This window comes from Ictalurus furcatus, chromosome 14 (genome assembly GCF_023375685.1).
Source record: "Ictalurus furcatus strain D&B chromosome 14, Billie_1.0, whole genome shotgun sequence".
Taxonomy (NCBI): domain Eukaryota; kingdom Metazoa; phylum Chordata; class Actinopteri; order Siluriformes; family Ictaluridae; genus Ictalurus; species Ictalurus furcatus.
In genome coordinates this window covers 26,040,142-26,328,499 of record NC_071268.1, presented here as the reverse complement: position 1 = coordinate 26,328,499, position 288,358 = coordinate 26,040,142, and the positions used below count along the sequence as shown (strand labels likewise).

Below are 288,358 nucleotides of genomic sequence, written 5' to 3'. Positions count from 1 at the left end.
GATAGATAGAGAGAGAGAGAAAGAGATAGAGAGAGAGACAAAGAGAGAGAGAGAGAGAGAAAGAGATAGATAGAGAGAGAGAGACAGAGACAGAGAGAGAGAGACAGACAGAGACAGAGAGAGAGAGGGACAGAGAGAGAGTGAGAGAGAGATAGTGCTCAAAGCTATTACATCTGATCAGAGAGCGAGAGAAAGACATTACGTTGGAGATTAATATATACAAAATTCTCTTTACTATAGGAAAAAATACCGTAATGTACTGATTTTGTCTTCAATATTCTTCCCTGTTTCCACCATACCGTAAATACTCTGTGTGATGACGTCACGCTCGCGTTGTTCTCGCGGATCTTATACGGAGGTTTACTCCACAACGTTTGATCGGTCAGAGCATTTCCTCTCTCCGCTGTTACACATGTCTGATATCTCGCCGTTTCGAATCGCTAATCGCACTTTAGCAACTAAATGAAAACGTCAACGTGGACATAGAAAAGATACGTGTTAGAAAAGCCACAAAACATGATTGTGTTCATTCTGCATTACGCCACAGTGCTGCTGCATTCTCGATTCTGATTGGTCAGAAGATGTTGATTCATTTCCCGCAGTGCAGCTTCGCGTCACAGGCCCCACAGTACGTCAGTGCGACGGACGCGCCACATAGTATAATAAACTGACCGACAAAAAGTGACCCATTTCACAAAAAGTGACACACTTCGACTGATGTTTTTCTGGCAGGAGAGGATTGTTCGACATTTTTTTTTTTTTAGGAAGGAGTCTCCAGTGTCAGTGCTTTATAGAAGTCAGAGGTAAAGCTGTAACGTTCTCAGTCGGAACAACCGTATGTCTTTGTCTTTCTATTTAACAAGTAGAATGTTGTGATTGTTGACACCTTGCTACGGTGTACGATAAGATAATACTTTATTAATCCCCATATGGAGAAAGTAGGGAGTGAGATACGTGCTTTATACGTGGAACAGAGTACATTTTGATAGATTTCGCTTGTGTGAAAGTCTTTGAGGTTCGCCGGTTACCTTCATGGATTTGTAGAGGCGCTTGGCGAAGAACATGGGCCGACTGCGGACACACTGCACTGAGAGAGACAAGCCGAGACTCAGATCAGAACTGTTCAGACACCTTCAGCTTTAATGTGTGTGTGTGTGTGTGTGTGTGTGTGATAAACTTACCGACAGCCAGCATCAGCCTCTCAAAGTCTCCTGACAGCTCGCTCTTAATGCTGTCCTCGATGGACTTCTCGGTCATCTCCTGATACTTATCGAACACTGCGCAATACGACATGATGGCGTTAGACTTTCTTAACATTTCTGTGTGTTTAGTAGCGCAGTGTGAGCGTGTGACACTCACCCAGCTGCAGGTGAGTCGTACTCCGGTTGCCCAAGAGCATGATGAAGATGGCCTCGTCCGTCCCCCACTGCTCCTCTCCGGCCGCGTACAGGTGCTGTACACACACACACACACACACACACACACACATACTCACTAGCTGTGATCTAGGCAAGTTGGCATGACGACGACGATGATGATGATGAAGACTTCACTACTCCTCACCTGTGCATCCTCTTCCACCAGATCTTCATACACCACACCATCTTCATCTCTGGCACCCTGACGAACCAACACAAGATTGTTACACACACACACACACACACACTTTTGCAATGAATTCATCATAGAGCTAAACAGACTGCAACACGGCGGCACAACCGGAGTCCATAGGGGCATACTAGAGGGCACTTCATAATGAGTCTTTATTAATCACATATACATTACATAGAAATTCTTTTCTTCGCATACCCCAGCATGTCAGGAAGTTGGGGTCAGAGTGCAGGGTCAGCCATGATACAGCGCCCCCTGGAGCAGAGAGGGTTAAGGGCCTTGCTCAATGGCCCAACAGTGGCAGCTTGGCAGTGCTGGGGCTTGAACCCCCGACCTTCCGTTCAGTAACCCAGAGACTTAACCACCAAGCCACCACTGCTCCGCCCAGCCACCACTGCCCCACTGCCCTGCCCAGCCCAGCCACCACTGCCCCCACTGCCATTCATCTTAATAGTTCCTGGTGTTTTTGTTCCTTTTGGTCATGGTGGCTTCAACCTCATTAATTACATGAGGGAAACCATCGGAAAACTGGCGAATGGATTAGATTAGAACACATTTTCATTGATTTTTTACAGAAGCTCTGATACCTGGAGCAAAGCCACCAGCATCTTCTTAAAGTGTCCCGATGTGTCTCCTACAACAGCCTCCTCCAAGTCCCTGCCATACGCTGGAGACGACACGACACGACACAACACAACACAACAAACGTCATGCGGCATCATTTCGGAACGTATACGAGATATATAAACGGCCAAACACTCACCGTCTTTATAGGCCGCCACCATGCTGTGGATCTGTTCGTTCGTCCTTGAGGCGAGGATTTCGATCAGACATCTCTCATTAGTGCCGGCTCCCTGTAACCAGGATCATCAGTAACTCAAAGCACAGCACTTTAATGATGTAACAGTTCAAACAGTACACAGGAAGAGGAAGAGGATGGTGCAGAATCATCCTAACTGTCTCACAGCCCGGATCTGGCCATTTTCCATCACTGTGCAGCGCTTTATAAATGGAAAATGATCTGCACTTATATAGCGCTTTCATCCAAAGCGCTATACACTGGTTCTCATCACCCACTCACACACACACACACTCCAATGGTAGCAGAGCTGCCATGCAAGGCGCTAACTTGCCATCGGGAGCAACTCGGGGTTCAGTGTCTTGCCCAAGGACACTTCGGTATGTGGAGTCACGTGGGCGGGGAATCGAACAGCCAACCCTACGATTAGCGGACGACCCGCTCTACCACCTGATCCGCAACCGCCCCAGTATATGCTATTTATTATAAGTCCTAATGCCATTAATGCTGAGTGAGCAGCTTCACAAACCACACATGGTCGTACAGCACCATGAAAAAGTCCACAAGTCCACAAGTACACTCTGAAATGAGTCGAGAACCTTTAACCTATGAGATTAAATTAGCAAGGCATCAGCTTGTTTGCATATCGCATAAATTACACACAAATATATTTTGTCCACATTGGTAAAGATCCTTAAATTAAGGCAAGCTACATTCAAATATCACAATCACATATTTGCCAGTTTCATCTAATTAAATATGCACACATTTGCATAAACAAACGCGGAACTCGAGTCGTCGAATGAGTACATCGAAGTCAAATATTCATTTCGCTCGCAAGTGAAAGAGTGTTTTATTTCAAAATGAAACAATTTTAGCATCAAAACCTAACAATTATCGACAGTTTGGGAAATTTCTCCGTAATGTCCTTCTGAACACGTTGAAAATATAGAGATTTTGAGAAAAATAGTACGCGGTTTAACGTCTTCCCTCTCTAGTTAGTGTGTCTTGTAAGGTTTATGTATGATTGAGCGATATCACACGACAAGACTGCAGTTATACTGATTATATGCACGGCTGTAATTCGGCTTTGGGGCATCGCAGCCGTTCCTGATATTCGCTATAACCGCACGACTGCGAGTGCCATATTGCTTTTATACGACAGCTCTATAATCAAGAAATGAATATTCAGTAAGTGACAGCTCAGACACATTATATATATGGAAATAGGTCCCGAAGAAGCTACACTCCCTTTATAGCACGCTGGCACGCTGGATAGCTAGCTCACGCTGATTTAAACGTGCTTCCCGTGTAACTGGCTTCACCTGATACGCTTTCACTTTTTAATTCAGAAGTCAAGCTCCTGAAAAGTGTCGTGTGTCGGGTCCACTGACGATGTCGCGAACGCTACTGTAGTGACCGTTTCGTACTGGGAAGTGGACAGACGAGCGTAGTGATACACACAGCAGGACACCCCGGTGCCATTATGGGAAATATAAGCACTCTTGGAACACCGCTCGACCAATCAGATTAGTGGACCGGAACAAACTGTTGTGTAAAAAGAAATTGATCTATACATCATTCTGACACACATTAGGAGACGTATATTAAGAAACAAGCTTTCCAGGGAGTGGGCGGAGCTTAAAACTAAAGTTGCTATGTTACCGATGATCATGTAGCAGTCAGAAATAGATCAAAACAGTGTAAAAACATATTTCTGTTGGGTTCTGACATTTAGACATGCTGTTGTCTTGGTCCAACTGTGGCAGAGTGGCAGTGCTGGGGCTTGAACCCCCGACCTTCAGATCAGTAACCCAGAGCCTTAACCGCCCAGCCCCCACTGCCCTAACCGCCCAGCCCCCACTGCCCCAACCGCCCAGCCCCCACTGCCCCACTGCCCCGCCGACCCCACCCAGCCCCCACTGCCCCACTGCCCCGCCCAGCCCCCACTGCCCCGCCCAGCCCCCACTGCCCCACTGCCCCGCCCAGCCCCCACTGCCCCGCCCAGCCACCACTGCCCCACTGCCCCGCCCAGCCACCACTGCCCCGCCCAGGCATCACTGCCCCGCCCAGCCACCACTGCCCCGCCCAGGCACCACTGCCCCACTGAAACTTTAGACAGGTTTTTTTTTTTTTTCCACGTTAACCCAAATGTACTCAATCAGCCGAGTCATGTTCAGTGTCTGATGTTCGCTTGCTTAGTTTTTCACTAAGAATTTAACCGTGTAGCTGAATTTTATGGGACTTTTACGTCAGTAACGAGGCATTCGACTTACCTCTGTCACGGACGCGTAGCTTGCAGATTTTAATGAAACGTGAACAAAACGTAAACTTAGACACCAAAACACGAAGTAGGCTTTTCGAGGCAGGGAGACATGGACTAGAGGACATGACACGACAACTAATGACAACGAAAGACAAATACTGGACAATAATGAGGTGCGAGACGTGACTTAAATACTCGTGCTCATTCACCAAAAAAACGTGACACGGGTACAGTCATGTGACGTGATCCGGTGAGGTGCAGTGGCTGATGGGAAACGTAGTCATGCTGCTGATTTCAGCGTAACCATAACAACCTTGGCATTTGGAATGTTTTAGATCTCTATGTGTTTGAAGTACAACGTGGGGGAAAAAACCTGTTCTCGTCTTTTGCCAGCAATAATCTAGCCAGCGAAGTGTGCTGAATGATGTATACTTTCCTCCTATAGACTTAAAAAGCAAATATATATGTATGTTGATTGATCTATAGATCATACTTGTATACATCCCGTGTAGGCTCCGCCTCCCAACGTGGAACAACGGTGGAATTTTACCGAAAGAGCTAGAAGTGATGCAGATGATAATGTAAGCATGACTACGTTTGACATAAAGGCACACTGGCATGATTCATCTATAATAACTGAGTTATTATAAGTATTAGGAGTCTCCTTTTCTCTGTATAGTCACTTTCCTAAAAAATATTTGCTAAAAGATATTTACTAAATGGGAAAATATAGTTACACGTACAGCATAACGTCTTGTGTTTGTGCTGCAAGTGTTTCTGTCTATCTAAAAGAAAATGTTACTGTCTATACAAACACTTGGGATGCAACGTTAGAGAGGTTTATCGGGGGGGGGGGTAAAGAAACATATTATGGGATGTGAACGAGGGTGTGTTGAAAACAGTAATGAAACGAGCCATCAGAACTCATCTCATATCCTCGCTGCGTCGTTCACTTACCCCACCCTAAAGGCAGCATTAACGGAGCAGATACACAGAGAAAGCAGTCAGTGACACGCACACACACACTCCCACACACACACTAATGTAATGTCAGACTCTTACAGGAACATGTGGGAGAAAAAGAAAAACGGCAGGAAATGAACATTATGCTGAAGTGAGGCTTTCATTATGATCTGTTTACTATGATCTATTCCTGAGAAATAAGAAATGAAACTTAACGCTAAGACTTGAACGTAGGGGGCACTAGAGGGCACTTCATCACGTTTTATCTAGCATAGGGACACCCTAGACGGCACTTCAGCACGTTTCGTCTACTATAGGGGAACCCTAGAGGGCACTTTATCGTGTTTTATCTACCCTAGAGGGCACTTTTATCATGTTTTATTTGCCATAGGGGCAACATAGAGGGCACTTCATCATGTTTCATCTACTGTAGGGACACCCTACTGGGCACTTCATCACGTTTTATCTACCCTTGAGGGTACTTTATCGTGTTTTATTTACCCTAGGGGGCACCCTAGAGGGCAATTTATTGTGCTTTATCTACTGTAGGGGCACTTTCTCATGTTTTATCTACCCTAGAGGGCACTTTATTATGTTTTATCTACCCAAAACAGTACTTTTGTCCTGTTTTATCTATCCTAAACAGCATTTTATCCTGTTTTATCTACCCTAAACAGCACTTTATCCTGTTTTATCTACCCTAAACAGCACTTTATCCTGTTTTATCTACCCTAAACATCATTTTATCCTGTTTTATCTACCCTAAACAGCACTTTATCCTGTTTTATCTACCTTAAACGGCACTTTATCCTGTTTTATCTATCCTAAACGGCACTTTATCCTGTTTTATCTACCCTAAACGGCACTTTATCCTGTTTTATCTACCCTAAACAGCATTTTATCCTGTTTTATCTAATTTACACAGCACTTTATCCTGTTTTATCTACCCTAAACAGCATTTTATCCTGTTTTATCTACCCTAAACAGCATTTTATCCTGTTTTATCTAATTTACACAGCACTTTATCCTGTTTTATCTACCCTAAACAGCATTTTATCCTGTTTTATCTAATTTACACAGCACTTTATCCTGTTTTATCTACCCTAAACAGCATTTTATCCTGTTTTATCTACCCTAAACAGCATTTTATCCTGTTTTATCTAATTTACACAGCACTTTATCCTGTTTTATCTACCCTAAACAGCATTTTATCCTGTTTTATCTACCCTAAACAGCATTTTATCCTGTTTTATCTAATTTACACAGCACTTTATCCTGTTTTATCTACCCTAAACAGCATTTTATCCTGTTTTATCTAATTTACACAGCACTTTATCCTGTTTTATCTACCCTAAACAGCATTTTATCCTGTTTTATCTACCCTAAACAGCATTTTATCCTGTTTTATCTAATTTACACAGCACTTTATCCTGTTTTATCTACCCTAAACAGCATTTTATCCTGTTTTATCTAATTTACACAGCACTTTATCCTGTTTTATCTACCCTAAACAGCATTTTATCCTGTTTTATCTACCCTAAACAGCATTTTATCCTGTTTTATCTACCCTAAACAGCACTTTATCCTGTTTTATCTACCCTAAACAGCACTTTATCCTGTTTTATCTAATTTAAACAGCACTTTATCCTGTTTTATCTACCCTAAACAGCACTTTATCCTGTTTTATCTAATTTAAACAGCACTTTATCCTGTTTTATCTACCCTAAACAGCATTTTATCCTGTTTTATCTAATTTACACAGCACTTTATCCTGTTTTATCTACCCTAAACAGCATTTTATCCTGTTTTATCTACCCTAAAAATCATTTTATCCTGTTTTATCTAATTTACACAGCACTTTATCCTGTTTTATCTACCCTAAACAGCATTTTATCCTGTTTTATCTACCCTAAACAGCACTTTATCCTGTTTTATCTACCCTAAAAATCATTTTATCCTGTTTTATCTAATTTACACAGCACTTTATCCTGTTTTATCTACCCTAAACAGCATTTTATCCTGTTTTATCTAATTTACACAGCACTTTATCCTGTTTTATCTACCCTAAACAGCATTTTATCCTGTTTTATCTACCCTAAACAGCATTTTATCCTGTTTTATCTAATTTACACAGCACTTTATCCTGTTTTATCTACCCTAAACAGCATTTTATCCTGTTTTATCTACCCTAAACAGCATTTTATCCTGTTTTATCTAATTTACACAGCACTTTATCCTGTTTTATCTACCCTAAACAGCATTTTATCCTGTTTTATCTACCCTAAACAGCATTTTATCCTGTTTTATCTAATTTACACAGCACTTTATCCTGTTTTATCTACCCTAAACAGCATTTTATCCTGTTTTATCTACCCTAAACAGCATTTTATCCTGTTTTATCTAATTTACACAGCACTTTTTCCTGTTTTATCTACCCTAAACAGCATTTTATCCTGTTTTATCTAATTTACACAGCACTTTATCCTGTTTTATCTACCCTAAACAGCATTTTATCCTGTTTTATCTACCCTAAACAGCATTTTATCCTGTTTTATCTACCCTAAACAGCACTTTATCCTGTTTTATCTACCCTAAACAGCACTTTATCCTGTTTTATCTACCCTAAACAGCACTTTATCCTGTTTTATCTACCCTAAACAGCACTTTATCCTGTTTTATCTAATTTAAACAGCACTTTATCCTGTTTTATCTACCCTAAACAGCATTTTATCCTGTTTTATCTAATTTACACAGCACTTTATCCTGTTTTATCTACCCTAAACAGCATTTTATCCTGTTTTATCTAATTTACACAGCACTTTATCCTGTTTTATCTACCCTAAACAGCATTTTATCCTGTTTTATCTACCCTAAACAGCATTTTATCCTGTTTTATCTACCCTAAACAGCACTTTATCCTGTTTTATCTACCCTAAACAGCACTTTATCCTGTTTTATCTACCCTAAACAGCACTTTATCCTGTTTTATCTACCCTAAACAGCACTTTATCCTGTTTTATCTAATTTAAACAGCACTTTATCCTGTTTTATCTACCCTAAACAGCATTTTATCCTGTTTTATCTAATTTACACAGCACTTTATCCTGTTTTATCTACCCTAAACAGCATTTTATCCTGTTTTATCTACCCTAAAAATCATTTTATCCTGTTTTATCTAATTTACACAGCACTTTATCCTGTTTTATCTACCCTAAACAGCATTTTATCCTGTTTTATCTACCCTAAACAGCACTTTATCCTGTTTTATCTACCCTAAAAATCATTTTATCCTGTTTTATCTAATTTACACAGCACTTTATCCTGTTTTATCTACCCTAAACAGCACTTTATCCTGTTTTATCTACCCTAAACAGCATTTTATCCTGTTTTATCTAATTTACACAGCACTTTATCCTGTTTTATCTACCCTAAACAGCATTTTATCCTGTTTTATCTACCCTAAACAGCATTTTATCCTGTTTTATCTAATTTACACAGCACTTTATCCTGTTTTATCTACCCTAAACAGCATTTTATCCTGTTTTATCTAATTTACACAGCACTTTATCCTGTTTTATCTACCCTAAACAGCATTTTATCCTGTTTTATCTACCCTAAACAGCATTTTATCCTGTTTTATCTACCCTAAACAGCACTTTATCCTGTTTTATCTACCCTAAACAGCACTTTATCCTGTTTTATCTAATTTAAACAGCACTTTATCTTGTTTTATCTACCCTAAACAGCACTTTATCCTGTTTTATCTACCCTAAACAGCACTTTATCCTGTTTTATCTAATTTAAACAGCATTTTATCCTGTTTTATCTAATTTACACAGCACTTTATCCTGTTTTATCTACCCTAAACAGCATTTTATCCTGTTTTATCTACCCTAAAAATCATTTTATCCTGTTTTATCTAATTTACACAGCACTTTATCCTGTTTTATCTACCCTAAACAGCATTTTATCCTGTTTTATCTACCCTAAACGGCACTTTATTCTGTTTTATCTATCCTAAACGGCACTTTATCCTGTTTTATCTACCCTAAATGGCACTTTATCCTGTTTTATCTATCCTAAACGGCACTTTATCCTGTTTTATCTACCCTAAACGGCACTTTATCCTGTTTTATCTAATTTACACAGCACTTTATCCTGTTTTATCTACCCTAAACAGCACTTTATCCTGTTTTATCTATCCTAAACGGCACTTTATCCTGTTTTATCTACCCTAAATGGCATTTTATCCTGTTTTATCTACCCTAAACGGCACTTTATCCTGTTTTATCTACCCTAAACGGCATTTTATCCTGTTTTATCTACCCTAAACGGCACTTTATCCTGTTTTATCTATCCTAAACGGCACTTTATCCTGTTTTATCTACCCTAAACAGCACTTTATCCTGTTTTATCTACCCTAAACAGCATTTTATCCTGTTTTATCTACCCTAAACGGCACTTTATCCTGTTTTATCTATCCTAAACGGCACTTTATCCTGTTTTATCTACCCTAAACGGCACTTTATTCTGTTTTATCTATCCTAAACAGCACTTTATCCTGTTTTATCTACCCTAAATGGCACTTTATCCTGTTTTATCTATCCTAAACGGCACTTTATCTTGTTTTATCTACCCTAAACGGCACTTTATCCTGTTTTATCTATCCTAAACGGCACTTTATCCTGTTTTATCTACCCTAAACAGCACTTTATCCTGTTTTATCTATCCTAAACGGCACTTTATCCTGTTTTATCTACCCTAAACGGCATTTTATCCTGTTTTATCTACCCTAAACGGCACTTTATCCTGTTTTATCTACCCTAAACAGCACTTTATCCTGTTTTATCTACCCTAAACAGCACTTTATCCTGTTTTATCTATCCTAAAGTGCACTTTTGCTGAATTTTTTAAACCATGGCAAGACATTGCACACAGCGAACACCCCCCACCCCCCATCCCTACCCTGAGTGAGACAGTGCATTAAGGGGATAATAATGTAGTACACACTAAGTGGCCAGTTTGTTAAGTACTAGATAAGTTCGCCTAAAAAATGGCCACTAAACAAAAAAGAATAACAAAAAACACAATACACACTAAATGACAGAAATACACAGACTGTGTAATCTAACCAAAGTCTAAAACTACACGATAAAAGACAAATGTTTTTCAATCATTTCAATCATTTTTTCCATCAACACAAGCCAAACCCTGGCATGCACAGCATGCAGAAACTCTCAGCAGCTCCTAGAGTTCATGAAGCTGTCGATGGATTTCAGTCTCAGCTGTATTTAGATATTTTCCTACCTTGATTGCGTCCTTGATCTCTTTGGCATCGTGATACGCTGGGGTTCTCATTAAACTCACAATCAGACGCTCAAACTTGCCCGTCAGTTCATACTTCAGATCCGAGATCAAGTCCTTTATGAGCAACAATAAGTGGATGAAAACAGATTTTTGAGAACGTTTAAGTCAGCACCTTATTTATCCATTCATCATATAATTATTTTCACTGGGAAAAAAAAATTGATCACTTGCGTTTGTATACTATAATGCGTTTATCTGGCTAGCGAACAGAATTGTTTAATAGTGTTTGTTAAAAATGAAATAAATGCAGTCAAATAAGGAATCTTATAGAACTGCAGTGTCATATTTCTGTCCAAATGGTACAGATTTTATTTCTGAGCATAAAAACTTGCCTGTAATGGTGTGTATAAAGGAAGCCGACTTTATAAAGCAGTATACCATATTGTGAATGTAGCATGATGTTTGTAATTATCTGAGAAGCTTTTTTACTGCTGGAGATGATCCAGTACCTTTCCATAAAGTGACTTGTAGGCACTGCAAATTTCCTGTCTCTGAGCGTTGCTTCTGGAGGTGACCAGATCCAAAATGGCCTCCTTGTCACTTCCTGAAACAGCAAAAAATGTTTAGTTTATATGATATTCAATCTTATATTGTCTCCAGATATTTTGTCTGTTTTGTTATTTTTTACTCATCTGGCAGACGCTATAATCCTTTTATATATTACAGACGAATCCAACCGTATTATTATAAAACAAAACATTTTTCAAACTAATCTTCATCTACTGCATCTGTAGTGTCTGTTCAAATACCACAGACCTATTTTATCTTTCCAGTAATGAGAAAGAAAAAAAAAAGCCCGCTTACTCAAACTCACTTATAATAAAAAAAAGTCTAAGGGCAGCTGTTGCATTCATCAATAAAAAAATATTTTTAAAAAATGTTGTGAATTCTTCAAACATCCATGTCTGTACAATTCATTAGTTTAGAAATGAGAATACTTTTTCGAAGGATTATTCTGTAAAGTGTAAAGCAGTCAGAACTACATTTTACTGTATTGGTCCAGTGTTGACAAGTTGGATATAAATCCAGCTTTTCCACCAAATCCACCAAAAAAGTTGGATAAAAAAACACCTTTAATACGACTGTCTCTCCTTTAATACGACTGTCTCTCCTTTAATGCGACCGTCTCTCCTTTAATGCGACCGCCTCTCCTTTAATATGACCGTCTCTCCTTTAATGCGACCGTCTCTCCTTTAATACGACCGTCTCTCCTTTAATGCGACCGTCTCTCCTTTAATGCGACCGTCTCTCCTTTAATACGACCGTCTCTCCTTTAATGCGACTGTCTCTCCTTTAATATGACTGTCTCTCCTTTAATATGACTGTCTCTCCTTTAATGCGACTGCCTCTCCTTTAATATGACTGTCTCTCCTTTAATGCGACTGTCTCTCCTTTAATGCGACTGTCTCTCCTTTAATGCGACCGTCTCTCCTTTAATATGACTGTCTCTCCTTTAATACGACTGTCTCTCCTTTAATGCAACTGTCTCTCCTTTAATACGACTGTCTCTCCTTTTATGCGACTGTCTCTCCTTTAATATGACTGTCTCTCCTTTAATACGACTGTCTCTCCTTTAATGCGACTGTCTCTCCTTTAATACGACTGTCTCTCCTTTAATGCGACTGTCTCTCCTTTAATATGACTGTCTCTCCTTTAATATGACTGTCTTTCCTTTAATGCGACTCTCTCCTTTAATGTGAACCTTAACCAGAACAGACCCTCCAAAACACTAAAATGCGGATTAGAGTTAGGCCACGGCTCCTCACCAAAGCCTTTCATGGCATTGTAGAGCGCTTCAGCATCGCTGTTAGCATTGAATCCTGGGAAATCTTTCACTGTGCCTCGGAATCCCTGAAACAGAAAGAGTGACATTTAAATCTGGGTAAAGTTCTGTAGGTGATTATTGTTTCTCTCCTCTTGCATGATCTGAAAAGCATTCCCCCACAGGGACAACAGAAGAACCCTTAAGGGTGCTAGCTTCAGTGTCATGAATAGGGTGTGGTTTCTGCACAGAGACATTAAGATTAAGAGAGAGAGAGTTGCCACAAATAGCAATCCAGCTACATATATAACACTGATAATATAAACTAACCATCGTCGACTAGATCCGGACCTGTAAAGTACTTCAGCAGACATGAAAAAATTCCATAGCAGCTCCGCCAAATATTTTGGGGGGAAAAAACTGCCTGTAGTTCAACGACTCCATTATTATAAACATGAACCATCACGGTTTCCGTAGCAGCTCGTCTGCTGCTGTTCGTACAATCACTTTCATTTATGCAGATTATTTAGCTGAAGGCAGCTCATGACCCCACAGATTAGCTAAAAGGCTAAAGTCAGAAAAAGGAAAGTGTGTTCACAGATTTTTTACTTTATTTACCCTACCAAAGTGATTATATATATATATATATATATATATAAAGCTTGTCGAAATATCTAATGTTTAAACATGAATGAGCAGAAAGGTGTATGTTTATTCTCCTAGCATTAAAGTGAAAATACCTAGATGTGTCTCATCTGTTTAGAGCCTGAAGCGCTAGTCAAAAGCAGCACTACAAAAATATATACAAGCACTTCAAACTCTCTTATTTCTATCCAGAAACGAATCATTAATGGTTACGCATTAACAGGTAACTGTTGTCGCAATTCAGTCATGTAATTTTTTTTTCTATCCAAAGAAGGAATTTTATGGATCTTCACAATTTTTTAAAATGTCTCTGTTATAAATATTTCAGAAAAAAAAAGAAGAAAAAAAAAAGGAAAAAAAAAAAAATTAGATTATAAACCCGCACTAGAGAAATATTGATGATGGGCTTTGTTTAGCAAATGTGCTGCTGAAGCGCAGGATCGCTCAGCGTTTCCTCTCACACAGATCAATACTCAATAATGCAAAGGCAGCAACTTGAACACACACACACACACACACACACACACACACACTGTATCTCACACAGAAGTTATCAACAATGAGACAGTGTCATGTGACGCTATTTATCTTAACACAGAGCACTATTTTGATGACAGATGTGACTGGAGTCCAATCCGAGCTATAAGAGAGACCGGAGTAAGATGAGCTTCTGGGTAACACAAGCATTTAGGTGACTATACATAAAACACATAATCATCAAATTCCAAATTATCGAATGCTGTTGTTTTTATTTAAACTCAACGAACAGCTAAAAGGGCATCGTTTCACCCTGAACAGCTAACAAGCCTTTAACAAAATGTTAGCTGCTATGAGCTAAAGTAGCTAGCCTACTAGGCTAGTTCTTGATTTATGTCAGTCAGACATGTCAAAAAATATAATGTTACCATAGCAACCAAAACTATTTGATCACTAACATTAGCTAAATTAGCTAGACAGTGTTAGCTATGTGTTAGCTGCTGTGTTAGCTAGACAGTGTTAGCTATGTGTTAGCTGCTGTGTTAGCTAGACAGTGTTAGCTATGTGTTAGCTGCTGTGTTAGCTAGACAGTGTTAGCTACTGTGTTAGCTAGACAGTGTTAGCTATGTGTTAGCTGCTGTGTTAGCTAGACAGTGTTAGCTATGTGTTAGCTGCTGTGTTAGCTAGACAGTGTTAGCTATGTGTTAGCTGCTGTGTTAGCTAGACAGTGTTAGCTATGTGTTAGCTACTGTGTTAGCTAGACAGTGTTAGCTATGTGTTAGCTGCTGTGTTGGCTAGACAGTGTTAGCTATGTGTTAGCTGCTGTGTTAGCTAGACAGTGTTCGCTATGTGTTAGCTGCTGTGTTAGCTAGACAGTGTTAGCTCTGTGTTAGCTGCTGTGTTAGCTAGACAGTGTTAGCTATGTGTTAGCTGCTGTGTTAGCTATGTGTTAGCTGCTGTGTTAGCTAGGTGTTAGCTGCTGTGTTAGCTAGACAGTGTTAGCTATGTGTTAGCTAGACATGTGGGCTGTAATTTTTCTGGCAGCACAAAATCAACCTCTAATCTCTGAATTTTAGTGCTGTGTTAACAAATTCACACTTACATTTACATTTATTCATTTAGCAGACGCTTTTATCCAAAGCATTAGATGAAATGAATTCAAAAATTTTGACAAATTTGACCCTAGTGCATATTAATGTATTATTTAAATCATTTTTAAATTCAGGGGATTTTTAAGCATTACAAACAGACGAAATTGAAAAATAGCGCAGAGTTTAAAACGGTCATAGCGCCATTACTTTCCTCCTCAGCACATAGACTGGTGTCGGGTTCAGGTGGGGGCGTGGCCTAAACTATGAAGGTGGACATTGTACATTATTTTGCATAGAGATTTGACTCTAGGTCTTATGTATAGAAATATGTACAGGTGCTATTTCTGAGCCAAACAATGTCTTTAATAGTGTGTGCATGATGATTTGATTTGCAAGGGGGCTCAAATTGTGCCTTTTCTTTTGTATATAGATGCATGAGTGAACATTTGCCACAGCTTCCAGCAGAATAGTTAGGCTGTAGACCAGCAGACTCACGAAGAGGAGCCATGCGAGGCAAATCAAATGGTTCACAGCAGCCTAGTTAAACAGCAGTGTGGAGAAAGCATCTATCAGGTTTATGGGTCTTGGCCATTGGGACTGACAGAGCATGCTGGGGTGTCGAGGTACTCTCTCTAGTGGTCCAACACGAGGTATATCGTGGTGGAAGCAGAACCTTCAAGTCTAGGGGGCAGTGTTCTGCGTGTATCTTATAAAGTGCATACTTAACATAGTAAAAAAAAAAAATGGTTCAACCCTTATTTATAACTACAGTTGTTTTGTGACAAGCCATACAGTGCCTTGCATAAGTATTTATTCTCCCTTGAACTTTTCCACTACGAGTCAGTGACTGGCTAAAGAGAGGGATTAGTCATAGAAATAAACAAGAGACCATGAGTGACTCTGGTATCCACAGCTCAGATCTGAGGAGCTGTTCCCAGCCCAAACATTCCACAATGCTGGGGTTTATGGAAGAATTTGGGAAGAAAGCCGTTAATGGCGGAAAAAAAAAAAAAGCTATGAAATCCCATTTGGAGACTCAGCAAACATGGAGGAAAAGGTTCTCTAGTGTGATGAGACCACAGCTGAATTTCTTTTGCCGAAAACAGTGAGCCAAAATATCAGAATCCAGATATGCAAAGCCAATACAAAGAGACACATCCCAGAAGACTGTAAGTGCAGCCAGAGGTGATTCTGAGGGGGCAAATATTTATGCAAACAACAAACATCTGCTTTTATGGTTACTTACTTATACTTATGCATGGCACTGTAGGGCACTCCCATTTATTTTTTTTTAAAGCTCCTCCTTCTGAGAGTCTCCAGTATGACATACGGGAATAGAGAGCAAACAGCTGACACCTGTCCTAGTCTACAGCTGCCCCATGGCCTCATCATTTAGGCGCAGTGTGTGGGGTGTGTGTGTGTGTGTGTGTGTGTGTGTGTGTATGGGTTTCACCTTACTCATACAGCACCATTCACCCTGTAGCAGAATCCTGTTTCTGACTGAGTGAGCACAAACTCCATATGACTGTGCGTTTCTGCTTCTTCTTTCACTTCTCATGTAATTCTTGCTCAAGAGGCTTTTTCGCCTGGAAAACTGGCCGAGAGCCAGAAACCTCCACTTTACAGCCACAGAGTTTATCTGTCAAGGCCCATTTTCGATAGGACAGCTGTGAGGGGGGAACACTCGCCATAACAGAGCCCTTAGCAACGGTGACCTCAGTAAACAAACATCCCACCACTCACACGCTCGCTAACGGAGACGATAAAGCAGGAGGAAAGATGAACTCGGAAAAGACGAGTCCGTGATCAGAATGTACTGGGACAAATGTTGGATACGGATGATTCCACGACTGGGGTTCCATTTCTATGGCGCTATTAATTATGTCAAATAAATGTAAACGACATGTGAAACGTTTTCAGATAAGCAACTTAAAGTCCCCATGAAATCAAAAAGGAAAATTTGCGGCTTTTAGGTCATCTACAAGCTAGCGCGCTCGAAAACAATGACAACATTCGCATTCAGAAGATATACGCGTTCAAAATTTACCACCGGTACGGATCAACAATTTTGATGACATCATTCTGCACGTCAGAGTCTGTCATCAGATTTTCTGTCCAATCAAAATGCTCTGTAGAATCTGAAGCGTCCCGCTCGTAACGTTATTAAAAATCACCTCGCCGAAGTCGCCGTCGTTGAGCGACCGGTATTTAAAAAAGAGGACGAGCCACTCGATATGTCCCGCCCTGACTTCCTGTTTGTTGAAATTACGCATCAAATAGCGCTGGGCATTTCAATGCATTTCACTGGGAGTTTAAACCATTAAAATACTTTAAAATTGAGATCCCTTCCCTTTATATCTCGCTTATCCTCCGCCATTCCAAAGTCAGGGGTCGTATATACTGACCCGGGAGAATATCTCGAAAAACTAGAGCCAATCGACAACTTTAAGCATCATTTTCATTCTCAGTGACCCAGAATTAGTACAGTTTGACTACATTTATTTCAGAAGCATTTTGGCTGTGTGTGTGTGTGTTCCTGCTGTCCCACTGTCGCTGTCCCACTCGGTAAGAGACACACAGTCACCCGAGCCGAGCCTGCATGCAGTGCAGCAGAAACGCAGTGCAGTGACTCATCAGTAATCAGCCTCAGGATCTCAGCATCATCTAAACACTGTAAGTCTTATTCGTGTGAAACAGAAGCTTTGGTTCGTCGAGCTTTGGCTTACCTTGCCCATGATGTCTTTACTCGAAGGGTCTCAGTGGAATGATGGACTACAATTGAACCTGGAAAGAAATATATATATATTCTTATTTGTTTTGTAGAAGTGAGCTGGAGTGCAGAACAGGCATGTTGAGGTTCAGAGGATATTCTAGCAGAAGAAAAAAAGAAAAAAAAACCCCACATAAAGAAATAAAACAAATGTAATGTAGATCATTTTGCACAACTGAATGTAGTCTCTGTCTGGTTCTTTATTTATCTCAAAATCCTTTTCTTAAATACACGCGGTAAAATATACTCACTTCAAACATCACTCAGTTGCATGTGTACAGTATGTACGTATTGCATTTCGAACTGGAAACCGTTTCATCTCGATTAGATTTCTTCTACAGCTCCAGATTTATGCTGCAATCCATTGAAATCCGATCTAAACATGCTTCCACTCCAAACATAGATGTTTCCAGAGCATGTGCGTGTGATTATTTGTCCGACAATGGTCCAATCACGTTAGTAAAATCGGGCTGAAATCAACAGGACGACGAATTACGAATCTAGACGTACAAAGAGTCTTTAAAATAAATAAATATCTACAGTCATACGAAGTGGCATTTTCAGTTGAATTCGAGGAAACCAACTGACGCATTCGTCGTGCTGAACTATTTAACTTGCTTTTGTTTGATTTGTTCGTCGCAAACAGCTGAAAGTCTGCACGTTTTGATAATAAAGCTGATTTGCAATGGGGGTTGAATCATTTGGAATGCACCTGTAGTTTCGTCAAGTAGTAAACGATGCATATTGTCAGATTGATAGCCATATTGAACTGAAGAGTTCCCGACCGGGAATTCCCAGTTGAGTGAGCGTTCCGTTGCACTTTTCCCAGTCGGAGGCCGGGTTTTTCCGAGTTTTGAGTACAATGGATTGCCTTATTAAACCTTGAGAGGCGACGTGTACAATGGAAGGCAGAAAAATGCGAAGTCTTCTGTCCAAGATGGCCGCCTTCAAAACGGTAGCGCATTCAGCTAAGTTTTGTTCATGTTTATTCTCACAGTTGAATATCAAATCTACCACTCTCACCACTCCGGGGGCGAAACCCCAGCTGTTGAAAAGATGAAATGTTGCAGTGTTAGCATAGTGTGTGAATTCTACATCAGAGATTTATTTCAGTGTTAGACTGCTAGATTTCATATTTACTTTTTTTTTTTTTAAAACAAACAAACGGCCACGCCCATTTCAGGTTTAAATCCAAATACAGATACGAATATTTGCCACGTTAAATAGATACAGACACAGATGTTTATAGATTACAGAAAGTGTATCCTAAACCACATCACTGAAACAAGTGACCATAGACAAGTGAACGTAGATATTTACAAGTAGCTTGTGTGAGATAGACGTCCATTACTCGTTAGATTTCAGTACTCCGACACCAAAAATTTCTCTCCTGATTAACTACATTCTGCATAAAGGGTTAATTGTGTGCGTTTGATTTGAGCCTGGAATACCCCTTTAATGGCCGGGGTACCAGTGGAGTACATCTGGGTTTATTCATGACTCGGCTGTAAGGAATGTAAAACACAGAGTGAAATGAGAACCTACACGGTTTAATCAAAGCAGCGTGTTTAGCCGTGCTGTCCAGATTCTCAGCACTCTATATACAGGCGGTATACAATATATAGACGGAGCCGTCACCCCCAAAACTCCGCCGTTTGGCCTCGCCTCAGGCCGACACGTGTCTCTTGGAAGTGGTCCAAGCAATTTAAGGCAAGGCCACATTTTCCACAGGATACTCTCCCTAACGCCATTAAAGCTCGCACAATGTGCTTTTTCTCTCCCAAGCGTGGAAGCATGATACCTGTAGAAACGCCGAGTGCTGCAGACTTACACTACAAACTTAGAAACCTTCCTTAGGGGAGAAATACGCAAACAGGGAACAAGTAAGGAAAGCAGTGCAATTTACAGTTACGATCCGCCCCTGATCTCTATATATACTATTTATAGCTTCATTTAATATTGGACAAGTGTGCTGAGTAATAAAAAAAAAAATGTAAATGTAAACATATGCACTGTGTAGACGTTATAAAGTTATAAAGACGAGAGACGAGCTGTCACTGTGGTATATTACGACATTGTTTGAGTTTAAAGCAAAGTCCAAAAATAGACAGAGAGACAGAGAGACAGAGAGAGAGAGAGAGAGAAACAGAGACTTTTTTTTACTTTTATGACGCCTTTAATGCATCAGTTTTGGTATATTTACATATTTTAAAATGAAACCATTATACCCCCCACCCACACCCTCCACCCAGGAACCGAAACCCCTTCGAGAAAGAGAGGGAGAAACAGAGAGAGAGACAGAGAGAGACAAGTCCACTGCCACACCCAGAGGTCTCCAAGCCCCTTCCCTACAGATTAATATACAGTATACGTAATACAGTACGCCAAACACCTCATTCTGTATGATTATTAAATCTGCTTATACATTACACACACTATAAATACACTCTATTCAAGGTATACAGTATACAATATATATATATATATATATATATATATATATATATATATATATATATATATATATATGCATAAATCAAGTCATTTTAAGACACTATGAGCACTAAATAGTTATTACAGAAGTATTACAGGACCAGACATGGGTTCACAAAGTGTCTGAACTGTAGAGTAACTTTCTCTCTTGTTATTATTCGTTATCACTATCAGGATCCCGTTATACGGTTGCTTACGTCATGCATTAAATACATTAAAATACAACAGGCATGAATGTAACAGCATTGTGAACAGAAAAAAGTGTGTGTGTGTGTGTGTGTGTTTGCTCACCTCCTGTGTGCTTTTGCTCTCCCTGCAGAGATCACACACACCGTTCTCTCTCTCTCTCTCTCTCTCTCACACACACACACACACACACACTACACACTCCACCCCCGCAGTCCAGCCTCGAAAATGAGCGACAGCAAGGCAGCTGCCCTCTAGCGCTCTTCTTGCGCGGCTCTGACGTCATCACGGTGATGCGCACCCCCACCCACCCTTCATGTTTTTATTTATTTAATTAGATAGATAGAGAGATAGATATAAATATATGTAAATATATGTATATATGTATATAAGTATACAATAATAAAACACATTAAAGTTCACAGGAAACACTAGAAAACTAGCCTTATGAAAAAAGCACACACACGTTTCATATGTTATGTAAAAGATATGATATGGGACACGTAAAAAACCATGAACGTGCTATTTCCTTACACGTAAGCCCAGTAAAGACATGTGATTTCATGTGAATGATATCCGATAGATAAAAGCATATGTGGAAAAACCAACATACGGAGGAAAATGAATCATGTGTCATAAAACCCAAATGTTAAAACTGACTGCTGCGGTCTTTTAAGAAACACAGTAGCTGAAAAAAAAAGCACAAATCTGAGATCGTATTGATCACATGACTCACAAGAGTTATGCCATCATAAAATTTAAGAGCTAATCACATCCCGGTATGCAAATGAGGGGCATGAAGCAGCAGGTTACTGAGGGTTAGGGTGGGGCATTGTATTTTTATTAACATGGAATTGTTACTTAGGGTTAAACGTGGCTTTTATACAGGCACGAAATGCTTGATGTGTGTTTTTTCATGTATTTAGCACTATGGTGATGTTCCTGCATTCTTTCAGCCTATTAAAATCTTTCGATTTGGGATGATCTGCACTGACGTGTGTGTTTTGTTTTCTTTCTGTTTTTTTTTTTTTCAAATAAGTAACAAAGTGAATGAAATATTATTATACATAACTATAAATATATGCGTCTGTAGTTTACAAATACTGGACAGTTGAGGTAGGATGTGACTCGGGTGGTGTGTAGCGTGGTGTATGGGTGTATTCGCAGGTGAGTACATGGAAGTGTGTGGGATTTAGCTGAGAGTGAGGAACAGAGCAGTGCTGCATGTGTGTGACAGTTGAGCTCCTGACCGAGCTATTTCTGTAAGAGCACAGGGTCATTCCCGTAATACGGCGAGGAATTCAGAACAGCATAAACACACACACACACACACACACACACACAGAGCCAGGCCTGCATGCTCATAGTTTACACACCCACACTATCCTAATCTCAGTCTCCCCATATGGTGGTCTGATTTCTGTCAGTAACTGAAGACTCCAGGAAGTAACTCTTCCCAAAGTTTCGTGACACTACACTGAATTTCTTTTTAAACAAATGTGCTCTGTCTTCTCTTAAAATTACTATATTGTTTCATATTGTACCACAGCGCTGCTGAATTCTTGATTCTGATTGATCAGAAGATTCTTATATTCCTATAAATTCATATTCCTATATTCCTATATTCATATTCATTCATATTCCTATATTCCTATACATTCATATTCCTATATTCCTATACATTCATATTCATTCATATTCCTATATTCCTATACATTCATATTCCTATATTCCTATACATTCATATTCATTCATATTCCTATATTCCTATACATTCATATTCCTATATTCCTATACATTCATATATTCCTATTCATTCCTATATTTCAATACATTCCTATTCCTATATTCCTATACATTCATATTCCTATATTCCTATACATTCATATTCCTATATTCCTATACATTCATATATTCCTATTCATTCCTATATTCCTATTCATTCCTATATTTCAATACATTCCTATTCCTATATTCCTATACATTCATATTCCTATATTCCTATACATTCATATTCCTATATTCCTATACATTCATATATTCCTATTCATTCCTATATTCCTATTCATTCCTATATTTCAATACATTCCTATTCCTATATTCCTATACATTCATATTCCTATGTTCCTTTATATTCATATTCCTATATTCCTATACATTCATATTCCTATGTTCCTTTATATTCATATACCTATATTCCTATACATTCCTATATTCCATACATTCATATTCCTATATTCCTATACATTCATATTCCTATATTCCATACATTCATATACCTATATTCCTATACATTCCTATATTCCATACATTCATATTCCTATATTCCTATTCATTCCTATATTCCTATACATTCATATACCTATATTCCTATACATTCCTATATTCCAATACATTCATATTCCTATATTCCTATACATTCCTATATTCATATTCATTCCTATATTCCTATACATTCATTTTCCTATATTCCTATACATTCATATTCCTATATTCCTATACATTCATATATTCCTATTCATTCCTATATTCCTATTCATTCCTATATTTCAATACATTCCTATTCCTATATTCCTATACATTCATATTCCTATGTTCCTTTATATTCATATACCTATATTCCTATACATTCATATTCCTATGTTCCTTTATATTCATATACCTATATTCCTATACATTCCTATATTCCATACATTCATATTCCTATATTCCTATACATTCATATTCCTATATTCCATACATTCATATACCTATATTCCTATGCATTCCTATATTCCATACATTCATATTCCTATATTCCTATACATTCATATACCTATATTCCTATACATTCCTATATTCCAATACATTCATATTCCTATATTCCTATACATTCCTATATTCATATTCATTCCTATATTCCTATACATTCATATTCCTATATTCCTATACATTCCTATATTCCTATACATTCATATATTCCAATACATTCATATTCCTATATTCCTATACATTCCTATATTCCAATATATTCCTATTCCTATATTACTATATATTCCTATATTCCTCTATTCCTATATTCCAATACATTCCTATTTCTATATTCCTATACATTCATATATTCCTATACATTCCTATAATCCTATATTCATATTCATTCCTATGTTCCAATACATTCCTATTCCTACATTCCTCTATTCATATATTATTATACATTCCTATTCCTATATTCCTATACATTCCTATATTCCTGTACATTCCTATATTCCTATACATTCATATATTCCTGTACCACATATTAACAACTACACGGTCCTGTAGGTTCATTCTGTATAACATCCAGAAAATCAGACCCTACCTCACCGAACAATCTACACAACTACTAGTCCAAGCTCTTGTTATATCAAAACTGGACTACTGCGACGCACTACTCTCGGGCCTCCCAGCCAGCGCCATCAAACCCCTCCAGATGATTCAGAATGCAGCAGCACACCTTGTCTTCAACCAGCCCAAAAGGACCCATGTCACACCCTTCTTCATCGCCCTTCACTGGCTTCCTGTAGCCACCCGTATCAAATTCAAGACCTTGATGCTCACATACAAGGCCTTGTCTGGAACAGCCTCACCCCCCACCCCCCCCACCCCCTCCCCCCCACCTCAACACTCTCCTTGAGGTTTACGTTCCCTCACGCAATCTGCGATCAATTAATGACCAGCGCTTAGTAGTGTCTACTCAGCGTGGCTCAAGGTCCCTTTCCAGAACCTTCACACTATCTGTCCCTCAGTGGTGAATTGAACTTCCAACCTCAATCCGGACCGCAGAATCTCTCACCATCTTCAAAACACAGCTAAAGACCCACCTCTTCCGTGAACACCTAACTAACCCCTAAAATGCCAACCCCACACTATCCTTAAAAAAAAAAAAAAAAAAACCTTACTCTGGCTCTTACACCTCGACTCTGCGCACTTTGCTTTTCTAGAACTCAATTAAAGACCTTGTACTACTTGTATTGTTCTCCGCTTGATATATCACTTTGCTTGCATTTCCTCATTTGCAAGTCGCTCTGGATAAAAGCATCCGCTAAATGAATAAATGTAAATGTAAATGTAAGTACAAATGCTAATGAACATGAGACAAGTCAATCAGGAAAACGTCTCGAGATCAGACCCAAGTCCTACAGCCCCAAAGCTATAGTACACATTTATAGATGTGTTATATGGGGACTTGAGAATAAAAATATTCTGAAAGATCTAGATTGCTGGATAGACTTGAAATGTCTCTGCAGGGATAGTTGGGTCTAGAAGACGGTGCTGTTCACTGGCGCTCTCTGGTGCGCAGGAGCATCACTGCAACTGGACTAAACTTTTTTCATTTTTTTTAAAAAAAACAACTCAGTCAACATGAACCGTTTTGATCATGTATGACTTTTCATAATCCCATCATAAAGCCATGTCACATGACAAGGAGCGACACAAGTGCAGCTTTCATATCCGGTCTGATCTCACGGACCGCTCTGGAGCTAAGAATGGGTGCTTTATGAATAAAGCTGGAAAGTACAGAAAGAAAGACTTTTTTTTTCCTCCCTAATTGTGCAGAGTGGGAGGGACAAACAGACTGCACTTGTATATAATGTGCAAAAGAAGAAAAAAAAAATCATTTTGCTTGAGGAGAGTAAACAGAACTGATCCTCGGAGCATCAGACTTTCAACAAAGAAGGTAAAGAAACCTGTTTACTTCATATAACAGCTTTTTATAAACATTTACATGATAATAAAATCCACTTTCATGGCACAGTACATTATTTAATCATTATATCATCATTATTATAAATCAGAATAAATCATTAATCATGTGTGTCTGCATCATGATCATAATTCTTTACTAAACTGTAGGTGTAAGAATGCAAACCTGTAAAATGTTCACGTGGGTTTTACACACGTCGTATGTTCATTTGCACACATTTTCACGTGCGGTGCATAAAACTTTTTTTATTTGTCACGTGTGCTTTTGCTTTTGTTTTGTTTTTTTGTGCGTTTGTTTTCACCTGATCTTTTTTGAAAAGTAATTCGTTTATTCACAAATGTGATTTATTTTCACATGTAATTTTTTTTTTATTTTTTTGCAAATGACGTCTTTTTAAAAACAATTATTCGTTTTTTTACTTTTTTTTTTTTACAAATTTTTTTATTTTTTTGCATGCGATGTTTTTACAATCAATTTGTTTATTTTGATGTCATTTTTTAACTAAATGATTAGTTTATGCCCACGTGTGAAAAAGCAATTCATTTATTTCCGCATGCGATTTTCTTTCTTTCTTTCTTTCTTTTAAAAAAAATTAATTTATTTTTTACATAATGTTTAAATACATATAATTAATTCACCTTTTCACATTATATTAAATATATTCAACATTATATTATATTATAAAATCATTCAATTAAAAAAAAAATCACAAATGATTATTTTTTTTTCACATTTAATTTATCCATTTGATTTATATACATGATGCATTTATTTTCATGTGTTGCTTTTTTTTTTTTGCACATTTAAATTACTCATGTGCAATATCAGGGTATAACGTTCTGAAATGCACTTTCACTTGTTTTTCCACGTGTTCACGTATTATCACATAATCCCATGTTAAGGCCCGCTGTAGAAGAGCATGCAAAAAAAATAAAAAATAAAAAATACTCCATGTCTCATGTTTGTTAATTGTATAGACATGGTTTTGCATATCAGGACTGGATTGTAAAACATGTGTTCAGTGTTGTGGAGCCTTTGTGGGTCTCAAGACAAACTCTGGTGCGTGAGCATGCCGGAGCAGATTCCACATCAGATTAGGAGTGTCTTAATGGGACACTGGAGAAAGCTCCGTCCCAGCGAGCGAGTGCGCAGGGCTGCTGCTGACAAACTACTGAAAGCGGCTTTGTTTCGCTCACTACATTGTTCAAAGGACAGCAGCCAAGATATGGAGCTGTCCACTGTGTCCTATAGCAAGAGACTCGAGTCCTAGCTGCTCACAGACAATGTGCGCTATTGTTTACTATGAAGAGCTCTACAGTCCAAGCAGTCTATTAAAGAAACATTTAATCGGATTTCTTAAACAGACATCTACATAATATTATCAGTATTACCAATTAATACTAAACATATAACGCCCCCTATTGGAAAACTATTAGAACGGCGAGGCCAATTCATTTGTTTTTTTCTGTAGACTGAATACGTTTGGGTTCGAGATCAAAAGAGTTTTCATTGATATATAAAGGTGTGAAACAGCATTTTGTATCAGACCACCCAATCTGTAGGCGAGCAAAAACATTAGGACATGTGACCAACAGGTGTTTCTTGTTACCCAGGTGTGTCCTGTTCGATTGATTGTTTAAACTATAAATATCTTTGAACATCTACTCTTGGTTTTAGCCTCCAGTAAAGATGTGTGTTTGTTGTTAAAAAGGATAAGCCAACACGAAGATCAGAGAGCTGTGTATGGGAGAAAAGCAAGCCGTTTTGAAGCTGAGAAAAGAGGGAAAATCTATCTGAGGCACTGCACAAGCATTGGGCATGACGGTAGTAGCAGCAGAATGAATTGAGAAGTTTACAGGAACATTTTGCCTACCGATTTACAGAGAAATGCATCCAAATTAATCAGGAGGAACTTTATCATGCAGCAAGACAACGATCGAAAACCTACTGCCAACTCAACGACTTCATCAGGAAGAAAAAGTGGAAGGGTTTAGACTGGTTAAGTCAAATCACCAGATCTTAACTCAGTTGAGCAGCGTTTCACCTCCTGAAGAGGAGACTGAAGGGAAAGACCTCCGAAAACAAACAACATCTGGAAAAAGGCCGCGGTAAAAGCCTGGAAAAGCATCACAAAAGAAGAAACCAACAGTTTGGTGATGTCACTGAGTCATAGGCTTGATGCAGTTATTGCACCCCAAGAGATATGCAACCAAATATTAAGTGCTATTTACTCTCATGTACTTTAAGACTTTTCTGTTCCGATACTTTTGCTCGTCTAGTAATTGGGTGGTCTGATACAATAGGTTCTATGTTTTATGTTGTTTAACACATCTAGATGTAAACACCAAGAAACTCTTGTCTCATATCCATCTTTTGATCTCAAACCCAAAATGTCTTCCGTGTATAGCACAAAGAAGTGAATTGGCCTTGCCGTTCCAATAGTTTCGGAGGGGACTGTATATGTAGAGGGGTTATCCTTTCAATGAGGCCTCTCAGTGAATGTTTAAAACTGTTATTGTGTTTGATTAAAATAACAAGGAGAGAGAGAGAGAGAAGAGGCTAGCTAAAGGCTAACAAGGTTCAGGATTTAGCCACCACATTTTTACAGATCTAAGATACCCTTAGCATCAGCTGCTAACCGCACAGCGCCATATTGAGAAACGCTCTCATAGCGAAGAGCTGCGTGGACACTTCTGAAGCTCAGTGAACATCGCAGGAGTGTATCGCTCATGTTGAACCGAATCCCAGGATCAGGGCACGGCGCAGTTTAGTGATCTCCCCACTCCAACACACTCAGTTTCACTTGGAGTGTTTGTTTGGCTAATTAACCTAAATGTGAGCTTAAATGTGAAATCAATAAGAGAAAGATAGAAAGAAGCAAAGAAGGAAGGAAGGAAGGAAAATAAGAAAGAAAGAAAGAAAGAATCGAGCATACCAAAGAAGGGGTAAGCCTGTGTGTTTTTGCAACGAGTGCTAATTGGTGAAAACCAAAGACGTTAGTCACAGAGAGGTTAGACACTGAGACGTTAGACACAGAGAGGTTAGACACTGAGACGTTAGACATTGAGAGGTTCAACACTGAGACGTTAGACCCTGAGACGTTATACAGTGAGATATTAGACACTGAGACGTTAGACAGTGAGACGTTAGACACTGAGACGTTATACACTGAGACGTTAGACACTGAGACGTTATATAGTGAGATATTAGAAACTGAGACGTTAGACAGTGAGACGTTAGACACTGAGACGTTAGGCAGTGAGATATTAGACACTGAGAAGTTATACACTGAGACGTTAGACAGTGAGACGTTATACGCTGAAACGATAGACAGTGAGACGTTAGACACTGAAATATTAGACACTGAGACGTTAGGCAGTGAGACGGTCGACACTGAGACGTTAGACAGTGAGACGTTAGACAGTGAGATATTAGACACTGAGACATTAGGCAGTGAGATATTAGACACTGAGAAGTTATACACTGAGACGTTAGACATTGAGACGTTAGACAGTGAGACGTTAGACACTGAGACGTCATACACTGAGACGTTATACACTGAGACATTAGACAGTGAGACGTTAGACAGTGAGACGTTAGACACTGAGACATTAGACAGTGAGATATTAGACAGTGAGATATTAGTCACTGAGACGTTAGACACTGAGACATTAGGCAGTGAGATATTAGACACTGAGACGTTAGACACTGAGAGGTTAGGCAGTGAGGTGTTAGACACTGAGACGTCAGACAGTGAGATATTAGACACTGAGACGTTTTACACTGAGACATTAGACACTGAGACGTTTGAGACGTTATACATTGAGACGTTAGACACTGAGACGTTAGACAGTGGGATATTAGACACTGAGACGTTATACACTGAGACGTTAGACACTGAGACATTATACAATGAGACGTTATACATTGAGACGTTAGACACTGAGACGTTAGACAGTGGGATATTAGACACTGAGACGTTATACACTGAGACGTTAGACACTGAGACGTTATACAATGAGACGTTATACATTGAGACGTTAGACACTGAGACGTTAGGCAGTGAGATATTAGACACTGAGACGTTTTACACTGAGACGTCAGACACTGAGACGTTTTACACTGAGACGTTAGACACTGAGACGTTATACATTGAGACGTTATACATTGAGACGTTAGACACTGAGACATTATACACTGAGACGTTAGACACTGAGACGTTAGACACTGAGACGTTATACATTGAGACGTTAGACACTGAGACATTATACATTGAGACGTTATACATTGAGACGTTAGACACTGAGACGTTTTACACTGAGACGTTAGACACTGAGACGTTATACATTGAGACGTTATACACTGAGACGTTTTACACTGAGACGTTAGACACTGAGACGTTATACACTGAGACGTTTTACACTGAGACGTTATACATTGAGACGTTATACACTGAGACGTTAGACACTGAGACGTTAGACACTGAGACGTTATACATTGAGACGTTAGACACTGGGACATTATACATTGAGACGTTATACATTGAGACGTTAGACACTGAGACGTTTTACACTGAGACGTTAGACACTGAGACGTTATACATTGAGACGTTATACACTGAGACGTTTTACACTGAGACGTTAGACACTGAGACGTTATACACTGAGACGTTATACATTGAGACGTTATACACTGAGATGTTATACATTGAGACGTTATACATTGAGACGTTTTACACTGAGACGTTAGACACTGAGACGTTTTACACTGAGACGTTAGACACTGAGACGTTTTACACTGAGACGTTAGACACTGAGAAGTTAGACATTGAGACGTTAGACACTGAGACGTTTTACAGTTTAATGCTCACTCTCACATCCTGGTGGAAAAAGCAGCGTAATAATACATCCGCAGCACTAAGAGGACATTCCTGGAACAGTGTACATGGTGAACAAACACTTCGTATCAGTTAAGTGAGGAAACATATTTACTTTTTTAAACTTATCTGCGGGATTAGAAAATGCGCCCCTTCATATGGGACAGATATTCATATCAGTAATGTTGGTAGCAGTATTTAACAGCAGTTCCTTTCTTTAATCTCACTACAATAACACCATGTGAACTAATAACACACTCGTTTTACTCCCTATAAGGCATGACCCCGGCTTTCACTGAGACCATGAGCGCCGGGCCACAGCGTGAGTCTGATATTTCTTCAGTTCCCTGCTTAGATCACAATATGACATTGAGCACAATTTTTAATGCGACTTCCCAGACTAATTTTAGACTCCGTCCCCATGCGACTCCTGCCATCAGCAATCTCATATCACACAGCTGATAAAACGGTTTGCTGTATAGGCGGGATTTATACAATGACCCACGGTTTATAATGACACAACATATTTTTTTCTTTCTCTTAGTCACTCCAGCCTGAGAAGAGAATTATATACAGGTAAGCATCATTTTCGTCAAAGACCACGTCTTTCTTCCATTCTTTTTTTTTTTTTGATGCATAAATATGAATATGAAGGTGTTTAGAGGAAAAGATAATATAATAATCAGATAATATATATATATATATATATATATATATATATATATATATATATATATATATATATATATATAATGTGTGTGTGTATATATATATATATATATATATATATATATATATATATATATATATATATATATATATATTCATTTTTTAATACAAATCAAGTAACTTTAAAAAAGTAAATCTAAGTAAATTAGAAATGCACAGAATTTGAGCATTTCTAAATCTAACCTAAAAACTATTTTTTCAGGTTAGCTTTTTCTTAATGGTTTAAACCATTTTGTATTCACATCTGTTTTTTTTTTTGGGGGGGGGGGGGTTTGTAGGTTTTGTGTTTTTATCTGTGTTTTTTTTTTCTTTTCTTGATATTTTCTTATTGTGTAAAGTGCCTTGAGAAGCTGCTTTATAAAAATAGGGCTATATAAAAATAAAGTTTATTATTATTATTATTATTATTATTATTATTATTATTATTAACTTGCACTTGTTTGGACTGGAGGTTCAGCACTGCATATTTTTGTGGTGTTTACTGAAAGAGTGTGATTGTGTTGGGTTTTTGGACTGTTCTGCCCTCATTTTGGCATTTCGTAGTTTTACAACCTGGAATTGAAATGGACTCCAATCTGGAATTTTGCCATTTGAAGGTGCAAAATGTTTTAGTTTACATAAACAACATTAATTAGACGTTGGCTGGTTGCATCCTGTAATCATTTAACCCCTCTGGATTAATAAAATCTGTTCTTTTTTCTTTACTGCTTCGTTGCCCTATTATATAACTTGGTCTGGATCACACATCCCCAGTGGTGAATTGAATTAACACCTAGAGTGTTGAATTAACGGTGTCCAGTTGGACATGAATAGACACTGTATGTGTTAATTCAACAGATACAGGGCAATGCTACAAGTGTTCATGTGACAGTGCACGAGTTCACACACATCACTGACGTCCTCTGTAGACAAGGATCATGTCCTGGCACAAGGTCGGTTCGTTCCTGCGTGGCCTGTCCCGCAGGAAGCCTCTAGAACCCGAAGGCGAAGAGTCGACGTTCCGGCGGTGTCTCGGCACGGTAGACCTGGTGGCTCTCGGCGTGGGGAGCACGCTGGGCGCCGGCGTCTACGTGCTCTCTGGTGAGGTGGCCAGATCTCTGTCTGGCCCCAGCATCATCATCTCCTTCCTCATCGCCGCTCTGGCCTCCATCTTCGCCGGACTCTGCTACGCTGAATTCGGCTCCCGCGTACCCAAGACGGGATCGGCCTACCTCTACAGCTACGTGACTGTGGGCGAGGTGTGGGCTTTCATCACGGGGTGGAACCTGCTGCTCTCCTACATCATAGGTGGGAAATTTTTTAAATGTTTTAAATGGTTAAAGAAGACACAGTGTGGTAGTTCGACAGAAAAGAGCTGCATTATAATTAACATTAGACATAAAAGCACAAAACATAGAGAAATAAAGTTAAATAGGGGGGAAAAAACTTTATATTTTAAGTATGCTTTTTATATTTTTTACTTTTTTTTGCCATAATAAACAAAGAGGCAACCTGATTTTAAGTTCATCCTCAAGTTTTAATTTTTATTGTTACAATTTTAGTGTTGTGTTAAAATTTTCAACATATATATGTGCATATATATATATATATATATATATATATATATATATATATATATATATATTTGTTAAAACTTTTTTTATTTAAAAAAAAATCACAATTAAATACTCAACTTCTCAAAAAATTTCTTTTTGCAAATTCTTTGTTTTGTCTTTGTAAAATTCTGCTGCTGGATTTAACAAGGGTTTGTTTTTCTTTGTTTTTTTTTGTTTTTTTAATAAGGGTCATAAAAAAAGTAAAAAGCGTAAAAAAAACTTTTACTAATAATTTTTTCATTTTGTATTAATAAATAATAAATAATATTATACATTAATTTTTAAAACTATCATCCTGTGTGTTTTTTTTTTAAAGGTGGCTTTAGAATCTACAGTAAAGCTGCACTTGTGTATTCAGTATATTCAACTTTTCACTGTGCATCGGAACTCAGGTTTATATTTATTTAATATGATCTACTGAGAGTTAATTATTTACCTCAAAAGACCAACAGTTGGGTTTCTGGTTAAATGTACCTTCTGTATAACATGTGATGTCATTTCCTAGACTCAAGGAGGGAGAAACTTGGTAAAAGCAACAGGTTCCTCTGAGTAACTGGCCTCTTCTTCCTGACGTAGGTGCCTCCAGCGTGGCCCGAGCCTGGAGTGGTACTTTTGATGATATGATCGGAAACGTGATGTCGAATTACTTCAGCAAACACGCAGCCATGGGTCTTCCAGGCCTGGCTCCGTACCCAGACTTCTTTGCAGCTGGCCTTATTATGCTTCTGGCTGGTATTGAAAGCTCCTTCGCGTCATTCTTATTATCCTGCTACGCTGAGTCTCTAAACCCAGGCGCTGATACTGTATCTGTTCTTCTGGGTTGCAGGTCTTCTTGCGTTTGGTGTGAAAGAATCAACGACGGTCAACAAGGTCTTCACGAGCGTTAACATACTGGTGTTGGTGTTCATCATCATCACTGGCTTCATCAAGGGGAAACTGGAGAACTGGTACATCAGTGAGGAAACCTTACGGAACATCACAGCAGAACTTGAGTAAGCCTGAACTCCTGAACAGCTCTAAAGACAGATATACAGACATACAGAAATCACCATACACAACATCTGCAGTGCTGTATTTACAGAAACCTGACATCCACGCTGAACGTGACCTCCGAGTTCGGGCGCGGCGGCTTTTTCCCATACGGCTTTGAGGGCACGCTGGCCGGAGCTGCGACTTGTTTCTACGCGTTCGTAGGCTTTGACTGCATTGCGACTACGGGTAATTGAGATGTGTATGAGATATACGGTGTGTGATGTGCTCTGAGAAAACACTTTCTACATTTTCTACTAAATGAAGTTTAGACATGAGGTCGTTTGTGACATTTTAGACACGAGCCTCGTCGCCACTGTTTACTCAGCTGATCTCATGTGAAATATACTGGCTGATTAATTCAGTACTTATTCAGCATTTTCTTCGTTTGGCTGAATATCTTGTATTCTTACTTAGGATTCAACCAGTACAGCACTGTATTAATCATAATTAAAGTGGACATATAAGCACAAAGAAAGAAAGAAAGAAAGAAAGAAAGGAAGGAAGAAAGAAAGAAATGAGGAAGAAAAATGTTTTTAAACAAACAAACAAACAAACAAACACAAATAAATAAATAAATAAATAGAGCAAGTTAAACAAAAGCTTAACAGTTGAAAGAAAGAAAGAAAGAAAGAAAGAAAGAAAGAAAGAAAGAAAGCGAGGTTAACCTGTGTGTTGTTAATCAGTTCTCCCAAAACCCCAAAAAGGAAAGAAAGAAAGAAGAAAACAAGGAAGATAAATGTTTTTAAACAAAAAAGAAAGAAAGAAAGAAAGAAAGAAAGAAAGAAATGAGGAAGAAAAATGTTTTTAAACAAACAAACAAACAAACAAACAAACAAATAAATAAATAAAGCAAGTTAAACAAAAGCTTAACAGTTGAAAGAAAGAAAGAAAGAAAGAAAGAAATGAGGAAGAAAAATGTTTTTAAACAAACAAGCAAATAAATAAATAAATAAACAAAGCAAGTTAAACAAAAGCTTAACAGTTGAAAGAAAGAAAGAAAGAAAGAAAGAAAGAAAGAAAGAAAGCGAGGTTAACCTGTGTGTTGTTAATCAGTTCTCTCAAAACCCCAAAAAGGAAAGAAAGAAAGAAGAAAACAAGGAAGATAAATGTTTTTAAACAAAAAAAGAAAGAAAGAAAGAAAGAAAGAAAGCAAGTTTGCAAAAGCTTAACAGTTGAGAGAAAGAAAGAAAGAAAGAAAGACTATTTAAAGATTTGCTAAACGCACGTAAAGTGAGTGCATGAGAAATGGAGACGTTAGACATTTTAATGCTCCCACACCCACGTCCTGGTGAGTAGAGCAGCATGATGATTAGGGATGCACCGAAATGAAAATTCTTGGCCGAAGCCGAAACCGAATATAATGAAAAACTTGGCTGAAAGCCGAAGGCCAAATACCGAACACGTTTTTTCACGTTTTTCCCATTTTTTTCACCATTCCATAAATTAAATAGTCAAAATGTGCTTTTTACTATTTTGTCTTGCTTTTCAAAGAAAAAAAATCAATTACAAAATCTACAATTTCACAATATTTATTTAACACTGAACATTTTTTTTTCATTCCAGCAGGCATCGGCTACCAACAAGACACGATATAACTTTAAATAAATAAACGAGTAAAATAAAAATATTCTGATGTGGTCATCTTTGAGCCCCTTGAATAGCCGATGTTAGGCCTATAACTGACTGCTGAAAGAACGCAACACTCTGTAGCCTACAACAAAACCGTGCATTGACAAGAGTGCAGAAAATGGTTCTATCGGGTTCTATACGGCTGATTATATTGGGGATATACACCGCTGGCGTCCCTGTACACCTCGCCGAGTATTAGAGTAGATATAGGATTTGTCTGCCTGCCCTTAAATAAATACGTCTTTACCTGCTTCCGTACTCTACTCCCTTACGTCTCGCGACGTGACAGAAACAAAACAAACGCACGTGTCCACAGTAAACATCCGAAGAGCACGTAGCTCGTGCATGCGCGCGGCACCTCATCGAGGTCGTGACATTCGCGCGTCTCATTCTGGTTGCTAGGCTATTTGGGCACGTCATCAAACACGTCATTGTTCGGTCAAATTTATTCGGCCTTTTCACTTGTTAATTTTAATAATTTCGGTTGTGACAGACAATGTGTGTTCCCAGACCACCACATATATACGGGATGCACGAGAGTCATTAACTCCAGCAGTGGGTAATTAATTGTTTTACTGTATAAATACCACTGAACAATAAATAGACAAAAACTAAACTGTCACATAAAATCAACTTAAAGTATATTTGCTCAAGGATATAAGTAAGAACCAAAACCCTTTAGTGCATAAGGAAATAAACTCTGGCGTGTTATGACACCATTGCCACCTAGAAGAATGACAAATCGTAAACTTTTTATCCATTCATAGTTACAGTTTAATGCCGTGGAACGTCCATGGAGCAACTTATTTCCTGTTATCACTCACCAGCATGTCATTTTTTGTAATATTACTTTTTATAAATGATAAAGTCGTCTGTCCTGAAGGCTTTTCCGAGCCTATCCCAGGAATACTGGGAATGAAGTGGGAATACACCCTTGACTGGATGGCGATTGTCAGTGTTGTTTTCTAGGGTTGTTTCGGTTGGGGGAAATATTTTGAGCCTTGTGAACGTGTTATTGTAGGTGAGGAAGTGAAGAACCCTCAGAAGTCCATCCCGCTGGGGATCGTCTTTGCGCTGCTGATCTGTTTCCTGGCTTATTTCGGCGTTTCAGCCGCTCTCACGCTGATGATGCCGTACTACCTGCTGAACATCCACAGCCCTCTGCCAGTCGCCTTCACCTACGTGGGCTGGGCCACCGCCAAGTACGTCGTCGCTGTGGGATCCCTCTGTGCGCTCTCTACTAGGTAAACGGAATTATGGGAAATGGCTCCTGAATCAGACAGATTCGTGCTGTTTCATTGGATAGCAGTTTGAAGGTCTGGGAAACACTGATAAACAAGTGAAAGTGAATCGGGTCGATGTATTTATTGGAATTATAACACAGCCTGTGTGTGCACAGCCTGCTGGGGTCCATGTTCCCGATGCCTCGAGTGATCTTCGCCATGGCTAGAGACGGCCTCCTCTTTAAAGTGCTGCGTAAAGTCAGCTCGAGGCAAAGTCCCGCCATGGCCACCCTCACCTCCGGCTCTGTGGCAGGTGAGGAAAGAGACTCTGAAAAAGACATTTTTGGTGCCTTTCTTGAGCACGCAATGAGTGATATTTTGAGCTTAAACATATCGGAATGCAACATAGTTTGATTTAAACACATTTTTTCTGGTTTACAAAAATATTGGCACCCACACAAGTAATATTTGGGGACATCTCTTCCTGTTATGCATACAGTAGAGGGATCATGGGCCGCTCCACCATGTACGTGAACATAAAACATAGCCGCATCCGAGTATCCCTTCTACGCTACCACACAGTAGGCGAAAAGCTGTACGCCAAAGTAGTAGTACGTCCGAATTCTCAGTATTCATAAACTAGTAGGCGAGGAATACCCAGATGACCTCCTGCTTCCTCTGAGATTCTGCAGTATGGAACCTCTTGAGACACACCGCGCTATCCCATAATGCAGCTGGCGTGGAAGAACTATCAGAATCCAAAATGGCGGACGGCCGCATTATTGTTTAACAGCACCTGAGTAAATTGTTAACTTGTTGAAGGTTTTAAACAAGAAAAAAAACAGTTGCCACAGCGTTTAAAATCTGCCGGGCTCTTAAAGTTTCCGCAGTTATTATGACGTCGTAGGTCACATGACAATGCCAACATGGCGGATGTAGTAGGTCTGGATTGTATTCGTGCTACACACTTATACTGATCATTACGTACCGCATCGACAACCAGGTACCGTCACAGTCCGCGATTTCGGATGACGCTTTATGAATGTGCTTTATAGCTGGTGAACAGGAAGTGTGTGATAACCGGGGAAGAGTCTGTAGAATTGATCGTATTTACTGTATGAATTTTGAATTTACCGTATGTGTGTGTGTGTGTGTGTGTGACTTTTCCCACTCTGAAATGTGAAAAAAAAAACATGTGATTGTTGTGACCTTCTCACCAGCTAATGAATGAACAGCAATGGACACAAAAAGGCCTAAAAGTAGAGAAAAAAAAACCCGAACCGTGTGCTCTGCTTTATTCTCAGCTATAATGGCGCTGTTATTCGACCTGAAGGCGCTGGTTGATATGATGTCGATCGGGACGCTGTTCGCCTACACCCTCGTGGCCATTTGCATTCTCATACTGAGGTTAGTGTTCCAGCTCAATGACTGTGACTCAGCAGTGATTTTATTCAGGTCTTAATGTGTGTTTTGTCTTTTTACTCAGCCAGTTCCTTTCTCTTTAGGTACCGTGAGAGTCCATCTCTGGAGAATGAAATAAGCTTCACTCCACGGTCAAAGTTGGGGTTTTTAAATCCCCCGTCGTACCCAACCAAGGAAACGTCGAACACCGTCATCATCTGCACCGTGTTTATCAGTACGCACCACGAACCATTAAACACGCTCGCATTTCCACACGTAACAGTATTAGACACTTCAGCTGACCTCATCGGACTTTTCAAATCGATTACAATGTCCTTGGATTGGCATTTAAAGTCTCACGACTTACTGTTATTCATTCATTCATTCATTCATCCTAACCGTTTTATCCTGGTCAGGGTCACAGTGGATTTGGAGTCTATCCCGGGAACGCTGGGTGTGAGAGCAGGGAATACTGTTCAGGACATCATGGATGGGATGCCAGTCCTACATCTCAGGCCACTATGCACACACAAACACACATTTATATGCTCTAGGGCCAATTAAGAGTGCTGAATTCACATACGAGCATGCTTTTTGGAGGTGTGAGGAAACCGGAGAACGCAGAGGAAACCATTTCGGGCACAGAGAGAACATGTAATTGCCAGGACACGGATGCAGGTACAAGGTGAAACACATAGACAAAAAAAAAACTCTAGAACATGAACAAATATGTTCATAAACGTCCACGAAACACAAAGTGAAGGCGATAAAAGCTAGACAACGAGTGCTACCAAAGACAGAACTTAAATACTTCAGCGTTCATTAAATGACAACGTGACTCAGGTACGCGCGATTAACGTGTGGTGCCGGGTCTGATGGGACAGCATGTGGACTCTGGGGTGCTTACTGTAATTGTATAGCAAAATTTCTAACTTACACACAATTTACATGTTGACACGTTCGGTTACACGTCCGGTTCCTGAATTTTGCTTCCGAGGCTAGTTTTTGAGCTCTGAAGCTAATGTAATGTAGCTAGCAAGTAATGCAAGTCTGTATCATGCAACAATTTACATTCAGATTTCAACTTCATAGCTTTCAGATACAATTCCGCCTCTAAAATGTAGGCGGAGTCTACAAGGAGGCGGAGTCATAATTATAACGAGTCTTTATTTATCACATATGCACGGTGAAATTCTTTTCTTTTTAAAAAAATATATATATATTCTTTTGTTCAATGAATCTGGGCAATTAATTATCATACAGCTTTTACCCAACACAAATCACCCACATGTGATAATAATAATAATAATAATAATAATAATAATAAAAAGAAAAACACAGTAGAGTGTAATGTAAGAGTTGAGATGATGTGTTTAATTGTGTAGATTTGTTATGATGTTTGTCGTGTCACTCTCGGTCTGGTCCTCTGCAGTCGTCTTGGTGGTGGTCCTGACCGTCCTGCTGTCCAAAGCCATCACATCACTGCTGCTGCTGGAGGTCTGGAGTCTGGTGTGTGTGTCTGTGATCCTCTTCTTAATGCTGCTCTGCACGCTGCTGATCTGGAGGCAGCCTCAGAATCCCACTAAAGCAGCCTTCATGGTGAAAACACACACACACACACACACACACAATCCTTACAATTTAAACCTAATCCTAACCTTAACCTCATTAATATAACAAAGGGAGAATATAGTCTGATGTAACACTACTTAATAATTAGCAGCTCCTCCATTTTTTATTTATTTTTTTACCAACCTAGCTTCTTGCTTTCTATTGGCTCGTAAAACCAAGGCTCATGAATCATGAATTCAGAAGTCATCTAGGCAAGGTAGTAGACAGGAAGTCAAAATAACCGCTATTAGGAGCAAATTCACAGCCGGTGTCCTTTCCCCTTCGGTGAGTTGGATGTTCTGTCAGGTGATTTTATTTATTTTATTTGGTCTACACGCTGCTTTAGCTGAAAAAGCTGTGTCAAAAAGTCAAAAATCATAAATGTCACAGCCAAACCGTAGACGTTGCCAGCCTTGCTAACTGCACGAGCAATTCTTACCCTTATACACGACCAATGACTCATCACTATTTGGGCCTCAGTTTTAGAGCTTTACATACAGTAGATGCTTTAAGGGACAACCATAGTAGAAGATATAGGGTTATTTTGTTGTTGTTGTTTGAAGAGTATACTGTGAATTTTCTACACCGTTCTCTACAGGTGCCTTTTCTGCCTTTACTTCCTGTGGTGAGTTCATTCATCAACATTTACCTGATGATTCAGCTCGGAGGCGCCACCTGGATCCGCTACGCCGTCTGGATGGCTGTGGGTGAGTAAGTGCTGGAGTGAGTGACGTTAAGGGTTAGGGGTTAGGAAACACTACAGATCTTGAAGAGTGAGTGTGTGTGTGTGTGTGTGTGTGTGTGTGTGTGTGGTTTTAGGGGCATTCTAAAACGCTTAACGAGGCTTAATGTACTAAAACAACGACTAAGGAAGACCATTTTTCTCTCACATCTCTCTTGCCATAAACACTAGCTACTGCTAAGCCAACGGCACCGTAATCCAAGCCTAAAGTCAATATTTTTACGCCAAGCGTTCTCTCCCCCATAATTAACCGTTATAAAGAAAGCACTTAGCGCGGCTTAACGTATTGAGACAGTGATAATAAAAGACCAAATTCAGTGTACACCTTATTAACAAAGCCTACCATGTATCAATCAGGTGTGTAGTAAATCTGGGTTTCTACGGGAAAACGTAGAACTTTGCTGATATTCTGGGTTCATCTGCTTGCCTGTATATGGTATGCATCATCACTAAGGTGTACACTGAATTTGGTCTTTTAATATTGCTCTCTTAATACATTAAGCCATTAATTCCGTTAAAATGTCCCCCGGTTTTACCCTCTACAGGACTCCTGATCTACTTCGGGTACGGCGTGAGGAACAGCGTGCAGAAGCAGAGGCTGCTGGGAAACCTGAGCAACATGGAAACTACAGAGGAAATGCCAGAGAAAGACATGACCAAAGGATAACACTCATAAGACCGGCGGCTGATAGCCAAATAATACGTTTAACGATCATCTAATTATTGACATAATAATAATACGAGCAATAACAATTTTCTTTAACACGCGTGAATGTACGATATAATGGCGAGACAATTTGCCGATTGTGTGTATGTGCTTTAATAAAGAAAGGTTACATATTTTGAACAGAGCTGTCGACACACAGTGCTCTGATAACTGATGCTTTATGGGCTGATTTTTTACAAATATTCACCCCCACAAAAAATAAATAAATAAATAAATTACATAAAGCCCAAGCTTTACGTAAGAGCACTGTCGTAAAGCGGTTATGAATCCGTTCCTTTATCTTTATCCAAGTTCTTTAGGAATCCAAACCGAGTGGGTCCGTAAACGGTTGGAATTAAACTCGACTTCGGACGAGTTCGGATCGAAGCGAATAATCACTGACATGCTTTGGGAAAATAATGAAACAAAGCCCAACAGGGTTCTTACTAAATACCACTTTAATGCTTGAAACCTTCAAAAGAAGAACATTCGTAATAACGTAGAGATTAGCAGTGAGACCCCCGCTGAGAAGGTTAGCTCGTGCTGTAGCAGATCTATATCCCGCACATGTCATCAGCGCTACGAACTCATTCACCCTGTTCACCTTAAATAGGCTTTATTTTGTGGGGGGGATTTTCTGTGCCACGTGCAGACTAATCCCAATCCTACAGCCGAGGCAGAACCGATTTTTATCAACCACACAGTATAGTATGTAATAAATTAAACACTTTATAAACACTTAGAAACACTTGGATAAATTTGATCAAATATGACACACACACGTGACGGGGTGGTGTGATGGAGCGGAGTTACTGTTACGACCCTGAAGTTCATTATATTCCTGTAAGATCGGGTCCCAGATTGTGCATGGTATGTCAGTACTTATCAGTACTACCTAACCCTATCAGTACTACCTAACTCTATCAGTACTACCTAACCCTATCAGTACTACCTAACTCTATCAGTACTACCTAACCTTATCATTACTAGCCACACCGTTGCTGATTATTTTCCTACAACAGCACGCTCTGTCGTGTTGTATCCATTACATATTGTATAGATTGTCAATTTACACTTCAACATTTATTTTTTTTGTTTTTAAATGACTTTCTTGTCAGTAAAAAAACAGACACACACCCACTTTAACCAGACCAGTGTGTCAAGCAGAACAGATGAAAAGCACTAATCATGTCCCCTGAATAGACTGTTGAGCATTTTCACAGTGTGTTTCTGTCCAGCTGGATAAACACGAGTGCTTCCTCATGAGTGCAGGCCGAGAGCAGAAAGCGGCCGTTGAGTGAAGCGTGAGGAATTTGGAGTGTAAATGCTGTCTTTGAGAGCAGGAATGTGTGTAGAGCAGCTTCCCTTCTCGCTAATGTCTCGCATCACTCTCGGGCTGCCTCGCATGGAGAAACACTGACAGAAATTTTTTTTAAGTGCTTTTGGGTGTTATTTTCCTGGCCGTTTTGTGTACATTTTGTGAAAGCGGTGTATCATGAAGCTGGTCTTGGTGGTGTTTTGCTCCCTGTTGTTCTATACGCTGCTCTTTCAGCTTGGTGAGTGTCTCTGCAGGATCACTGCCAACATACTAATATCCAAATCTTACAGCTAAACCTGGAATTATTTGAAAGAAACGTTGTACTTTAATTAGCTAGATTATTCATGATGTTAACAAGACAAAGAGCAGCTTGTCGTGTTATTGTTAGAATATAAACTCCTCTGTACGGAAAACTTTCTGCTGTCAAAAAACTACAGGCGGTCTGAGCCTCTAATCACGTCCTCGGCTCCTGATATAAAACACAGACAGACAGATATAGATAGATAGACAGACAGACAGACAGACAGATAGATAGATAGATAGATAGACAGATAGATAGATAGATAGATAGACAGACAGATAGACAGACAGACAGATAGACAGACAGGCAGATAGATAGATAGATAGATAGACAAATAGACAGACAGATAGATAGATAGACAAATAGATAGAGAGATGGATAGATAGAGAGATAGACAAACAGATAGACAAATAGATAGATAGATAGATAGACAGACAGATAGACAGACAGACAGACAGACAGATAGATAGATAGATAGACAGACATACCAATAGACAGATAGATAGATAGACAAATAGACAGACAGATAGATAGATAGACAAATAGATAGATAGATAGATAGATAGACAGATAGATAGACAGATAGATAGACAGACAGATAGATAGATAGACAGACAGGTAGGTAGATAGATAGATAGATAGATAGACAGACAGGTAGGTAGATAGATAGATAGATAGATAGATAGATAGACAGACATACAGATAGACAGATAGATAGATAGACAAATAGACAGACAGACAGACAGATAGATAGATAGATAGATAGATAGATAGACAGACAGATAGACAGACAGACAGACAGATAGATAGACAAATAGATAGACAGATCGACAGATAGATAGACAGACATACAGATAGACAGACAGGTAGATAGATAGATAGATAGATCGACAGATAGATAGACAGACATACAGATAGACAGACAGGTAGATAGATAGATAGATAGATAGATAGACAGACAGACAGATAGATAGATAGACAGGTAGATAGATAGACAGATAGATAGACAGATATATAGATAGATAGATCGACAGACATACAGATAGACATACAGATAGACAGACAGGTAGATAGATAGATAGATAGATAGATAGACAGATATATAGATAGATAGATCGACAGACATACAGATAGACATACAGATAGACAGACAGGTAGATAGATAGATAGATAGACAGATAGACAGATATATAGATAGATCGACAGATAGACAGAAAGATAGACATCAGTTAGTTCCTGTTATTTCTTCAATCGTAGCAGCTGTAAACACTCGTTCCCTCACCAGCGTCTGTTCTTTCTCTCTTGAATTTATTAAGAAAAAGAAATCGCAGCTCGTCTTGTTACTGAGAACAGAAAGTGTAAACTCCTCTTAAAATCTTAACCTTACAGCTGACTGTTACACAGCACTGACACTGGAGACTCCTTCCATAAATATACACCAAAATAAACGTCGCCACATAAATCTTCACCATTATGATGATTTTGTTGTTTGTTTTTTTAAAACAAAATCTATTTAATTGGCGCGTCTGCTGTATAAAACCCCAAGAATGAGCTGTTAATGCTTTAAAACACTGACTTTATGAAACAATAACGATGTCCTATAAACACAGTAACGAGTCAAAAGGAGCCGAAGCCAGCCGGAGATAAGAAGCTAAAAGAGAAGGTGACGCTGAAGGTAAAGAAAGAGGCTGTGAAGAAGAACAAAAGCATGTCAGTCAAGATTAAAGCCACGCCCCCACCCAAGCCCCCGAGTTCCACAGCAGCTCCGCCGTACCTGAATCGAGTAGTGGGGAAGGGGAAGTTTGAGAAGGTGGGGAAAACGCTGTCGATCCCTGCAGGGGACACACTGGAGCTGAGGTGTAAAGGCAGTCGTGTGCAGTGGGACGTCCCGTCTTACCTGCAGGAGGACGATGAAGGACGACTCAGGTACGTGACTGATTATCAAGCTCTTTGGATACATTTGAAAACGTGTCTGATAACCCAATCTCCGGTTACTTTCTATACGATGACTTGATGACTCCCCCGTAACCGTAACCACACCCACTCTTCCCCTATACTATATATATATATAGTATATCACATTTTATTTACATGATTCACATGGTTACCTCACTTGAGCAATTGCAGGGCAGGTATTTGGGTATCTATAACATGTATATGATCACACACTGGGGGGCACGGTGGCTTAGTGGTTAGCATATTTGCCTCGCACTAGGGTTGGGGGTTTGATTCCCGCCTCCGCCCTGTGGGCATGGAGCTCTCCCTGTGCTTTGGGGGTTTCCTCAGGGTACTCCGGTTTCCTCCCACAGTCCGCTGACATGCTCTGTCGGCTGATTAGCATTTCCAAATTGTCCAGTGAGTGTGTGTGCAGTTGTGCCCTGCAATGGGTTGGCACCCCGTCCAGGGTGTCCCCTGCCTTGTGCCCCGAGACCCCTGGGATAGAGTGTACATATATATACTCCCATAATCATGTGGAAAAAACACGTGATCACGTGTGAAATGTATGTTATTTTTCCATAATTATTAACTTCTTGTCGATCAGGACGGTGCAGCACGAGCGATACGGCGCACTAATTTTAGCCAATTCGTCAGGAGCTGATACAGGAGTGTACACCTGCTACCCGCTGTACTGCGAGGACTCCGAATGCAGGAAAGAGTACGATAAAGCCCTCAAAGTCTTCATCTTCTTCACCGGTAATGTGAATATTACACTCTAAATGCATCTGGCTGTGTAAAATAGTGCAGTAAGGAATAACATCATGTCCTGTACAGCGGAGCTTTAAAAGGACGTTTTTTAAAAGGACGTTTTTCTTTTGAAAGGAAGCTGAAAGCACTCTGTCCTTCGCCCTAATTGAATTTGGAACATCGTTTTTTGGGGGTTTTTTATGAAGTGTCGTACATTTAGCTGTGAGCTCTTAGAGAAGTCTGGTGAAAGTGTTTTGTACGTGAATATAGATAATAAAAACGCCTCGTATCTCTTGTGTCAGACCCTCAGGAGCTCTTCGTGCCATCAGCGGATTATTATGAGGTCATCCATCTCAGAAGTAACTGGCCTACAGTGTTGCCGTGTCAGGTCACAAATCCGCAGGCCAAAGTCTCCCTGCACCGTGAGTTCCCACCCATGGAGGTGAAGGTGGACAGATCCGAGATCTCGTACGACGTGACGCGTGGTTTCACCATCCACAGGCCCAAAGCACATCACGCCGGCTCTCTGTACTGCGTGGCCAGCATGGGGAACCTGAGGCAGAGCTCCATCAAGTACATGCTCATCTACGTCCACTGTGAGTGCATGTCCATCACGTCCAACACGTCCAACACATAGAACACGTATAACACGTCCATCACGTCCAACACGTCCAACACCTATAACACGTCCAACACAGCCAACACATATAACACGTCCAACACAGCCAACACATATAACAAGTCCAACACGTACAACACGTCTTACACGTCCAAACACATATAACACGTCCAACACGTCCAACACATATAACACGTATAACACGTCCAACACATCCAACACCTATAACACAGCCAACACAGCCAACACATATAACAAGTCCAACATGTACAACACATCTAACACGTCCAAACACGTATAACGCGTCCAACACGTACAACACATCTAACACGTCCAAACACGTATAACACGTCCAACATGTATAACACGTCCAACACAGCCAACACGTATAACACATCCAACACAGCCAAAACGTATAACACGTCCAATACGTATAACACGTCTAACACGTACAACACGTATAACACATCCAATACGTATAACACGTCCAACACAGCCAATACGTATAACACATACAACACGTATAACACATATAACACGTATAACACGTCCAACACATATAACACGTCCAACACATACAACACGTATAACACGTCCAACACGTATAACACGTCCAACACAGCCAACACGTATAACACATATAACACGTCCAACACAGCCAACACGTATAACACGTCCAACACGTATAACACATCCAACACGTACAACACGTCCAACACTGCCAACACGTATAACACGTACAACACATATGACACATCCAACACTGCCAACACGTATAACACGTCCAACACGTATAACACGTCCAACACATATAACATGTCCAACATGTCCAACACGTATAACACGTACAACACATATAACACATCCAACACGTATAACACGTCCAACACTGCCAACAGATATAACACGTACAACACGTATAACACATCCAACACTGCCAACACGTATAACACGTCCAACACGTATAACACGTCCAACACATATAACATGTCCAACATGTCCAACACGTATAACACATACAACACGTACAACATGTATAATACATCCAACACGTATAACACGTCCAACAAATATAACACGTATAATACATCCAACACGTATAACACGTACAACACGTATAACACTTAAAACACGTACAACACGTATAACACGTAAAACACGTCCAACACAGCCAACACGTATAATACATCCAACACGCATAACACATCCAACACATATAACACGTCCAACACGTATAACACGTCCAACACGTCCTACACGTCCACATGCAATGGGTAATATTTACATTTTCAATATATATCTAAAATATTTATTTATTTAATTGTTTGTTTGTTTTATTTATTTACATTAACTTATGTATTCTGTTATTTCTGCTTTTGTTTCTTAATAAACATAAATGAAAAAAATACATTTGTTTGCATGTTTGTTTAGACATTTATAATTTTTTTTAACTTAACTGTTTGCCTTTATGGTTGTAGATGACGCTGTGTGACCTCTGTTTATTCCCCTGTCTGGTCCAGACCCGGCTGCTCCTCCTGTCCCCGTGATCCAGGCCTCGGCTTCCTCAGTGGCTGTGGGTGTGAACCTGCAGCTCTCGTGCACGGTGGTGGGAGAACAGGACGTGGCGGTGGACTTCATGTGGGAGTATCCTGGACAAAAAGTTAGTCCACAGAGCATTGAGTCACACAGAAAACGCGCTGCTAGTCATCAGCGGCAGTGTATGAGACGTGCGTTCGTGTTGGTGTGTGTGTGTGTGTGTTTTCAGATCGGCCGGCCGCTCTACACACAGGAGACCGCGCAGCCGGTGCAGGTGGACGGACGCAGCCGGCAGCGCTTGCAGTCAGTCCTGCAGGTAGATGAAGTGAGGGAGGTGGACGAGGGAACCTACACCTGCACTGCCCAGAACCTGCAGGGCTCACGCTCCGTCTCCACCAACGTCAACGTGCAGAAGAAACGCAACGCCACCAAACCACACACAACCTGAGTCACAACTCATCATTCATCATTCATAGGACAGAATCCAGAATCCATGCGAGTCTAATGACCACCAGTTCTGCAAAACGACATGCTCTGTATCTCAGACTGAATTTTTTTTAAAAGCAAAGCAAAAGGTACAATAAAACATGTTACATCACCAAGGGCTGATTTATTGATTTTGGGGGCCCTGGGCAAAATATAGAAATGGGGCCCTGGTTTCAGTGTTTTAACATCCATATTTAAATTTTCACCATACTTTATTTAGCATTAATAATTAAAAACATATGTAATTTGCATTTTTAGGGGGCCCTTGGCTTCTGGAGGCCAAGTCGGTTGCCTACCATTGCCTAGTGCTAGCTCCGCCCCTGTACATCACATAACTGAAACCTGCAACTCAACCCAAAATCAGCTTTTTTGATGAATATATTCGGTCACCCGCCATTTCTGACCCGCCCATTTGTCACAGGGTGTCGTGACACGCTCGGAGGAAAGCGTAATCCGCCCTCTCCTACGTACGTGAACTCACAGACACTCATGATTGGTTAGTATCACTTTGATTGACAGGGGAGAGAGAGCATGCCCCTCCCACCCTGACAGAACAGCCAGTTTTGCTCCTTTGGGATTCGAACTCATTATCTTCCGAACTTTTTTCCGTGTTCCTCCACTCGTGTTTGAACATTTTAAAAGCGTACAGAATTGTATATATTACAGAGTCATCGAAATGAACATTCTATTTAAAAAAGAAATCTGGACACACTGGGCCAAAATTAGTTTGATTCATTTTCTTTTTTTTTCAACCACAACTACATTGTACGTTTCCGGTAGACGTGTTTCTGCGCATTTAAGACAGAGAACGTTTAGTTATCCAAGGCAGCTGTCATGTGAAGGCAGGAATCGGCGTTCAACTACGATTCCCAGATGACAGTGGTTCACAACACAGCGTTACGACACCCATCCACCACAGACTCTCTCACGGTCACGTTCACCTGATTACTGATCACACACCTGGACTCAATCACACACTCACTGTATACAGGGATTCTCACTAAGATTAAGGCTCTGGGTGACTGATCGGAAGGTCGGGGGTTCAAGCCCCAGCATCACCAAACTCCCACTGTTGGGATCTTGAGCTGTATCATGGCTGACCCTGCGCTCTAACCCCAACTTCCTAACACGCTGGGGTATGCGAAGAAAAGAACTTCACTGAGTTCTTCTTCTTCTTCACTGTTACCTGGCCTAGTTCATGTTGTTTGCTCATCAATTCACTCTTACCTGAATCACGACATTGCCTTGGATTGAGTCTCTGTTTTGGCATTTGGCAGACACTCTTATCCAGAACGACTTACATTTTATCTTTGTAGCAGTTGAGGGTTAAGGGCCTTGCTCAAGGGCCCAGCAGTGGCAGGTTGGTAGTGCTGTGATTTGAACTCGTGACCTTCCAATCAGGAAGTTTTGTGTGCCACTCTTAATAAAACATTGTGTTCGTACTTGCATCCTGACAGCAATGAATTCCATACATTTTTTGTGCTTTGGCACTGATGATTTATTTTCTTTTTTCCTTTGTCTTTTTTTTTTTGCTTCTGTTGTTTTGTTATATTCTGGATATTAAGCTGGAGCTGTGTTTAAGTGGTGTATCAGACCTGTACTGATTCACGTTTCACTGATCCATGCGATTACCAGCTGCATTACTCGTGTTGAATGAATTTTATAGGAAAATGTAACATCCTCTCTTCCCAGATAGTTACATGATTTAAGGAAGCATTTTATAAATGAAAAGTTCACTTTTTGTCTGCTCTTTGCTACCATATTATAATATAAACCAGCAGTGCATGACTTTTATGTAATAAAGGATTCATGATAAGTATGAAGATCTGGTGTTGATGTCCAGATACTGGGCATGATAACTGTATAAAATCTGCACCACCAGCAGGGGGAGACACTGTACTGCTACCCTGAGCTCAGTTTCCATTTCTGCATCTAAAACTAAATTCAAACTAAGACTATTTATACGTTTTGTCCTCATTCTTTGATTTCAGCTTCATAAAGGGGTTCTAGCTGAATCTTTTTCTGAATAAGAAACCAAAGAAACCATTTTATGTAATTGTGTACATGTATTTTTGTCTAAATGTCTAAAGCAAACATATATTACAATTTTATAATCAAAATGGCTATTTTTTTTTTTTATGGAAAGCCATTCATTATTCTTTCTTTTTTTCCTCAGACATTTATGTGGCTCTTCTGTCCTATCACAAAAGTATGGCTGATCATCTTATACCACAGTGCTGTTGAGTTCTTGATTCTGATTGGTCAGAAGGTGTTGATTAGTTTTCTATAACAGCAGCTCTGAGAGTAGTGCAGCTGCACATCACAGATCTATCGTTTCTATAGAAACAACTCATATACCCAGTTGTTCACTTGTTTGTTTTTGTTGTCTAGTGTCTATAACGTTAGCGATAACAGGAATTAAGGTGTTTCACGGATGTTCCACAACACTAAATGTAATTAACTATAAATAGATTTTTTTTTAAAAAAAAGTATGATGTGTCATCCTTTAATAAATTTAAAATGTAAATCATTGCCATATTGCTGTGGTACAAGATGAAATAAAACATGTGATGATATTGGAAAATAATCAGGTTTGGGTTGGAAGGGATGACTCTGTTTAACACATCACCTCATCGTTGGAGTGGTTTATCTCTTTTAAGCACTCTGAGAATACTTTTTAAAAACTTTAGCTGCTATTTATTGTATAAAACGTTGTTTTATTGTAAATAAGGTTACAAAAAAATGAAAGAGACCCCAATAATGTTATTTTAATTAGTTTATGATTGTTTTACACTGAAGACTCTTAATGTAAAAATAATAATAATAATAATAATAATAATATTTTTTCCTGTTTTACACCTGGAAAGAGGAAACTTTCCACAGAGAAAATATTTCCTCTGCGTTCATATATTTACTTCAGGTAAATGTTTATATTTGTTTTCAGGAGACATTTTAAAACTTTTAATGTAATTGCTTCTTTTGACCGGGAGATGTCGCTGGTGACGCGCCAATTTCATCCAGAGTCCTGCTGCTGTGATTGGCTGCAACTCCGCCGTTCGACTGCGTTATACTCTTGCCATGGAAACCTGAACGACAGCTCAACTGTCCAGTCATCGCTGTGGTTGTGAGTCTTCTGGCCAATCAGAGATCAAGGGGCGGGGCTTCAGAGCTGGCTGGGTCCTGAGTTTAAATGTCGGAGAGGGAAAGAGAGCAGAGCGAGTTTTACACCGGAGTCGTTCGGATGTTTGTGCTGTTCTGAGTTTACAGACAAACTGGAGGGAATATTTCACTTTTCAGTTAAAAAATATAGCAATAAGGAGTTAAAATATCACGATTAAGATTATAATATTCATCACAATTGTTGGAATCGATCATGGTGAGTGATTTGGTTTTTAATTCACTTACTTCCGGTTTCGCATCTAGTCTAAAAGTCTGTCTATAATTATTATAATTTATTATTGAATTATTATTTTTTATAATATATGAAGTGAACTATTGTGGGTTTATTTAATTTCAGTTATGAATAATATATTTTTTAAACACTTAATGCAACACTAGAAATTACTGCAACATTTTGTACTGTTGAAAGTGTAATGAATTTGTAATCGAATCAATTAAGACAATTTCCTGTTAAAGAAAACAGATCATTCTATAACTTAATTTCAAATGCAAATATTTGGTCATTTTCACATTTTACAGATCATCAATTGACTAATCCTCTGTTCCGTCTTTCAAAGATTTAAAAAGAAAGAAAGAAAAAAAAAATCAGTGTGGATACTTTTTTATTTTTTTTTCTCGTCCACATCAGATTATTTTCTCTCAACACGTTTATTTGGGATTTTTGTGGAATCCGAGCAGGACAGCACCACCGATGTTCGTAAGATAAACACACAGAATGAAACGAAGCGGCGAGAAGTGAGTAGCGAGGCTGGGGCTGATTTCTTTCTAGCCCAGACTGTAGATTTACACAGCCTATCAGTGACGGTCCTCTCAGGTGATCGCACAGACCGAGCGAAACACCTCCTAGATTTGATGTCCGTTTAGGCTGATCTTTATCAGACACATCAGTAGCACATCATCTGCAGAAGGGGTGGATTTAGTGATTTGGTGGCCCTGGACAAAATATAGGAATGGTCTCCTCATTTCAGTGTTTTAGCATTAATTTGAAAAATATATAGATCATTTGCATTTTTAGGGGGCTCTCGGCTTCCGGAGGCCCAAGGCGGTTGCCTGCGTTTGCCTAGTGTTAACTCCGCCCCTGATCAGCATGTTGAGAAGGCGAACGAGGTGGATTATTTACAGAATCATTCTGTTTTCCCCTAAATGCCTTTGAAGGAGAAACTAGCAGCAGATAGACTAAGCACACATCATCTAATCAAAGTACAAATCACGCAAAATGACAGAAGCTCAGTGGGGTTACAGCTTTTCTGTTGATCACGTTTACTATTCGGAGGAAACATGGAATGAAACCTGTAGAGCATTACAGACTTACAGTAACACTTAAAGTTCAAAATCAATAATGTAGCTGTTTATCTGCTTTGAAGTGTGTGTGTGTGTGTGTGTGTGTGTCCCACGTCATTCTTATTATGTCATCGATGAAACCTCGTGCTATAATGCGCTACTCGAGCTATTGATGGATATTATTTTAGCCTCCCGTCTGTTATCACTGTTCTCGTATTTAATTTCTTAAAGCCCGTGTCAGGTACCTTTCTCTTATAGGAAGGTGTTTATTTCCTCATCTAAAACTCATTTATTAAAAGCAAGCTTAAATCATGTCAGTTAGGAATGGGCGATATGGACTTAAAATTATATCACGGTATTTTCTGGTATTGATCGCGATAACGATATCGGTGACGATATAGTACCATGCGCCGCTGTTTTTGGCTGCAAGTGCGCCATACTTGTTTTCTCTCTGCACGTGAGCTGCGAACGGGTCGCAGACCATCGCACACGAACACATCATCAACTAGTCTTTATCGTTATTATCGCGGCAAGACCGATTCTTATCGTGGGGAGAATTTCTAGCGGTATATCGCAAACGAGAAGATATCGCCCCGTCCCTAATGTCAGTGCAGTTCTATGATCAGGTGGAAAGTTCACGAATAAAAAGCTGACATGACTCCAATCATTAAAAAAAAAAGAATCCAATAAAATAATGGCGCATAATTGGACCGTTATTTTGTAATATAAATAATGGTGAATGATCGGATTTTACTTACAAGAATAGATGTGTGCTATGATCGTTAAGGTGGTTTTTAATACTAAAAGAGGTTCCTGGCTGCAAAAAGGGTTCAAGTCTCTCAGAAGTGGCGTAGCGATTTACTGATGTGACGCGTGAGAGCCTCACTCGGCCTCGTGTCAGGATTTTTACAGCCTCGGAGATTTCAGTGACGTCCACCTGATCTTTTTTTTTTTTTTCAGCAAATAGTCCTCCTCAACCGTCATAAACCTGATTAATAGTGATCAATTAAGACGGACTGTGATTTCTGCGTTAATGAAATATTTTGTCTAATAACGAGATCATATTTAGGAAATTACACGATCCTCATACGCCTTCAAATGTCACTTTAATAATATTATTGGGTTTTTTATATATATATATATATGTATATATATAAGACACTACTAAAATGGCCTAAGTACATCTGGACATCACTAACCTTATTAAAAATGGCAGAATCTTTGAATACAATTATTTTTAATGTGATTTTAAATATAATGATAAAACACAAGTTGTGTTCGTATCGTTAATATAAATAGATCTGTTTGAATCTGGTTTCTTTTCTCATTCTGTGTCATTATTATAATCTGTACAGCAAATAAGCCATTTATAAAAAAAAAATGACATTTTGACATTAGTTACCACTGAATGTTACTAAAAGACGTTTAATTTACTATTAGATGTTTTTAGACACTAAAGAGTTGTTTTTCTTTTTTTTTTTTATGCCAAGAGTCCGGAGTTTAAAATGTTTAACCTACTACACTCCGAGAAACCGCTTATTTCTGGTAACCCAAAATATCTCCATCTTCGCGTCATCATATTGCAGCGTGTTGTTTTCCGTTTCTTTTAAAGAAGCTGGAGGGGTTTTAACAGCTGGATGAGTATCAGTGAGAAAATCGCTTTACAAATCCCTTCATTTGCTGCTACACAGCTCAGTAAAAGGTGACGCTGGTTGTTCTTGTTATCCACGCTGGTGGTCGTGAAGTATTTACCCATAGACCCCCACCACACACACACACACACACACACACCCCCCAATCCTCACCCTAACACTTCACTAGTGTACTGGAGTTTATTTGCTTGTAGTTGTGTGCAGTTTGGCGGAGATCAGTGGTGTTTGTGTCGCTGTTTTCAATGCGCAGAATTGCAGGACAAAAGGGACTGCCGAAGTGTTGAAGTGTTTTCCTCCTACCGTGAAGTAACCATGGAGACCAGAGACCCCCTTCATGACCTTTTGACGTCTCCAGCCGTGGTGCGTTGTTGACAGCTAGGAGGAGCCACTTCAGACGTTCAGAGGTCTCGCTCTGTTTAAGGTCTAAGGAAAAATAAAGAAAGGAATGAAAGTGCTAAGAGCTTGTTAATGCGATCAGTCACATGATTACTATCCAATTCTGATTTAATGCCTTGACTTGCCCTTACTGCCTCCCCAAATTAACATTTGTTACGTTACATTTCTTTATACCCCACAGCTGGGCCGGTTTTGATTGGTCAGAAGGGGTTGATTAATTTTCTATAGACTTCAAACCACAGTTAAACCTTAATAAATACATTATTATGTAGTAATGATTCAGTCATAGAGACCTGAATGACAGGCAACCTTCATAATTTACACATGGCGTACTTATTGGGGGTTTGAATCCCGTCTCCGCCCCGTGTGCGTGGAGTTTGCGTGTTCTCCCCGTGCTTCGGGGGTTTCCTCTGTGTACGCTGGTTTCCTCCCTAGTCCAAATATATGCGTTTTAGGCTGATTGGCATGTCTAAATTGTCTGTAGTGTGTTTGAATGTGAGTGTGCCCTGTGATGTTTTGGCACCCCGTCCAAGGTGTCCCCAGCCTTGTGCCCAGAGTTCTCTGGGATAGGCTCCAGGCTTCCCGGCGACCCTGGATAGGATAAGCGGTATGGAAAGTGGATGGATGGATGGATGGATGGATGGACGAATGGATGGATGGATTAATTATTTTCCTATTATAGCACACCCTGGCGTGTTTGATTCATTAAATATGGGGTGTTAAGTGGGGGATTAAAGGAATGGTTGGTTTCAGTGTAGGCTTTTTTGTGATTTTGTGACCTCGTGGGCTATTACACGTCTTGCTCTTGGAGTGATCTTTGTTAGTCGACCACAATGGTAACAACGGTCTTAAATTTCCTCCATTTGTACACAATCTGTCTGACGGTGGATTGGTGACGTCCAAACTCTTTAGAGATGGTTTTATAACCTTTTCCAGCCTGATGAGCATCAACAACTCATTTTCGGAGGTCTGAGAGATTCACATACTTTTGTCACTCACAGATATGTAATATTGGATCATTTTGCTCAATAAATAAATGACCAAGTATAATATTTTTTGCCTCATTTGTTTAACTGGGTTCTCTTTATCTACTATTAGGAAAATCTGATGATGTTTTAGGTCATTTATGCAGATATATAGAAAATTCTAAAGGGTTCACAAACTTTCAAGCACCTCTGTATAGAAAGCAACACAAGCACATACCGATCTCGGATTTGGACAAAACGCTGCCTTTATCAATGATCAGTCAGTCTTTATCTCAGAGACTTGTGAAGTCATGCACAAACATGGACAGCTGCCTATATTCAGGAAAACACGGTAAACGTGACGCTAGCCAGACACTCAAGGAGGTCTTCTTTAGACCTTTTGGCGCTCCTTAACGCTTTAGCATCGTCACCTTGAGGTAAATTGGAGCTATAAACCAGGACAGTCAGACGTCATAAACGCCGGGATGGTTAGTTGCAGGGGCGGACCGGTCTTCGGGAAGTTCAGGAGATTTCCATGACACTACCACTCAGAGACTCTGACTTGTGACTTGTTTCATCATTCTGATGAACATTTTCCTGTGTTTTTGGACACACGTAGACCAGACAGTGGTGGAGGACAGAGCAGAAAGGCGGTGTGGAGAGAAAGCTTTACTGGCAAATACGGCAACGTTTTCAAAAATAACAGCGTTGAGAAAGAAGGTACTCCGTTGCATAGCTAATATATGATAATATATATACCTCTGTACATAATATATTAAGCCTAGCTCAGTATCTAAGTGCCTTGTTTACGAGCATACTCTTGTAGGCTTGTAAATGGTTTGCACTTATATAGCACTTTTTTAACCTTAGTGGTTAAAAAGTAACACCATAGGATGTGTTAATTAATGAAGCGGTATTAAAACCATGCGATTTCCTTAACGTTCCGTTCTGCCGGAATGGACACCGACTTTTCGGACATTTTGAATTAGTATAAACAACTGAATTATTTTTATCTTCGCGAGTCTGTTATAAGATTACTCAGGACACTGTTGGGTTTCTGTGTGTAGAGTATCGTGACTCTGTGTTTAGCTGCTGGCGAACAGAGCGATGGGAAATTACACTGGTGCAGAGATGAAACGAAGAGCACGACTAAAGCGTTTTTGATAGTAAACCACTGTATACAACTACCACAATAAAATTATAACAATTATGCTTAGTAGGTGCGCACCGTGACTTAGTGGTTAGCATGTTGAAGAGTTGGGGGTTCGATTCCCGCGTCTGCCCTGTGTGTGCGGAGTTTGCATGTTCTCCCCGTGCTGCGGGGGTTTCCTCCGGGTACTCCGGTTTCCTCCCCCAGTCCAAAGACATGCATGGTAGGCTGATTGGCATGTCCAAAGTGTCCGTAGTGTATGAATGGGTGTGTGAGTGTGTATGTGATTGTGCCCTGCGATGGATTGGCTCCCCATCCAGGGTGTACCCCGCCTTATGCCCCATGCTCCTTGGGATAGGTTCCAGGTTCCCCATGACCCAGAATTGTAAGCGGTATAGAAGATGGATGGATGGATTGAAGCCTAGTAGGCTAGGTAAAAAAAATAAGAAATAAAAACTGCAAATTCATAAAGCCCTGAATGTCTACATTCATATGGGCTATTAAACACTACACTGTTAAATTCAATGCTGAGCACAAACAATTTTTGGCCTCTGGTAAAAAAAAAAAAAAAAAAAGAGTTAAAGGTCCTGAAGTGGTCTTGTATAATTGCTGATAATGCTACAAATAAATCGAACAAGTAGATTTCATCGTAGGATTTCATCGTAGGATTAGGTTTGCTAATATTTTATTTACTCTTATCTAGTTAGCAAGATAGAGAATTAGCGCGCTAGCTAATCAAACTAGCAAACAGAGTTTGAAGGAAGAAATATCATCACACAAGTGTGAGGTAGTTGATACACACTTCTAAGATGGGAAGAAAGTCAACAAGGGTGTGTTTAAAAAGACGCTGTAGATTTAATAGATCTAATGTGTTTAATAGATGCTGTGTCTTTATATGTTTGTCCAGGGTGTGTGTGTGTGCGCGCGCAATAGTGATGTGTCGTTCATTTGGAACGAATCTTTAATATGAACAAGTTGTCTCAGAGAGTGATTCGTTCATTATTGACCACGCATGCGCTGTAACATCCCCATAGGTTCTGTACCCATAGGTTCTGACTCGAAACGTGAACGAATCATTTCTGTTTCCGGAGAACAGACGTGACAAACGTGACGTGACAAAAGAAAGAACGACTCGGATCGGGACGTGAGGCGAACTAACAGACCGCATCGCCTGAAGACGCAGCTAAACTATAAATGAATCATTTCTGTTTGTCATAATTCAGCCTTGGTTGCATTAACCTATAGTTTATTTTTTATTCCAAATGTGATCGTTTGCATAAGTAAGTGCTAGATGTGTTGGGGAGTTTAATTTAACATGTAACATTTTAATTATACTCTGCTGAAATGAACGAAATGCCTCGAAAAAAAGATTCGTTCACTTTGCTGAACCAGCTTCAAAGATCCGAGTCAGTAAGATGAGCCGAACTTCCCATCACTATTGTGTGTCACATGACCGACGTAGCCCTTCCATAATCTTGCATTACTTTTATCAGTTCATATGTTAAATTTAAGTGTACGTTTATTAGATGATTGCTCGATGATTCACTACGTAGATATCACTGTATGCCTTAATTTGCTAATGTTTTATTTAGTAAGATTGAGAGCTAGCATGCTAAACACCCGAACTAGCAACTCGGTCTGGCAAATCGATCTCTTTTTAAGTAAGAAGACCATACACATTTCAACTTCAGGTTTTTTTTCCCTCCCCACTGGGCTCTGGATACACACTTCTAGGATGTGAGTAAAGTCAATAAGGGTGTGTTAAGAACTAGCTAACATCCTTGGTGACTTGTCGCTTTCTCATTTGTACGACACCATCAGGGAGCGTACGCTTTTCTGACGAACGCACGCGATCCCGCGATGAGTAAACTCCTTGTGGGAATACTACGTGAGCAGGAGTGTCAGTATGAAGCAGTATCACCTGTGTAGTTCATGTCCTCGGGGCTTTAATACAGCACAAAACTAGACATTATCACATTCCTCCTCTAAACACAGGGTTCTGCTACATCACTCCGTGTCCTTAACCAGTGTGGTAATTACTTCTAGGTTAAAACCACTGCTAAGATATATTACCAGTGCCGCTTACCATGTTGTGTATTTACTAGATTTACTAACAAATAGTACCTCGGAGTATCGGCCGATACCGAACACTGATCCGATCCTGATCCTCTTAATCACAGAGTGACTGTCTGTAATCCTCTGTTGGCAAATTATACCATCGAACATCCGAGACGCGATTGGTGACAAGTTGTGTCCTGTGTTCACGTGCAAGCTCTTACATTCCCGTCACTGTGTCAGTCGACACAACATGCAGCTCTTGGCACGAAATCAGTGAATCGGAAGACGTGTCAAATCTGATTTAGGTGCTGCACCGCAAAAAAACAACACCTTAGCATGTGGAAATACCGTGAATATAGTCACAATTATCCTATTTTTCCTATTATAAGATTACAATAAACCAAACGTATATAAACTATTAAACCAAGCCATTCGTACTCATTTCAAGCTTGAAATAGTCTTGTTCTATTGGTGGATCATTTTTTTTTTTAAACTCATTTTAAGCTTTTATTTCTAGAAAGAAGCAAAGTGATCTACCAATAGAAAGAGAAGACTACAAGCTTGTTTGTCACGCAAAAGAAATGGAAGAAAACTTATGAACTTATAAAGTTAACCATGATTTTATCTTATCCTGTCATCTCCAACCTCTCAGTGAAAATGTATAGCGATCTATGAAGGAAAACGAATGCTTGGAAGGAGAAAACGGAGCGTGTTAATGTCTCTGTTGAGTGTACGTAGCTAGTACGGTTAGCTTGCTTTGCTAATCTGTCAACGAAGCACAGCATGTAAATCACGCGACCAGTTTTTACACCGATTAGGGCATTATTTAATTTGTGTTTAACCAGTTAGCTTTAAAACCTACGCGATTCGGCCAAAAGTATGTGGACACCTGAACGTCTCGCCCCTATGTGGTTCTTCCCCAAACTGTTACCACAAAGTCTGAAGCACACAGTTGTATAGAACGTCTCAGTGTGCTGTAGCGTTACAATTTCCCTTCATGGAACTCAAACCTGTTCCAGCATGACGATGCCCCTTTGTACAAAGCGAGCTCCATGACATTATAAGAGCAAATGAGGAATAAATCATAACATAAGGGTGTGCTGTGTCAGGGGTGCAGAAATGTTTAGCCATGTAGTGTGTATATGACTAAACTGTACAGGTCACCCAGAAGTGACAGCAGCAGGAGTTGCTAATTACTTGTTTCTTGCTAATATGAATGTACGGTAAGCGATCATCTGACTACACCGAACACATGTAGCTGTGAATGTTTCATCCCAGTATATCGTGTGTAAATATAATGAGTGAGGATTCAAATGGACACCGTATCTACAAAAGCAGAAGTTTCCCCATGGTCCAGCGAATGTTATCTGATTCGATAGCTAAAAATGGCCCGTCACTGTTCCACACGGACCGCCCCGGATTTTAGCCATCCCAGATTGCACAGAGCCTCGTTTCACAGCTGAGGTGAAGGTACCAGATTAGGATTAGACAGGTTTTTCTCTCAGGACGTCACAAATACACACAATGACACACTGCTGCTGCTTTTAGATAATCTTATCTGTTGAGAAAGGCATCTGACATTGGAATTAAAGACCTGGAGGATAAGCCTGGCGTCCTGATCGTGAACGTTTGATCATTCTACACTTACACCGAACATTCAGTTTCTAAAACAAACAAGATATTGAGTAAGATATTGTTCCATGTGTGGTCTAGCAGTAGTCAGGGGACTCGGGAGTGTATGGAAATCGAGCCACTCTTTGCTCCAATCTCAGTTAGCTAAAAACACACATGATCCTAAAATAGACTGACCGCCATTGTTTGGGGAGAGACTTGCCATTAAGGCTATTTGCTTCAGTGTCTATTGTTCATTGAAAAGGTAAAAACAAACCCCGCTGTATTTTAACCGTACACTATTCAAACGTGGAGTCCGATGACATTTAATCAACCTCGACTGCTGTTTTTCTTCTCAGACTGCAAGGCTTGGTTGCAAATACGTCTTTGATACCTTTCTCCGAGCTCGTTCCTGCATCGCATAATCTCCTTTGTGGTCAAACAGGCTGTAATTCTGCACCCGCTCGGCAATGAGACTGTTTACGGCTTCAGACAAAGCCCGTATTATAGCTCTGATGTCGCGAAGATTTCTCTCTCAGAGCAGATTTGTAGGGCACATCCTGAGGTTAAGAGCCAAACGTCAGCACTTAAGAGCTGTTTTTTTTTTTTTTTTTTATAGCCTGATAAATGGCTGCTTTTCAGTGGTCAACAACACAGCTGTATGAGTCACCATCTCTAATGTGCTGCTGACTAAGGGTCATCAAAGTCTCTGACTGACTGACCGTCTGACTGATTCTCCGTTGTTGAGATGTGAATGTACGAGAATTTCATAAAACTGACATTTTGGGAACAAAATGTTTTATTTATCATAAACACAGTAACTACAAATGAATGTTATTAATATTTCAACACTACATACACTAATTAGTTACTCATAGATATGTAGCTGTAAAGGCAGGCTAGCTAGGTTAAACATTTCAGTTATCTATAATTATACTTATATAATATAACAAATAGCATTTATAGCTCTGATGGTATTTTAGTTGTAATCATTAATTCTATATATACTATAATATGCGTTTGCCTAGCTAAAGTTAGACCGTTTACTAGAATGTTTAGGTACTTTTCGAGAAAAATATTCTACTGTTTGAATTGAAGTGGAGTTAGAAACTAGCTTATTTTATATACTCGCATTTCTAGGTATACTTGGAAAGAAATATACTAGGTTTTTAAAAATGTATATATACTAGTATTTCTAAGTATTTCTGGAGAGAAGTATGTTAAAAAACATATAAACTCTTTATAAGATTTATAAGTATTTTTGGACAGAAATATACTAGTTTACTTTTGATATACTAACATTTCTATGAATACGTGGACAGAAGTCCACTAGTTTATTTTAGAAATACAGTACTAGCATTTGTGATTTTTTTATTTTTTTAATACTATTATTTTAATTTTACAGAAACATATTAATTTATTTTATATACTAGCATTTATAATTATTTTGGACAAAACTGTGCTAGTTTACTTTTGATATACTAGTATTTATAAGTATACTTGGAGAGAAATATACTAGTTTAATTTTTATATACTAGTATTTATAAGTATACTTGGATGAAAGTACACTAGTTTAATTTTGATATACTAGTATAAGTATACTTGGATGAAAGTACACTAGTTTAATTTCATATACTAGTATTTATAAGTATACTTGGATAAAAGTACACTAGTTTAATTTTGATATACTAGTATTTATAAGTATACTTGGATAAAAGTACACTAGTTTAATTTTGATATACTAGTATTTATAAGTATACTTGGATGAAAGTACACTAGTTTAATTTTTATAAGTATACTTGGATGAAAGTACACTAGTTTAATTTTTATATACTAGTATAAGTATACTTGGATGAAAGTACACTAGTTTAATTTTGATATACTAGTATTTATAAGTATACTTGGATGAAAGTACACTAGTTTAATTTTATATACTAGTATTTATAAGTATACTTGGATGAAAGTACACTAGTTTAATTTTATATACTAGTATTTATAAGTATACTTGGATGAAAGTACACTAGTTTAATTTTTATATACTAGTATAAGTATACTTGGATGAAAGTACACTAGTTTAATTTTGATATACTAGTATTTATAAGTATACTTGGATGAAAGTACACTAGTTTAATTTTATATACTAGTATTTATAAGTATACTTGGATGAAAGTACACTAGTTTAATTTTTATAAGTATACTTGGATGAAAGTACACTAGTTTAATTTTTATAAGTATACTTGGATGAAAGTACACTAGTTTAATTTTGATATACTAGTATTTATAAGTATACTTGGATAAAAGTACACTAGTTTAATTTTGATATACTAGTATTTATAAGTATACTTGGATGAAAGTACACTAGTTTAATTTTTATAAGTATACTTGGATGAAAGTACACTAGTTTAATTTTTATATACTAGTATAAGTATACTTGGATGAAAGTACACTAGTTTAATTTTGATATACTAGTATTTATAAGTATACTTGGATGAAAGTACACTAGTTTAATTTTATATACTAGTATTTATAAGTATACTTGGATGAAAGTACACTAGTTTAATTTTATATACTAGTATTTATAAGTATACTTGGATGAAAGTACACTAGTTTAATTTTTATATACTAGTATAAGTATACTTGGATGAAAGTACACTAGTTTAATTTTGATATACTAGTATTTATAAGTATACTTGGATGAAAGTACACTAGTTTAATTTTATATACTAGTATTTATAAGTATACTTGGATGAAAGTACACTAGTTTAATTTTTATAAGTATACTTGGATGAAAGTACACTAGTTTAATTTTTATATACTAGTATAAGTATACTTGGATGAAAGTACACTAGTTTAATTTTGATATACTTGTATTTATAAGTATACTTGGATGAAAGTACACTAGTTTAATTTTTATAAGTATACTTGGATGAAAGTACACTAGTTTAATTTTTATATACTAGTATTTATAAGTATACTTGGATGAAAGTACACTAGTTTAATTTTTACAAGTATACTTAGATGAAAGTACACTAGTTTAATTTTTATATACTAGTATTTATAAGTATACTTGGATGAAAGTACACTAGTTTAATTTTTATAAGTATACTTGGATGAAAGTACACTAGTTTAATTTTTATATACTAGTATAAGTATACTTGGATGAAAGTACACTAGTTTAATTTTTATAAGTATACTTGGATGAAAGTACACTAGTTTAATTTTTATAAGTATACTTGGATGAAAGTACACTAGTTTAATTTTTATATACTAGTATAAGTATACTTGGATGAAAGTACACTAGTTTAATTTTTATAAGTATACTTGGATGAAAGTACACTAGTTTAATTTTTATAAGTATACTTGGATGAAAGTACACTAGTTTAATTTTTATATACTAGTATTTATAAGTATACTTGGATGAAAGTACACTAGTTTAATTTTTACAAGTATACTTGGATGAAAGTACACTAGTTTAATTTTTATATACTAGTATTTATAAGTATACTTGGATGAAAGTACACTAGTTTAATTTTGATATACTTGTATTTATAAGTATACTTAGATGAAAGTACACTAGTTTAATTTTTGTATACTAGTATTTATAAGATTTTTGACAAAACTGCTAGTTTACTTGTTATAGACTAGAATAAGTATACTTGGAGAGAAATATACTAGTTTACTTTTGATATACTAGTATTTATAAGTATCCTCGGAGAGAAATATACTGGTTTACTTTTAATGTACTAATATCTTTAAGTATACTTGGAGAGAAATATACTAGTTTGCTTTAGATACACTATCATTTTTAAGTATCCTTGGAGTGTAGTACAATATATGCCGATTAAACCTTTAGTTTACTTTTAGATGGGCTAGTGAGCATTCATTTATGAAACGGATTTCTGAGTATACTAAATACTCAGATCTACGTTTATTTCTTTGAGAGAAATTACCTAGGTTACCTAAGTTCTACGGATTATATAATGTGCTCAGGAAATATTTTTTTTATCATGAATTTTAGCTAGGGTTTATTTTGATTTTGACATAGACAAATTTGTAGAACTTCTTTTGTTCACAGCAGATGATTTGAACTTGAACTGAAGCCAATAATAAAATTAATTTCCCATTTCCTCATACTTGGCTTTACTTTGTATCACAAATCACTGTCACGACCGCAAGATTGGACTAGCCGCTTCTTATCGCCGAGTTCTTTTATTTCAGTGCTCCAGGTCTACGTTATTTCTGAGGAACTCTTGGTGTTTTTCCAGGAGTTTCCTCAAGAGTATTGCATTTCTAAGTGTCAGGACGTCTCTTACATTGAGGACACGAGTCTGGCTCGGGGTGTTACATCTTTTCTTTGGTCAGGAACGTAAGATGGGGCAGGTTCAGACTCATCTGGCCCACCACATACATGCAGTCTTTCTTTCTTTTTCCCCCTTTCGTTGTTCCTCTTCATCCACTCCCTTAGGTTTCTCCATATTCTGATTATTCAGCTGGTTGAAAACTTATGGTGCAATGGAGAAGAGTCATTAAAGGGATTGAATTGGTGTGAAATTGAGCTAACGTAAACAGTTTGTTGGCAACAGGTAGAAGAAATCGATTAGTTTTCACTGTGTGTAATATCTAAAGGAAATAAATATGAAACAAGTAGGAAAGTCGAAGGTCAGGTTTAACTGTATAATAAGTCCGCTTGTTTTAACATGAGGAAAATGAACAATAGTGGAGGAATGACGTATCGACACTTTGTTATATTTTCCTGTTTGAATCTTCGGACAGGGTTGTACTTGATGCGTGCAGATGCGGAAGCTAGTTAAGCGTCAGCGTTCACATACTCACCTGCGTACCTTTTTTACACCTGGAGAACTACTCGTGATGTCCACTGGGAGCAGACCAGAGCCAGAACATGCATACGTCACCAGTGCTGGAATATCATCTCTGAACACTTCCTGTTGTGATTTCGCACAACAGGATAAACAGTGAAGATGGCACCTGATCCATCTCCCCTTACCTGCTGGAGGTCCAGGTGGAATGTGTTTCAGGCTGGATAAGTGTGTTTCGTGTTGTACAACATCGTGTGTGGGGGGGGAAAGAATGGGAAAAAATGTCAAATTTGCAGAATTTAGTTGATTCTTGTGGTTGTCAAGTTGCAAAATCAACTTTTAAACAGCACTTTAATAACAACACTCTCACCAGTTTTACGCTGGTGTTGTGGTTATTTTTGGGGGGGCATGCATAATCAACACACTATACACATGGCAGTCACCTTGCGCGCTTACTTGCACGCCTGGTTGGATTAACAGGTCCCTTCTGAAAACGTTTGTCAGGACTTGGCCTTAGCCAGCGCTAATGCCCTCTGAGTATTCAGTCCAATCTGATAATGCCGGTGACTGAAGGTGTTCCAGGAGGTGTGAATGGCCTTCCTTGGCACGACGAGCCTCACTTTCGCAAAGAGACAGAAGGAGACGAAGAGCGTTTTTCCCACTCCATATTCATAATCATATCACTTTTTTTTTTTTTAAAGGTTTCTGGACTATGTTTTTAGCTAGGGCTGCACAATACAATATATCTTTTTAAATCAGTACCGCTATATTGCAATTCTGATACTGGAGCGGTTTACTGAACCGCTGATTCCACTGACGAGCGTTTATATCTGGAAGAATCGCAACACTTTTCCTGATTCAACACAAAGGTTTGATAGGACACGAAACCGTGTCCTATCAAGGGTTTCGTATCGTGTGTCTCAAGTCCCCAGAAAATTCAGTTTAAAATGATGTGTTAAAAATGGCATCGTAACTGTGTTGGAAATGTTATGTAGGCTTTACGTGGGGGGAAAAAAACAAAAAAAAAAAACATGGTGAAGAACTAACTAATTTCACAAAAGAGGCCGTTTGACTGACAGTGCAAATGACCAGCCATGTTTATCTGCCACTAACCAGTTTAAACGAAACTCTCAGAAGACGGGATGTCATGGACTCTTTACGCTTTTTATGATTTTGAATCGATCCAAACACGTATCAGGGTCACAGCAAGGTCAAATATCTGAAATAGTTTTTCTTCCATAGCTTTCTTCCTGCTGAGGCGTTCAAATTAGCAAGAAGAAGGACTAGACTTGTCGGCAAGCGGATGCATCTCCGTCAGCGCCGTTGGCATGGAGTTCTACTCGTTTCAATCCAGTGATGTGTATCTTGTTCTGAAAGAAGCTCATTGTGTTGCAGCATTTGTACCAGCGCACATAAGTATGTATCAACAGACATGTGGAGAGCCAATCAGATTCCAGCCTTGAAGATTCTGAAGCTTGTGGCCAGAAAAGTGTACACAAAACTACATATTGTGTGATGCTCTGTCCAGAAATCAGGAACAAGCTCTAGTTCTAGATCTTCTTCTAGGGTACTGTTAGATCCAGGTGGTACATCCTGTTCCGGCTTCCTGCCTTGTAGTACTTTGTGCAGTGGAAAAACTTCCCGAGAGAACAGGACTGCCTTTCTGTTTACACTGCTGTTTAGAATGAAGTGCTTTCCACCAGCATTGTGTCATTCGATCCTGTGGATGAACAAACACGACTGAGTGCGAGAGGATGAGATCACGGGCGTTGCAGAACGACATCTTCGCACGGAAGGTTTTACAGCGCTAACGATTATAGTACGTAATACGTTTACAAAGCCGTTTTCTCGAAATAGTGCTCACTTTAGGTGCAGAATTACAAAGCGCCGGAAAAAAACGCCTGAATACGCAAAACAAAAGCCATGTTTCACATATATAATGCATATAATCCCGCATCCACGAACAAGGGGAACAGGTCCTGCCACACCGGCGTATATAATGGCGTGCTTTCTAAACAAAGGGGCCGAGAAAGTTAGATAAGAGTAATCCGAGACACTTGTCGGCACAGGGAAGTTTCTCAGGGAATTTTTCCAAGCCGAGGGCGACGGTAGCTCTCTGAGATCAGTGCGAGAGCAGAACGTTTAGAGGCTGGTGTTCGGAAACAGTGCTGAAGCAGGAGAGGAGCAGGTGTAAGGAGACGAGAGAGAGAGAGAGAGAGAGAAGCAGGAGGTCGGAGTCAGACAGACGACACATCCGCTTCAGGTAAACACGCTGTCTCATATTCAGCTTTAAAATGAAAAAATTTTCAATCAACAAATATGAGCTAATGCTAATGGGAACTTAATGTATAAAGCTCTTTTTATACAACCTTTGTATCTAAAAAAAAAAATATTGTGCACGTAATGATCTGATTAAATAATCCAGGAGGAAAATATATATTATCACGATATAATTAATATTAATTGTGATGCCACGTTTTGTGTTAAAGCTGTTTCGCTCCTTTATTTAAGGATAAGTAGGAACGTGAATACTTTACACTTTAAGTAAGGAAATGTCTGCATATCTCTTAAGTCCTGTACAAGTCATGTGTTGGTTTGTTGGAGTGTACAGAGCTCCTGAAGTCTTATTTATTTACTCCCTTGAGGTTCACTTCCAAAGCAGAGAGAATGGACGTGAGGTTGTTTCGGGAAACTGATTTGCAATTGAAATGAGTTTGACGAACGCTGTGTCTCTGACACGGATGCCAGACCACAGCGTGAGGCTTGTTTACTTGTTCGCGTAAATGATCTGAACGCATGTGGCGTGTGAGTCAGGGGTCACGAGCACGAGTGTACAAACGTGTACTGTAAGGAATCCCCTGAAATTCAAGTGTTGTTAATGTGACAGTTAAACAAGCTTAACGTCACTGAGGCACAGTGTGTGTGTATCTGGCAACGTGACCTTTCTCAAAGTTTTTTTGTGAACTTTTGTGAAATTTGTGCCTTTTTTTGTGGAAAACTAGTTGAATTGGCGAAATCGCAATCGTACGGAATTGTCTTTCGCAGTGATGTTTGTTGGTAAATGAAACCTTTTAGCTGTACTCATGTTGGACGTACGTTTAGGGTTAAAAATGCCTTAACAGAAAATGATTAAAAATGTAAAAATTTGATTTGTTTAGTCATATTAATGATTAGCGTTAGCATTAGTATAACAGGTAGTTTATATGAGTGTAAGAGCCAATCTGGCTGCTTTAGTTCCTCTCTGCGGTGCTTATCTCAGCTGTACTGCTCGTATTAATGATTACCTCAGCTGTAATGTGAGGAATGCCATTTTTTTCCCCCTCACTTATCTCACTGTCTACCCATAAAGAATGCACCTCTCCACTCTGCTTTCCAGACCCAGTGGGAAAGAGAGACAGACATTTACTTATTTCTGTAAGACTTTGAGTTTCAGTTCTTACAAACATTAGCTAAGCTAGATAATCAGATGTTGTGAGATTTGTATGAAGGGTGATGTGGTTGGCTCTCGTTAGTAAACGTGAATTTACATCGGAAATGGCAACCCCTGACCTGAACTTTTAATACGTGTATCTTTTCATAGGACTTGAGTTGTGTGTATTTAGACGAGATTTCGAGAGACCACTCTGGGACTTTAGCCTGCAGGGAAGGTAAAGTGCCTTTCGGAAAAAGAGCTTAGACCAGCATTGGGAGTTTGCTTGACTGAAGATATTACGAGCTGAATGGTTGGGAGTTTGCTTGACTGAACATATCGAGACCTGATTGGTTGGGAGTTTGTTTAACTGAACATATTGAGACCTGATTGGTTGGGAGTTTGCTTGACTGAACATATTGAGACCTGATTGGTTGGGAGTTTGCTTGACTGAACATATCGAGACCTGATTGGTTGGGAGTTTGCTTGACTGAAGATATTACGAGCTGAATGGTTGGGAGTTTGCTTGACTGAACATATCAAGACCTGATTGGTTGGGAGTTTGACTGAACATATCGAGATCTGATTGGTTGGGAGTTTGCTTGACTGAACATATCGAGACCTGATTGGTTGGGAGTTTGTTTGACTGAACATAACGAGACCTGATTGGTTGGGAGTTTGCTTGACTGAAGATATTATGAGCTGATTGGTTGGGAGTTTGCTTGACTGAAGATATTACAAGCTGATTGGTTGGGAGTTTGCTTGACTGAACATATCGAGACCTGATTGGTTGGGAGTTTGCTTGACTGAACATATCGAGACCTGATTGGTTGGGAGTTTGCTCGTCTGAACATATCGAGACCTGATTGGTCGGGAGTTTGCTTGACTGAACATATCGAGACCCGAGTCTGCATCTAAATATACTGTCCATTCTATTTCCATTAATACTGCACAACATACATCTGTCTTATTATTATTTTTGGACGTGCATAATCAATGCGCTGAATAGATGCAGGATACAAGTACACCCCAGGCCTTACTGAGAAGCATGAACGCGTGGTTTGTAGGCTTTGTTCAGGACAAAGTCTGACCGGATGAAACCCAGAATGATTGATAGTGTGATGAAGTTTCAAAGCCTTATCCATTTAAACTTCCAAGAGCCGTCCACAGATCCAGACTCGCATTCTCTCTGTCGTACCTGCACACCGTCCCTTTTTCCTTTTAGATTTATGAGTTTAGAGTCCTGTGCCTGAGATCCGTGATCATTACTCCTGGCAGGTCAGTTATCAGTTATTCGCGCCTTCTCAGTTATCTTAATAGCAGAGATATTTGAAGAGCAATGATATAGTCATTAACAGACGCTGAGCGCGTGTGTGTGTGTGTGTGTGTGTGTGCTTTTCTCATATATGCCTTAAATCAGTTTTCTGTTTAAACACGATATACTAGGCATGCAGTGTGTAAACACGGGTGTCTGGAAAACTTACTCGAAAACACGGTCCATTTCATCAGACTCGATGTGCGCAGTGAGGGATGTGCCGTGTAGCTGCCAGAGCTTCACTTTGCTAAAGTGTGAGATGATGTAGAGGGATAAGAGCTCTCTGTGGTCTGCATTTGAGTAATGAAGCACTGCTCCTGTCCAGATTTCTCAGCAAGTTAATTAGAAAAGTGGCCGTGCATTTCATCATGGAACCTTTTAGACCACCGCTGGGGAAATTTAATAATGCCATTTGTACAGTGAAGTTTGAGACACCGGGCTGACCCCAGAGCCACGGTCGGTCACTACGGACCTTTTCATTTCATCACCAAAGTGTTATTTGTGTGTATTTGTAAAGGGGGGGGGGTTTGGACGAATATATTGTTTATTGAATGATATCTATCAATGTGCGGTTGTGATGAACGTGTGGATGTATAACATGTCATGATCACACGAAGCCTTAACATGCAGATCTGAAAGCCACTGGATAATACTGAAAGCTGCCAAAATTATAGCTGTGTGTGTGTGTGTGTGTGTGTGTGTGTGTGTGTGTGTGTGTGTGTGTCCTTGGTGGTGATTAGTGACATTTTCATGGATTTAATGTGTTGAAACAGCACCAGCGTTCCTCAGGGTCCTGGCAGGAGCATGTTCGCTGTTAAAAGGTTTAATGCTTTCAGGGTGGCCTTGTCATGCTTAAATCAACGTGTACACACACACACGCACACACACACACACACACACACACACACACTCCTATTAAAGCTGCTGTATTATAAGGAGATCTCAGACTTAGAGAGACCTAGAGATTTATATCGTAATATAGTATATTAATATCATATCATCGGATGTCAAATTAATTGGGTGTTACATTAGATTTAAAAAAAAATAGATCAGTTTGTTTCTATTTTTTTTTATATATATATATTCAGTTTTATTTTGTAAATGTTGAACAAATCCAAAATGTTGTTTTGCTATATCAGCGCAGATGTACGTGTATCCGATCGGAAATCTAATCACACAACTCAACACTCCTATAATACCACTACTAATCTGCGATGGAATGTAACCATGACAACAATCATTAAATAGCAGTTTTAACAACGATCCTATAACGCAAGCCTATTAGTATATGTAGGGATTTGACAAGTAAGGAATAAAACACCCGTGGGCACGCCGTTAGAGGAAAATGATCCACGACGCAGCGGTGTGACGTGGCCCGACGTGACCCGGCGTTGCCATCGTCACCCTGAGGTTGAATATTCTCCTGATTATTAACAGCACATCACAAAAGTGGTTTATTCTACTTATACCGTAGCCGTTTGTCATAGCGCTGGGATACTGATCAGAAGGTCGGGGGGTTCGAGCCCCAGCACTGCGACTGTAGAGCCCTTGAGCAAGGTCCTTAACCCTATCGTGGCTGACCCTGCGCTCTGACCCTAACAAGCTGGGACATGTGAAAACAAAGACTGTGCTGTACTGTAAAGTATGTGAGACCAAATAAAGGCTTTCTCCGGAGAAATGATTTATAATGGCGATATCTGGCGTCACGGTTTTGGGTCTGGTTCCTCCGAAGGTTTCTTCCTCATGTCATCTCAGGGAGTTTTTCCTTGCCACCATCGCCTCCGGCTTACGCGAGAAGTGACTTTGGCCGAAGTGTCCCGATAGCAGGAACTAACAGACTTTACGGCAGAGCGTGCTTTATAATAATCAGCACTCTTTCTTGGCAGTTATCCCTCATACGATCAGCAGGCATGTTGATGTTCTCTTGGCCACTTCAGAAATACCGTCTCAGTACCAGCATTCCGTTCAGAAGCAGGCTAGGTTTAGGAGGGGTTGTTGCTTTTTTTTTTTTCTTTTCTTTTCAGTATTGTATTGTGATTATATCAGCACATACCTAGTCAGTCCTGTGTGATTATCTGGAAAAATAAACCGGCCCACGTGTAGCGCGTGTGATTGTTCAGGTTCAGTGTAAAGACACTAACTCATACAGACAGTCTGTCATAACATCTTCGAGATCTACATCGATTAAAGCCTGACATCTGTCGTGTTCTTGAATAAGCAGCTCTCTGGTGAGAGGACGTTGTTGTCTGGTTGTTGTGGGGAGATGAATAGAGACGGAGGTGCAGCGAAACCACTCGTGCCGAGTATCGCCGTCATGACCTTGTTAATACTACATGGGGGATGACAGCAACACAATGAAACTCGACCAGACGTGTAAGCTGCGTTAAGCCCCAGAGTATGAGGATACAACACCGTGCCCAAGTTTAACCCTTTCAGGTACTGCATAGTGTTCACACTTTTGCACATTCAATCTAAGGCTGTTTTTAGGGAAATATAAGATGTACTTATCTGATCGCCTCCAAATCACCCGAGATCTTTACTCTAATTAACATAAATCATTTCGGTCACTCTCTGGAATACGTCTTCTCTCTTTATAAACTTCCTACACAAAATCCCTAAGTAAGTAAGTAAATAAATAAATAAATAAAAACCTTTGTGCCAGACTGCAATGAACACCTTAGCTTTTTTTTTTTTTTAATTAAAGTTTAAAAAAAAAAAATTTAAGATAGATTTTTATCTTCTGAATAACTTTTCTTGCTACATTTAATTAATAAATTATATTTTCTAGCATTTGAATATCTATTAAACCTTATTATTTACCTGAACGTTAACAGTTTTTGTTTTGATTCATTGTTTGGATGGACAATCCAGTCACTTTTATTTTATTTAAGGGATATTTCGAAAATTTTAACTAATAATAATTTTTTTTTTTTTTTTTTAAACCTGGAACAAAAACAAAAACTATTTGTTGTTGTTGTTGTTGTTGTTGTTTTTGTTTGTTCTGGAAGGGATACTGTTTCATTTTTACCCCAATTCGGTCGTGTGTCAGTTCCTAGACGGCTGCAGCGTCGTCGCGAATCACAGTCTCTCGAAGTTAGGGCAAAGGCTTTTCCGTTGCTCCACTTTTCTGAGCATTACACTAACTAAACACACCAGAAATTGTATCTGGAGATTATCCCAAATCTTCATCTGGACAGTGTAGCATTTCTCCATCGCTGACTGTTCGTGCCTGGACGAGGAAGCTTCGTTTCTGTCATTCTGACCACCATCGTATGAGTGAAGACTGAGGTTCCAGTAAATTTGTGTAAATATAAAACTTCATTATGTTAAAATATAAGTAAGGTTCTGTGTAGAATGTTAACGTTTCAGATAAAAAAAAAAAAAAAGTTCAAAGTAGCTAGAATTTTTATTTAATTTTTTTTTACTACAATTTGGAGTTTAGCATTTGTCCTGAAGCCACTGGATGGTGATCTAGACCTTTATAAACTGATTTATTTATTTATTTATTTATTTATTTTGAGGTACATATACATATCTGCGATCAGTAAACTGTTAACAGCCCAGAAGGGACGACCCACTGGCGCATGGCTCATGCGTTTGTTCTGTCCTGGAGAGTTGATCCATTCTAGGATCCATATCTTCAGCATGTTTTCAGTTTCCCCGTGACATCAATCAATCCTCTGATGTCTCACTGGCTCTGGAAAGCCTTTTCTTTGCAGCGTCGGCTCCCCACTCCACGTCGTTTGCCACGTCAAACGCACTACAGCCGATCAATCCCAGTGGCCTCGGGTCCAACAAATCGGCCTGGGCGGAGCTGTCGGCTGATTGACAAGCACCGTTTGCAACAATGAAGCAGTGACTTGAAGTGTTGTTTTCTTAGGGAACCGTGTAAAGACCTGCGAGCTCTATTGTCTAAGGGCGTGCATCATTTCTTCTGTGGCATTTTTTTTTTCAATAGACCTACCAGTCAGTGAAGGTTTCACTAAGCTTGAGGCTAGATTTCCAGGGAAGTCATTTATTTCAGAAAGGAAACATTATCATGTAAAACCACACCAGGAAGTGAACATGGTGATATTTTTAGAAGAACACGACACCAGTAGACTGTGAAGCAACTCCGGGCGGCAGGTTTTAACTCGTTCTTTGGAAGCAGGTATGGAATTTGACTGTCTTCATGCGCCACTAAACTTCAGACGCCTCTCATACATTCGGCCAGAGATGCCTGGATTCTTCTTTTCATGTTTGTTTTTTGTGTTGTTTTTTTAAATAAAGGCCGACTGAGCTGAAGAATTCGTTTCCCTAAAGTGACCTACAAGTGCAGCTCGGAGCTCTTAAAGGAGCTGGGTGCAAGACCGAGTTTGATCAGCTGATCAGAAAAAGTCCAGAAGTTGATCTTTAACTAACGAAAATTCGACACGAGTTAATCTGTACTCAGATTTCTTTCTAAGTACATAATGTGCACCTCCACAGTCACGATAACCCCATGAAGGGGGATGTTGTAAAATACTTAACGCTGATCTGTACAAAGCATCAACACTAGAGGCTCCTTATATATGACTCAAAATCCATCAAGACCTTCTGACCAATCAGATTCAAGAGTGTAAAACTGTATAATGGCAGCATATTTAGGCCTGGATGAATAAAAAAAACATCTTTGGTCAGACGTCATGACGCGTTTGTATCCAGTATGGCCACCGTCAGCTTGTTTAGTAGCCAAGTCTCTAATTAAAGCTATTCCTCAAAGCAGGTACATAATGGGTGATGGGGGGGGGGGATGGAGGCTGTCTGGGTTGTAAAATCAAACCGCAGCCGTTGTCGGCTCTTTAGACCGCACAGTATTTACAACTAGATGCAGCATTTCTGAAGTCATGAAAGATTTGTGGCCGCTCTTTAAAAGGCTTCTCTGTCCTCCTCCCTCAGATCTGTTAGCTCCAGGCTTTGCGCTGTCTCCGTCTCAGACATTCTTTACACTTTCCAGCCAGCCAGGAGTTTCAGTCCACGTGAATTTTAAACCGGCCTCGTCCCGATTCCTCCACCTGGAACGCGTTTTACATTTATCGCAGCCGAAATGTTTCAGCGCGCAGAATCGAGATGAAAGACGACATCGAACATCATTCATCTTCTTTGATTTGAACGTTCAAAAAATGCTCCTGACGTAATTTACTAAAGCTTTGTTAAAGCGCACCTATTATGGTTTTGAAACGTGCCTAATTTTGTTCTAAAGGTCTCATACGATAGATTTACGTGCATCCGAGATCAAAAAACACTTTAACGTGCTCGTAATTTAAACTGCAGCGTTACCTTTCCTCCCCAGTGTCACAAACGACTCGTTAAATGACCCGTTCTAAAGGAGTCGTTCTAAACCCCTCCTTTCAGAGAGCATACTCTGCTCTGATTGGTCCGACGTCCCAGTCTGTCGTGATTGGTCTACCGCTGTCAGCGAGCAGCCGATGAAGACCAGAGGCGGGGCTTTTTGTTACAAACCTACGTAGGTTAGTCCAGGAAGTAGAATCTGGAATCACTAACGACTCGATTCAGCTGTTCAGAATCGATTCCTTCTTTTGGGAGTCGATAACTCCGTTTGTCGTGCGCTTTGATTTTTGAAACTTTGCAGACGTTTTACATTCACAAACAGCTACGTATAGAACACACTACATGAAAGGAAATATCTGAAAAACCATAATAGGTGCTCTTTAAAGAATTGATCTCAATCAGAAGTCCTAGCACGAAAAAATAAGTGATACATTTTTCGAGAATTCATCCCCACTGGTTACGTTTGCACATTTGGAAAAAGATATAAACTGAATCATTTAATAACTGAATTAAACAGTTATTGTGTGGGAGCCCAGGAGACTAGTGTTTCTTTCAGCTTTAATCCCGTCCATCTTGGTGACGTCCATAAAGATTGTGTTATTAGTGTACGCGCGTGTCCTCACGTGCCAGTGCAGGAAGTATTAAGATGACAGTCTGCCCTGTAAAAGTGTACTATCACTCCATCACACACTGCTTACTCGCCATCGCTCTCACACGCCGCACATCGAGCCGAACCCGAGTCACTTCATATCAGTACTGACGCCGTCTCCTCACTGTATCTCTTCAACCGGACGTGCTCTACTTCTAACAGCGTCCCCGTGCAGCCGTTCCGCTCTACATGTCGACACTTCATGCACACTAGAGACAAGTACAGGCCTGACTCGCTATCCAGGCTCAATTCAGGACACGTCCATAACCACTGCATTGCACAAGTGCACAGTTTCACACACAGCGAGGGCTCGGAGTTCTCTCGTGAATAAAATCACGAGGCGTCTTTTTGATCTCTCCTCGCTAATGTACTTTCTCGTGAGCTGTTGGTTATGAGAGCTTCAGCTCTCATACAGCACACAGTCACTGCACTGGCCCAGGATATGAAAATTCAGAAGAATCGATATTTCCTTATCTGAATTGAAATGATGCCAGCACGGTTGCACAATGCACTGGTTCTCACTTGTTATTGTGATGATATTGGCTGTGGGACTCTGGTGTATTGCGCAAGGCTGCATTAAGCAAATGGTGGAGTTCAGTCTTCAGCTAAAGAACGGTACCTATCTGACATTAACTAAAGGGTGTTACCTACAGGCCCGCCTGAAAGTACTCGAACAGCAAGGCCAATTCAAAAAGACGTCTGGGTTTGAGATCTAAAGCTTTTATTTCCTGGTATTTACATCTAGGTGTGTTAAACAACATCCTTTTTGTATCAGACCACCCAATTTTAGGTGAGCAAAAGTATCGGAACAGAGAAGTCTTGACGTAAATGAAAGTAAATACTTAATATCTGGTGGCATATCTCTTTCTCGCATTTACTGCATCAAGTCTGCGACTCACCAAATTGTTGGTTTCTAATTCGGATGCGTTTCTCTAGACAACGTTTTCCTGTCAGCTTCTGAATTCATTCTGATGCTACCCTCATGAGTTATGTCATCGATATAGATTAGTGAGAATGTTCCAGAAGCAGCCATGACACTACCTCCACCATGTTTCACAGATAGTGAGCAGATCATTTCTTTCTCCACACTCTGGCCTTTCCGTCACTTCGGTAGATGTTAATCTTGGTTCCAGATGTTTTGTGACTCGTCTCTGTATTTCGTTGCAAATTCCAATCTAACTTTCTGATTCTTACTGCAGATGAGTGGTTTGCATCTTGTGGTACGGCCTCTATATTTCCGCGCTCAAAGTCTTGTGATACCTTCACCCTGCCCTGTGAAGCTTGTTGGTGATGTCACTGACTGTTGTTTTTGGGGGTTTCTTCACAGCTCTCACAATGTTTCCGTCATCAGCTGTTGTCGTTTTCCTTGACCGACCCGTTCCATGTCTGCTGCTCAGTACACCGGTGGATTCTTTCGTTTTCAGAACATTCCAAATTGTTGTATTGGTTATGCCCAACGCTCGTCCAATGACCTGGATAGATTTTCCCTCTTTTATCAGCTTGAAAACGTCTCGCTTTTCTCCAGAGACAGCTCTCCGGTCTTCATGTTGGTTTATCCTTTTTAACAACAAACGCAGTCTTCACAGGCGAAACCCAGGGCTCAACCCAAGAGAAGATGTTTGATTGTTTGTTCAAACAACGAACAGCACTGATCTAACAGTATACACCTGGGCAGCGAGAAACATCTTCCGGTATTTTGGTCACTTGATAAAATGGGTGGGTTCAAACAAAATGTGCCGTGTTGGAAGTTGTTTAACACATCTAGGTGTAAATATGAGGAAATGACAGATGAAATTCTGATCTGTCGTCTCATTCACCTTTACTGCCTTCCTCATGTACGGCACAGTGATGTCTGCTGTAAAAAAGTCTTTGTTGGATGCTAGACGTTAAATTAAATGCAAAGTGACCGTAAACCCATGAATTGGACTTGAGCCTACAACCCACCGGTCTGGATGTTCGCCGTGTCGACACAGTAACAGCTTAGATACCTTGGAAGTTCAACCTGTCTCTCCACCACCAATCTGTTCTGAAAATGACCCGTTTCACTGATGAATCATTTCATTTATTTATTTATTTAGTAAGATTACATATTATCAGTGGTGGATATCTGAATGGTCCAATTTCTTTGGATTTCCCAGCCCAAACCGCGTTTCAGACCATTTGAGCCAACATTAGTGCGGTCAGTGGACAAACAGAATGCTTTAGGATCATTATGTCAAGTTAAACAGGACGCTTTTCCTGAATGAAGTCATTCGGATTCAATCAGAGACTCGTTCATTCAGACCTGTGGCTGCTTTAACATCAACATGGATGGCCCAAACCCAGATGGAAAGCGTTCATTGCTTTTCTCTTACTAACTTACGTTGTTAGTAAAAGCTGCTCGGTTGATGAAGATGAAGCCTAATTGGCCGGCTCCGGCAGTAAGCACTTGTTTTAAATGGAGGAGATGCCACCCGGCTCTGTGAAATATTTTTTTAGGGCTGGAACAGATTCAAGTCATGTTCTGCAGAATCAGCTACTTAGACTCAAGAAATTGCTCAGACCGGGTCATTATATTATTTATGAACACATTTGCAGGGGTGGAACAAGGATTGAGAAATTATATTTAGAGGAAAGTATAGGAAATGGGTCAAAAACGTACTCGGGTGAAAGGTTTGGTTTTTTTTTTTTAAGTGTGTGTGTGTGTGTGTGTGTGTGTGTGTGTGTAACAACTACACTGTTTTCTCTTTCATTTTGCTGCTTATATACATGACTCACATTATGTAGTTTGATGATGCATTAATTAGACGTAAAAGATCTTGTAAATAACCAGTATGTACCATTTTTGACTTCCTGTCTCGCATGTTCATGTTAGCAACTGGAATCGATGCTAGCATTAGCAAAGAAAACAGCCTAAATGTGTTAGCAGATATCTCCTGTGGTGAAGATGGTCAGTGGCTGGGGGTTGGGCACGAGTGATGTGTTGGGTGGTTTCCAACACCCGTTGCAAGGCTTTTTTCTTCTGTTTTTTTCCTGGACTCCATGGAGCTGCCATACTGTACCACACTGTGACGCAGATGCTCAGGATGCTTTCAATGGTGCAGCGATAGCAGCTTGTTAAGATCTGCGGAGACAGATGAACTTCCTTCAGACTCTTCAGGAAGTAAAGACGCTGTTGCGCTTTCCTAACTCCGAGTTGAAGTATTACGGTGCTAGGAGATGTGAACACCCAGGAACGTGAAGCTGGAGATACGCTCTAATTCAGTCTCACTGATGTAGATGGGAGAGTGTCTGCTGCTTTTAGATTTCTGGAAGTCCACCATGTGCTCTGCGGTCGTCTCGTTGTTGAGGGCGAGGTCGGTGGTGGAACGGCATGTTAGAAAATGAGTGAATGTGCTTTTTATTTTAAATTTGACCTTTTATGAGTTCTTGTTCACTCATGGTGTACTGAAACATTTGACTGAAGTAGGGCCAGGGATGCTCATCCTCAACTTCAGCACTGCAGTCCGGTGGTTTATTTATCTTCAGATACACACAGGGCTAACTGCACTATGTATCATGAGAAGGTCAGAGAGCAAATGATGAATTGGCACGATTCTTGATCATTTGGGGGGTTTTTCAGATTGATGAACTTGATTGGATACGAAAGTGTAATGATTGGATGCTAAAAGTGAAATGCTTGGACGCTAAAAGTGAAATGATTGGACGCTCGGCTGAAATGATTGGACGCTAAAAGTGTAATGATTGGGCGCTAAAAGTGAAATGATTGGACGCTAAAAGTGTAATGATTGAATGCTAAAAGTGAAATGATTGGACGCTAAAAGTGTAATGATTGGACGCTAAAAGTGAAATGATTGGACGCTAAAAGTGTAATGATTGGACGCTAAAAGTGTAATGATTGGACGCTAAAAGTGTAATGATTGGACGCTAAAAGTGTAATGATTGGGCGCTTGGCTGAAATGATTGGACGCTAAAAGTGTAATGATTGGACGCTAAAAGTGTAATGATTGGGCGCTTGGCTGAAATGATTGGACGCTAAAAGTGAAATGATTGAATGCTAAAAGTGTAATGATTGGGCGCTTGGCTGAAATGATTGGACGCTAAAAGAGTAATGATTGGACGCTAAAAGTGAAATGATTGGATGCTAAAAGTGAAATGATTGGACGCTAAAAGTGTAATGATTGGACGCTAAAAGTGTAATGATTGGACGCTAAAAGTGAAATGATTGGATGCTAAAAGTGAAATGATTGAATGCTTGGCTGAAATGATTGGACGCTAAAAGTGTAACGATTGGATGCTTGGCTGAAATGATTGGACGCTAAAACTGAAATGATTGGATGTATTGGAGTCATTGGCTGGATGAGAGAAGAGAGATTTGAGATTTGTGATAAGTTCTTTGAGGGTAGAAATAAAAATGTCAGGAATAAAAAATGTTCAAGTGTGTGTGCATGTGTGCGCGCGCGTCTTTCTACTGAGAGAAACACTTGCGTGCATTGTGGGTATTTTTGCTTTTATAGCCTTGCAGAGGCAACAGACTATATTTATAGAGCAGAGGAGAAGCGCGGGATCAAAATGAAGTCAATACACAGCCTTAATGAGGATCTCAGGAACGATGAGGTGGTGTGGGAGAGACCGTGAGAGAGGGGTAGAAAGGGGGTGGAGGGATCTAACTCGGTGGTTAATACGGCTCTGTGGGGATACCTGGGACGTCCTCGTCAGAGGTTCTAGTTAGGTGTAGTTTCCCCACTGTGACTGAAAGAGAAACTCCGACTGCAGCCGAGCGTTAGCGAGCACCACTCGCGCACCATCACATACGGCTTGATACTCTGACGCATTCGTGGTGGTGTTTGTTTGTTTTTTTTCCAGGTTCTGGGTTTGTGTAGGTGTTTAGCTTATTACATAAGTAAGGGGAAAAAAAAAAAACCACTTAGGGTTGTGCTGTTTACAGGAAAATAAAATAATCCACAACAGGGTGGTGATGCAGGCTGACGCAAAGCGGAGTTCCTGTTCCTCCACGTTTATTATTTCCCAATAACAGCACTTCCCTGAGCGATCTATTCTTCTTGCGCCACGACGGTTTGTCCGAGAAGACCGTTTTTAATTTAATAACGAACAACACGTCGTAATTGAACTCCATTTATATTTACATTTAACGTTTTGGAACGCTTCTTCCGTACACGTCGAATAAACTTCTCCTTACAAAAAGCTTCAACAAATCGAGGACGATACGTTCGGTCATGTCATGCGTCGTTAGTTAACCAAGACTTTTATTATTAGATTTAGATTACGTGGCGTGAACGAGTTAACGAGCTGCCGGTACAGCAAATTAACCAACATCCTTCTAACCAATCAGATTCAAGAATTCAACAGCGCTGTGGTACAACCGACAAAATAAAAATTCGCATTTGGACAATTTTCTTGGGGTTTTTTTTTTTTTTTCCATATTGAATCTCTTCTCCGTTTAAATTTCACATCACTTGCCCCGCCCACTTTCCTTCACCGCTGTGTCTCCTGTTACTATACATCACAAACGCTAAAATTAAAATGAAATGAATCACTTTCACAGTGTTCCTGACCACGAACAGTGTTCGAAATCTACCTTCTTGCTACCAGAGAAGTATTTTATTTCGTTTAACCATTTCGAACTCAAAACAGAGTCTTAAATGATAGACGATGGAGGTTTGTTATGTGAGGATGAGGATAACGGTGATGATGATGATGATGATAACGTTCATGCAGACCACACAGTCAGAAGCAGAAAGTAAAGTATAGGATGAAAACGCCATCCTCTCCATGGCAGTAATTTCAATGAATAACTGCATAAAAAAAAATAAAATAAAAAGGGACAAGAGGTAAGACAGTGGGTGGGCTTAGATAGCTCCCAGCCATAAAGTCTCTCTCATCATGAATGTGTGGGAGATGTGTTTGCTCTCGAGCTCAAACATTTTAACGCTGTGCCGATGAGGGCATCTCTGCTGTCTGGGAAAGCACTCCGGGTGGGTTTTTGATGTATAGTTGCAAGTAATCGAGGCCTTCTGAGTGCAAGCAGCAGCATGTACAAGTGCACGTGGCCTTGCGGTTTTGTTTTTCTCGTTATGTGGGTGCCGCTGCAGCTTTTGATTTCAGAGGTCTTTGCTGCCTACACAGCTGTGCTAGCTCAAATCCACCCACATACTGCTGCCCAGGTTCTCGATTACCTAATAATTACTTTTACTTGTGTAGCACCTTATCCGCACACGAGGACGCTTTACAGTAATTTATCGGATAAAGTACGATCTGATCAGAATATTAAGTGTTCTGTAAAGATGTGGCACGGTCCTTTTTCGATAACATTCGACTTATGATTGCCGGATATAAATCTTTACGTCAATCCAAATCTGTGATTGTGCCCTGCGAGGGGTTGGCGCGCCAGCCAGGGTGTCCCCCGCCTTGTGCCCAGAGTCCCCTGGGATAGACTCCACGCTCCACCCGAGACCCCGTGTAGGACAAGTGATACGGAATATGGATGAATGGACGGACATGTCCATCCAAAGAGCTGTCCATCAAAGAGATGTCCATCAATCCAAATCTTTGGATCCTAAGGCGCTTAGTTTGAAATGGACCTCTGGGGACGAGTATACAGACACTGGAGGAAGTGAAGAGGGTGGTGCCTTTGATGCAAAAGATTGAGGTCATTAACCTTCCAAATGCCGATTTTAGGTGCATGATCTGCTGTTCGTAGGCACTGGGTATGGGCTTGTCCCAATCTACATCCCGAATGACATTGTAGGGAAAGTGAAGCGTCCACATATTCTTGTCAGGACTGGATATGTGCTATAAAACATTGTCACACCTCCAATCAGTTCTTCATCAATTCCTCATCTCCCTTTACCTTTTCATTTCAGACTTCCCATTGGAGCCAGCTAATCATATAACCAATGGCAACAGTCCAGGCCCTGCCTTTGACCCAAGATCCCAGCAAGAGCATCAGTGCCATTTATCCAGCATCCTCTCTGGCATCTGCTGACTGCGTTATGGGTAGTGTGGGCAGTCTGATCGAGAAGCACGACGTGTCGCCCACCAAAGTCAACAAAGCCGTTCCTCAGGTCCCACAGCAGCAGAGCAAGAAGGGCTTCAGCCAGAGAGAGCTGCTGAACTACCTGAACATCACGAAGAAGGAGCCGAAAGCAGGCAAACACATCGTCTTCGGCAGCTCATCCAACAAGAGGGAGCATTCCAGAGAGGAGGAGAACCTCTACACCAAGGTTTATCATAAAGACGGCAAAGAGGTGGACTTGGGCAAGAACTCTCTCCCGATAGGCGGCAAGTTTGACAAGGTATGAAAGGGATGAATGGAAAAGGGATGAAAAATAAGTAGCATGCTGTTGTTATATTTACATTCGCAAGATGTGCAAAGCGACAAAGGCCAAAGTCACGATTTAACCTGTTGCATCTAACATCTAAGGCACAATTGAGATACTTCTGAAGATTTTGGTTAGTCTGATTCGACAATTCCTTGTTAACTCAACTATCCGTTAATGGCTTTTATGTTTGCTCTTGTCTTCTTAAACGGTAGAGAGTGTTCATACGATGCTAGCGCTGCCATTTAATGGTAACGTAATGCTTTTATGACTTTAGAAATGAATGGAATGTAATAAAGGCATACAGCTTTACGATTACGCGCCAAACTTGTCTTTCCGGTCACGTACATTCCCGATTTCATGCCCCTGCTTAGTCAGTAAAGAATCCTTCTTTAAGTGAAGAGATGACAGAACGGCAGGCGGAGACCGATACTTTGCGTATACTACCTCGAGAGAGGTTGTAAATGAAATGTCCAATCTGCCTGCATTAAAGCAAGGAAATCGTTCTGAAGGGATTTCCATTTATAGCTGAGCGGCAACACCATCCTGTAGTAAATCATGTAAACTCTCCAGGTCTGGGCAGCCTATCTGGCGTGCGTTTGAATACATTTCGCTGTGAAATCGAACACTGGAGCAGATTTATCCTGTGAAATACTCAATAAAAAGATTTTTTTTTAAAAACGTGACGAAGTAGAGATGTACGTTTATTCACGTCATCTGGTATGGTTTCAGGACGTGATCTCTTGATGTAATCGCTGTTAAGAATGGCATGTTCTCAAATACAGAAGACACTAATGGAGATTTTTTTCCTCCCAAGCCTCGTTTGAGGTCGTCTGCCTTTAAGCCGGTGACGCCAAAGAGCTTTAGCTCCATGCAGAACCTTTACCCATCCAAATCCGAGGAATTGATGAATGGCAAGCACTCGCTCTACTCCAAGATGACGTCCAAATCTCTATCCACGTCTTCCTCGTCCTCGTCTCCTTCACGAGTGGGTACCAGCGCCAACAAGGGTGTCCTGGCGGTACCCCATGAAGAGGAGACGGCCTCAGACTCCGGCCACAACTCTATGAGCAGCCTGCCACCGTACCGCCCTCCGTTCCGCCCCCAGCTCGGGCAGATCAGTGCCTCGACGGGTCATATCGAGCACATCGGCTCCCTCGAGCGGACCTCCGCAGGCACGGTAGGCATCAGTGCTCTTAGTATGGCCCCCGAGTCCTATGAGCTCTCACAATCTTTGGAGGACGTGGTGAAGGACCTGGAGGAGCGACTACAGGAGAAAGAGCACGAACTGTGGCAGATGAGGAGGAACCTGGATGAAAGCGAGGATGCCATTGCACAGGTTAGCACTAAGTACAGGGGGGTGATTATTGCACACGCAGCCCAAGCCAAAACACTAGTGAAATTTCTTCAACAGAAATGACATCTTAATACCGAACTATTCAGGGTTTTACAAGCCTGTAACATTTTAACCATTAAGAGAAATACTGCGATAAATGATTTAATCATCCGGAGCTGATAGCATTGAGCATTTCTACCATTTGAGGTTTAAGGAAACTATGGGAGGGATTAATAATAATAATATAATAAGCAGTCAGGAACTGCTTGCAGGCGGTGGCGGTTGAGAAAACTCAGCCGGATGGTGGACTTATAGCTGATTCTTTGAATGAATCAGTGTTTGATCGAGTCCGAGCACTGACCGTTATCATCATCATCATCTTTAACATTATTTATAAAGAGTTTGATTTTTGAGACTTTGCTGTAGGAATATTTCATTTTTGTCCGTTTATTCTTCTTTCATTCAGAAACCAAAAGGTGCTCTTTTCACAATCTTTGGTCGAAACATTATACTGGCGTTCCTGATCAATATAGATAACCGATATTAAATATATCCTAGTCTAAACGTTCCCAAAGTCAAACATGCATTGACAGATTTTGTCACATGAACTAAATGAACTCGAAAACATCCGTTTCCTGTGCCAAAGTGAGCAACCTAATGAATCCCAAGAGCATGTGAGATTAAGATTAAGGGGAAGGGGGCGGGGCTTTTAGGCAGTGTCGGTTAATACTTAAGAGTTCAAAACACCTGCTCAGATCATTCCTGGTTAATATGTGGATTGGCTCATCTCCTGTTTAACTGGGGAGAGAACGACTGCTGTTGTGGTGTATTTTTTTTTTTTTTAAATGGTAACTCATACTGGTGTACACAGGAGCTCTGCAACTGAACACCAATCCATGTAAAACACAAAGTTCAGCGTTTCTGTTAATATAAAACAAAGAGAGTAAACACCACTGGGTTTCGTGCTATTTTGTCCATCCCCTGTGTGTGTGTGTGTGTGTGTGTGTGTGTGTGTGTGTGTGTGTGTGTGTAGGTGTTTGAAGGGAAGCAGCGGCTTTGGGAGAAGGAGGTGTCCGAGCTGAAGCAGCTCTACACCACTAAGCTGCGCCAGGTATCCCAGCATTCTCAGCGCTCCCAGCGTGCCCTGCAGCTGCAGCTCTACAAGGCTCAGCACGAGCGCAGCCGAGTACAAGACGAACTGAACACGTTGCGTCGCAAATACCAGAGCCTGCAGAAACAGGGTGGAGCTGGGCGGAGCCACGAGCTCCAACCACAGCTTGAGGAGTCCCAATGGGAGGTACGTGCTCCCAAATACAAACTATTAGTTCTATGTTTTTTATACTTGCAAGAATTTCGGCCAAGCAGGGGCGTTTTCGTTCATTCTCACTCCCAGTTAATCTTCACGGCTTTCTTAAAGTCCGGTTGTCTGGGACATTGTCTGGCTGGATGGATGACGCAAAACATTTACACGATGAACGTGTGTGTATAGGTGTGTCAGAAGGCAGGTGAGATCTCCCTGCTGAAACAGCAGCTCAAAGACTCCCAGGCCGAAGTGACTCAGAAGCTCAGCGAGATCTTCCTGCTGAAGACGCAGCTGCGCGAGACGCGCCAGGAGCTGTGCACCAAAGATGGTCAGCTGGACATGCTGCAACTGGCACTGCAGGCCGCACGCCGCAAGTGTGCCCTGGTAAGAGTGCTTGAGGATGATGCCGACTCTCAGTGCACTGACCATGACCGTACACTGTACACGTATTGCTGTCGTTCCTCTCTGAAAACTTCTCGCGTTTTTCTTGCAGGGGAAGTCGGTGCAGAACCTGTCCTCCCACCAGGCGACTCCGGGCGAGGACGGCGGGACGAACAGCTCCACAGAGGAGCGTCTCCGTGCCGAGCTGCTGCTGGAGCGACGTCAGAGCGAAGCTCAAGCCTCGGCCTTCGACACCGAACGCAGCACGTGGCAGCTGGAGAAGGAGAAGGTCCTTCGCTATCAGAGAGAGCTGCAGGCCAGCTACCTGGAGATGTTTCACAAAAACGAGAGCCTGGAGAGAGAACTGCAGAAGCTCAGAGGAGGCAGAGCTGGAGCTGTGGTGGGCGGGGCTCCAGCAGAGCCCTCAGGTCTTCCCTGGATTGAAAGGATCGAGTCTTCTGAAATCTGAATGTGTATACATGCAGTATGTGTGTCTATATTATATGTGTATATGTGAATATCAGAATAAATGTACAAAACCAAAAGACACTAAATGAGTGACACGATAAAGCAATGCTTTTCTTGATTTTTCTTAAAATGTTATATATGTATGAACGTAAATGAATTCATTTTAGGATTTGTGAAACAAAATACGAAGGATGTTTCCACAATGTCGCGTGTTCCAGATGTTTTGGGGATTTTGTTTTAACGTCCTCACATAAGACTTAAAGCTTGTATTCCATTTACGCAGTGTTTTATCAGATACGTGTTTTTACCGTATTTTCCAGACTATAAAGAACTACGCGAGCGGGGTTCGTTTTTGCCAGAGCAGGTTTGATGATGTACATGTTGTGATTTGAAAGTGATTCGACTTGACAGATCAGCTGGAATAAAATAAGTGTAGTGTAACTTCCCCCAAATTATCTCCAATATCCCGGATTATTACGTCAGCTGACACACAATAAAAACACCATCATGACTAAGCATCACTCTCTCTATTACTATCTTTAGCCATTCTCTCATTCACTCTTCTAAAGATTTCAGAACCTTCCACAAAGATTCAACAACCTTCTTCAAAACATTCTGGAACCTTCCACAAAGATCCAACAACCTTCTTCAAAACATTCTGGAACCTTCCACAAAGATCCAACAACCTTCTTCCAAACATTCTGGAACCTTCCACAAAGATCCAACAACCTTCTTCCAAACATTCTGGAACCTTCCACAAAGATCCAACAACCTTCTTCCAAACATTCTGGAACCTTCTTCAAAACATTCTGGAACCTTCTTCAAAACATTCTGGAACCTTCCACAAAGATCCAACAACCTTCTTCCAAACATTCTGGAACCTTCTTCAAAACATTCTGGAACCTTCTTCAAAACATTCTGGAACCTTTCACAAAGATTCAACAACCTTCTTCCAAACATTCTGGAACCTTCTTCAAAACATTCTGGAACCTTCCACAAAGATTCAACAACCTTCTTCAAAACATTCTGGAACCTTCCACAAAGATTCAACAACCTTCTTCCAAACATTCTGGAACCTTCCACAAAGATTCAACAACCTTCTTCCAAACATTCTGGAACCTTCTTCAAAACATTCTGGAACCTTCTTCAAAACATTCTGGAACCTTCCACAAAGATTCAACAACCTTCTTCAAAACATTCTGGAACCTTCCACAAAGATTCAACAACCTTCTTCCAAACATTCTGGAACCTTCCACAAAGATTCAACAACCTTCTTCCAAACATTCTGGAACCTTCTTCCAAACATTCTGGAACCTTCTTCAAAACATTCTGGAACCTTCCACAAAGATTCAACAACCTTCTTCAAAACATTCTGGAACCTTCCACAAAGATTCAACAACCTTCTTCAAAACAATCTGGAACCTTCTTCAAAACATTCTGGAACCTTCCACAAAGATCCAACAACCTTCTTCCAAACATTCTGGAACCCTCTACAAAGATAAAGCAACTCTCTTCAAAAGATTTCAGAACCTTCCACAAAGATTCAACAACCTTCCAAACATTCTGGAACCTTCTTTAAAGATACAGAAACCTTCCTCAATCATTCCAGAACATTTATTAGAAGAACGCCTGGTACATTCCTACAGTGCAGAACTCGGTGAGATGAATATCGATCCCGCTAAGCAGACAGCATTTAGGAGGTTGCGTCTGTGCACAGCAGTGACTTATAGTCTGGAAAATACGCCACATAACGTCCGTTTCTAATAAAGGGCGAGTCATAGTTCAGGAAGGGGGGGGAAATAAATAAAATCCTTCTAAACAGGAACTTAATGTCCATACCATGTCCCTGCATTCAGGCTTCTTCTCTTTATCCCTCGTGTTATTATAAAGGACTGTTACCGAAAGCTCTAAAGAAGAAGAAAAAAAACCCTGCCTCGATATTGATTTTCATTCATTGTTTTGCAAAGTGCAGCGTAGGAAACTGATGCGTCACGGTTGGAATGTCGCATGGCTGGAAATCGGAACTTTTACACCAGAACAGACAGCAATACGGATGCAGGTCTGGGTTTCAGAACTTTGAGGTCGTGTATAGACGCGGTTTATTTTCAGCCGCGGGTTAAAAAGGACCCGAAACCTCCATAAATGAAAGTTAATAGGAGTTACATAATAGCATAATGCATTATACATTAGGAATCGTTCAGACCGTCCCAGACTCGCCGTATTAGCATTTTTGCCTGAAGAACTCCTTTAATGCAGGGCTCTTTCTTACGATCCTGCAGAGACACGAGTGTGTCGGAGCGAAGAAAGTGCAAACGTGCCGCTTCGACTGGCGACATAAACGTGAAAATCAATACGATTATGGTATTCCTGTATCAGTATTTCATAAATGGGTAGAAAATGGATTTACACATGGTTTACATGACATCATAAATTCGTCAATGGAAGCTACAGTTAGTGACACATCAGCTAGCCGGCTAAGAGGTAGGTGTAGCTAAGAGCGAGCTAGGATAATGGCTTTTGGTGAGGGAACACAAGAGTACTGTTTGTCAGTGACAAAAAGTATAAAAACAACAACTTCAGATTCAGTACTTCATCATCCATAACGTCTTTATCTTTTCATCTTCTAACTTTTGAAAAGCACCGTGTCTTTTATCGTCCATTAAAAGCCTGAATGTTCTGACCCAAATCTACGCCTATGCTGCACTTAGTTCGGTTCTTTGAGGCAGGAACTGCAGGCAGCTTAAGACACACACACACACACACACACACACACACACCTGCACGTTAGCTTAAGCCTCTCAGGAGGATCTTTGTGCTGGATAGATCCGGACGAGACGCTCTCAGGAGGACAATGAAGCCTCTCATCGAGTCTCCGAGGAAGGCGTCTCAGTTTCTTTACAATACTGAATGAAGAAAAGCTGCACCTCTACTGACTCTCCTTCTCTATTCAGGACTTCAGTGTACTCCATTGCTTACTTTTATACCTAAACAGAACGGAGTCTAGAAATGGGTCTACTTTATATTCAGAGTAGATATAAGACCCGAAGTGGACCCTAATTTCCTCCCTAGAGCAAACGAGAAGGTACATGAGCATGAACTAGATCTAGGAGGGGGGGGGGGGGAGAAAGAAAAAAAAAGAAAAGAGGAAAAAAAAAAAAAAAAAAAAAAAAAAAAACACACCAGGATCCAGAGCTCCTGCAACAGAAAGGTTCGCCCTATCGTCCATGGATGATGGATTTGAATCCTGGCGATACCACAGCCGTCAGTGGACGTGCTCTATCGGTGGGAAGGACGTACAGACTTTAACACTAGCCAATCAGGGATGTGTGTGAGCTCATGTATGCAGAAGGGTACAGAAGGTATGCAGAAGGGTACAGAAGGGATGGCTCTTTCCTCAGAGTGTGTTACGCCACCCTGGGATGCAGCGTGAACAGCAATTCAGAGGGGGAAAAAAAGAGAAGAAAAAAGATGGCAAGGTTGGGTTTGGTTGTCTCAGAGGAAGGTGTCGTGTGATGAGAGCGAATCGGCTCCCTTAGCTAGTGGGTGGAAACCGGTAGGAACCGAATCGGGGCGAAAATGGGATAAACCATCTAGTCTCCTACAAAACGTACTGAAAAACTAGAAAAATCTTCAACCGTTAAAATATACTATATATTGAAACCAGGTGAAAAATAAATCATTTGTAAAATAATAAGAATAAATGTAAAAAATAAATAAATAAATAAAATTTCAACACTTGGCGAAATTTCAGTACCACGTACGAATCTAGCCAAGACCGCCTCCGAAACTGAAAGTAGATTTCATTTACTCGAACACACAGCATCTTAACCTCAGAAGCCCCGTCCCGAGCTGGACTGACCGTTAGACCTCCGTGGAACGAACCGGCCTCGACGTTTCCCCCCATTCATCCTCTACGTTACTACTTCGTGTGGCGGCGTTTCGTCCTTAAAACGTCTTTGAAAACGTGACTTCCCTAAACCCAGCTTGTTCACTCGTTCCTTCACAGCTCCCGATTCGATTTAGAACGCGCGGTCAAAAGGTCATGCAACTCACAAGAGGGTCTCTGTAATGGCGGGAGAAACGGGCTTTTCCGTAGAGATGGTTAAACCGAGTAGGGGCAGGGACTTTTACAGAGAGAGCACGTGTGAACGTCATCCTCTGAGATTTTACCGTCTAGAAGAAACGCTGATGAAAGATTTTACCTCCAGAGAGTCTTTAAATAAATAAATAAATAAATAAATAAAAACAAGAACCCCGACTGTACTCGATCATATACGGCCTTCATGTGTTTGGTGCTTTTTAACCATTTGTAGTTACATTGAATGCTGAGGAACATCCATAAAACAAGTTCATTCCAGTTTTCGCTCATGTTATAGCTGCTATAAATGGCTCCACCACCAGCCTCCCTTTTTCTCCTCCCTCCCTCTCGAAGTTAATAAGACAACGTTGGAAATAAGACATCCATGGTGGAAAACTTGCTGCCTGTTACAAAGCACCGACACTGGAGACTCCTTCCGTAAACATTAAACATAGCATAACATCTCCTCACGGAAAACGCCACCGTATCAACGATTACACGATGGGGTTTTTTTTTCTAAATCTCTATATTATATTAGCCTGGGCTTATGTCGCGCATCCACCGTACACGTAACCGTGAACGAGCCGTTACTATAGAAACGATAACGTATTGGGACGAGAGTTGGTCGCCAAGTCTAAATCTGTAACAGAGAGAACAAAACGTTTTACACACAAACTAGTGAAAATCGCTCTAGAAGTTTCTCGAGCCAAATAACCGAACGCCGACATGGCCGCTGAGGCGTTCTGTAGCATTTCTCCTGTGGCCTCATGGGAAATCTGAAGACGCTGTGACATCGTATCATCATTTTTGCATAAAATCGGCACAGCAGGGGTTATATTACAAACCTGAAGCAAGAACGTAAGTGTTTTTTCCCCCCCTCCTTCAAGCTGATGTACAGCACCATCGCTTTCGCACGAACACGCCGATTCACTCTTTTATAGCTTTACATAAACGTCACCGAGAGCTTTACGTAAGGCAGCACTCGACAGGATTAGAGCAGTTCGGATGAGTGTGTGTGAACGTACAGCACGTCTGCTTATACTTCAAGTGCTTTTGAATTGATGAGGTGTGTTGTGTAACGTACGCACGGATAACAGCGGGACGTCTGCACAGGGAATTCGCTCGGAGCTATTGGCCTGGAAGGGATAAAAGGATAAGGGAGGACGGGGTCTGTCGTAACATCATCAGACAGCGCAGATCGGAAGCAAGCTACGGTGATCCAGATCACTGCGCACATGCTCAGTAGCATCGTCGCATAAATTTTCCAGTTGGAGAACACTTTGAATTGTGTGTTCGAATTAAAATAAGCTGGATTTAACGACTGGACTGTTAACGAAGAGTTAGCGCGATTGATGGAAACTGCGTAGCTAGAATGTCTGATTTAAAGATGGCCGACAGCGTGCAGAAACTAGCTTCCACTTGAATAATGGTTTCCTTTCTGGAAACCTTTGTGGCACAAGACTGAAGCTTAAACACCGGCGTGTATTATCAGCTGTGAGGGGTGTATACTGTGTAAGCATCAGCATCATCCAACGCGCCCAACGCTTGTGCACGCACTTAAAAATACACTTTAGCATAGGTAATACTTCATCTGGTGCGAACATCACCAAACTACAATTATGCTTGCAGTGCGCCTCCAACTGATCACACGTCATGTTACTTTATTCAGTCCTTTATTTCAGTTTTATTCACTGAAAATGAACATTATTTAAACTACTGCTTTATGGGGAATAGTTATACTCAAATCTGATTGGTTAACCAGAATGTGCTGAATCGGAATGTGTAATCAAAAGTTAATATTAAATGGATTTTTAAAAACATGGGGTTTTTTTATAAAGGGGGGGGGGGGGTGTATAATTGTTAATATGACATTCTTGTTAGGAGAGAGAGAGAGAGAGAGGGGGGGGGGAGAGAGTTGGAGAGTTAGAGAGAGAGAGAGAGAAAATTGGAGAGTTAGAGAGAGAGAGATGGAGAGAGAGTTGGAGAGTTAGAGAGAAAGAGAGAGCTAGAGAGAGAGATGGAGAGAAAGTTGGAGAGTTAGAGAGTAAGAGTTAGAGAGAGAGAGAGATGGAGAGAGTTGGAGAGTTAGAGAGAGAGAGAGATGGAGAGAGAGTTAGAGAGAGAGAGAAAGTTGGAGAGTTAGAGAGAGAGAAGGAGAGAGAGTTAGAGAGCGAGAGAAAGTTGGAGAGTTAGAGAGAGAGAAGGAGAGAGAGAGAGAGAGAGAGCGAGAGAAAGTTGGCGAGTTAGAGAGAGAGAAGGAGAGAGAGTTAGAGAGAGAGAGAGAGAGAGAGCGAGAGAAAGTTGGAGAGTTAGAGAGAGAGAGAGAAAGTTGGAGAGTTAGAGAGAGAGAAGGAGGGAGAGTTAGAGAGAGAGAGAGAGAGAGAGAGAGAGAGAGAGAGAGAGAGAGAGAGAGAGAGCGAGAAAAAGTTGGAGAGTTAGAGAGAGAGAAGGAGAGAGAGTTAGAGAGAGACTGATGACTGTTTTATCGTCATTATAACGGAAGTGAGAACAGGAATGAACTTATCTCTCAGACGTTGCACAACATTAAGTGGCGATCACACTACTCTTTCAGCATGTGAAATTTCCATTGTGAATATGGGCGGCAGCCGGATATGACATCACGGTTGTAACATGACGGATATGACATCACGGTTGTAACGGTGACGAAAGCGTCCGCAAAGCAGAAGGCTGTGGGTTCACCCTCTCTCTTCATGTTCATTTCATATTCTTTTAAAGCGGTGTTGTGTAAAATCAGCACTTCCTGGATTTTCAGAAGCGGCCACGCCCCGTGACGTGCCGATCTCCTATTGGTCACGCGTTCTCATGTGATACGAACTCACAGGTCACCAAACTTCAACTTTGAACCGCAGTGAAAACACCAAACTTCTTCGCTTGAGCTTGCGTTTCTGGTCTCCAGCATTCGCGCGTGTATGAATGGCAGTCGATGGAACGAGAAGTGTAGCGTGACTCGCCCCTTAAACCGGTAAATAAAGTGAAGTCGTGTTCATGAAAAGAATTCAACATTGTACTCTGGAAAGTTACGGTGGTACAAGCGGAACAAAGCACTGTGGACTGTACTGTTATATGAAACACACACACACACACGGGTGGTGTACTGCAGACTCACACCAAGTGTCTTACTCTTTACCTAACAGACACATTTACCTATTGTGTTAAAAAAAAAAAAAAAAAAAAAAAAAAAAAAAAGCTGGAGAATATTTTTATGCTTGAGATTTAATGTAATAAATAAATAAATAAATAAATAAAAGTGACAAAATGGTACAACTTACCCCACTCTCCTCTACTGTATAGGTGTATTTTTGCTCTCCACGGTACAAGAAATACAGACAGTTCTCCTTCCTGTCCAAATGTACTTTAAGCACAAACACTTCAAGCCAATTAAAACAACAACTTAAACAAATGTTAAACATGAACGAATGCTGCAGTGTTTGATGAACAAAACTGAAAAGCCTCAAAATGACTCAAAATGTATCTGGGTTAACACTGCCCTCTAGTGTAGAAGTGAAAAATAGGTTACGTTCACAACCTTCATACATGTTTGTAGTAGTAATAATAATAATAATAATAATAATAATAATAATAATAATAATAATAATAATAAGGCCAGTGGCATTATAGCTCCAGTGAAGAACTTCCAACACCAAAGTGGATCACCTCTCGTCCGATTCTGGTTTTGGCTAAATCGCTTGGACTTCTCTGGAGAAACGCAAACAGAGGCTTGTCTACAGACATATGAAACAGTGAAGCTTTGTATAAACGTTTTTTATTCTGCTTTTATCTTAGATGCAGGTTTAATAAACATACTTTGATGATAGAAGAAAGATATTTACAATAGAAGTTAGCAGGAAACGCAGATCTGTTATATTGCTAAACCAAAATGAAGCTCGAAGGCTGGGACTCCCTGATGCCTTGGTGGTGTGTTTCAAACCAGAATGTTCTTCGGAAAGGGGAGGAGAGAGAGGAGAGAGAGAGGTTTTGCTGCATGATATGAGTGGTTACATCAGATCTTAACTTCTCCTCAGTGGACGAAATCATGATGAGCATGATAAGGGAACCACTGGCTAGGTTTAAATTAAAGTTGGGGTTAATATGAGTTACGATCAGTTCGGCAGACCGAGCTGCCGCTTTATCAGATTCACACCGACCGCTGAGGTCATGTAGTAGGTGTAACAGTTACTGACTGTAGTGCGTAAAATTTTCCATACATGTATAAATATGCAACTTATATGTCGACATTGCTGTGAAAGCACTAAATTAGTTCTTTTTGGAAAGTTTTAAGAGTTACCTCACTAGCACATTGTCAGTAGCTGGATATTTCGCCCCCTAGTGGAGTAACCGAGACTGGCACCTACTCCAGCCAATTCTAATTTAGAGAATGGTTTCTACACTGATTCGGTGATTTCGTGGAAAAATCGTGCTGGGGGAGTACGACCAACTTTTCATGCATTATTACTGTAAAAGAATAAATGCAAAGATATTTATTAAGAGGAGGCAGCTGAGAGCATTTGAAGTCTGGGGAAGAAGAAGGAGGAAGAGAAAGAGAAACAGGAAGGTGGGTGGGAGGAGAAGGAAGAAAATATGAACCCACAGGCCGTATATATTTGACATCTGGTGTGTATAGGGTATGTGCTGTGGCCAGAAATGAAATAAAACGCACAGCACGTGGCACAATACGAGATTCACGCTCTACGTGTACCCCTACAACGTGACCAACACGGTGTCCTTACACACACCCCCCGATAATGTATTACAGAGAGAGTATTGGAGAAGCACAAAACGGTATAAACCCCAGGGTTTTTATTGATGCGTTTTGTGTATGACACTTCAGTGTGGTTAAGTTCACAAGAACATTTTGAAATCACTGGTTCAACATGAGATCCTGAGCAGTTTCTCCATCGAGAACACACACCTGATTCAGCTCATGAACAGTTTCGGGAAGCAGATGCTTCATTTAATCCAGCAGGGTAAAACACCGCAACGCTGAGCAGCCCGGTGGCCGATTTTGCCTGGCGTGACTGTTCTCTGCCGTAATCAGGACTGTCCCATTCTGAATCTGATTGTCTACTGAAGCAAAATAAACTGGAGGACATGCGGGAGATGACCAAACGTTTGTTCGCCTCACGTGTTAGGAAGTTTAACGCTGTACACTTTTTAAATCCCTAAATTCACCCATCAGGTTCAGCTCGGCTGGTTCTTAATAGTCTGAAACGTACACACTTTCCCCCAGATGTTTTCGATCAAACGGAACATGTCTGGTGTCCGATGTACTAGACTTGTGTAGACCGATGAAGCGATCGGTAAAGGCGGAGCAAGTCAGTCTCTCATGCCGGAGATCAAACTGGAAGATTTATTGATCTAGAAAACGTCTACAGTGTTTCATACGGGAGCAGACACTCTTCTGTACGTCACGTCTAGAAAATAAGAAGAAATAAATAAAGAAAAAGTTAATAATCTGGTGAAAAATCACCTTTTTGGGGGGGGGGGGGGGGGGGGTTATGGCTTTACGAGCTAGTCTCTCATTTTAAGGTGTGGTTAAGCCCACAAGATGATGTCAGAGTAGGAGATGGAGAAGGAGGAAAAGAAAGAAGGGAAGAAAATGAAGAACGAGAAAAACAAGGAGAAAGGGGAGAAAAGGAGCGCGAGAGAGAGAGAGCGAGAGAGAGAGAGAGAGATCCGATAACCAGGATCAGTTCCGGGCTGAACCCAGACCCCACCCCAAAAAAAGGGGGGGAAGGGGGGTAATATCAGAGTGAAAGAGAATGAATTTGAAAAGGTTTTTTTGTGGAACTGGAAATGTTCACATATAAAAGAGACCAAATTACATATTTTGTCAGGTTTGGATTTTTTTTTTTTATTATTTTATAATTTATACTCCAATATATTTATAACGCAAGTTGTGTGTGAAAGCTGCGGTTTGGTGCAAGTCATGACTTCAGCCATGTATTCAGCGAATACATTTTAAAGCTTAGTTTTTAAATAAAATTTCAAAAATGATCTCTATATCTCTCTCTCTCATACATCACACGTCGGATGAATCCAGATAATCACCTAATACTCAAATGTTCAAGTATCGGGACTGATATGGGGACAGGAGGTTGGTATCGCGTGAGCTCTAGTGAGAACATGTCCTGGCTGATCGATTACATCTGCGGTAAAGGGAACGTGGTGTACGAGTCATTTCTGCGGAATTGCTCCGTTAAGGTTCGCGCACACGCACGCAGATAATCCCAGTTCAAAAGCAGGAAGCAATTTCATTATGTTGATTACCCTGAGGGCTAACATTGACATTTTTCCCTGCATTTAAAAAAGGAAAAAAAAAAGAAAAAAGAAATGAGCAGACCAACTCGTCCAACGGTCGTCTCTTTACGGCTTTACGAGCTAGTCTCTTTCCACAGCTGGATGATGGGATCCGTGTTACACCGAGTTACTTTATAACATAGCCGTGAGGGACGGAGGGGGGACGGGACACAAACAAACAAACAAACAAACAAACAAACAAACAAAAAAAAAAACCCAAACAACTGTCATAGTTCACAGTAGTAACTTTTTTTTTTTTCCCTTTTAAATATTTTCTTAAATATATACACAAAGCAAGACACATCTATTACTCTGAGGAATCAGTTAACATCAGATCGATCTGCTCGCTTCGCATCTCCGACGGTTCCTTCATCGCACTGATATTTCAACCAGAAATCCCTCAGATCTAAATCAGATTTATCTTTTTACCGTTAAACCATCACGGAGAGCGCCGCGATCCGTCTTCTCTTCGCCAACAAGCCCTGGTGAACCAAAACACATATCCTGGCCTCGCTGAATACGTCTCTGTAAATACACTTGCTGAAAAGCCTCTGTCTGAAAGCCTCTAGAATATAGTCGTTTAAATATCTCGTAAATAAGAAACCGTGAAAACATACGATGTAAGAAGGTCACACCAGTTCACAAGCATACACCTCGCTCTCTTAAACCATACTGAAAAGTAAAATTAAAACGTTAATGGCGAGAGAGAGAGAGAGAGAGAGAGAGAGAGAGAGAGAGAGAGAGGGGAAAAATAAAAAACAAAACCACGCATACTTATAAAAGCCTGTGAGTCATAAATGAGTGCATCATATATGAGCTAATGATCCGTGGAGCTCGGTCCTCGTGACGTACACGTAACTGACTCAGATCTACAGGTGTGTGTTGTCATGACCACCGCGGCCTTTACCAACTAAAAAACTCGGGAAGGGCAGGGAGGGGTTGTGGCGGCTGCACGGTTCGAGCCGCCGCTGAAGGCCGTGAACGTGGATCATTCCGACTCAGCCACTCCGAGGAGCCTTCGCCGCGTTCATCTGCTCCGCTCCGGGACGTCAGAAATAAATCTGTTTAGCGTCCAAAGGGTTCTGCTCCATCGGACAGTACGGACACTTCAGCCTGCGGAGAGGAAAACGAGCACGGGCGTCAGAGCGTGACTGCAAGCAGGTAAGGAAATCAAATACATGTTTGCTGAAAAAGTATCGATCCTGATGATGTGAGAAATACACATTAATTCAGACAGGATTTCCAATCGTGGAGATAAACATATCTTCTGGACTGCATGTATCACAAGTTTGAATATTCTGCAAGCTCTTCTGTTCCTGTACACGACGAGCACCTACTTCCCAGCGTTGGTGAGTTTGTTAAGGGCGTCTTTGGAGATGACGTGACCGCAGATGAGCTTCATGGGTGGGTTACTCTCCGACGTCTGCTGCCTCAGGATGGGACACGCAAACACCGAGTGATACCAGCACTTCTTTCCTAGGTCTATCTCGATCTGCACGCACACACACACGCGAAAATATTAACATCAGATGTCCAGAATTTACCGGCATTCACATCGAGCCAGCATTTCAGTATCCCAGTCCTTTACAATTCCTCTTGTTCACTTACGTAATTTAGAAGAAAAAACAAAAACAAACTATTAAAGAAAAAAATAACACTGGAAACGTTTGTCTTTGGTGTGGAAATAAATCAATAATAAATAAATAAATAAATAATCCACAAGTGCCGTTACCATTTAGTCAACAAACTTTTACCTTTTTACTAAATAAATCCAGCTAACCATGGTTAACTTTATACTTGTCTAATTGTACTCAAATCAAACCTACGTGGCTGGATATTATTCACATTAACGAACTCAAAACATTCCCGCATTGACACTTGCATTTTCGCTGCTACTGTATTTATAAAAAAAAAAAAAAAACAATTATAGTATTTTGTCGTCATTATTACACACTTTACCTGGCTGCTATCACAATAACTGCCATGTCCATATATGGTACAAGCTAATCTGCAGAAGACCAAGTCATAGCATGTTCACATTTATACCATTTTTAAATGATGGTTACTCTTGGCACCTCTCTTTTGCACTAACTAGTATAATCAGACACTTCCACACTAGAACGGTGTACTGTTCGGCGCTACACTGTCACTTACTGTGCCGATTGTCCTGTTTTAGTCGTTACTGTGCTGTCTTGTGTTGTTAGCACACATTTGCACGTGCACTGTGTGTAGAAACATGTAGGTTTTATTTAGTTCTGTGTCGCCTCATGTAATTAGTGTGTTGTGTGGTCTTGGAGGAACGTTGTTTCGTTTCACGGTGTACTGTACCAGCTGTATATGGTTGAAGTTACAATAAAGCCAACTGAACTTCTACATTCACCATTTACCCATACAGAAAACCAGAGTGTCCAGTCGGTCCGATGGGAAGGGGTGGGGCTTACAGTTAATATCGGAGAGTTCAAAACACTTGAACTCACAGAGCAGTTGTCAGTCAGACTATATTCATACACCGATTGGCTCATGTGCTGATTCTATTGGCAGGAAGGAGGGCAAAAAAAAAAAAAAGCACATCTGGAACATTTTTCAGAGATAACTCATACCGGCGTACTTCATAAATACTTCCTGTCTCTTGTTTACTGCACTATACACTAGAGTTCGAATGACTGATCGGTTATCGCCAAAAATCCACACCAATAGTTGTTCCGGAGCGCGTCCATTGGGGGAGCTGTAATTACGGTACGATGGCGGCCCCTAGAGGCGAAATAAAAACCATCACTGACTAATTTTGTCGCGTTATTTGATGTGGGGTTCCCCCCCCCCCCATTCATTTTAGACTTCTCTATTTTTATTTGGAGTGTTTCTTTTTAGTTCAGTTTTGATGTACATCTTTTATTTACTTTAATATTCATAAAAAGCTTTTATAAAAACACTTTCATGGTACAGTCAGTTCTGTTTATTTTGTAATAAAATTCAGCAGTATTTTACTCGAGTGTTCGGGTTTCATTCAGTGTCAATTTTTAAAACCATCACTTGATTAACCGGGTATCGGCAGGTAGGTACCACCTGACTTAAGATAATACTTTATTAAACCCCAAATGGAGAAATTAGGGAATTAGTTATCGGTATGGGTAAAATCCACTATCGCTCCACCTCTCCTGTAAAGGAAACCTAATCACCAACACCAACTTGCTGATGAGACTAAGAAGAAAACCAAGCAGTGTGTGGGTGTGGCTTAATATTCTAATGACCGACAGCCCTGCCAGAGACTCAGAACCTGCGGGAAAACTCACACAGAACTAAACAACAGCACAAGCATCTTTTTGACAGTTTTGTTGAGGGTGAAGCTTACACAAGCTTGAACCAAGAGAAGGACCGAGCAGATTATATCATAAGGGTTAAAACTGAAGTGAAGTACAGATAAATAAATAAATAAATAAATAAATAAAAATAAAAAAAGATACAAGAAAAATGTGAAATCATACAAGATTGTGAAAAGGTTGCTTGTCAGATGCATGTGTGTGTATGAGAGAGACAGAGAGACAGACTCACAGGCAGCTCGTCCTTGTGCGTCCAGACGCCGCTACACTGCCGCTGCTCGATGACCTGCTTAATGTTCATCAACACAGGCAGGGCCATGCAACCTGATGCAAAACTGAACAAACAAACAAAAACACACCGATTATAATAGCAGTTCTCTAAGCTAATCAAAAACAAACAGAACAAGAGCTGCCAAAAAGGGGTCGTGACCCTCATAGAATCTCGGTCTCCTCTTTTGTTTTGTTCTTTTATTTTACAAATCATTATTATTAATATTACTCCAATTATGAAGCCACATTCTGTGTGTTACTGTTCTGAAATGTTACAATGAGTCCCACTGAGTCGCGACACATTTAAACGAATAGTGCACGTGTGCGGTTTTTGTCCGTCTACTTCTGATATCTTATCAAAAAACATCTGAGTGACTCGGACTCCGTGGAGCAGAAAGCAAGAAAACCGACACGAAAAAATATGCAGGATCGTTTACTGAAGACGGATTGAGCGGCATTTCATCAAACAGGAACATAAATAATAAATAAATAAATAAATAAATAAATAAATAAATAAATAAATGCAGGCTGTTGAGGGGTTGGGGTCACAGAAAAGTAAAAATTAACCTGGGGTCATTTGCCCAAAAAAAAAAAAAAAAAGGTCAGGAAAAGAAACTTCCTTTATATCCAGTTTAAAACCATGTTCAAGATGGATCAAAGTGAAATAAGTGTCCCCCCCCCCACCTCTTTAAGAAATGTGTGACAGACGAGCGTTATTAGGTTACTGGGGGAAGGGGGCGGGGCATACGCAGGCCTGGCGTGTTCACTTCGCGTTGCATATTTCTGTGCCTTACCTCTATATTTAATATTTTGCGGACGTATAAAAAAATAAAGAAAGAAATGTATTATTCAAAACAAAAATAAGGTGACGATTCTTTACCAGTGTAGTCTGTTAAAAATCCACGACCTTACTAAAAATATCACTGGACCCCTCAGACTGTAATAAAAAAAAATCTCATCTATTTAAATAAATTAAAAAATAAATAAAATGTATAATAAAAAATATCCCAACCCTAACATCCGTTCAAATATAAACGAACAGTATGAGCAAGGTTCAATCTGGATTTTGTTCATGTACAGAAACCTACAATTGTGAAACTGGGTCATATGGGAACACAGCGCGCTTTAATACCTGCTCGACTTATTCAGCTCCTCGGTTCGTTTTTTCCTTCTGACGAGCTTCCAGAAAAGTCACAACGCAAGGAATAGAAAAATCACAATAACCGAACCATCAAAGATTTCCATTCATGAATAATCCGATCTCGGAGTGCTGGACGTGTTTAACAAATGAAAAGTGGAAGTGTGATGATACCAGTCAAAGACAGATGGTGGATTAGATTTCCGAGGGGAATAAAGGGTCACTTCTGTTACAAGTTACATTACAACTATACGTTTTTCCTGTGTATATAAAGTGCTTCGGATTAATAAAAATAATAATAAATTTGTCGAACGTTAGTGGTTTTGAAAGAATAAAGTTATCGGATGGTTAGATGGAGATCGGCTGATGCGCGAGGTTTTAGAATGGGTATCAATAAAGAAAAAGTGGCATCGTGCATCCTCGATTTCTCTCGTCATTGTTTTTACTTTTTAAAAACGAAGTTACACCCATACCGGATGCTCGTCAAGTCAAGCTCATCTGCCAAATTAAGTCCGTACAAGATTTCAGAGTTTTGGTTTTTTTTAGATTGTTGCGGCCAAAAATGCTCGAATTTGCTGCAGCTTTTGTCAAAACGTTAGACGCAACTTGGAGTGTGTTTTTGCGGAAAACTCTTCGTCTTTCGCGGCGATGTTTGTTGGTAAACGAGACCTTTTAGCTGTACTCATGTGAATCGAAGAGGACTTCAGCTGAACGCGCGTTGTGATGAAGTCACATGACTCATCTTGGCCCAAATCTGCGGTAACTAAATTTTTTTTAAAATTTCAAATATTACAGCGTTTGCGCAATTTAGCTTTAATTTCGGCCGTGGCAAAATCCTGGAAGGACTGATTAACATCAACGTCAAAATGAAAGAGTACTCCATGATAAAGCCTGACGTGCACAGAGTATCTTTTCTGCTAAAATTCCACCAGATATCAGGGATTTCTCTGTGTACAAGTGAGAGATCCCACAGGTATGTGAGCGGAGGAGTGACGGATACAGCCGCATTCCGCTCTGGACCCCTGCTTTAGTTTTGGTTACTACTGCTTTCCTGGCAGCTTTTGTTAGTAAACCTGTATCGTGCATCACGGAAACGTCTTTACATCTTTACGCGATACGATATTTCGGTCACATCATCCGGCCGTAAAGGAGAGCGTAGAGATGGAGAGCACGTGACAGGACGGCATGTCTGACCTGACGCTGAGCGGAGACTCTACGGACAGGCCGAGCAGGGCGCAGGCGTCCCGGGTGAAGATGTTGCAGATCTCGGCCCACTGGTTGGTCTCGAGCAGACCGCGGTACGGAGAGTTCTCGATGCCGTTCCGCAGGTAAACCAGGCTGCCCATTAACACCTGGATATCTACACACCAACAACAGATGAACCAGACAGTAAACCACACAGAGAACAAGATCAGTGGGTTAAAGCGATAAACATGATCGGGGGCGGGGCGAGGCGAAGCCGACCCTCTCTTTCAAGTAAATACGCAGCAGTAGCTATGTTTCCCTCCAAGCTGCGAATTTAACTTTGAACGTCGCATAAAACATCTGCAAATAAAGCACCGTTTCCATCCCGTGTGTTCAAGAGAACAAAATCGTGACTCCTGGGGGAATCAGCGCAAAGAATCAACACAAACGGAAAAGGTGTTGCAACCAGGGAAGCCGCAGTGCGTCCTCTGGCTGTAACATCAACGGCAGGTTTACGTTAATATATTATATTATCTAATACGATATTGTTTCTATAGTAACAGCTCATACACAGGGACTCGTACGGCAGACATTCCAACAAAGTAAAACAAATGTTGAAGTGGTCTAACCATAAACCGTTAAAATGCGTGACGTGTCGTTCATGGATAAGTTCATGGAATAACACTCCAGCTCTTTTTTTTTTTTGTTTAGTAAAAAACATCTAGAAACAGGTTTAATAATCATATTTGGTTCACTGTGAGTTTATAATTAGAAATATTATATAACTGACTACAGTCGGGATATTTTCAGGTGCCGAGATGTTATTTTTTGCAGTGTGATCTTTACCGCTCCGTGGCTCACCTCTCTGATGCTGGGCGGCGAACGGTTGGAAGTGGCGAGCGTAGTGCAGAGCCTCCAGCTGGTTCTCCACACCTCCGTTCAGCAGGCTGATGAAGTAGAGCCGGTGCAGCTTGAACTCCAGACTGCTGTTCAGATCCAGAAGCCTCTGTCTGTTCGTCACAGCCCATCTGGCAGAGACACAACACACACAGTGGATTTATTACCGTCATTTGTTCAGTAGGTGTCCTCGTATCATCACAGAAAAGTCCCGAGGAGCTCACGAGCTCTACACTCACTCTAGCGCCGGTCGGAGGTCCTGCATCCGTAAAGCCTCTAGAATGCGATTGAGCTCCAGAAACGGCTGCTTCATGCTCATGTCGATGACCACGCCCGACTCCTGCCACGGACAGAGGCGAATAAAGTACTTTTCACAATTATTACGTCACGGCAGCTGTAATCCTCATGCGGCGCTTTGAAACCCGAGAGAAAAGCTGTACCTGACAGAGGTCTTCGGCGACGCTCAGCATGCCCTGTCGGTACAGGTGCTCCACGATGGTCTCACTCAGGTTCCTCTGCTTCTCAGACGAGTCCCACACCGTCTCGGCTACTACGGCGCTCACCTCCGCGTCGAAGTTCTGCAGAGCGTAAAGCCTCGTTACGCGACATTTAAACACGTGACGCGTTTATTTTTTTTAAAATCCCTGCATCTCCCGTCTCCTGATTTAAGGGAAAGAGAAAGCTACTTTTTCCAGGAGACCAGATCTGGGCTTGATGAAATGTTTATTCTCACACCTGCATGCACGGTAAGCGGAATTTGATAATAAACAGTCCACTTTATTACGCAGCCTGTTGAATGTACTGTTCAACACACAGACCTCCAGAGCCTCGTAGTGAACGATACGATATGATACGCAGGTCCTGTACAGCCCTGGAACATTCACCTCAAGACTAAGGGCTCAGAGGATCTACATGTCTTAACTACAGTGTGACCGAAGACTCTGTTATTCGGAGAGAATGAGAAAGAAAACAGAACAAGAAAGACAGAAAGAAAGGAATTAGAAAAAAGAAAGGAATTAATTTTAAGAAAAATAAAATAGAAACGAACAAACAAGGCAAGGAATAAGAAAAAAAAAAAAAGAAAGGAATTACACAGAAGAAGGAAAGGAATTATAAGAAAAAGAAATTATAAGAAAGAAAGGAAAGAAGGTGTTTCTAAGTAAGAAAAAGAAAGGCAGACTCTATAAGAAAGAGATAACGGAGTGATGATGGAGGAGAGACTGACTCTGTCGATGGCTTTGCCCACTTTGGACACGCTGCCGTGGATGTCCTTGTGTCGAGACGCGAGCATCTGCACCGTCTCCTTGATCTCCTTACAGCACTGCGCCATGGTCTGAGAAAGCACTGATAGATCTGTATCCTGTACACCTGAGAGGAGAAACACACAATAACACTCTCAGCAGGAGCTCGGGAACATCCCAGACCTCACTCCAACAGTCCAACAGCACCTTCACAACTGTTACACCAGTGATCACGTCCGAGTCGGAGACAAGTAGAAATGAAAAATCAAGAAGCGGCACACGGCAACGGAAGAACTAAACCAAAGGAAGCTAGCAGAATGTAGAAGATCAGACAGTTATATATCAATTGTTTGTTGGTCCACATCTCCAGAACATCTCAGTTTGTAGCTGCGATAATATTTATTTATTTATTTATGTATGTATGAAAAGAGTCGATTCAGAGTCAAATTGCTTTCGAGATGACTCATAAGCGCACCAACACCACCTCGCTCAGTCTCTCTCGGACCCTTTCCAGTAAAACAATCTGAGACAACACCTGTGAACCATCTGGAAGTTATATAACCAGACGTTTTTCCAGTTTGGGCGAGTCTGAGCCACAGAATCCTGTTACCTGAAAATCTCTTCACCTGTATCTGCATCGTTTTGTGAACAGACAGGTGTTCCTATTATAGCGGCCGGCGAGCGCGTGATGCCCGCTTCCTTCCGACGCTTACCGAAGGTGACCAGCTGGCTGCGCAGCTCGCAGACGTTCCTCAGCAGCTCGTCGAGACGTTCCTCTGACTGGTGTCCGTACGTCACGAACCTGTGCAGCACCTTCTCCAGCTCGCGCTCCACACACGCACATTGCTCCATGGCTCTGTCGCTTGTTCTCGATCACACATACGGCAGGAGCGACGACACCTACACGTACAACACATACATTTAAAGTTCATCAGCTGATTATAAGAAATAAAAAATAAATTTAAAAAAAAAAAAAAAAAAAAAAAAAACCCTCATGACATGTAACTTAATCTTTAGAAATATCACGACTTCTACGATTTATTGTTAGTTAGGCCTGAAGCTTCTTTTGCTCCCTCAGTTTTCACGTCACTTAATGGTTTCCTCCATTACCCACAATGCAGTTTGACTACCTGATGTTCAGAGGGATTTATGATTTATAGCCCACGCTTTATCTCTAACTAAAGAGAGCAATGCAGCAGCGCTTTAGTTCTCCAGTCCATCTAGCATTCTCTCACCTCTTCCTCATCTGTTCACGCTACACTCGAACACATCAGCTTCAAATGCTTTCGTGGTAACATCGCCAGCGTAAATACCATCGCACTAGTCATCTCACAGACTAGCCTAACCCAGGCTCCATGGTAACTCGCCATCAAACTGCATTCTGGGACTTTCTTCATCCATCTACACATCCATCTACCCATCCATCCATCCACCCATCCTCCCACATACCTGCCCATCCATCCATCTACTCAGCCATCTACCTATAGAACCTTCCACATACCTACCCATCCATCCATACACCCATATATCCTCCCACATACCTACCTATCCATCCATCTATCCATATATCCTCCCACATACCTACCTACCCATCCATACACCCATATATCCTCCCACATACCTACCTACCCATCCATCTATCCATATATCCTCCCACATACCTACCTACCCATCCATACACCCATATATCCTCCCACATACCTACCTACCCATCCATCCATCCACCCACATACCTACCCATCCATCCATCTATCCACCCACATACCTACCCACCCATCCATACACCCATATATCCTCCCACATACCTACCTACCCATCCATCCATCCACCCACATACCTACCCATCCATCCATCTATCCACCCACATACCTACCCATCTATCCACCCACATATCTACCAACCATCCATCTATCCATATATCCTCCCACATACCTACCCATCCATCCATCCATCCATATATCCTCCCACATACCTACCTACCCATCCATACACCCATATATCCTCCCACATACCTACCTACCCATCCATCCATCCACCCACATACCTACCCATCCATCCATCTATCCACCCACATACCTACCCATCTATCCACCCACATATCTACCAACCATCCATCTATCCATATATCCTCCCACATACCTACCCATCCATCCATCTATCCATACATCCTCCCATATACCTACCCATCCATCCATCCATATATCCTCCCACATACCTACCCATCCATCCATATATCTACCAACCATCTATCTATCAATCCATCTACATATCCATCCATCTACCCATCCATCCATATATTCATCCATCTACATATTCATCCATCTATCCATATATCCACCAACATACCTACCTACCCACCCACACACCCATATATCCTCCCACATACCTACCCATCCATCCATCCATCCATATATCCTCCCACATACCTACCTACCCATCCATCCACCCATATATCCTCCCACATACCTACCTACCCATCCATCCACCCACATACCTGCCCATCCATCCGTATATCTACCAACCATCCATCCATCTATCTATCTATCTATCTATCCATCCATCTACATATCCATCCATCTACCCATCCATCCATCTATCCATATATCCACCCACATACCTACCCATCTATCCACCCACATACCTACCCATCCATCCATATCTACCAACCATCCATCCATCTATCCATCCATCCATCCATCTACATATCCATCCATATATTCATCTATCTATCCATATATCCACCAACATACCTACCTACCCACCCACACACCCATATATCCTCCCACATACCTACCCATCCATCCATCCATATATCCTCCCACATACCTACCTACCCATCCATCCACCCATATATCCTCCCACATACCTACCTACCCATCCATCCACCCACATACCTGCCCATCCATCCGTATATCTACCAACCATCCATCCATCTATCTATCTATCTATCTATCTATCTATCTATCCATCCATCTACATATCCATCCATCTACCCATCCATCCATCTATCCATATATCCACCCACATACCTACCCATCTATCCACCCACATACCTACCCATCCATCCATATCTACCAACCATCCATCCATCTATCCATCCATCCATCTACATATCCATCCATATATTCATCCATCTATCCATATATCCACCAACATACCTACCTACCCACCCACCCACACACCCATATATCCTCCCACATACCTACCTACCCATCCATCCATCCACCCACATACCTACCCATCCATCCATCCCACATACCTACCCATCCATCCATATCTACCAACCATCCATCCATCTATCCATCCATCTACATATCCATCCATATATTCATCCATCTATCCATATATCCACCAACATACTTACCCATCCATCCATCCACATATCTACCAACCATCCATCCATCCATTCATCCATCCATATATTCATCCATCTACATATCCATCCATATATTCATCCATCCACATATCCATCCATCCACATATCTACCAACCATCCATCCATCTATCCATATATTCATCCATCTACATATCCATCCATCTATCCACCCACATACCTACCCATCTATCCTCCCACATACCTACCCATCTATCCTCCCACATACCTACCCATCCATCCATCCACATATCTACCAACCATCCATCCATATATTCATCCATCTACATACCCATCCATCTACCCATCCATCCATATATTCATCCATCTACATATCCATCCATCTACCATCCATATATTCATCCATCTACATATCCATCCATCTATCCATATATCCACCAACATACTTACCCATCCATCCATCCACATATCTACCAACCATCCATCCATCCATCTACATATCCATCCATCTACCATCCATATATTCATCCATCTACATATCCATCCATCTATCCATATATCCACCAACATACTTACCCATCCATCCATCCACATATCTACCAACCATCCATCCATCCATTCATCTATCCATATATTCATCCATCTACATATCCATCCATATATTCATCCATCTACATATCCATCCATCCACATATCTACCAACCATCCATCCATCCATATATTCATCCATCTACATACCCATCTATCCATCTATCCACCCACATACCTACCCATCCATCCATATATCTACCAACCACCCATCCATCCATCTATCTATCCATATATTCATCCATCTACATATCCATATATTAATCCAGCTACATATCCATCCATCTACATATCCATCCATCCACCCACATACCTACCCATCTATCCTCCCACATACCTACCCATCTATCCTCCCACATACCTACCCATCCATCCATCCACATATCTACCAACCATCCATCCATCCATATATTCATCCATCTACATACCCATCTATCCATCTATCCACCCACATACCTACCCATCCATCCATATATCTACCAACCACCCATCCATCCATCTATCTATCCATATATTCATCCATCTACATATCCATATATTCATCCAGCTACATATCCATCCATCTATCCATATATCCACCAACATACTTACCCATCCATCCATCCATCCATCCACATATCTACCAACCATCCATCCATCTATTCATCTATCTATCCATATATTCATCCATCTACATATCCATCCATCTATCCATATATCCACCAACATACCTACCCATCTACCCACCCACATACCTACCCATCCACCCACCCACATACCTACCCATCTATCCTCCCACATACTTACCCATCCATCCATCCATCCATCCACATATCTACCAACCATCCATCCATCTATTCATCTATCTATCCATATATTCATCCATCTACATATCCATCCATCTATCCATATATCCACCAACATACCTACCCATCTACCCACCCACATACCTACCCATCCACCCACCCACATACCTACCCATCTATCCTCCCACATACCTACCCATCTATCCTCCCACATACCTACCCATCCATCCATCCACATATCTACCAACCATCCATCCATCCATATATTCATCCATCTACATACCCATCTATCCATCTATCCACCCACATACCTACCCATCCATCCATATATCTACCAACCACCCATCCATCCATCTATCTATCCATATATTCATCCATCTACATATCCATATATTCATCCAGCTACATATCCATCCATCTATCCATATATCCACCAACATACCTACCCATCTACCCACCCACATACCTACCCATCCACCCACCCACATACCTACCCATCTATCCTCCCACATACCTACCCATCTATCCTCCCACATACCTACCCATCCATCCATCCACATATCTACCAACCATCCATCCATCCATATATTCATCCATCTACATACCCATCTATCCATCTATCCACCCACATACCTACCCATCCATCCATATATCTACCAACCACCCATCCATCCATCTATCTATCCATATATTCATCCATCTACATATCCATATATTCATCCAGCTACATATCCATCCATCTATCCATATATCCACCAACATACTTACCCATCCATCCATCCATCCACATATCTACCAACCATCCATCCATCTATTCATCTATCTATCCATATATTCATCCATCCATCTACATATCCATCCATCTATCCATATATCCACCAACATACCTACCCATCTACCCACCCACATACCTACCCATCCACCCACCCACATACCTACCCATCTATCCTCCCACATACCTACCCATCCATCCACATATCTACCAACTATTCATCCATCCATCTACCCATCTATCCATATATTCATTCATCTACATACCCATCCATCCATCCATCCATCCATCTACATATCCACCAACATACCTACCATCTATCCATCCATCCATCCATCTACATATCCACCAACATACCTACCATCTATCCATCTATCCTCCCACATACCTACCCATCCATCAATCCATATATCCACCAACATACCTACCCATCTACCCACCCACATACCAACCCATCTACCCACCCACATACCTACCCATCTATCCTCCCACATACCTACCCATCCATCCACATATCTACCAACTATTCATCCATCCATCTACCCATCTATCCATATATTCATTCATCTACATACCCATCCATCCATCCATCCATCCATCTACATATCCACCAACATACCTACCATCTATCCATCCATCCATCTACATATCCACCAACATACCTACCATCTATCCTCCCACATACCTACCCATCCATCAATCCTCATATCTACCCAACCCTCTACCCATCCATCCATCCATCCATCTATCCATATATTCATCCATCTACCTATCCATATATCCTCCCACATACCTACCCATCCATATACCCATCTATCACTCTAATGAGCTCTACAAGTATGGGCACCCTATCTGTCTGTGTCATCATTTTTGTCTATTGATTTCTTTAAGGAATCTCTCAACAGTGTAAACTCACATTCATTTTATTATTATAATTATCACCTTTTTTTTTTATTCAGAAGTCGCACTATGGTGGCGTTTTAATTACCCTTGATGTTAATTTTAATAGGTTAAAACTGTATTATTTGTGCAATACAGTGCAACTGTCGTTGTTTACACCGAGCTGAACTGAGTCTGAAATAAATAAACAGACGCCAGCTTTTTTTTTTTTTTCCTTTTTTCCTTTTAGAGATCAGCTAATTACACCCAGACTTCTCCCATTTACAGCCATGGGGGAAACATTAATAATGATAGCAAATATATGATGAATCATTTGTGAATTACAATACTGTAATTTAAAAAGAAAGCGATATAGAGATAGAGAGACCAAAACAAACAGAGGAGCAGTGAGCTATGCTAGCAGGCTAATCAGGACAAACAACAGCTCGGTGGTTAAAGGACTTTAAGAAAAAAAATAGGTTATTAAAAAAAGATTACACACTGACAACGGCTATAAAATATATCCACAGAATTCCACTGTATTGTTAAACAAACACGCATTACTTATTTGTCGTAAATACGTGTAAAAATTAAAAAAATAAAATAAATAAAACAAAACGTACTCGCCTGTTGTTGTAGCAGCAGCACTCCTCCAGCAGACGTCCCTGGAAACAGGAAGCTCCTTTTCTATTCGGACTGCATCCCAATTCACACACCAAGTGCACTAGGTAGGGTGCACGAGCTAACACGTCCTAACGCAGACCGAGTGCGGACATGTAGGAAGCAGGACTCTATTTGAACTTCAGCCAGTCATTTCAGTGAGTTTACTAGACTTAGTGCCTTCTACTGAGCAGGAGGATGAAACAGCGGTGTGATTCTGCACTGAATAACGAATAAAACACTCTGTATGTACTATTACAGTAATTTATCCCTCGTTTACCAACAAATACGTTTTTTTCCCCTTCATTTAAGAACTACTTGCTATCATTTTTATCCGTTTAGAGCTACATACATGCTAGAATTTGTAAAGGTTGTAATGGGAATTGTAATGGAAACTCTAATGGTCCCTGTGGGTCTCTAGTAGTAATTTATTGCCTTCTATTGGTGGCATGTTATGTCCAGTGGATACCAATAATGGTAATGGTTATAATGGTTAGCTGATGGTTTGTAATGGTATTTGTAGTGGAAACCATTAGAATTTCTCTGATGGTTTCTATTGGGGGTTTATTTTCAGCAGGGGTTAAAAGAATTTATTCATTTATTCATCATTTTCCAACAATCTTTTATTTAAAGATGACTACCTTTTACCATTTTTATCTGTTTAGACTTACATACATGCTTTTTTTTTTTTTTTAAACTGTAGAAACCCTCATATCATTTGTAATGGTTGTGATGGGAATTGTAATGGATACTGTAATGGTCCCTGTGGGTTTCTACTGGTAATTTGTTGCCTTCTATTTGTGGCATGTTATGTCCAGTGGATACCATTAAGAACCAATAATGGTAACGGTTTTAAGGGTTAGCTGATGGTTTGTAATGGTATGTGTAGTGGAAACCATTAGAATTTCTTTGATGGTGTCTATTGCTTTTTTCTTCAGCAGGGGTTAAAGAAATTGATTCATTATTTGCCAACAAGTCCTTTTTTTTTTCTTTATTTAAAGAAATGTATTTATTTAGAGATGACTACCTGTCATAATTTTTATCCATTTTGAGTTACATGTTATGCTGTGAACCAAGTTAGTTACAGAAAGCTTATGATTATCAACAATCTTTTTTTTTTTTTTAAATCTGTTTACTAGTAGTTATGTGGAGCATCTGCCATACACGTCCCTGTGAATGATCCATTACTATAGAAACTATAATGTATTAAAACGAGCGCACTAATATAAACCTGTGATTAGCTGCACTACTGTCAGAGCTGCTGTTACGAAAAGGTCATCAACAGTCAGATTAGGGAATGGTAGAAAATCATAATCATCATTCGTTTTCACTCATTTTAGGGAAGGGTGCCAATAATTTCAGAGTTGACTTTTCCCCACCCTTTATACTATTTCAGTAGGGCCGGGCGATATATATCGATATAATACCGGTATCGTGATCACTGATTACGCGATACACTTCTCGGAGATATCGTTGGTATGGTGATTTATCGTTGACGTTTTTAATCCTCATAAATGAAATGGTACTGAACGGATGCCGTCGATTTTGACGTAATCTTTTTTAAGTTAATCTTCTCGGTCTTTGTAGGCATTAAAGAAAAGTACGATCAAATTCGGTTTCATGGGTTTTTGTTTATTTTACTACTGTTGTGCAGACAGCTTGTTAGCTAAATTATATATCGTGATACGCATCGTGTAGCGTAGAAAATTTCCTCAAGTATCATGATATGATATTTTTGTCCTATCGCCCAGTTCTGTATTTTTATTAGTTTTAATTAGGTATTGGTTATTTTCACCAGGTGGTGGACGTGTCATGTTTTCGGGTTTGTCCGTCTATCTGTATATGATAGTGCGATATCTCCAGAATGATCGGCTGAATGTTTATAAGACTGATACGAAGTTATGATCGTAACCAGCAGATGAACCGATTCAAAGTCACAGCAAGGTCAAATGTCTGAAATAGTTTTTCTATAACAGCTTCCTTCTTGTTTGGTATATATATATATATATATATATATATATATATATATATATATATATATATATATATAATTTCATTATAAAACAAAACTTATGCAATTATAGGAACTGTGTGAACCACTGATTTTGCTCAAGAACCCATCAATGATCACCTACTGCCAAAGATAAAGTGTGTGTGTGTGTGTGTGTGTGATTCAGATCATGAATCTAAATGACAATACAAATTCATTCATTGATATTTTACAGCATGTATAATCCATGTCAACTCCAGTTTCCTTCCACTGTCCAAAAAAAAAAACAACCCCACGCAGGCAGGTGGACTGTTGTCTACGCTACTTTGTCCAAAAATGTGAATGAGTATGTGTGTGTGTGTGTGTGTGTGTGTGTGTGTGTGTTGCCCTCTGTTGTACTGGTGTCCCATCCCAAGTGTCCCACCTCGGACCCAGCGTTCCTATGGATTGTCTCCGGATCCACCGCAAGCAAAAGTCCTTCATTTTGGTACAGTATGTCATGTGGAGTAGAGGTCGACCGATCGATCGGTTATCGGCAGAGATCCACACCGATAAGTTTTTCGAGAAAGGGTCCGCTGTCATTATTATACGGTACGAGAGCGGCCTCTAGAGGCGAAATAGAAACTATCACTGACTCATTTTATTGTGTTATTTGAAGTGTTTTTTTGTTCATTTTGGACGTCTCTGTTTTCATTCGTTACCTGGAGAGTTACTTTCCGGTTCAGTTTTGATGTACATCTTTTATTTACTTCAATATGTATTAATAGTTCATATATATTAATATTTATATACTTATTTCATTTTTTAAAGTACAGTACATTTTCATAGTAAATTCCGTTACGCTTTCATTCGGAACCGAGTGATAAAAACTACTACGGTTATCGGCAGGTACGTACCGCCCCACTTAGTTATCGCTATCGGTAACAATCACTATCGCTCCACCTCTAATATGGATTTTAAAAAGAAAAAAACAACGGTGCTGTTTCCATAAAAGAGTCCATTTCGACTGACGGAAAGAAGCAAGTCTCTACTGTAAAACTTTACTTATAATATTTTCATATACACAAAGGAGTACAGTACAGTTGAAGACGATTCTAACATGGCAGCAACGACTTTGCCCCACTTTCCCCAGACCAAACCGGTGTGTGTTTCGTCTTCTTTGCAGCACCAAAGCACACTCGGATTGGGCAACTAACACGCCATACAAAACACACACACACACGCACGCACACGTGTGCAGGCACACACACTCACACACACACACACACACCGAAATGTACAACAAAAGTGTAAAACAGTGAGAACTGATTCTACAAAGTCCATAAATATGAAGAGACTAAAGGAACACAAACATGCTTTTTTGTTTCGACATGAAAGATGGCTGCTGTAAAGATTACAACAAAAAAAAAAGGACAAAAACAAGTGGGGCAGGAACTTTAACATTCAGTGGATATCAAAAGAGAATGATTGTAAGGCCAAAACATTGTTCAAACAATAATAATAATAATAATAATAATAATAATAAAAAAAGAGTGTCCTTCATTTGGAACAGCAGTCTCTCGCTTTCGTTGGGTAACTCACTAGTCGGGATTTTCAGATTCTGTAACGTATTTTCATTCTGTTGGCTCGAATAAAAAATAAAATCACATCTCCAGTATACAAACCACACACTTGATGACTTTTTTCTGAATGGTTTAAAGTTTGGTGGAGATTCAGAACGTCCACGAGGAATTGATGTAGACCCTTCAGGAACGCCTTCTGAGGTAAAAAAAAAAACAAAGAAAAAAACAAAGAAAAAAAAAAAAAAGGCACAAAGCTGTCATCGTCTAGTGGGTGCACCACTACGCCGTTCTCAAAGTCTCCACTAATGTTCGATCCAATGCTAACTGCTAAATTTCCTCGTCGGCTTTCATCGTGTCGGCGAGGTCGGCGTTTCAACTTTTTAGATGTGTTTCCATTTTTTTTTTTTTAAACTCGCGCTTACTTTCCTTCGAGCGTCTACCGAGAGCGTAAATCACCGTCTAATCATCTAATCCATCTCACGATGAGAACCACGTCGGCCTGGTTACGGAAACCATGTGACGGAACAGACACTAATGGAAAAATATTCTGAACTCTGGACATGAGGAAACAATCGAAACTAAGCACCGGTGTGGAAACGTTTTATAAAAAAGTGAGCCGGCTGGACGTTGTTGTTGTGGTTTTTTTAGGTCCAAATTTCTGCATTAAAGTCTTTAAAAAAAAAAAAAAAAAAAAAAACCTCTCAAAGTCCATTGTATATGCAAAGACAACTCTAGAAGAATCAGAAACAGAGCGTACCCTGCAGAGGAGGAAGCACAAGGGTACTTTAAAGAAAAAAAAAAAAAACATCCACCAAATAATTTTTATTTTTTTTTACAGTGTTTTAAAAAGACCTTTTCATTCTTAACTCACACGTTAACTGAATTATTATTATTATTATTATTATTATTTTTCCCCACATGTGTGGGTTTGTACGGTCCGTGACCGGAGTTCGGCACGGGTCGTTCTTGCGAAACCCTTTTTTTTTTTAGAAGAAAAAAAAAAAAGAATCATTTTTGAAATGTTTTCACTGCAGGCTTGAGAATGAATTCGGTGTGACGAGTAGAACACGATTACTGAGAAATGAAAGAAACGAACAGAACCATATGAAAATAAGAACTGCAGATCGGAAGAGTAGAACTGAAGAGTAGCATTGCGGATAAAAGTCTGTCCGCTCTTGAAATGCTTTCACGGATCCTGACCGGGTCGAGGCGTGAAACGTTCGCGCGGCACAGAAATCACATCTCGATGCCTGGAATGTCGTCGTAAAAAGCTCGAAGTGAAACCGTAGTTTTAGTCGTCTCCAACCCAGAAGGACGTTCTCTACCAACTCCGGCTCTTAAACACTGATTTGAGCGTCATGGCTGGGGATGCACTTGCTGCACTTAAAACTCTTGATCACAATTTGTTTTAGGGCTTGTGATTGCCAAAAGCTTTTTTTTTAATATATATATATATATATATATATATATATATATATATATATATATATATATGTGTGTATATATAATTAAATTTATTGTCACCAAATTCTGAATGGGACACACAGAACCAGCCTACTAATTATACGAAAGCATGGTCAATATCCAAAAGTGCATCGCTGAGATCAGGGGTCAGGGGTCTTATCTGAATTTCACCCATGTGGCTGCGGGTTTTCATTCTAACTAAGCAGGAGAAACGCCTGATTCCATCTCAAATACAATCTGAAGTGGAGAATTATCATTTAGTACGGCGTCTAATCGGCTGGGTGGCGCGGTGGCTACCGGTGTCTCGGTTCCTGGTACCACCTGGTACCCTTAAAGCGCACCTATTATGGTTTTGAAACGTGCCCGATTTTGTTTTAAACGTCTCATACGATAGATTTACACGCATACGAGGTCAAAAAACACTTTAACGTGCTCGTAATTTAAACTGCAGCATTACTTTTTTCCCCCCGGTGTCACAAACGATTCGTTCAATGATTCGTTCTAAAGGATTCGTTCTAGACTTCTCCTTTCAGAGAGCATACTCTGCTCTGATCGGTCCGACGTCCCAGTCTGTCGTGATTGGTCTGCCGCTGTCAACGAGCAGCCGATGAAGACCGGAGGCGGGGCTTTTTGTTACAAACCTACGCTGGTCTGTACAGGAAGTAAAGTCTGGAATCACTAACGACTCGATTCAGCTGTTCAGAATCGGTTCCTTCGTTTGGGAGTCGATAACCCCGTTTGTCGTGCGCTTTGATTTTTGAAACTTTGCAGACGTTTTACATTCACAAACAGCTACGTATAGAACACACTACATGAAAGGAAATATCTGAAAAACCATAATAGGTGCACTTTAAATAACCACGACTGGGCCAAGGCTCACTTTCACAGACTCAGAATCTGAATATCTCTCTCTCTCTCTCTCTCTCTCTCTCTGGAAAAAATTAACTAAGAGACCACTGCAAATTTTTCTAAAATCAGTATCTCTACATATTTGGCAGCCATATCACCGCAAGGTCTGTTGAAATCCAACACAGGCCCACCTCATTCTACTGAATGACGTACCGATTAGGCGATCACCTGAACCAAATCTTATTTAACGAGGAAAAGTATAAAAACCACTGCTGTGGTCATCGTTATGCTCTTGCGATAAGACCGGCTGGATGTCAAGGACAGTGCTAGTACTAGGGATGTCACGAGAACCGATACTTCGGTACCGAGTCGGTACCGACGTTCTTAAAACGTCACGGTACTTGTTTTTCTGCACTAGCGTGTGAACCGATTCTAATGGAGGTTTCGAGGTTGCGATTCTTCCGGACCTGAAGGGGGCAGCAAATACGCGCACGTCTTTTAGTCGGTCCACAAGTGGTGAAGAAGAAGAAGAAGCACGCCTACAAGCACACGGGAAAAGTGGAGAGCATGCCGAGACGCGCGGAAGCCGTGATTATTCCACCGAATACTGATTTCTGAACTCTTCCTAAGTCAAGACGTTCAGTCTTGCGTTGTTTAAAAATGAATATGAACTTCCTTTCTTTACGTTACTCGAGGTCCGACAACACGGACGATCTTTTTCGTTGTTGTTATTTTTGACCAGTTATCGTTCTCTGCGAATAAATGCTCTAAAGGACGATATTTTGTCATTTGGGCTCGGGGAGAAATCTTGTCAGTACGTTATAGAATAAAACGAAAATGCTCATTCATTTTACCCAAACACATGCCTACTGATAATTTAGCAGTGGTCTCTTCATTTCATCCAGAACTGTACACACACACACACACACACACACACACACACACACACATACACACGCACGCACGTATGTATTTAGCACTGTGTTATCTAATTTGACCCAAATACCAATCTACGTTAACAGAACCAGTGTTAACCGTTTAAAAGTCCGTTTTTAAGAAAAATTCACGTGTTCTTTAAAAACGCGGTGTCATCCTGACAAGTGTCGCTGCCCGAACTTCAAGCTTACCAGATGTCTTCCATCCTGTCCGTGGTTTGCCGAAGAGAAAAATGTAAACAGTAGGTGGAGATGACGAAAAGAAACGAAAAGAAACACAAAGAAGCACCAGACAGTAAGTTTACACCCAATACTGGACGTCTGACTGAACAGCCAGAGGTCCACAGCACCACTGTATTTTTCCAGTCCCATTTGTCTAAAATGGACTTGGGTAAAAAGGCAAGCTGACTTCGGTCTCGATCTCAGTGCGTCGCCCGTGTCCGTTAGAGTGGAAAAAGAGTTGCTTCGCACCCAGCTGATCTCTGAGCATCTCCGGATCTGAGATCAGATTCCCTGCTTCGTTCCTACAGGCTACAAAGTGTAACTGACAGAGAAATGGCGCTTCGCTTCACCTATCTCGGTCGCCGTCTAGCCGTCTAGCGAGCGAGTGCGTGACTGATGTTTCGATGGATAGATGGATGGATGGATGGATGGATGGATAGTACACACAAATTGCTCACTTCCCCCTATACGACTCGTCCTCTAACCCTTCGGCGTCAAAGTCTTCGTCTACGCAATTTTCATCATCCCCCTCGTCCCTGTACCATGACTTTTCATAATCCTCCTCTTCGTCCTCGTCGTCGAAATCGTCGTCGTAGTCCACCTCCCCGTCCTCATCTTCGTCTCCTATGACCTCCAGTCCCACGTCCTCGCCCCCGCTCAGCCCTTCCACCACCTCTCCGTCCTCTACCTCGGCCGTCGTGTTATCTTTCGCGCCTTTAGACAGAGAAGAGGCAGAAAACAGGTCTTCGTCCAACACGACCTCGTCGTCAAAGGGCAGTCGCCGGCTGCTGTAGGGCGTTCTCCTGGGGGCGGGAGGGATGTAGAGCTCAGCGGTGGGCGAGGTTAGCCTGCACTTGGTCGCGTTGGGCGGCGGGGATAAGGCAGGCATGTACTCGCGAATCTCACCGGGTTCCAGGGGGTCGGGGCCACACGGGTCGTGTTCGCTGCACGAGAGCTTGCCATCCAGCTTGGAGATGAAGAGCATGCCGTCACGATGCTGCTTGCAGTACGAGCTGGGGCACATCTCGCAGAACGATGCCGCCTCCTTGCCACACTCATTACACTGGTGCCACGGGCACTCCCATCGACCTAAAGCAAACACGCACACACACACACACACACACACACACACACACACCTAGCTTCATCATAGGGCCATTTAGGGCTAGTTTCATAAGTGCCATCTAACCAGACGAGACCAAACCGACTAGTTATTCACCAGAATCCTAGTTATTTCTTTTGTTGTTCATCCACAGTTTCAATTTAATATGATGACACAACTATCTAAATAAAACCTCACCGATATTCTAATGAGAATGGAGTTTGGTGTTTTCGGGGTGGAGCTGGGATTTGGCCAGGAGGGCGAGTCGACTCTCTCGTTCATGGTGCTCAGGGTGCGTCCTAAACATGCCGTTACGTTTTCACGGCGTTTTAACACCTGTTCGTTTTAATACGCGTGACCGCAAAACGGAACCAGACACCGTGTAAAGATTCGCGTGCCTTCGTGCGTTCTCACCTGCGGGTCTCTTGGACAGGTTCAGACAGTCGGCGTGGTAAACTTTGGGGCAGCCGGGCTTCTTACAGGAGATGATTTGCCCGCCGTCTCCGCAGTAGAAACATTCGTCCTCGCGCTCCTTCACCACCTGCAGCTGGCTCTTCCTCTTTGCGGACATCTTCTTCTTTCCTTTACGGGCCTTGTCCTCCGACGGGGGCTGGTTCTGAAACAGCGGGGCAAATGTACATGCGTAACGGTGATGCGTAGTGTCTTCCCCTGCCTTTAAGTAAGTAAGTACACAGCGGCCACATTCGGTGTGGACCAAAACAACCGGTCGGAGAGAACGTCTGAGCGACGTGGTCTCGGTCCGCCACCTAGTGAAGTCCTGTGCCGTTCAATTGCAGCAAGAAAGCCAGGAAGTGACCCAAACGAGCTACGTTTCGGTATTTGCAGCTTTTCTTTGTTGTTTTTTTTCTACAAGCGAGCTGTTAAAAGTCCTCGTGCAATGAAAACGGAACTTTTGTGGCTTTTAGTATGAATATATCAGCCTTGAGGTTATCTTGAGGTTATACCAAATTCGCATTTGGAAGATATACGCGTTCAAAATTTACAGTCTCTCTCTCTCTCTCTCTACCACCGATACAGATCGACAGTTCTGATGACATCATTCTGCACTTCAGACTTCCCGCCCCCCGACGTTATAAAAAAATCGAGTCGAGGGAGAGAGATCGTATCAGCGAGCACGGGTCGCAAATGTGCCTTTGGCTGCTTGTGACAGGCGTCTTTCCACGGCGCTAACATGGGGTTATGAGGTCAGCTCAACGCTACTGGCTATTTAAAAAGGGGGAGGAGCCACTCGATATATATCCCATATTACGTGCAGTGTGAAATCTGAAAGAAAGCGAAAGTATTAACGTTGCTCTGATTCGGAGTCGAGAAACGGACTACCGCGGGAGAAAGCCCAACAGATCGACTTTAGTTCTCGAGAAATAATCCACAATCAGTGCGAGGAAGAAGCACTGTCCAACCATTGTCCAATCAATCTCCTAGCTCCATAAAATAACATCTAACGTTCACTGTTTGGTGTGTATGTTTGTGTATGTGTGTGTGTGTGTGTGTGTGTGTGTGTGTTGCCTATCCCTAATGTATTGATCATTAAGAACCACGTTGCACGCTGTACCTTCGGTCGCACGCCCAGGAAGCCGCTGCAGTTCGGCGCTCCGCATTTACACACCGTCTTGCCGTTACCCAGACACTCCAGGTTATAGTTGAAGGTGAGCTCCACGCCTGCAAAAGAGTCGGACGAGGCCGTTAAACTAGAACCGACTCAAAACGTTCTCCGTTTACCTTAACGGAAATCACCGGTGCTTCTTTCAAAGATTTATTTCCGGAAAGCTTTGAGTCGAAATGGAGGGGAGGGGGCGGGGCATGAAGGAGCTCAGGGTAAATATCGCAGAGTTCAATTGTAATTTGGGTGGGGGGTGGGGGGGGAAGACACCCCCACCCCCCAGATAAAGTAATAACTGAAAGCCTTTCTCACCTGCAGGGACGTCCACGAGGGCGAAGAGCCCAACTCGCGTGTCCCCGTTCACTGTCCATTTCTGAGTCTCGCAGTTGGGCTGGCAGCAGTGGTTCATGAAGCGCGCCTGGTTTCCCTTCGGCCCTGCGTCAATGATGCGGTCCTGAACGTTGGGGGCGGGGAAAACAAATCGGCGCTCGCGTTAAGGAAAGGGGGACAATCTGATCTCATATAACGCTTACTTAAAAGAAAACGTACTGCTTGTTAAATCTCGTGCTGGAAAAGACGGAGAAGTCATCTTCATTCATAAATTCACTCTAATGGAGTATCATAAACGTGTAAATGAGTTACGAGGGAAGACTTGACACTGTTTCAATACGAGTATGAGCAAATGTAAAGACCAAGCATCTTAAGTGAATCGCCTCACCGTCGATGCGCGGACAAGAACGACGCCATTTTGACGTGTAATTGCTCGCGTGCCGTACCGACTGAGGAAGGGTGAGGTACTGAAGACCGTTTCGTGTGTTCTGAAGACTTGCCTTATCCAGCGTGAGCATGTAGAAGTTGCTGATGTCGTTCTCCTGCGCGTGTCTGATCCGGGCGCGACACTCCTCCTCGTCGATCACCTCGCCCACGTACTCGCTCACAAACGCGCCCTGAAAGGAGCATCGAACGGATTCTCTTCAGATTCAGCGTGCCTGCGCGCTGGCCTAACGCTAACCACTTCAAACAACGAATACGCCGAGGATTCCGCCGCCGTTCCCATGGTGACAGAAGCCGCGAGTTTTGCTCTCCACCCCGTCCTGTCATCGGTTTCTTCCTCTATCGTGTGCGCCTGTTCTGTGTTAGTTTGTCTATGGGCGCGTCTCGATCGGCTCCCTAGCTGGGGAATCGGTATATCGTATACGCGAGCTCGTGCGCTGGTAAGATATGACCCTGGTTGCTATCTTCCTGACATTACATCATGTCATCGTGTAAATTCGTTAGCTTAATCGCACGCGCTTCTGTCTTGCTACTTCAAGCAGGATCGTAGCCGAGCTAGTGGATTTTTAATCATTTTTTTAAATCGTTAAACACTTAAAAGTCGTTCGACTCAAACAAACCGTATATAGGACGTCGAATAAAGTGAAAAATCGCTAACGTAAGTAATCATGTGAGAGCCACAACATCGACATCGAGCTGCTTACGTTTGTGGCCGCGGGTTCGTCGGCCATTTTTTCCGAGCGGAGAGGCTTCAGAAAACGTGACGTCATTTCCAGTGAGGCAACACAGCGAGCATCGGCTCTCCCTGGTGCATTGAGACAGCCCTTAAAATGGCCGCCTCCCTGACTACAGAACTAGAGAGCCGATCGAGACGTGCCCCATGTATACCCGAGCGTTTCTTTTTATAAAATAATTAAGATTACTAAAGAACTGAAGGACGGCCAGCACCGAGCCCTGAGGAATCCCTATCACTTTACACGTCGCTATTTTGTTTTTATACGTCAAGTCCTTTATTATTTTTACGTGTTATGTTTAGGTCGTTAGTATAAATTCCTGTAAGTCATGCTAAGCCATATTTTAATGAATGAAACATCATCTATTATCATATACCGTACATTTATTATCACTAAGTAACAGCTAATCGCCAACGAAGTGTCCTGATATCAAAACATTATGGACAAGGGACAAATAGGGAAGTAAAAGACATCATGATCTGAAGCAGGGTAGAACCGCGATTGCGTTTTTTGACTGGATCGACATCCCGATTGGTCAAATAAATAAATAAATAAATAAATGAATAAATGACAAGCGTATATTTTCCATCGGACGAGCTCTCACCTTCTTGATGTCGTTGATGCTACGGAGCCCCCAGCCGCGTGACAGCGTTCTGAAGATCTCCACCGTCGTGTATTCGCGTTTGGTAAAGCACTGGTTCTGGCACCTCTCTCCTGCCGCACACACCTGCGGGTGGCACTCGTACATCAGCATGCGGTTGATACACTCCGAGTCCATGCCGCATGGGTTCTCGTCTGTGGCCTTGCAGTTACAGCGCGGGATCTCCGACAGGTCCGCGGTCACGATCTGCACCTTGCCTACTGGTCGGTTCACCTGGAGGGAACCGGAGTGAGTTAAGGGTACGTAAATAAATACCGCTAACAAATATTCAAACCTTAATCACCTTAAAGATCTCCAATATAGTCTCCAATCCACATCAACAGACCTTGGGCATGAACTAGAACATAGACGCTAATGTACACGCGTCTTCTGTGCCCTGAATCAACTTGTTAACCAACCAATTTAATAAAGTCTGGGCAAAGATTTGACATTTACTGCATATGCGTCTTCTCACGTTCGTGCAGCCATTGAGATCGGATGTCATGATGTGTTCTTGACAGTGGAAAAATGAACAGGAAGAATGGGGACCCACCTTAATGTGTCTGTATGGCGGGGGCTTCTTGTCGTTCTTCCTGTCTTCCTGAAGCTGCCTCATCTCTTTCTCCGCCTGGAGCTCTCGGAATCGCTCGGCAGCCTCGTTTAAAGCTGTACAAAGTAAAGATCGATAGTAGCGTCGCTCAGTTCAGTTCGCATGATCGTTCTAACGGTAAAAACCATCGGATATTTTCAATCGGCGTTAAACGGATGGGTTGTTTTATCGCCGCGAGTCTGTTGTAAGATTACTCAGGACACTGTTGGGTTTCTGTGTGTAAAGTATCGTGACTCTGTGTTTAGCTGCTGAGAAAAGTGGGGGAGGGGAGGGGAGGGGAGGGGTGTGGGCCCCCTGCTGGGTGAACAATTCACACCTCTCCACAAGAACACTGGTACAGAGATAAAAACGTTCAGCACGACGAAGGCCCTGTTTACACTACTGCTTTAAAGCGGTGTCTTAAGATGTAAACGATCCTCGTCCAGACGGGCGTTCCCGCTGCGTCTCGGAAACGATCTCCGTCCACACTGCGCGACCGGATGAATTACGCGTGTCACATGACCATTCACGCACACTGCGCATGCGCATACAAGTGTAAACAGGAAGCTGTTTGCTTGCCGTGTACGGCTTACGCCGATCGAAATGAGATTTGTCGCCGATTTCTCTAATCATAGCTCGCCTCTTGTGCATGGAGCAGCTGCAGTATTATAGTTGTGTATATAAAATACGGAATTTAACGGCACAACGGCTGCTAGGAATGACGACAAAGCCAGCAAAGCTCGCGGTTCAGTCTCCGTGTTGTTGTGTATACGATCGATGTAGCGTGACGGTCATACGGTAGGGGCTTGACGAATCGGTGAAGGCTACGCAATGATCCGGAAGACCCGATCAGGGAGCGAGTGTGGGCGGAGCCACGCCTTCGTTTTCAAAAGTCTTCGTTTTGGTCTTGAGTTTTCAAACCGAAACTGGGTCTTCTGCGTTTCCGAAAGTCTCCGTTTTCGAGGGTCGGAAACGCCAGAGTAGCGTAGACGACAGGCGTAACCGTAGTGACAGTTATGCATTTTAAAACGAAAACGTGCTAGTGTAAACAGGGCCTGAAGCTTTTGTGATAATAAAACACCGTATACAACTGGCACAGCCAAATTCTATTATTTAAACTCCATTTCTGGCTTCTGGGGAAAAGGCTTACATACAGTCAGTTCTAATGATTCAGATGAGGCTCAGGAGCAAGACAAGTTCGAACGTGTGCAGAACTGGATGGTTAGAACTTGCTCTAAAACTCTAAAGGTTCTCGCAGAGTTTACAACAGTTTATTTGAGCACCTTTCTTGTAGACAGCATCCGTGCCTTTGCCCATTTTCTCCTTGTTCTGGGCGTCGCCCTCCATGTAAGGAAAGCAGCGCGCCTGGTACGTCCACACGTAGTCCTTGGAGCCAAAAAAGTGCACGGGGAACTCGCCTACCTCGTGCCTCATGCGCGAGATGTTCTCAGGGACGTTCTTGGGTTGAGTCACCTCCGCCGGCCACCACCTGTTCGAATACACGTCGGGGCGGAGAGTTGAAACGTAACAAGTGTTTGAATGTCCAAAATAAGAAAACGGGATATCGTTCGTTCTGGAAATGATCGACGCAGACGATTGCGGAACACCGACCTGTAGCGGCCCACTTTCACCCACAGGATGTCCTTGTAGTGGGGTTTCTTGCCTGCGCGGCAGTCGTTGCAGTACCAGCTCTCTTTGGGCATGTCGATGTTCAGACACTCGCGGTGGAAGGCAGCCGGACAGGACTCGCAGCACAGCAGACTGCCCCCTAAACCAAAGCTCAAATATTACACTTCAGAAACGTCTTTCTAAAACCCAGTTCTGACTACAGCTTCCTCTGGAGTCTGAAATGTTTTCTGAGGCTCTTCGGTATTTACATAGATAAAACTGAGATAGTAATACAGTTACTCTGCAGGCTCTGCAGTGCTTTAAAGGTGCGGTCTGTAATGTTTAAACGTGCTTCTAGACCCGCACTCACCCGCACCTAACAAGAGTGGATTCATGGTTTTCTGCGCCCCGATATTAGCTCCGCCTCCACTGCCGCCATCTCTATGTCGCTACTCCTAATACTTTGCTGTAGTATATAAGATCCTGTTCTATATGCACGTAATACAGCACTGCTTTTAGTGTGGAACACTTCGTCAGGTTCGAGCGTGTTTACGTCAAACCGACACGCGCTCGTATAAACGAGCCTTAAAGACTTATGACATGAATTTGTATTGTTGCAGTAAACGTGTCGGGGTGAGACCTTCGGAGCAGACGAAACACCAGCTGACGTTGATGTGCTCGTGGTTCTTGCAGCCTTTGCGGGGGGTGAAATGGTTGGGACACAGGAAGCTGTTGTTGGCCAGCGGAACACTTCCGGCGGCCATGCAGTAGTCATTCGCGTGGTACGCCACCGGACAGCGCACGCAGCGGGTCAGGCGACCTGTAGCGCATGCACACACAGACACACACACACACACACACACACACACACACACACAGTCAGATACATGTCATCTTCCTACGTGTTTGGGTGAATACACTATTTTAACTCAAGTGCTAGCCTTTCCTGTGCGTTAAACAGGGAAGTAGGAAGTTCTGAGCTGGAAAACGGTCGGGAACGGCGCATAAGTAACGTCGAGCGCTACAATTCAAAGTGGATTTAAACGTAAATTGAACTTAAATGTGAATATAAACGTGACGTTCGGTTAGTTTTTGTTATTGAGGATCGATCGGTAAGTCTTTGTGAAATCACAGGGACAGACGTCACGTTATATGGCGATATACAGTACGCACTGCCGCGTATTTCCTCCTCGCGCCACATGGGTTTGTTTACGTTGTCACGTTGTTGTGTGTTTTGTTTTCATGTCCCGCCTCCTCCCATGTCCTGTCATTAGTCGTCTCCCACGAGTTTCCCGATTACTCTCGTCTGCTTTCAGTTTGCTCGGTGTTTACCTGCCCGCCTTTACGGCGCCTTTCTCTTCCGTGTCGTTGCTCTCCGCTTTCCCGATCTCGTTCTGCTCCCTAGTTCTAGTGTACTTCGGATTCTCCCGGCCATTCGGTACGTTTACACGGACGACGATAATCCGATATGAACCCGATTAAGACGATACTCTGATTAAGAAACTAGCATGTAAACCGAGATTACTGATGACCTTAATCCGATTAAGATCATACTCGAAGTGAACACAAATGGAATTAAGTCGTGTGGAGTGTTCCTGTTTTAGTCGCATTACAGACATGTACACACCTTAATCACGCTATTAACATCGTGTGGGAGTTTTCACCACATTCTGCGGCAGGACACGTACACACACGGCAGCGCTCGTGAGAGCGAACAAGACAGCACGGCTGCGTCCGAAACCGCGTACTTACCTGCTATACAGTAGGAGAAATACACGTATCTCAGCTACTATATAGACGGCAAGTACGCGGTTTGGGACGCAGCCCACACTTCAAGCAGTCGTCTATTAGCACGTACAGCACGACAAATAATTAACCGCACTTGAAGCTTTCGTAAAAATTTTAAATGAAACACCCAAAACTGTATACGGTTCCATAACGAAGACCAACTGTACGTCGATACGTGAAATTCCGGAGGGACGTCGGACGGCGTGGCGCGGTGACGTAATGACGTGTGCCGTTAATCGATCTGCGTTCTACAACATGTAACGCGGGAACATGAAGGGAATATTCTAAACGTGACTCATGTACACACCTTAATCGGAATATTGTCTTATTCAGAATAAGGTCATTAATTAGATTACTGCTGTCTGTGTAAACGTAGTCAGTGTTGTTCCCCGTCTGTCTAAAAACTGCCTGACTGCATTCACGTTGGTCTCAGCCTTCGTTCCATGACACACACTCGTACCATTGTGTAGGTTCCTGACTAGACTACGCCTCACCCTTGGAGCTGGAGGGGTTTGCAGGGTTGGTGATGTAGCAGGACAGACAGACGTGGAGAGAGCAGCGGAAGCCTCGGTTCTGTTGTGTCGTGGGGGTGAATTTCATTATGCACTCCATGTGGTAGAACTTCCCGCACACCGGGATCATGCAGCGCCGGACGTCCTCGCCCGGTTTCTTACACACAAAACACGTGTGCACGCCTTGGAGAGAAAGCGGAAACGGACGTTAAAAAAAATGGATCTAAGCAACACTAAAGCTTCCCAAGTGAGTTAACTCACCAGTACAGGTTAGTCAAGCGTGAACTCGCTTGTAGTGCACTTCTAAGCATAATTATATCTCTTTGAAGTGTTAGTAGATAGCGAGCGCAAATTCTACGCGGTTAAGACGCAACCTTAACTGTTCTACTATGATACGTTCTTCACTGAACCTCGAGTTAAAAAAGACCGTTACTACTCAAATGGCGAAAGAAACAATTCCGTGCAAATGCGATTTCGCCGATTCGAGTAGTTTTCCGCCTAGTTCGGTCTAGGCGTTTTTTTTTACTCGAACGCTGCGTTCGAGTAAAAAATTGTAAGCTTGCGAAGAAAAAAAAAACATCTGGCAACCGCAGACAACGCAAGCCAACAGAGCTCGTACGAGATGGGCTGTGAAGGTTCATACAGGCTAAAATGAAACACTGAAGCTACAGACACTAGACAGACGTTTCAATCGTCCACGGAGGTTCATTTCGGGGGTAAGCGCACTTCCTCTAGGTAGGGTCGGAGAGCGTATCTTTTCTCAGCTCACCGGTAGTGCACTCCTGGCAGATGAAGCGTCCTTTGGGGGTCTCGCTGAGGCCGATACACTGTAAGTGAAACGCCCCACAGCACTGTCCCTCGCACAGCAGCAACTCACCTGTCTTCTCACACACCTAGGGAACACACACCAGTCATTAAAACCCTTCCTTTATCCTCGCACATACACAGGTCCAGCGCTTTCCTATCACATCATATGCACGTAATTCGCTACACATCGATCCGTAAATCATTCACCTGACACACGTTCTCCTTCAGCGAGGCGCTGCCTCCTCCTCCTCCTCCTCCTCCTTTCTCCGATACCTTTTTACTGTTAGACAGAGCCGTTTCAGCAGAAAACGAGTCTCGGGCCTGGACGACGTCGTCACTTGGTGCTGCGCCAAACACCTGGGCAGTGACGAGACGAGAGAGGCACGAGGGATCAGAAATCACTCCCGTCATCGTCACCGGAGCTGTTTTACTCCGGTAATTTAATTCTCAAAGTGGGTCTGTGAGGCGCAGTCAGGGTGTCTGGGTTGTTGTTTATTTATGATAATGATAATGAGTGCTAATGAGTCTTTATTGATCACGTATACATTACAGCACAGTGAAACTCTTTTCTTCGCATACCCCAGCATGTTAGGAAGCTGGGGTCAGAGCACAGGGTCAGCCATGATACAGCGCCCCCTGGAGCAGAGAGGGGTAAGAGCCTTGCTCAAGGGCCCAACAGTGGCAGCTTGGCAGTGCTGGGGCTTGAACCCCCGACCTAGCGATCGGCAACCCAGAGCCTTTAACCGCCAAGCCACCCCTGTCCATGATTTCTGATTTATTTAGTTAGTGGTGGAAATCCCATCATTATCAAATGCTACATTTATACTGATATAAATATCAGTGCATGCGTTTAAAATCGTACGCCGGATTTTTCTAAAGCATTACCCTGGTTCTCGAGCGTATAGTGTTCTATTTCTAGCACATTTACGCTGGCGTGTAGGGAGGAGAGCATACGAGGGATCGGAACACGACTGTTTCTCACCTCTGCGTGTAAAGGTCCTGGGTTGTCGTGTGGTTTCCTCTCGTCTGTTTTGGGCTCAGCCGGACTGCGGTTCTCTCCTGGTGTGCGGCTCTGGAAGACGCTGGGCGTCGCGGGCTGCTTTACGGGCGTCTGCGCGTCACCTGGTCTGGGCGGTATACCTTCAGACAAGAGACCAATGAAATGCATCCAAAATCTGGCAGGAGATCAGAAACACTTCGATCTAATATTTGTTCGTGGCTGCTCACCTGGTTTAGAAGGGGGGCCGGACAGAGTGTCTCCAGGAACTTCGTTTTTCTAAAAATAGAAAAACGCAAACGTCTTCAACAGCCAATCGACTGCTCCTTTTAGAGTGAATGTTCAGCAGGGGGATGGGGGAAGAATCCTAAACATGTTTGGCGTGCAAGTTTTAAGAGATGGTTTAAACGTGCTCTTTGCCCAGATGCCAGATTAAAGCCTTTGTAGCTCTGGTACAAAACTAAACAAACAGGAAACACACCTTGGCTGACTTGACTGCGTTTGAACTTTCTGCCCATTCCCGCCCAGCCCACCAACCGCCTCCCCTCTATTACACGGCTAGGGAGTGCGAAGGCGACCACGTGCTTCCTCTGAGACACGTGAAGCCAATCAGCTGCATCTTTTCAAACTGAAAACGCACTTGAAAGAACGCGCCGTCTGCCCTCTTCCACATACACGAGCTCACAGATGCCTGTGATTGGCTAGCGCGGCACTGCATTTGGCCAGTTCTGCTCTCGACGACTCCGTGACTCCGGCTGCTGCATCGTCAGGATTCAAACTCGTCGTCGACAGAACTAATGAGCCAACCCCCCAATCCCCCCCCACACCCCACCCCACCCCCCTTAAGGTTTCATCCTTGACTTAAGTATAAACACGATAAACTACTACCTGAACATCTTTGACGGCTGCTTCCTCTGACCACTGTCCCTGCTGCTTATACTCCTACGGCGAAAGAAGGAAAAAAAAAAAGGAAACCAGACAGACGATAAATATCCATAACTCGTCGACTCTCTTTCAAATGTGTGCGGCAGCGACGTTTTTTCACCTTCTTCTTTGGGATCCAGAGGAGCTCGTCCTCGAAAGCAGAGTCCAGCGCTTTACTCGTGGGCTTCCGTGGCCGTTTTCTTTCTGAAGATGCTGCAAGATCGAGTGTGGGTTAGACGCTCTTGGAGTGACACACAACACAAAGGGAGTGCGCCTGGTATAAAAAAAAGCGTAAGAAACTCGTACCCGTTTTCTTTTCAACCCATTCTGCCTCGACCGTGGGGGCGTCGTGGGGCGTTGACGAAGGAGGTGAAGGGAGAACGCTATCTGCTTGGTCTAGAGCGAGCTGCGACGGTTCCGTTGTCCAGTCGTCCGGCGGCTGACCTGCTGCCGAGCTCACACCGTCAGCCTGTGGGGGGTTCAGGGTCTGCTCGGCAACATTAGTGTTATTAATCGAGGACGCCTGCAGGCAAACGTGACACGGTCAATTTTCCGGAAATCACAGGGTGAAATACGTTTCTCTTTTGCATGTATCTCAGTCACAAAGTAAAGCTCTAGCGCTTTCAAATTATATATCGCTATCATTCGCATTTCATTTAACTATGGAATATATAGTTTTATTATATATAGCCTACATATTCAGTCCCTCCAGGATTTCGCCATCGCAGAAACGAACGCAAAATCAAGGAAACGCCGCAATCATTCGGAGGAGCCGCAAGTTTTCGAAATTTACCGCAGGTTCTGGCCGTGACGCGACACGTGACGTCGTTCATCCGAAGCCCTCTTCGATTCGCTAGTACGGCTAAAAGGTCTCGTTTACCAACAAACATAGCTGCGCAAAACAATTTCGTCCCATTCAAGTAGTTTTCCGCCAAAAAAAAAGGAAAATAAATAACGCAAAAAAACTCCGCAAGGCACATCACAAAAAGCCGCAGTAAAATCGGGCGTTTTTGGCCGCAACGATCACGGAAAAAACCTCCGCGAAATCCTGTATGGACTGCTATATATGCTGGTTAAGCAGATTATACAGTAAATAAAATCCTTCCAAAGGGTAAAATATATTTATGTTCTCTTAACGTCGACAGGTTTTCCCCAGACCGCCTTAAATTTGTGTGTCGCTTTTTTTTATTTTTATATTTATTTTATTTTTGCACAATTACAATTTTTACAGAGAAAAATAAATAAATAAAGTACAACATTCCAACAATTATAAAACAACCGGTGGTATTACAATGTCAAAAAATTTACAACCAAAGAGGAAAAAAAAAAAAGAAATAAAAACCAGACGTAAATCCTTTTACATCTCTAATAATCTCTCGAGACGTCTCTGAGAACGTTTTCTTTTTTTTTTTCACAACGGCGGTTTCGGGTTTCTTAGCCAATCCGGTGCCTTGTGAAGGCGGGGCTAAAAACCAACAACGAACATAGATGTAGCGTGGATTTCACCAAACAAGACACTGGTAACGCGTGTATCTGTGTGTCGTAGGGTTGTCACGGTAACAAAATTTCAGTAGCCGGTACCAATACCAGTAAAATTCCACGGTACTCAGAACCGATTTCGGTACCAAAGCAAAACCCAAAAACATGCTAATTAAACAGCACACTATCTTATTAATGGAGTTAAATATTAATATAAAACGTCTTTTTTTTAAAATGCCGTTCTGTGAAGTTCAGGTATTTCATTATTAAAGCTCCTCGAGTTCTCCAGACAAGAGCAGAAATGTGTTTCTGACTGACTGATACTAAAGACAGTGCTAGTCCACACATCTGTTATTTTCCAACACGTAAATTTCATCAAAGAACCTCTGGTGTGTAAAATTTGTAAACCCCATCATGTCCTCCCATATGTTTTACCCCGATAAAAGTTAAAGCGTTAAATGATGAATAAGGACTCCTGACCGTATTAGCGTTAAACGCGCGTATGCTAACATCAAGTAAGCAAAACCGGGGATGTTTTCTTGCAATAATTCACTCCGATGAAACGATGCTACGACATTCATAATGCAACCGCTACCATCATTTTAAACTCGGCTGCTTGAATAAATACCGCGGGTAATCAGCCGCTCTTCCTGGAAGCACGGTTAATCTATCCGCGCGGAAATTTTAGGGGTGTGGCTTTTACACACTTAGAGGTAACGGCACGAAAGCAGAAAACGAGCGTCTGAGAAAAATACGTGTATGTGGTTTCGGATGTAACCATGGTGACCGGCGGCACTGCTGCTGCTGCTGCTTTGGTCTTCTTGTTGCACGGTGCACAGATGAAAAGTTCCCGACCGACCACCTGTCAGACAGCGTCAGTCCCGATACTTATGAAAATCCACTACCGTCGACTTTTTTTCTTTTTAGTACCGACTTGGTACCAAAGTACCGGTACTTTTGACAACCCTAGTGTGTCGTGTGTGCGCGTGAAAAATTCCTAAATAAAAATGTCTTTTGCAAGTCAAACCGGTTCAGTCGAACAGTTAAGTCGGACGGCTGGAAATTGGGGCGGGTTTTAGAAGGCAAGCTTGAGAACGTGGTGTTTTTTGGGGGCGGATTTTCAGCGCACGTTTTACGGTGGAAATAAATGCGAGACGTTGTTTACTGCTCCAGGAACAACACAGTTACAAACTTACTGCTTTGGAGGACTCGGGGGTTTTCCTAGTTTTCTTCTTCGAAATGAAGATTTGCTCATACTCCTCGCTCCACTCGATCAGCCTCTTGCTCGGCTTCCGCAGTCTTTTGCACTCTGTGAGAATGGTAGCATGAGAAAAATATATATATATATATATATTCAATGAATTAATGCTTCACTAATGAATCAGGCAACCAACAAAAAAGCTTTTCAATCAAAGTCTGAAGATCAGATTCAGCATAAAGAAAACGGTTAAAAGCTGTAAAGTACGGAATTGTTTTTCACTGTTGTGAAGCAGATTATCTCCAATGCTCTCGGGGCACAGCGCTTTAATTCTCCTGCGACTATCCGTTTCTTTTTGAACGGACGTTGCAGATGTCAAGATTTGCAGAAAAACTCATCTTTTAACCCTTCAAACAAGACGTTTTTGTATTCGCTTGTAATGCGATCGTATCACATGACTGCCGTGCTGTGACCCAAACGCAACAATTGAACATGACTCGTGTGACGCCTTTAATCGCGTGCGCACGCCACAGACTACAGCGCTGTCCTTGTATTTCATCGCGTTTATCGAGCGTGCGGGTCTTGAACGCCGTCACGCTGACGATATCCATCACCGATCTCCTGCACGTTTCTCTACGGACCGCCAGCGCCATATTTAACCCCCCCTGCACGTTTTAAATGCTTGAAATAAAAACGGAAAGACCCGGACACATGCGCTTGTGTCCGGGTCTGTACGTCTACAGAGACAGGATATATATTTGCTCAAAAGGTCTGTCAGCTAGCAGATTATTTCTGCAACCAAAATAATTAGCAAAGGCGATCGACTGGTCATTAGACTCAACAGAAAACATCGCCGTAAAGGGAACGAGAGGAGCTGAGTCGATTGGGTTAATGCAGCTACACGCCTAACCTAACCACCCTTTAACAATGTATCCATTCAAACCTAACACCTCTGTACTGTACTATACATACGATGTCTGACTCCTAACAGAACCCATCACCAATAACTGGAATTCCTTGGAGATTCCTGACAGCATCGTCAATACGAGATTAATACAGAAAAGACGTGTGTCCTCGGCGATATATTTAGACCCGATACGTCTCCTGCTGAGCGCACGCTGATGGAAATCTGACACCCGGCGATGTACCGTATTTGCTACAAACACGTTACAGTCGCTCATGCGATGTTCCTGACCTGCCGTTCTCAGACGCGGCGAACTCTAACGGACTGGCTGCTGACGTGAACGAAAAATCAGCGTCGTAGCTTAAGGCTAATTTCGTCTACATTACTCTCGCGCCTTTCGAAGGAAAAGGAATCCGTGAACAAAAACTCGGCCAAATAAATAACTAAAAAAAAAGAACATTTCAAAAGATTAAGATACTGTATAACGGTCACGTCACACGTCTTGATCGATTACGTCTTGATCTGTACCGGATTTAAACCCGCAGTGGGCGTGGCCTAAACCTCGACTGTTTCTAGTGTTTGTTTTTAAATTGAATAAACCCCCTTCCTACGATGCCTCCGAAAGCCCTGTAAATACATTTAAAACCCCCAGATGTAAACATATCATCACTGTCAGCATGCTGTGAGAATGAATTCTGTCTCTGACGGCTCCTCGACCTCCGCTACACCACTCCAGTTCATAACATTCAATTCGGTTCAATTCAATTGGATTTGTTTAGCGCTTTTAACAACGGGACATTGTCTCAAAGCGGCTTTACGGAAATATATAAACACAGGATACGGATTTTAAGCGTGTGAATTTATCCCTATTGGGCGAGCCGGTGGTGACGGTGGTGAGGAAAAACTCCCTGAGATGATACGAGGATGAAACCTTGAGAGGAACCGGACTCAGAAGGGAACCCGTCCTCATCTGGGTATCGATAATAGATGGATGCACAAGAATGTCCACGCAGGTATTATTACTGTGTGCACCCACCCGTAATATTTTTTTTAAAAATTCCCGAAACATAACCAAACTAGTACAGTTAAACCACAACGACCATGACCAGGCGGTTTATTAAGGAAAAAAACGAGCGAATGTTGCAAAATGCATCGAAAGTGCTCTGTCTTTGTCCCGTCAGCTTCGTACCTGCGTGCTTGCTCAGGCCTGCATGAAAGTAAAAACCGCCCACTTGATTTTTTTTTTTTTTTTTTTGCATCCTGCAGGCCTGTGGCAGACATCTAGTCTCGGCCAGACGCCCTAAAAAAAATACTGAATCGTGCATCTCTTATTTGTATTTGTATCCGTTTAACACGTTATCTGTTGATTCTTAATAATGTGTTCGTACCCTTACAGACAATCATCGACAAGATAGCTTAAAGCGCACCTATTATGGTTTTGAAACGTGCCTAATTTTGTTTTAGAGGTCTCATACGATAGACATCCCAGGTCAAAAACACTTTAACGTGCTCATAATTTAAACTGCTGCATTACCTTTACAAACGACTCCTTAAAAGATCCGTTCTAAAGGATTCGCTCTAAACTCCTCCTTTCAGAGAGCGTACTCTGCTCTGATTTGTCAGACATCCCATTCTGTCGTGATTGGTCTACCGCTGTCAGCGAGCGGCCGATGAAGACCAGAGCTTTTTGTTACAAACCTACGTAGGTCAGTACAGGAAGTAAAATCTGGAATCACTGACGACTCGATTCAGCTGTTCAGAATCGATTCCTTCTTTTGGGAGTCGATAACTCCGTTTGTCGTGCGCTTTGATTTTTTACATTCTACAAATATAACACACTACACGAAAGGAAATATTTGAAAAACCATAATAATATAGAGTGCACCATCTCCACAGGATCCGTAACCTTTACCCCGGAGCCTCGTCCCAGATCTGCCGCTGAGAACCGCAGTGATGACATCGTTCCTACTTCAAGATACCCATGCTCCTTTTTTTAAACATTTTCTTTTAGGTAAGCTATGTTTTTGGCTGTGTAACAGCATTTCATTTTTAAACCAGATCTTAAACACTTACCAGAGCTTTCCTTCCTCTCCGTAGCATTGACCTGAGGGCTTCGGTGGCTCTCTTCGAACACTCCGTTGAGTCTGGCAGGAGGCACGACCCTGTCCTGCTCAAGCACGCTGCTCTGATTATTCTTTGGCTTTGTCCTGTCCTCGATCTCAGCGTCGAACGTCTGCCAGCGCTTCTTCGGTGCCACCGCCGACATCGCGCCCTTCCCACTGCTATCGAGGCCAGAATCTGACTGGGACTTTGAGAGCTTCTCAATGGGCGCTGCTCTCGCATCAACCACATCTAGCGAGTTCTGTTTCTTATGGTCTGAAACCAGAGGAAGCAAACTGTTCCCACCGTCAGGTTTTTGAGCCTCCTTTTTTCCTGTGGACTTAGGTTTAGACCTGTTCGGCTTCTGGCTGCTTGTGGGTTTCCTCTGCGGCCCGTTCTGAACCCCGGGAGTCTGACCGTCGTTCTTGTGAACCGTGTTGGGAGTCGCGCGGTCAGGGTGGGGCTGCGTCGGGAGGAGTGAGGGTTCCTGTTTGATAAGGGCGGACGGAGAGGTGGGAGGCAGCGTCAGCGGCCTTCCCTCCTTCTCCCGGGTGTCGTGCAAGTCCTTCAGCAACATAAGGTAGGTGGTGAATTTGTACTTGGAGTTGGGATCGTCCGAACCACATTCGTCTTTCACCAGCGGATGTAAAGAGAGGTCTTTAGGCTCGCGGAAAACCTCCAAGGGTGAAGGCGATGTGGATGAAACAGAGGAGGAGGAGGAACACGAAAGGCTCGATTCTTTTTTGATTTTTAAACCGGCGACTGGAAATTCCGCAGGCCTGAAGGTGAAATCTCTACTTTTTAGCTGAGACCCGTTCTGAAAGGCCTCCTTGTGGGACCGGATTCTTGTAAACTTGAGCAAAGTCGGGTTGGAGGAGCCGCCGCAGCGCTGAGACATCGGGTGTGTCGGATCGCCTACGGTTTCTGTTTTCACTTGCCATTGGTGTTCTGCGCTCTCCGATACGTCCGGGGTGGGAGAAAACGACTCGGGCTCATCAGAGGAAGACGATCGGGATTCGAGGCTAGAGTCAAGATCGCCCTTGCCTTCGGATCCGTCGTAGTTTGCGAGGGCTCGGGACATGAGGCCGCAACTCGCCGGCAAGTAGAAAGAGTGCATCTCAAACGTGCCGTCTGATAATCCTGGGGAAGTGCTACACAGGTTCCTGCCGTTAGAAGCGGCGTACCTTTTTTTTCTCATTGCAGGCTTGTTGTTCGGCTTGTGTTTCGTCGAAGACGCCGCTTCTTTCTCTGTGTCGCGGACTTTTTTCGCTTTTTTACTTGCACTTGCCTTTGGTTCGGCGCAGAGTTTTTTATCCGACCCCCCTTTGAGTTGCTCTTCTGAGCGTTTGGGACACAGTATCCTGGGAACTGAATCAATGTCGGAGTAAGGGCAATCCCTGGAGTCAGACGCCGGGTCGTTTGTAGGAGCGGCGGGAGGTTTGGGAACGGCCGGCGTGGGGCCCGACGCCGGCTTGGAGAACAATTCATCTTTGATTTTATCGGGACTTTTCAGCAGTGAGCGGTTTTTCCTTTTAGCGGACGATTTCTTTTTGCTTCCCTCCTTCATTTTGGGAGAGCCGACGACGGGAAGATCGTGCCCGTTGGAGAAAACCGGACTCTGTGAGGACAGATGTAGGTCGGGGAAGGCCGGAGACGTGCACGTCCTCTCCTCCGTAACAGGACAGTGTATCTCTCTGACTGAGGGAAGTTGTAGTTTACTCCTGAGATACTCGGGCAGAGCTGCCTCTGCCTCCAGCACACTGGCTTTCCACAGAGGCATCAAGCGCTTTGGAACCTGCGGCGAAAACAAAAAAACGGAGGGAGTAACTGAAGTAATACTCGTTTGAACATTTAGCAAACTTGAATCAAATAAGGAATTGCAGACATTACCATGTATTTGTAACCCTTGTCTCTTTGTCTGCCTTGTCGCACGGGAAGTTTCTCAAACTGCTGGCCTCCTTCGAAAGCATACGTGGCTTTCCCAGAAACCCATGCTTGGTCCACGATCTCCCCAAACGTCCGGACGAAATACATTCGACACGGCCTGCTGCTGGGCTCTGAAACATCACATCGCGACCGGATCTCTTAAAAAGTTCTCCATTTCACATCGGGTTCATTTAAAGCTGGACCGATCGGGTCAATATTGCCATTCAGCTCGAAAAAAACAGAATTATTGTTCGGCCCCGTATCCCTTTACGAGATGTGCAAGAGTTCGCGACAACGGACCTGTTAAGTAATATTTACTCCATACCTGCCATGCCCACAACTTTGAGGATGAATATGAACGGTAGAAAGCCTAACCTTTCATCCTGGTGTGGCTCTCACTCAGGGGGTCTATGGAGATGCGACAGGGCCACCAAGGCCTACGGTTAAACTTGGCCCACACCACATCACCCACGGTGAACTTCACTTCTGGAAGAGGCTTCTTCTTTGGGCTGTCGGACTGTGGAGGAAAAAGTGGCGTATAATGACTTGTTTATATAGCAGCAGGAGTTGGTAAGGTAGGTGATGTCTCTTTGGACAGCCATAGAGAAGAGTCAGGAGAGCGGGTCGCACACTCAACTGGGTATTACATCATAATAACTATTCTATAATATAGACCCCTTTTGTGGTTCAGTCAGGGGACTCTCCCAATGAAACCGTCACGTGTTGTAGTAGTGTCAGTGTACGATCGGACGCTTACCGATGACGTTTCTCAAAATACTGATTAAAATGCCTATCTATTACCGTCTATTTTTTTTTTTTACACAATCAAGTACCTTACTCCAGTGTTTTTCCTCCCTTCCGTTTCCGCAACTCCCTCCTTCTCGACTTCTACTTACTTCTCGAACTTCGCGATATTCGGAGGAGCTCGCGATTTTCCGAAATTACCGCAGGTTCGGGCCGAGACGCGTCACGTGACGTCGTCGCGACACGCGCTCGGCCAAATCCGTCTTCGATTCACGCAGGTCGAACGCGGGTACCGCTAAAAGGTCTCGTTTACCGACAAACATCCAGTAGTTTTCCGGCGGGGAAAAAAGCACACAAAATCTCGCAACGTTTGAAGAAGAAAAAAAGCTGGAGCAAAATCGAGCGTTTTTGGCCGCAACGGTCACAAAAACAACCTCGGACGTACGGACTGACTGTCGTAAGCACGTAACATTGCTTGCCTGTCCTAACACGTTCCTAATTTTATCATACGTGACAGCTATCGAACGCACAGAACGCACATGGCATCGCTGACCGGAATTCAATGAAAAAAAAGAAAGTAGATACTTTTGGCTAAACAACGTCAACGACAACGCGACGACGAGAACGCTGACAGTGTGGAGCCTTTAATAGTGAAGTCACTCTTAAAAATATCTTTCATTGAAAAAAGGATCTTTTTTTTTTTCCTTTCGGTTATTGTTTTTGTTTTAAACAACACAGAGAATTTGTACTCATTTATTTCCGCGCATTTTCACCACTGGCTTGTGTCGAATGCGTTCGTTTCTTTTTAAAGCGCACCTGTTACGGTTTTGAAACGTGCCTGATTTTGTTGTAAAGGTCTCATACGATAGACTTACATGCATCCGGGGTCAAAAAACACTTTGCCGTGCTCATAATTTAAACCGCAGCGTTACCTTTTTTCCCCCCCGGTGTCACAAACGACTCGTTCAATGATCCGTTCTAAAGGATTCGTTCTAAACTCCTCCTTTCAGAGAGCATACTCTGCTCTGATTGGTCAGACGTCCCAGTCTGTCATGATTGGTCTACCGCTGTCAGCGAGCGGCCGATGAAGACCGGAGGCGGGGGGCTTTTTGTTACAAACCTACGTAGGTCAGTACAGGAAGTAAAGTCTGGAATCACTGACGACTCGTTTCAGCTGTTCAGAATCGATTCCTTCTTTTGGGAGTCGATGACTCCGTTTGCCGTGCATTTTGATTTTTGAAACTTTGCATTCGCACTACATGGAAGGTAATATTTGAAAAACCACAACAGGTGCGCTTTAAAGAAGAGTTCACGTTAGCGAGTGCTCGTTTTGTGCACGAACCGAATCTATCCCGACGTGAACAGAAATTCATCTATCCGTACTGAACAACTCTAGCATGATTCATAGCTGTACGGCTCTACGCGGCGTGACGATGACCACACAGCAAACCTCAACAAGCCTTCATTTTTAGCAAAAACCAACAATAAGCTTGATTCACCAAGACTACCTCATCAGTGTTACTCCTACGCTTTTCGGGCCATTTTCTACGACTTGGCTGTTGCTCTACACACGTTCGTCTCTCTCAATGACTCACATCATGCATGAATATCACCCTACTCTGCATATCCATTTTTAACTTTACATTTCTCGTTGGATGACACAGCTGGACCCGGTAGAGCTAGAAAACATCTTTTCAACACTTTTAAACAACCGATGAGTAACACGTCGGAGAACGCTCGACCAATACGTGCAGCGCGGAAGTATTTTTACGCTGTTCTTTACTCATTAGTAACAAAAAAGATGGTCTTAACGCTCTAATTCGGTGCTCACGTGATCAGTTATGACACTAGGAGCGTTCCGAACTACAACAGTTAGGCCGATGAATACAGACCCAACGGGCCATCGGCAGCAATAAATACAGCGGAATATTCCAGCATGTGTCCTTTCAGACGACAACGTAAGCACGCGGCGAGAATATGCCGCAGTACGACATTTCACTAGCTCAACAACACAAACTTTCCAAAACGTTTTATCTGTTATCTTATTTATTACGGATGAAAAATTTACCCAGAGGCTACATTTCCATTTTTTTTTGCAGCGTGTGTGAGAAACCTGACAAATGACTACTCAAATGAATCACGGGGATTTTTGTATTTTGTGTGTGTGACGACACTGACTGGCCTCCTGTGCTGCAATAACGACCCTCGTTTCATTAGGTGCGATTACTGATGTAGGCTGAGAACGGTCCACCAGCCCACTACTCTACCAGTGGACCAGTGTTGGTCTCATCCCAATGACGTAGAGAGTAGACAGTAGCCAATAACGCTATCTCTACAAAGTGCACTTTATATAATGTCCAATGAGTGTAGATACAGGTTGGGTGTACCTAATACACTGGGAACTTAGTCTAACAGTAGGGATTATATTACAGTTTGGTTTATATGCTTAGAAGTTTCCATTTGATTAAAAAAAATGACGACGGACAACTTCTATGAAAAAAAAATACATTTAAAAGCAATGATGCCCTGAGTAGAAGATGATGCAAATAAACCTTATATCTATTACATTTTGATGGGAATGAGACGTAACAGATTAACAGTCAAGAAGGTGTATGCTAGGATCGTTGACTTTTTCAAAACACTGATTTGGTGGGTTAATGTAATTATTCCCGGAGTTACTCTGGGATTTTAGCTCCATCCGAATCAAGAAATGTATACACAAGGGTTTCATTAAAAAAAAAATTCCACGACTAGTTTGCTTGTTTTTGAGATGAGCGATTAATACCGCGATAGCTTGAAACGCTGATTTTTATTTCTCATTTTTTTGGACTAAGTTATCACACGGTGAAAATGGTATCAAACTGTAAGACTACCTTTTTTTTTTTTAAATTTCACCACAATTTAAAATAGATCCTGCGCTAATCTTTTTGGCAATGCTGTGTTGATTAGGATACCGAGTTTTTTTTTTCTTCCCATTCAGAAACTGATTACTCGCAATAAGTGGAGTTGTTTACACGCGCCTTCTTGTGGCGGTCAGTGTGCTAGTCCTGTGCTCATAAATCTCTCCTCCTGATGTGCTAAATTTCCTGACGGTAAAGAAACATTCCCTGAGGCGACTAATGTGTATAAAGGCGATAAAGTGGACACGTGTAGCGCTTACAGGATCTGAGTAGGTGCTGCTAGGTGAGCTTGGCCTTTGAGAACGGCCGACGTTGAACATCGACGCGCAGTTTTCCGTGCTCGGAAGGTCACAATCGCTATCCGAGTAGCCATCCGAACTGTCAAAATCCCTCAGCATGACATCAACGGGCAGCGAAGGTGAACTAGGAGAAGGGTCTGGTGCTGGCTGTGGGGTACTTTTCGAAACCGGGTTAAAACGTTCATGTCTGTTCAAGGTTAAGTTTAGCCCTGAACCAGAGAAGCTCTTCACATTCGCAGAGTCCCTTTTCTGGCATTTCCTGGCTGAAGGTTTGAACGGCGCCACACGCTCCTCTTCCTCATGGTCGTCCTTACTGTCCCCACTGTCAAAGAGGCTTGACTCAAAATGCAGGAATCCGTTAGGGATCGGCGAGATGTGCTCCAGGCTGTCCGAGCTCACAGGGGAAAATCCGTTCCTGTCCAGATTCTGGACGTTTCTGAACACGCCATCATCAGCACCGCGAACGAACGGCTGCGGCGACTGGACGAGGCCGAGACCGAACTCTGAGCCGTGCACGTGTGCCTTAGCCCGCCCGTGGAAGTCCCTGTCCTGCAAGCTCATATCGGGCCTGCTCACCATAGCCGTCAGATCCTGCAGCCTCCTAAGCGGACTGTAGCTCGACGATGGTTCCCTTTGGCTGTATCCAAACGACGACGAGTGCTTTTTCGCGCCGTGCTGGAGCCCGCAGGAAGTGACCTGCGGACACTGCGGGCCCGGGCGGCATTCCGAGCCATCCTTGGCGCCCACTTTATACGAGTGATTCATGTTGGCATGGCTTCGTCCTGCCGAAAACAAACGACACGTCTTGAACATTGTAAACACGAAAAGTCAACAGAAAGGTGACAAAGGTGCTTACTGACCAATCAGAGGTACGCATTTCATTCAATTACCCAAACCTCTAAGGTCTAAACGTTGACATGATGTGGATGATCAGAACCACAAGTGTCCAATGGGACTGACTGAACTTTGTCATGAAAGCAAATAATAAATAAATAACACTGTTCTAACACCGTTTCATGTTTAGGTTTTAATTAGGCATGCTCGAGGCGCCCTCGTTTAGGCCGTCATGTCCATCAGAGCAGACAAAAGACACCTTGAAAGCACCCAGATTCAATCAGAAAAGCCGACATGCCGACTCGGACACGTCTTAAACGTGATATTGTTTGCGAATAAACTTGATTAATGTAGATATTATAAGGTAAGAGCGGTAGGTACTGCCATACATCCTGGGTAAGTAAAGTGTACAGGAAGCTAAAGCTGCACTAGTTTCCCCCCATGCAGAGACCTTAAAAGCCTTACAGCCATGGCCGAGCTGGAACCTCGGCTCGATTTACTAACAAGAAGAAACAAAAAAAAAGAAACAATGTATCAATGTAACGCTGGTAGGAAAAAGTAGCCGAAATCTTACCATTTACGGCTCGGTCAAGACAAAACCATCCGGTATCCGTTCACAGGGGAAGGCGAGGAGTCACTTTTTGGCGATTTGTGAAAGCCGGATCTGCAGAAAGCGGCACTACTAACAACGTTAGGCCTGGACTCGGCTTTCATTTCTACTCTTAGTATCGCGCTTTACTCTTTAAAAAAAAAAAAACCACACACACACACACACACACAAATGTAACTAGATTAGTTCATTGGCGGTAGAAAATAAGAAGTCAGTGCCTCGCTTGCTTTCACCGAGCCACGGTGCAAAACGTGAGCGGGTCGGAAGCACGTTTTGCATGGAAATGCATGGCTTGTTTTGATCGTGGCCCTGGTCATGTTAAAGCAAAAGCCTTGACTGCCTAGTGTGAGTGTGTGTGAGTGCTGTAGAGAGAGCGAGAGAGAGAGAGAGAGAGAGAGAGACCGGCAGTGCCACCCAACCCCCAGTCTACTACATTCACAGGCTATAAAACGCTCCATAATATACATTGTATCCCTGGAAAAATACTATCAGTAACAGGGTTGTTGTTGTTTTTTTATCTATGTCCCATGGTGTATGTAATACAATCACTAAGCGTTAAGGTGATGGTTTTAAGGTTTTGTTGGTTTTTTTTTTTTTTTTTGCAAGCCCTCAGCGCTGTATATTTCCTCGTCCTAACAAAAGACGTGCAGTTTATAAACTTCCTCCATTTTAAGACAGGCTCGCCAAAACCCTTCGGCCATAAATATCACCCGTACGAACCAGTTACACCGTGATAACATCGTAATAAGCTATCGAAAGACCAGAAAACGAAACCGTGCTGCGACAGGGAAAGTGTTTTGAAATGATATGTCGTCGTCGTTTGGCGGCTTGAAACGCCATTTTGGGCTTCAGTGAAAACAGGCCAGTGTAACGTTAACATGTCCCTGAGGTAGACGAGCACCACGGCCCGGGATTCACACAAACAAGAGGAAGAAGAAAAGGATTGATGTGTAATCTCTACATAACATTGATTGGGTTAGGGGAAATGATTTATTAATGATGAGTTTATCTGATTACGATATATTTCGTTACAGGCCATTGATAGCCTAAATCTGTCGTTTTTAAAAACGACCGTTTAACGGATTTTTAACATTCGGAGCTGTTTAAATTTAAACTTCATGCACGCGCGTTAAGTCATGAGGTTCATCCGGGTACTTACCTGCCATTTGTGGTGTTTTACACGTACACACAACAACAACAACAACAACAACAACAAACCCCATATCACGTTAAAATAAAATAAATCATTCTAGGGTTTTTTTTTTTTCGTTCTAGGGAAATGTAGGCACATTTCCCTCTCCAGTCAAATAAAAAACCGAGGTATAATATAAAAAGACAATTCATTATCAAGTCTATTCATGCTAATGAAGCTAGCAGATATGGACATTAAAGTGAAACAAGCGAAATTAATCACTTTTCCTTGATTGCCAGCAAAGATGTTTACCTTAACAGGTCTTGCTGTGCTGCATGCAGGGCTGGTCTAGACATAAGTCGTATGTGTCCTGGTAAATCTTCTGGAAATAAATCATTTGCATGGCTCTGGAAGCTTAATAACGCTTAATAATGCACTTTTATACAAATGAATGAAGCACGTCATGTATATCATAAGCATAGTTACCATCATACATTCATTCATTTATGAATATTCGGTTATCAAGGTCAGGGTCGAGGTGGATCCTGAGCTCAGCGCAGGAACACTGGGTGAAAGATGGGAGCACATCATGGATGGGGTACCAGTCCATGCCGTGTACCCATCTTGTGCCCGGTTTTCCCAGGGTAAATATGTAATAAACATTCATTCATTCATTAATTTTTTTAGCAAGCGCTTTATCCTGGTCAGGGTTGAGGTGGATCCGGAGACCATCCGGGGAATACTGGGTGCGAGACAGGAATACACCATGGATGGGACACCAGTTCATCGCGGAGCTAGTTACCATAACGCACTAAAGTAAAACATCATGGCTAAATATGTTATCGACGTTAATTAATTCTTTTTTTTTTTTTAAATAAGCGCTTTATTGAGGTCAGGGCTGAGGTGGATCCAGAACACACCATGGGTGGGACACCAGTCTATCACAGGGCTAGTTATCATAATGTACCATAGTAAAACCATGGTAACAATGCGGGTAAATATGTACTAAACATTAATTGTTTAATTGTTTAGTAAGCACTTTATCCTGGTCAGGGTCGCGCTGGATCCGGGGCTCATCCCGTGAACTCTGGGCACCTCTGTCAAACCATATGGTTTTAAAAACCATAAGAAGCAGTTTCCATGCAAGCAGCCTTGCTTAAGTGATATTTGTTTATTGGTTTTAGCAGACTGGATGCTAATTGCTTACACAACACTAAACAAAAGATTGAACCATGGCATTCCAGATTTGGATAAACATGACTATTTTTGTATGGAACAGGAACACTACAGGATATACTAAGCTATCAACTCACAGTCACATTTACAAAAGAGGTTTGTAAAGCATTACACTGATTCGTTTTTCTCATCTCAAACCACAAACAAACAAATAAACCAAAAAAAAAAAAAAGGAATAAATGCAAATATTCTTCGATGGTCACTCGACACTACTGCGAAAGGGCACCACGTTTTTCCATAAACACAAATAAAAGATAGTTCATACCAAAGACAATACAGGCAAAGCACAAATCACGTAACACGTTAGAAAAGAAGGATAAATATGCACGTGATATTGATTCGTTAACGTTTTGAGTGCGGAATGAAATCGGATGTCGCTACAGAACGGCGAGGACTCGAGCAGTCACGTTATCAAAAGTTAGGTAACAAGATTAAAAACAACACAAAAGTGATTCTTTTTTTTTTTTTTTTTCTCTATACATTTGCTTGAGTGAATACTATTGGCCCAAAAATGTCTAATATAATACATACTGTGTTATTGTTTCACAAGACTACTATCATGCACATTTGTACAGTAAGTTAATATATGTGTAAAGGAGCAATAAGCGGCAATTTTTTTTTGGGATTTGCTTGTCAGTCTCTCTCTCTTGGACAGGACATAGAAAGGAAAGGACTTCGCCTGCATCTGCCACGAACCTTTCCATTAGGGTGTACGTCTAATCGCAACATAACACGCCAGGAATTCATTTTCCTGAAGGTTTCATTACATTGCGTTTTAATGAAATGAAACAGAAATCAACTTATTGCTCCTTTACGAGTGTGAGAGAATGATAATGCTCTTTGGATAGAGATAATACGAAAATGATCATGACAATGTAACACTTTCACATACATAGTAAGTGTTAAGCCTAGGTATCAAAATTTGCCTTTCTGCCTCGTGAGTCCTGCCTCAGTGCAAACGTCACTCCATGGATATACACGGTTTCATCCTTTCCCAATAAATACAAAAGCCTGCTCTCATTCGCTAGTGTTTTTCTCTTTAACCGTGGTTTCGCAAAGTGCCCGTTTCTGCATCAGCGTGTAAGGGAAGGGAGCCCCGTTGCAGGCGCTATAGTCCAGTTTGTTGAGTTTGGCCAACGTCTTGATGCTGCCTGGAGGCCTTCCGGGACTGACCTTGTAGCCAGCGGCTTTGGTTGTCCCTAGAGGCCTCCCTGGGCTCGTTTTGAACCCAGCTGCCCTCGTGGTCCCAGGCGGCCTTCCTGTGCTTGTCCGATACCCAGCGGACTTGGTGGTACCAGCAGGTCTACCGCGTCTTCCTGTCTTCCCGAGTCCTTTCTTCTTCTTGGAGCCTTCGGGTGCCTCGGCAGCCCTCATGCGCACAGCCTGAGGCAGAAAGTCGCTCTGAGAGTCCTGCATCTGGCACGACATGGGCTTGATCATGCTCTGAGGCAAGGGGGGCAGGTTGGGGATGGGCAGCTGGAGCGGTGGAGGCGGGCCGGACGGGTAGAATTTGCCCGACTGCGAGGCGCACAACTCGAAGTGGCTGCTGGAGTGCTGGCCATCTTCGGCTAGGCCGCCCAAGCCGTAGTCATTGTTGTTGCTAGCTACTTGATGCATCATTTTTCTGTGAAAAGAGATTCAGAACAGGGGTTGTCAGATGGGACACGTAATCAGTGTGTATGTAATAGTCATGTAGTCATCTCATATTCTTTTTCTTTTCCCATTCAAGACAATCAGAATTTGAAATCGTAGCACAAATTTAAAGTACTCTAAAACCTAAAATGAAGGGTGCAAAATTTGTCCTTAAATCGTTTTTAAGGTACACTACATAGGCCTGTCACGCTAATTAATTAATCGCTATCGATTTATCGTACGTTATACGCACGAGACCTCGGTCGTTTTTGCCGACCCCGATATCGCCCATCGCATTTACATGGGTGTTTGTTTACGTAAGAATGAATGTCACCAACATTTTGGTTGAAAAAATGGCACGCGAGATATTAACAACGCTCTAACAATGTGTTTTGAAGAAGAAAAATCTAGAAAGAATAGTTCTAGCGTTTCAGATAATCCAGTCGTAGTCAGTAACATCTGGGATTGAACAGCGGTAAACTGAAGCGCTTTACTAACGGGTTAATTAACTCACCCAAACGCTTCCTATACACATATGACATTAATCAGACTTCTACAAACAACATTAACCCGATATTACAACCTGCTTCTGCGCTAAATCACGCGACGTGAACTTGAACTTAAGTCACGTCGTGAATACGCCGTTTCCGTAACGATGCAGGAAAACACGCACGACGGGTAACTAAAGCGGAAATAGTTCACGATATCGTACTACAGTAGTGAACTCACTGTAATGTTATTATTTCAGGAAATCCGGCTTTCACAAGACCAGTCTTCACACGTTTCTGTCGATGCACGTTTAAGTTCACATATAAAACGCGTGACAATTCGGTTTAATTTTTGCATTTTCTCGTCGGCTAAAACGCCGTTGACCGACACTCGAAGCCATTTTAGTCGAGAGCAATACATCACGAAATATTGACTCAACTCAGAAGATATAAAAACTATTTCAATGTCTGGATATTCTTAAGAATTAAAAGTTTGTTGGTGTAACTGCGTTATTATGCTACTATATCACCGCTATGTCAGTGGCATAAAATGGTCTTCAAATGACAATAATATCGTTTATCGCAATTATTTCCGAGACGAGATATCGTTATCGTGACATTGACATTACTATGTCCAAAAAAAAAAAAAAAAAAGACTCACTATAGGTATAAAAGACGTCCCGTTGAAGTTAGTAGCCTAGTAACAAGAAACGGTACGTACTTCCGTACTAACTAGTAGGTCAAGTCGTCATGGCGACGTCTACACTCGCGCACTTCTATACTAAGCAGTATTCTGAAATAGAACGCTACAGCGGGTTGCCTTGGCTAGTCAAAAAAAACAACAAACAACAACAAAAAAAAAAAACACACACACACACTAAAGAGTATGTATGTCTGGCTAGTACGCTGTTATAGAGGTAGAATTTTCGCACACTACTTAGTAAGGTAGGGTAGTGCTCAGGGATTGTATGTAGGCCTTGACTACTGTAGGCTGAAAACAGACATGCACTTGTACACAAAACGTACAAAGACCGACGAACAATGTCCTTTTCAAAAGGCATCGGGGTGTTTTCTTTTATTGCTCCATGGTATCGACTGAGGAGGAAAACAAAAACGAGTATTAAGACCATAATAACAAAAAAAAAAAAAAAAAAAAAAAACAATGCACGTAAAACGCGTATATGGCGACAAATAAAGCCGTTACTTTACCTCATTTGTACGCGGATCTCGGAGTGCAAAGGGTTAAATATGAAACAAATAGATCTTCCATCCTTGAAACCAAAGCATATATCTATTTAACGCAAAACTCAATCATCTAGGACGCTTCACGGTGCGGTCTTAATGGCGGATTGCGATTATTATGCTTTGCTGAATAAGGTATTTGATCCTGGAGCGTTGAGGCTTAAATCTGTAAGGCAGCCATTTTAACTAAGAAAAAAAAAAAAAAGTGCAATATTGAAAGACGGGCTCGGCGCGCATGCGCAGACCGATGAAAGGAAATGTGTAGCACATGTACACGAAATGTACACGGATTATTCGACACCTCACTGTAAAAACGCATGCACACAGATCATCCCGTCACACACCAAGACACCAGTCTGCATTTCCTTTTTAGTGGAAAAACATACTGCCTTTGCTGCTAGGTTGTATGTTGTTGTTTTTTTTCTGCTCATACTGTATTCTCAAATGCACACAATCACTTACTGTATTCATTAAAAAGTATATAAATAAATCAAAGACCCTGTTTATTTGATACATTGAGACAACTCAATGATTTGGCAATCTTTATTCATATTAAATGCACCAAAAAAACACGTGCACTAAGTGATATTTTGAACTTAGACACATGGGGATACTTTCTAATGGGTTTCGGTACTATATATATATACATATATATACATACATACATAGGCCTACATGCATCTGTTTTCTGTGCCGCGTATCCTACATATATAGGAGTTATGGGGAGTCATAGGTTGGAGCCGATCCCAGGAACTTGGGGTGAAGGGTGAGGGACACCCTGGATGCGGCGCCAACCCAATCACGCACTATGGCAATTTGAAAATCCGTGTACAACACATGTCGTTGGACTGGAGGAGGAAACCGGAGTACCAGGAGGAAGAACATGGAAGCTCCGTGCAAACAGGGCGGAGGCAGGATTCGAGACCCTAACCCCAAAGATGGGAGGCAGGTGTGCTGACCACTAAGCTACCGTAACAGCCTCCCCCCCCCACACACACAAAAGTCTTAGGCAAAAGTCTTAGGCAACCATTATCTCATTCATTTAGTTTCATCTTAATTGTTTTATTTAGTGCTTTCTGCATTAATAGGTCAGTGAAAAAGATGAAGAAAACGGATGTCCAAACGTTTATTTTACAAACCGTGAAATGTTACAGAGAAATGTTTGTACGTCATAAAGACGGATATTAAGGAAGAGAGTGTTTTCGGGTGCAAAAAATATATAATGAAGGCTGTCGGGTTTTAGCTGCAAAAAAAACAGACCTCTCTACACAGTCTCGGGTTCTCCAAGATGCTTAAAAAAGAAAAACTTCGCAGGTGATTGACATGTAAAAGTGTACCTGAGAGAACTGGTGCAGTTTTCAAGACAAACTACGATCATTACTCGTGTCAAATGCTGATTGTATTTATTTATTTATTTTTAACTGTCACTGTGACAGTTTATTTGATACATAGATACTTTTCATTTCATTATTTTAAAAGCATTTTTGCTACTCAGATTCTCTTTACACGTGCCATTTAAGACATTTGCACAGTACTGTATATTCACACATTTCAAATATCAACTGCAGCATCAAAAGTAGTGGATGTAGTAAAAGTTGAGAGTAGTACACAAGGTTTCTCGAGAAACAGGATGTTTCTAGATGAACAGGACAGCTGTGCAAGCGATGTGCTTCTGAGGTTGCGTGTGGTGAAACCAGTGGATGTTTGAACACATCGGCCTTTTCACGTGAAATCACAGGCAGTTTTGAAATCAAAATCAAGCTCTGGTGTAGCAGAAAATGCAACAAATAAATAAATAAATAAATAAAATGAAAATGCCATCACTGAGGCTTACTGTAAAGTTCAAGCCCCGGCACTGCCAAGCTACCACTGCTGGGCCCTTGGGCAAGGCCCTTAACCCTCAATTGCTCAGTTGTATAAATGAGATAGATGTTAGTCGCTCTGGATTCGGGCGTCTGCCAAAAATGCCATAAACAATTTGTCTCAAAAATAAGAAAACAAACCATTTTTAAACATGTGAAAACATGACATGCTGACTTATAACCCGATCATACACCTAAGCAATTTACGGCTAAAGGACGTGCTCAGGGATTCAAGACTGTGCAATCATCCATCCATCCATCCATCCATCTTCTATCTGTTTATTCTACTTGGTCTCAGGGAACCTGGAGTCTATCCCAGGGAGCATGAAGCACAAGGTGGGGTTCACCCTGGACAAGGTGCCAATCCATCGCAGGGCACAATCACACACACATTCACACACTACGGACACTTTAGACACGCCAGTCAGCCTACCATGCATGTCTTTGGACTGGGGGAGGAAACCGGAGTACCCGGAGGAAACCCCCGCAGCACGGGGAGAACATGCAAACTCCGCACACACACGGTGGGAATCAAACCCCCGACCCTGGATTTGTGAGGCGAACCACTAAGCCACCTTGCACCTAAGTGTGCTATCAGTTAAACAAAACAAAACAATGCAATACAATACATTTTGATACAGACAAGCTACAGTATGTGTGTATAAGACAATAAACAAAATATGTACATTAATGTCACAATGAGAAATGTGGGGGGGGGGAAAGTTCTGTTCTAGTCCCAAAGCTACCTGACAGCTGATAATAGACTGGATTCTGCTTTACTTGTAAGTCACTTTAGATACAACTGTCTTCCAGTAAATGAATAAAAATCATTCTAAACAAAACAAGACCACTACACCATGACTTATTTAAAGTAAGGCGATATTGTGTCCAGGTGCTTGGTCCAGGGACCCGGAGTTCAATCCTGAACTCTCCGAGGTTACTGTCTGTGTGAAGTGGAGTTTTCATATGTCCTTGTTCTTTATGTATGTGTAGGTCTTCCAAAAAAATATGCCAGCAGGTGGATTAGCAACCATAAATTGGCCCTAGGTGTGAATGTATGGATGTGTGTGTGTGTGTGCGCATGCGCATGCGCATGTTGCTCTAAGATGGACTGGTGTTCCATCCATGGTCCTGTCTCATGCTCAGAGTTCCCGGGATGTTCTCCGGATCCACTGTGTAATAATCCACTCCGGACAGTTACTGAAAAGAAATGAATGAATGAATAAATATTGTGTGATAATGTATAATAATGAAAACAACGTGTTATCAGGACATAAGGTCACTAAGATTTGATGCATCTAGAAATATTTATGATGTTTTCCTGGGGTAATTCGGCACCGAGGCTTAAGTATGTAGGACAGCCAATTTCAGTAATTACTGTGGTAAGTACATTATTGGACGGCGGCCCATTCAGCTTGTGACTGGACTTTTGCGGCATTTTTGTGCCGTGATTCCGTCAGCAGATTAATCCTGAAAATTGTTGATGATTTTGACTATGTAAAAAGGTAGGCCTACAATTGCAACAAACCGTTTGGGCAAAATACCCTGATTTATTTTTATTTATTTATTCTTGCTGTTAAATTATGAGGGTCTGCGTGCATGTCCTTCGTGTTGGCTTTATAACATATCTACATTTATATATATATATATATATATATATATATATATATATATATATATATATATATATATTTGAAATAACTGATTATATAAAATGAGGTTGGGCTTGATCTGCAGAGATTTGTTCAGTGGTCTATTATTATCATCAGGCAGCAGCATCTCCTCTCCTCTCCTCTCCTCTTCCCTCTCCACCCTCCTGACAGAAACGCCTCCTCTCACAGCAGCAAGGGTGCCTTCAACAACACCGTGCCAAAGTGTTGAGAATTAGACATGGTGCCCTAATAAACACCTCCTGATGTTTCACAACAACAAACAAACAAACAAACAAAAAACCACATACATTTTGCATATGTTTTGCAGTAGAATTACGAGTTGATTATGGATTTTGCTAGAAATCCTACACAGTAATTTGTGTATTTCACATAGAAATATATTTTTTAATGGATTGGTTCAAAATGAAACGAGATACACAAAAAAGTTGCCCCAAATGCCCCCAGAATCTCAGAAAGAACAGTGCTAAACAGTACCTTTCTTTGTCTCTTACCGTCAGTGGTACCCCTTTTCTACCTTTACATGGAAACGTGGATATTGTGTACCTTTAAACATGATTTTAATTACATTAAAGTGAAGCTTTAAAGGTACACTACATGCTCTTATGTAAAAGATATGTACTAAAAGTATTAAAGTGACATGGAAAGGTACAGTTAAGTGCTTTTTTTCCTTCGTCATTGTGCAGCAGTAGGAGTTATAAGAGTGGATGTTTATAACTCAAATATATCACCTGGACAGTGGCGGCTCAGTGGTTTCTGTTCAGACCTACCAATCCAAAGGTTGTGGGTTTAAATCCCAGTGCTGCCACTGTTGGGTCCTTGAACAACATCCTGAACCCTCATCTTGCTTGGCGGAGCTGTATCATCATCACTGACCCAATAAAAGCTGTCTTTTAACTTACTGTAGCTATCGAATTTGTTTTCAAAGCAACTCTCTGTAATTACGACATCCATTAGACATCCATTCATATTCAGTAAGTGCTTTATCCTGTTCAGGGTCGCAGTGAATCAGGGATCAGGCAGGAATACATCCTGGATGGAATGCCATTACACACACACACACACACAGGTAATATACCATAGTTAACCCATGTTTTTAGGAGGTTGGAGGAAACCACACAACCTGGAAGAGACAGGACAGGAGACATGAACGCAGCAAGGACATGTGAAACCCCACACAGACCCAAGTTACATGACTTACAGACATTAATGTTCAAATTTTAGTTGAGGAAGTCGGATTAACGACATATTACCAAAAGGAAATGAACTCAAGAGCGCGCACAGAGTTAAAGAAAAAATGCTTTTTTATTTTATTTCCAATAGACAGTTCAGCTTAAGGTGCTTTATTAGCAAACACTCGTGTGAATAAATGAAAGCTGTTACACATCACTGTCATTAGTGACTGAAATAAAAAAAACAAACAAACAATTCTAATAAAATTAACACAATATATCCCTCCCACGTTAAACAGGGGGTTAAACCAATATTTATTTATTTATTTATTTATTAGAAATAAATAATTCCTGACAGGCTGCTGAATCACAGCACTGCACGTCAGGAGAAAACCAATAACAGCACAACATGATGCAACGCGTCGAGTCAGTTGAACGCTGCTCAGCTTCCTCTTTGCTTCCTGCGCGGGTGCAGGCGTTTCTGACTCGGAATCCTCGGCGTCTGTTTCTGTCTTTCTGTTTCTATTTAGCGCTCATGTCAGTATCGTAAATTGTTCTCGGTACGCTAGGTTAATCCTGCAATATATCTGTAGAACCGAGTGGATTCGTCGCTGTATATATATATATATATATATTTTTTCTTAAGCGTCTTTTTAACGGAGAAAGACCCGGATGACGCGAGACCCGGTTTAGGTCAATTGGCCAAAAAAAAAAAAAAAAAAAAAAACCACACAAAAAAAACAAAAACATAAACACATCTCTGTTTTCTGCACCGAAAATTATACATTAACGATTTATTTTCCGATTTTATTTGCTCTCTGCTGGTGAGTATGGATGAAAAGGTGTTTACAAAAGAACTGGACCAATGGATCGAGCAGCTGAACGAGTGCAAGCAGCTGTCGGAGAACCAGGTTAAATTTTTATGCGAGAAAGTAAGTGTCTCTCATAAACAATTCTGATCACTGGTTATTGAACGCACACTTAAATAAACGAGTTACTATTGCTGATAGTGAATGTTCGAGTCCAAAGATGGCGGCGGTGAGTTCTATTTTTATTGGCTGTCAGTCCTGCTTAGTTGGCGTCTCATTGGCCCGCGTGCCACGTTCGGAAGCCGCTGATTGGCTGTTTCCGAGAGCACTGCAGGTAGCAACCAGCGCTCGCGGGGTGTGTCCGCTCTAATGGCGCCCGTTGTCAGGCAGACGTTTAACACACCGGAAAGAAGTGTGTTTATTTGTCGTAGATTATTTGCCATTTATGCTCTAATAAACAACATTTGAACAATAAAATACAGCCGAATTTGTAGCTGGTACGGAAACTGCTTGTCAAATAAAACACGTTCTTTGTTTACGGCTCTGTGCAAACGTTTACACTCCCTTCATTTTTTTTTTTTGTGAGGAAATGTCATTATTTGAAAAAAGAAATCCTCTAAAAATACTATTTCAGAGCAGAAAATTAGTTTGGTTTAAGCCTCTTGGTCCCTAGAGATATGTGGCGGCCTGGGAAAAATCTTCACATGATACTTCTTAGAAGGAGGATGGATGTTTCACTTTGGCATGTATCTCAATCAGATGTAAAGTTCTGGCTTTTAGATGTAAAGATCTAGATTTACATCTTAATCCACTTAGAAAACACCATCACTCATTACGTTTAAATGGACAGCAGTAATCTAATTATCGGCCTTATTCTGAATAAGACAATATTGTGATTAAGGTGTTTACATGAGTCGCTTTTAGAATATTCCTTTCATGTTCCCGTGTTACATGATATAGAACACACATCGATTAACGTCATTACGTCCCCACGCCACGGCGTCCGATGTTCCTTCCAGAGTTTCACGTATCGACATACAGTTGGTCTTCGTTATGGAACCGTATACAGTTTTGGGTGTTTCATTTTTAATTTTACGAAAGCTTCAAGTGCAGTTAATTATTTGTCATGCTGTACGTGCTAATAGACGACTGCTTGAAGCCGTGAGCTGCGTCCCAAACCGCGTACTTACCGTCTATATAGTATATAGAAATACATGCTTCACCTACTGTATAGTATATAGAAATACGTGTATTTCACCTACTATATAGTATATAGAGATACATGCTTCACCTACTATATAGTATATAGAGATACATGCGTCACCTACTATATAGTATATAGAGATGCATGTTTCATCTACTATATTGTAGGTAAATATGCAGTTTGGGACGCAGCCGTGCTCTCTTGTTTACCGTCAAACGGTTGAGCGCTGCCGTGTGTGTACGTGTCCTGTCGCAGAATGCGGTGAAAACTCCCACATGACGTTAATAGTGTGCTTAAAGCATCATGTCAGTAACGCACGTCGATAATGCGGCTAAAATCGGAATTCGATTTGCGTTTACTTCGAGTATGACTTTAGCCGGATTAAGGTAATCTGAAATCGCTGTTTACATGCTAGTCTCTTAATCAGAGTATCGTCTTAATCGGGTTAATATCGGAATATCGTTGTCCATGTAAACGTACTGTGATACATTTTTTTCTTTTTTTTGAAGAATTAGAAGTTTACGATGGGAAATGAGTTCTCAGTTTGATTATTAGCCTCGGTCTGATTACCTGAGGTAAAAGTCACTTACAGTGTTTACACACAAGCGCCATCGTCGTCTCTTCACTCCACATGTCACGCTGGAGTAATAACGTCTGCTTTATTCACTTTTCTTTTTATGCATGTCGTTTCATTAGCTCATTTAAACGTTATAAAACTTTGCCTGCTGTCGTCAGTACAGCATGTATAAACGCTCGTCTCTCTTTTGATGGTGATGTGACGGAACAGGAGCGTCACGGACATTTTGACAGTCTGTATCTGATTACAAACTCTGTTGTCCATTTTAGTTATGGGCTTGACATTGACCGTGGGAGGAAATCGTACTTAGCTAGCTAGGTTTTTAGACGCGTTTAGTCGGACTGACTGCATTTACTGCAGTGTTTTGTTAAAGCGCCACCCGTCTATATGAAATTTACAGAATTTTTCCAATAGTGTACATATATTACACGCCTTGTTTTAGATACCCAAAGTAGTCAGGGTTTTATCCCGTCATTTATAATCATGCAAATTAAGTTTGGAATAGTTATTGACACTTCATTCGTTTATTCCTGAACTCAAAAAGAACCTGACGCCACCGTCATTTAGCATTTTAGAGAGTCGGGCCTAATAGTCGTTGTAAGTGTTATTTGATGCTGCAGTTGTTATTCCAAATAACCATTTCTGACATTTCAAACAAATGAAAGTCGACGCTATTTAACGTCTTGCTTCCAAATTTAGGGTACGTTCACACACACAGCGACAAAGCGACTGGAGACTGCATTTTCAATGAGAGCTGGACATCAGCGTTCACTGTCGCTCGTGACTAGATGGTGGTTGAACTTTTAAGCACGTTTGAAGCGACTCCCGATGGCCGCAGATAGATGGCCACGACGGCAAAGAGCTCACGCTGCTTCTCCTTCATCTCGTAGGATATGACTCGTGTATATACCCTGGTGAATTTTAAATACAGACGCTCTCCTTCCAGAACGTTTCGTTTTAGCGGCAAGAAAACCGGTTTGTTGTGACTAGGGCCGGACGATATATCGATATAATATCGATATCGTGATAAACGATTACGCGATACACTTTTCTGAGATATCGTCGGTATGGTGATGTATTTTTATGTTTTTAATCATTACAAATTAAACGGTACTCAATAGATACCGTTGATTTTGACGTAATAAAAACAAACAAACAACGTAATCGTCTTTGTAGGCATTAAAGAAAAGTATAGTCAAACTGAGTTTAACGTGTTTTTTGTTTTGGTTTATTTCATTACTGTTCTGCGAGCAGTTTGGTGGCTAAATTATATATCGTGATGCGTATCGTGTGTCGTAGAAATGTCCTCAAGTATCGTCCTTGCTGTAGCCACGTACAACTTTTTATTTACTTATTTATATTGTACGTATTTGTCTGGTTTCCAGGCTAAAGAGATTTTATCGAAGGAGTCCAACGTCCAGGAGGTGCGTTGTCCGGTCACGGTGTGCGGAGATGTCCACGGGCAGTTCCACGACCTCATGGAGCTCTTCAAGATCGGCGGGAAATCACCAGACACCAACTATCTCTTCATGGGCGACTACGTAGACCGAGGCTATTACTCTGTCGAGACCGTCACACTTCTAGTGTGTTTAAAGGTAAAGACGAAATGTTTCCGGACCGTAACGAAGGAGAACCTCGAGTGTGCCGTTAGGTTTAAGCGTCACCGATTTAAGCGTGCACGTGTAGCGGAGCTCGGTCATGTGAGTAAGTTTCGCACTTCCTCAGGTTCGATATAGAGAGCGAATCACCATCCTCCGAGGGAACCACGAGAGCAGACAGATCACGCAGGTTTACGGCTTCTACGACGAGTGTCTGAGAAAATACGGCAACGCAAACGTTTGGAAATATTTCACCGACCTCTTTGACTACCTTCCGCTCACCGCCCTGGTGGACACGCAGGTAACACGATTACACCATCTCCAGTGCGGAATAAAAAACATGATTATTGAGCAAGGGCACAATCTGATGTAGCGTGTAATGTAAGGTGGTTGTTGTGTTTTTTTTTTTCTTGGCAGGAAGTTAGCGTTCATTTCTCACTGACTGTGTATTGCGTTATTTATTTTTATTAAACCAGAGAGGACAAATAACTACCGAAAAGAAATCACAAAGGTCACGTGTACAAGTATACGTGTATATTAAAGCTAAGAGATGAGGTCTTTTTTGTCATTCAAGATTCCGACCTTCAGAATAAGACCAGCTCTTCGTCACTCTGTGGATTTGAGGATGGCTGCTATTTTTAGCACTCCGTAATCACGACTCTGTCTGGTTTTGTAGATTTTCTGTCTCCACGGAGGACTGTCTCCATCCATCGATACGCTGGATCACATTCGAGCTCTGGACCGCATCCAGGAAGTCCCACATGAGGTCTGATTCTAAGCCAAAGCTCTCCAAAGCCACCTATGGAGATATATCTAAAGCTTTTTTTTATTATTATTTTAAATTTCCACTCAGTACACTTTTATTTTAACTGATCTAGAATATTTTGTGTCTGTTCCTGGAATGAAAAGTCATATCTTCAGTTAAAAATGTTTCAGTGTTCCACTTGGAAACTCGAGAGATTTCTGAGAACGTTACGTAACAGTTAAAGCTCGTAATAAAAACATCTAAACGTAGGCGTAGTAGTTTTATATTTGTATACCCGAGATATTTCTCTCGCGAAGAACTCGTTTATTTTTGTAGAGTATAATGAGAGGATTTAACGTGATTGAAGTCCACACGCCTCTATGAGATGCGCCGTATTGTTTGAACAAAGCGTTACGTAGCTTTTCCGATGTCGTGCGATGTGTCTAGTTATTAGATCCTGTAAAACCTGTATCCCTTCGTCACGTGTGTCGTCGTAGTAACAAGTCTGAGTGCGTTTTTTTTTTTTTTTTTTTTTTTTTTTTTAAAAAGAAGTGAATGCGTTGGTGTATGAACAGGACAGACTGTAACATTTTTTTTGTGTTGTGGGAACACTGGTTGTATTTTCACACCCGTCCATGGCTATATGACGGACAGGGCCCCATGTGTGACCTGTTGTGGTCGGACCCCGATGACCGCGGTGGCTGGGGGATTTCACCCAGAGGAGCCGGCTACACCTTCGGCCAGGACATCTCAGAAACCTTCAATCACGCCAACTCCCTCACCCTGGTGTCCAGAGCTCACCAGTTAGTCATGGAGGTAACGCAGAGAACAAACATGAGCAGACTGTGGTCATGAATGCTGCTGATTGAAGCTAACCTTTCACACACGCTCTCGCGCACGCTCTCTCTCTCTATCTCGCTTTCTCACTGTCTTTTTCTGTCCTTGTCTCGCACCCCATGTCTTACTCTCTTCCTTTCTCTCTGTATCACTCTGTCTCTCTTTCTGCTTTTCTCTCTGTTTTTCTTGATCTTTCAGTTTTCATGCATCTTATTGGCATGACAAACAATTGTACATTAATATTACCAAGGTACGTACAAAGGAAGGGTAGTGTAAAAACACGAGAAATAAAATGAAAAAATAAAATATTTTTGACCTCACTCTGTCTCTCTTTCCGTCTCTCATACTATTCATGCTCTTTCTCTCTCCATCTTTTTCCGCTCTCTCGCTCTGTCTCTTTCTGTCCTTGTCACTTTCTCTCTCTATCATTCTGTCCTCTTTGTCTCTGTTTTTCTCTCAGAGGCTCTGTCGGTCTTGCTTGATCTTTCTTTCACTATCTCTCTCTGTCTTCGATCTTCTGTCTCTCTTTCTGTCTTTCTCTCATACTATTCATGCTGTCTCTCTCTCTCTCTCTCTCTCTCTTTCTCTCACACACACATCTTAATGATGTCCCATGTGGCTTGTTTGCTAATTAGGAATTCATGGACACAGTGTCGTTTCCTGATAACACGCATGTTTTTATAGAACTTTATTCCCGATTATAGTCAGTTGCTCAAAAGTATGTGGACACCTGACCATCAAAAGGTCCACCATATGCGGTTCTTCCCCAAACTGTTACCACGAAGTATAGAATGTCTTTGTACGTTGTAGCTTTAGTTTCCCTTCACTGAAACTAAGAGGCCCAATCCTGCACAAAGTGAGCTCCACTAAGATGTGTGCTAAGGTTGGAAGAACTCAAGTGTCCTGCACAGAGTCCTGAACACCTTGGGGACGAACCGGAACCTCCTCAACATCCCACGATCAGAACCTGATGTCATCCTCACTAACTCTCACCAAATCCCTCGATATCCCCACTGCCACGCCCCAGAATCTAGTTGAAAGCCTTCACAGAAGAGTGGAGCGCATTATAACAGGAACGGGGGAATAAATCTGGAATGGGACGTCCAACATATGGACACATGGGTGTGCTGGTCAAGGGTGCACAAACTTTTGCTCATAGTGTACACAGTGGATTTGTTATTGATTACAGAATACAACTTTCCTTCAGTAGTGCATAAAATGGAGAATGTTATTAAATAACTGCCAGGAGGGGGCGCTGTCTTACAACACTGATGGGTTTTAAATCACATTACTTAAAATAAATAAATAATGACTTAAAATGAGCTGAATGGATGAAATCATTTTATTAAAAAAAATTTTTTAAAAAAGTGTACGAGTTGTGAAAGTATATTTCTTTTGTTTAAAAAAAGAAAAATGTTCATTTCAATCTTTAAGTAGAACATTTAAATAGAAAGGTCAAAGCTCGTCATAACGACCAGGATTTTAGAAGTCGAGGTTTCATTTCTTTCTTTAGAGTTTAGAGGTTGATGATGTTGATATTTGTCGGCGTGTCGGAGTGCAGTCTGACGTCTCGAAACTCCTTTTACAGGGTTACAACTGGTGTCACGAGCGGAACGTCGTCACCATCTTCAGCGCTCCGAATTACTGTTACCGCTGCGGCAACCAGGCGGCCATCATGGAGCTCGACGACACGCTCAAGTACTCCTTGTGAGTATTAAGGAACGCAACTTCCTGTGCTCCTGGACATTTTAGATTACAATACGATCAATACAGTCGTCCCGTCACGCTCGCCGGTTTAACGTTCGCTAGTTTGATTATTATTCGCAATCAGTAATCGAATGCGGAACTTTATTTATTTGCAAAGTTTAGTAAGTCGTAAACGTATACAATGTGTATTATTAATATGTTAACACACAACTATTATGAATTTTGAAGCCTGAATACAATCGGCAGAATTAAAACGCTAAAGCGGTGCTATAAAGGAGATGCGCTACGGTCAGGGCGTGGCTTCAACGTCACCACCACGAAGCTTCCGATAAAGTACGAAAACGAACACTACGATTGGAAAACACTATAATTTGAGAATGTATAAATCTATAATGTAATTTGGAATAGTCTGCAAGAGCGTGTGTATAAACACGTAAACACCTTGAGGCTGTAGTAGATTCGGCGTGATGACGTTTCAGACTCCGTAGTACCGTTTAGCCACGTGTTGGAGACCGTCTTCGTCAAGACACGTAAACGCTTTTCAAAAGAATCGCGATGAGGGTGTTACTGATGTGTTTTATATCGTAGAAGAAAATGTGAAAATATGTTGAACTTGTGTTATTTCTAGCATTTAACCAAAAATCCCATTTTTAAAAAAACCCCACTGACTTCTGGGCGATGGAACCGGCACCAGAAGTCCGGGTTTTAGGACTCATTCCTGCACCACTCTGTTATTCACATATATTATATTATATTATATTGTATTATATTATATTGTATTATATTATATTATATTATATCATATTATATCATATTATATCACATCACATCACATCACATCACATCACATCACATCACATCAGAAAATCCTCCCAAGCGAAGGCTGCCACGTCTAAACACAAGCGTACGCTTTTTCCTCAGTTTGCAGTTCGACCCGGCGCCGAGGAGAGGAGAACCGCACGTCACCCGCCGGACCCCCGACTACTTCCTGTAACGTCTCTGTGCCTGATGAAGTGTTCCTCAGCATTATCCCGATCGCAGACTGAACTGTCCTTACAAAATCAGCTCCTGTCCTTTCTCCAAATATTTACTGCATCTCTGAATGCCTGAGCTTGTCCACGGACCAGAATGTGTGCCATCAGTATAATGTACGGGGGGGGCGGGATGGGTGATACACACACACACACACACACACACACTCAGCGTTTAGCCATTTTACATCTACGGTGATTCAATAAAGCTTTGGTTTCCTTGATACGAGTGAGCTTCATGCAGGGTAAATATCCCAACAGTGTTCTTTTGAAATGTGTTTTTATTCTTTAGATCATTAATGTAGGAGCTTTTGGCTGGACGTTGTGGTGAATAAAAAAATATTTTTTAAAAATGATAATAAAAACATCAACGTTGCCATGCGTAGTATCATGCCCCACGGTTCAGCACAACCTCTCATCACCTCTGATTCGTCTTAGACTTTCAGATAAAAGGTAATATTTTGTTTAATGATATGAAGTTTGTAAAAAAAAAAAAGAAGAAGCACTTTTTTTGTGGTACAATCTTTCAGTGTTATCGAATTGTAGATTATTTACAGGCAGATTTTGTTTTTGTAACTGCATTGTTCCCACCACCACCCTTGTAAAACCGAGCACTTTGTTTTTGTTTATTATTATTATTATTATTATTATTATTTTTGGTTAATGGAAGCTGCGAGCTGTATTGCGTTTCACTAGAGCAGTATAAAAATGTACACAATGTTTTTAACGCCTGAGATCTGAGATAAAGCTGTTTTTCTGCCTGATGTCTGCAAGAAATGTTTTTGTGTGTGTGTGTGTGTGTGTTGAAAACTTCCCATAATAGTTGCATTCTAGTTTTATCCATTTTCACACAGTTCCTTGTTGAATGAACAGTTTTGCAAAAATTATATTTTTCTATACACACACCCCAAATGTGTCCACATCTTCACCAGAGCTACTACGCTAATATCTCCGAATAACGGAGTTTTCTATGTCTAAATTGTTTTGGTCAACAGTCTTTCGTTATTTGTTAGCCACATTGTGGCACTGTATTGTAGCCTTGTTCACTAACTAACCTCATGGGGACAAAAGATATCATGGTGGCAAATGTCTTGGCCCCATAAAGGAAACACACTGGTATAGAGTGTGATAAGGAGAGGCATGATCGTTTATGGCTCGGTTGAGTTCGGACCCATGCACACACAAGCAAAAGAACATCACATCGTTTGGTACACTACCAGTCAAAAAAAAAATTCTCCATATTTTAGAAGAATAATAAAGTCATCAAAACTCTGGAGTAACTTTGGGGGAATTAGCAGTCGGGGATATTTATTTGGGTTTGAGTTTAAGGTATTTATTTTGGGGGTTTGGGGTGTGACGTTTTGTTTGTTCAGATAAAAGCCACGTTTTACTGCTGCCCGTGTTCATCAAGTGCTTCTACAGACAGCTGAAATCTGCCATACTGGTAACGCAACCCAGGAGATCGGCACAGAATGGAAACCAAATGCAGTTCACTGCCCAGGAACGTCGGGGTGGGTCCAGAGCCGACACCCAGACTCGCTGGCCGAGACCGTCCAGCTGGAGGAGGATCACATGTCCGCGTGTGCGGACTCAGGAACCCGGGTTTGAGGCAATTACAGTTCGGGGGAGAATTATATTTGGTTTTGAGGCAATTAACAAGCAGGGTGCTTGGCCCCCTAATGACAATTCGACAATCACCCAATAATAAAAACCCCTTCATGATCACAGATTATCCACCATTTATTCATCTGAACAGCACACAGTTCTAAACGTTACATATAAAAAATAAAATAAAAAAGATTACTCATTCATTCATCGCAGAGTTTGACATCCACCTAGTTCTTTATTCACAAAGCAAGCTCTCACACGAGGAGGAGGAGGAGGAGGAGTAAAGACGAAGGAAAGGTCATCATACTCGCTCAAGAGCCTCCAGCATGATAATACTGTTTCCTCTTATGACCTGCAAGTGAAAAGAAGAGAGCAGAGTTCAGGAAAACATCCAAATAAATTCACATTGCTTTAGGCAATTCACCATACCATGTAAAACATGACACCGTGATAATCCGATACCAGGTCAGTCATCGATGCTGAACAGATACCCAGCGTTTCTGAGCAGCACAGGCATGCTCAAGTAGCTGTACAGAGTAAGGTACTATCTGTGTTTAATTCTTACTGAAGGCAATAATTATTCATATTTGTTTTGACCACAAACATCTAGTGGGCCATTAAATGCAGAATAACTGTCCTCTGTCGCATATTAAACCCAACCGGAAATAAAAACACCACCCGTTTTTTAAACTTTTATACGGCGTGGACGGGGACGCCTCCTCCACCAGCACGTCTAGTCTTCTTATTACCGATTCGTAGGGCAGAGATACCCTTAAAGTACACTTCAAACAAGGAAGGAAGCTACTGAAGAAAATCTATTTCAGACATTTGACCTTGCCGTGACCTTGTCCCAGTTTGGATCAATTCCAAAAGTTAATCTTCTGGTTACCACGGTAACGGCACGGAAATCCTCCAAACGTCCCAACCAATCTTTCGACGTGTCGCACTAACGAGATTTTCGGACGGACAAAACCGAAAACCAGGGGCAGACGGGTTAGACGGCCGATATTCGCCATCGTTCCGACTATCGGAATCCGCGCTTGAACTTGTTTCCATGGCGATAAAAGCGGTTTAGGTTATGTATGAGCATATCTGATGCAACCACGATAAGCCCAAAAAGCAGGAAGGTGTCCTTGAAGACCTGATTTAAGAGCGCTGTGGGTGAAGTCGTGGTCGTGGTCATGTCTTGTTATGTATGATGAACAGAACAGGCTCGCGGTGAAGCGGTCCTAGTACTTTTAAATTTTCAGCATACACACCGCCGGTCAAAAGTTTTGGGACACCCGACTGAAATGTTTCTGATGTTAAAAAGCTTTTGATCTGAAGGTGTGTGATTAAACGTGTGAAATCGGTGTCGTAGACAAAAACATAATCGTGCCGATGTTTTGATTTCTTTCATTAGAAAACGAACATTTTATCTACAAAAAATCTTTTATTTAAACGGACGTCTCGGGGCGAAATGTTCCGAAAAGCAGCCGATAAGTGTCCGGCGTCGATGTGAACGCCTTTAATACTGTTCAAAAATCATCTCAGGGAAATTCCTCAAGAAATCGGACGAGAAAACGCCAAGAATACATTTCTGGAAATTCCTAGGTGAAAAGCGCGCCTACTTTGAAGATGCTAAAATACTAAATTATTATTTTTTTTTATCACAACATAATTCCCATAGTTCCATCTGTGTTACTCCAGAGTTTTGATTGTTTTAAAGCACGACTTTTTCCGAAGCAAAGAAAATCATGAGAATTATTAATTATACGAAACATCACCGTACAGCCGTTTTCTTAATTCACACCCGTGTTGGTTTTGTTAATAAGTAAGTTTAGATGGAGAAAAACAATCCTGGATGGTGAAATTTGAATCGTTACGTGTAATATTTGTTTAATATGATCGCTTTTGCATTCTTTGAAGGACGTTAATGATTGTGGAGTCGACTGTAGTTACCGAGACATTTTAGAGGGAGGGAAAAAAACCCCCAGAAACAAACAAATCAAGACGACTGACCACCATGCCAATAGGGTTCTGCTGTCCACCAGCGGAGATTTCAATGGAGTCGTCCACCACCAGGTTCATAAACGGATCAAACCCTCGCAGGATGCCTTGGACGTGGCGACCGCCATTCAGCTTCACTAAAGAGTTTTACAAAGAAAGAGAAGGAACTAAACAGGTTTTTCATACAACATTTATTATAACTAAATAGCAGGATGACATTCATTAATGAACCACATACGTATTAGAGCACTCTCACTCTCACACCCACACCTTATCCTGTAGGTAAACATTTTGAAACGGAAGTAAAATGAACGCCGACTGGAGCTTTAATAAGTCAGTCCCTCCAGGATTTAGTGATTTTAACGCAAAATCAAGGAAACGCTGCGAAATTCGCAAGAGCTTGCAATTGTTCTAAATGACCGTACATTTGGGCTGACGTGACGTCATCACAACCTGCATTCAGCCAAAGTCGTCTTCGATTCACGTTCGTCGAACGAGTACAGCTAAAAGGTCTCGTTTACCAACAAACATCACTGTGCAAAGCAATTTTCTACAAAAAGGCAAAATTGTACTGCAAATTGTGAAACAAAAAAAAAAACAAAAAACAACCTGTACGGACTGAATAAAGGTGTTATTTATAAGCGTGTTATTTATAATTAGTATTTTTTTTTTTTAATTCAGTTTACCCTGTCTTACATGCGTGTACACACACACACCCCGAACCATCAACTCCACTCATTAAATACAAACAAACTACACATTAACACCTACAATCATCATTTTTTCCCCTTCTTTCTTCCCGTCAATTTCTCTATTGATTTTCTCTCTCCCTCACTGCAGCACGAGCGCTTGTTTTCCAATAGAATAGAATAAAATAAAATAAATAGAATAAAGAAAGAAAGGCAGTGTCAGCCATCTCTGACGGAACAGAAGGATCCCACGCTTTTGGATTTCTTTCGTTTTTATTCTGCGGAAATTTGTGTTCAAGATGCAATGGTCATTTTTCCCCCTTCCTAGAGCAAATAATTTAAACACATGTAGAATAAGATCCTTTTGCGAAACCGGGTTTCATTTCATCTTAATGGCATTAACTAAAGAGATATTAATTATGATGCAAATGATTGTTTTAGATGAAATTCCTTCGGTATGTAATGACAGTAGATAAATGCAACTCCCATGCAGTAAATAATGTGAATCGATGAGCAGTGGTAGTGACGGCCGGCTGAAAAACTCCTCCACCATCCAGTAAGCCAGCACATCCCCGTTAAGACCGGGGTGCACTTGATGGGTTTTTTTTTATGATGAATAGATGAACATCTGATCTGATGATCGAATTGCCAGTCTAGACGACCAGATACTGGACGTAGAAACCTACAGCGGACTTTTAACAAAAGGAGATGATGTGACTTTGGGCAGGTCACACCCGAGCTGAGCGACAATGATTAGGAGAGAATTGATGATGGAAAAAACGCTCGACATGGAGAGATATATATATGTATGTATGTATGTATGTATGTATGTATGTATGTATATATACACACAATGTTTGTTTACCAACAACAGAAATGTGTTTTACAGCCTGTACGGGATTCGCAGAGTTTTTTGTGAGGCCAAAAAAAGAGAGAGTTTTTGTGAGGCCAAAAAAAGAGAGAGTTTTTGTGCTGAAAACAACTCTCAATAGGCGAAATTGTCTTTCGCAGTGATGTCATATTCGATGTGCGTGAATCGAAGGGGAATTGCGCGCGCTGTGATGACGTCACTCGAATCGGTTGAGGTTGGACACCGAAAACGATGAACCGAATTCACTTCTTCTTGCTTAGACATTAAGAATATTCAATGGAGCAATCGTCCTGAATGTACGGGAGAAGCAAATCCACGTTTAAACATTGTTTAGCACAGAATCCACAGGAACTTTACTGCTCAACTGGCTCTTTAGGAACAGAAAATCCATCACCAGGAGACCAACATCAAGTTCATCTGAGGCCCAGCACCATCTCATCCCATCCCACCGATCATCCCATCACCATGACCTACTCAATTAGCACTCTGTGCAAATATAAAAACACCCCCAAACATTAAACTGTCCATCTGAGATTGAAATAATATTAAAGCAGATACTCACGCGACAGCTTCTTGTCCATAAACCTGAAGAAAGAGAGAAAGCAAAAGTTAACTCCAACATTTCCACCACTTTAATATTTCTGTTTTCTGAGTCGAGCCCGGGAGATTAACAAGATAATCGTTTATTCAAAACAACAACGGTTCTGGTTCTGCTCGCAGATAACCCATGAAGCGAACTGAAGCCACCGAGAACTCTCTCTCTCTCACACACACACACGCACTTACTTCTTTAACTCTGGAGGATGTGCTTTACTCATGTTTATTTGTTTTATTTAGTTCTTTTTCCCTCTTAAATGAAGACGGAAATAAATCGCAAGAAATGCGTTTCGCTAAAGAAAACAAAAGGGAAACACGCGGGTAAAGGCGGAAGTGCGGCGCTTCGCGGGGGAAATAACGTGAGCAGCAGCGCCACCTGGCGTCGTGGAGGTTGAACGTTACTGTTTACTCTACGGTGCTTGACAGGGGCTCGCTTTCAGCTTTAGGAGGCGCTAAGCGTCTAAAATCCTTGTGATCTGTGTTTGCATGTGTTTTCTGTGTTTACACCTGTTTTCTGTGTTTGCACTTGTTTTCTGTGTCTGCACCTGTTTTCTGTGTCTGCACGTGTTTTCTGTGTTTGCACGTGTTTTCTGTGTTGGCATGTGTTTTCTGTTTGCACGTGTTTTCTGTGTCTGCACGTGTTTTCTGTGTTTGTCATGTGTCTTCTTTGTCTGCACGTGTTTTCTGTGTTTTGCATGTGTTTTCTGTGTCTGCTCGTGTTTTCTGTGTCTGATCGTGTTTTCTGTGTTTTGCACGTGTTTTCTGTGTTTGCACGTGTTTTCTGTATTTTGCCAGTGTTATCTGTGTTTGCACGTTTTTTTCTGTGTCTGCACGTGTTTTCTGTGTTTGCACGTGTTTTCTGTATTTTGCCAGTGTTATCTGTGTTTGCACGTTTTTTTCTGTGTCTGCACGTGTTTTCTGTGTTTGCACGTGTTTTCTGTCTGCACGTGTTTCCCACATGTTTTCTGTCTGCAGTGTTTTCTGTGTTTTCCACGTGTTTTCTGTGTTTGCACGTGTTATGTGTTTACACTTGTTTTCTGTGTCTGCACGTGTTTTCTGCGTCTTCACATGTTTTCTGTGTCTGCACGTGTTTTCTGTGTCTGCACGTGTTTTCTGTGTTTGCACGTGGTTTCTGTGTCTGCACATGGTTTCTGTATTTTGCCAGTGTTATGTGTTTGCACGTGTTTTCTGTGTCTGCACGTGTTTTCTGTGTTTTGCATGTGTTTTCTGTGTCTGCACGTGTTTTCTGTGTTTTGCATGTGTTTTCTGTGTCTGCATGTGTTTTCTGTGTCTCCACGTGTTTTCTGTGTCTGCACGTGTTTTCTGTGTCTCCACGTGTTTTCTGTGTTTTGCATGTGTTTTCTGCATTTGCATGTGTTTTCTGTCTGCATGTGTTTTCTGTGTCTCCACGTGTTTTCTGTGTTTTGCATGTGTTTTCTGCATTTGCATGTGTTTTCTGTGTCTGCACGTGTTTTCTGTGTCTGCACGTGTTTTCTGTGTCTCCACGTGTTTTCTGTGTCTGCACGTGTTTTCTGTGTCTCCACGTGTTTTCTGTGTTTTGCATGTGTTTTCTGCATTTGCATGTGTTTTCTGTGTCTGCACGTGTTTTCTGTGTCTGCACCTGTTTTCTGTGTCTGCATGTGTTTTCTGTGTCTCCACGTGTTTTCTGTGTCTGCATGTGTTTTCTGTGTCTCCACGTGTTTTCTGTGTCTGCACGTGTTTTCTGTGTCTCCACGTGTTTTCTGTGTTTTGCATGTGTTTTCTGCATTTGCATGTGTTTTCTGTGTCTCCACGTGTTTTCTGTGTTTTGCATGTGTTTTCTGCATTTGCATGTGTTTTCTGTGTCTCCACGAGTTTTCTGCATTTGCATGTGTTTTCTGTGTCTCCACGAGTTTTCTGCATTTGCATGTGTTTTCTGTGTCTGCACGTGTTTTCTGTGTCTGCACGTGGTTTCTGTGTCTGCACGTGTTTTCTGTGTTTGGTAATGTGGCTGTTGCAGAGTGACAGTAATCTGGGTTCGATCCTCAGTTCCGGTGAGAGTGTGGTGCTTGATTTTATTCATAGTTTTGAAAATACATGTTTACAGCATGTTGGATGTATGAAAACAAATTGTTTTAAAGTACTCATCTGAATGAATTAAATTCAGTGAGGATTTCTTTCCCCCAGTGTGTTCTGTATTTGCATGTGCTTTCTGCATTCGGCCCCTCTCGGCGTACTAGCCACCTTACTCCTAATTCTACTGTATTCTCACAAATGAGTTGCACCTGAATTTATGTGGTGGATCGCACTGAGCCTGGATTGACCTGTTGCAGTCGAGGCAAAATATTCCAACCTGTAATTCTCATCCCATCCTCCAACCAGTAAAAGCCACAGAAAACGCCTCTTCAACTTGAAATTTCAACTCGTCAGCTTGGGGTAGTCTTCTCCATAGCTTCTCCTACATACCTGCCGCATTCCCGATTTAGGACTATGTTTTACCAAATACATCAATGCCTGAGTGAGATCCGCCATCTTGCGGTGCTACAACAACAGCACTTTACATTTTTAACACACAATTACTATTAGTAGTTTCACACTGTAATTGAATAATAGAAAAATAATAAACAAACCCTTAATAACCTCCACTCTTTTTTTTTGCGAAGGCAAATCGGATGCATTGTCTATTAAATATTAGATTTCATCGATCAAGTGGATTTTTCAATGTAATAACGCGGGTGTCTAAAGGTGTTTGCAAATGTACAGTCCGGTAGAGAAAGTCTATTAACGTGCACACAATTACAGGCATATTTTTGTCCCACTGTGTCAAATATTCAAATACTATACTATGTTCAACTATATCAGAGTTACACCAGAAACTTAGCTTTACAACATACACCGATCAGCCATAACATTAAAACCACCTGCTTAATATCATGTAGATCCTCTTTGTGCCACTACAACCCATTGACCCAATGAGGCATGGACTCCACAAGACCTCTGAAGGTTTGTTGTGGATGCTGCAAATTGTACTATCCGGTGTCGCCCAGAAGACAGTCTTTTGAGTCTGGTTCCTCTCAAGGTTTCTTCCTTATGTCGTCTCAGAGTTCTCTTGCTCTCCACTTTCACCTTGGACTTTTTCATTAGGGATTTAAATCTCCATCCATTCATTTCTACCTTCTGACACTCAGAAAATTGACTTGAATTGAATCTAATTATTGCTCTGCCATATTGGTTTCCCTGGTTGCATTAATAAACTCCAAACCTGTGTGTTGTGTGACACAACCTGGCTGTTTCTACTAATTAAAGCAAAAGCCTTAAGAGTCCCAAGTCTGTACAATCCTTTAGGAACTACAACAAATAAACAAAGACATTAAATGCATGACATGTATTTTAATGCACTGTATTTATAAATATGCCACAACTAATAAAATATTTGGATGATAACCGCTTCACAACGTTTACAGTAAAGTAAGAGCACTTTTATTTTCAGATCTGCAAACAACACACCGAAGAAGAAAAAAATAATATTAATATTAAAAATAATAACCTGGAAAGACCTTTGTAATATCACAGTCTAAAACTGGATTTAAAGAGAAGCAAATTAGTAAATGAATCACTTGAATATGAATCTCATGAATATGAATCTCATGAATATGAATCACATGTAAATGAATCATACATAAATGAATCACATATAAATGAATCACTTGAATATGAATCTCATGAATATGAATCACATGTAAATGAATCATACATAAATGAATCACATGTAAATGAATCACATGTAAATGAACCATATGAAAATGAATAAATAAAGACAAGAAGAAAAAAAAAAAGGTAACTGAGGTCCATCATCATATCTGAAAAGTAACTTTATATACCAGATTACACATAAACATATCAGTAGGAAATTCTCCATTCTTTACGCTAACCTTCCCCAACAAGAATAAAAAGGCTTTGAAACAGTTTTATTCTTTAGTTCTATCTAAATATTTTTTTTTAAGTATCCAGTACCTACAAGTAATTATATTAAATATAATAAATAACCATTACATATTGAATAAGAACTATTATAATATAAAAAGTAAATACATATAATCCATGCACATTCATTAATTCGTACAGATTAACGAACACCTTCACCAACATTTTATAAGACAGAAGTTCTGTTTAAGGATTATAATATAATTAACGCAATACAAACACACTACACATCAAAACTGTTGCGTTTATAGCCGTGCATGCATTCTTATCGAATGAGATCGTTGAAAGCATATACACGGAAGCATCGATCTTTTGGAAAGCCATCTGTTCGAAGAGAGAAAAACAAAAAAAATCAATCAGTCCTTCATTTCTGAATGCAGTTTCGTGATCTATTCATCTTAACTTTCAACCTTCAATAGAAGGTAATAGAAGGTGCCTCCTACTTCTACTGTAAATCATTTATACAATACAGTGTACCGACCCAGTGAGCCTTGATGAAGCTAAATTTAACCTAGTCTTTAAGTCCCAAACACACTTTCTTTATGCAAGACCTGATAACCGCAATTCACCAGGAAGTGGAACTTTTAAAAAGCTCTTCATACATCTTGCTGTATAAATATAGAGTTCTTTCATGACCAAAATACACTAACAAAACTTCTCAAAATATATTAATTGATCAAAATATAAACGCTGGATTCCTCCTAACAAGATCGCTTTCAGTCAGAGCACAATTATATTTAAAAAAAAAATAAATAAAAATAAACACTAAACTGGTGGCATTAGAGTAGGTGCATTATACGATATGGTACTGATTTATAGAGTATTTTTTCCCTCTTTAGTTGTGTACTGTAATGCTTGATTAATAGTGTAAGCATTTATTTACTGTACTGTGCAAAAGTCTTAGGCACCCTCATTTTTTCATGCCATTTTTTTTTCTTAGATGTTTATTTTTTTATTTTCTGACTTCTGCATTATAGCCAGTTAAAGATTTGATATTTTCAAACTTTTTTGAACAGCAAAAATAAAGTGACAGAAACATGTACATCAGTAATGTAGGTATATTACATAATAGACCACTTTTCAAACAAAAGAAAAAAAAAAAAGAAGAAAAGAATGCTGGCTGAACAGAAACAAGAGCGACAGTCTGTCTCCAGGAGAACTGTGGCAGATTCTCCAAGATCCTTCTCCTTATAAATCTGGATGAAGTGAACCCGAGTCTACTGATGCATTTTAAAGGCAAAGGGTTCTTAGGTTCTCATGAAACGTTGTTGAGTTTAGTGGAAAATGTTTAATTGTTTAATGTATAATAATGTTAATTATTTATATTTTTTATAACATTTGCTCTCAAGCACTCTCTCTCTCTCTCTCACACACACACACAACATAACTGTTGCACACCTATATTTACCAGCTGTTTTTTTGTTTTTTTTGATAAACCTGTGTTTTGTCTGCAATTGTTTGATATCCATAAGCACAGAGTAAAATAAAGACAATTTCACACAGCCTTCTTTGAGCCCTGACTGGAGTATCGAGAGCATAAATGAACATGCTTTTCAGAAGGTCGACATTTCTGTATTATAAATTCTTTATTAAAATATTTTTAGATACTGGATTTTTGATTTCCGTGAGCTGTAAGTCGTAATCATCGAGATTAAAACCAAACAAGCCTTGAAATATTTCTAATGAATATTTCATGAATCTAGCTCCACTTTTAGAACTTTTCCACTATATTAATTTTTTTTTGTTTGTTTGTTTTTTTAAGATGCACTTGTATGTACACACACACACACACACACACACACACACCAAAAGTATAAGTCATTGTGAAGTTTTGCTACTGGTGAATACTAGTGATGTTATCAAGCCTTTATATTCTCTATTTGATCTCACAGATTTTTAATCTTTGCCATGCCACTTGCCTGACCTGTTTCGGTTTGTGACTACGCTCTTTTCTTCTGAGCAACCCTGTAAGTCACTCTGGATAAGGGCGTCTGCCAAATGACAAACGTAAATGTAATACAAATGAAAATTCCTTTATATCTGTCTTCCATACAGGTCAGTGGAAAGTGAAAAAGCGCTCTGTGTCTTATAGGTGACTTCATGATTCGTGGTATAACAAACTAGTAGATCATATCGATGTGCACGTGGTGCTGGCGATGCCTCTCTGACTCTAAACATTCACTGTTACCCTTTGCTTTGTCTCTATAACTTTTGAAAAACATACTGTACGCGCTAATTTTAGACTGTCAAAACCCACGTACGGTTTGATCCACAAGAAGCATTGCTGTGTTTATTGTAAGAAGAGTTCTCAAAAATGCTTGGAAAAAGACCCCCCCCCATTATTGTGAGATAATATTTAGATGTATACAGTGGGGCGCATGGTGGCTTAGTGGTTAGCACTCACACCTCCAGAGTCGGGGGTTGGATTCCCACCGTGGCCCTGTGTGTGCAGAGTTCACATGTTCTCCCCGTGCTGCGGGGGTTTCCTCCGGGTACTCCGGTTTCCTCCTCCAGTCCAAAGACATGCACGGTAGGTTGATTGGCGTGTCCAAAGTGTATGAATGGGTGTGTGAGTGTGTATGTGATTGTGCCCTGCGAGGGATTGGAACCCTGTCCAGGGTGTACCCCGCCTTGTGCCCCATGCTCCCTGGGATAGGCTCCCCGAAAAGGATAAGCGGTATAGAAGATGGATGGATAGATGTATACAGTGCTGAGGTATTGTTCTGGATCTCAGTTACTCACCTTAAGAGTAGCAGAAGAAATTGAGCTTCTCGTTGCAGTCTCTGTTTTCCCAAACATGCGTTTTGGTGTTGCGAGCTCCACAGCGGTAAGGTGGAGCCGGGCATGAGGGCAGTGAGACCAGATCGCCCAATGGATCCTTGTTCACCCAGAGCCAGTTTCCATCCAGGAAGCGCAGGCCAGTCCACACACTGTCTGTTTGGGTTTGATTGCTCTCCATTTCAGCCAACTGTAGTTGTGTCTCAGAGGACAGGGAAGCCAGGCCAGTGTAGCTCATTCTGCAGTAATGAAGAGCTTCTTCCCATGTCTTTTTCTCATTTACCAAGACTAAAATCTTGTAACAATAAAAAGGCATAGCACGTCCACAGAAATTATCGTTCCAGCCACCTGATGTTATCTGAACACAGTTCTCATTGTGATTAAAGTTATCAGGCTGGTACACTTTCCAATTGAAGAAAAAACTTTGTTCTCCATCGTTCCACAGCCAGATGTCTGAACCATTTTTGCTTCTATACATCCCAATCCAGCCTGAAGCAAATTCTCCTCCAACATTTATAACCCTCTGGTTTTCCTCATCTGTAGTGATGACGGCAAGATTCGAATTGTTTTGTTTGCAGCGATTCTGAGCATCAGTCCAATTCAGTTTCATGGGAAAGTACATATATTCTCTTGTAAGACCTGCAGCCATTCCAATAAGGACCGCCAGAAGAGAAAAATAAAAGCATGGCGACATCTCTGCTGCTGCACTGTTTGAGCTCTGTAGAACGTTCACCTTCAGGTCTGTCACCAACTCAGACAACGACCTTCACGTCTACTTGACATTTGTTTATTGGATGTTTGTTGATGCAATATAGAAGGAAGGAAAGAACATAATTTACACAGGTTTTACCTAAAATTACCATAAACAAATTGATGAGGCTTGGAGGAAAAAGAAAGATCCACAAAAAAGCAAGGGCTTACTCATTTACATGTCAAGGCACAGTCTGAACAACACAGATTGGTCACAAAGCAAACCACCAAAGATGGTTGACAATCTTGATGTGTTTATTGTTGTAATCCTTAAATGACAGAAAAGGTCATTGCTGGTGAAAGTCATGTGATAAGTGACGATAGCTGAAAGGTTTTAAGCTCTCGCTCATGTTTCTCATGGCTACTTCCACTTCAAGACTTTTTTTTTTCTTTCTTCCAGCTTAGTTGTTACTCATTCAAATGCATCGCTTAAGTCGCGATGTTTAGCAATGACTTAAACGTTTAACCACGCAACAGTTACACAATGACCTAGTAGCTCAGAATGTGAAGGCTCAGGGATACGTTCTTAGAAAATGTACTTAAAGGAATCTCAGACTACTTAAATCCTGGAGATGAAGTTAGAGCAGACAGAGGCGTCAGAATAAAGAGATTTACTATTGTGATGTTGATGTTGACTAAACAAGGGTTTACAACTCATTGATGAACAGGGAACTCCGCTGGCTTCCTGTAGCCGCACACATCAAATTCAAGGCTTTGATGCTCACGTACAAGTCCTTGCCTGGAACAGCAGCACCCTACCTCGAGACTCTCCTTGAGGTTTATGTTCCCTTATGCAACCTGCGATTGGTTACCGACTGACGCCTGGTAGTGCCTACTCAGCGTAGGCATGAGGTCCCTTTCCTGAAAAATGACCATCCCTCAGCGATGGAATGAACTTCCGACCTCAATCTGGACCGCAGGATTTGTCACCATCTTCAAAAAGTGGCTATTTACAATGTCCAGAACCATTTCTGTCTTCTATGGAAGTCCAGAAAGGCCAGGAGTTATTTTTCCCCCCTTCTGAACTCAAGATAACAAAAGTTGTTTTCCTCGAGATCACAACTTATTTCTCTCATGATATCGAAACAAATGATTAAGCTTTTTTTTTCTCTCCCTCTCTCCTTCTGTCAAGCCACACACGATTTTATGGATATACTAGAGATCCTCTCTGCTCTCCGGACCTGGCTGATCCGTTTCGGATGTCCTACCTCTGGATGGAGCTCTCACCTTCTCCAATTCCAGACTGCTGGGACTACGGCTGCTTCTAAGGCCAAACAGACTTCATATAAAACCATAATGAACTTTTTCACACTATCCGTTGTTACCCAGAAGAGGACGGGTTCCCTTCTGAGTCTGGTTCCTCTCAAGGTTTCTTCCTCTTAACATCTTAGGGAGTTTTCCCTCACCACCGTCACCACTCAGTGGCTTGCTCAGTCGGGATAAATTCGCACCTTTAATATCTGTATACCGTGTTGATATTTCTGTAAAGCTGCTTTGAGACAATGTCTATTGTAAAAAGCGCTATACAAATAAAATTGAATTGAATATATGCTGTACAGTACAGTATGGATGAGCGTGTGTTTTTACTTTAATCAGCGAGTGCTGCAAGAGCTAAGTAAGAGCCGGTGCAGTGCTAGAGCTTCTGTTTTTATTAATGCTAAAATCGTGGGTTTGATTTTGTGTAACCAAATGAATGTGGGAGTGGGCAGGTAGCATTTTCCTTTAAGTGCGTAGGTGCCCTTGGACATAAGCATAAGCAGCAGTTTGAAAAGAAGCACAAAAATATAGAGGACACAGTATATACACATTCAGTGGCCACTTTATTTGGAAAAGTTGGGATGTCCTGGGATTTTCACAGACAACAGTCTCTAGAGTTTACACAGAATGGTGCCAGAAATAAGCACTCTTTCCAACCCCATTCCAAGCTGAAACAAAAGCGCATAAGAATTTTAGTCCGTGATAAACTATCGCAAATCCACAGACTACTGAACTTTATTTACACTACTAACTTCTGGATTTATTTACACTTGGCCTCTGGATTGTTCATTTGGGATCTAAATCTACATGAGGCAGGGACACGGGAAGTGCGGTGAGAATGCTGCAGCATTTCAGGACTCCTTTAACTGCAAATGCTAAAAAACTTTTAAAAATAATAATAATAATCATAATAAATGAACAAATTTTAAAATGGAATATTGAATATGGAATAAATGGAGTATTTTGTTGTTGTTGAGTATTTCAGTGTCAGGGCCAATAGCTTGAGAGTCAGATGCTGTAGCAGTGAACCACAGGCAAATACAGAAAAGGAAAAAAAAATAAAATAAAAAAACAAGAAACAAAAGGTTATCCACACAGTTCAGGTGGTAAATCCAAAGAAATAATTGCACAGAAAATTCACAGTGCAAAATGTCCTCAAACAGTTTCTTCAAGAGAAAAGACAAAAATCACAAAAGGATTTTACTGTAACAACAAGCAAGGAAAAAACAGAGTTACTTACACAGGTGATGTAAAGCTCAAATCTAATTGGACGGCCTGTTTCATCGTGGAGCAATGGGAAAAGAAATCGGCATACTGGTCGAAAAAAAAAAAGAACTCACTTTGTCACCCCGTGAATGATCGCGCCCGGTGTGAATAGCTCCATACAGATCTACTGTTTCAATTCAAGAGCGTCATCACGTCGTACTTTCACGTCACTTCATCGCGCACAGTGTGAAAGACCCTCAAGGCTGTGTGTCCACCAAAGCGTTTTTAGCCCGCGGAAAACGCCTGGCCGTCTTCAGAAAACACCCAGCTGGGGGCGCTTGAGAGTTCTTTAAAGGTGCAGCGTTTTTTCAGCGGAGACAGTTTGGTTGCTAGGATACAGAATATCCAGAAGTAATGTGTTATTAGTGTCTGATTTCACAGACAGTTTGTTTTTATCAGCATTCCTGAATATAAAAATGTTGACACAAGGTAAAGTACTTGCTCAAGCCCTTACATTGGATGAAGGGATGGCTGAAGCACGTAGAAAGAGAGAACGGACCCGCCGGTCTATGGGGGTTCATGAGATTTTGTGGGCGGTTGGTCAGTGTGGTATTTGTCCCACCCCTCCTCCACTGTGATTGGACAGCAGGGTAAGATGTCTGCGTTTTACCCCAAGTTGGACATTTTTCAACTCTCGGTGACCAGAAAAACAACAACACTTTTTTAAAAATACACGCTGCTCCCATTGCAAACAACTGAAAAAATATGCAGGCCTCAGGAAAAAGTGCTTTGGTGGACACGGCCTAAGGCTGCATCCGAATATCCCTTCTACATAGTAGGCGAAAAGCAGTACACCAAAGTAGTAGTACATCCAAATTCTCAGTATTCATAAAACAGTAGGTGAGAAATACCCGGATGACCTCCTGCTTCCATTGAGATTCTGCAGTATGGAACCTCTGGACCCTGTGGATACCGTGCTATCCCATAATGCAACAGGACTGGCACGGAAGAGCTGTCAGAATATAGTACGTCCAGATTGTTTTCATGCTTAACACTTATACTGATCAGTACATACTGTATCAATGGCCGAGCAGAGGATATTGAGTCGAATGCAGTAGGTACAGTCACAGTATGCGATTTCGGACACAACCTAAGAAACAGGGGAAATGAAATGAGACACAGTGGCAGCAATGACACAATTAACAGACAGAGGGAAAACACATGGGGGAACAATGGGAGCCTCTAGCGGCCAAACCTCAACATAACAAGTCCACAGTTCACACAAGTCCAACTACAGAGTGCAGTTCAGATCTCTCACCAAATGACTTGATTTACATGACATTTACGTTCATTTACTTGGATGGTGCCTTTATTCCAAGAAAATAAAGAACGCAATCCACACAAGTTTTACATAAAATTCATGTAAACAAATTGAAGAGACTTGGAGGAAAAACAACAACAACAACAACAACAACAAAAGAGTCACAACTAAGCAAGGGTTTACTGATTTAATTGTTAATACTCAGTCATGCTACAAACACAGACCCGTAATTAAGCAATCTAACTACACATGATACTTCAAGAACTTACTTACTTCATGGCTGCTTATACTATCAGGCTGGTTCTTCAAATCTGCCCCTTCATGGTCTACTGTCCCTCAGAGTTTCAGAGTTGTCTTCCAACCTCAAACTCATCATTTTTTACTTCACTTTTTTTTTTTACTAGAAAAGTTCAGAGACACAGGGTTTGTAGCTGTCAGAAAGTAATCAAACTTTATTGAAACAATAAAGTGAGACATTCTGCAGAAAGTCTGAATTGAACACGCACAAACATGCCTTTATTATATACTTTTCTGAAACAGTAAACTTATCTCGTAGGCGGGGGATTAACCTCTTCTTTCTAAAAAAACAAACCAGTCTCCATCGCCTTAATTAATTATTCATGTCTATATGATATCTTACATTTGCGGCGCATGCGTGGTCAATTCTATTTTCTTAAAGGTTTTATTAGGACAACGTTAATTTTATGCAGCGCATGCGCCTTGCATCTGATTTGCTGAAAGGTTTTTATCAGGTTTTTACTCTACCCCAAAATTCACCTTTATACCTTTATGATTTTCTGGCTTTAGTCCCAGCCTGGTACACTTCATCCTGGAAGTCTGATCTGTTATTTCGACACTGCTTGTTATTTGCAAGCTTAAAGGGCTTTGATCTGGAAACACAGTTCTGGTGAATGTCTAATTGCTAATTTATTGCCATGGAGTGAAGCTGCTGTAGACAAAACACACGGTTCTTAGAACTGAATTTACTCAGGAAATACAGAGGTGCTGAAAAACACCTGCTGTGCAGTACAACATAGACGTCTTCTAGCTCAGTAGAAGGTGTTTTATGGTTTTAGATTATGCTTCTGAACATTGATTATACATATAGATTATGCTTGTTAACTAATATTGATTATTAGATTATGCTTCTAAGTAATCGTTCCAGATGTTAGTTACACATATTGAGTACACTTTATCAATATATTCTATATCTGAGGAGTAAAATGCGAAATGAAGCGTGCTGTGAGGCATGTTGTGCCCTGTTATTGTATTATAATCAGACCCTGGCTCCATACACCGCTGAAAGCAAAATACATAGCTAGTCTGCAGTATTTGTTGTGGAAAATGATCCATCCGTCCATCCATCTTCTATACCGCTTATCCTTCAGGGTCACGGGGAACTTGGAGCCTATCCCAGGAGGCATGAGGAGAAGACATGGACACGCCCTGGACACGCTTGTGGCAAATTATATCTCGGTTTAAATATCATTAACAGCTGGAATTGAATTAAATATCATTAAAAGCATCACATAAATGTACATAGTGGTGCCACATCTGTTTTAAATAAATGTCCATGAGATAAATCTACACTGAGGGAGTCGGTGGACTTGAGAACCACTGGAATAGACTACCTGAAATCTGGCCCCAGACTCCAGCCCAGATGTTGGCGGTAACGAGACCAGATGTTGATTCTCCAACCACTAGACATTCCCAAGAGGAGGAGGAGGAGGAGGAGGAGGAGAAGAAGAAGGAGGAGGACTGCAGCGCTGTCTGAATGATTTAATCTTCTCTACAGGGAAATATTTCTGACAGGCTCTGAGCGAGTTAGAAATAATAATAATAATAATAATAATAATAATAATAATAATAAAAAGCTCGTCACTGTGTACACTTGACTCGGTTGGTAGGTGTTGACTCGGTTTTGTTTTCAAGCCCGAGTTAAGTGACACGGAGACCCACTAGCTGACCTGCTCAGGTAACTCGGACTCCCTACTGATATAGTAAATTAAACAATGGAGTGACTCTACATCCTGTTTAGTGCACTTAACATCAAACGAGACGCCATTTTAGGAGTTTTCGGTGTGACGTATTCGTTTTGTGCGTGACCACAACAATAAGCTTATTATTATTATTCCATTCACACCTCAGCGCTGTTGAATTCTCCATTCTGATTGGTCAAAAGGGGTTGATTAATTTGCTCCGACAGCAGCGCTGAGTGTACTTCCGGCTGCACATCACAGGTTTGTTTATGCTAATGCGCGCGTTCTAATACGTTCTCGTTTCTATAGTAACGACTAGGACGTCACAGAATCATAAAAAGACTAATAGTAAACAGCTTGATATAATGAACGTTCAGATAGGGTGAGGTTTTCTGTCAGGGGATGTTTGTTTAACATTTGTGGAAGACGTCTCCAGTGTCAGTGCTTTCTAACAACCCAAGCTGTAATGTTAAATTTCTGGGATTGATGGGCTTTCTAGTTTCTTGGTAACATGTATGATTCAATATCATGAGAGAAGGGGGGTGAGGGTCCGGGAGTGAGGGATCTACAATTTTATAGCTGCTATAACGTAAATCAGCCAGCCGAAAGGAACACGTCACACCCCTCTTCATCTCCCTCCGCTGGCTTCCTCAAATTCAAGGCCTTGTCTGGAACAGCCTCACTCCCTGCCCACCTCAACACTCTCCTTGAGGTTTACGTTCCCTCACGCAATCTGCGATCGATTAACGACCGGTGCTTAGTAGTGTCTACTCAACGTGGCTCAAGGTCCCTTTCCAGAACCTTCAAACTGACCGTCCGTCAGTGGTGGAATGAACTTCCAACCTCAATCCGGACCGCAGAATCCTGTCACTATTTTCAAAAACAAACTAAAGACCCACCTCTTCCTTGAACACTTAACTAACCCCTAACTTGACAAACCCCTATTATTTAAAAAATAAATAAATTAAAAAAAAAATAAATAAAATTACACTGGCACTTACACCTCTACTCTGCGTACTTTGCTTCTCTAGAACTTCATTAAAGATCTTGTATTGTAGCACTACTTGTATTGTTCTCCGCTTGACATGTCGCTGTTCTTGTATTTCCTCATTTGGATGACAGCGTCTGCAATAAATGAATAAATATAAATGTAAAATGTGAGTCATAAAAGGAACTAACTTGTTTGACATACCCATAAACACGACACGAAGAAGACGTGTCATTCTTTAATAAATAACGAATGTAATCGCTGGAGAACTGCTGCGGTATAGATTTCTGCGATTATACGTCCGCTTCGTATCAGGCCACATCACCTCACCTCACCTCACCTCACCTCAGCCCGTCGTTGATTATTTTCCTACAGCAGCGTGCCCCTCAAGTGAACCGCTAGCTGATGAGTAGTTGAATTACCTTGGCTAAGATGGCCCTCGTGTGTTGCTGAATATCGAATTAATTTATACTCGCTAGTATGCTATCATGATTGGTCTATTTAATTCCGTACTTATTCGTAGTCTAAATATCTTTATTTAACATTTTAAGTATTTAGAATTCAAAACAATAATAGGAATTGTTTGGATGATTAGCCTAAGTGTTGTGTTAGATCTCCAGCTGAACTTGCTGGTCATACTGAAGAAAAGATGCAAAAGTTTAATTTGATAACATTATATTTCAGAAGAATTGATTTGTAAAAATCTTGAAAAAAAACCAACCCGATAACCTTGTATACTGTACCAGTCAGGAGTTTTATCACTCAGGAGTTAGAGTTAGGGTGCTTGGGTCTGGTTGGTGTGAGAACCAGGCTTCGGCTTGTATGTTGTGTCCCGTTTATTCATTTATTGTAATCATTATTATCAGCATTAATCACTGCTGTCAGTTGCATGACTTCGTGGTAATCCTTATGGTATGTGTTCGCTTGCAGGTTCCGTATGCTGCGCCCTATTTATTTCAGCGCATGACTGTTTGTGGTTGTGGCAAAATCTGTCTTTCAGTGCATCGGCAAATGTTTAACAAATTTCAGGTTTATGTATTCGAGTGTGGCCACTACATCCTAGCCAACTAAGATTTTAATTCCCTATAAACAAATCCTGTAAGTGCAACAGACATTAGCAGCGAACAGAGTGACAGGTGGTGCATCAACACAAGTAGAGATTTACGTTCGGAAACATGAACAGCTCACGCTTACCATGGTTTCCATGTTTACTACCAGTTATCATTTACTTTGTGTGTGCTGTCTATATCTGCTCAGTTGAATGATCGTACTTTCTAAATGAAATTTTCATGGTTAAGTGTGTTGATTTACAAAAGGGCCTGTTTATATCTTAGCTTCTGTTTCCAGAATCACTTCTTGTAATGGAATCGGCAGAGGTTTCTTCCCATAAAACTCCATACCCTCCTTGTCCTGCTCACTCACAGGTAATGGATTTAATAATGTTTTCATTTTAAAGCATTGTGCATTTGATAGATATCAGAACACTGAAGACATAAAATAAGGAAATCAGAATCCACCGAGCCAAGCACGTTACGCTTATGTGATACTGATGTTTTCCTCATCGCGATAATCGATTTAATCCTCCAGAACCATTAGCCTAAAAAAGATGGGGAAATAAGCATTTGCACCACTTCCGTTTTGAGAAGAGAAGGGCGTACAAAATTGACCACTTGTTCAGCCAGGAAGTGATTTTGCTGTATTGTGCAGTAAAGCATTAAAAAAAACAACAACAATCTAACAACATAATCCTTTTACAGTGCAGCTCAGAAAAAAAACAAAAGTGTATTTTATCCCCATCTAATTATCATCACCATTAACATTATTTGTGTTAAATTTGACACTTCTTTGGAGGCCTATTTAATCTTTGTCCCTTTTTTTTCCTCTCTTTTAACCGAAAACCAAAAGAGCCATTTTGACCATTTTTGTCCAAATATTTTTGGTGGCATCCCTAATAAATATAGTAAACCGATGTTAAATATATACTTTGTCTAATATTAGCTAAGTTAAACATAACTGATATATTCTATTTCATATTAATAAACTTAAATCATTCCCCATTTACCTTTACAGAAAGTACACGTCGATTGTTTTGTTTTATTTTGGAGAAAAAGACTGCTCATTTGCCGTATTTTTGAGTGATCACTCGTACTAGGGTTGCCTTTCCTGCTAAGGGAGCCTCTATTCTTGGAGCACTCCAGTTCCAGAAAGCACTAAACTTTTTGCTGCTCTGGGGTAAGCCGCATATTTTCGAGTCTTTTCCCTTAACAATGAAAATTCAGAATGCTGCTGAATGGGTATCATTTATTCCAGTCAGTTTTACTTACACAGACAAAAGCAAAAGAAAAACATGCGTGCTAGCGGATTAAAGAACCGGGAGGGATACTGGCTTTCTCTGTGGCTCGCACCCACCCACAGCCTCAACCCCACCTTGTGCCAATAACTTCCAACCAGGACCTGTAGTGATGTATGATGCTGTATTTGCAGTAAAAACCTTCTGACCGAGTTGGTAAGTTATAAATGACAAAGGGCCCTGGTGGTTATCCGAGAGTCATAGAACCACCAGGATAACCAAACTCACCATAAGACTGTTGTGAAAGATGCTCAGAGTTGACTGCTAAACTCGGCCCACTGGGAGGGTTGATATTATTGCTGTAGAACCAGAAGAACTTTCATGGTGTTGCCCAGGTAGTAGCAACACCGACATCGTGGAGCAGAACATCTCTTAATAAGGGCCATGAGGAGAAGATGGTCTTTGTAGAGTGGAACACCACAGTAGGGCCTTTACGTCCTACCTGTCTATAGGCCAAGGTGCTGATGTCCACCACTTGGTCTGTCTCTGATTAGACAAGGGAGATCCTTGAGTCTTACCTATATAACAAATAAAATGTGGGTCTGAGGGTCAGATTGTCTGTTGTCTGCTCCAAATAGCACCATGGTGCACATACCAGACACAGAAGGGAATGCTTTGCTATTCATTCTATGGGCCTATGGGACCCTAGAGAGAGTACAGTGGAGCGATCCAAAGTACAGTGGTGCACTTAGATGGCAGCTAGCTACCATTCCCTGGAGAAAAGTCTAAATCCTAACATTCAGTTTATGTACCATGTCTACCAGATGAGGTAAGCACCATTCGCAGAACTTCCACTCAAGCACATACAAGGTCTGTATACTAGGGGCTCTTGTTGGGTTGTAGTCATCAGCCTGACTGAGGGCCAAAGCTTACTGTCCATTTGGGATCTCTGCTCTGAGAGGAAGCTTCCAGGGTGTTCTGACCACTAATGAGATTAAAAGACTTCTGTTACTCTCAAAGTCTTGCCAGCCATCCTGGCGGCCATATGCAAGACTGTGGCTTAGTTACTGAATCCTGGGGAACGATTAGCTTGGGAACGATGAGCAGGGAGAGGAAGACTGTTGTAAAAGGAATAGTGAGATCAGGGCCTGCCTCAGGGAATAGATGAGGGCACTTGGATGCCTACCAGAAGTCTCAGAATATGGTCCCCTCCTGGATAGTGCAGGGCCTCTGGTAGGTATTTAAACATTGATCCAGACTGTTGCATCCTTAAGGCTCCATGTGAATTGCCCATTTGGCTATGCTGGGTTTGTGATTCTGAAACCTGTACCTTCCTGTCTAGGACTGTCTGGGGTAGTACACAACACAGATTCAGCAAGGCACCCATCAGCAAGAATGGATTGTGCCAACCATACCCAGAGACACTTTTATAAATCAAGTTAGCAAAGTCACCCCATAACCCCGTCTGACTGGCTTTCTGTACTTTACCGCTGAGAAATATGCTTTGGTGTGTACACACTTTCGTTCCTGGGCTTGCAAGCTATCCGGCTAATCACACACAAATTCTAATATGTGCAGTTGTATCATGAAGTGTGAAAGAAAATCAAAAGCTGCTTTCCGACTTTGGTTACTAAACAAGTATTATTGTTTTTTGATCATTAGCTTTGTGATGTCACAACAGAGACTTGCACGACTTCAGACTCTGTGGACTATCGGAACCCTGTAAAAAAGGAAGAACCTGAAGATGAAGGCTACCTCTGTAAGGCAACATTAGCTGTCTAGTCCAACTAATTTAGTCCAGTAATTTGTGAATGAACCAGTTCCACAGCACTCACTTTTCCTTCATTTTCTGTTTTGTATTTCTTATTTTTACTTGAGATGACTGTTTATGAAATTCAGATTATGGAATTTTAGGTGACGGGACATCAAGCCACGTGGGATTAATCATCACTGTCGACCAGAAGACAGTAAAAGAGGAAGAACCTGAAAATGATGAGTTTCTCTGTAAGACATGTTCCAGGGTTACATAACATTGTTGGCAATTATTCTGTCTGTTTAAGCTAAATTTGTGACCCAACAATTAACATTTTTTGCATCCTCTCTTTCCAGACTGTGAGGACTGCAGATCCTACTTCACCAACAAGTGTGAGGTTCATGGTCCCGCTCTTTTTATCTTTGATACCCCTGTTCCCATGGGGATTGATGACCGAGCCAGACAAACCCTTCCACCCGGTCTAGAGGTTGGAAAGAGTGACATTCCTGATGCAGGCCTCGGGGTGTTCAATAAGGGGGAGTCTATTCCACTTGGTGCACACTTTGGCCCCTGTGAAGGAGACCTGGTGGACAGAGAGGAAGCCATGAATAGTGGCTACTCTTGGGTGGTGAGTTAGTTTCTTAAAACAATAAACCTTTTTTAAAAAAAATAGTTTTAAAGTTCATTATAAATGTCGGGTTATTGGTTGGTATAATGTCAGGTTACTGGTTAGCACGTTCGCCTCACACCTCCAGGGTCCGGGGTTCGATTCCCGCCAGGGCCATGTGTGTGCGGAGTTTGCATGTTCTCCCCGTGCTGCGGGGGTTTCCTCCCCCAGTCCAAAGACATGCATGGTAGGCTGATTGGCATGTCCAAAGTGTCCGTAGTGTATGAATGGGTGTGTGAGTGTGTATGTGATTGTTCCCTGCGGTGGACTGGCACCCTGTCCAGGGTGTACCCCGCCTTGTGCCCGATGCTCCCTGGGATTGGCTCCAGGTTCCCCCGCGACCCTGAAGAAGGATTAAGCGGTAGAAGATGGATGGATTATAAATGTCTAAAGTATGGCATTATCTAAGACTGTCAGACGTTTAGTACAGATGAACCAATGAATGTGTCCGCTTCTCTTCCCTTTTCAGATGACCCCTTAACTGTTCAGATAATATCATTATAATTTTAATCACCCCTAGGAAACACTAACAGTGGGATGTACACCGATCAGCCATAATATTAAGACCACTGACAGGTGGCGTGAATAACATTGATTGTCTTGTTATCTTATTACAGTGGCACCTGTCAAGGATGAGAACAGTCAGTTCTCGAAGTTGTGTTGGAAGCAGGGAAAACGGGCAAGCGTAAGGATCTGAGCAACTTTGATAAGGGCCAAATTGTGATGGCTAGACGACTGGATCAGAGCATCTCCAAAATGGCAGGTTTTGTCGGGTTTTCCTGGTATGCAGTGCTTAGTACCTACCAAAAGTGGTCCATTGAAGGACAATGGGGTCATGGGTTGGGCTGGGCTCTTCCTAAAGTCTACCACCATCTCCACTGTTTTCACAGCATTGAACTCCATGTTGTTCTGACTGCACCAGGTCACCAGATGGTCAATCTCCCACCTGAAGGCAGACTCATCCCCCTCAGAGATGAGCCCAATGAGGTTGGTGTCGTCTGCAAACTTCAGTAGTTTGATGGACTGGTGACTGGAGGTGAAGCTGGTGGTGTAAAGGCAAAAGAGTTGAGGAGAAAGAACACAGCCTTGGGGGGAACCAGTGCTAATGGTCCGGGAGACCGAGACTTCCTGTCTGACAGGACGCAGCATGCAAGACTGGGAAAACGTGTATGATCCACCTGCAGGTGGAATCAGGCACACTCAGCTGGGAGACCTTGTCCTGTAGCAGAGCCAGGATGATTGTGTTAAAAGCAGAGCTGAAATCCACAAACTGGATCCTGGCGTAGGTTCCTCAGGATTTCAGGTGCTGGAGGATGAAGTGGAGGACCATGTTAACTGCGTCATCTACAGACCTGTAGGCAAACTGCAGGGGGTCCAGGAGAGGGTCTGTGATGGATTTGAGGTGGGACAGCACCAGGCACTCAAAGGACCGCGACAGGCCTGTTTTTTGGGGGACGGGATGATAGTAGAGGTCTTGAAGCCGGCTGGCGCATGGCATATCTCCAGTGAGGTGTTAGATGTCTATAAACATCAAAAGTGCTTACAATGGGCACGCGAGCATCAGAACTGGACCATGGAGCAGTGGAAGAAGGTGGCCTAGTCTGATGAATCATGTTTTCTTTTACATCATGTGCATGGCCAGGTGCGTGTCTGTCACTTACCTGGGGAAGAGAGGGCACCAGGATGCTCTATGGGAAGAAGGCGAGTCAGGCAATGTTCTGCTGGGAACCTTGGATATTACATCAATACGTTCCACCTATCTAAACATTGTTGCAGACCAAGTACACCCCTTCATGCCAACAGAAGCCCCTAATATCAATGGTCACTTTCAGCAGGATAATGCACCCTGCCACACTGCAAAAATTGTTCAGGAACGGTTTGAGGAACATGACGAAGTACTAGATGGCATCCAAATTCCCCAGATCTCAATCCGATCGATCGTCTGTGGAACCTTTTGGGCAAACAAGTCCGATCCATGGAGGCCCGACCTCGCAACTTATAGGACTTAAACGATCTGCTGCTAACGTCTTGGTGCCAGATACCACAGCACACCTTCAGAGGTCTTCTGCAATCCATGCATTGACTGGTCAGAGCTGTTTTGGTAGTACAAGGGGGACCTACATAATATTAGGCAGGCAGTTTTAATGTTATGGCTGATCGATGTATATCGGCTATGTGATCAGTCAGGATACCTTGTATTGATTGATAGTTGTATTGTATTGATTTTCTATGACCCTTCCCTCTAAGGCAGATGTATTTCCCCATGAACATAGGAAAACAAAAATACATCTTCCTTTTACAAATTGCTGGTCTAATGTCCCTCCTGAAACGATGAATGGTTTCTGACCATCGCAGGAGAGCAAACAAACAAACAGCATTTTAAATCACTGTCCAATTATAATTACTATCAGAATTTTTTGTAAAGTGTTAGGCCCACAATGAAGTCTCAAATCTAACTGTTTACGTTAAGGATTTTTCTTTACCAGGGAAAGAATTCTGTCATCCACCATGGTTGTTTTCTGTGGTCTTTTGGTACTTCCTGAGCTCACCAGTGCTTTCTTTCAGTGCCGGTTCTCTCTTTTTAAGAATGTACCAAATTGAGTCCCATCAATTTTTTTGATTTTTCAGCCTAGTGATTGCTTGCTCTTTGGGATTTCACATTGAGAGTTAACAGCAACAGATACCAAATGTAAATGCCACACTTGAAATCAATGCTATAACTTTTTATCTGCTTACTTGTGAGTGGAATAATTAGTGAAATAACACACACCTGTCCATGAAACAGCTGAGCAGACTTAACAAGGGAGGGCCACATATAAAAGTGCTGTAATTCATACACCGTTCTCACTTTTTGGATGTAAATACCCTCAAATTAAAGCTGAAAGTCTGCACTTTGAGAATCATATTCAATGTATATTCAAATATATTCTTATATTTTATTTGATATATTCTTTAGATATCCAAGAGCAGTCGATGTGAGGAATACATAGATGCAAAGAGGGAGATGCATTCTAACTGGATGAGGTGAGGAATACTCTGCTGAAGACTGCACTTTTGGGTGTTTGTTTAGTCGTTGATTTTAGCATTCCTTATTTGGTGTGAAAATATTACGTATTGCTTTACTACTGTTTACTGAAGTACTGTAATGTGATACCAGACCTTTGCGTGCGTATCTGCCTGAAAACAAATCTATTCATGCCTGTAAGTGAGATGACGTACCCCTCATTATCACTGTCTTCCCATAGTTAAGCAGGTTGTTTTTCCATCAAACTACGACTGCTGTGTGTAGTAGGCCAGACTTGTATCTCATTCAGTGCATATGTGCATTCCCTTTCAGTCGTCACTTGGAATAACACATAGTATGGGATGTACGCTTCACACGGTCATATCCAAGGTGGGGAAATAACTCCCTAGTGTCCTCTTAATCCAATAAAAGGCATAGTGAGAGCCACACAGGTGGTCAGAAATTACAAACAGTGCACAAACGTATGAGTGAAGGCCCAAGAGGCTACTATAGAAATCTCTGCCACTGACATCCCCTTCAACAGAACCCAAGACGAGTAGCATCTGTTAGTTCGATCAAAGCAAACTAGTTCCCTGGACTGACTGAGTGGAGTAACCTATGAAATGTTAACATTTTGATTGGAAAAATATGTAGATGCCTGTTTTAATATTAATATTGGAATCACAATATTGAGGTTGTGATGGTCTTTTTGAGTTTCCGAACACAAATTGAATTTTTTTGGTGAGGAAAGATTTTATTTCCTCTCTCTACCACACTTGTAGGCACTTGTGTTTACGTAACACAAGTTATTGGGACCAGACGTAAGAACAAATATGAGTCTCATCAGGCTTTTGGGCTAGTGGATGAGAAGGCCACTCTACAATTATTTTTGGGGTTCCATGAATCAAGAAGATCGTATGTGACCCTTCAGCAGCCAAAAAAATAAATAAAAATAGACTGGCTTGTCTGTATCTCCATAGTTTCTTCTTCAGACAGGCTGAGCTTTTTAATGCAGAGATGAAACATGTCCTCATCCTCGTTAGCTGCAAGCGCTGCTTGTGACTGGAGATGGAGCCATATCACCTATGGATACTTATTGAGGATAACTGAACAACCCTGGGGAAAATAGAGTCCTCTCGTTCTGCTGTTACTTGCCTGAGGATGTCGTAACAAACATCTCGTGACAAAACGCACACGCATCAGGCTGCATTGTAGCTCTACTTACGTGGCCCATCCCAATGCAACCCAGCGTTGTGGTGATACAGCGTGAACTGACTTAAATGGAACCATTCGTTCTGTTTCTATCTTTAGTAAAAAAAAAAAAAATTACTTCGTGCCACTCTCTCATCCTTTGTTCACTGTCTCTTTCTTATTTTCCAGGTATGTGAATTGTGCTCGTAATGGTAAAGAACAGAATCTAGTGGCGTTCCAGTATCGAGGGGGGATTTTCTACCGTTGCTGTCAACCGATCAAAACGGGACAGGAGCTCTTGATGTGGTACAAAGATGACTACGGCAAAGACCTCGGCCTTGCGTTCGACACCCTCTGGAAGAAAAAGTGCTCCTCAAATGGTTAAGTCCTAACCGGATTTTTGTCACCTGGTTTTTGTTTATTTTTAATACCATGATGAACCCGAATTTGAACAGCAACTAGTTAACTTGCTTCAATGCCTAACTGTGACACAATAGTATGGTGGATTAGTGTGGTGGGATGTCACATTCCAAAGCTCTATGAGCCATATAGGACCCATGTAAAGTACTTATACTTTATATAATAATCTAGCAACTGTAGAGCCAGAGCAAAAGGAGGCATGGGAACAGTGCATGCTGGCTATGACCAAATGCACCACAGTTCAGGGTTCCTGCTCGGCTGCTCCTTGGCCAGTCCCATTTCCACCAAGAGTAGTCTGGCTATATTAGCACCAGTTTGTGAAGCCCCCTTAAGTCTCAGAGGTGTGCAGGTAATGGGACATTGTCAGATTTAGGAGTACAGTTGAAAATACAGCAGGTCAAAAACACAACTGGGATAATACCAGAATGAACAGACTGTGGATGAACTTGGAAAAGATTCCTCAGTCTGTGGCAAAGTAGTGGCACAAGGTGGCTGTTAACCCAGGTAAGACCGGAATGCAGTGCAGCCCACTGATGAGTGGATAAGGAGGTACTGGGCATACTTGAACCGCTACTTAGAATATTCAAACTGATTGTCTCAACAATATTTCTGTCTTTATTTTCCCATTGAACTGAAGGTGATGACCAGAGGTCAGACTGATATTCCATGAAACATCTCCATCATTGATGTAGTGAAGCTACAATACCCAGCATGCAGTACTCAAAAACTTAATCGAACCATTGTTTATCCCTACTGTTATCAACGAATCCGGACATGTTAGTGATGCATGACACTCTAATGTCAGTGGGATTACTGGCTTGGAAATACAAAATGAAGAACAATGGGATGTCCACAAGCATATATGGGTGTGATGGTCAGGTGACCACATTCTTTTGGCCATATATTGTATGTATGTGGATACTGTACCATCACAACCATATAGAAGGCCTGGTGTACAGTCAGCATACCAATTAATCCCAAAGGTGTTCAGTGGAATTGAGGTCAGGGCTCGGGTTCTTCACCATTTAACCTTGGCAAACCATGTCTTCATGGAGCTGGCATTTGTGCACAGAGGCATAGACATGATGAAATGGGTTTGGGTCCTTCAGATCCAGTGAAGGGAAATTGTAATGCTGCAGCATACAAAAACAGATTATACAATTGTGTGCTTATAACTTTATAACAGTTTTTGAAGAACCATATATGGGTGTGATGGTCAGGTGTCCACATACTTTTGGTCATATAGCGTATGTCTGGTGATTTTAGGCTAGGATCATTTAGCCAATGACCGGAGCACCAAGCCATAATAGTCTTCTAGAGTTACACCATTTGAAAGTGTTAGTTTTGCTGAATAGCACGCCCTGTCTTTTAGTGGTAATCCATACTAACAAATGGATAACATCTTCAGCCAACGTCAGTCCGATTCCTAAATAAAATTCTTGATAGATTATTCAGTCAGCATATAACTAAGTACTGTCCGGTTGCTAGGCTACTCGGGTCTTTTTGCAACCAGGTTGTGTATGCATATCTTTTTGTTTACAAGCACTAAAGGGGTCTATACACCACCAAAAATTATGGATATTTACAGTACGAGTGTGCAGCCAGCACGTCAAACCTGAGGAGTCTGGAAGAGATTTGAAAGTGGAGTTACTGGGTCTTCTGCCAAAATAGATGCTTAAAAAAAAAATGCTGATTCTGTCTATTTTAAGTACAAAATGGAGACCAGAGGAGATTTCCATGCACGGTCAACCTGACAAAAGGAGCCAAACTGAGGTAGGACAACTAGCTAACGTCTACTAACAAATGCTTGTACTCACCCATGTAGGTAGTAAGGTGGCTAGTAAGGTCGCTAACACAAAGGTGATAGTGACCACAAAGGTGTAATGTTGCTGGCTAACATCATGGTAGCTACTTGTGCTGTTGTTAACTTTAGTTATTTGGCCCGGTGTAATTTAGACCTACACCTGCTCTCTACTTGGCTCCTGTTGCTCTTCTCGCTGGCACAGTTCTTGTTTTGCATATTCTGGCTCGAAGGTGTATGGTTAGATGTCATAAACGGAGGTTTTTACAAACTGTCTTTGATCCGTTTCTGTCACAAGCTATTTTTTTTTCCTCAGATTTTTAACAGACTACGCTTTCACAACTCAGTCGGGGAACACAAGCATTCACATACACATCTCTGCATGCCATGTTTACCATTGACAGAAGTACAAACCAGGCTTAAGAGGGTTTTAGCTCTATGGTATTCTTAGATGCTGACCTGCGTGAGAGTATGGTTCTGATGGAGACTACACAGCACCTCTGGATAAGGGCGCCTGCCGAATGCTGTAAATGTAAAATGTATAAACGTGCATTTTGATGCGAGTGGAAAAGAAGTAAGAATGGATTGCGACACCGCTCCAGCTCCACAATATGAGAGTACATTTTCTCACATTAGTCGTGACCTCTGATAGCTTGTTTGAGTGCGTTTATTTACTTTACCCTCTCACACTGTGCAATTCGCACACAGTTTAGCCGTGATTAAACAATGATGATTGTCTGCGACAACAAATTCATATCTAAATCATTTCAAAGTTGAAGAGTACCAGCCTGGCTTTGGGGTCTACGCTAACAGAAACGTCCCCAAGTCCCCTTAGACAGAATTAGGACATTGAGGTTGGACCACCTTCTGAACTGGCTGATGTGGTTCGTTTCATTATACAGTCCATACAGGATTTTTGTGACTGTTGTGGCCAGAAATGCTTGATTTTTGCTGCGGCTCTTCTCAAAATTTGTGAAGCAATTTGCAGAGATGTTTGTGCTTTTTTTTTTCTTTTCAAAAAAACGACTTGAATTGCATGAAATTCTCTTTCACAGTGATGTTTGTTGGTAAATGAGACATTTTCGAAGAGGGTTTCGACTGAACGCGCGTTGTGATGTCACATGACGCGTCTCGGCCCAAATCCGCGGACAACCTTGGGTAATTTTTGAAAAATTGCATGCTCCTGTGAATATTGCGGAGTTTCCTTGATTTTTGTTCATTTCTGCGAACGGAAAATCCTGGAGGGACTGAATACATCACCAGTATGACTCCTGGGCTCTTGTCTTGACGTTCGTCCCTAACTTCTAGTCCAGGGGTGTCCAATCTTATCCGGAAAGGGCCGGTGTGGGTGCAGGGTTTCATTCCAACCAAGCGGAAGCCATACCTGAGTCTATTGAGGTGGAATCAGGTGTGGCTCCTGCTTGATTGGAATGAAAACCTGCACCCACACCGGCCCTTTCCGGATAAGATTGGACACCACTGATCTAGTTCCTTTTGCAAATTGTGCATTTAACCATTTAGAAGAAAAATAGACAAGGTCCTAATATAAAGAAGTATTGTGACCATGCACTGAGGTCGGTGGTCGCTACCAGAGTCTACCTCAACCTTCACTCCGGGCACGTCTTATGGTACGAGACTTTGCTGGTAAGCGGTAGAATCTGCAAAATTACTAGACGACTTCCTTCCAAAAGTAAACCCTTTGCATTACTGGCTGTTTCGCATTATGGATTTATCAGCATACGGTCATTTACTGCCGTTTTATCATCCAGAATTCATAGGTTACGTTTCATTCATTGTGTTTTTTGTTCATGTCGGGATTGTTTGAAAGAAAGTTAAAAACGCTTTCTCGATGATTTTCTAACGCATTTCATTTTTTTATGCTCCAGAAATGAATGATACCCTGCTGCAAGTCTTCTGCTCCTGGTGTCCACTTTCCTACCTGTCTCAAACTTACCTTGACATTCACATAAGGAGAAGCCACTATCAAGAATACGGGAAAGTGAAAAATGTGAACGTGTTGCCCAGAAGACCACAAACATGCTCTGGAACTCATGGACAAATACAAAAAGAAACTGATCACTGCTTCGAATGTGGGAAGGGTTTCACTCAACCGAATAATCTCAAAACCCACCAGTGTGTCCACACAGCTGAGAATGTGCACCACTGCTCACAGTGTGAGAAAAGTTTTCATGAAAGGGTTGTTCTTCAGAGAGACCAGAGCGTTCACACAAGAGAGAAAGCGTATCGTTGCTCACAGTGTGGAAAGTGTTTCCCACGACAGAATGCTCTCCGAACCCATCTGCTCGTTCACGCGGGAGAGGAGCCGTATCGCTGCTTACACTGTGGGAAGAGTTTTAGACGACGGGGTAATCTTCAAACACACCAGCGCGTTCACACAGGAGAGAAACCGTATCGCTGCTCGGAGTGCGCGAAGAGTTTTAACCACCAAAGCAGTCTCGTAAAACACCGGCGCGTTCACACAGGAGAGAAGCCGTACCGCTGCTCCCAATGTGGAAAGAGTTTTAATAACGGGAGTAATTACAAACAGCACCAACGTATTCACGCGGTAGAGAAGCCGTATCGCTGCTCTCACTGTGGAAAGAGTTTTAACAGCAGCACTACTCTACAAAGACACCAGAGCGTTCACACGGGAGAGAAGCCGTATCGCTGCTCACACTGTGGGAAGCGTTTTACCTACCAGAGTCATCTCAAAGATCACGAGCGCATTCATACGGGAGAAAAGCCTTACCACTGCTCCCACTGTGGAAAGAGCTTTAATAAAAGGAATACTCTACAGAGACACCTGCGCGTTCACGCCGAAGCGAAGCCGTATCCGTGCTCGCAGTGCGGGAAGAGTTTTACTCAACAGAGCGATCTCCAAAGACACCAGCGCATTCACACGGAAGAGAAACCGTATCCCTGCTCACAGTGTGGGAAAAGGTTTACTCTTAGCGACACGCTCAGGCGACACCAGTACGTTCACACGGGAGAGAAGCCGTATCAGTGCTCGGAGTGTGGGAAGAGGTTTAATCATCACAGCGATCGACGAAAACACCAACGCATCCACACGGGAGAGAGGCCGTATCGCTGCTCGGGTTGCGGGAAGAGCTTCGTCCAACAGAGCGATCTCCGAAGACACTGGCGCATTCACACGGGAGAGAAGCCGTATCACTGCTCGGAGTGCGGGAAGAGTTTTAGACAGCAGAATGCTTTCCAAACGCATCAGCTGGTCCACACGGGAGAGAAGCCGTATCACTGCTCGGAGTGCGGGAAGAGTTTTAATCAAAAGGGTGTACTCCGAAGACACCAGACGATTCACACGAGAGAGAAGCCGTATCACTGCTTACTTTGTGGCAAGAGTTTTAGACGACGCGGTCATCTCCGGCAACATCAGCTCGTTCACACAGGAGAGAAGCTGCATCACTGCGCACACTGTGGGAAGAGATTCACTTATTCAAATACATTTAAGAAACACAAGTGCACCAACGTAGAGGCAACAGCTAATCCAAACACATCTTCAAATCCAGATACGTGATTGACGTTACTGCCGTTGTTTACGTTTGTCTGCCATGATTTGTTTAAATAATTATACGGCCAAGACTATCTAGACATCTGGCCCTCACACCCATATGTGGATCCACCCCAAACTGTGGTCACAAAGTTGGAAGCGCACAATTGTCTAGAACGTCTTTGTATGTTGTGGCATGAAGATGTTTCTTCATTGGTGCTGAGAGGCCCGGACGTGATCCAGCATGACAATGCCCCTGTGTATAAAGCGAGGTCATTGTTTGCCATGGTTGGTGTGGAAGAACTCCTGCTCAGAGCCCTGACCTCAACCCGGGTGAACACCTATGGGATGAACTAGAACATCATCTTGCCTGTCATCAGTGCCCAAGCTTACTAATGCTCTCGTACATGAATGAGCACAAATCCTCACAGCCACGCTCCAAAATCTAGTGGAAGAGTAAAGGAGACTGACTCCATATTAATGCCCATGGTTTTGGAACGGGATATTCGACAAGTATATGCGGGTGTTGGTGGTCAGGTGTCCACATACTTTTGGCCGTACACTGTATGCATATGTAGTTCTACATGACAATTTGCAATGCATTGGTTAGCATTATATTTCACTTTTAAGCCTTCCTATTGGTAAATTTGTAAACTCTATAGTATACCTATAGTATTTTATGTCCCTTCAATAAATTTTACTCCCTGTTTAAAACTTACATGCTCTGTCTTTTTTGTTTCTTCTTCAATCATACACACGAATACATCTTGGCATTCCGTACGATCACAAGGTTTTACAGGCTATTAGATGTAACGATAAACGTAACAGCAACTTGACCGCTGTTACATACCAAAAGAGTAGTGGAGTCAATACGGTGTAAAAACTTTTTGCATAAACATTCATTTCGATGTGACTGAAAATATAAGAATGGTGTTTAAAAGCATTATGTTGAACTTGGGCCGCTGGAGATATCGGGACAAGATTCTTGACATGTTCGGAGGCGGTCTGATCAACTCAGGGTCTACACTAATGCAGGAGTGGAGCCATATCTGTGATTCTCAGTGTGGGAATCATCAGAGTGATCGACAGAAACACTCGCATAAAAAGGAACAAAACTGCTGACAGTGTTGGAAGAGTCTGACCAAACCAGGGACTATGCTAATAAAAGTCCCTGAGGCCACTTGACTTTTGAGGACACTTAAAATTGGCTGATGTGGTGTGAGAGTCCTGTAACGTTCACACAGGAGAGAATCTGTATCAGACATGACAGCTGTGATGTTTCACTTACGTTCTCCAAACTGGCCTTAAGAACACGTGGATGTCCCATTGCTTAGGTCTCTTTGGGAATCGATTGCTTAAACAGGGTGCTGGATTCTTCTTTTGGCATCACATTTGACCACCATTTCTTCTTAATGTTGGGAGAAGTCAGACAAAGAGTGATGACCCTCTAATGACCCCCATAAAAGGTACAAAGACTAAGTGTATTACCCGGATTAGGGTTGCCAGGACCCACCGGGTTGGTGGATGGTGTTCATAGGCAAGCGTCTGGTGACCAGGCCACCCTCAAAACCCGATCAGGTTTAGCCTGACATGGTGATGTGAAGCCATCTCTGTCTGCTGTTTGGAATATACAGCCTTCGTGGAGAAGGTGGAGGGGGTACCTAATACCGACTCTATAATGCCCTTGGGGGACTTGCTAATGTTGGGATTGAAGGAGGTACTGAGTGTGATTTGGAGAAGCAGACTCACAGATCTGAGTTTGAGCAGTGAAATATTATTAGACTTCTGGGCAAGCCATGGATTGTCAATGACAAAAACTTTAAACACAAAGTTTCTAAATGTGCTCGGTACCAGAGCACCTTGACCCAAACTTGACCCCCCACTATTCAGGCACATGAAGGGACCCACATATGCCTAATGGTGGTGCAATATCACAAGGTTTTATGGGTTTTTTGTCCATATGTCGTGAACCAAGAAGTCCTACAAATATTTTTTTCCCACTGAGTCGTTGGGTTCTCCCAAACAATGAAAGCCTCAAGAACCATTCTTTTCTCACCATGCTAGCACGGAGCACAGATTTCTATTGGCCAAGTTTTCAAAATATCATCGCTGCTTTCCATGCAATAGTCCAAAAACAACAGGTCACAAGGTTTTATCAGCTATAAAAGGCAATAATAAATTAAACAGCAACTTAGTCATATAAATATACACAATGCCCTCCACTAATATTGGCACCCTTGGTAAATATGACCAAAGAAGGCTGTGAACAATTGCCTTTATTGTTTAACCTTTTGATCTTTTAATACTCTGTAATACTCTTAATACAAAAATACTTTTTGTAAACATTTGCAAACACAACACAGGTTTATAAATATAAAATCTTTGTTAAATATAGGTGTGCAAGAATTATTGGCACCCTTTTAGTCAATACTTTGTGCTTCCTCCCAAGATAGAGTTTTCTCCTATAACGCCTGATGAGGTTGGAGAATACATGGCGAGGGATCTGAGACCGTTCCTCCATACAGAATCTCTCCAGATCCTTCACATTTCAAGGTCCATGCTGGTGGACTCTACTCTTCAGTTCACCCCAAAGGTTTTCTATGGGTTTGGGGACTGGGACTGTAAACCTTTGCAGATACACATGCATTTTGATGTGAATAAAAGTGTAACAGTGGATCAAAACAAATGCCTATATTTGTTTACTTTACCCCCCTCACACGGTGTGATTTAGCCATGATTAAAAAGAGAAATTGTTAGTCATAACTCTGAAAACTGTGTCTAATTTTTTTTTCAAAAACGGTAAACCCTCAGCCTCGGTTTGAGGACTATAGTAACAGATATGCCCCAAAGTCCACCTCTTAATTTTCTGCCCTTTTTTAAATTTTATTTATTTTTTAAACAACAGACTGCTTTTAACCATTTAGAAGAAAAATAGACAACGTCTGTATAAAATATAGAAGCGTTGTGGCCATACAGTGATCTTAGTAGGGCTACCAGAGCCTACATCACCTTCAGTCTAGACAAGTCTCATTTTATCCAAGCTTCCTGGTATCCTTTAGAATTATTATTAAAAGTCATCTTTCAATAAAGTCTTTACATTACTGGTTCTTTCCATGAAGAGTTTCCATGATGCTTTTTACTGTGTTTTGTTGTCCAGAATTCATATTCTGTGTTGCATTCAAAGTTTATGTTGGGATGGTTTGTAAAAACAAAAAAAAACACCTGTTAAAATGTGTTATTTCTCTACGAGTTTCTAATACTTTTCATTTTTATGCTCCAGAAATGAATGATACCCTACTGCAAGTCTTCTCCTGCTCCTGTTGTCCACTTTCTTGCAAAACTCAATCGTACCTTGACAAACACATAAGGAGAAGCCACTATAAGGAATATGCGAGCGAGTTAGTGTCAGGAGATGTTAAAAACGAGAGTCTGACGCTCACAAAAAGCTCCGATAGTCAGCAATCAAGCCCTGGTACTCTCCACGCTCGCGGACAAATGCGGAAAGAAATCCATCATTGTGCAAACTGTGAGAAGAGTCTTACTCCCCTGAATAATCTCAAAACTCGTCTCCATACAAGTGATGATCCGTATCTCTGCTCACACTATGGAAAACGTGTTAGTGAAAAGGATGTTCTCCAGCATCACCAGAACATTCATACAGAAGAGAAAGCCTATCGTTGTTCACAGTGTGGGAAGAGCTTCAGAAGACAGAGTCATCTTCGAACACACCAGCGCATTCACACAGGAGAGAAGCCGTATCACTGCTCGCAGTGTGCTAAGAGTTTTACTGACCAGAGCACACTCGCAACACACGCGCGTATTCACACGGGAGAGAAGCCGTACCGTTGCTCCCAGTGCGGGAAGAGTTTTAATAAAGGGAGCAATTTCAAACAACACCAGCGTACTCACACAGGAGAGAAGCCATATCTCTGCTCGCAGTGTGGGACGAGTTTTACCTGCCAGAGACATCTCAAAGACCATGAGCGCATTCACACGGAAGAGAAGCCTTTTCCCTGCTCACAGTGCAGACAGATTTTCACGAAACGAAATACTCTAAAAAGACACCTGTGCGTTCACACCGAAGCGAAGCCGTATCGCTGCTCGCAGTGCGGGAAAACTTTCACACGGCCGAGTCACCTCGAAGACCATAAGCGCGTCCACACAGGAGAGAAGCCGTTTCTCTGCTCGCACTGTGGAAAGAGTTTTAACAAAAGAAGTTCTCTGCAAAGACACCGGCTCGTTCACGTGGACGTGAAGCCGTATCAGTGCACGCGGTGTCGGAAAACTTTTAATCAACGGAGCGATCTCCAAAGACACCAGCGCGTTCACACGGGAGAGAAACCGTATCCCTGCTCACAGTGTGGGAAAAGGTTTACTCTTAGCGACACGCTCAGACGACACCAGCGCGTTCACACAGAAGAGAAGCCATATCAGTGTTCACGGTGATGTACGAAAACAGAGATTTGTTCATCTATGTATATTTAAGACACACGATTGCTCCAACACAGTGCCATCCTCTCATGAGAAATGTATGTAAGAGATGGAACATCTCCATTGCTGATCAGTAGGAAGGATCGAAGTTCTGTCAAGTTCTGCTCTACTGCATTATTTAATATCTTATTATAACACGGCTCTTGAGCCTTACTACTGGAACGTCTTGATAAATTGATAAACTCTAAGTATTTTGTGTTCTCTGAATAAACTGGGCTCCCTGTATTGCTTTACATATACTGCCTCTTGTTTCTTTCTTTTACTTCAACATCATAAATGACGAATATTGATTCGATAGAAAAGTATTCAATTCACATTCACATAATGAATAAATATCTGTTCTCTCTCCGGGGGTTTCGTCACGGTACTCCGGTTTCCTCCCCAAGTCCAAAAACATACACTGTAGGCTGATTGGCATCTCTAAACTGTCCGTGTGAGTGTGTGTGTGTGCGTGCGTTGGTGCCCTGTGATGGGCTGGCCCCTCGTCCAAGGTGTCCCCTGCCTTGTCACCAGATTTCCCTTGAATAAGCTCCAGGCTCCCCACGACTCTGTGTAGGATAAGCGGTACAGAAAATGGATGGAATTAATATTATCGTTATTATTCCAAATCAAACATCTATGAGGAGAGAAGTCGTGTTTATACACCATCAACCAAAAATAACAGAGCTTGCGTATGAAAGTTAGATAGCTGAATAGGGATTTTTTCTATATCAAAGTTACAAGGAGAACCGGAGAACCGAATAAGAAGAACAAGAAGGACAAGAAGACCAAGAGGAAGAAGAACAAGAAGAACAAGAGGAAGAAGAACAAGAAGAACAAGAGGAAGAAGAACAAGAAGAAGAACAAGTGGAAGAAGAAGAAGAAGAAGAAGAACAAGAAGAGGAAGAACAAGAACATGAACGTCCTTCGCTATTACATTCCACTCCTGTTGGTGGCGGTAATGTACCCCATACTGTCTGCCATTACACTAGAAGAAGACCTCACAAACGAAGAAGAAGGATTTCTCGACATGAAAATATTCTCGACAGGATTGCACAGGGGAAAAGGAAGTTAGACCTGAGCAGGTAGCAGCTCGCTGAGGTTTTGATTCCGAGGTAAGTGAAGCTGAATCTCTAGCCGACCTGCTCAGGTGACTGACAATGGTTCAATTCCAAATGGCTCGCTGCTCCCTATAGAAGTGCCCTACATAAAATATTAAACAATGGCGTCTACGCCCTATCTAGTGCACTTGATTTCCAACGGGGAGCCATTTGGGATTGTGCCTCATGAAATTCCGGTATGAAACGCTTTGTGAAGTCGGCTGATTGAATTAGTTGATAATGAGGAATACTGAATGTTGAACGAATTTATTCTCAGTTGTAAATATCAAAATAAACAAATACAGGAACACTACAAATGATCCAAGTAGGATCACAGTGTTTGGCTTCCCCGGTGAATTAAACACCAATAATGTAATAACATCAACTAATAATAATAATAATAATAATAATAATAATAATAAATTATTTCCATTTACCCTACTGAAAAACACACAATAGAAACCCTCATAGAATTTGTAATGGTTTTAATGGTAATTGTATTGGGTTTTAATGGAAACTGTAATGGTCCCTGTGGGTCTCTACTGTGTTGCCTTCTATTGGTGACATGTCATGTCTAGTGGATACCATTAAGGACCAGTAGAACACCTTTGACATTTGGTAATGGTAACGGTTTTACCTGATGGTTTGTAATGGTATTTGTAGTGGAAACCATTAGAATTTCTGCGATGGCTTCTATTGTCTTTTTTCCAGCAGGGTATACAGTGCCTTTCTGTCACTGTGCATACACACACACACACAGAGTGTATATGCATATGTATATATATGATACCGTGAATCTGATACAACGATACAAGAGCAATTCATCACTTCATATACTGCAGAATTGTAGCACATGATTGATTTTATGGAGAAAATGACCTACATCTTATTGCTAAATGGTCCAACCAAGGAGGAATAAAGACAGGGTTGTATGAGGTTACTGTACTGCAGGTACAACACCAAACTGGTTTCTTCTACCGTGGCAAGAAATCAGAAACTAAAAGTCAAGTTCAGAGACTTTCCAACTGGGAGCATGTCCAAACTTTTGCTCATACCATAATTACTATAAGTTCATCAAATACAAACAAACTGTGCATTAAGACTTGCAGAAAATGTTATTTAAAAAAATTAGGGTTTGCTGAAGAGGTTTTGTTTACTTCTTCTTTTCACTTCAAAAGTCCAAGTTAATCTGCCTTAATACATGTTAACAGGATCTGATGCGGATGCCAAATGATTTACTTCGTTAAAACCTTTATTGGCTTGATGAATAGCGAAACCAGAAACCTTTTTCCGGAGATGGTCTTATCTGAAGTGTGTTTCTGTATCTGTCTTATTTGATATTACATTTTCATTACTTGCATAAGGTGTGTTGATTTGATATCCAAAAGGCCCTGGTTATATTTCACCCTCATTTTTATTTTATTTTTTCCCCCCAGAATCACGTTTTCTAATGGAGTCAGAGGTCAGTGCTCTCTTTTTTTATTTTATTTTTGTCTATAATAAATATCTAAAATGCCCGAAGGCTGTCTTAATCTCTCGCCACCCACATGTCCAGTGGGATCTCCTTACTTAAGCACATGTCTAGCACCACAGAAGAAATAGCATGTCGCTCCGATTGAACTTTCGAATGAGCACACTTTCAAGACCTCCAATTAAATCATAATTCAGGTTCCTTTTGTTATTATTTCATTTGGATTTGAACTTGATTAGTTGATTTAGTTGTGTTTTTGTTTGAAATAGTCGACAGATGATTCGATTATTAAAAAAAAATAATGTTTGTGCAATCTGTTTGTTCTTTGGTCATTAGCTTTGTGAGAATGTGAAAACTGAGTTTTGCATGACTTCAGATGGGGGGACATCAGACTCTGTGCGATTTGTGATCCCTATTCCTGTGGATCAGCAGAAGCCTGTGAAAAAAGAAGAACCTGAAGATGAAGCCTATCTCTGTAAGACAACATCAGAGTCCAGTGTGTGGCTCAGTAACCTCTTCAAGTCTAACTCCGCTTAATGTGTGACCGTCACACTCACTTGTTTGGGTTTTGTGGACTTTCAGATGGAGGGCCATCAAGCCCTGTGGGATGTGTCATCACTACTGACCAACAGACTGGAGGATTCCAGAGGAACCTTATAAAAGAGGAAGAACCTGAAGATGATGAGTTCCTCTGTAAGACACCATTGTGGAGTTGAATATGATCAAGCAGCCTAAATTGTGATTATTATTCAAACAACATTCTTATATATAAGACTAAGGAATATGTCAAAATAAACTGTTTTTAACTAATCACTCCTACCCCCACTCTGCTCACGTTCTCTTCCCCTACACGTTTCAGTAGCTGCACCCAAATATAAAACATTTAATACTTGTAAGCTCCTTCTCTCTGAATGTAGGTTAAGAACGACAAAACCCAGAAGTCTACAGTTAAATCAGATCATCTTACATCTGCCTACATGGGGTGCCATGATCGCTCGTTATTAATGGAAATACCTGGCCTTAACTCTTGTTGTATTGTTGTAAAATTGTATTTATTTGGACTCAGGAACTTCCTTTGTCATGTCTTCCCCGTTCCAGATTGTGAGGACTGCAGATCCTACTTCATCAACAAGTGCGAGGTTCATGGTCCCGCTCTTTTCATCTCTGATACCCCCGTTCCTCTGGGGATTGCTGGCCGAGCCATACAAACCCTTCCACCCGGTCTAGAGGTTGGAAAGTCTGATATTCCTGATGCAGGCCTCGGGGTGTTCAATAAGGGGGAGACGATTCCACTTGGTGCACACTTTGGGCCGTATGAAGGAGACCTGGTGGACAGAGAGGAAGCCATGAATAGTGGCTACTCTTGGGTGGTGAGTTAGTTTATAAGGTTAATTAAAGGTTAATAATAAATGTACAATTGTATGCAAATGTTTGTTTAACAAGAATAGAAAAACTCCCAGCTGGCTACAAAAAGCACTTGCAAGCTGTGATCTCTGCTGAAGGGGGTGTTAAGTACTGACTTAATAGGGTGTCCAAATTTTTGCACATACCACAATTACTATTTTATTTCTTCCCATTTTTAAGTTATTTGAATATAAAATAACAGTGCATTAATATTTGCAGAACGGAATTTTTTTAACCGGGTACTCCGTGGCGGGGGGGTGTTTCCTCCCCTAGTCCAAAGACGTGCGTTGTAGGCTGATTGGCATTTCCAAATTGTCTGTAGTGTGAATGGGTCTGCGATTGTGCCCTGCGATGGGTTGGCACTCCATGCGGGGTTTCCCGACCCCACCCCCCCCGCCCGAATTCCCTGGGATAGGCTCCAGGCTCCCCCATGACCATGTGTAGGATAAGCAGTACAGAAAATGGATGAATGGATGAATGTAATTTGGCCAGGGTTGCCCAAATTTTGGCATACAAGTGTAAACTGTGGGGTTTTTTTTTTCCAGCATGCCAGTCTTGGAGGCACAGAAGAACCATAGGTCTGGGTCTCCTCTTCTCCTCCTCTGACTACACCAGTCCTCATATGATCTTACCATTATAAGTACCACACTTTGAAGATGGTGATGGATACAAGCAAATCTTTAGGTGTTTCAAAATATACGTCTTCAGCTCAAATGAACTCATTACCTCTAAAAGTGGTCCACATTGTGGTATTATTATAAATAAAGCTCAGAAATCTCGGACTGAAAAAGCACAGTGAAGTACTGTTGTCTCAGTCAGCAGACCGGTTTTGCCTTCATACTCTTTAATAGAACTGTATTGCATGGAGTGTGTCCTTCTTTATTTTAATGGGATTTTGTAGTAAGTGCAGTTGTCTCATTCTCCAGTCCTGGAGGGCTGTACCACTACAGTGTTTAGTATTCTGTCTCATTTAAAATGATCAACTAAACGATGGAAGATTTTAGAACATACGTTTTTGGGCGTTCAGAACAAATCACTGATTATACAGGGCGTTGGCCCTCCGGGACCTGCGTTTGATACCTCTGGGTTCGTGTATATAACTCGAACTTATAATATATTATACATTCTTTTGTAGATATCCAGGAGCAGACAATGTGAGACATACATCGATGGCCAGAGAGAGATGCATTCTAACTGGATGAGGTGAGGAACACACTGCAAGTCTGCAATCTATTGGGTATCTGTTTATCTGTTGAAAGCATTGTTTTGCTAACGTATAACACACCTCCTTGTCAGCTTTTGGACTCCTACTGACGTATACTACATGTATGTGGACACCTGACCAAGCACACCCATGTGTGCTTGTTGAATATCCCATTGCAGATGTAGTCCCTTCTTTGCTGTTATAATAACCTTCACTCTTCTTGGAAGGCTTTCCACTAGTTTTCCAAATATGCATGTAGGGATTTGCCCATTCAGCCACAAGAGCGTTAATGAAGTCAGGCACTGATATCAGGTTAGGCATGTAGTTTGTGTTCCAATTCATCTCAAAGGTGTTCAGTGGGATTGAGTTCATAGCTCTGTGAAGGCCACTCAATTCTTCTACACCACCCTTGGCAAAACCATGCCTTCATGGAGTTCTCACAGGGGCACTGTCATGCTGGAACAGGTTCAAGCTAGGTTATGTAGTTCCAGTGATGCTCAATCTGAATGCTACAGTATACAAAGATATTCTAGACAATTCTGTGCTTCCAACTTTGTGGCAACAGTTTGGGGAGGAACTACACATGGCTGTGATGGTCAGGTGTCTACGTACATTTGGCGTACCTTGACGATTCTGAAAAATAAGAGAGTCCTCCTTCTTCTATCGTTGCTTGCCTGAAGATGTATTAACCAACATCACATATGAGAGCAGTCGTTGACAAACGCGCATGGGTCCAATCTCTGTTGCATGGTCCATCCCAGTGCCATCCAGGCATGCATTGTGATGAGGGAACCGACTCAAAGGGAGCCATTCTTTCCCCTGCTACGAACTGCTCTCTCCCTCTATTTATCCCTTACTTCACATCCCTCTACCATCTTTTGTTCAGTGTCTGTCTCTTTATTTTCCAGGTATGTGAATTGTGCTCGTAATGAAGAAGAACAGAATCTTGTGGCATTCCAGTATCGAGGAGGCATTCTCTTCTGTTGCTGTCAACCCATTAAAACAGGACAAGAGCTCTTGATGTGGTACAAAGATGACTACGGCAAAACCCTTGGCCTTGCCTTTGACTACCTCTGGAAGAAAAAGTGCTCCTCAAATGGTTATGTCCAACCCTGATTTTTATTACATTTACCCACTACTTTCAGCCCACAGTGGCTATTATATATGAATACTTCTAACAATGTTTACTCTGACATACACAATCTGGAAAGACCATGCAGTAATGTGTGTATATATACTCAGACCATCGCAAATTCTCTCAAGCACTGACTTTTCTGACATTCTGATAGCCATTAGGGAGACCTCAAAGTGGGATTAGACAAGAACTGCCAGTATAGTCATGCTTCTGTCAGACTGTGGGAAGTTAGCAACAAAAATTCACTGAGAGGTGTGTTCAGGGCCTGTAGGATACCAATAGAGGTTCCAGTTTTGCTGGTGGTAGCAGTCACTTTGAAGGTAAGATGAAATATTAGCCCGCTAGCTAGCGCTCATAATATTAATGCTATGTCTATTTAGTAGCCTAATGTTGAATTTCTTGTTTTTGCCACCAGAAGGCATAGTTAATTTGAATTTCAGTGTTCTCAAAACAACTGGATTTAGCACATATAGAAGCGTACGCTGCTGTGAAAAAGTATTTGCCCCATACTGATTTCTCTCATACTAAATAGTTTTAGATCTTTTAAGTGAAATACAACATAAAACCAAGGAGTAAACACACAATACAGTTTTTATTTATTATTTTTGTTATTGAAGCAAAAAAAGTTATCCAACACCTATCACCAATGTGGAAAACTAATTGCCCCCTTAAACTTAAAATCTGGTTGTTCCACCTTTAGCAGCAATAACTGCAACCAAACGCTTCTGATAACTGGACTTACTCCTATGATTTGGATCATTGTCTTGCTGCATAATCCAGTTGCACTTGAGTTTCAGCTTACGGACTGAAGACCAGACATTCTCCTTTAGGATTTTCTGGTAGAGAGCAGGATTCATGTTTCTCTCAATCATTTCAAGCAGCAAAGCATCCCCATACCATCACACCTCCTCCACCATGCTTGACCGTAGGTATGATGTTCTTTTTGTGGAATTCTGTGTTTGGTTCATGCCAGATGTAACGGGACCCCTGTCTTCCAAACAGTTCCACTTTCGACTCGTCAATCCACAGAACATTCTCTCAAAAGGTTTGAGGATCATCAAGGTGTGTTTTGACAAAATTCAGACGAGCCTTTATGTTCTTCTGGGTTAACGGTGGTTTTCACCTCGCCACTCTTCCATGGATGCCATTCTTGCCCAGTGTCTTTCTGATAGTGGAGTCATGAACAGTGACCTTTATTGATGCAAGAGAGGCCTGTAGATCCTTTGATGTTGTCTTTGGCTCTTTTGTCACTTACTGGATGAGTCCTTGCTGTGCTCTTGGAGGAATTTTGGAAGATCGGCCACTTCTGGGAAGGTTCACTACAGTGCCGAGTTTTTCCATTTGGAGATAACGGCTCTCGCTGTGGTCCTTGTGGAGTCCCAGAGCATTTGAAATAGCATTGTAACCCTTCCCAGACTGATGTATTTCAATCACCACCTTCCTCATCATTTCTGGAATTTCTTTCAACTTCGGCACATAGTGTGTTACTAGGTAAGACCTTTTCACCAACCTCATGCTGTTGAAAAAGTTCTGTGTAAGTGTTGATTTGATTGAACAGGGTTTGCAGTAATCAGGCCTGGTTGCGTCTAATCCAGCTGAACCCCATTATGAATACAGTTTAATAAATTTGTGGAATTAGTAACTATGGCGGCAAATACATTTTCACACAGGCGCGGTTGAAACAATTTAGTATGAGATGTACACAAAAACAGAAGAAATCATTAAAAAAAAATACTACACTAAACAGCATTTGTATTGTAATTGTCAGGAAAGTGGTAGAAATATGTTGCACAGTTTCTAAAATAAGTTAAAACAGTTTGTTTCTCAATAAGTTACTAATACTTCTTGTTTAAATTTTTTTTTTTTATTGTTTATTCTCCAGAAATGAACAATTCCCTGCTGCAACTTTTCTCCTGCTCCTGGTGTCTGTTTTCCTACACTTCCCAGTTTCATCTTGACAATCACATCAGGAGAAGCCACTCTGAGGAGAATATGATCTCATGTGAAATTAAAAATGACAACGTGATGCCCACAGTAAGCTCCAATATACAGCAAACATGGCCTGATGCTCTCCACACGAACACCACTCATGGACAAATGCAGAAAGAACTCTATCACTGCTCAAAATGTGAGGAGGATTTTATTTCTGTCTATAACCTCAGTAAGCACCAGTGTGTCCACACAAGACAAAAGCCATTTCCCTGCACGCAGTGTGGGAAGAGTTTTACTTACCAGCGTAATCTCGGACAGCATCAGCGCATTCACACCGGAGAGAAGCCGTATCACTGCTCGCAGTGCGGGAAGAGCTTTAATAACGGGAGTAATTACAGACAACACCAACGCATTCACACCGGAGAGAAGCCGTATCACTGCTCGCAGTGCGGGAAGAGTTTCACTAACCAGTGTCATCTCCGACAGCATCAGCACATTCACACAGGAGAAAAACCACATCGCTGCTCACAGTGTGGGAAGAGCTTTAATCAACAGAGGTATCTGGAAAGACACAAGAGCGTTCACTCGGGAGAGAAGCCGTATTACTGCTCACAGTGCGGGAAGAGTTTCAATCGACAGAGTCATCTCCAAACACACGAGCGCATTCACACGGGAGAGAAACCGTATCAGTGCTCGCAGTGTGGGAAGAGCTTTAATCAACAGAACGATCTCCAAAGACACCAGCGCATTCACACGGGAGAGAAACCGTATCACTGCTCAGAATGCGGGAAGAGTTTTATTCAACAGAGCGATCTTCAAAAACATCAGCGCGTTCACATGGGCGAGAAACCGTATCACTGCTCACGGTGTGGACAGAGATTCACTTCTGTCAATTCATTTACGACACATAAGTGCACCAATCTAGACCAGACAATTTAAAGTACAACATAGAACACGATTAGCGCATATATAATATAATATCTCAATGTAAAAGTTTAGCTGGTGTTTATGACAAATGTCCTCCAGAAGCTGTGCAACCATATCTATAGTATTTTATGTTCCTTGAACAGATTGGGCTTGGATGTGTAATTTCTTCTGTTTCTTCCTTTTATTCCAACACTACTACAAATAATAAAAAAAAAGTTCATATATCAGTCCCTTGAGGATTTAGCGAAATCATGGAAACTCAAGAGCAGAGATGCGTCGTGTGACGTCATCGAGACGTTGGTTCAGCCAAAGCCCTCTTTCATTAATGTGCATCAAACACGAGTACAGCTAAAAAAAAAAAAGTCTTATTTACTAACAAACGTCACTGTGAAAGACCGTGCAAAATAATTTCGTGCGATTGCGATTTCGCCAGTTCGAGTCGTTTTCCGGAAAACAAAAAAAGCATAAAAATTGCAGTGCAAATTCGGAAAAAAAGTCGCAGCAAAATCGAGCGTTTTTGGTTGCAACAACCACAAAAAAAAAAAAAACTCGGTGAAATCCTGTAGGGACTGATATATTTATTCCATAGGACATTCCTCCTGTATATTAACCTTTTGTAAACTGTAAGCTGCTTTGAATTTGATGTAGCTTTGACTTTTTCACCCACTTCACCTTTTATCATTACTGTTTTTGTGCCACAATGTTTGCGCAAGACTTTCATAAAAGAATGTAACAAAAAACATGATCACAAGTTAGCTCTGATGAACTGGTCTGTGTCGTTGTTAAGTAGCAGCACTCACCTGTCATGCTCCTGCCGGGTTGGCTACTTCCTCTCCTCTGAGCATTTCACTTCCCCCTACTGTCTAGCTGGCCAAGTGGAGTAGATTTTTATTGTAATTACAACCATATACTATGTACGGTATAAAGTGAGATAAAATAACAATACATATATGATTTACACAGTGCTGACAGGACATCAAGTGCAATAATAATGAAACATAATATTGGCGTGTGAATGTGTGTGTGCCCTGCGATGGACTGGCACCCTGTCCAGGGTGTTCCCCGCGACCCTGAAGAATAAGCGGTATAAGAGATGGATGGATGGATGGACCTTTAAGTGTTTAATTATTTAAAAAAGTCATTTCGCCGGAAATTGAGTCATCAGTGTCCCAATGTGTAGTGAGCCAGGGGCTGCGTTCGAAATCACGCACTGTGACAGTATGGGATAGGGTGGTATCCACAGTGTCCAGAGGTTCCATACTGCAGAATCTCCGTGAAAGCAGGAGGTCATCCGGATATTTCGCGCTTACTGTTTTATGAATACTGAGAATTTGGACGTACTACTACTTTGGCATACCAATTTTCGCCTACTGTGTAGTAGGGTAGTAGGGATACTCTGACACAGCTAGGGTCTTTACAAGTACCTGAACCTGTGTACAAGATATACTTATTCACGACCTAGGGATCTAGATTGAGACACACCATGAGTCATGATGGCGACTTTCAATTCGACTGAATTTCAGCTTCAAATCCTCTGTTTTATTGTTTCTATTATTTCTATCATATGGGTATTTATGGAAATTATTTTCTTTCTTTGATGTTACTCCTACTTGTGCTGTGAGGTACACCCCACTTCACCATGCCATGCCATACCATACCATGCCATACCATGCCATACTATGCCTCGCCATGCCATACCTCGCCATGCCATACCATGCCTCACCATACCTCGCCATGCCTCACCATGCCATACCATACCTCGCCATGCCATACCATACCATACTATGCTTCGCCTTGCCATACCATACCTTGCCATGCCATGCCTCACCATACCATACCTCGCCATACCATGCCATACCATACCTCGCCATGCCTCACCATGCCATACCATACTATGCCATATCTCACCATGCCATCCCTTGCCATACCATGCCTCACCATGCCATGCCATGTCATACCATACCATGCCTCACCATGCCATACCAAACCTCACTATGCCATACCATACTATGCCATAACTCACCATGCCATCCCATACCATGCCTCACGATGCCATACCATGCCTCACCATGCCATACCATACCATGTCATGGGAGTCGGTGGAGCCATGTTGTCCACTCATTGAACTGGCCGCCCACTCCTGCCCAGGTGGTGGCGGTAATGAGCCCAAATGTTGATTCTCCAACTGCTGGAAAACAGACATTTCTTCTAACATTCGTAAGAGACGAAGAATGATTGCGGTGAGGGCTGACTGAATGAATCCTCTATAAATGAAAAGATTTCTGGCAGGATTCCACAGAAAGTTAAGAATAGAAGCTCGCTGAGGTTTTGCTTCCACGCCCGAGGTAAGTGAAACTGAATCTTACTCCCTGAGCTGCTCAAGTAACATGAATCCCAAATCGCGCGCTGCTCCCTATCCAAGTGCACGACGTAGTATACGAACCAATGGCGTCTGCGTCCTATGTAGTGCACTTGTAATAGTAAACGAGAAGCCATTTGGGATGAAGCCTTCATGAAACGTTTCAATGCTAACCACTACTATAGTGAAGTGAGATTATTCTCATTTTAAACATTTTGGCTAGCTTGCTAATGATGACTTGCCCGAATTAGATTAATTAGCTAACCTTCTCCTCATCTAATAGTCATGTTTTACTGAGATTCATAATTCTCAGCTTCCTCATAAACATTTATCCGATTAGATAACATTCTCAGGCTAGGAATATCTAATCTATGTCTGGTCTCGAGTTCAGTGTTCATACGGATTAACTGTGTTTACATGCTGTGGTTTGGTTTATCTGAATGTACTGCAGTTTCACATTCGCACATTCGCATTTCTGGCTTCAGAAATTCTTACAGTGGGTGCAAAGAAAAAAGATTAATGTGTCAATTATTTTTATTCACAGCCAATGCAGTCAGATACAACATATATTTTATTCCAATAATTGATTGTTTTAAAATCCTGAGACTAAACAGATTTTTTTTTTATAGAAACCTGCAATAACGTGGGGTGCTAAGGGACCGTCTACAAATTACAAATTAGGTTTCGTTTTCCTTAAAGTAATCAAAAGCCCTATTTAGGTTGGATTAGTCAGTTATTGTTATTCACAGCCAAGGCAACCATATACAACACATTGTTTTATTCCTATAATTGTTAGTTTTTAATATCCTGAGACTAAATAGATTTTTTATGGAGACCTGAAGTAGCGAGGAGAGTTAAGGGACCGTCTACAAATTACAAATTAGGTCTTGTTTTCCTGAAAGTAATCAAAACCCCTGTTCAGATTGGATTAGTTTATCAGGGAATCGTCTAATAAAACTACCACAGTTGGAGTGAGGGCCTGTTTACACTTGGTCGTGTCGTGCATTTTCTCTGATCGGATAGCTATCCGATTTGATAAAATTGGTTCCAGTTACACTTAGCCACATAATGCGTTTCAGGTAAACGGATATAAATCCGATCTTCTATTCCCATGCAAAATGCAAATACACATTTCCGCTGAACTGAAATGGCAGCCGCTGTTATTTTGCTCCATTTGGGTTTGCGAATGCAGTCGAAAAACAAAAATGCTTGCTACAACTCTTCCGCAACAAAAGGCAGCAATTATTATGTGCAGCATTTTTGCTGTCGGCAGTACTAAACTTTAAAACCCAGCGAGATACCAGGATGAAAGCTCAGTCACTGACCACGAGACCCTGCAGTGAGTTATACTGCTCAGATCATCACAGGAACTGCTCTGCCTCATGATCACATCTTGTTCACACCGGTTGGATTCACGCTTCCGAAGGTGTACTTAAGCCTAGTCAGTCTCCATCCCATGGCAGATCTTTGCTGTTGCTTCGTGTATTTAGAAGTACATTACGTGTGTTGATTTCGACCTTCTGCCTGTTACTGACTTTGTTTATGTTGTACCCCTTTAATTATATATACACACGCACTTACACACACTAATTGTCAAATTTGTAAATAGTGGACTGGTGATAGTGTAGGAAGTCGGCACCATTTATGTTTTCTCTTGGTTTTGGGGTAGCTATGGAGTGAGGGAAGGAATTGTATTTTTCTTTTCTTTTCTTTTAGGATAGTTCGTTTCTTTTTGTACTGTTAGAAGGAAGTTTTATTTATTATTTTGGCCTGGTCGGCTTCTGAAGTTCAAACTACTATAAATAAAAAAAAAAGTGAGAATAAAAAAAACCCCAAAGCAAACGCAATCCTGGTCTCGCCAACCCATTATTTTATCATATATTGCGACCCGACCTTAACCGAGTCGTAATCTGTGTGTATATATATATATATATATATATATATATATATATATATATATATATATATATATATATATATATATATATATATATATAATATTTTATATATGATAATGTATGTAATTGTCAGTAGCCCTGGCTAACACTGAAAAAAAAAGTTTGAAATGAAAGTTTGCATTTTTCACACATGTCAGGAACATTGGGATATATTTTAGATAGTTTACTCCTAGAGAGGTGAGCTCTGTGGACCACTTTAAATCGTATGAAACTAAGTCTAGCTCAAGACGTGGCGGTACGTATATTATCTAACGCTCTGCCCTGGTAATCATCCTCAAGCTCCAGGCCAAATTCCTCTTCCCAAGCACTAATGGTTTTGATATTGTAAGAATTGTCCTGTGACCAGATCGTTGCATGTATCCGTGAGATAATGCCACCCTTATGAGGATTCAGCTTGAACACCTCTTCCCATGCAGACTTTGTAGGTAAGAAGGGAAAACCAGCGAATAGGGAGGAGACACAATGCCTAATTTGAAAGAAACGGAATAGGTGAGACGGAGGCAGGCTGAATGACGAGGATAATTCAGAAATGCTTGCAAACACATTATTAATGAAAAGATCCTCAAAGCATTTCAGACCCTTCTTTTCCCAAAAAGAGAATGTGGAATCTGTAAAGGAGGGGGAAAAGAGGTGGGTATTACATATAAGTGCCATGGTTGAGGCCGAGATGGATTTAAAATGACGGTGAAACCGATAGAAAATTTTTAGAGAGGTACATACTATTGGATTATCCGTGTGTTGTGAAAGGGCTATAGGAAGGGAGGAGAACACCATAGCAGGGAGGGAGGTTGAAATAGAAGACTTTGCTTCTAAGTGGCACCATGGAAGAGAGGGGGCCTGCACCCAGAGCACCAGTTTCTGAATATTAGCCACCCAATAATAATACATGAAATTGGGCAATGAGAGGCCACCACTTAGTTGACTCTTTTGAAGTGAAAATTTGGAAACCCTAGGAGTTTTTCTTGCATATATAAAAGAGGAGTTTAATTGGTCTATATTCTTGAAGAAAGATTTGGGTAAAAACAAAGGGATGGATTGAAAAAGGTAGAGGAATTTTGAAAGAATCTTTATTTTTATTGTGTTTATTCTACCAAGAGGGGGAAATGGTAGAGCTGCCCATCTTTGAAAGGCAGACTTCATGTATGAAATTAAGGGTTTAAAATTCGCCGCCATTAATGCAGAATAGGAACGGGTGACCTTAACTCCGAGATATTTGAATTTTGAATCCTCCAAATTATTTCAGATCAGACAGTCTGTTTTATTTTTTGGCCAGATTGGTTTATAGGCAAGCATTCACTCTTTTGTAGGTTCAGTTTATACCCTGAAAATTTCCCAAAGTCATTTAATACGCGTATTATCTCTGGAATAGATGCAATTGGATCTGTAACATAAAGTAGTAACTCGTCAGCATACAGGGCTAGTTTATGTTCAGTTCCTTTGTGGATTATACCCTGAAATACAGGAAGAGTTCTAAGCGTTATCAAGAGAGGCTCAATCGCTATGGCAAAAAGTAAGGGAGACAGAGGACATCACTGGCGCGTACCCTGTGACAAAGTAAAATAGTCAGATTTAGCATCGTTGGTATTTATGGAAGTGTGCGGTTCCACATGTAATAAACGGATCCATGATATCAGTCCATCCCCAAAGCCGAACCTCTTTAGCACCATAAAAAGAGATTCCCATTCTATCCTATCAAACGCCTTTTCTGCGTCCAGAGAGATGACCACTTCAGAGGAGTCGCTGTTTTGTTTTGAATACAAAATACTAAGAAGAGTACGCATTAGAAAAGGATTGCCGTCCTTTTATAAATCCGGTTTGCTCCTCTGGAATAATGCTCGGGAGAATCCCCTCTAAACGAGAGGCCAAAAGTTTGGCTAAAATCTTGACCTCAACATTGAGGAGGCTAATAGGTCTGTACGAATTACATAACGTTGGGTCCTTCCCATCTTTAAGCAATAGAGTTATAGACGCTTGTCTCAATGTTTGTGGCAGCGTACCTAGTTCTAAGGATTCCTCGAATACAGCCAGAAGTGATGGGGCCAATGTAACATGAAATTTCTTATAAAATTCAGAAGGAAACCCGTCCGGGCCAGGTGATTTCTTAGATTGTAAAGAATTGATTGAGTTAATGATCTCATCTAAGGTAATGGGGCTATCAAGATCAGATGCCAATAGAGGGTCAACTCTGGGAAAATCAATATTTCTAAGAAAATGGTCCATGTTACCTGAATTGTGAGGAGCTCCAGCTGTGTATAAAGAGGAGTAAAAACTTTTAAAAGTTGAATTAATTTCTACAGGATCCGAGGTTAATGCCCCACTGGACTGCATAATCTGAGTAATAGAGCGCGAAAGTGCTCGGCTACGCAGTTGGTGAGCCTTGTCCCCATATTCATAATAATTGCCACGCGTATGTAACAGCCGCTCCGCCTCACCTGTCGATAACAAATCAAACTCCGCCTGCAAATTAAGCCTTTGTTTATGCAACTCAGGGGTCGGGTTGACAGCATATTGGTCGTCAATAGCTCGAATATTATCAGATATCTCTTTTTTCTTATCCTTGCGTTGCTTATTGGCATGAGCAGAATAAGAGATTATCTGTCCCCTTAAGAAGGCCTTTAGAGTTTCCCAAAGTAAAGAGTAAGAGATTGAATCAGTTTGATTAGTAAGAAGAAAATCATCTATCACATCTATCATCTACTCACCTATCCTCTATCTGATGCTTTTTGCACTCGTTATATGTTTACAGTCGAGGCTATACGTATGTATATGTATGATGGTAATAAGTCGAATTGAATCGAATTTTATTCCTTTCTTAATTGATGAATTACTCTGTGCTGTGGGAGTGTCATCTTTTTCATTTGGTCAGCCATAAGAGACTGATCAATGCGATCATCTCACCAGCCAAAGTGAATTTCAGTGAATGAGCGAGAACAGTAACACCGCTTCTAGAAAGTCAGAGATAAATTTCGTATCATTTTATTACTTTGCAGATTTCTTTGGTTTTTTTTTTACTTTGCAGATTTGATTACTTTTCATGACCATTCTTTGAAATATAAACTATATCATTCTTGGAGCAACGATACTGTATAAAAACAACCAAAACCTTAACAGGTAATAACGTTGCATGAGGCAGGTAGTTTGACAAATATATATATATATATATTTTTTAGCAAAAATAAATACATTACTGACACAATCCAAAGCAACAAGAGCACAACAGCTGCTCACTTATGTTTTATCTGTACAACATGATGTAACAGAGAGACTCTGTGAGGCATCTAGATCTCTAGCACCTGACAGGCAGTTCGAAATTTTTATAAAAACAGTGTAAAATGTAGACATTTAAAAAATACTTCTAATAATAAACATGTGTTAAAAAAGCAAAAACAAAACATACATCATCATCTTGGAACAAACTAGGCAAATTACAAACAAACTAAAAAAATAAAAAGGCACTGAATTTTTTTTTAATGATTTTAAGATTTTTCTGTAAAACATCTAATCTAAAGCCTTTTAACTCTACCCCTCAGTGTAACGCTGAGTCAGAATGTCTCATGCACACTCTTATTAATCTGAAGAGTTGTAGGTTCCACTTCAAGTTTGGACTATTTGTTTATTCATAAATATACACGTGTAATGAAATAAGCTGCACATGGGGGCTTTGAAGATCAATTAAAGCAAAGTGTTTGTGCACAGATTGATTTCATCATGGATCCTCTTAATGCTGTCCTTGATGTTCTTGGCTATAACTTCATGCCTGTGCAGCATATCGGGAAGGCTGAAGACCTCCTGCTCTGTAGCCTCGTTAAGCCACCGCTGCAGATTCTGAATACAGTGGTCATGAATTCTGGAGGACTGAATTCCACCATCCTTTACATTTAAGTTCCTACAGATACGATATAGCTTTCGAGTATTCTGATTCTTGAAGATTTCTATGACCTGCTGCTTGAGGAGTTTTACCACACCTGAAAACAGAAAGAAGACCACAAACGTCAGCTCAAAATAGCGCTTGCATCCGGTTACCTTTCCTGATTCATTATTCAAGGGAGAGAGAGGAATCAGTGCGAGTGTGCAAGAATGAATCATTTAACATCAGACCCATTTTAGAAAACGAAACACTGCGCTCATTTACGATGATGCCGAAACCCAACATCTCAGCATAGTGGAAATGGTCCAGTGGTTATTTATTATTAAAAGAGCTTGTATTACTTGTTATACCTCCGTTTCGCTCACATTTTCACTCCTGTTAGAGAAAAAATCATTGTAAATAGATGCTGTTTATTTCATACTCAAGGAGCCTCTGCCAAACTGTAAAGGTTATGACTTGCTGAGGATTCCTCAAGCGGGATAGAAATATGACGATGCGATGAAAGCTTAAAGGAAATTTCCAGCCGTTTCTCCTCGTCGTTAAACCAAAACCTAATGATTTAAATAAATAAAGCATACCATCCTGTGTGATACTGTTGCAGCTAACACAAACGTTGTCCACAGAGCTGGTGCCGGAGAACAGAAGCTTCTCTTCTGATTTGCACTGTGTGTGTGGAACGCACGGCGTGTTTCCGGCTGCGTAGTATCCGGCCGTGCAACGCTCACACTCCGTGTCTCTGTGTGGAGTCCCTGTACAATAAAAAAAAAACAAGAAAAGGAAAAAAAAGACAAATCTTAAAAACTGCAAAAAGGGGTTGTTTAAATAATAATAATAAAAAAACATTTCTAAAATAATTTTTTTTTAAATAAATGTAACACTGTTTTCATGCATTTCTATGACGCATATCATGCGTCGTAGAAAAGTCTTCGAGAATCGTGATATGATATTTCGCTCATCTCTAAAGATACGAAAGTGTATATACACTGAATTTGTTTAACAAAATATTTGATTTTTTTTTTTTAAAGATCAGATTCATTATTATTTTCTCTTAATAAAAGCTCCATTCTGTGCAGTGTGCTTGCGGTAACTTTTACACACTCGAAATAAAAAGGTTTACAGTCGTACCACATGTAATAGACACATTAAAATCTACCGAAAGATGTATGTTTGAAGGCTGAACGAAAGAGACCGGTTAGTCCTCTTTAGAATGAGTGTAATGGCTCAACAAGTCCAGCCAGAGTGAAAAATGCTGCTAGAGAAACAGGATCATGAGATACACTAAGTGATGATTCAACACTGGAACGTTTCAGAAGCTAGAGGAGATGTTAGGAGAGGTCAAACGTTAGCGTTTGAACAGAATTACCGTTTACTTTGACTCCGTATCCCTTCTGACACACCGTGTGCTGCTGGCAGAAGTGCGAGTTCCAGTAAAAGCCTTCCTTGCACTCACACACACGGTTACTGGACCTCGTGCACTCCTGTGCCACGGTCTGATCTGAAGAACACCAGTCGCATGGCAGACAGTCATAGATGTAGTTTGAGAACTCGGTGTAGAATCCTGCGTCGCACGGCCGGCACTCAGTACGCTGCGTGTCTGTGCAGTACTTCTGCAGATGGAAACCTGGAGGGCAGCGGTCGCACGTTACGATCTTGCCGGAGGGAAGCTTGTGTTGGTACGTGCTCTCATTTTGAGCGATCACCAAGGATGCTGTGCTGCTGTATAGCACTAAAACGGTGAGGATAAACTGCAGAAACAAGCACACACACACACACAATATTATGAGGATCTTCCACTGGCATAATGATTACTGCAGTAAATCTTAACCTCAGTAACTAAAAGGAATTATTATTATCATTAATTTTTTTAAAAGGTTCTTCCTTCAGCCACATGTCCTCAGAAGGTCATTCTGCATGTCAGTGTTTCCTCACATCAGTCCACGTGAAGATAATGAAGAGGAAATGTTAAGCCAAACTCACGAGAGTGCATTAGACCACTAACTCGGTGGTGTTCTGGTTTTAACGCTTGATAAAAGCGTATCTGTCTTCGTTGTCCTGTTATGCTTCATCAAGAACCTTGAACATTCAGTACCAAACCGAAAACACCACAGCAACTAAAATCTACATGCTCTGTAGTGAGAGCGATCCTGAATCATTTCCAAATGTCAGAGGAAAGACTGTTAGAGTTTACTGAGGAACAAGACAAGAATAAACAGGGTCCCAAAACCCCAACTGATGTCCGACAAGCCCATTATGTGTGTATAGGACAATCCAAATACACCAAACCAACCACCACTGAGCTGGAAACACAATCAGATAAAGGGGACCAAACTGTACCTTTCCTCGTCACTCTTGGTGTTAAAGCGCAACTACGTTACACAAAGCCTCCGTACAAAGCTTTAAGGAAATTTCCAGCCGTTTCTCCTCGTCGTTAAACTAAAACCTAATGATTTAAATAAATAAAGCATACCATCCCGTGTGATACTGTTGCAGCTAACACAAACGTTGTCCACAGAGCTGGTGCCGGAGAACAGAAGCGTCTCTTCTGATTTGCACTGTGTGTGTGGAACGCACGGCGTGTTTCCGGCTGCGTAGTATCCGGCCATGCAACGCGCACACCCCGTGTCTCTGTGTGGAGTCCCTGTACAATAAAAAAAAAAAACAAGAAGAAAAGGAAAAAAAGACAAATCTTAAAAACTGCAAAAAGGGTTTGTTTAAAAAAAAAAAAAAAAAAAACCTTTCTAAAATAAAAGTTTTTTTTTTTTAAATAAATGCAACACTTTTTGTTTTCACGCATTTCTATGACGCATATCATGCGTCGTAGAAAAGTCACACCCCGCCCCCCCCACCACCAAAAATATGACGCACAAACACACACGTTCTCATACATAGTATGGTCATGTGCATTCCACACACACACACACACACACTTTTATTTCACATTATTTAAAAGGAATTTAAGTGTTATGTACTTAATTACCATAATTATGAACACAAGTTATTAAGTTGACAATCATTTTTAAAATAACGTTGCTCCATTTAGAGTTTCTCCAGCTGAATTCAGCCTTTTAAACCAGGAAAAATGACTAATTTTAAGTCGTGTAATTCTGCACAAAGAGCAAACTGACTACAATGTAGCTAGAAGGTTATATGTGCGAATGACAAAAGATTTTTTTTTTTTAAATGTGTCAATACATGAAATTAGATTACACAATGTAGTTGACGTTTACACGAATAAGCAGAAATTTAATGATGCTTTTCTTTCCTATAGCACAAATGAAAAGCCCTCTCTAGATGAGCAGATTTGTCAAATGAAACTTTTTCATTCTTTTCCACTGCTATGGTAAACTAAAGGCTACATTTTCAAATTACACTGTTAAATATGACTAGTATTAGCTATGTGTAGTAGTGCAAAATCAACTGGTCCATCAACTGTATTAGCAGGTGTAGCCTATACACAAGTCCACTATTGGTCATATCACAATTGAGAATATGTCCCAAATTCATTGCTTTTGTAGAATTTATTTGTAAATGAAATGATACTCACACTGAAACGTCCGTTGTATAGTATTTATTCAGACTACAGGTCCTCTAACACAGTCTTAACTGTCTGAATTTGTCCAGGCATGTTAAATGGGTACGGACTTGACATTAGTGACTTGAAGTTATCAAGACTTAATTTCGTTAAGTTACTGCTTTCTTCTAGAGCTCAATTAATAGATCTTGTATGGTAGTGCTACTTGTATTGTTCTCTGCTTGTTAGATCGCTTTTCTTGTGTTCTCTCATTTGTAAGTCGCTTTGGATAAAAGCGTCTGTTAAATGTAAATGTACTACTACTTAAATTTTGTTTTAAATCAATTAAGGCAGAAATTTCAGTTTAAATTGCACACAATATTAAGTTGATGTAATTATCAACGTTATTATGTCAACACAATTCATCAAAAAATAATGTTTACAACTTTAAATATTTAATTAAATCAATAAATTAGAATTTTTATCTTGCAACCACAAATTTAATTAAGTTGTGGTAATAGGTCCCTGAATTACTTTTTAGACAAAAACGTCGTGATTATTTCTGACCACGAGTTTCCTGAGACAACAGGAAACACACACACATACATACATACATACATACATACATACATGCATATCCTCTGTCTAACACTCACGAACCAGGTGAAAGGTCATCACCAACCGTCATTATCTTCACAAGAGTAGGTCAAAGATTAATATCGGTGGTCCTTCACATAGATCCGTATGTTAAACATTTAAAGATGATGTTTTAAAAGAAACGGGTGTTTCGTCCATAATGGTGAAAAAGAAACATGGTTGTACTGCAATGTGAAATAAATCGGTGGAGACACACTGAGTACATTTCTGTTCCACAGTCTATAAGGATCCCCACCCTTAATATAGAGTGACAAATGTACATACCCTCCGTGACTATATTACTTAAGGTTTTTTTTTTTTTTTTTTTTAATTGACCCCTCTTCACCCACGTCAACGTATAAGAAAAGGCAAAAAGTAATATAAGATATATGAGAATATATTTATAAAATATAAGACAGTATAAGGAAGAAACAATATTATTTAACAAGGTTTGCCATTCAGCACTCTTTAAGTGTTAGAGCATTATCAGTATTGTACGGCAGTTGGGACAGTAGTTAGCTTTCAGATGTCAGATGAAAGACAACTTTTTGAGTCACAGTGCCAAACTACTGCAGAATATTTTGAGCCTTATTTTTCACCCTGAAGGGCTGGCATTTATTTAATAGACAGATGACACAGCCATATACTTGGTCAGAGGATTTTAGGAATTTCTTTAAGAAAGGTTCATTGTTTTTGTTCTTTTATCATAGCTTCAGTTTGTATACTTACTTTGGTTAGTGACTTAAACTGTTTTATTAGGTGGTGACAGATTTGGTTAACAGGGAATGATGATAGGTGAAGATTAAGTTGGTGTTCGTGTACAAAATAAAACTGTCTATATGTATATTTGTCTGCTATGTATCTGTTTAATTATTAACTTAATGAAAACATTTATTTTGACTGATGAATGCAGAAACCAGCAACCTTTTTCTAGAGACGAAGACGGAGCGTGTGTTTCGTGTCCGTATCTGTTCAGCGGGGCAATGTTTCTTTCTTTTTCTATTGATCTAACAGTATCTTAATTGTTTGCATGACGTGTGTAGATTGATTTACTGTATGCACTGTTTAAAATTGAGCCTCATTTTTTCCCCCCTAGAATTGCACCCTTTAGATGTCTTATAATGGAATCAGCAGAGGTCAGTGCTCTTTCTTTTTAAATAAATAACTACAATGAGGGAATATTATTACTAAATATCAGCCACATGGCCTTCTTCTCTTTGTGCCATTATTTTAATTTTTGACCTTCTGCATGCCCTGTGGGATCTCAGTGCCTATGCATGTCTAGCACCAGAGATGGTCTCTAGTACTGGCACCTAGAATAGGGGACGGACACCCAGGCACCTTCAATAAGCCTGAGTGTAGTCCTTCCTGCCTAATGTTGGTGTAACGCTTCCATTAGATGCCTGAACACAGAACCGGGCATTGCTCCATGCATTGCAATCTCCTAAGTCTTTATAGTGGAGTCATCAATGTGTCTGCTCTCAGCACTTGGGCAAACTTTTGCAATCTGTGAGGCAAGTTACAGCACAGAAAAACTTGAAATTGACTAGACTCTTTTTATATTCTGTGTACATTTTTGCTAATAATTCAGGGATAGACAAATCACTGGGTTATTTGTTGTTGCCCAGTAGATTAAGATGTAAGTTGAGCAACTGCAGAGAACACTGCAGCTTATAGCTAACGTTTGCCAATTGCTTAGTGATGATATTAGTTAGGTTCATCATGATATAATCATGATTATGGTGACGCAGTTGCCCCCTCCATCGAAATTCGTATCTTTTACTCTGTATTGATTAATTTAACTGGCTAATTAGCTGGCCATATATTATTACATTAGGTTAGCTACCACTTTTAAGCCTAGTCACTATGGTTTTTGGGCAACCTGGAAAAAACATGGAACGGGGTAGCAAACTGGGGTTTAGACTTGCCCAGTGGGCTGATTTAATTTATCACTTGACCACCCCAGTAATTATTGTTCTTTGGTCACTAGCTTTGTACGGATGTGAAGACAGAGACTTGCAGTACTTCAGATTGCGGGACGTCAGGTTCTGTGGGATTTGTCATCCCTGTGGATCAACAGAAGCCTGTAAAAAAGGAAGAACCTGAAGATGAAGGCTATCCTTGTAAGACAACATCAGAATCCAATTTGTCTCACTAACACCTTTTAGCCTAACAATGCTTAATTTGTTGACTGTCCCACTGACTTTTTTTGTTTTGTTTTTGTTTTGTTTTTTTTAATTGAATTTGTGGACTTTTAGGTGGTGGTACATCAAGTCCTGTAGAATGTGTCATGATTATTGACCAACAGACTGGAGGATTCCAGAAGAAACCTGTAAAAGAGGAAGAACCTGAAGATGATGAGTTTCTCTGTAAGACATTGTTGTTGGTTGAAGATGTTCAAACAGACTAAGTTGCTAAACTATGGCTGAGTGATTTCTAAAAATCATGTGTAGTTATCTTTAAGATATTATACCAGAACAGTTCAGTCCACTAATTTGATTGGACAAGCAGTGTTCCATGAGTCCTGATGTTTAGTGCAACATCACTGGTACATTTGACTGTTTGTATCGATCCCCTGGTCTGTGTTTGCTACATAAAATTACTATTCTAGCAATAGTTCATTCCACTGAGACTGTTACTACACTTACTACGGGCTGTTAGTCAGTGTGTGCATTGCACAGCTACATGCAATGCTTAATCCAGCCGTGGCTTCAGAATACATCATTTCCCTAGCCACACAGGGTGCCATGATCACTTGTTTTTGTTGGAAATACCAAACCTAAGCGGAAAGCAGAGAAAAATGTGTACTTACTTTTGTTATATAATTTTATACTTCTATTTATTAAATGATAATTTATATATATATATATATATATATATATATATATATATATAATCAGTATGATATATATTGCTGTTATGTTTTTATTCTTCTCTATGGTTATTGATGGCAAAGGGATTTTAAATGTGTGCAGCCTTATGTTCATTGCTGAAGGAAACAGAATACCGTCAGAGGGACAAAGGGCAATTGGAGGATTATATAATTTTTTCAAGGATGGCAATTGTATGCATGTCTAATAATACTGTTTAACCCAATCGCTAGGTACAGAGGCACTTAACCCAAGTCTGTGACACAGTATAATGCCCCCGATGTAGGTAATAGCATATCTGTCAGCCTCTCACAAGCACTTTCTCTTCAAGAAGTTTCTCATACCCAGCATTCGTTTCCATACGATGTTAATAGTAGTGGGGATGTTTCACTGGTATTCACTTCCAAGTGCAAGATCTCAACATTTTGAAATATTTAACTCTTGTTGCAATCTAAAAATGTGTTTATTTGGATTTAATGTGTTGCCTTTTTGCCTTTCAGACTGTGAGGACTGCAGATCCTACTTCACCAACAAGTGTGAGGTTCATGGTCCAGCCCTTTTCATTTCTGATACCCCTGTTCCCTTGGGGATTGCTGACCGAGCCATACAAACCCTTCCACCCGGTCTAGAGATTAGAAAGTCTGATATTCCTGATGCAGGCCTTGGGGTGTTCAATAAGGGGGAGACTATTCCACTTGGTGCACACTTTGGGCCGTATGAAGGAGACCTGGTGGACCGAGAGGAAGCCATGAATAGTGGCTACTCTTGGGTGGTGAGTTAGTTTCTTAATACTTATTTCCTAATGTTAATAGTAAATGTCACTATCAAAAATATGATAAAAGACTTTCAGCCTGTTAGACTTAAAAGGTGCAATTGTACAAATAACCTGGAAAATATGAAGAACATAATAAACATGCGTGGCATGTATCTCGGGCCAGGCCAGATTGGAATTCACAAAGAAATACAGAGATGAGCCACTTATGTTCTGGAACAAAGATTAACTTCTACCCAAGTGATAGACAGGCCAAAGTGTGTAGAAGAAAGGATCTACTCATGATTCAAAACATATGAGCTCATTGGTCAAGCATGGTGGAAGTAGTATTGTGGCTTGGGCTTACATGGCTGCTTCTGGAACGGGCTTACTAATCTTTTGTTGTTGATGTAACTTATGATGGCAGCAGCAGAATGAATTCAGCTGTCTACAGAAACAATCTACATACCAATTTACAGAGAAATGCATCCAATGTAATTCGGAGGAGCTTCATCATGCATCAAGACAATGGCCCAAAACACACTGCCAACACAACAGATTACTTCATCAGGGGGAAAAAGTGGAAGGTCTTAGACTGGCCAAGTCAATCACCAGATTTTAACCCAGCTGAGCATGCATTTCACCTTTTGAAGAGGAGACTGAAGGGAGAAACTCCCCCCAAAACAAACAACTGAAAAAAGCTGTGGTAAAAGCCTGGAAAAGCATAAAAAAAAGTTTAGTGATGTCAGTGGGTCACTGGCTTGATGCAGTTATTGCAAGCAACGGATATGTAACCAAACAGTCATATTTAAGACTATCTGTTCCAATACTTTTGCTCACTTAAAAATTGGGTGGTCTGTCTTATGATATATTGCCTCATAGTCATCTTTTGATCTCCACAACAAAATGTCTTCAGTGTATAGCTAAAACAAAAGAATTGGCCTTGCTGTTCCGATAATTTCACTGGAGACTTTATATAACATACACTAACTGAGAACTTTTATTTGGAAAACTATATACTAATACTGGTTAGGGCCTCCCGTTTGCTATCAAAACAGCATAAATTCTCTGTGGCATTGAAACATTCCTTTGAGATTCTGATACACGTTGACATGTTTGCGTCATGCAATTCCTGCAGATTTTTCATGCGCACGTTCATGCTGCGAATCTCCTGTTCTACCACATCTCAAAGGTGTTCTAGGTGACTTTTGCTTTGTGACATGTTGCATTATCATGCTGGAAGTTGCCATTAGAAGATGGGTAAATTGTGGCCATGATGGGAAGCACATGGTCAGCAATGGTGCTCCGATAGGCTGTCATTCAAGTGATGGTTGATTGGTATTAATGGGCCCAGGTAATTGCATGAATGAGTAGGTGTACAGGTGTTTGTAATAAAGAGTTTGGTGAGTGTATACTCATTAAAGAAATGATTATTAAAGATTATACAGGGCTTTCAGCCCTTCAAGATCTGAGTTTGATATCTCTGAGTTTATGTATATAACGTAAATGTGTAATATAATATGCATTCTTTTGTAGATATCTAGGAGCAGGCAGTGTGAGAAATACATAGATGGCGAGAGAGAGATGCATTCCAACTGGATGAGGTAAGGAATACACTGCAAGTCTGCATTCTATTCAGTATTTTAGTTGTTTTTACCATTCATTATTTAGTGGAAAACCTTAGATTATGCTTATAATCACTGTTTCCAGAAGGAGATGAAATGAGTTAACACACAGTATGGGAATCCTCTCCATTCATGCCAGCTTGAAGACACATCTATTCATGCCTGTAAGACAGATGATGACCCCTCACCACCACTTTCCCTTAGTTCACCAGGTTGCTTTTCATCAAGTTGTGTCTAATGTGTGGAGAAGCCTATGCTTGTATCTCATTCGTGTCCTTCTGCGAACAGTGTATATCTGCATAATCTAAGTTCCTTTCAGTCAAGTCACTTTGTATAAAATAGTATGGGACACATACCCACATCTCGCACAGCTGTAGTCAAGGAGGGGAACTCAAGAAGGTGAGCCACAGAGGTGGTCAAATTGGCCAAGTACTAAAAAGTCACAGAAGTATGAGGGGGAAGAGGTTGCCACACAAACATCTGCCACTGGAATCATCTTGAATAGGAATGCACTTTTTGGAATGCAGTTACACTTTGTAACTGAAGAGAATACAAGGACCCAAGCCCAAACAGCAGTGAATACTTCTATTATGTTCAAAACCCTTAGGAACCTTTAGGCAACATAAAGGTATAGTGTTATCCAAGAATCACAAACTGGTGCAAACTGGGCCCATAAGGAGTCTACAGACAAGGCATGGAAATATCCCATATGCTTATGCATATCCCATAAAACTCTAGATTTGGTATATCCAGTCCAGCTACATGCATATTTTTGGGAGATGGGAGGAAACTGGCAACACTGGAGGAAACCCACACAAACATTAGTGGGCATGCAAAACTCTTCATGGACCTTTCAGTAACTTGAGCTCAGGATTGAATTAGGGTCCCTGGAGATGTGAGGTGGCAGCACTACACCTGGTGCCACTATGCTGCCCAGCTTGAAATAATAAAAATCTTTGATGTCTGTTTTAATAAAATGGTAACTTGTTGCTATATAATTCACTGGTATTTAAGACAGGGGTTAGTTGATAATTATTTTGGAATCGCAACATTGTAGCTGTGACAACCTGTCTGTGTTTCCAAGTAAATAACCCATGTTTGGTGCGTTCTGTTTCATCCCTACTGACCGCCAGAGGCAGTGCTTAAGCACTAATGGATTATCGCATTGGCAGCTTGATAGTTCTATACGATATACCAATAAAGTCATGTGGTGAAGTAGGCTGAGCTTCAAGGATAATAACCACATTAGCTCAGCATTCAGCCTCTTTTGTTTTCTCACTTGACTGTGATGGGTCATTGTTTTTCTGCGCTATCGAGTGCAGCTTAAGCCAAGTTCACACTACACGACTTGCTCTCTTGTAATCGGGAGTCATGAAGTCATTGTGGTGTTTATGCTACGTGATTGCTTGGGGACGGGGTCACACACTATATGAGCTGACACCGACCCTGTCACCCGATGACTCTATCTGGTGTCCAAACTACATTTTGTCATGAAAACGTGAGAAATTACATGGATATGTGATGGGAAAACCACGCTTGAAACATGAGTTGTTTATTTGAAGATGGATGTAGGAGAGAAACAAGCGGTGCAAGCTGTTTGTGAGATGATTGATTTGTGCTGAAACCCCAGAAAGGAAAAGACAAAGAACGTGGGTGAAAGAATGGATTAAACGTGGCAGCAGAGATTGTGTGTGCTACAGAGAGAGTTGTAGAGGAGTAAAAAGGTTTTGCGGGTTCCCCTTCCTCACAGTGACCTCTCCCCATGCCTTGCTCTCTCATTGGGTGTAGCTTGCTGTGCGAGCACTGGCAGTGATGACCCTTTTCACACCACAAGATGTAGAGTTGCACGACAGCTTCAGATATTTAGCATGCCAAATATGTGTGGCATCGCCGATGCCTCTGCAATGTTTCAGCGAGCCTCGGTAATGCGTCATTGAGTAGTTCACACAAAACGATCGACTGCCTATTGGCGAGCACTGATCGCTCGGCGACTTGCAAAACGGGCTTAAAATTGTGTAGTGTGCACTAGGTTTTACAGAGCAGTGACGTATCCCCCTTGCAAGCTGTGACAGCATGCTCCTAGGTTTTTGGGAACCGGAGTGGATATTCTCTTGGAGTTGTGAGTTTTTTGGCTTTATTGAATTATTTTTTTCAAACTGTTTGTGACCTGGTGCTATCTGGTGGCTAGTGTTACTGTGCTATGTTGGCAGTTCCCCACTAGCTTAAGTACCTTATCTTTAGACTGGATATTGTGACACTGTGCTTCTCGGTGCTATCCGGTGGTTAATGTTGCCGTGCTGAAGCTGGCGCTTCCCAGCCAGCTTAGGTTGCTGTTTTTAGACAGAATTTCGTGACACTCTGTGCTATCCGGTGGCTAGTGATACCGTGCCAAAGTTGGCTGTTTCCTGCTAGCTTACATTGCTTATTTTACGTGGAAGTTTGTGAAACTGTGCTCCTCTGTGTTATCTGGAGACTAATAGCAGTCACAGATATATTCTCTTCACATTCTGTGAGCGTTCTTGCTGTTAGCCTTTTGGTTCTATCTGAAGTCATTTATTATTGAGGCGATCATGGGACACAGTTCTTTTGTCATGGGCTTTCCGCTGTAATGTAGGCTGTGCCCAAATACCCTGATAACGGCCATAATCTCTGTCCGTCCTGTCTGGGACTTCAGTATCTAAGAGATGATATCACGGACCTGTGCCTGCACTGTAATCTGCTGCCTTTATCGGCGAGACGGCTCCGTCTCACGGAGTTGGACCCCAGTTCGGAGGTGGGACTTGTGGGGTTAGAGCTACTTCTGCCACACGGATTCGGAAACATTGTATATCTGCAGCAGCCAGTGCCCCCCATCTAGAAAAAAGGTGAATTCCCGGAGGGATAGTATGGAAGAGAATTCTCTTTTAAGACTGTGGCTATCCTTTCTTCTGAGATGTCAGACATAAAGCGTCGCCCTCAGTCACTTCAGCCGGCAGGGTCTGCCACGCCTGTGTGATCCACACAGGTGGATCAGGGTAGTGCCAGTGGTAGAACTGAGAATGAGTCTCTTAACTCTCCTTTTCTTTCATGTCAGCCTGACTTGGATGAGCTTTCTACAGTTTTCGCTCTCAGCCAAAACTGCCTGAAGACTGTAAACGGACCTTCATATCATTCCCGGGTACCTCTTTGGGCCTAATGTTACGGAGCTGCTGGAAAATGGGTGAAATTATTGGAGGCTACTCACCAGCTGACACAGGTGGTGCAGCTCAATACTGCCTCCAAAGTGCCACCAGCTCAGGCTTGCCATCATTATATGACCATCGCTGAGCAGTTTTGATGCCGGCCCCCCAAGTTCTCAAGGATTGTCCCTACATTGATCTGGGATGAAGCTCGTTCAGTGGCTCTCTCTCAGGAAATCCATTCTCTGTTGGAGAAGGGAGCCATAGAAAAGGTTCACTCCCTCGTTCAGAGGGATATTTTTTATTCAACTTATTTTCTTGTTCCAAAAAAAGACGGTGGTTTTTGTCCAGTTCTCGTATGCTACACACAGCCGACGTTCTTTGGTCTGCCATGATTGGGGTTTGGTTTATGTGTGTTGACGAAGGACGTGTACTTTAACATTCCAACCACACCTCAACACAAAGTTCCTACATTTCAATTTCAAAAACCAAGCTTAACAGTTCAAGGTTCTTCCATTTGGTCTGTCCCTGGCCCCTCATGTCTTAACAAGGTGCATGAGTGTGGCTCTGTATCCACTGTGGTCCAGGTGAATGTGCCTCCTGCCTTACCTGGATGATTGGCTGATTTGTGCTTCCATGAGGCATCAAGCTGTCTGCAACACCAGACTGCTTTTGGAGCATGTGCAGAGGCTGGTCCTCACGGTGAACATGATGAAGATTTGCCGCAGTCCAGTGCAGTCGATTACCTTTATCGGAATGGCTCTGAACTCCCATACAATGTTTGCTACCCTTTCACACGCTTGAGCAGACAAGATTCTACAGCTCCTTGCTCGTTTGCGGTGGTGAGTGATGTTGCCATACAGTGTGTTCCTGCAGCATATGGGAATGCTGACTGCTGTCACTTCAGTGATTCCGCTGTGCCTGCTCCAGCTCGGGCCTCTCCAGCGGTGGAAAAACAGCTTCAAGTTGAATGGCACCAGACATAGTCATCGGCTGATATTTGTTTCCCACTGTTGGATCCATGCTTTGATGCAATGGAATTGCCGGGAGCTCTTAAGGGCGGGTGTACCACTAGGGGTCATTCCTTCTCGACGGGAGGTGCTCACAACTAACTCTTCCATCATTCGGTGGGGCGCTATGTGGAATCAGAGGGCTGTATGCGGCCATTGGTCTCCAGATCTGTCCACGGACCACATCAACCATCTGGAGTTACGCGTGGCTATCTTGTGCTGGTCCGGTCCGAGAATACTTCGACGGTGTTTCACCTGAACCATCAGGGTGGCAAAAGATCGGTCAAATCCTTGCATCTCACTCACAGAATTCTCAGCTGGTCTCTTTCGACTAGCATAACTGATGGCGGTGCACCTCCCTGGGTCCAACAACCAGGTAGTAGATGTTCTCTCAAGGGACCTCCTTTATTTGGGAGAATGGAGGCTTCACTCGGAGGTGGTGCAGAGCATATGGCATCAGTTTGGTGATGCAGAGGTGGATCTTTTTGTATCACGAGCAACACTCTCTGTCGGTTGTGGTTTGTGAGGACTGAAATGTCCAGACCTCTGGGATTGGATGAACTGGCTCACGACTGGTCAAACTGCCTAGTTTGTGTTCCTTCCTATTCCATTGTTGTGGGAGACTCTACACAGGATCTCCCAGTGCAACCACAGGGTGCTCCTCGTAGCACCCCAATGGCCAGCCAGATCTTGGTTTCCCATACTTCTGAGACTATTGGTGGACAAACTGTGGTAGCTTCCGTTCCGGAAGGATCTGTTTTCGCAGATAAATGGATGAACGGATCTGGGTGCCAGACCCAGCCCATCTGCAGCTTTGGATTTGGCCTCTGGGTCGAACCCTCTTCTTGCTGAATGTTAACCTGCTGTTGTTCATAATGTCGTTGGTGCTAGAGCTGCATCCACATGTCAGCCGTACACTGTGCATTGGGATCTTTTTTCTTCATGGTGCAGGGGTCGCGGGTTAGATCCTGCATGTTGTGAGATTTCAGGAGAATGGAGTTTTTCTGCAACATCTTTTGGATGCACGCAGGGCTTCTTCCACATTGAAAGTATATGTCATGGCCATTTCTGCATATCGTTTGCCTGTTGATGGCTCTGCCGTTGGTTCCCATGCCTTGGTGAGCAGTTTTTGAATGACGCGAGACGCTTAAGGCCTGCCCGCAACCCCCATTTTCCCAGGTTGGATTTACCACTTGTGCTTGACTTTCTCTGTTTGCCACCATTCAAACCTTTGCAGTCTTCTGACTTTAAGTTGTTGTCACTGAATGCTGCCTTTCTATTAGCCATTGCTTCCAGTAAGCTTGTTAGTGAGTTACTTGTGTTGTCGGTTAGTGAGTTATGCATGCGTTGGTTGCCAGAGGGTTCTTGCATGGCGCTTTGGTCGAATCTGTCTTTTCTTTCTAAGGTGCTGTTTCCTTAATTTGTGGATCAGTCCACTGATCTAATTGCATTTCACTGCTCGTCCGAATCGACTGGGTCGGGGGATCTCCTCAGGCAAACCGATCAATTATTTGTCTGCTATGGTGGTGAGCAGAAAGGTGGCGCTGTGTGAAAGCAAAGACTGTCAAACTAGATTGTGGTAGTGATCACTCTGGCATACTGAGGAGCTCAATGGCCCCTGCCAGGAGGTATTTCCTGCCACTCTACTAGGGCTGTATCTATGTCTTGGGCTGCCTTTACGGGAGTCTCCATGGCAGAGATCTGTGCGGCTGCTACCTGGGCTTCGCCATGTACCTTTGTGCGCTTCTACAAGGTCGATGTAGCTGCCACGCATGCTGTGAGTTCAGCAGTTATTCAGGGGAAACCATGACAGTTTTTTTTGGGTGAGTGGCATTTCTCATTTCTCATGTACCAAGGCTGACTGCTGAGCTAATGTGGTTATTATCCTTGAAGGGCCTTAATGCCATCTGGAACAAAGGTAGGAAAAAAAATCCATGAAATCACCTTGAAACCCCTGACTCATGTGATGCCCCTTTAGCAGCCAAAAACTGCAGACTGGCTTGTCTGTATTGAATCCATTTTCTCTTCAGATGGGTAGTGCCAAGGTAAAATATCTACTGGAACTAGAACCTCAACCTGGTCTTCAGACTCTTACCAAGGCATTTCAAATGTTTTAGGGGAAAAAGGGTCCTAATCTCCAAGGTTGCCAGCATGAAACTGTATCAACCTACATCATGTTTGAGAGAAGCTGGTGACAAAACACACGGGGTCAGGCTGCATTTTAGCTCTCCTTGCATGGATCATCCCACTGACAACCACTGTTATTAGTGAGCCAAATCAAAGGCAGCCATTCTTTCTCCTGCTTTGAACTGATTGCATGTCTCTCTCCCTCATCCTTTGCTCACTGTCTGTCATTTTATTTTCCAGGTATGTGAACTGTGCTCGTAACGAAGAAGAACAGAATCTTGTGGCATTCCAGTATCGAGGAGGCATTCTCTATCGTTGCTGTCAACCCATCAAAAAAGGACAAGAACTCTTGATGTGGTACAAAGATGACTACGGCAAAGACCTTGGCCTTGCGTTCGACTACCTCTGGAAGAAAAAATGCTCCTCGAATGGTTACGTACAGCCCTGATTTATATTATAATTATCCACTACCCTTCAGCCCACAGTGGCTGTTGTATATGAATGCTTCTAACAATGTTTGCTAGAAGTTCTTCACTGCCTAGACCATGCAGTGATGTACTCAACCCAATTTGAGTAAATTCTAACTAATACCAGTAGAACTGGATGTTGGTCTCAAGCTATGACTTTTCCAGCTTGGAGTAGGTAATTTGAAGCAGACCCTAACTGACCCATGCTTAGATAGTGGCATAATTATGTTCCTGAGACAGGAGGAAATTGAAGACATGCTGAAACAAAGGCACTGCTGTCGGGTAGGCAGTGGGGAGACCTGAGAGTGGGATCAGGCAACATTCTTTAGAGAACTACCAGTATGGTGATTCTTCTGTCAAACTGTGGGAGGTTAGTGACAAAATTCTCTGAGGTGAGTTCAAGGCCTTTAGGGTACCAAAAGGCATTACAGTTTTCTGTTGGTAGCTGTCTATTAGCCTTGAATTGAGCACAAACAGAACAAGTTCTGACAAAATTCTAATTTCTAATGGCTGGGCTGGTAACGTATTAGATGAGCTTGCATCTAAATGGGATAAACATCTTCTCAGGAGGTTTGTAATTGCTCATCACCTGCTGCTGCTCTGGATCTGATCTCCCAAAGGACTGGAGCAGCAAAGCAGATGGATTTTGTTGCTGAATCATGAGCTTGGGAATGTTTGTTGAATTTACCATTCATGGAACCTGTTCTGTAGGAAATAGTGAAGGAGAAACCCAGCTTGGGTCCTCTGGATTTGTTTCAGGGACTGGTGATCAAAGTAGTGATGAAAGTGACCAGTGGGTTACAATGACTGTTTCTCAAGGTCTAGCTTGATCATGTGGCTTTCCCGGATACAAACATCATAATTTCTTCCAATTAACCGTCTACCACAGCCCTACTTAGGAGTTTCGTTTAAGCTTCCCACCCCATGTCAATGCAAAGCAGGATCATTAGAAATACAACCAGAGGCAATGCTTATTGTCAGCAAGTTTGGTAAGTTACCATGTAGGTATATAAGTACCTATACAGTTACAGTACCTAAGGTTATAAATTGCAGTTGTGCCGTCAACGTCCCCCACACATGGATTTAAGGGAGACCGGATTTAAGGGAGCTGTTGAATTCATATTGGTTTTTTTGGTAGGGGGAATGGAGCTCTAACAAATTTGGACTAGTTTGTTTCTTTTCTCAGTAAGTTTCTAATACTTTTCATTTTTATACCCCAGAAATGAATGATGCCCTGCTGCAAGTCTTCTCCTGCTCCCAGTGTCCAATTTCCTACACATCTCAGTTTTTCCTTGACAATCACATAAAGAGAAATCACCATGAAACACATATGCTGATGTTATTGAGAGAAAGTAAAAGTGATAATGTGATGCAGAGAGAAAGCACCAGTACACGGCAAACATCCATTGGTATGCTCCAAGCTAGTACCACTCATGGACAAATGCAAAAAGAAGAACATCACTGCTCAGTTTGTGGGAAGGTTTTTGCTTACCAGAGTCATCTCCACCAACACCAGCGCATTCACACTGGTGAGAAGCCATATCAGTGCTCACAGTGTGGAAAAAGGTTTAATCAAAAGAGTACTCTCCAAAGACACCAAGACACACACACGGGAGAGAAACCATATTATTGTTCACACTGTGGGAGGAGTTATACACGCCAGAGTACTCTCCAATCACACCAGCGCATTCACACAGGACAAAAACCATATCAGTGCTCGCAGTGCGGGAAAAGTTTCAGACAACAGAATCATCTCCGGCAACACCAGCGCATTCACACAGGCGAGAAACCGTATCACTGCTCGCTATGTGGGAAGAGTTTTACTTGCCAGAGTCATCTCCAAATACATCAGCGCATTCATACAGGAGAGAAACGGTACTACTGCCTACAGTGTGGGAAGAATTTCATTTGCCAGAGTCATCTCAGAACACACCAGCGCATTCACACGGGAGAGAAACCGTATCAGTGCTCACAGTGTGGGAAGAAGTTTTCTGTGAAATACGCTCTCGGCCAACACCGGCATGTTCACGCAGGAGAGAAGCCACATCGCTGCTCACAGTGTGGGAAGAGTTTTAATAAAGGGCGTGCTCTTGAACAGCATCAGCGCATTCACACAGGAGAGAAACCGTATCACTGCTCGCAGTGCAAGAAGAGTTTCGCTTGCCAGAGTCATCTCCAACAACACCAGCGCATTCACACAGGAGAGAAGCCGTATCACTGCTCACAGTGTGGGAAGAGTTTCACTTGCCAGAGTCATCTTCACCAACACCAGCGCGTTCACACTGGAGAGAAGCCGTATCACTGTTCACAGTGTGGGAAGAGTTTTACCTGCCAGAGTCATCTCCAACAACACCAGCGCGTTCACACAGGGGAGAAACCGTATCACTGCTCACAGTGTGGGAAGAGTTTTACCTGCCAGAGTCATCTCAGGACACACCGGCGCATTCATACAGGAGAAAAGCCGTATCGCTGTTTACACTGTGGTAAAAGTTTTACCGACCAGAGTAGTTGTCAACAACACCAGCGTATTCACACAGACGAAAAGCCGTATCAGTGCTTACATTGTGGAAAACATTTTACACAGCAGCGTCATCTCAAAGAGCACCAGCGCATTCACACGGGAGAGAGACCGTTTCACTGCTCTCACTGTGGCAAGAGTTTTAATAAAACGAGTGTCTTACAAAGGCACCAGCGAATTCACACTGGCGAAAAGCCATATCTCTGCTCACAGTGTGGAAAGGGATTTAACCAACAGAGTCATCTCCAAAGACACCGGCGCATTCACACGGGAGAGAAGCCGTATCACTGCTCACAGTGTGGGAAGAGGTTTAATCAACAGAGTGATCTTCAAAAACATCAACGCACTCATACAGGAGAGAAAACGTTTCAGTGTTCACAGTGCGGGAAGAGTTTTGCTTATAAGTGTAATCTCAAAACACACCAGCGCATTCACACAGGAGAGAAGCCGTACCACTGCGCACAGTGTGGACAGAGATATAATTATTTAAGTACATTTAAGAAACACAAGTGCACCAACGTAGCGCATTCAGCTTGTGCTACATGATGCGTCTACACTGTTAGCAACAGTGCCCAAGAGAAATGGGTTTTGCTCAGTAAGAAACAAATTTAAAGGGAACAGTGGTCCCATCGTGCGTGCATTCCAGCCTCATGCCTGGTGTTCCCGGAATAGGATCCAGAGCCGTCATGACACTAACGATCATAAAGTGGTCACTGAAGATGAATGAATGCATATTTATTCTGTAGGAAGTTAACCCTGTATTGATCGTGTGTATAAGCCTATTTTAAAAAAAAAATTTTTAATCTGTAGCCTAATGTTGAATACACTGTTTTTACTGGCAGAGGGCATTGTTCATTTGCTTTCCAAACAGAATTCTCAAAACATTTGATAAAAGTATTACTGATCTTAATAGCTATTATAATACTTTTCTAGAGCATCGAGGTAGTGGTAGAAATGAGTTGCATTGAGGGTTACTAATCCTTTTCATTTTTTATGCTTCAGAAATGAACCATGCCCTGCTGCAAGTCGTCTTCTGCTCCTGGTGTCGACTTTCCTACACATCTCAAATTTACCTTGACAATCATGTAAGGAGAAGCCACTATGAGGATCATGTGAGATCGGAGCCCAGAGGAAGCTCCAATAGTCGGCAAACGTGCTCTGATACTCTCCAAATGAACACCAGACGAAATCGGAAAGAAATATGTCGCTCCTCAAAATGTAGGAAGGGCTTTATGAATCTCCATAATCTTGGTAAGCACCAGTGTGTCCACACAAGAGAAAAGCCACTTCCCTGCTCACAATGTGGAAAGAGTTTTACTTACCAGTGTCATCTCCGACAACATCAGCGCGTTCACACAAAAGAGAAACCGTATTGCTGCCCACACTGTGGGAAGAGCTTTAATCAACATGGCAACCTTCAAAGACACCAGCGCATTCATACAGGAGAGAAGCCGTATCAGTGTTCACAGTGTGACCGGCGTTTCACTGATCAGGGCACTCTAATAAAACACCAACGTATTCACGGAGGGGATAAGCCGTATCATTGCTCAGAATGCGGAAAGCATTTTAGAGAACGGAGTAGTTACAGAAACCACCAACTTATTCACACGGACGAAAAGCCGTACCAGTGCTTACAGTGTGGAAAATATTTTCGACAACGGCGTCAACTCAAAGAGCACCAGCGCGTTCACACAGGAGAGAAACCATATCTCTGCTCACACTGTGGAAGTAGTTTCAATAAAAGCAGTACGCTACAACGACACCAGCGAATTCACACAGGAGAGAAGCCGTACGTCTGCTCACAGTGCGGGAAGAGCTTTATTCAACAAAGTGATCTCCAAAGACACCAGGGCATTCACACAGGAGAGCAGCTGTATTACTGCTCAGAGCGTGGTACGAGTTATTATCACCAGCGTATTGGCACAGGAGGGAAAACGTATCATTGCTCACAGTGTGGGAAAAAATTTACACGCCAGACTAATCTCAAAGAGCACGAACTCATTCACAAAGGAGAGAAGCAGTTTCACTGCTCTCATTGTCGGAAGAGTTTTAACACGAAAAGGTCTTTACGAAGACACCAGCGTATTCACACGGGCGAGAAGCCGTATCACTGCTCAGAATGTGGGAAGAGCTTTAATCAACTGGACGATCTTCAAAAACACCACCGCATTCATACAAGAGAAAAGACGCATCAGTGCTCGCTCTGCGGGAAGAGTTTTGCTTACCAGAGTAATCTCAAAACACACCAGCGCATTCACACAGGAGAGAAGCCGTATCACTGCTCGCAGTGTGGACAGAGATTCACTTATTTCAAGACGTTTAAAAAGCACAAGTGCACCAACGTTGAGCAGTCAGATTGTGCCACATGATCTTCGAATCTAGATAGAAGGTTATTGGTGCAGGCGGGCTGGTTTAATTGTTTCAGAAACTGCTGACCACTGAAACCCCTCGCATTTTAATGTACAACACTGTCTAGTTTGGGGGGGGGAATGGGAAGATGCCACCAGTTCTGTTTTTTGATCTTTAACTCTTGAATTTTGGCCCACTATACCCTTGGATCTTTGTTCTTGGCTGATAGGAGTGGAATCCAGTGTGATCTGTAGCCCATCTGCCTCATGGTTTGGGATGCTTTTCTTCTCACCATGGTTGTAAAGAGTGGTTATTCAGTCCCTTCAATACATCACAATTTTGCGATCGCAGAAATTAACGCAAAATCCGCAATATTCAGAGCAGCTTGCAATTTTTCAAAATTACCATGGATTTGGACAAAGACACGTCATGTGACGTCTTCACTGCTCATTTAGGCAAAGCCCTCTTCAATTCATGTGTGTCAAACATGAGTACAGCTAAAAGATCTCATGTACCAACAAACATTGTTGCGAAAGGTCGTGCAAAACAATTTCGTGTAATTGCAAATTTCGCCAATTATCGCAAAATCTAGCATTTTTTGCTGCAACAATCACAGAAAACCTCCCCAGAATCTTGTACAAACTTGTTATTTGACGTATTCTAGCCTTCTTGTCCACTCAAACCAGTTTGGACGTTCTCCTGTGATCTCTCTCATTGACGAGGCGTTTCTGCCTGCCTAACTGCCACAGACTCCTGGGGATAAAGTGGATTTGGAGGACCGGGTGCATTATGCAGTGCTGAGTTGAGTGTGCTGATGGCTTTGGGCTAGAAAATGTTCAGTAATGTGGATGTCCATTCTCTGATGGTCTGATAGCGCTTCCCAGATGGCAGCATGACAAAGCGGTGGTGGCAGGGTGTGCGGTATCTTTGATGCTAGAAGCTTTCCACAGTCAACGGGAACTGTAGGTATCCTCCAGGCCATGCAGCTGGGTTTCAGTGATTCTCTGGCCTATGATGATGACAAAGCCCTTTTTAGCCTTTAGAGCAGTTGCCATACCACAATGAAATCCCTTTGGTCAAGACATTGCCGATGGCACAGCAGTAAAATGTAGTCAAGTATCGGGTCGCAGAAAATTCTTGATGTCCAATTGGGGTTGTTTGGTTTGGGAACCCAAAAGATTTGGGAACCCCTGCTCTAGAGACTGTTGTGCATGAAAATCCCAGGAGATCAGCAGTTTCTTAAATACAAAATTCAGATTGTTTTTTGGTGTTTTCTAAAATGAGAGCACGATAATTTAGTGGTTAGCATGTTCGTCTCACACCTCCAGGGTTGGGGGTTCCATTCCCGCCACTGCCCTGTGTTTGCCGCGTATGCATGTTCTCCCTGTACTTCGGGGGTTCACTCCGGTTTCCTCCCCCAGTCCAAAGACATGCATTGTAGGCTGATTGGCGTGTACAAAGTGTCTGTAGTGTATGAATGGTGTGTGAATGTGTATGTAATTGTGCTCTGCAATGGATTGGCACCCTGTTCAGGATGAACCTCGCCTTGTACTCCCTGGGGTAGGCTCCAGGTTCCCCATGACCCTGTAGGATAAGCGGTATAGAAAATGGATGGATGGTTTCTAAAATACCCTTTCTCAAACCAGCCTGTCTGGCAACCATCAACCATGCCAGATCACATTTTCCCCCATTCTCATGTTTGATATGAACATCAACTGAAGCTCTTGACCTGTATCTGCATGATTTATGCATTATGTCGTTCCCACATGATTGGCTGATTGCATAAGTGCATGAATGAGCAGGTGTACAGGTTTTCCTAATTGAAGCGGCCAGTGAGCATATGTATATCTATAGTCTTTTATGTTCCTTGAATAAAGTTGGCTCCCTACTTTAAAATTACAAATACTCTCTCTTGGTTCTTCATTTCAATCCAACACTATATCTGCATATATCATGAAAAGCATTCATATATTTATTCTTCTCCAAGTGACTTAGCCACCAATCCTGGGGGGTATTCCAGTCTCACGCATGGTTACTGAACAATTGAATGTACTTTTATTCTGTAGGAAGTTATTCCTTCGTATATCTTTTATTTTCTATGGCCGAACGTTTCTTATTATTATTGTTATTTTTTTTGCTGCCAGCAGAGGGCATAGTTCATTTGCTTTTCAAGCAGTATTCTCAAAACAATTGGTTTTAGCAGATATAAAAATGATTAATAAGCTTATATAAACCGCAATTGTAATACCATCATGATCATGGTAAGAATATGAAATGCAGTTTCTAAAATAAGTTAATAGTTTGTTTCTCAGTGAGTTACTAATACTTTAAATTCTTTATGCTCCAGAAATGAATTGTGTCCTACTGCAACTTTTCTCCTGCACATCTCAGTTTTATCTTGACTGTCTCACAGGAAAATATGCAATTTGTTCAAACAGTGAGGAAACATGCTCTGGTACTCTTCACACTAACGCCAGTCATGGACAAAATCAGAAAGAAATCCATCACTGCTCAACATGGGAGAAGGATTATTATCGCCATAATCTCAGTTTTACTTAAAAGAGTCATTAACACATAATTGCGTCTGACTTTCTGCGTATTAATATGAACATGGTGTCATTACGGACAGCACCAGCACATTCACACACAAGAGAAGCCATGTCACTGCGCACAGTGTTGCAAAATTGTTATACACGAGTCTACTTAAAGATCATAATGGCGTGCACACTGGAGAGAATCCTTTTCACTACTCACATTTTCAGAGTAGTTTTTCATAAAGCATGTACTCTACAGAGACAATTGCGTCTTCACACAGGAGAGAAGACGTATCGCTGTTCACAGTTTGGGACGAGCTCTGATCAACAGAAAGATCTTTATAAACACCATTGCATTCACACAGGAGAGAAGATGCATCATTGCACACAGTGTGTGAAAGTCATTAAACAATGGTGACATCTTGAAAGACACCAACTCCTTCATACATGAGAGAAGCCATTTCACTGGTTACAATGGGGGAAGAACATTGGTTGCCAGCGTCATCTCAAAACACACCAGCGCCTTCACACAGGAGAGAAGCCACTTCATTGCTCACAATGTGAACAGAAACTCACTTTATTTCCAAACATTTAAGCGACACAGGTGCACCCCAACATAGAGCAATCAGCTTGTGCGACATGGTCTTCAAATCTATATTCATGGATTTTGGCGCCAGGCGGTCTGCTTTGAGTGTACCAACAGTGTACTGTTGATCTCATGGAAATTGCACGTACAATAGTCTATATAATTTGTTGAAGATTAAAAAAAAACAACAAAAAAAAACATAACCTGGGCTTTTATCAATCTTCAGCTGTCCAGTTTTGGTGAGCCCTGAAGTAGCCTCAGATTTCTGATTGGCTGATTGCATGAGCAGGTGTACAAGTTTTTCTATTAAAGTGGCTAGTTAGTGTATGCATATCTATAGGATTTTATGTTCCTTGAATAAAGTCCAGATCCATTGAGACCCTGATTAGTATAAAGTGGTTCGTGAGGATGGATGATTTGGATGTACGTTTAGTCTATAGGACGTTTCCATGTATTGACCTTGTGTTTAAGCCTATTGTTTATTTGCTATAGCAGCTTAATAATGTTATAATTTTTTTTTTTACCAGCAGAGGACAGTGTTTTAAATGCCGTATTCTCAAAACAATTGGTTTTTTATCAGATATAAGAAACCTATTAATGAATTTAACAGCAATTGTAATACTTTTATAGACCATCATGATCGTAGTAAAATTATGAGGTGCAGTTTCTAAAGTCATTTAAAGCAGTTTGTTTCTCAGTGAATTACTAATACTTTAAATTTTTTATGCTCCAGATACGAACGATTCCCTGCTGGAACTTTTCTCCTGCTCCTGGTGTCGACTTTCCTACACATCTCAAATTTACCTTTACAATCACATAAGGAGAAGCCACTCTGAGGAAAATATGAGATTGTTGAGCTCAAGAGAAATTAAAAACGACAATGTGATGCCCACAGGAAGCTCAAACAGTGAGCAAACATGCTCTGGTACTCCTCATACTAACACCACTCGGGGACAAATGCAGGAAGAAATCCATCACTGTTCAACATGTGGGAAAGATTTGACTAATCTGCATCATCTCAGTAAGCACCAGTGTGTCCCCACACGAGAAAAGACATGTCTCTGCTCACAGTGTGGAAAAAGTTTTACGTGCCAGCGTACTCTCCAAAAGCATCAGCGCGTTCACCACGGAGAGAAGCCGTATCACTGCTCGCAGTGTGGGAAGAGCTTTAATAACGGGAGTAATTACAGACAACACCAACGCGTTCACACCGGAGAGAAGCCGTATCGGTGCTCGGAGTGCGGGACTAGTTTTAATCAAAACAGTGCTCTACAAAGACACCTGCGTATTCATACAGGAGAGAAGCCGTATCAGTGCTCGCAGTGTGGAAAGAGCTTCAATCAACAGAGTAATCTTCAAGCACATCAGCGTATCCATACAGGAGAGAAGGCGCATCAGTGCTCACAGTGTGAGAAGAGCTTTAACGAGCAGAGGGATCTTCAAAGACACCTGCGTATTCACACCGGAGAGAAACCGTATCAGTGCTCACAGTGTGGGACGAGTTTTACTCAACAGAGTCAACTCCGAATACATCAGCGCATCCATACGGGAGAGAAGCCGTATTACTGCTCGCGGTGTGCACAGATATTTACTTACTTCAAGACGTTTAAGAAACACAAGTGCGTTCCTTTGTAATTCACAATCAGTTTCCACAGGGAGTCAGAAGGAACAAACTATATACGTATGAAGAGAAATGATAGAAGAAGGAAGAAGAGCAGTTTTGGCGGTAGATAAGCTTTTCATAGACGGACATCTCTAGCGAGATAAAAAAAAAAAAAACGTGACCCCGTAGTTATACTAAACTCTTTACTAGTCTCTCTCTCTCTCTCTCTCTCTCTCATACACACACGCGCATACACACACAGACAGACAGACACTATTAACTCAGACTATAGAATTTTATCTGCCTACTCAGTCATCCTTTATTTAAATAGCTATATCTATCTATCTCTTAGAATAAAAAGAGAGGAAGCAGAAGCTTATCTCAAATATTCTCAAAAAAAAAAGACAACTAGTCTTATCTATCAATCTGTCTAGCTACACATCTGGAGTTATCTTTATTTCTTTTCTCTCTTTTTTTTTTTTTGCTATTACTGTACAAATACCAACCTTTAATACTGGACATACGTCATCTATATATCAATCAATCAATCAATCACTTGGTTTTAACTAATCTACCTATACAAATAGCAACCTTCATTTATCTATCTATCTATCAATCAAAAAAAGCTTATTTCCGGTCTTCTCAGAGACATCTTGAAAGACATCAACTCCTTCATACATGAGAGAAGCCATTTCACTGGTTACAATGGGGGAAGAACATTGGTTGCCAGCGTCATCTCAAAACACACCAGCGCCTTCACACAGGAGGGAAGCCACTTCATTGCTCACAATGTGAATAGAGATTCACTTTATTTCCAAACATTTAAGCGACACAGGTGCACCCCAACATAGAGCAATCAGCTTGTGCGACACGGTCTTCAAATCTTTAGTCGTGGATTTTGGTGCCAGACGGTCTGCTTTGAGCGTACCAGAAACTGTTGATCTCATGGAAATTGTACTCATGTACAGTCTTTGTTGAAGATCAAAAAAACATAACCTGGGCTTTTATCACCCTTCAGCTGTCCAGTGTTAGTGAGCCCGTTTCTGAAGTAGCCTCAGGTTTCTGATCGACTGCTCAGAATGAGCAGGTGTACAAGTTTCTCTATTAAAGTGGCCAGTGAGTGTATGTATATCTATAGGATTTTATGTTCCATGAATAAAGTTGGCTCCCTACTTTAAAATGACATATTCTGTCTTTTGTTTATTGATTTCATTCGAGTACTATTACATATATCATGAAAAAGTATTCATATATTTATTCCACTCCAAGTGACTGGCCACCCATCCTGGGTGTATTCCAGCCTAATGTGCAGTCTTCCCAGAATAAAGTCCAGATCCATCGAGACCCTGATCAGTATAAAGTGGTTACTGAAGATGGATGATTGAATGTACGTTTATCCCGTAGGAAGTTATTTTTTTCTATGTATCGACCTTGTGTTTAAGCCTATTGTTTATTTACTATGGCAGCCTAATGTAGCCTAAATTTATTATTATTATTATTATTATTTGCCAGGAGAGGACATAATTCATTTGCTTTTAACGCTGTATTCTCAAAACAATTGTTTTTTTTATCAGGTATAAGAAATGTATTAATAAACTTAACAGCAATTGTAATACTTTTATAGACCGTCATGATCGTAATAAAAATACGAGGTGTAGTTTCTAACGTAATTTAAGGCAGTTTGTTTCTCAGTGAATTACTAATACTTTTCATTTTTTATGCTCCAGAAACGAACGATTCCCTGCTGGAACTTTTCTCCTGCTCCTGTTGTCGACTTACTTATACATCTCAAATTTACCTTTACAATCACATAAGGAGAAGCCACTCTGAGGAATATATGAGGTTGTTGAGATCAAGAGAAATTAAAAACGACAATGTGATGCCCACAGGAAGCTCAAACAGTGAGCAAACATGCTCTGGTACTCCTCACACTAACGCCACTCGGGGACAAATGCAGGAAGAAATCCATCACTGTTCAACATGTGGGAAAGATTTGACTAATCTGCATCATCTCAGTAAGCACCAGTGTGTCCACACAATGGAAGAGACATTTCCCTGCTCACAGTGTGGGAAGAGTTTTACGTACCCGAGTCATCTCCACCAGCATCAGCGTGTTCACACAGGAGAGAACTCGCATCGCTGCTCGCAGTGTGGGACGAGTTTTTTAAATCCGAGTTATCTCAAAGATCATACGCGCGTTCACACGGGAGAGAAGCCGTTTCACTGCAACCATTGTGGGAAGAGCTTTAATCAGCTGAGTCATCTCAAAACACATCAGCGTATCCATACAGGAGAGAAACCGTACCAGTGCTCACAGTGTGGGAAAACTTTCATCAACGTGAGTCGTCTTAAAGATCACACGCGCGTTCACACGGGAGACAAGCCGTATCGCTGCTCGGAGTGCGGGAAGGGTTTTAGAAAGCCGAGTAATCTCGAAGATCATAAGCGAGTCCACACGGGAGAGAAGCCGTTTCACTGCAACCAGTGTAGGAAGAGCTTTAATCAACTGAGTCATCTCAAAACACATCAGCGTATCCATACGGGAGAGAAACCGTACCAGTGCTCACAGTGTGGGAAGAGCTTTAATCAACAGAGTCATCTCAGAACACATCAGCGCATCCATACAGGAGAGAAGCCGTATCACTGCGTAGAGTGTGGGAAGAGCTTTAATCAACACGGCGATCTTTTGAAACATCAACGCGTTCATACAGGAGAGAAGCCGTTTCTCTGCACACAGTGTGGGAAGACATTTAATCAACAGGGTGAACTTCAAATACATCAGCGCGTTCATACAGGAGAGAAACCGTATAACTGCTCGCAGTGCGGGAAGCGATTTAATCAGCAGAGGAATCTTGAAAAACACCAGCGCATTCACACGGGAGAGAGGCTGTATTGGTGCTTACAGTGTGGGAAGAGCTTTAACGAAAAGAGAAATCTTGAAAGGCACCAACCCTTTCACACGCGAGAGAAGCCCTACGACTGCTTACAGTGCGGGAAGAGTTTTGCTTACCAGAGTAACCTGAAAACACACCAGCGCATTCACTCAGGAGAGAAGCCGTATCACTGCTCGCAGTGTGGACAGAGATTCACTTATATCAAGACGTTTAAGAAACACAAGTGCGCCGACGTGGAGAAGTCATCTTGTGCCACATGATTTTCAAATCCAGAAAAACGAGTACGTAATGTTCTTATTTCAGATTTTATTTGCATGTTTGCCTTGAGCAATAATACTGGGGTAAATAAACTTTAATATATCTATCATGTTTTATGTTGGTCAAATAAATTGGACTCCTTAATTAAACTTCTTTCTTGTTTTTTTTAAACATTTATTTTATAATGAGTCTTTATTGGTCACGTATACATAACAGCACAGTGAAATTCTTTTCTTCGCATACCCTAGCATGTTAGGACGTTGGGGTCAGAGCGCAGGCTCAGCCATGATACAGTGCCCCTGGAGCAGAGAAGGTTAAGGCTTGAGGTTGATCCTTGCTGAGACTTGAAGCCCCGACCTTCCGATCAGCAACCCAAAGCCTGGCGGTGCTGAGGCTTGAACCCCCGACCTTCCGATCAGTAACCCGGAACCTGGCAGTGCTGAGGCTTGAACCCCCGACTTTCCGATCAGTACCCAAGAGCCTGACAGTGCTGGGGCTTGAACCCCCGACCTTCCAATCAGTAACCCAGAACCTGGTAGTGCTGAGGCTTGAACCCCCTACCTTGCGATCAGTACCCCATAGCCTGGTAGTGCTGAGGCTTGAACCCCCTACCTTGCGATCAGTACCCCAGAGCCTGGAAGTGCTGGGGCTTGAACCCCCGACCTTCCGATCAGTAACGCAGAACCTGGCAGTGCTGAGGCTTGAACCCCCGACCTTCCGATCAATAACCCACAACCTGGCAATGCTGAGTCTTGAACCCCCCGACCTTCCGATCAGTACCTCAGAACCTGGCAGTGCTGAGGCTTGAACCCCTGACCTTGCGATCAGTACCTCAGAGCCTGGCAGTGCTGGGGCTTGAACCTCAGACCTTCTGATCAGTACTCCAGAGCCTTAACCGCCAAGCCACCACTGCCCCTCAATAGTTCTATTTCATATAAATGTATGCCATATAATTGATTGGCTTTTTTATATTGACCTTCTCAATAAGCCTGATTTTTAATAGCATAATAATTTTGTTTATTTATTAATATTTTGTTTTGCCAGCAGAGAGGAATGTTTCATTTGGATTCCACTGCCCACAGCTTTTCACGTAACATTCATAAAATGCAATAGATTTTTAGCAACTATAAAACATATCACTATACCTAACAAACAGCAATTGTAATATTTTTACCCAATATAAAGATCTTTTGAGCACACACACATTTTGAAGGGGGTGGTACAGTGGTGCAGTGGGTAGCATTGCTACCTCAAAGCTAGAGGGTCCCTTGTTCAACGCTGATCTCGGGTTATCTGATCTATGTGCAGAATTTCCGTGCATGTTTTACATTGTGGGTTTCCTCCGGGTTCTCCAGTTTCCTCTAAAAAAAAATGTTGGTAGGTGGATTAGCTATGCTAAGTTGCATATTGTGATGGACTGGTGTTCCATCCAGAGTGTGTTCTAGAAATCAGCTCCAATAGGTGTTTGCCAAAAACATCTAAAAAAACAAAAAAACAGTACAATTTTGGAACCGAATCATATAGACTGACGAGACAAAGAGAAGAGTCTGGAGAAGGGAAGGAACTGATCATTATCTAAAGCATACCACCTCATCTTATGGCTGCAAAAGGAACTGGTTCCCTTGTATATATTGATGATGTGACTGCTGACAAAAGCAGCAGGATTAATAAATAATCTGCTCAGATTCAGCCAGATGCTTCAAAACTCTTTGGATGGCGCTTCATGGTGCAGATGGGCAATGACCCAAAGCCTACTTTCAAAGACTTTTTTAAGGCAAAGAAGTGAAATCTGTGATGACCAAGTCAATCACCTGACCTGAAGCCAGTTGAGCTGCATTTCATTTGCTGAAGGCAAAACTGAAGGTAAAACGCCCCAAGAACAAGCAGGAAGTGAAGACAGCTGCAGTAAAGGCCCGGCAGATCTGTTTTATCTGTTTAAGTCCTGGCAGATTGGTGTTTTATCAGCAGACATCTGTTGATAAAACATCAATCTTGCTCGTGCAATATTGCTTAATTATACAAATGAATAATTTTCTCTCTCCAAAATTTGGCATCTCTTTTATCCATCAGTACATCTAATCTACATGAATTATCATGCGCAACACTAATTACAATAAAAAAGTGATCTGAAAAGGAAACTGCAACATACTCCAGGTTGAGAGAAAGCTTGGTTGTACTACAGCAGAAGTACCACCTACACACACACACACACACACATGCACACACACACGCTGAGTAGCATGACACACACTGATAACAGATGGAGAGAAGCTGAGTCAGCGATCAGAGATAAAAAGAATGGTGGACATTCACTTATAGACTACTGTTTATTAGCACTGCTGAAGAAATCTCCACAATCTTGTGTAAAACTCAATTTACATTAAGAAATGTAGGGCAATCTTCCATGGCTTAAATGAACCTCCATACAGTATGTGTAAAAATGAAAGAGTGCAGTGTTAAGAACACAGAAAATTCTCTGATTAGTGTTCAATGTTTACTGTTTGGATATTTGCCATTATGGTCTTTACTGACCGGGGTTCGATTCCCGCCGGGGCCATGTGTGTGCGGAGTTTGCATGTTCTCCCCGTGCTGCGGGGGTTTCCTCCGGGTACTCCGGTTTCCTCCCCCAGTCCAAAGACATGCATGGTAGGCTGATTGGCGTGTCTAAAGTGTCTGTAGTGTATGAATGGGTGTGTGAATGTGTATGTGATTGTGCCCTGCGATGGACTGGCACCCTGTCCAGGATGTACCCCGCCTTGTGCCTGATGCTCCCTGGGATTGGCTCCAGGTTCCCCCACGACCCTGAAGAAGGAGTAAGCGGTAGAAGATGGATGGATGGATGGATGGATGGGCTTTATTGAAATATGTTATCAGTACCAACACCTGTAGAAACCTCAAGCTAAAGATCATGTTTTAAATAAACTTTACTACACAAAATAAATGTGAATGCTTTAATAAAGTACTCATTTATTTTGTTTTTTCTAGAAATGCAGCATATTTCACAGGACCATATGTCCTTGTATTTTATTGTATGCACACACACACACACACACACAAACACACACACTGGGCCTCATGTATCTAACTTTTTATGTAACATATACTTCGTAAACTGTATGAATTATTGGCTATTAAACTGATTCAGACCAGCGTTTGCCATCCACAGAAGGATGGCCTGGTCAAGCACTTTAATCAGACGCTTAAAAATATGATTTGTAAGTTCATACACGATGGGATAAGTGGCATGAATGCCTATTATTTGAAGTATGAGAAGTTCCACAAGCAGCAGCATATCCACGGGGTTCTCCCTATTTGAATTACTATATGTGAACAAGCCTCACGGCATCTTAGACATCGTCTGAGAAAATTGCGAGGAGGGACTCAGAGTAAAAGAGTGAAATTCAGTACATTCTTGACCTGAGAGCAAAACTCCATACATTGAAATATACTGGGAAAAATCTTTGCACGGTATAATCACCTACTGTACATCTTCAGATAAACACTATAACAGTCCGACCTTATATTCAAAGAAAAATGATATTGTATGTTGAAATGCAACACTGTGTAGTGTGCAGTTTATTTCTTCTAGTAGATGTCCTTTATAGCAAACAGATCCATTCTCACATTGATTATGCTGACCAAAAAGCTTCTTCAGTTTTTGAGCAAGGCCACTTGTGCTTCCAGCTCCAGCCTCATCATGCTAATGCAAAAGCCCTCGTCCTTCTCAAGTCGCAGAAGATCTGCCAAAGCTTCTCTGATATATGTTCTTGCTCTGACATCAGTCCCCATTCTGGCCATGATACTGGCTCTTCTCCTGACTCACACACTGACCCTGGCCCTCATCCTGGCCCTAGTGTTGTCTCAGACACTGACCATGGGCCTATTCCCAACTCAAACATGGACCCTGGTCCTCATCCTGGCCCTATTCCGGACTCAAACATGGACCCTGGTCCTCATCCCCTCCCTATTCCCGACTCAAACGTAGATCCTGGTCCTCATCCTGGTCCTATTCCCAACTCAAACATGGACCCTGGTCCTCATCCTGACCCTATTCCCAACTCAAACATGGACCCTGGTCCTCATACTGGCCCTATTCCGGACTCAAAAATGGACCCTGGTCCTCATCCTGGCCCTTTTCCTGACTCAAATGTAGATCCTGGTCCTCATCCTGGCCCTATTCCTGACTCAAACATGGACCCTGGTCCTCATCCTGGTCCTATTCCTGACTCAAACATGGACCCTGGTCCACATCCTGGCCCTATTCCTGACTCAAACGTAGATCCTGGTCCTCATCCTGGCCCTATTCCTGATTCAAACGTGGACCCTTGTCCTCATCCTGGTCCTATTCCGGACTCAAACATGGACCCTGGTGCTCATCCTGGCCCTATTCCCGACTCAAACGTGGACCCTGGTCCTCATCCTGGCTCTATTCCGGACTCAAACGTGGACCCTGGTCCTCATCCTGGCCCTATTCCTGACTCAAACATGGACCCTGGTCCTCATCCTGGCCCTATTAAGGACTCAAACATAGACCCTGGTCCTCATCCTGGCCTTATTCCTGACTCAAACATGGACCCTGGTCCTCATCTTGGCCCTATTCCCGACTCAAACATAGACCCTGGTCCTCATCCTGGCCCTTGCCCAGATATACTTTGTGCACAGTGTTATTATTGCACACTGTTTTTTACATTTATCAGTATGTATACCTTTTCATTGTCAAATAAAAAAAACATTTAATATCCTCTTTTAACTGAAGCCAAGTATACATTTGAAGTAATGTATAATAATATTGATGATAATAACAACAACAACAATAATAATAATAATAAATCTGATGCATTTCATTGGTAGATTAAGATTAGATTTAGATTTAGAAAATGTACTGTCAAGGAATACCAATGTATTTATGTTTTTTTTAAAAAAAAAAAAGCATTACAATTATTACAACATGACAATGTTATGTTATGACCTCAAGATTTGATTACATTTTGACAAAATTATTACATTATGAACATTTTATTCCAATAATAATGTAATACTTATTACATTATGTGCAGTTATTACATTATGCTTTGTTATTACATAATAAGACCACCTCTCGCAGTGCCAAATCACAGAGGTTGCCAAGAGCCAAGTGGAATTTTCCGATGCGTTCTTGCCTCTACCAGGTCGCACTAATCTCTTAGAACACCACACTGAGAAGCCCATGCAGCCACCCCTACTGTTTGCAGGAGGAGCCCAAGGTCATGCTCGATATGGATGTAATCAAGGAGTCCCACAGTGACCGCTCCAGTCCTTTGGTCCTGGTTCCCAAGGCAGATGGGTCGGTCCGGTTCTGTATGGACTTTGTTAAAGTCAAATAACATGTATCCAGTGCCATACCTTGAAGAACTGTTCGATCAGTTCTGCTCAATTCACTTTTATTTGACACACTGGCATAAAGTTGGCTTGACCTCGGGTGATCGAGATTCGCAAATTAAGGGACCGTCTCTAAAGTTACTTACGACATTGGTATACATTTTTCTAACTTCAATAGCATTTGAAGGGAATGACTTACAGTCACAAAACCAACTGTAAAGTGTTCATCTAGGTGTCAGGTATAACGCACACAGCTATAACGTATGAGCCCATTTGCTAGTGAAATACATGCCAAAGTTTACACATGATTTCATAGTTAATTTTATTAAATCTCTAAATTCTAAAAGGTGTGCATTATAGCTGACACATTCATGAATACTATACAGTACGGTTTTATGAGTGTAAGTCATTCCCTTCAAATGCTATTGAAGTTAGAAAAGTATATACCAATGTCGTATGTAACTTTATAGACGGTCCCTTAATTTCAACGTCAGGCCAACTTTATGACAGTGTTTGGACACTGGATTTGACTAAGGGATTTTTGGCAGATACTCTTGACTCCACTGACTTGGACTTTCGGGTTTTTCATAGCCCCAACCACATTCCAACGTCTCATCTACAGAATCCTCTATCCACACATTATGTTCAGCGAAGTCTGATAAAAAGAAAGAGGAATTGTTTTTACACCAGAATCGAAGTTGTAGATGTGAGCTATGAGTTACGGTCTTACACTTGGTTTGAGTTATGGTCCTACACTTGAATTTTCTGTCCCTACAGGCCTACCGTTTTCATTTTTTAGCTTCACTTCTCTGATATTAGTGGGATAATTCACGTGCACTAGCATGTTTTTGCGCGTTCCCGAATCGTAATTACGTTTCCATCTGGCGCGTAAGTGTGGGGGTGTGTGCACGCGCGCCCGCATGTGTGTGTGTGTGTGTGTGTGTGAGTGTGAGATCTAAATCCGCAGATTTGGCAGGTTCATATACACTGCGTATAAATTCCGAGCTGAAGTAATGGCCGGATTCCACAGCCCTGTTTATTAGGAAGCAAACAAACAAATAAATAGCTACATGTAGAAAAATGCCACGCACGCGCACGGTCCCAGCACGGACCTTTGTTTATTTTATTTTATTTTATTTTATTTTTATTTTTTTGATCACTCGAGACTGTGCCCTGTAAACGCAGGTAGCCTATAAATGGAACTGTATGTCTTTGTTTGCAAAGACAAACAAACAAAAAGGCAATTAGTCTATTATTACTCGGTGGGATGAGCGCGCGCTAAGGTGTCCAAACTCCGGTGCAGGATCATTTGTGCAGGATCATTCACGGTGGATCAAAAGTTTTCCAGGGACCTTTAATCCCCTCCAACGCGCGTGTGTCTGTGCGTTACAGACGCGTAGTGAGAGTAAAAAAAAATCCCAAGAGGACACGAACCACGAAGGTCGTCTGAGTTTTTGCGCGAGCGGTTTAAGGAAGTCGATGCTCACTCTCCGGTAAGTTGCCTTAACTCATTACGGTTACATTGGGGATATTTTCTTCACCTGGTCTGGCCAATCACGTACTGTTGTTAGTTTCCATGCAAATTATAACTTTATTAAAATGGTTCTCAAAGTCATAGGATTTACCCCCTACCCCTCACCCCAAGTGCAGCAGTTTGCATCCAGGGTTTTCAGTAAACTTCACCCCATTCTATTATGAGTAAGGTTTAGGTAGGCTTTACTTAATTCAATTACACACAAGATTTGATTAAACTTTACTTGTTGTAGAATGGGGATAAATAAATAATAATTAAAAAAAAGTGGGTGCAAAGTGTGGCCTGAATTAATCTGGGTACATGATATATTCTTCTGTAAGAGCTTTATCCTGGTCAAGGTTAGTGTTGATCCAGAACCTGTACTGGGAACACTGGGTGCAAGACAGAAATACACCCTGGATAGAGTGCCGGTCCATCACATGGCATCCTGTGTGGTTAAACTGAAGGTAAAATGATGTTTCTTTTATATAGGAATAAAGAAGATTATGAGTCCAGTCTAATTTATTTGCCTTTTTATGTATGTATGCTGGAGAGTGTATTTCACTGTGCTTTATGTTTTATTACTGACTGTGAATACTATACACACGAATGTGATCTGTACTCTAGAGTTGGCCATCACTGTACATGCGTAGACAGACTCACCGGCCTACTATTATTTACAAAATTCTACTAAGATTTGTTTACTCCTATTTTTCCCCAGTATCTTTCAAATACAAATGGTCAGCATGGGCTGTGCTCTAAAAACAGGTTTCAGTTGGCGGTACATGTCAGGACAGAACTAGGCCACTGTTTTCTGGGTTAAACAATCAATCACAGAATTTAATACAGAATTTGTAGTCGATTGTTATTGGCACCCTTCAAGAATATTAGCAAAAAATATTGTATAAAAAAAAATTACACACTATGATTTCCACTCAACCAACGTTTTAATAAGGTTCTCTCAAAATGATAGACACTGCTAAAACAGTATTTTAAATCAATTCAAACAAATCAACATTTGCAATTCTGTTTCCAAAACCTAATATTTATGTATACATACATACATACACACACACACACACACACACACACACACACACACATATATATATATATATATATATATATATATATATATATATATATATATATATATATTTCTGGCAGTAAATTCAGAAATGACTCTGATGCTCATATTCATAAGTTGCTCGTAAGCTCATAAGTTCCTGGTTACACACTTGCACTTTTTGACTATATAGTACACAGTTATAGAAGAGTAATGATTTATAATCGCACTATCCGTTGTTACCCAGATGAGGACGGGTTCCCTTTTGAGTCTGGTTTCTCTCAAGGTTTCTTCCTCATGTCGTCTCAGGGAGTTTTTCCTTCTCTCCATCAGCTCAGGCTTGCTCATTAGGGATAAATTGATCAATTTAAAATTCATATCCAGAATTTATATATATCTGTGAAGCTGCTTTGTGACAATGTCCACTGTTAAAAGCGCTATATAAAATTTTATTGTACAGAATTGAACAATCAGTGCCAGATATTTAACTAATATTTTTGTTTAGAAATTTAAGACATTAATTCTGTTATCTGATAGTAAAGCATACCTCACAGTTAGTGTGGAACTGAATCCTTTAGGTGAAGGGCAAAGGGCCCTGTTGTTGTTGCTGTTATTATTATTATTATTATTATTATTATTGTTGCTGTTGTTATTAATACATTTTTCTTCATGTAATATCACACACCATATGGTTCTATCATTGTTGGGACATTTTCTTAAACAAACAATTTGCTCAGTTACTGTTTTCTGCATGCAAGTATTAATTATTCACATTCACGCACACACACACACACACACACACACACACACACACACACACACACACACACACACAAACCAGTGCTGTCATGCTGGCCAAAGTCTGGCATTTCTATGTATTAGATAACTGCCAAGCTGCCAATATGCAGTTACGCAAAAGTAACTGCTGGAGTCCCGGGCTCTCACACAGAGATCCTCACCTGATCCCAGTCCTACACCTGCTACTCTTGACACACACACCCCTAAGGGGTTCAGGTGCTGGTGTAAACAAGAAAATGACATTTTATGTAGGCCTGTTATTCACTATAGTGTAAATAATTCCCAAAATATATATTTTTCTTTACTTAACATATGCTTCAACTACAGCACCACAATGTCCTACTTTAAAATCTTTTAAATGAGATTATATATTTGAATCCAATAACATTTAATGACAATCTCATTCAAACAACAATATTTAACATTGAAATGGCACACGTTAGTGTCATGAACGGCGAGTTGAGATGGATCCAACTGCAGTAAAAGATGTTATTTAAAGAGGCAGGCAGACAAATCCAAAACGAGGGCAAAAAGTAAAAAACGGGAACCAGGTAGAGGTCAGCGATCAGTGAACAACAATGTAAGGGGATATCCAAAACCTCAGAAAAACAAGAGACAGAACAAGATGAAGAACCAAGGCAGCGAGCACAGAAACAAAAGGCTTCGCAAAGGCAGACAGCAAAACACTGAATATTACTTCGTGCCGGACAAAGACACACAAGAGTATAAATATACCAAACTAATCAAGGATAAACTGAAAACAGGTGACAATAATCACGACATATTAGGGAGACAATCAATGACAATATGGGGTGGAGACAAGACATTAATCAAAACAAAAACACGTGGCAATGTAAACAAACATTTAAGAGAAGGAAGTGTGCACCATAGTGCTATGGGCTGTTTATGCACACTGAGGGGGAAATCTCTGACAGACCCCCCCCCTTTAACCACTCCCCCTGTCAGTCCAGGCAAAACTCAAGGTCCCAAAGCAGGCATTGTCCGACATATTGACTTATCCCAGAGAAGCTGGGGAGCAGATGGGGGTATACTGGTGGGAAGCAGGCAGTGGGGTGGCAACCTTCTCACTGGGATCTGGTTACAAAGCTGGGACGAACTCGTGTGGGTCAGGTGGTGGGGATGGAAGAGGCTTACCAGGGTCAGGTGGCAGAACTGGGACAGGCTTGCCAGGGTCTGATGGAGGGACTGTGACAGGCTCACCAGGGTCAGGTGGCAGGAATATGATAGGCTCACAGAGCTCAGGTGGTGGGTCTGGGACATTGGCCTTAGGCGAGAGCAGGGCGTGGGAGGCCACCTTGTCGGCCTCAGGCATGAGCAGGACTTGAGAGGCTGCATTGTCAGCCTGAAGCAGGGGTGTGATTTGGGAGGCCACATTGTCGGCCATTGGCATGAGCAGGTCGTGGAAGGCCACGCCATTGGCCTCTGACAGAAGCTAAACTTAAGATTCTGTGGCATCGGCCTCTGGCAGAAGCTGGACTTGGGAGGCTGCAGCATCAGCCTCTGGAGGGAGCTCTGTGGTGGAGGACACCACGTCGACATCTGGCTAGAACTTGGCAGGGGAGGTCGCCCTGTCAGCTTCCGAAGGGAGCTCTGCAGGGGAGGCTGCACTGTTGGCCTCTGTCTAGAGCTTGGCTGTGGAGGCCACCCTGTAGGCCTCTGTCTGAAGCTTAGCTGAAGAGGCTGCCCTGTCGGCCTCAAGGTGGAGCTCTGCTGGATACTTTGCTTCCTCTTTGTCTCCAGCTTTCCTCGCCTTGTAGTAGCTGGTGTATGGCTGAGTGGATTTGGCAGACAGACTGGCTGCCCCCCAAAATTTTCAAGGTCTGGGTTTAACTCACCACTCACATACACCATTTTCAAGAGGCCTATGGACTTGGTGATGCTTCCAAGGTCCATGGTTCCCGTGGCGACCAGGAGCTACAGTCACTGGTGGGTTTGGCCAGTGAGTCTGGACAAGAACCTCAACCAATGCTTCTCTTCAGGCTTGGGGTCCACCAGGCTCTCAAAATATACTTGGCATTGCAGCAGGTAGCTTTCTGAATAAACTTCAAAGTTGTTGAACAGTTCCGGGGGATATAGAGGAGTCCATTGAGGGAAATGCACTGAGTCGAACACTGGCATGGTGATCCTGGTGTAATGCCTCTCTCGCCTTCCTGCTGCATCCATGTTAGAGGTGAAGTAATCGGTCATGAATGGTGAGTTGAGGTGGATACAATTGCAGTAAAAGGCATTATTTAAAGTGGCAGGCAGGAAAATCCAAAATGTGGGTCAAAGTCAAAAACGGTAAACAGGCAGAGGTCAGGCGTTCAGCGAACAGCAATGTAAGGAGATATCCAAAAACACACAAAAACAAGAATCAGAATGAGATCAAGAACCAAAGCAACGAGCATGGAAAGAAAAGGCTTGGCAAATTCAGGTGGCAAAACATTGAACATTACTTTGTGCTGGACGAAGACACCCAAGGGTTTAAATATACCAAATTAATCAAGGGTAAACTGAAAACAGATGAGAATAATCATGACACATTAGGGAGACAACCAATGACAAGAAAAGGGTGGAGACAAGACATAAATAAAAAAACAACACGTTGCAATGTAAACAAACGCTTAACAACAAGGAAATATGCGCTGCTTATACAAACAGAGTGTTTCTGCATGCAACATTCTGTGTAAGTTTCTGTGAATGGCACTGCCACAAGAAAAAAATCCACTGAAATCCCAGCTTCCCAGTGAGGGTTAAGGGTCTTGCTCAGTGGCCAAAAAGTGGCAGCACACCTAGTCTAACAAACCTTATAGTCACAGTTTTATATAAGTAGCATTCTCTTTAATCAATTGTAGAACAATTGAAGGACAGTAAAGGATAAATTGTGGCAATTGTGATAATTTTAGAAAAACAAGTTCCCCACAATAATCACTTTCCACTCTCCTCTGTTGTTGTAGGTGGAACTCCAGATGTTTGGGGAAGCTGCTGATTGGTGGAAGGTGTATTGGTGGGTGGCACAACTGTGCATAGTAGGAGTATCAGTAGAAGGAACCCCACCTTGGCCATGCCCTCACAATTGTGAGTGCTTACATGAGCCTCTCAAGGTCAACTGCTCCTCATGTCACTTAAATTCTGTACCGGAAGGTATCCATAAAAACACACAAAGCCTCAGTCTGGCCAATAATCTCCTGAAGACACTTGGAAAACATCAGTTCTCTGACCTGAAACAGCTTCAGGAACTGGATTTGAGTGAAAACATGCTGACAGTGATTGAAGTGCAAGCATTCTCTGGCCTGCAAAACCTTCTCATTCTAAGGATTTCCCAAAATCGTCTTAAGATCATTTTGGTTGGCGTGTTCTCTGGACTTCAGCGTCTCCGTCTGCTGGACATTAGCAAGAATGAAATCCTTGTCTTTCTCAATGACATGTTTTATGAGATGCCATCACTACAGAAGTTGGAAGTGAATGACAATGATCTTGTATTCATCTCAAACCGTGCCTTCAGTGGCCTACTATATCTTCAGGAACTTAACCTGGATGGCTATAACCTTACCTCATTCCCAATCGAGGCACTGTCACAGCTTCCCAGGCTGGTGCGGCTGCGTTTCTGTCACACTGGTCTCACAGTGCTACCCAACAATTCATTTAGGCATCTGACTCAGCTCAGGGCGCTGACAGTGTCCCACTGGCACAGACTGGATACACTGTTACCTAATAGCTTGACTGGACTTAACCTCACCTCTCTGACACTCAGCTACTGCAATATGAGCTCTGTGCCATATGATTCTTTGCGCCATCTGGTCTATCTGCTCTACTTGGACCTGTCCTACAACCCTATTACCTCCATCCAGCCACATCTGCTCAGAGACCTTCTACGGCTGCGAGAGTTCCATTTGGTTGGTGGGAATTTGCAGAGGATAGAACCAGGTGCTTTCAGTGGCCTTGTTCATGTTCAGCTATTCAATGTATCATTAAATCAACTGTCAACACTAGAAGAGACTGTGTTTCAATCAACAGGGACACTTCAGGTACTTCGGCTGGATGGGAACCCACTTGCTTGTGACTGCAGACTATTTTGGGTTCTGCAACGTCATATGCATATAAAGGTTAATGAGCAGCCACCCAGCTGTTCATCACCTGTACAGGTGCATGGTAGAACATTCCAGGAGTTCACTGATTCTGAGCTTCCAGTGTTGTTTATTTGTAGACCGGCACGTATTCTAAACCACAAGCCACAGGAGGTGCATGTGGACGAGGGCCAAACAGTCCTGTTCCTTTGCCAAGTGGATGGAGACCCTTCCCCCTCTGTTATCTGGGTTAGTCCTCAGCGGGCGGTTCTGCCCACCACAGGTCGGATCCGTGTGCTGTCCAATGGAACCCTTGAGGTGCGTTATGTACAAGTACAAGACAGTGGCATCTACTACTGCTTTGCATCCAATGTGGCAGGGAATGACAGTATTTCTGTCAGTCTGTGGGTGAGAAGTTTTGTCACGTCCTCATCTCATAACCGCTCTGCCCACTTCTTTCTTGATGGGTGGAGTTTTACATCCGCCCATCCACCAGTAAATGGCTCATACGATTCTCATCCATTTCCATTTGACTTGAAGACACTACTGGTTGCAGTAACAATGGGCTTCCTGTCATTCCTGAGCTCTGTGGCTGCTTGCTTTATATTCATGTTCTTCTGGAGTCAGAGCAAAGGGCAAATCAAACACACAGCCACAATTGACTTTGTACCTCACAGTACAGGAGCAGGATCTGGGGGAGGACGGACCAGAATGGAGACTGGCAGGTTTAACATGAAGCTCATCTGATGCCTGAAGCTAGAAGAAAACTGCCTGATGAAGTATGTAGGAGATGAAAAAAACTTTATATGGTCTTCAGATGTTGTTCTGGACCAGTATTGATTGTAAAAAAAAGTTAGTATACTCAAAGTTTCACTGGAAAATGTATTAGCTAATGCTGTCAGGTGATGGCCCATATGTGTGAGGATTTGGTGAGGTGCATGGACTTATGATAACTATAGTAATGATGCTGATTTCCAAGGAAGCATGAGCAAAAAATATCAAATGCATAAAGTTATTCTACAATTGTACTAAGTTGTTCTGAAATGCATGTGGCTTTGTTAGTGTTTAATGTTCTGAAAATGACAGCAATGCCAGAAAAAAAGATTAATCACAGAAAGCAGAGTGTATTATGGGTAAAATTAGACAATTCATGAACTGCTTTTCAACTCATGCATGAACATATGTGATTATTCAATATGGACTATCTATATCATAACTTCATAAGTCCAAGCTGTTGATGTCATTCTATATTATACACAGCATGAGAGGGTGTGAGGAAATATTAGATTTATTTATTTATTTATAATTAAGTGTGGTATAACAAATTAGCTGAATAAGTATGAATATACAAACATGCATGTATGGTATTATAGTAAATTCTAGGATTATTTCCCCCTTTTGTTTATGAATTGCTTATATCTACTGCTACAATATGGAAGACACCAGATTGTATTATTACATGCATTTAATATACTGTATGTTAAACAAAATAAATAAAATGTAGCTCCAGAATAATGTAGCTATGCAGATGATAGAACGCTATGATTATGTTATGGTCGTAAGTTGTCTGTCCAGCACTGTAAACTGCACGAAAAACGACTTTCATAGACAGTGTGCTATTCACGTTAATAAATGAAAAAGCTGCATTTTGTTTTTGCACTCTAAAGTTAAGGATCTCCCTACTACAATAATTTTTTTCAAGCATCCTGTATGAGCAATTTTAATCAATCATTTTGTAGTTTTGTTTTTCTTAAAATTTTAGTTTGCTTATTTTATTTTTATTAACAGTATTGATCTAGTATTTATGACTCATATACATATCTACATTTATTGTTATGTTATAGATTATATTCTGTTGATTTTTAGCTAAAAAATTAATTTGTAATAAGTTTTGTTCCAATGTTTATTTTAATATTATGTAAAGAAAGGTGGCGCTACAGACTATGCCCAAAGACTACGTGATTTTTCCCTCCGCCCCATAAGTCCATAATGTCTGAAAATTATTTTTCAGCAATTATTTCTCAAGGGGGACAAAAAAGTCATTGGGACCCATAATGCCCGCCATGATAGATTTTCCCCAACATTGAAAATTGTCCAAAACTACAAAAATCTTCTCCTCATGAACCATAGGTCTGATTGATTTGATCTTTGGTACATATGTATGGGATACATGTCTTTCAATAGGCTGATAAGCAATAAGGAATCAAATAAATATTGGCCGAATTATTTACATATTGGTGAATTGACAACTGTTGCACGTATTTATCGTGTCCATAAATCACTGGAACATTCGCCTATAGACTTGATCTGTGTGACACACAAAGATGACACTACAGTATGTTACCATGTGTGATGGCAACCTCATATCTCCAAAAATAATGATTTTAAAAAGGAATATTATCTTTGATAATATCTGTTATATTATATCTAACAATATATTTACCGTCCACTAGATGGCGGTGTCTGTCTTAGCTTGAGATAGCAGCACAGAATAAATCAAATTAATGTTATGGCAGCAGGAATAAATTCAAAATAATGTTAATGTAGCGTTGTATCAGCACGAAGTAATTCTCCAAAATTCTTATTGACTCCTGATTTTTCTGTACAATGATAATTTGTAGAAAACTACAAAAAATGAACTTAAAATCTGCCACTGATCCAAATGCGTTGAAATCTTGCATCTGTGGTATACACTTCTCTACCATGTCAATTTTGAAATGGTCCGCAATATTGAGGCAGAATCCGCAATTGCTGCTTGCAGCTATATTTCAGAGATTATATTTTATGTACATTATATAGCCAAAAGGATGTTGGCCATAAAGTTTGAAGCATACAATTGTCTAGAATGTCTTTGTACTGACCTCACTGAATTTTAAATGCTGACTGTCCACCAGGCTTTCTTGCACAACCTCAGTGCCTGACCTCACTTACTGTATGCCCTTGTGGCTGAATAAATGCAAATCCCCACAGCCACGCTCCAAAATCTAGTGGAAATCCTCTCCAGAAGAGTAGAGGTTATTATAACAGCAAAGAATGGACAAAATCTATAATATGACATTCAACCTACATCTCATATAGGTGTGATTGGACAGGTGTATACAAAGGTTTGTCCAAATAGTGTATGTGGTATACAACTGTCTTATTCTTTATATAACAGCACCTTTATTTCCTAACCTTTAAGACAGTCTGTCACGATTTCTCCTTGAGACAGCGCTGCAGTTTGCAGTGTGCTTGGAAAGCCGAAGTGCATGCACGTGCACAAGCCAGGTGCATGAGCGCTCAGTGAACGCATGCTTTTCGGGTTTTAATGACTGTGTCTTTGTTTACTGTGGACATGTGCGTTTGTTATGATTATGTTCTGTCTCCGCCCCGTTTAGTCATTAGTTGTTTTCCAAAGGTGTGTCAATATTGTTTCCAGCTGTCAGTGTTTACCCATTATTACGTTAGTCATTTAAACCCCTCGTGTCTCTGTGCAAATTGCGCAGTATTGAGTTCACCTCTCTACTAAGTGGTTGTTTCTCGTTTCACGTTAATGACCTTGTTTCTCGTTGCTAATGTTGATTCCAGCCTAGCCCTGTTTATGCTCGTTTGCCGATCGCCTGACCATTTGGGATGTTATTAGACCCCGCTTTGATTACTCTTTGGAATTGTCTGCCTGCCTCTCTCTTTAATAAACGTCTTTATCTGCATTCCTCGACCTCCCTTACATCCCGGAACATTACAGAATACTGCACCTTAATTTGGATGCAGCAGGAAAGCGAGGAGAGCATCATGGCAGTGTACATGGGGATGTCTGGCCACCTTTCATGTTAGTCCAGTTTCCCCAGTGGACTGCCATAAACCTCCCGGAGGAGAATTGTGGATTGTGTGACTATCCAAGGCAGTTCTTGTTCCACAGCAAAATGTACTTCTCTAGCCTAGCGCACCCCAAGCCAGACATGAGACAGTGGCTTGGGTTCATGGTGTCCCGGTTTTATGGCCCATCCCGTGACTGGCCAGTACAGGGTCCAGTGCCCTCCATACTGTAACTCAGTTTGCGGAACTATTCTTGGAGGAGTTTGGGCATCCAGGGCAGAGCAAGGACCTGGATCAACTGTCGAGGGGAGTCAGTGTGACGAACAAGGCTGACCTGCCATTCCACACTTATTACGAGTGGATCAACAGGGCAGCCTCCACAGCTCACCTTCAGGCTCCGGTCGACAGGGCAGTATTGGAGGTGACACTGACCTGCAAGACTGAAGGCTGCTGCAAAGAGGAGCAGCTACAGTGTCCCACATTCAGGAAATGTGTGATCCAGGGATCATATTTCTGCTCTCAGGTATGCTTCAAGATCAGCTGGCGTACTCACAAACGGCTTCACAAGAGAGCACCTGCTGAGCTCCAGCCAGAGGTCAACATAGCGACCTCGGCACCTGAGATCCAGCTTAAGACATATGAGGTGGTGTCACCTCTAACTTGAGACCCACGAGGCGGTCTCATCCCCACAGCTCCAGCATGAGATCCACAAGGCGGTCTCATCGCCAGAGTTTCAGCCTGAGACTCACCAGGTTGTCTCATCTCCAGAGCTCCAGCATGAAGTCAAGTTCCTGTCCGAGGTCGAAGAGGCGACCTTTCAAGCACAGTTCATGTCAGAGGTCGAAGAGATGACCTCTCCAGCCAAATTCATGTCAGAGGTAGACGAGGCGACCTCTCACCCCAAGTTCCTGTCAGAGGTCGAAGAGGTGACCTCTCAAGCCAATTTCATGTCAGAGGTCAAAGAGACGACCTCTAAAGCCAAGTTCATGTCCGAGGTCGAAGATGCGACCTCTCAAGCCCAGTTCATGTTAGAGGTCAAAGAGATGACCTCTCAAGCCAAGTTCCTGTCTGAGGTCGAAGAGGCAACCTTTCAAGCCAAGTACCTGTTAGAAGTCGAAGAGGAGACCTTTTAAGCCAAGTTCCTGTTAGAGGTCAAAGAGGCGACCTTTCAAGCCAAGTTCCTATCAGAGGTCAAAGAGATGACCTCTCAAGCCAAGTTCATGTCCGAGGTTGAAGAGGTGACCTCTCAAGCCCAGTTCATGTTAGAAGTGGAAGAGACGACCTCTCAAGCCAAGTTCCTGTTAGAGGTCAAAGAGGAGACCTTTCAAGCCAAGTTCCTGTTAGAGGTCAAAGAGGCGACCTTTCAAGCCAAGTTCCTATCAGAGTTCAAAGGGACGACCTCTCAAACCAAGTTCCTGTCCGAGGTCAAAGAGGCGACCCCCCACGCCAAGTCACAGTCTGAAATTGGCACCATGACCATGCAAGTTATGCTTACGCCAGAGTCTGTTGACATGACCAACAAAGATCTCCTCATGCCTGAAGCCGACATCACGACCAACCAGGTTCTGCTCACACCTGAAGCCGATGTCACAACCAACCAGGTTCTGATCACACCCGAGTCTGCTGACCCAGACAACCAAGCTCTGCTCATGCCTGAAACCGACGTCATGACCAACCAAGTTCTACACACACCTGAAACCAACGTCAAGACCAACCAAGTTCTGCTCACACCGAGTCTGCTGACAAGGATGACCAAGTTCTGCTCACGCCCAAGTCTGCCGATACAGACAACCAAGTTCTTCTCACACCGGAGTCGGCTGACACTGAAGACCATGTTCTGATCAAGCTCAAGTCTGCTGACACGGACGACCAAGTTCTGCTCACGCCCGAGTCTGCTGACACGGACGACCAAGTTCTGATCACGCCTGAGTCTGCTGACAAGGACGACCAAGTTCTGCTCACGCCCGAGTCTGCGGACACAGACAACCAAGTTCTGCTCATGCCCGAGTCTGCTGACAAGGACGAGCAAGTTCTACTCATGCCTGAAGCAGACTTCATGACTAACCAAGTTCTCCTCATGTGTGAGACTGATGACACAGCCAACCAAGTTCAGGCTGCAAAGTCAATGGAGAACGATGCTCAGACTCCTGCGGGACTGAGGATGCCACTCAGCCACCCTTTTCTACTGAGGAAGTTTCTCCACCTACCGTTGCAGCCAAAAGCTCCGTTTTGCTTCCCTACACTGCCGTGAAAGCCACTATGCCAAGATTCGCTGAGGATGTCGCTCTGCTTTCCTGCTCCACTGAGGATATTGCTCTGCTTTCCTGCTCCACTGAGGACGTCGCTCTACTTTCCTGCTCTGCTGAGGACATTGCTCCGCCTCCGTGCCCCACTGAGAACATCGCTCTGCTTTCCTGCTCCGCTGAGGACATCACTCTGCCTCCGTGCCCCGCTGAGGACATCGCTCTGCTTTCCTGCTCTGCTGAGGACGCCGCTCTGCTTACCTGCTCCGATGAGGACGTCGCTCTGCTTTCCTGCTTCGCTGAGGACATCGCTCTGCTTTCCTGCTCTGCTGAGGACGCCGCTCCGCCTCCGTGCTCCACTGAGGACGTTGCTCTGCCTTCCTGCTCTGCTGAGGATGTCGCTCTGCCCTCCTACTCCGCTGAGGACACCGCTCAGTCTCCTGGTTCAGCTGGGGACATTTTGGCCAGGGGGCCAGGCCTACCAGGGGAGGGGAGTGTTTTCTGGCGCTCCGGGAATTTTTAATGACTGTGACTTTGTTTACTGTGGACACGTGTGTTTGTTATGATTTTGTTCTGTCTCTGCCCCCGTTTAATCATTGGATGTTTTCCGAATGTTTGTCAATATTGTTTCCAGCTGTCTGTGTTTACCCACGATTACGTTAGTCATTTAAACTAACCCCTTGTGTCTCAAAAATTGCGCAGTATTGAGTTCATCTCTCTACTAAGCGGTTGTTTCACGTGTCATGTTATTTACCTCGTTTCTCGATTCCAGCCTAGCCCTGTTTATACCCGTTTGCCAATTGCCTGATCATTTGGAATGTTATTAGACCCCGCTTTGATTACTGTGTGGAATTGTCTGCCTGCCTCTCTCTTTAATAAATGTCTTTATCTACATTTGCATCCGCCCTCAACCTCCCTTACGTCCCAAAGTTACACAGTCACAGAATGTCCTTACCCTGTCATGCCCTTCAAAACACATTACCAAATTCCATCACATTTACAAAGTAAATTTGTACACATCATATTTAAAGTAACTACAGAATGATGTGACCTTGGCTTTCATAAGACAATGAATTTACTGTACCTGTTTGCCCGAGAAATTTGTAAAGGCTTTGAAATAAGATTTGATTTAGATTTTTATTCCTTGCTAATAGAAACACAGATCCAATTACCTCATACAAAATTATATATACTACATTTCATATTTTAATATATAGTATATTGTAGGAAAAATTCAGTCATAAACAAAAATTCTGGAGACCAAAATTCTGTCTGGAAAGCATTACATTTACAGCATTTGGCAGACGTCCTTATCCAGAGCGACTTATATTTATCTCATTTATACAATTGAGTGTTAAGGGACAAGGGCCTAACAGTGGTAGCTTGAACTCCCGACCTTCTGATCGGTAACCCAGAGCCTTTAACCACTGAGCCACCACTGCCCCACAAGCTAAGGCCAACAAAACATATGCCATCTCTAGATTATTATTATTATTATTATTATTATTATTATTATTATTATTTTTATTTTTATTTTTATTATTATTATTATTACAGCCAAATTGCAAGCCTGAATCTTGTATTGTAACCCTGTCAGTTGGGAGATAATAGTAAGATCAGTAAGGGACCATATCCACATGTCACTCAGACCAGAAAACTCTGTCATTAGTACCATAAATATGGTTAAGTTGGTCTTTGACTACGTTGTTAGTTTGTAAAAATCTTTTGCATATTTGTATTGATCTATATTGATGCATAGTTGTAGGCTGCATGCAAAATCGTATGTTTTGTACAATTAGAGTGTACTATTAGTACTATTATAGTGTTAAACATCTTCATGTAATAAAATTTCAGAAAAAGTTTTTTAAAATGTTTCCTACTAATACTATTACTCTTTCTTAGAAGCACGTATCCTTAGCTAATATTTATTATTAAATATTTATAAGAATATTTATTCTTTTTTAAAGCTGGTTGGATAAACACTGCTTAACACTGATTACAGTCTTGTTTTCAAGGTTAAAAGCAACACACTGAAAAACTTTAATAATGACCTTCAAAACACAGCAGTCAAATCTAACCGCAATTAAAATATAGTTTTACATATATTAAAATTGGCCACATGCAGTAACTATTGTTAGAGAATTTTAATCTTGGTATTGGAGAAAAAGACATGGGAAGAAGCTCCTGAGTACTGCAGGATGAACTGCACTGCCCTGGCCTCCCTGTCCTCTAAGACAGTGGTTTTCAAAGTGGGGGCCGCCAGGGGGCCTCAACAATTTTGTGTGAAAAATAAATTCTCACTCTCAGACAACCACACACACACACACGCACACAATCAATTCCTAATGTAATGTAATGTAAATATATAAGATGTAATTCTTAATAAAAAAAGGGGGATATATTCAGAAGTCTGTATTTTTAATGTGTTTTAAAGACATCTTGCAAAAGGGGGGCCTTGGTCAAATGTTAATGCCATTTGGGGGGCCTTGCCCTGGAAAAGTTTGGGAACCCCTGCTCTAAGACACTACTACATCTAAAATGGAGACCAATCAGATCCAAATAAAACAGTGTGCAGACTGGCCTGTGCTTCATAGATAGAAAATAGCTCTGGGTGAGCATGGAGCCTTTAATAAAATTAGTTACACTGCCCTCATGCCCTGTTCCATGCTACCACTGTGGAGCTCGTAACACCAAAAGACATGTCTTTGGAGAACAGAGACTGTAATGAGAAGCATTACATTCCTCTGCTACTATTAAGGTGAGTAACTAGCATCCAGAACAATACATCAGGACTGAATGATTGATAGTTTACATAGTTCTCAGAACTGACAAATGATTTACCATAGAACAATATCTCCCCTTTCACTTTCACTTGAATACATCTTGAACGACAGACAGTCCATTTTCTCCCTTTCTAAACAGATGGCTTTCCACGAGTAAAACAATCTCCTTCAAGAAGAAAATATCCATGACCCATGAGTAATCACTTTTAGGCATTAACACAAGCTTTTAAACATCATTTCCTATCTGCTTATACAAAAATCGGTGGAGGTGTTGTGTATTTGTAATTTTCCCCTTAAATGTGCATATATAAAAACATGCATTATATGAAAAGTTACGGTATTACAATCGGTATTAAATACTTACGATTATATTGGGTAGGCCTCCTTAAATGTAAAGTTTCACTATCTAGCACTAAAAAAAAAGAAATAAAATGAAGTGCAAACAAACAAGTTATTTGGAGCTATAGCAATAAGTAGAAGAATGTTAAAAAAAAAATCATGCTGTTTCATAAACCAAAGTTTACTAACATAGAAAGGATTGGCTTACTAACAGTAATTATCATTCCAGCCAGAAATAAATATTAGGTTGGCTGTAGTTCCACCAGAATAAGGAACTTGGTCTTCCATCTTCCCACAACCAGATGTTTCTGAATTTACCTTACCTCATGTTCATCCCAGCCCAACCTCTTAATAAGTTTCCTGCAGCTGCTTTGAGCCTTTGGTTTTCTTCATCACTAGTGATTGTAGTCAGATCCCTGTAGTTTTGTGTGAGGAATTTCTCACTATATATATGTATGTGTGTGTGTGTGTGTGTGTGTGTGTGTGTGTGTGTGTGTGTGTGTGTGTGTGTATGAAAAATGACAGCTAAAAGAAAAATAAAGAAGGACAATTTAATCTCTGCTGTTTCTGAGCTTTGCAAATCTTTGTCTTCAATCTCTCAGTTTACACCTATTACTTTTACATGTCATTTACATAAGCTTATTCGGCTAAAATCTTTACCCAAATGTTTAAAGACCTTAACCCTTAACTGGTTATGTGAAGTTATTTTCCACTAGTAATGTTTCCATTACTGTCAGTGTGGTATTTATAAAGAGGTATCAATAGGCATATTTCCTTGTTAAGGGAGAAAAGAATTCAGAAACTCTACTGAATGAGAACTACAGAGTTCCTTGTTTGGGTTTCCATTACACTGCAGCATTAACAGTGATGAAGTACATGCAGTACTGTAATCCTAAAAATCAAGTTGCCACCGCCTCTTCTTCCTCCTAACTGATTACTCCAGAAAACATGCACAAAACCTCTATGTAAGTGTCGAATGATCAGCTATCATTCTTATGCTGCGAGCCTTACTCATTCAGGGGTTTTCATGTACATCAGGAGGAGCACTTGCATGCTTTTTCAGTTCCTCATCTTGAGACCTGACTACTGCAGCTTGCTACCTAATTATCACTGCAGCTTGCTTACCTAATATCTCACATATTTAATGGTGTCGTCCATATGATGACATGCAAAGTAACTATGTGCTAGTAGAAGGAGGTGACAATGGCTTTCAAAGCACTATTCATTGTTTTTATTGTCGAAAAAGGTTTTGCATTTAACCAACATTTGGCCGACACATGACCAATTCTAGATGAGTCACAAATTTTGTTTCAGAGTTTTATATATAAGCGATCATTCAAAATCATACCATTGTATTAAAGCTACTTTCATTAAATATCTGTCATCTATCATTGCATGCGGTTTTTACTTATTCAAGTGAAGGTGACAGTCTTCTATTATAAAGCTTCTGCAGATTTGAGGGCTTAAATATGTATTTTGGAATTGTTTTTTTTTTTTTAAGTATATAAGTATTATAAGTACTATAAGTCATCCAGGTGTCTTTATTGTACTGGACATATTATATTTATATACTTATTTTGGACAGAGTTTAGCATGAGTAGTATATGCATACTGTAGCTTGCTTGTCACACCTGCTCATGGTTATTCTTGTAAATCCACACCTGGCCACTAGAGGCCAGAGGCACCATATTTATGGGTCATTGTAAAGTTCACTAATTACTTCCACTTTCTGGTCTGTTCAAACAATGATTAGAGTCAGTGTGAATCATTGTAAAGTATTTTAGTTTCACTGTGAGTCTTAGCTATCTGTTATTAGAACTGACATTACTGTGTGTTCTTTTTCCCCCTTGCTGCTTTTAAATAAATATTGCACTTGGATTTACACAACACAATTGAGTCTGTTTGTTAAATTATTATTATTTTTTTTAAATGCCACAAGCACCCTGACTGTTAAACAATTAAAATATAAATATAAGCGAGAGTTGGTGGCTGAAGTCAAACAGAAGCTAACTGGTTTATCAAATGAGTTGGTGTCTAGTTCACAGGAACAATTGGGCCAAACTGTAACACAACACTTTCTACTCTTTGGCAGTCTCAGGCAATAGCGCCAAAGTATGATCCTCCTAAAAACGAATGATGAAATTATTATGAGTGTGGCTGAAAGGCTCACACAGGGCAATGTACTCTTGATGGCTTGCCAATATGTAGGAAGTGTTGACAGATAGACCATGACTGACACTACTGTAAATATAAGAAGGGACAGAATATTAGTCTGAACTAGCATGAGGATGTGGTTTTGATAGAAATTACAAAGGGCTTCTTTAATTGGCTCTGGGTCAGGGCTATCTGCTAAATGTCATGGGAGATGGGTCTGTCCTTTGCATTGCTAATGCTGGTGACCATTACTATAGGAACGATTGGTCCCTAGTAAGCACTTCTGCAAGTGTTGACTGTCAAATAGATACAGATCATCCTTATCTTGTCTGTGTAGAACTGTCACATCATCCACGTAATGAAGGTTAGGACGGATGCAAGTGCAGGAAAGAGCTTTTAATAAAGAGAGGCAGGCAGACGAATCCAAATCATGAGACAATAGTGTGGTCGAAAAAACAGGCAATGGGTCAGGTGATCTAAAACAGGCATAAACTAGGCCAGGCAAGAATCGAGAACGAGAAACAAGAACAAGAGAAAGGACCATGAAACAAAGCGAGGAACAAACGATTGGTATGGTGATAACACTAATACTTCGCGAAGTGCAAAGAGACACGAGTGGTTTAAATGACAAACGTAATCATGGGTTAAACACAAGACAGCTGAAAACAATGCTGACACGCATACGGGAAACAAACAATGACAATACTGGGGTGGAGACAGGACATAAACCAAAACAAAAGCATGTGTCAAAAGTAAACAAAGTCACTGAAGACCCAAAAGCATTCATTCGCTCAGAGCTCGCGAATCGGCTTGCACTTTGAACTCGCACATCGAGCTCACGCATCAAGCTCGCACTTCGGGTCTCCGAGCACGCTGAATGGTACAGCACTAGCTCGAGGGGAAATCGTGACAAAAAATGAATGTCAAGTTTTGCCAAATGTGCAAATATGTTTGTAAAAGATATTTGTTTTTTCCCTAGGTCCATGGTCTGTTCTGTCTGAATATTACTTGCAATGAAATATTATTTATATGTAATGAATATTATTTACACCATTTTAACAAGCAGTCAACAAAGGAGTGGAGGTAATGTCCTTGCTGTGGAACATAATATCCTAGGACAGTAAGCCTTGAGAGGACCTGGAAGATATGTAATCTGGAGCTAAAATGTCCAAGTGTTGGACATGTGGTGATGCAAATGGTAAAGTCAGATATCCATGCACCTGCTGTAGAAATTATACCCAAACAGGAGCTGATCTTGATAGGGCACATAACTGGTGTTTCAGAACCCTGTCCTGGCATATTTAAATGGAGCTAGGCAAAAGCTCTGTTAATGATGGAAAGTGGTAAGATTGCTTTTCACTATTAACTTCCAAGCCCTAATAATGTTACAATTTACATTTGTGTACAGTTGGCATGTGTGAATAGATTTTATCCAAATATTAAAGTACAGTGTTCAGCTGGACAAGTGAACAGTGTCATAAACAGAGTTGTGGTGTTATTTCTCCTGTGATAAAAGCAGTAAGTGACGTCTGAGCTGCAGTCACTTACAGCTTTTATCACAGGGGAAACAACATACCAACTGTTCACCTGTACTAACATGATAGATCGATAGAGGGTTCTTAAAATCTGGCCCTCGAGGTTCACTGTCCTGCAGAGTTTAGCTCCAAGCCTAATCAAACACACCTGAAGAAGCTAATCAAGGTTGTCAAGATTACTAGAAAATTAAAGGAAGGTAAGTTTGGAGGTTTGAGCAAAACTCTTTAAATTTGAAGAACCCTTCAAATCTATATAGACAGATCATGCTTGACTCTTGCCAATATCAAATGTAGTAACCTTTTAGACCTCATTGACAAGCATAAGTTATTATACGTCAATCATAAACATAACTGCTGTAAAATAATGTTCATTTTTATTATTTATTATGCTTATATTACTGTACATCTGTCCATATCTCTAAAATGCATGAATAAAGTAGTCTTTCTCCAAGATTTCTACTAGCTCTAGCTCTGTACCCAGTGGAATCTCGAAAATGTGGAAGAATTATTGGTTTGGGGAGACATGGGCACCATATAGTGAAAAGCATAGCTATTTTTATACTGTGCCCTGGCAGGAACCATGTCATATTTGTGTTTATTTTTGCTGTTCTTAACGATTCGAGTATGACATACCGAATGAGTTCTTATAGAAGTAATGTTCCTGTGCTTACATTTTGTCCTGGCTCTCCCACACAAAGAGATGGATGATAAACTGGATTCAGGGATCTCTGGTGCATGAGAGCAGATGAATTGATTTCCTCTCAGGCTGTTTCTCATCACTGCATGAATAATCACAGAGAAAATCAAATATCCTTGAAAATATCAGCGCCTCAGTGATAGCTCGCGAACTGAGAACTGTTACTGGCTTAAGAAGTTTCTAGCCGGCCAAACACACCACTATGATTAATAATGACATGAGCAACATGCAAGGCAATAAAAAGTGTTCTAACTCAAATGCCCTTCAATGCATATTACGCAATGAAACTTTGCACCCTAGCTTTCATACAAAATTTGTCAAATGCATTGTGTCAGCAAACTCTAGAATGATGTGACTGTGCTTTACCATCCAGTTTTAAGTTCATTGTATTTTTTCTAGTTATAAAAAGGGACAAATTACAACCAGGTGGCTCCATTTAGGCATACTTGTGTTTTGTATTATTGCTACTATAATAATTGCTATTGTTTATCAACTATCTAAAGAAATTACAGGTTATTTGTAGGTGTCTATCGATCACCAACTCACACTACATCATTCACGCTGTCATAACATTTATAATCATGCATATCGCACACACCTTTAACCTTACATGAAATGCAGGACACAATGGCTATGGTTACAAGCATTTCAAATTCCGCTATACGATGTTTATATGTGTACAGGAGTAATCAGAATATTCCTGTATATGTGGCTATTGTAAGTATGCCCGAGTTGCCATTCCTAAATAGCTAGCCTACAGTACAGCTAAGCATCTGTTAGCACTAACAATTCCTTGTGAACTGAGTGTGCGCATATATATTTATACATACACATATACATATACACAGATATATATATCCATCCATCTTCAACCGCTTACTTGTTTTTTTTGGGTCACGGGGAAACCTGGAGCCTATCCCAGGGAGCACAGGGCACAAGGCAGGGTACACCCTGGACAGGGTGCCAGTCCATCGCAGGGCACACAATCACACACACATTCACACACTACGGACACTTTAGACATGCCAATCAGCCTACCATGCATGTCTTTGGACTGGGGGAGGAAACCGGAGTACCCGGAGGAAACCCCCGCAGCACGGGGAGAACATGCAAACTCCACACACACAGAGCCACGGGAATCGAACCCCCGACCCTGGAGGCATGAGGCGAACATGCTAACCACTAAGCCACTGTGCGCCCTGGATATATATATATATATATATATATACATATATATATACACACACACACACATATGTATAGTAGGGAATTTAGCCCGCGGTGGGCAGAGTACAGACACACAGGAGGCCGTTTTAGTGTTGTTCGTGGAGGGTGAGGGGACGGTGAGGGGAGTGCGGGTGCACGCGCGTGTGTGTGTGTGTGTGTTGAAGTGCGATCAGGCGGTGAGGGTCTCAGCCGTCTTTGGTTACAGCCAGGGGGCGGAGCCTTCACTTGCGTCAGATTCGTCTGTAAACCAGAAAAACACAACAGCGATTAGTGGACATACACGTGTCGCAAAATATCGCCTAACACACGCCAGATACTTGCACACATGCTCGGAGATCCTTCTCCCCGTTGTGAGTGGAATATCGCCCTTTTATAATCTCTCCTCGCCCGCTGGATGATGGAATTCTTTCTGCGCGGTGCACCATTCACGAGCCGTGGGTGTGTCAGGAGCCCTGCCCCGCCGCCACGTGCTCTCTGGCCATCCAAAACATTGGTGGCGCTGAAGCGGCGCTGTCTCTTCAGCGCCACCGCGGCAGTTGCGGGAGGAGTGATCTTTGTTTCCTGTGCGCCGGCCGCCGGCCTGTCGCCACAGTAACCCCCCTCAGCTTCGAGCCCACTGCCATCGTGTGTCAGGCCCACAGTGCATCCCGTCGGAGAGGCCATCTGCATTCCCATGCTGCGTCCCCGCCCGGTGCTGGACCCGGAAAGAGAAATCCTGCAACGAGAGGAACCATCGGGTTACCCTGGCATTAGTGGCCTTGGCCATCCACTGCAGTGGGGCATGGTCTGTCACCAGGATGAAGTGCTGACTGGCCAGGTAGTATCGGAGCTCTTCGATGGCCCACTTTATCGTCAGGGCCTCTCTTTCCATGGCCGCATACTTCCTCTCAGCTGGGGACAACTTTCGACTGATGTAGAGGACTGGTGTTCCTCTCCGTCGAAGATCTGCGAGAGAACGGCGCCCAGCCTGGTCTCGGAGGCATCTGTGTGTACGGTGAATGGGAGAGCGAAGTCTGGGTTGCGTAGCACTGGGGTGCTGGTGAGGGCCTCCTTTAGGGCTTGGAACGCCTGCTCTGCCTCCGCAACCATTTCACTCGGTCCGGCTGGCCCTTATTCGTAAGGTCTGAGAGGCGGGAAGCTATAGAGAAGTTAGGCACGAACCTGCGGTAATACCCTGCCAGCCCCAAGAGGGCACGTACCTGTTTCTTTGAGGTGGGTCGGGGGTAGTCCTTCACTGCCTCGATTTTCTTCGCCTGTGGCTTCAGCATACCCCGGCCAATACGGTAGCCCAGGTACTGTGCCTCGGTCAGCCCTAGGTGGCATTTCTTGGGGTTGGCTGTCAGCCCGGCCTTCCGGAGTTCCTTCAGAACCTCCCCCAGGTGGAACAGGTGGTCCGACCAAGTGGAGGAGTGGATGACTATGTCGTCTAGGTAGGCGGCCGTGAACATACAGTGGGATTGCAGGACAACGTGGATCAGCTGCTGGAACGTTGCGGGCACCCCATGTAGCCCGAAGGGGAGAACCCGGTACTGCCAGTGACTGGTGGCTGTGCTGAAGGCCGTCTTCGGTCTCGTGTCCTGTGCCAGCGCGACTTGCCAGTAGTCTTTCGCTAGGTCCAGGGTTGATATGAACTGGGCCCTCCCGAGTTGCTCCATGAGGTCGTCCACTTGGGGGAGGGGATAGTTATCGAACTTGGAGACCTGGTTCAGCTTTCAGAAGTCGTTACAAAGTCGCATACTTCCGTCCGGCTTCAGCACAATGACAATGGGGCTGGACCAGGGGCTGTTGGACTCCTCTATGATGTGGTCCCGCAGCATTCGGCCAACTCCTTCCTTGATAGCCTTGCACCGGGCCTCTGGGACACGGTATGGCCGCTGTCTTACCACTACTCCTGGACGGGTCTTGATCTCGTGGTGGACCAACTGCATCATTCCTGGGGAGGTAGAAAACACATCAGAAAATTGGTCCACCTTCTCAGTTAGCTCCTGTCTTTGTGTGGGGGTAAGATCTTCCCCCAATTCTACCAAGGCACCCTAGCCATGATCGGTGTCCAGAGCCGCGTACCCTGATACTACCGGAGCCGGTTCTACCCACTTCTTCAGCAGATTCACATGGTAGAGTTTTTCCTCTGCTCGCTTACCGGGCCGCTGCAGGCGGTAGTTTACAGTGCCTCGAGGACTGTGTACGGCCTTGCCACCGGGCCAGGCACTTGCAGGAGCTACTGGGCACTAGTAGGAGCACCCGATCGCCCGGTTGGAAATCCCGAGGCTGCGTGGGACGGTTGTACACCCTTTTCTGTTCTTCCTGGGCAGCTTGCATATGCTCCTGAACTATCGGGGTTACCCGGTCAATCTTCTCTTGCATCTCCTGCCCGTAGTCGATGACTGAGTGGAATGGGGACGGTTGCTCCTCCCACGCTTTGTGGGCCATGTCCAGCCGTCCTCGAGGTTGCAGTCCGAAGAGGAGCTCAAAGGGGGTGAAGCCCATGGCCGCCTGGGGGCACTCTCAGACGGCGAAGAGCACGTAGGCAAGGAGGAGGTCCCAGTTCCTTCCTTCCTCGTCTACCACCCCATCTGTTTTAGTGTCTGATCGAATCTCTCGACCAGTCCATCAGTTTGCAGGTGGTAGACAGACGTCTTGAGGTGTTTCACCTGTAACAGCCGACACAGATCAGACATTAGCTTGGACACAAAAGGCTTACCTTGGTCAGTTAGAATGTCCTTTGGGATCCCCACACGACTGAACAGGAGTACCAGTTCTCTGGTGATGTTGCGGGAGGTGGCTTTGCGTAGTGGCACCGCCACAGTGTACCGGGTGGCGTAGTCCACAATGACGAGTATGTACTTGTGGCCCCGGGTGGACTTGGGGAGCGGCCCTATGAGGTCCATGCCGATCCTTTCAAAGGGGACGCTGATGATGGGAAGTGGGATCAGGGGTGCCGGCAGGGGCTTCCTGGGGGCGGTACGCTGACACTGAGGGCACCGGTGACAAAAGGCCCAGACCTCTGCATCTATCCCCGGCCAGGTGAAGTGGCCCTTCAGTTTTTCCCCGGTGTTTTGGGCCCCCAGGTGGCCCCTGAGTGGATAGGTATGGGCCAGGTGCAACAGTGTTTGGGTTCGGGTCTTGGGGACTACCAGGAGGTCCACATTTTCCCCTCTGCACTGGGTTCGGTGGAACTCATACATCTATTTCCCAAAGACAGTCTCTGGATATGACGCTGAGCATGTGCACTCAACTTCTTTGGTCGACCATGGTGAGGCCTGTTCTGAGTGGAACCTGTCCTGTTAAACCTCTGTATGGTCTTGGCCACCGTGCTGCAGCTCAGTGTCAGGGTCTTGGAAATCTTCTTATAGCCTAGGCCATCTTTATGTAGAGCAACAATTCTTTTTTTCAGATCCTCAGAGAGTTCTTTGCCATGAGGTGCCACGTTGAACTTCCAGTGACCAGTATGAGGGAGTGTGAGAGCTATGACACTAAATTTAACACACCTGCTCCCCATTCAGTTATTTTGAGGGGACAGCAAATTTACACTGTTACACAAGCTGTACACTCACTACTTTACATTATAGCAAAGTGTCATTTCTTCAGTGTTGTCACATGAAAATATATAATCAAATATTTACAAAAATGTGAGGGGTGTACTCACTTTTGTGAGATATATATATAAACAGTGCATCCGGAAAGTATTCACATAGCTTCTCTTTTTCCACATTTTGTTATGTTACAGCCTTTTCCCCAAAATGGATTAAATTCATTATTTTCTTCAAAATTCTACAAGCAATACCCCATAATGACAACGTGAAAGATGTTTGTTTGAAATCTTTGCAAAATAAATTAATAGTTTGTAATAAATTACAGTTTGTAATAAACCCTATGAAGACATTTTGACATCACAATTACTGCATTTTAACCTATGAGTCGGATTTAACATGCCACTTCACATCTGACCATAAATATTCAGTTTTACATGTTAGCTTAATTGTAAGGACTGTAACCAGAAATATGGATATCAGCAATGACCACTGTAGATCTACGAAGCTAATCCAAGAGACCCAAGTTACAAGTAACACACCAGCCATCTGTCATTAGGCAGATTTTATTATATTTGAAAAGAATCGTCAGTACCAATAGAAATAGCAATAAATAATCAACAATTGTAACAAATAATCATGACATTTAGGTTGAATCACAATTATTACATTTTAATCCAAGAGTCAGATTTAAGATCCCATCACATTCCCACTATAAATATTCAGGTTTGCTTAATAGTAGAATTATAACTGGTATGACCAATGATATGACAAATGGTAGCAGTCACCACATCAGACCATTGCTGGCCACTTTCACCTTATAAAAGGATAAAACCTACACTTTTATTGCAGTTGTTCTAGAGGAAAATAAAGTACCGACAAGCAAAGACAAAATATAAATATTTAAGACGTCTACACTACCAGTCAAAAGTTTTGGGACACTCGACCGAAATGTTTCTCATGATCTTAAAAAGCTTTTGATCTGAAGGTGTATGATTAAATGTTTGAAATCAGTGCTGTAGACAAAAATATAACTGTGACGACGTATTAATTTCTTTCATTGGAAAACTAATTTGATTTACAAATAAATATTTTTTAAATGCACGACTCAAGCTAAATATTCTGAAAAGCAGCCAATAAGTGTCCAGCGTAGTTGGGAACTTCTTTAATACTGTTTAAAAAGAAATCAGGTGAGAAAACGCCAAGAATACATTTCTGGAAATTCTAGGCGAAAAGCGTGTCTACTTTGAAGATGCTAAAATACTATTATATATTATTATATATTATAATTATTTTGATTTATTTTCGATTTTTTATCACAACATAATTCCCATAGTTCCATTTGTGTTACTCCAGAGTTTTGATGACTTTATTATTATTCTAAAATGTGGGGAAAAATTTTAAATAAAGAATGAGTGTGTCTTTTGACCGGTAGTGTTTGCATGTATCCGTTTTACATATGGTTTTTCAAAGAACATATATTTAACCAACACCTTTCCCAGTTGTCTATGTATAAGAAAGTGCTACATAAAGTGATATTTTAACTGTATGACTAAACTAGACCTAAACTTACTCCAAATCTAGCTCAATCGTTGTATCATGTGATGCATATATTCTTCTCGAAGAATGGAAAGCCATCTGTACAGAGAAGGAGAAAAATTAAGCCATTCAGCAAAGTATGTGGGTTTTTTTTTGTTTTTTGTTTTTTTACCTATTCATCTTAAAGGAGATTTTTGGAAACAACACAGTGATGGAATTAATATGTAGTTATTCATTATTTAATTACTCACCTTAGTAGTAGCAGAGGAAATTGAGCTTCTCATTGCAGTCTCTGTTTTCCCAAACATGCGTTTTGGTGTTGCGAGCTCCACAGCAGTAAGGTGGAGTTGGGCATGAGGGCAGTGAGACCAGATCGCCCAATGGATCCTTGCTCACCCAGAGCCATTTTCCATCCAGGAAGCGCAGGCCAGTCCACACACTGTCTGTTTGGGTTTGATTGCTCTCCATTTCAGCCAACTGTAGTTGTGTCCGTGAAGCCGGGGAGGCCAGGCCAGTGTAGCTCATTCTGCAATAATCAAGAGCTTCTTCCCATGTCTTTTTCTCCTTTACCAAGACTAAGAACTGGTAACAAACAAAAATCTGGGTTTCATAACAGAACTTATCATTCCAGCCACCTGGCTCCATCTGAACACAGTTCTGATTTCCTCCTCCGTTATTTGGCTGGTCATTGGCCCATTGAAAAAAAGAACTTGATGTTCCATCAGACCACTGCCAGATGTTTTGATTTAATTTGACTCTGTACATCCCAATCCAAGCACTAACGGAGTTCCCCATAAGGGCATAGAGCCTCTGGTTTTCCTCAGCAGTAGTGACTGTAGCCAGATCCCTGTAGTTTTGTTTGCAGCAGTTCTGAGCATCAGTCCAGTTCATTTTCTTGTTAACAGAAATATATTCTTTTGTCAGACCTGCAGCCACCCCAAAAAGGGGCACCAGAACAGAGACAAACAAAGACCACATCTTCTCTGCTGTGAGGTTTCTGAGCGCTATGTTTCAAAACTTTGTGCAGGTATCTCAAGTACAACCTTTATATTTACATGACATTTACATTCATTCCCTTGGGACATACAAAAGCCGAAATAAAGAAAGGAAAAAGACAACCCAATCAAGCTTTCCATCAAATTACCCTAAACAAATTAGTGCACGCAAGGATTCCAAATATGTGTTAGAGGCCAGCAATGCTAAAAGCACAAGACACAAAGCAGCAATTACTGAAAAAAATAAGTTTTTGGTTTTCTGTATTATTATTATTAATAGAATATGGTCAACCAACTTCTCTTATCTCTCAGACTTAATGATTAAGGACACGTGAGAAAATGTCCTCCTTAGGAAACTGGTTGGAACTGGAAGCAGTGAGTGTGATGGTTTAATTTGAGATCTTATTTACATCAAATTAACTTGGATAAGAAACTAGATGGACAGTTTCTTTTTTACTACATCCTTTATGGTCTCATGGGTGAGACATTTCACATCATGGATTTGTTAAGTGAGTTTCTGTTGTTTTTCAATTTTTCCATAGTTATTGTAATTGTTACTTAATAGCGATGGAGAAATACAGCTTTAATTTTGCATATACTGTGTTCTCCCACATAAAACCAAACAAAACCAAACAAAGCTAAACAAAACAAAACATGCTGGTATTAGCTACTCTAAATATCCCCTAGGTGTGAATGAGTGTGTTTGTAGTGCCCTGTGGCAGACCGGTGTCCCATTCAGGATGTGTCCCCACCTCATGCCCAGTGTTTAGTGTTCCCAGAATAGTCTCCAGATCCTCCACGACCCTGACCAGGACAACAGGATCACTGAAAATGAAATATGGTTCCAAACCTGAAGCTTCATTCGACACAAGTGGGTGACATCTGCTGGTGAAGAGGACTCAGTGCAGCAAAATAAAGATGCACTTTTTACTAGATCAGGAATTCTTATAAATGTGATACGCACATGTCGTTGATGACGTCATTTGATAGCTCTGAGACTATTTCTATTTTGTTTTCTAAAAACCTGTGCCGTATAAATCCTGTACCTATAAAAATGGCGCCCTATGTTCAATTACATCACTGTTTGCAACCCCTAGTGAAATTAAACGTAACAGCGTTGTGTGCACATCCTATTTTATCAAGGACAAGAGGTAGTTATTTGGTGAGTTTGCTGATGATTCTGCTTTCTTTCTCAAGGAGAGAAAGAAAGCTTGTTACATGTACAATTTATCCATCCATCCATCCATCCATCCCTCCATTTTCTGTACCGCTTATCCTTACTGGGTCACGGGACATACAATTTAATTTTACAAAATTTACCACATTATTGGTAAACCTATAAATAATTTTTTGGAAAAGTTCAGGGTTTCACTTAGCTTGCATGGTGGAAAAAGAAATGAATCTACAAAATTAGTAGGTATTATTAGTATTATTTTTATTTCACATTTTTAAATACGACAACTATACATTTTACTTTAGAAGCATTGCATTTAATTTAAACTTTAGATTTATCTATATATTACAATTAAAGCACCCATCCCAAAGCTCACTAAGATAGAAATATTTATTTTGCGTGTCTTCAGCATTAGCATTTTATTGTCTGGTGCCTTTAGCTACTAAAATGCTCCTGTATAAGAAAAAAATCAAATGCAATAACTGATACAGTACCTCCTTTTGATATTGTATACTAGCCTAATAATATAAATAATTAAACAGTGTGTTCTAGACCTGAGACTCCAGCACTCTTTCAATGCTTTCTTGGGTGTTTCCTCAGTGCAGAGGAAAAATATAAGAAACGTGTGTGTGTGTGTGTGTGTGTGTGTGTGTGTGTGTGTGTGTGTTTGTCCATACTCTAGTGTTCTAGAACCAGAAAAATAGTTAATTGTGTATGTATTTTATTAACATGATGAAGACTGAAAAAATGCCACAAAGCATGGAGGTTATCATTAATGTGTGGGAAGTGGCATGGTGGAACAATGTGTGGTATGATGGAACAGTGTGTGGCATGGCGGAACAGTGTGTGGAACAGTGTGTGGTATGATGGAAGAGTGTGTGGCATGGTGGAACAGTGTGTGGTATGATGGAACAGTGTGTGGTATGGTGGAACAGTGTGTGGTATGATGGAACAGTGTGTGGCATGGTGGAACAGTGTGTGGTATGATGGAACAGTGTGTGGCATGGTGGAACAGTGTGTGGTATGATGGAACAGTGTGTGGTATGGTGGAACAGTGTGTGGCATGGCGGAACAGTGTGTGGAACAGTGTGTGATATGATGGAACAGTGTGTGGTATGATGGAACAGTGTGTGGCATGGTGGAACAGTGTGTGGTATGATGGAACAGTGTGTGGTATGATGGAACAGTGTGTGGCATGGTGGAACAGTGTGTGGCATGATGGAACAGTGTGTGGCATTAGTTGAACAGTGTGTGGTATGGTGGAACAGTGTGTGGTAAGGTGGAACAGTGTGTGGCATGGTGGTACAGTGTGTGGAACAATGTGTGGCATGGTGGAACAGTGTATGGCATGGTGGAACAGTGTGTGGTATGGTGGAACAGTGTGTGGTATGGTGGAACAGTGTCTGGCATGGTGGAACAGTGTGTGGCATGGTGGAACAGTGTGTGGTAAGGTAGAATAGTGTCTGGCATGGTGGAACAATGTGTGGCCTCACAGCTCCAGAGTTCTAAGGTTTGATCCTGAGCACAGGTTACTGTCTGTGCAGTGTTGATGGACTGGCATCCCATCCCAGGTAAACCCTCCACCTTTGTACTTATTGTCACGGGGACTGGCTCCAAATCCTCTGTGACCCAATCAGGATATAGTGGTTATTAAGTGTTAAATGAATGAATCGATGACTGTATACAGCTGTGTTATCTTTTTGCAGCAAGGTTCCAAGAATCAACCATCATCACTTTTGGGATGTCCTTCTAAATCTCACATCTGTGAACAGTAATTTCTTTCAAGAAATGTGATAAATGAGTAATGAGTTTCAAAGCCTGCTTTCTAGCAAAACACTAGACAAAATAACCATCAGTTATGTTCTCATGCTTTAGGCACAGATTTACACATTTACTATTCATACTTGATTATGTTCACCAAGGAAATTGCTAATTGTAAATCTCACTTACATGGTGGAGTACTGCGGGCTGTTGAGAGGAGTTTGATGTGTGCTATCCATGGTGCTGAATGAGTACCAACTCCCATGTCTTGTTTATTTGCATAAATTAAGCCAAGGGTACTCAAAATTTTACATCACTGACTACATCAGTACAGATTTTACAAACAAACTAATTTAAAATGATTAGGGATCTTATTTAGGTTTTTGGCTATTAAGGATTCATATTCATTCATTCATTCATCCATCCATCCATCCATCCATCCATCTTCAGTAACCGCTTTATTCTGGTCAGCATCATGGTGGATCCAGAGCCTATTCCTGATATATTGGGCTCAAGGCAGGAGAATAGACCTCATATGGGATGCCAGTCCATCGCAGGGCACCATGCGCACACATACACAAACACATCCTCACTCACTCACACCAAGGAATAATTTAGCATAGCCAACTCAGCTACTGACATGGTTTTGGACTGTAGGAGGAAACAAGAGAACCTGGATGAAGCCCACACAAACACATCGAAAACATGAGAAACTCCACATAGGTAGTAATCGGAGCTCAGGATCGAACCCCATGGAATCCATTTTATTAAAATTGGACCGTATTTGTAGGCATAATAACTGTGATAATCATGAGCTGTGATTTCCACGACTGTAATAAAATCAGAAAATCACGGTGCTTCTTTATTATTTATTGGATTGATTATCTAATTTACAATTTTCTAACATGTTAATCATCTAGAATGTATTCAACAAGCACATATAGCTGTGCTGGTCAGGTGTCCACATACTTCTGGCCATATAGTGTAAATAGAACTAATTCATTTCAAAACACCCACACAAAACGTATACAAAACTGGCACATTGCAACATAGCCAATATTCCGCTCAGCCTATATACAGTAGATCCGGTTACGTCATGAATAATTCAGTCCTCATGTAATAGCCCGAGCGCCCTCGTGCCGCTCCACGCGTGCGCGCGCGTTCCGTTTCCGGCTTTTTACCGCAGTGCATCAGATACAGAGGGCGAATCCCAAATTGTTCCTTGCTGTGAGCATAGTGCACTGTTTATGCTGTGAAAGCTATTCACTCTTAGGGCACCTATACAGGCAGCCATTTGTGATTTTATTTTCTTTCTGACCTAGACAGAGGACACTGTAACACACACACACACACACACACACACATATATATATATATATATATATATATATATATATAGAGAGAGAGAGAGAGAGAGAGAGAGAGAGAGAGATACATATACAGAGAGAGAGATACACACACACACACACACACACACACACACACATATATATATATATATATATAGAGAGAGAGAGAGAGAGAGAGAGAGAGAGAAATACATATACAGAGAGAGATACATATATATATATATATATATATATATATGTATATATATATATATATATATATATATATATATATATATATATATGAGAGAGAGAGAGAGAGAGCTATATCATATACATATACAGAGAGAGAGATACACATATGTATATAAATATATATACATACAGATAGAGAGAGAAAGAGATACACACACACAGAGCTACATATATATACAGAGAGAGAGAGAGAGATACACACACGCACACACACACACACAGAGCTACATATATATCCAGAGAGAGAGAGATACACACACACACACACGCACACACACACGCACGGTTTCTTCATTGCGTGCATATCATCAGTCCGCGCACCAAATGCAAGCTAAGAGCAGCCGGTCCTTTGCTTCTGCGCAGTGAACAACTGCGAGATTTATCTGAAGATTTTGTTTGTTTACAGTTACAGCCTTTCCATCCTTCGACACACACACGTATTCGTGCTGGAGTCCTCGGGGGAATAAAAGGAAGGTCGTTTTGGTTTTAATGCGCCCAGCTAAGCATAGAAAACGACTTAACATTTGATGCGAGCAACCGGCAGCGAAGATTTATTTATTCATTTATTCATTTATTTATTTATTTATTTATTTATTTTTGCCAAAAATGGTGAAAGGAGAAGATTAAGAAATAAAAAATAATAATAAAAAACAGGGACAGCAAAAAGCCAGAAGGGCACCGAGAGGACAGCAGCGTCGGAAAACAGTAATGATTGTTATTAAATGCGTCAGAACAGCTGTGTGTGCATGTGAACCGGGAAGGATGGTCTAAAACGACATGCGTTAAATGCAGACTGCTTGTTTTGAGCACAGTAACATCATCCGTATGTTCCCATGTTACAGTAACACGTTCCTTGTAACAAACTTACTGCACTGAAAGATTGTAAACAGGTGTGTGCGTTCTCGTGATTAGGCATATTTGTGTACAGATGTGCACACGGTCCTTCCATACATCTCAGGATTGTGGATAGACTCAGGTATTGCACTTGCTTACAACCTGGTCACATGGTTATAGTTCTATTATCTTATGAAAATCTGCAATAAAACTGGAGGAAATATATTTTAAAAGGTTTTTAGCCAAAGAATTAAGCGCTTTGGATGGAGCATGTGTGTGTGTGAGTGTGTGTGTGGGTTTGAAGGAAGCTTGAATGCTTTACATGCTGCTGTGAATGTTTACCCTCCATGACATTTTCGTTGATGAAGTAAACTTGACTAGACTTGCACAGACTAACCTAATCAAGTCTTAGACAGAAATGTTCTTACAGCATGAATGCTTGGTTTGTTTGATGTCATCTTGTATATTGAATAAAGGTACAAAGGCATTTGTTAGCCAAACTGCTTGAAAGAGTCTGAATAGGACCGGATCCCTTCTCGCTTCTAAAACTACAGTGCTGCTGATGTAAAATTTAGACGACTCAAAGGCGCCAGTTTCCACACGCACGAGAAGACAGAGAAACGACAGATTCCTCTTGAGCATCTACCCCTCTCTCTGCATCAAGGATGGTACAGACAGCACTCCACATCCTGCCAGGCATGTCTGCCAGGTATTTCCTGTTCCTGTGTGTGCTCTGTGCTCTCTGGGGTGAGTTGACATTTTTTTCACAGCAGTGTCTAGAAGATATAAAAGCAAAAAGTTCATCTAGAGCACTGGTCACCAACCCTGTTCCTGAAGAGATTGCAGGTTTCATCTCCACCCAAAATCGAACACATCTGTTTTAGTTGAAGAAGAACTGCCTAAGGCGATGTTTAGATGGTCAGGTGGACACGATTGCGGTTGGAGCTAAAGTCTTCAGGGGGGTAGATCTCCAGGAACAAGGCTGGTGACCAGTGATCTATAGTATGTCTACGTAGTGCTTTTATATCTCCTACACACGGCCTCATACATACTATAGAAATCCACCTATCTAAGCATCGTTACTTGCCCCCATTGCTCGTAGCTCTCTGCTATACTTCCCCCTTATGAGAAAGCAGTACAAACAGACACTAGATGATCTCCATCAATGACATCAAAAGCTTACTGTCATGTAAAACCCATAGACACAATGATTTCTGATAATATCACAATGATATGCTTAATGACCTGTTATCA

General features: G+C 41.5%; 19 protein-coding genes and 4 long non-coding RNA genes across 59 annotated transcripts in view; 14 read left to right on the top strand and 9 right to left on the bottom strand.

Annotated features, from left to right (window-relative positions):
- Positions 1–20,660, bottom strand: part of anxa6 (annexin A6) — a 43,322-nt gene extending 22,662 nt beyond the window's left edge. For both annotated transcript variants that reach the window (XM_053642231.1, XM_053642232.1), the window contains exons 1-11: positions 20,536–20,660; positions 17,708–17,765; positions 12,773–12,857; positions 11,456–11,550; positions 10,947–11,060; positions 2,375–2,465; positions 2,199–2,278; positions 1,564–1,620; positions 1,360–1,453; positions 1,182–1,277; positions 1,029–1,087 (exon numbers count right to left, since the gene is read on the bottom strand). In XM_053642231.1, the coding sequence (XP_053498206.1) occupies positions 1,029–1,087; positions 1,182–1,277; positions 1,360–1,453; positions 1,564–1,620; positions 2,199–2,278; positions 2,375–2,465; positions 10,947–11,060; positions 11,456–11,550; positions 12,773–12,857; positions 17,708–17,716 (780 nt within the window). In that variant the 5' untranslated portion in view covers positions 17,717–17,765; positions 20,536–20,660. The remainder of the gene's footprint in view (positions 1–1,028; positions 1,088–1,181; positions 1,278–1,359; positions 1,454–1,563; positions 1,621–2,198; positions 2,279–2,374; positions 2,466–10,946; positions 11,061–11,455; positions 11,551–12,772; positions 12,858–17,707; positions 17,766–20,535) is intronic.
- LOC128618568 (uncharacterized) lies at positions 4,753–17,902 on the top strand. Of its 11 annotated transcripts, none has more exons than XR_008387742.1 (6): positions 4,753–5,102; positions 5,189–5,257; positions 14,031–14,104; positions 15,412–16,391; positions 16,556–17,654; positions 17,805–17,902. It is a non-coding gene; the product is annotated as an uncharacterized LOC128618568 (long non-coding RNA). The 11 variants fall into 11 exon arrangements; XR_008387743.1 differs by having other exon boundaries at positions 14,012–14,104; XR_008387747.1 differs by having other exon boundaries at positions 5,163–5,257.
- A 4,338-nt stretch (positions 20,661–24,998) lies between the features above and the next one.
- LOC128618312 (cationic amino acid transporter 2-like) lies at positions 24,999–41,213 on the top strand. 3 transcript variants are annotated; one of them, XM_053641845.1, is made up of 14 exons: positions 24,999–25,126; positions 30,307–30,351; positions 30,574–30,605; positions 31,667–32,045; positions 32,930–33,085; positions 33,180–33,345; positions 33,435–33,571; positions 36,036–36,258; positions 36,414–36,550; positions 37,542–37,644; positions 37,743–37,873; positions 39,071–39,237; positions 39,848–39,956; positions 40,537–41,213. In XM_053641845.1, the coding sequence occupies exons 4-14, from the start codon at positions 31,676–31,678 to the stop codon at positions 40,656–40,658; spliced, it is 1,821 nt and encodes a 606-aa protein (XP_053497820.1). In that variant the 5' UTR covers positions 24,999–25,126; positions 30,307–30,351; positions 30,574–30,605; positions 31,667–31,675; the 3' UTR covers positions 40,659–41,213. The 3 variants fall into 3 exon arrangements, with proteins under 3 accessions (XP_053497820.1, XP_053497822.1, XP_053497821.1); XM_053641847.1 differs by lacking the exons at positions 39,071–39,237; positions 39,848–39,956; positions 40,537–41,213 and adding an exon at positions 38,055–38,715; XM_053641846.1 differs by lacking the exon at positions 24,999–25,126 and having other exon boundaries at positions 29,979–30,605.
- Positions 41,214–42,164: 951 nt separating this feature from the next.
- LOC128618314 (platelet-derived growth factor receptor-like protein) lies at positions 42,165–50,384 on the top strand. Its single transcript, XM_053641848.1, has 6 exons — positions 42,165–42,253; positions 43,927–44,242; positions 44,859–45,010; positions 45,304–45,597; positions 47,141–47,280; positions 47,386–50,384. The coding sequence occupies exons 1-6, from the start codon at positions 42,193–42,195 to the stop codon at positions 47,602–47,604; spliced, it is 1,182 nt and encodes a 393-aa protein (XP_053497823.1). The 5' UTR covers positions 42,165–42,192; the 3' UTR covers positions 47,605–50,384.
- Positions 50,385–50,606: 222 nt separating this feature from the next.
- On the top strand, positions 50,607–86,777 carry n4bp3 (NEDD4 binding protein 3). 3 transcript variants are annotated; one of them, XM_053641556.1, is made up of 6 exons: positions 50,607–51,018; positions 82,299–82,730; positions 83,572–84,093; positions 85,124–85,387; positions 85,580–85,777; positions 85,887–86,777. In XM_053641556.1, exons 2-6 carry the CDS (start codon positions 82,332–82,334, stop codon positions 86,241–86,243), a joined length of 1,740 nt encoding a protein of 579 aa, XP_053497531.1. In that variant the 5' UTR covers positions 50,607–51,018; positions 82,299–82,331; the 3' UTR covers positions 86,244–86,777. The 3 variants fall into 3 exon arrangements, with proteins under 3 accessions (XP_053497531.1, XP_053497532.1, XP_053497530.1); XM_053641557.1 differs by lacking the exon at positions 50,607–51,018 and adding an exon at positions 55,241–55,836; XM_053641555.1 differs by lacking the exon at positions 50,607–51,018 and adding an exon at positions 65,766–67,015.
- A 7,310-nt stretch (positions 86,778–94,087) lies between these two features.
- On the bottom strand, positions 94,088–112,005 carry rmnd5b (required for meiotic nuclear division 5 homolog B). Of its 2 annotated transcripts, none has more exons than XM_053641625.1 (10): positions 111,668–112,005; positions 105,400–105,586; positions 104,671–104,813; positions 103,886–104,023; positions 103,685–103,785; positions 103,410–103,576; positions 102,558–102,723; positions 100,188–100,290; positions 97,976–98,130; positions 94,088–97,751 (listed from the first exon to the last, which is right to left on the bottom strand). In XM_053641625.1, the coding sequence occupies exons 2-10, from the start codon at positions 105,536–105,538 to the stop codon at positions 97,688–97,690; spliced, it is 1,176 nt and encodes a 391-aa protein (XP_053497600.1). In that variant the 5' UTR covers positions 105,539–105,586; positions 111,668–112,005; the 3' UTR covers positions 94,088–97,687. The 2 variants fall into 2 exon arrangements, with proteins under 2 accessions (XP_053497600.1, XP_053497599.1); XM_053641624.1 differs by having other exon boundaries at positions 111,672–112,005.
- A 4,753-nt stretch (positions 112,006–116,758) lies between these two features.
- On the bottom strand, positions 116,759–144,322 carry nsd1a (nuclear receptor binding SET domain protein 1a). Its single transcript, XM_053640925.1, has 24 exons — positions 143,781–144,322; positions 142,334–143,154; positions 138,805–138,946; positions 138,394–138,560; positions 136,477–138,298; positions 133,498–133,610; positions 131,129–131,345; positions 130,944–131,035; positions 130,787–130,840; positions 130,129–130,177; positions 129,884–130,041; positions 129,109–129,258; positions 128,864–128,987; positions 128,077–128,277; positions 126,435–126,614; positions 125,798–125,954; positions 125,470–125,675; positions 124,151–124,263; positions 123,562–123,831; positions 122,280–122,396; positions 121,762–121,903; positions 121,402–121,508; positions 120,243–120,444; positions 116,759–119,815 (listed from the first exon to the last, which is right to left on the bottom strand). The coding sequence occupies exons 2-24, from the start codon at positions 143,135–143,137 to the stop codon at positions 119,181–119,183; spliced, it is 6,222 nt and encodes a 2,073-aa protein (XP_053496900.1). The 5' UTR covers positions 143,138–143,154; positions 143,781–144,322; the 3' UTR covers positions 116,759–119,180.
- A 1,777-nt stretch (positions 144,323–146,099) lies between these two features.
- On the bottom strand, positions 146,100–149,727 carry si:ch1073-44g3.1 (uncharacterized protein LOC797133 homolog). 4 transcript variants are annotated; one of them, XM_053641414.1, is made up of 3 exons: positions 149,514–149,727; positions 149,331–149,399; positions 146,100–147,808 (listed from the first exon to the last, which is right to left on the bottom strand). In XM_053641414.1, the coding sequence occupies exons 1-3, from the start codon at positions 149,516–149,518 to the stop codon at positions 147,202–147,204; spliced, it is 681 nt and encodes a 226-aa protein (XP_053497389.1). In that variant the 5' UTR covers positions 149,519–149,727; the 3' UTR covers positions 146,100–147,201. The 4 variants fall into 4 exon arrangements, with proteins under 4 accessions (XP_053497389.1, XP_053497390.1, XP_053497391.1 ...); XM_053641415.1 differs by lacking the exon at positions 149,331–149,399 and having other exon boundaries at positions 149,514–149,723; XM_053641416.1 differs by lacking the exons at positions 149,331–149,399; positions 149,514–149,727 and adding an exon at positions 148,966–149,096.
- Positions 149,728–149,833: 106 nt separating this feature from the next.
- On the top strand, positions 149,834–151,040 carry LOC128618050 (uncharacterized). Its single transcript, XR_008387668.1, has 2 exons — positions 149,834–149,950; positions 150,261–151,040. It is a non-coding gene; the product is annotated as an uncharacterized LOC128618050 (long non-coding RNA).
- A 3,647-nt stretch (positions 151,041–154,687) lies between these two features.
- On the top strand, positions 154,688–163,522 carry ppp2caa (protein phosphatase 2 catalytic subunit alpha a). Its single transcript, XM_053641964.1, has 7 exons — positions 154,688–155,182; positions 158,226–158,435; positions 158,566–158,739; positions 159,115–159,204; positions 159,838–159,999; positions 161,609–161,727; positions 162,649–163,522. Exons 1-7 carry the CDS (start codon positions 155,081–155,083, stop codon positions 162,719–162,721), a joined length of 930 nt encoding a protein of 309 aa, XP_053497939.1. The 5' UTR covers positions 154,688–155,080; the 3' UTR covers positions 162,722–163,522.
- Positions 163,523–164,473: 951 nt separating this feature from the next.
- On the bottom strand, positions 164,474–168,860 carry snrpg (small nuclear ribonucleoprotein polypeptide G). The gene is made up of 4 exons (XM_053641967.1): positions 168,702–168,860; positions 168,478–168,500; positions 166,368–166,492; positions 164,474–164,718 (listed from the first exon to the last, which is right to left on the bottom strand). Exons 1-4 carry the CDS (start codon positions 168,731–168,733, stop codon positions 164,668–164,670), a joined length of 231 nt encoding a protein of 76 aa, XP_053497942.1. The 5' UTR covers positions 168,734–168,860; the 3' UTR covers positions 164,474–164,667.
- A 5,920-nt stretch (positions 168,861–174,780) lies between these two features.
- On the bottom strand, positions 174,781–176,415 carry LOC128618387 (galactose-specific lectin nattectin-like). The gene has a single exon (XM_053641965.1). It carries the CDS (start codon positions 175,945–175,947, stop codon positions 175,219–175,221), a length of 729 nt encoding a protein of 242 aa, XP_053497940.1. The 5' UTR covers positions 175,948–176,415; the 3' UTR covers positions 174,781–175,218.
- An 858-nt stretch (positions 176,416–177,273) lies between these two features.
- On the bottom strand, positions 177,274–180,183 carry LOC128618390 (uncharacterized). 9 transcript variants are annotated; one of them, XR_008387710.1, is made up of 5 exons: positions 180,061–180,183; positions 179,542–179,616; positions 178,981–179,464; positions 178,013–178,855; positions 177,274–177,928 (listed from the first exon to the last, which is right to left on the bottom strand). It is a non-coding gene; the product is annotated as an uncharacterized LOC128618390 (long non-coding RNA). The 9 variants fall into 9 exon arrangements; XR_008387711.1 differs by having other exon boundaries at positions 178,029–178,855; XR_008387713.1 differs by having other exon boundaries at positions 177,274–178,275; positions 178,501–178,855.
- A 118-nt stretch (positions 180,184–180,301) lies between these two features.
- LOC128618392 (uncharacterized) lies at positions 180,302–183,491 on the bottom strand. 2 transcript variants are annotated; one of them, XR_008387718.1, is made up of 4 exons: positions 181,670–183,478; positions 181,419–181,592; positions 180,573–181,242; positions 180,302–180,365 (listed from the first exon to the last, which is right to left on the bottom strand). It is a non-coding gene; the product is annotated as an uncharacterized LOC128618392 (long non-coding RNA). The 2 variants fall into 2 exon arrangements; XR_008387717.1 differs by having other exon boundaries at positions 180,302–181,242; positions 181,670–183,491.
- Positions 181,673–238,449, top strand: LOC128618381 (gastrula zinc finger protein XlCGF26.1-like). 7 transcript variants are annotated; one of them, XM_053641955.1, is made up of 8 exons: positions 181,673–181,762; positions 184,102–184,178; positions 186,707–186,803; positions 186,944–187,048; positions 187,154–187,425; positions 190,421–190,488; positions 191,849–192,039; positions 195,767–198,913. In XM_053641955.1, exons 2-8 carry the CDS (start codon positions 184,116–184,118, stop codon positions 197,413–197,415), a joined length of 2,445 nt encoding a protein of 814 aa, XP_053497930.1. In that variant the 5' UTR covers positions 181,673–181,762; positions 184,102–184,115; the 3' UTR covers positions 197,416–198,913. The 7 variants fall into 7 exon arrangements, with proteins under 7 accessions (XP_053497930.1, XP_053497931.1, XP_053497933.1 ...); XM_053641953.1 differs by lacking the exons at positions 181,673–181,762; positions 184,102–184,178; positions 186,707–186,803; ... (3 more) ...; positions 191,849–192,039; positions 195,767–198,913 and adding exons at positions 213,175–213,376; positions 224,460–224,499; positions 225,354–225,486; ... (3 more) ...; positions 235,145–235,335; positions 236,592–238,449; XM_053641954.1 differs by lacking the exons at positions 181,673–181,762; positions 184,102–184,178; positions 186,707–186,803; ... (3 more) ...; positions 191,849–192,039; positions 195,767–198,913 and adding exons at positions 222,182–224,499; positions 225,354–225,486; positions 225,622–225,732; ... (2 more) ...; positions 235,145–235,335; positions 236,592–238,449.
- LOC128618384 (gastrula zinc finger protein XlCGF26.1-like) lies at positions 198,984–202,114 on the top strand. Its single transcript, XM_053641962.1, has one exon. The coding sequence runs from the start codon at positions 200,515–200,517 to the stop codon at positions 201,832–201,834; it is 1,320 nt and encodes a 439-aa protein (XP_053497937.1). The 5' UTR covers positions 198,984–200,514; the 3' UTR covers positions 201,835–202,114.
- Positions 202,747–211,948, top strand: LOC128618382 (histone-lysine N-methyltransferase PRDM9-like). The gene is made up of 8 exons (XM_053641960.1): positions 202,747–202,973; positions 204,395–204,420; positions 204,766–204,904; positions 205,012–205,122; positions 205,528–205,799; positions 206,969–207,036; positions 207,946–208,136; positions 210,055–211,948. The coding sequence occupies exons 2-8, from the start codon at positions 204,409–204,411 to the stop codon at positions 211,041–211,043; spliced, it is 1,782 nt and encodes a 593-aa protein (XP_053497935.1). The 5' UTR covers positions 202,747–202,973; positions 204,395–204,408; the 3' UTR covers positions 211,044–211,948.
- LOC128618385 (tumor necrosis factor receptor superfamily member 6B-like) lies at positions 218,567–222,100 on the bottom strand. Its single transcript, XM_053641963.1, has 4 exons — positions 221,684–222,100; positions 220,580–220,961; positions 219,795–219,965; positions 218,567–219,313 (listed from the first exon to the last, which is right to left on the bottom strand). Exons 1-4 carry the CDS (start codon positions 222,026–222,028, stop codon positions 219,021–219,023), a joined length of 1,191 nt encoding a protein of 396 aa, XP_053497938.1. The 5' UTR covers positions 222,029–222,100; the 3' UTR covers positions 218,567–219,020.
- Positions 238,450–238,893: 444 nt separating the features above from the next.
- On the top strand, positions 238,894–244,077 carry LOC128618383 (zinc finger protein 883-like). Its single transcript, XM_053641961.1, has one exon. The coding sequence runs from the start codon at positions 238,894–238,896 to the stop codon at positions 240,256–240,258; it is 1,365 nt and encodes a 454-aa protein (XP_053497936.1). The 3' UTR covers positions 240,259–244,077.
- A 2-nt stretch (positions 244,078–244,079) lies between these two features.
- On the top strand, positions 244,080–246,680 carry LOC128618388 (gastrula zinc finger protein XlCGF49.1-like). The gene has a single exon (XM_053641966.1). The coding sequence runs from the start codon at positions 244,202–244,204 to the stop codon at positions 244,991–244,993; it is 792 nt and encodes a 263-aa protein (XP_053497941.1). The 5' UTR covers positions 244,080–244,201; the 3' UTR covers positions 244,994–246,680.
- A 319-nt stretch (positions 246,681–246,999) lies between these two features.
- On the top strand, positions 247,000–248,115 carry LOC128617776 (zinc finger protein 135-like). Its single transcript, XM_053640924.1, has 2 exons — positions 247,000–247,555; positions 247,673–248,115. Exons 1-2 carry the CDS (start codon positions 247,000–247,002, stop codon positions 248,113–248,115), a joined length of 999 nt encoding a protein of 332 aa, XP_053496899.1.
- A 6,039-nt stretch (positions 248,116–254,154) lies between these two features.
- lingo4a (leucine rich repeat and Ig domain containing 4a) lies at positions 254,155–262,442 on the top strand. 2 transcript variants are annotated; one of them, XM_053642349.1, is made up of 2 exons: positions 254,155–254,964; positions 259,806–262,442. In XM_053642349.1, exon 2 carries the CDS (start codon positions 259,818–259,820, stop codon positions 261,660–261,662), a length of 1,845 nt encoding a protein of 614 aa, XP_053498324.1. In that variant the 5' UTR covers positions 254,155–254,964; positions 259,806–259,817; the 3' UTR covers positions 261,663–262,442. The 2 variants fall into 2 exon arrangements, with proteins under 2 accessions (XP_053498324.1, XP_053498323.1); XM_053642348.1 differs by lacking the exon at positions 254,155–254,964 and adding an exon at positions 255,139–255,451.
- Positions 262,443–286,329: 23,887 nt separating this feature from the next.
- The window catches only part of scn1bb (sodium channel, voltage-gated, type I, beta b), a 10,885-nt gene continuing 8,856 nt past the window's right edge, over positions 286,330–288,358 (top strand). Inside the window, exons 1-2 of one of the 2 annotated variants that reach the window (XM_053642273.1) lie at positions 286,330–286,975; positions 287,659–287,851. In XM_053642273.1, the coding sequence (XP_053498248.1) occupies positions 287,770–287,851 (82 nt within the window). In that variant the 5' untranslated portion in view covers positions 286,330–286,975; positions 287,659–287,769. The other variant, XM_053642274.1, reaches the window with a different exon arrangement.

Excerpts from the sequence above, each read along its gene's own strand:
- LOC128618388 (XM_053641966.1), top strand. The coding sequence starts at position 244,202 with ATGAGATTGTTGAGCTCAAGAGAAATTAAAAACGACAATGTGATGCCC.
- LOC128618382 (XM_053641960.1), top strand. Across the intron at positions 204,905-205,011 it reads TGAAGATGAAGCCTATCTCT|ATGGAGGGCCATCAAGCCCT; the intron begins GTAAGACAACAT and ends GTGGACTTTCAG. Across the intron at positions 208,137-210,054 it reads GAAAAAGTGCTCCTCAAATG|AAATGAACAATTCCCTGCTG; the intron begins GTTATGTCCAAC and ends TTTATTCTCCAG.
- LOC128618384 (XM_053641962.1), top strand. The coding sequence starts at position 200,515 with ATGATGCTTTTTACTGTGTTTTGTTGTCCAGAATTCATATTCTGTGTT.
- lingo4a (XM_053642348.1), top strand. The coding sequence starts at position 255,425 with ATGGCATCCTGTGTGGTTAAACTGAAG. Across the intron at positions 255,452-259,805 it reads CCTGTGTGGTTAAACTGAAG|GTGGAACTCCAGATGTTTGG; the intron begins GTAAAATGATGT and ends CTGTTGTTGTAG.
- LOC128618314 (XM_053641848.1), top strand. The coding sequence starts at position 42,193 with ATGAAGCTGGTCTTGGTGGTGTTTTGCTCCCTGTTGTTCTATACGCTG. Across the intron at positions 42,254-43,926 it reads TACGCTGCTCTTTCAGCTTG|TAACGAGTCAAAAGGAGCCG; the intron begins GTGAGTGTCTCT and ends CTATAAACACAG. Across the intron at positions 45,598-47,140 it reads CATGCTCATCTACGTCCACT|ACCCGGCTGCTCCTCCTGTC; the intron begins GTGAGTGCATGT and ends TGTCTGGTCCAG.
- snrpg (XM_053641967.1), bottom strand. The coding sequence starts at position 168,733 with ATGAGTAAAGCACATCCTCCAGAGTTAAAGAA. Across the intron at positions 168,501-168,701 it reads CATCCTCCAGAGTTAAAGAA|GTTTATGGACAAGAAGCTGT; the intron begins GTAAGTGCGTGT and ends CTCTTTCTTCAG. Across the intron at positions 166,493-168,477 it reads TATGGACAAGAAGCTGTCGC|TGAAGCTGAATGGCGGTCGC; the intron begins GTGAGTATCTGC and ends AAAACTCTTTAG.
- si:ch1073-44g3.1 (XM_053641414.1), bottom strand. Across the intron at positions 147,809-149,330 it reads GACATTGTTCGTCGGTCTTT|AAAAATGATGCATCAAGTAG; the intron begins GTACGTTTTGTG and ends CTCTTTTCACAG.
- LOC128618312 (XM_053641845.1), top strand. The coding sequence starts at position 31,676 with ATGTCCTGGCACAAGGTCGGTTCGTTCCTGCGTGGCCTGTCCCGCAGG. Across the intron at positions 33,086-33,179 it reads CCTTATTATGCTTCTGGCTG|GTCTTCTTGCGTTTGGTGTG; the intron begins GTATTGAAAGCT and ends TCTGGGTTGCAG. Across the intron at positions 33,572-36,035 it reads TGACTGCATTGCGACTACGG|GTGAGGAAGTGAAGAACCCT; the intron begins GTAATTGAGATG and ends GTGTTATTGTAG.
- LOC128618383 (XM_053641961.1), top strand. The coding sequence starts at position 238,894 with ATGAACCATGCCCTGCTGCAAGTCGTCTTCTGCTCCTGGTGTCGACTT.
- nsd1a (XM_053640925.1), bottom strand. The coding sequence starts at position 143,137 with ATGAATCACTCGTATAAAGTGGGCGCCAAGGATGGCTCGGAATGCCGC. Across the intron at positions 130,042-130,128 it reads CGGCCCCCCTTCTAAACCAG|GTATACCGCCCAGACCAGGT; the intron begins GTGAGCAGCCAC and ends TCTTGTCTGAAG. Across the intron at positions 125,955-126,434 it reads GTGTTTCGTCTGCTCCGAAG|GGGGCAGTCTGCTGTGCTGC; the intron begins GTCTCACCCCGA and ends GCTTTGGTTTAG.
- rmnd5b (XM_053641625.1), bottom strand. The coding sequence starts at position 105,538 with ATGGAGCAATGTGCGTGTGTGGAGCGCGAGCTGGAGAAGGTGCTGCAC. Across the intron at positions 103,577-103,684 it reads GACCTCCGACCGGCGCTAGA|ATGGGCTGTGACGAACAGAC; the intron begins GTGAGTGTAGAG and ends TGTCTCTGCCAG. Across the intron at positions 102,724-103,409 it reads CGCCGCCCAGCATCAGAGAG|ATATCCAGGTGTTAATGGGC; the intron begins GTGAGCCACGGA and ends GTTGGTGTGTAG.
- LOC128618381 (XM_053641953.1), top strand. Across the intron at positions 227,006-228,520 it reads ATAGTGGCTACTCTTGGGTG|ATATCTAGGAGCAGGCAGTG; the intron begins GTGAGTTAGTTT and ends ATTCTTTTGTAG. Across the intron at positions 228,589-235,144 it reads ATGCATTCCAACTGGATGAG|GTATGTGAACTGTGCTCGTA; the intron begins GTAAGGAATACA and ends TTTATTTTCCAG.
- LOC128617776 (XM_053640924.1), top strand. The coding sequence starts at position 247,000 with ATGGAAGAGACATTTCCCTGCTCACAGTGTGGGAAGAGTTTTACGTAC. Across the intron at positions 247,556-247,672 it reads GAAGAGCTTTAATCAACAGA|GAGAGAAGCCGTTTCTCTGC; the intron begins GTCATCTCAGAA and ends GCGTTCATACAG.
- LOC128618387 (XM_053641965.1), bottom strand. The coding sequence starts at position 175,947 with ATGTCGCCATGCTTTTATTTTTCTCTTCTGGCGGTCCTTATTGGAATG.
- n4bp3 (XM_053641556.1), top strand. The coding sequence starts at position 82,332 with ATGGCAACAGTCCAGGCCCTGCCTTTGACCCAAGATCCCAGCAAGAGC. Across the intron at positions 84,094-85,123 it reads GCGAGGATGCCATTGCACAG|GTGTTTGAAGGGAAGCAGCG; the intron begins GTTAGCACTAAG and ends GTGTGTGTGTAG. Across the intron at positions 85,388-85,579 it reads TTGAGGAGTCCCAATGGGAG|GTGTGTCAGAAGGCAGGTGA; the intron begins GTACGTGCTCCC and ends GTGTGTGTATAG.
- ppp2caa (XM_053641964.1), top strand. The coding sequence starts at position 155,081 with ATGGATGAAAAGGTGTTTACAAAAGAACTGGACCAATGGATCGAGCAG. Across the intron at positions 158,436-158,565 it reads CACTTCTAGTGTGTTTAAAG|GTTCGATATAGAGAGCGAAT; the intron begins GTAAAGACGAAA and ends GCACTTCCTCAG. Across the intron at positions 158,740-159,114 it reads CCGCCCTGGTGGACACGCAG|ATTTTCTGTCTCCACGGAGG; the intron begins GTAACACGATTA and ends CTGGTTTTGTAG.
- LOC128618385 (XM_053641963.1), bottom strand. The coding sequence starts at position 222,028 with ATGATATGCGTCATAGAAATGCGTGAAAACAAAAAGTGTTGCATTTAT. Across the intron at positions 220,962-221,683 it reads CAACAGTATCACACGGGATG|TTTATCCTCACCGTTTTAGT; the intron begins GTATGCTTTATT and ends TTGTTTCTGCAG. Across the intron at positions 219,314-219,794 it reads CAACAGTATCACACAGGATG|GTGTGGTAAAACTCCTCAAG; the intron begins GTATGCTTTATT and ends TTCTGTTTTCAG.